General features: G+C 40.1%; 3 protein-coding genes across 7 annotated transcripts; 2 read left to right on the top strand and 1 right to left on the bottom strand.

Annotated features, from left to right (window-relative positions):
- The first annotated feature begins 21048 nt into the window (after nt 1–21048).
- On the top strand, nt 21049–121939 carry sipa1l1 (signal-induced proliferation-associated 1 like 1). 3 transcript variants are annotated; one of them, XM_086264686.1, is made up of 26 exons: nt 21049–21432; nt 64045–64113; nt 87162–87287; nt 87882–89407; nt 89637–89859; nt 90258–90388; nt 93109–93297; nt 93885–94059; nt 95277–95380; nt 95726–95883; nt 102376–102955; nt 104884–104982; nt 105882–106057; nt 106338–106625; nt 107048–107197; nt 107848–107981; nt 109997–110094; nt 110216–110703; nt 112520–112711; nt 112948–112986; nt 113500–113668; nt 114111–114345; nt 114693–114863; nt 114942–115053; nt 115345–115423; nt 117851–121939. In XM_086264686.1, the coding sequence occupies exons 4-26, from the start codon at nt 88010–88012 to the stop codon at nt 117992–117994; spliced, it is 5532 nt and encodes a 1843-aa protein (XP_086120812.1). In that variant the 5' UTR covers nt 21049–21432; nt 64045–64113; nt 87162–87287; nt 87882–88009; the 3' UTR covers nt 117995–121939. The 3 variants fall into 3 exon arrangements, with proteins under 3 accessions (XP_086120812.1, XP_086120814.1, XP_086120813.1); XM_086264687.1 differs by lacking the exon at nt 21049–21432 and adding an exon at nt 30217–30313; XM_086264688.1 differs by lacking the exon at nt 112948–112986.
- Nucleotides 121940–126802: 4863 nt separating this feature from the next.
- Nucleotides 126803–149105, bottom strand: LOC147312862 (uncharacterized). Of its 3 annotated transcripts, none has more exons than XR_015125101.1 (4): nt 148869–149105; nt 132863–133025; nt 132193–132332; nt 126803–127130 (listed from the first exon to the last, which is right to left on the bottom strand). XR_015125101.1 is itself a non-coding variant. In XM_086264690.1 (4 exons), exons 1-4 carry the CDS (start codon nt 148911–148913, stop codon nt 127115–127117), a joined length of 399 nt encoding a protein of 132 aa, XP_086120816.1. In that variant the 5' UTR covers nt 148914–149105; the 3' UTR covers nt 126803–127114. The 3 variants fall into 3 exon arrangements, 1 of the variants encoding a protein (XP_086120816.1); XM_086264690.1 differs by having other exon boundaries at nt 132863–133060; XR_015125100.1 differs by lacking the exon at nt 132863–133025.
- On the top strand, nt 132965–238339 carry rgs6 (regulator of G protein signaling 6). Its single transcript, XM_086264689.1, has 18 exons — nt 132965–133033; nt 139759–140079; nt 216924–217020; nt 220740–220790; nt 221599–221705; nt 223815–223866; nt 225147–225211; nt 225459–225535; nt 226470–226551; nt 226669–226743; nt 226978–227079; nt 227486–227547; nt 229535–229645; nt 232197–232322; nt 234314–234500; nt 235728–235817; nt 236349–236402; nt 237127–238339. The coding sequence occupies exons 2-18, from the start codon at nt 139849–139851 to the stop codon at nt 237175–237177; spliced, it is 1620 nt and encodes a 539-aa protein (XP_086120815.1). The 5' UTR covers nt 132965–133033; nt 139759–139848; the 3' UTR covers nt 237178–238339.
- The last annotated feature ends 215 nt before the right edge of the window (nt 238340–238554 follow it).

Here is a 238554-nt window from a genome sequence, read left to right as displayed (position 1 = left end):
CCACTACAGTGACCATCAACACGATGAAAAAATATTGCCGTAAACAGTTTCTTTTGCGACACCACGAAACAAATGATAAAATGAAACGATAGATGTTTTTATATCATCATCCGATATGTATCGTTATATATCGAACAGCCCTACAGTATTGTTATATAATTATCAATGTGTGGGTAATGGTATCATATCATATGCTGAACTGCTCTCACTTTAGACAGAAAATGAGTCTAAAGTGGATTGTGTTCGAAATTTCTTTATCAAAGCAAACCACTGTCTTTCCCTCTAGTTGGCCAGATGTTGCCAGTGTATAAACCTAACCATAAAAAAATGCAATTTCAGTCCAGTAACTACAAGTTAAGGATGCTGTCAGCATTTGTTACTTAACAAGTATGTAAATTATTGAATCCACATTAAGCTAAAACATGAGACAATCTGTTGTGCAAGTGTTGGTGGTCACTGGTAGCATGGCAACTCTCACAATGACACTGGCATTGAATGTGGTGAGTTGCACAAGTTACTGAATCTTTAAATTTTAGTACAACCAGACGCACATACATTTTTCTCCTTCAAATGTTAGTGAAAACGTATTTTCTGCTGAGTGTGCTCATTTATTCTTTTCCTTTTAGAAAATAGAGCTATCCATCCATTTTCTCTGACCGTGATCTGAGAGGCAATAATTTATACATAATTCATGCTGAAGGATACATATTATAGGTGTGCCCAATAAATTAAAATTCTCAGATACATGTTTCATAGTAAACATAAAATGCATTGATGATAACTGTTATAAATGTGTACCCGAGATGGCGTACCAAGCCCTAAGTATGATGGAAGCAGGAGTGCTGATCGCGAGAGCAGCTGACCTGAAAGATAGGATCATGGCAAAGCTGGAAACCTGGATCCTCCGTAACTGGTTACCAAGACTCCATGAAGTACCCTCTGAAAGTCTACTAGAAGATGGAACTGCAGCATTACGGACAATCCCTACTGCAACCATCACTGAAACCAACCAGCTGATCTAGACCACAGCAGTAGTGGTCACTGAGATGCTTGGCTACAAGATGAACAGGCACAAGGAGCAGTAACCTCCATGGAGAAGGAGATTAGAGGCTGAGGTCAAGGTAGCACAGAGGAAACTTAATCAAAAATTGGAGCTGCAGAAAGGTGCCTAAGAAATAGAGCAAGGTGCCCATACCTGAGCCTTGGAAACTGCCAAGCAAAGACTCACAGCCTTGGCCAGTTGATTGAAGAGGTACATCAGAGAGATAGAAGGTAGAAGAACAAACCAGCACTTCATCACAGAACCTTCTAACATTCTTCTTCTGGACAGCACCATCCCCAACATGTTTCACGCCTACTGGCTGAAGAAGCTGATTGCACTCTATAAGCGTTTGGCAGCTCAAATGAACCAGCTGCTAGTCAACAAGAGACACCCAGAATGCCTGACTGAAGCCTGGATAGTCCTGATCCTCAAGGAACTCCAGAAGGGACCAGTCCCATCCAACTACCAGTACCACATGGAAGCTCCTTTCAGGTATCATAGCGGCTAAGATGAACAGGCACATAAGCGGGGCACAGAAAGGAATTCGCAACAATACTAGAAGTGCAAAACACCAGTTCCTGGTAGACAGTCCAGTTGCCCAAGACTGCAAGACCAGACTGACCTACCACAGCACCACCTAGATTGACTACAAGAAAGCCAATGACTCAATGCCCCACACATGGATTCTGGAATGCCTAGAACTATACAAGATCAACAGGACCCTAAGAGCCTTCATCAGGAACTCAGTGGGGATGTGGCAAACAACACCAGAGGCCACCTTCAAGTCCATAGCATAGGTCACCATGAAGTGCAGGATCTACCAAGGAGATTCTCTGTCCCCACTGCTGTTCTGCTAAGTTTACATACAAATGGGTGGCTATCAATAGACCTCCTGTGGTATTGGTGCAAGAGGTCTGTGATAAACTTGAACCTCAACCCTTTCTTCTGCAATAGGCCTAGACTGATGGGGGCTTCCCATACTGTTTCTTCTTCACTCACCTCTTTTCACTCTATATGTGTTTATACACACATTTTAAGGGACTCGGGACATTTAATCATTAGTTATTCTTAAACTCTAGCTCTCTTCCACAGTGGGTATTTTGTCCTGCCTCCCTCTGCTCTCTTCTTTCCCCTCATCTCCATCCAGTCGCGGCAGATGGCTGCCCTTTCTTGAGCTTGGTTCTGCTGGAGGTTTCTTCCTGGTTAAATAAGAGTTTTTCCTTCCCACTGTCGCCAAGTGCTTGCTCACAGGGGGTCGTTTGATTGTTGGGGCTCTATTATTATATGTTCCTTAACTTCCAGTGCCTTGAGGTGACTGCTTAAAACTAAATTGGATTTTGAGAAGACCCGAGAAGATGGAGGTGTCACAGGAGGCACAGACTAGCAAATTCGTTCACCTTCACTTAAGGTTCAGTGCATCTTGTGACGGACTTGCCAAGATGGAAGGATCAAAACACTTGCTGTAGGGTGGTCAAACATCCATCCATCCATCAGGGTCTAGGTTATTGAGGCAGCAGTTTAAGCATAAAACCTCACTCTGCCCAACCACCTCCTCCAGCTCTTCTGGTGGGACATCAAAGCAATCCCAAGCCAGCTGAAAGACATCTCTGTGTCTAACATTTGAGTCCAAAATCTCCCAAAGATATTCAACTGGGTTAAACATCTGAATCACATCATTTTCATGCTCATCAAACCATTCGGTGAATCAATGTTCCACTCATGAACATCTGCATTCGTTGTGTTTCTCCACTGATTTACTCAGGATTTTCCTTTAATGTGTCTCCAGACTCCCTGTCACCAAACTCACATTGTTGCATTGTTACATAAACAATACCCTAGATCTCTGCTGATGAAATGAGAGCTGCTTTTGTCTCACCTCTTAATTTAACCACTAGGTGACAGATTCGCCCCATTAGTTTGCCAGAGCCTGCTTCGACTGTAAGAGTGCGAGTTCCTTAAAATGTGTCGTTTATACTGTAACACAGGGAATATTTACAACAGCGGATAAACAGCAGAGTCAGTTTCCACATATGAATGTAATTGCCATCTGGTGGTCATTCTTATTAAATGTAACTTGAATACTTGAAACATCCCCTTGCCCACATTATTCCTAAACCACAAGGAATAAATAAATAAAAGTGACAGCTTTACTTTACAGCAATGCCCTACACATTTGTTTAGCACACTCAGGAAAACTGTACCAAATAAATGTTTCATTATGAGTCAGTGACAGGGACAGGGGGAAAAAAGCTGCAAAGCTTTTGTTCATCACCTCATCGGAGCTGTTAATGTTGTGAACTCATTAAAGCGCTTTGGATGAAATTACCATAATGATGAATATGCATGTGGAACTGTTGTCTGCTTGATAGATGTGACAACTCGGTATCTATCACAAGGCTGAGTGACACACGGACACACGTACACAATAGCAAGTCGGCTTACACGCTGACACAAAGCACCCACACATAAACACACACACGCACACACAGTTCGTACAGACGTATACATCTAAACATGGAGGCAGTTCATTCTTGCTGCTGTGAGCAGAAGCTATCATCATTATCTTCATCATCATCACTTTCTGCAACACAATCCCCTGCCACATCACTTCAGGTCTTGCAGCTGTCTGACATTCAACCATATGGTGCGTGTGTGTGTCAGCGTATGTGAGCGTAAATGAGGGAATGTTTGAGAGCTGCAGTGACATAACTGGATGGATATGTGTGCGGAGACGTGCGGGGGTGGAGGAGAAAGACGGAGAAGCTCCCCTAATAAAAACAGAGGACAGAGTTCATTCATGGTCAAAAGATCGAGTACTTGTGATTTAAAGTGTCACGGCAATTTTTTCGGCCACCTGGAGGAAGAAGGTATAACACACACACACCAATCAGCCGCAACATTAACACCTCTGAAAGGTCAAGTGAAATTCATTGATCCACTTGTTACAAAACACCATGCTGCTGGGAAACCTCAAGCCCCGAGATCTGTTGTTGCACACCAAGCACACCCTCAGGCTGATAGGATGCAAAATCCCAGGACTATACACTACAGGACATATAAAGATAAGATCTTGCAGATGATTCTGTAACAGACAGATATATTGTATTATAAAGTGCATGTAGCATGAAAGATTTCCCGTCCTTGTGGTATGCATCTGTTATAGAAGGCTGCCTGTCCAGTGAGTGGTGCAGACGGTGGTCACATGATGTGAAACATTTTTTACAAGTTTCAAAGGTGTCCAGTTTGGAGCCAGTCACAGGCACAGAGACAGTTTTCTCTGATGCCGCAATAAAGTACACTGCACTCAACACAACTCACTGGTAAAAAAAGAAAATCTCCATCGTTTTCCTGCACACACAGAAGGATCTCAGCTTCCTTTGGGAGTAGAACCTGTTCACCCCCCTTTTTTTGTGCACAGCTTCTCTGTTTGTATTCCAGTTCAGCCTGCTGTCGATGTAGATGCCCGGGTACTTTGCGCTCCTCCGTCACATCAACATCCTGTTCCAGGACAGACAGGAGTCGTGATGCCTCGTCTTCCTTCTGAAGTCGATCACCACCTCTCTGGTCTGATTCACATTCAAAAGAAAATAATTCTTCCCACCCCGCTCCACAGAATAATCCAGTAGTGCTCTGTACTCCTCCTGCCCATCACGTAAGCATTCAACTGAATCGTCAGAGTATTTCTGTAGGTGGTGTGACCCAGAGTTAGACTGAAGGTCTGAAATAAATAAAGTTATTAACTGAGCATGTCCGCTAATGTCTTGTGGATGTGTTCTTTAAAGATCACAAATCCCCAAATATTTATTTATTTTTCTTGTTATCGTGATCTTGATTTGGCAAATTATAGTCTTGTGATGTTTTCAGAATACCTCCAGGCCATTTTCTCCCGATGATGAAGCAAATCTTATATAAAGATAATAAGAATTCCAATGTTGTTTAAATGACAACATTATTTGTGATGATAAGAAAATAAAAGTAGGAAAAATAATCACACGCTCCATTACATAAGAGTGTTTACTCGCTAGCTGAATAAGCCCCATGATTGACTGTCCAGCAAAATGACATTTTATCGCCACATTAATGAGATGTCTCACTGGTAAACGCGATCAGTGCCATAAAGCAAGCGCCAGTCATAACAAAGAGACGCACCACATCAAGCAAATTCTACTGACACAACCACAAGCATTTGAAGAAACAACCGGCACACTCAAGTGTTCACAGCCACTATTACTCATGAGATGATGACTTCATGCTAAGGCCACCAGAGGCCCTTTCCACACACCCACTCCTAATCCCGAAATACCTGCCCAGCAGCTTTAATTAACTGCTGTAGCACCCTGCCAAGCCAGACCCAGCCAGACCCCCCCACCTCCCTCTGCTCAGCACTTCTCAGCATCCTCGCCAGTGCATCCATTCCAAATAGAGCTGAATCTTTATGGTCACAGTGAGCCAGAAAATCAGAGGAGAAAATAAACTCTAAATCACACATTCAGATGTAGCAGTGTAGGTTGAAGGTTTCTTGTACAGCCAGATCTAACACTGAAACATTCTGTCCTCCATTTTTGTCATGCCACCTGTGGTTATGCTGTGCTTTTTAAAGCTATCTGTTCTTGAGATCCACCTCCATTTATCCCCTTTAACAATATCTAAAAAACAAACTGAGTGGGAAGGCTGCAGAAAGCAAAAGAAAAAAAAAAGGCAGCATGATGAGAAAGGTAAATTGATGCCATAACTGATGCGCCTTCCTTTTTCTGAGTAAATAGTGCACGTTTCTCTGTGAGTAATAAATGCTTCATGGTTCTCTTTTCACGATTTAACACATGCAGCTGTTTCAACAAGCTGATTAATTTAAAGCTGCGCTATGTGTAGTAACAATTTGTGCAATGTGTGCAACTATATCTAATGCGGTAGGCGTCAGAAATAGCACTAAATTCATAAAGACTTACCACCTGATATGACAGACACATAGAATAACTGGAGCTTGCTGGGGAGTAAAAAAAAATCGATAGGAGAGTTTCGACTTGGATTCATCAGGTGGACACACACATGACTTCCGTGTGCTGCACGTCTGCTATGCAGGCAGTTTGGTGGTGCAGTGGTTAGCATTGGTGGGTGCTGGGTTCAGAGCTAGTGTCACTTAAAAGAAACTGTTTTCTTGTATGCAGTCTTTAGAGACGCACAAATCAATATTTGTTCATAAGAAAACAAACTAGTGCATGCTAAGTATGCAAAACCAAAAGGCAAACACTGTTATTGGCATTGTTTGAACACAGCTCTGCATTAGCAGCTAAAGAGACTTTCTGAGGCTTAAACGTGGGAATATTGGACATAATAAGAGCAACAGCATAGCTTTGGTGTGTACAGAGTGGCAGGAAACATACAAGCTGGAGCACAGCGGTTGTATGCCTTCACCAACCAGGAGAGTTGCAAGCTTTTGCATATGTAAAAGCCTATCATTATTAGTATAGACATTAATCCACTGCAGCAAAAATAGTTCAAAATCAGAGGAAAAAAGGCTAAGTCGGCAATGTCTGGAAGTGTATTGTTGTTGGTTTTATATCCTAGTGACCACTGAATGATTCAAAATAACTGCCCAAACATGTCTGCAGGAATATCTCTCGATGGCAGCCAACGGATGAAAAATCAAGTCAAATGAAGTGCCAAAACTGCAGTTCCATTAACGACCACTTGAGGCTGAATCCAAAAGCGAGACAATCTCCGTAGACTCCCATGAACCACTTCGATTTAAAATGAATGTTAACATTGTGGCAAACATCACGGTGCAAAAAAACAGGGGAACTGCTCCCAGAATTCTGAAATACCTCTACCAGAGGTAGAACCAAGGACAAGAGTGTTTTTCACATCGTTTAAGGTCTTTAACAGATGAAAAAGATTTACGTATAATATTATTTTACTGCAAAAGTGGTTAAATTGACGGACATTATAATATAAATATCATTATGTTATGATATTAATTTAATTTAAAAGAAAAACTGCAAATTAATGCCAAGCCAAGTGGAAGATGCTACACCTGGACTCAATTTCATAATAAAGTGTCTGATTCATTCCAAATTGCCTGTGACAGTAGGTATAGGGCTCTGTCTGAAGAAAAAAAAACACAGAATGTGAATTTTCAGGTGGAAATTTAAACTAAGGTGATACATGGATTCATTCAGGTTTTGTTGGGATTACTCCAGAAGCACCAATTTGGGTTTGCTAGAAAGGTCTGATTAATTGAGCAATATGTGTGTACACATAGCACAGCACACTTAGGATAAAAAGCAAGGAAATTTATGCTTGGTCAAATTTTTCTTTGTTGTAACAATACGTTTTTGCAATATATCTTATATCAATGGAAAACCTGTTTATTTCCTTTAAATGTAAGGAGAACACATTTGTAGGTTGAGCAGCAGAGCTGAGTATGTGGGTTGCCTCACAGAGCTGCCAGGATGCCTGCCATGACTGCCCTTCCCCATCAGGCCCATTCACGCTGGTGTCGGCAGCATGTACACTGAAACCTGAACATGTAAGGGAACATTATGTTCAGCGATGAGTCCAGATTCTGCCTACAGGAGTTGGTTTGTACGGTTAAAGTATGGAGAGGATATGGCGAATGCTATGCTGACTGCTGCACTGACAGGGTAGCAGCTTTTGGTGGAGGCAGTGTGATGGTGTGGGGCGGCATCTCCCTCACTGGAAAAACAACTTGTCATCATTGGAGGAAATCTCAATGCATGGAGATGAGATTCTGCTACCAGTGGCAATCCCACATCTCCACAGTCTGGGACCAAACTGTCCTCGAAATGACAATGCTCGATCCCACAGAGCAGGGTTTATCGGAGACGAATGACCTGCCAGCAGTCCTGACCTTTTAAACCATTATCAGACTAATACACATCCAAGAGGAAGTATTTTTATTTATTAGTTTTTTATTTATCATTAATCATCGGATATGTGGTCTGTGTGTTGCACCCACACCACGTGCTAGCTCGTAGTGTTAGCTCATATCTTAGTACTCCATCTTTTCACCCAAGCAGGGTAAGCTCTGACTCTATAAAACATGAAAGGGGAAGAAATGCTAATAGTTAAGCTTCAGACTGCAGAGTCACCGCAGCTCCATCCACCTTTTACACTATAAAAGGTGTTTCCCTTCTAGAAGGACTTTGGTATGACCTCTTAAGGGCAAAACTTGAACTTTGGCCACCATAGTTAAATAGTTAGACAAGTCAAGCAAAACATTTGGAGATGCAATAAAATTCTCTCCTTGCTTCTTGAAATACACTGTTGTGTGAAGTGAAAAGATTGCGAGCAGAGCAGTGGACTAACGTTAGGCTTACTTCATTTAATTCAGGTTTAATGTAAGTACGAATGTAAATGACAATATTGCAGTTTCATGGCTTCTAACAAATTTTGTCTTCTTTCGTCCTCAGGAGGACAGCAATTCAAAACTCCAAAAGTGCTACTAAATTGACTTGACTTTGTTTGGTCTAAAGCAACCATGTTTGCATGACTCAATCTTGTATTTGTCTGCCTCAATAACAATTCTTGATAAAAGCAAAGGAAGAAAAAAAGTTTGTCGGAAGCACGATGAAATGTTTTTGTTGATGAATCACTGCATCAGCCACTTGTCTCGCAGATCCAGCTTTAATCTTGAAGCCCCCCGCCCTTCGTTCGCATTAGAAACACTGAGCTCGAGCTTGTTCTTGCATTTGAATGCAGTATGTATGTTTGGCAATTAATCACACTTGCTTTCTGCTCGCGCTATCGTCACAGAAGCTGGAGCCGCTCCTGGTGAGCATATGCTATATTCAGATCCACATACAAAGGCACAAATGATTGGTGGAGCTTCACATCTTAACATCAGCGTCTGAGCTAGATGTGTACCTTTTTCCTTACGAAAAAATACATATCCATCTTTGTTGTTTGTTTGTTGTTTAGCCGAAGCCCCCAAATCCTATCACAGCATGTCCACATCCTGGCCAACCCCCAGCTTGCCTCTTCCCACGCCCCCTACCCCATGTGGAGCTGGAAATCAAAAGCATAACAACTAAATGTCTCCTCAGGACAATCAGCTTTACTTCTGGTGAGGAAATGTTCTGAGCGCATTCGTGTGCACGTGTGGCGGGGGCGGGCGGTGTGATTGAGAGGCAGCAGAGGAGTACTGTGTGCACTTATATGTGTATAGGTGTATGTGTCTACGTGCCCTTATGTGCGTGCTTGAATAGGGTCCAACTCCAAAGCACTTGTTCTACTGCAGGGTGTTGTGATGTCATCCTCCCACCTCTCCGCTGTGTTTTCGCACCAGTGTGAGTCACTGCGCTCTAGTTCTCTTTGTGGGGAAATGTATTTGTGCATACAGTGCCAAGCGGGAGGTATTTTGAACTTGCATTTTGTCAGTGTGTTTTAATGCATATCTTAGAAGAGTTTTCTGTACAAGAAAACCCCCAGGACTCCAAGGATCATGGTGCTGACAACCCACCAGCTTCTTTACCATATGCACAGACAGAGACTAATTTATACGTAGTAGATTTCTCATACTGGCAATACAGTTTTCATCAAGCATGAATAATAACAGCCCAGCAGCCCATGGGATCGGCCTGTCGGTAGGTTTAAGATTGCGTTAAGAGCAGAGAAAGTTCTAGCCTTTTAGGGGCCCTTGCAAGATTCTGTTTGGGGGCCCCTATTTTGTAAAAGTACAATGATCTTTAAGATGATCAAAAGAAAACCGGCTAGATTTGTGAATCTAAAATTCAATGATCTTTGGCGCACCCAAACAATTTAAAGCCGCAGAAAATAACAATAATAAAAGGTAACAAAAACAATGTTCGTCTATGTTTCCTCAAAAAATGATTACAGATTTCAACACAAAAAATCAATGTGCAAACAACAGCACAAAAGAAAAAACCTGTTGCCACAGCCTGAGGGGCACTGGGCCCACTCACTTCAGTAATGTTAGTTTCAATTATCAAAATAAGTATGTTTATTGAGTTATCACAGGGAGAGTCTGACCAGTAAAAACTGGCCATTTCACACTGACCAATGCATGCTAAATGTGAGCGAGCACGTCAGGGTTCAGTAGAGGATGAAGAAACTCTGCTATATGACATATCATATGAGGCATTGACACGATGTTTAACTTGTTTGGAGATTTGGTTGCACTGAACTTGCCTGACTTCTCTGTTTACCGGTATGTGATATGTGCACAGTCTCAGTTGGAAATAAACCCATTCATCATGGGAACTGTTAACAAATAGGTCACCTGTAATTAATGGATGTGTTTTTCTTGCAGTTTCTGGCTGCACAGAATGAGTGTACGAGGTTAGAGTGAAGATGAAGTCACTTAATGGATCAAATAGGCCTCTTTCTATTTAAAATAGCAAAACCTGCAGAACAATAGACAATAGTAAGCACTGAAAATGTCTTCTTTAAAGCACAGGCATTTTCCAGTGAGAGAAGTTAATGAATTCATAGCTCCATGCACCACTCTCTCTGTTGATAATAGGTCAGTGTGGCTCACCCAACAGCCTTTCTCTGTCTCTCGCCTGTCAGATGGTTTATTTATTTATTTATTTAATTCTAATTTAGAGCTCAGTGTTTTAGTGAATGCATAACCTATATTGGGCTTCACAATCCACAACAAAAATAGTTTCTTAATCAATGCAGTTTGTAAAATCCATGAAAAATATGATCAACTTCAGCTTTTTGCAAGCACAGACAGCATGCTAACGCTAAGCAAGAACCCAGAGTGATGGTAAACCCGAGTGAATGCTGCCCCCATCCCTGCCAGACCTTGAACTTCAACAGGTAACAGACTGATGAGCAGTCAGGCTGCAGCCTCCGTTTCTGCCTCTTTGTGCTGGTTTTCATCTTTGATTTGTTGTTGTCAGCTTTGTGTTCACACCTAAATACTAAGAGAAAGCTCATGTGTGTCCTCATTATGATAGTGTTGGTGTGTGGCACTGTGGCCTGTAGGTTTATATTGTGAAATGCTAATTACAAGACAATGCATTCAAGGTCATTTTACAGAAAAATGCAAGTAATGAAACAAGTAGTATAACAAATTACTTTCTCCTGGAAGTAATAAAGTAATGTACTGCATTACTTTTAAGAAAAGTGTTCTGTTTAATAAATGACTTTTTTGAATAATGACTCTCATCAGTTCATAGCCCTACTGACGAATTGGACACAGGCCACAGTATCTTTGTCTTCTTTGTAGCTTAGTTTTGTTTATATCCTACATTTAATTGTTAATCACAGAAGTGCCTCACTAAACACTTGAAGGGGCTTAGCTGGCTACAAATAAAGACAGGAAATTTTAATTATCCCCAAATATGGAAGGCTGAACAAGCCGCTTGGGGTCTCCCTTGTGGCTTCAACTTGTTCCTGTCATGCATATACTACAACAATACTGAATGCTCATATTAAACATGGTTAAACTTGTAAATAGCGAGGTCAGTGAAAGTCAGTGTGTAATCCCTTGGAGGCAAATGCTTACACTTCAGACTGCTCAAAAGTTTCAGACGGTCTTTTTTTTTTTTTTTTTTTTCCGTTTTTTTAGTTGCTGTGAATGAAAGTATTCTAAATAAATCTGGTTTCAGTCCAAGAATAAACAGAAGGACCTTGAAGTTAGCATACTAGCTCCCTTTAAGAACTGTGGAAGACAGAAAAACAAAAGATTTAAAGATTTTTAAATTCTGTTGCTGTTGCTTACCTCAAAACTAAAAGCATGAATAAATTTGAAAGTTAATAATGAAGCAAAAAACTTGCCTTATTTTAAGGCATATTTAATAGATTCTGCCTCTAGCACATAAATGGCGCAATATGCGTAAAATATACACAAGATAAATAATAACTAAGTCTCCATTAGTCTTGTCTCTGTTATGTTTGTTTTAGAAAGTGACACCTAACGTGACAGAAGGACTTTTGAAGTGTTTGCAATAAAGTTACTTGCACAGAGCTTCTAGTATGCATTCTGCTTCTAACTAATTACTACTGAACTAAATGCTGCAGGCTACAGACTCCAACAGATGTATTGGTAAGACTTTAACATCCGTAGATTTAAGATTTACTATATAATTTTCCCAAACTTAGTTATCATGTTAAAGTCCGTAGTGTTAGTATGACAACTTTAAAAAACTGGCAAACTTTGAATGACAGTACAAGAAAAGACAAATCCAAGCATAATTGTTGAGACGTGATAAACAACATCAGCATTTCTGCGTGATAGTAAAGAAATTGTTCTTTCTCTGATGGGATCATTGTACCAAATTCAGTTGTTGATTGACTTCCTGTTTGGTAGTTTTACTTCAGAATGTTTGGTTTTAAATGTGTTGTGAAGTTTTTGTTTGGGGGTGTCTTTAACTCGTCGTTAACAAGAGAATATTTCAGCTACGTACAAGAAACTTGCTAGAGAATCAGAAACAAATGTGAGATTGTTTTCCCTTATAAATCGTGAAGTTTTTAATGTACAGTTTTCTATGTACAACATTCACAGACCCTATGTAAAAGAGTTTGAAGGAGGAAAGGAAGACAACTTTCTGTGTTGCTCCTACTGGCCGAGGTGAAGCCATGACAGTAAAACATTTCACTCATCTGTAAATACACAAACATCTGCTGGAAGAATTTAGACAGCCAGTCCCAGAGGACACAGTTTTAATATTAACTGGACACTGTAAAATAAATATTTGGGATATATTCTTGATTGGTCATAAAATTTTGCTCAACTTCTAGTGTCACCACTCAGCCAATAAGCTTGGGGTCACTGATGCTAATAAGCAAGCGTTACCATAATAATAATCAGATTTTAATAATTATATATTATTATATGATTAATATCAGCATGCTACAACACTAGTCAATCTAAGAAAAGGAAAATTAAAAAGAATGAAAAAGTTAATTTTTGTTCCTTATTTCAAAGAGATAAACTGTATTTGTTACATGCAAAGAGAAATGTTTTAAGTCCCTGTTTGTTTTGGTGTTTGCTTGTTATTGTTTTTAACTCATGAAAATCAGAAACCCTGTATCTCATATCACTAGAATATTTCATACTGAACTTTAATAACTTATTTAAAACTTTATGAATACCGCTCAACCAAAGTCATAGGGAAGATGTGCTGACTGTTACTGAGATCCTCCACAACAACAGTTAGCCACATATAATCACTCCTGAAAAATTGGATTATTGGCACAGAGCTGAAAGTAACCAGAAGAGAAGGAAAAGGTGCATACGCAACAGGGATGACTGCAGCCTTGGGACTATGGTCGAGAAAAGTCCAACCTGGGAGAGCATCACGGCAAGTGGACTGAGGCTGGTTTTACTGCATCAACAGACGCCATGCAGAGACATCTTCAGGAAATTAGCTACAACTTTTGCAGTCCTAATATTAAGACACTCCTTAACAACATCAGATATGTCTTACTCCTAAGGGTGAAAGACACATTGAATTTAATTATAAGGAACATGGCATACATGTGCTCAAAATGTGCACAAATGTTAAAGTGGGTGAAGTGTTTTACTCTCTTTCAAAGTAGCGATTGGAGAGAATATTATCAATAGCCCCTCCCCTCCTGTCTTTCTGAAACGGCTGCCACTCAGCCAAATAAATGGCCCTAGCAGTTTATACAATGACATTATACAACAAAGCGCTAATTGCACACACACTCCAATCAAGAAACACTGGTTTCCACTCATGTAAAACAAGCGCATCAAATTCTGCCTATTTTCAGAGCCACTGTCTGCATTACGCCCCTTAGTAAAGGAGACAAAAGAGCCAGTGTGTGTGAAAAGAACTTGCCGCTTTCCTCGTGTCAATCTCTGTTAGTGTAGGAGCACCATTTGAGTGGAACTTCGTGAATGGGACCCATTCTTTTCATTCCTCTGCTTCCAGGGGTAACGGGGTAAGGAATTCCACCGCTGTCCTTTTCTGGGTTCACTCTTCACTACTTGACATCTTAATATGACTCAGACGTGTAATAATTGCCTGCTGCAGTCTTGGCATCAGATATGATAATGTGTAGTGATGCAAAGAGCATGCTGTAATAAAGACTGAGCTCCAAAAAGCACCACGTATCTGATCTGTGACTTACTCCATTGTATTGCTTTGTACTGAATGTAAGTTTTGGTTGCGAAAGTAACTTTTATATTCATTTTTTATAAGCATAAAATAAAATAAAAAAAGGTGATTATCAGTGTAACTCCATAGGATGAAGGTTCCTGGTCTGAATCTGTTGGTGCTCCAAGTGTATAGAATAAAGCACTGCATGATTTTATGGTTGAAATGCAAATTGTACTGTAACATACTTCAAGTGGTCAGTAAGAGTAAAGGACACGTGAAAAATAAAGAGGCTACTTTAGACACTCCTTAAGAATAAAAACAAATTGTGGACAAGTAATACTGTGCTACTTTTCTACAAAATGTACTATATTTATTAGTATATGTAGTAGGCTATATGGACAAAAGCCACCTACACATGGCACAGATGCTTGGCATGTAAAACTTACATGCATCGGCTCCACCATGAAGCTCCCAGCACACAGGTTTTGTGCTACTGTTAATACCCGCTAGTGGCAACTCTGCTCAAGAGGTCTTGGGTTTTTGTAAACGCTTCCACTTTGCAATAATATGACCTCCAGCTGATTGTGGAATATCTATGAGGGAAGAAATGTCATGAGCTGACTTGTTGCAGTTGATGCATCCTATGACAGTAGCACACTCAAAGTCAGTCAGCTCTTTAGAGCAACCCATTATTTCACAAATGTTTGCAAAGGCAGATTTAACAACTTCATAAACCTGTAGAAATGGGACTGAAAACACTTGACTTTAAAGATTAAGCCCAGTGTTTCTTTCCATATAATGTATTTGTATCAAATGTGGAATTGGAACATAATAACTTATTTATACCAATAATACAAACACAATAACTGTCTGTTACGTACTGTATATAATTAATATGTAACTGGGACATTCCAAGGATTTGGCTTCACTGTCCCAGTTCACAGTTTGGACCTATATGCGTACCATATCTGCAATATGTTATACACTGTACTTTTCATTGTTTATTTATTTATACTAATGCTCCAAATTTCAAATAAAAATGTAATTTTAAATTAAATCCCTTTTGCTGTGCAGATCTATGCAGATAAGTGGAAAAAGGGGAAATGCGGAAGTAAAATACGCTGAATCACAGTGACATCGGTAATGACATGTCAGCTATAGTGTGATGATGACTGTCAATTGCATTATAAAATTTGGTTTTCCCATTACTTGTTTTGTATAAACAACTTAGGGGAAGATATTGAAATCAATGTCAGGCTTAAAAAGTATTGGATTTTTACATCTCTGTGGCATAACATAGTAAATACAATACTTTTTTAAATTATAAGGTAGATAAAGTATGGCTAAAATAAAATGACAGCTATAGAGTGCTGTTCCTCTTCACTGTCCTTCTAAATTCAGTTACATACTCAAAGAAAATTAGCAGGAAATTACGTTTAGACAGCTAGAAATGTCAGCAGTTGTTTGTTAGACACACAATCTCTCCACATCAGGACTCTATGTTTTCAGAAGCACCGATAACTTCCCCTCTGCTCTGCATGACTGCTGTTCTAATGAAGGCAGAAGTTACATTGGTCACATTTATTCTCATAAATACACTCGCTTCTCAGCTGTATAGAATTCATAATAACACCTGTAGATGAATTGATTATTTTCTTCTGCTTAAGTATCTGATGCTTTACTATTTTACTGGTATAACGAGCAGTGAATCTTGTTGCTGATGTGTCTTTTCAATTCTTTAATCCAAACTCAATTACATTCTGCAGCTAACCCAATTAGACTACTTGAACTAATCCCGAGGGAGCACTTTTTCACCAGAGAACAATACAAACCGCCCACACAAATATCCGCCCCATGACAGAACGGGGTGGGTAGTGTTAAGACCCACAGAGTTACAGGAATAGAGCAGTTTTAATGACAGTAATCGCTTTTCCTTTGTCTCTATTAGATTTTTATGTCATCCTGGATGACATTTTACAATAATGGATGCACATATGGAAAGTAGAAATGAAAGGAAAGGCTGAGCTAACTGGGGAGAAAATGACTAAATGAAGATGAGAATGTGAACTGCTGCCACTAGAACCGCATTTATTAACTGCAGAGGAGAAAAGACAGGCTGGGGACAGAGAATACAGAATAAGTTTGTGACTATTCACAGGTGATTATGTGGGTGAGAGTTGAAATCTTGTGTCTTTCACCCACTCTTCACATTGGTACCTGCTGAGCTACTTTAATTAGGGCAGTGCTCTTTCTCTTATCTAATTAAAAATTTAAGAAGAAATAAATAATGCAGTGTTTTTGAAGAAAGTAGGGACTTTTTTAATGTGGCTGCAATATCGTTCTAAATCTTTTGCCGCAGTGGTGGATGTGATTTGCTAATAGGCTACACTCTACAGGATTTCTAGTTATTAAGCTCGAGGCTGCTCAAACAACATCACAGAACTCTTCTCAAAGTTGCCAAATATTCTGGGGTGGTAGGAAATACGTTCACTTATGTGCTGTGTTTCAAGCACAAATCCCGTTAATTAAGAGGAGCAATTAATGGGGAAATCCACTGGCACAGACACAACCAGGCACATCAAAGTATGTTTACAGGTACTGCAGACAGCTCCTGGAGGCTACATAAACCGGTGTAATCATAAAGTTTTTGCTTTGAGCATGAGTGGACATTTCAAGCAAAAATACTGTTCAATCACTGTGAACTGTTTGACTGTTGTTCAAAGGTCCCTACTCATGCACCTCAGGGTTAAATGACTGTGCATAGTTAAAGTAGGCCTTTTACCTGTCATGGTTTTACCATTCTTCCGCCCATTTTCTTCTACTGTCCAGGTCGGAAATTTGGGGGTATCAATCTAAGCCACAGGTGTCGAACTCCAGGCCTCGAGGGTCGTTGTCCTGCTTGTTTTCCAACTAACCTGCCCTTGTAGCTTCTTATTTGCAAACCACACCTGATCCAGGTAATCAGCAGCAGGTAGGGCAGGGATGATCTCTCCACCTATTCCAGGGGGAGAGATCATCCAAAGCCAGCCAAGAGATGGACACACCTAACCTAGGAGGCATCCTGGTCAGATGTCTGAACTACCTGGCTCCTTTCAATCTGGAGGAGTTGGAGCTCTAGTCTGAGTCGCTCCCAAAAACAGAGAGCTCCTCACACTACCTTTGAAGCTGAGTACAGGCATCCTTCAGTGGAAGCTCATGTCAGCCACTTGTATCTGCAATCTTGTTCTTTTCATCACTAGTTTATGACTATAGAGTGAGGGTAGGGACATAGATTGATGGTAAATTGACAGCTTTGCTTTCATGCTCGGCTCGATCTTCACCATAACACATCACCAATTTGCCTGTCAGTCTCCTCGTCCTCTTTCCCCTCACTGGGGACCAAGACCTGGAGATAGTTGAATGCATCCACTTGGGACAGCATCTTGTTCGCGCTCCAGAGTGGGCACTGCATAAATATTTGTGTGTTTTAACTACTTTAGAAGTCTTTGGATTTGAACACTTCTCCTGACTTTACATTAGCATCTCAATGAACCCCACCTTTTACTGTTCCAGCTATTACTAATGATATGTAGTGAGTGTATGTTAATGATGAAAGCAACTACTGTGATGTCACGCATTGTTTTTGGATTCTACATTTTGAAGCTTCAATGTTAGCTACTTAGTCGCCACTGCCATGTTAGCTTTTTCAAGCAAGTAGTTAACATATTTGTACAAGAAGATGATGCACTAACTATTGCAAGCTAATGCTAGCTAGCTTGGTTAGGAAGCTCCATTCATAAACTGTTGAGAGACAACACACAGACATACCGTACATATTTGCTTATTAGTGCATAGTAACTAATAAAATGATCGAATTTCACTTATCAAAACTGAACACCAGACTTCTTGAATAGTCTGTATAATGCAGCATGTTGAAGTATTGGTCAGCTAATTAAATTAAAGGTTCCAACAGCACAAAAAAGTAGAGGCATCCAGTAAAGGGACTTAATGTAGCTCAGGTGAGGCCTCGCAGACGCCACTGGGTAAGCTGACTGGGCCATGACACTTGTCAATCAAAGTGGCCCTGCTCTGAACACCAGTAGCAGTAGAAACAAGTATAAGAAAACAGGGATCGATTTTGATTCTTTATCCACTCTGAGTCTAACAATGTTACATGAGCTTCAATGCTACATCAGTGAAGCACTCTTTTAAATGATCTGCTAGTTTTTCCTTTACTTTTACTATTGTGTTGCAATGGGGTTGGGATAGATGAAAGTGTTAGAATTAGGTTTACCGCAAACACCTTCACCATTACAGTAAGTGACTCCCATTTAAATACTTGGCACTAAAACACAAACATAAATATATAATACCTCGTCTGTGTCATATGGGTGTGGTTTAATAGGAAACACACCAGGTTTAGAGGCTTAAGAGCAAATTCCTCCAAACAGTGGATCACCAGTCCTACTGAACTGTTATGATCATTGTCAGTTTCTAGTTACTCACACTGTTGTGAGTTAACTTCCTGAATGACAGAGCACAGATCTCAAATAATTTTCTCACGTACACTGGAACTCCAAAATTCACCAGACATTACCCAACAGAGATGAAAGTGAAAAAAATAGCACAAAGTCTATGTGACATCCAGTTGTGCCACTGTGAGAAGAGTGCAGGGAACAGTCAGGTGATCGATAGTTTGCTGCTAGATGGCCATCTTGTGTCCTGTGTCCTGCAATTATTTATTGAGTGCGTCTAAAATGTACCCTCACCTCTTGTGTGTGACAAAAGACATGTACCAAGTGCTTTCCCCAACAGAGTTCAGAGGTGAAAATGTGAAAACAACACCAGTTGCATCCAATATTAAGGTTATTTGTTAGTTTTTGTGTCGTTGTTGTGTGTTTTTTTTCTGAATACTTTCAATCAGTTCTAGCTAATTACCTAGTTAGCACTCATAACTAGGTAATTAGTTACCTAGTTATGAGTGCTAACTCATAACTAGGTAACTAGTTATGAAGTGTGTATACTTCCATGTTAATAATGGAAGTATACACACCAGGCTTGATGCATCTGGGTATTGTCCTGACTCGTGAAGCTGTCTTAGAGTGTCCTAGGGGCTGTACTGTCATTTATAAAATGAATAACAATTTCAGGATCTTGTAACTGAACAATGTGGAGACTCAACCTGGTCATCTTCCCTATCCATAACCACTGCTTTTGATGGTCTAACCCTAACCAGAGACTTTCTCAACTTATCCTAACCTTAACCTCAGGATCTCAATACCTGAGGCTGAACATGGAATTTGACCTATGTCCAACCACGTTTACTTAGTCTGAGTTGTACATTAAATATAGTTTTAGGTTTTTACCATCATTATGAATGACACACATTTGTGGGGGGCCGTGGATGACATGTGCATGCCAGTTGAGATTTTGAAGACACTAACTGTGACCACTAACTGTGATCACTAACCATGTGACGTTAACTTCTCTGGCATTTTAGATGTGTGGCAATCATGGTGACAATGTAGGATTAACGAACAAGGCCCCATTCACACTAGCCTGGAGACCAATCAGCAATCATCTGGCAACTGCCAATGAAAGAAAAACATGTATTCTATAGTCAGTTTTGAGTGGTTGCTGGAGTTGGCAGTTGCAAAGGAAAAGATTGTGAAAGCCCCAGTTACACAGGCCTACAGACCAGTCACTGACCCCCTAGTAACCACCTGTCACTAAGGAAAAACACATATTCACAAATAGAGTCCAGATACTCTCTGAGCTAGAGTGAACAGCAAACCAGAAATAGAGATGGTTCACCTTCAAAGTTAAAGAAAATGCTCTTTGTAGGCAGGTTTTACGAACTAGTAGTCAGTGATTATTTCCTGGAAAACACAAAAAAATCGATCATTAGGTTTTTGGGGCAGCAACTTATTTTACCTAGTGAGAACCAGCGGACTCTGGGAAATGTGTACTCATACAGATTTTTCCATTGGAACTAGTGGTTGCATCATGTCTTAAGTGTATGACTGACAACTCTTGAGCAATGTGTGATGAACTTAATATTAGTCAATGGGTAGACTGGGTAGGTTTGTCCCATCTTCCTGACCCAGTCCACACAAAAACATATTATTGACTAACTGTAATCTCAGATGTTTTCTTGGCTTAAGTTTTGACAGTTTACTTTCCCTGTGACGCCATTTGTTATACCTAAAATAGCTACCAGACTATTATTTGATCCAACTCAACTTCACTAACCATCCAAATGTTGCTGATATTTAGTTTTCTTTCCTTTTATTAAGTCCAAAGTCATAGCCATATTTTTTTTAATTCTTAAGAGAGACCACCATGTTTAGATGTCTACTAGCTAGTTAACATACTACTAACTTTTAAAGCAACTACACCTTGTGCATATTTCTTTATTTTATATTATTTATCGTAACACCTGGAAAACCAGCTACACTGATAATTTTAATACTCTAATGTGTCTCAGTCTTTGTTTTCTTTGTGTAAGTTAAGAGCCATTGGACCCAGAAATGGCTAATGACATCAAATGTAGTGGGTAGGTTTTATCTGTGACCCACGTTGTGGTTCATATCTGAGAACTAGCAAAATATAGATACATTTAAATATTTTAATGCCCCTCTTCATCCTTTTCGATGCTTGTATTCTTTTATACAAATAGTGCCAAAATTACCCCTCGGTACTGTTATCTAAGTAATGAAGAGCACCTTCATTATACTTCATTATATCCCAATGTAGCAGCTGAAAACCAAATGGCAGTTCTTATACAGGGTAAACACATTCCAGCAGGTAGCTTCCTGTTATTCTGTCCCCGATGCAAGCATTAGATCGATTAGGTAGTGTTTATCAACACGCAAACCTGCCACAACATCACTGGCTTGAATTTTAAAAAAAAAGGGGGGGCATCGCTGAAAGCCCAGCCACTGTGTTGCCAGAGCAACGCATTCCCTCTCTCCTGTCCTTTTTCAACAGCACTGGGTCGGCCTCTCTTTAATTCAATTCGCCGTGTCACCGCGAGGCTACGCAGTCTGATAAGCAGTGGCTGTCCGTATCGCGAGAGTACAGCTCAGAGGATTACAGGGAGGCGGTGACCTAATCGCCGTCGCGAGGCGGGGCGAACCGCTGCAACTTTGGATGAACTTCTGATTTGAACAAACCGAGAGGCGGTCGGCGGAGTGCTCGGACAGCAAGAGATACAAAGGTGAAAAGCAGCGGAGGTTTTCTGCTACGAAGCTTTGACAGCCGGTTCCCTTTACAGCAGTTACGGTCTGTGTGTGCGCCGCCGAATGACCAGCGAGAGCGTTACTTTTCCTGTCGAAAAGGTGGAAATTGATAAAGGTGAGTGCGTTCTCTTCTCCGTTGGTGTGCGTATAGAAACTGGGGGATATTAGATCCATTAGTGTTCGGTTAGCCGGATTGTAGCTGCTATTAGTGTGCTAAAAACCAGTGTGGATTAAGTATTTGGATAAATGCAGTATATTTTAGGTAGAGAAAACAAGGCTGAAAAGTTTAATTGGCGCTCAGGTAACGTTTACGTGGTACTGGCGTGGATTTTATTTCCCCTCCCAGCATGTATCTGATTTTATTACCTGTATCATAACGAGCAGGCTTTCAGCCCCCATTCAGTTAACGGCGTCTTCTTTGACACATGCACGCAGACACCACAGTTAAAAATTCAGACAGCGATTCACCGTTGCTCTTAAAGACACAGGAAATCTTGCGAAAATGACGATCAGATAAAGGTAATGGTTGTTTGGTTAAGTCTCTCCGTGACTGCTGCATAATTGGGGATGGCTAGCCGCAGCCGCTCTAGTGGGTTTCCTGTGTATCCCAACCTATGCTGTCTGTCTTATCATCTTACATGTGGACGCTGCAGCTGGCGTAAAGACTCGTGGGGTCACTTTCATCAGAGAAATGTCTTCTATCTGGGGAAGCAGCTCTTGGTGCAAATGCATGATTTGCAGTGCATTTCTGTTAGCAGGCATTGCTGCTGCCGATTTGAATGGTTTCCTGGACATCTGCAGCATTTCACAGCTCTGTAATGTGTTGATTGGCATAGAGATCAGTCAGGGATGTGATGAGAGATGCAAAGTTTATTACTTATCCCCGGACTCACGTGTTCTTTCATGGTATTACTTGCATGTGATGTGTTATTTTCAGAGCGCAGTGCAAGCTTAGGAACTTGCTGGAAATCAAAAATGAAGTTATTTCCACCTATGGCTCTGTCAACACCAGTCTCATTAATCAAAATGGCCGTCAGTGTAGTTTAGTCACATTTGAATAGTGATGTAGGAGTGCTACATTTAAGATGCCTCTGAAGCTTGGCTCATCAAACGATTTAACCATGAAGTAAGCATTTCTTTTTCTTTTTTTTGTATAGGCCAGTTAAGTTTATTAAAGTTTGCTTGTCTTAAAGAGGTTAGTACTTGCTTGTGTCTGAGATCTCTCTCTGTCACCATGGGGGGGTATTGTTAATGGACCTCCTGTAGATGCTTCTTTTTTTTTTTTTACTGCCATCTCCACCTGTGGAGTCTGCCTGCCCCCAGGCTACCAGCGTTACCCCTCCGGGAGGAGGGGGTTAACACACACACACACACACACAGAGCTCCCTTCACTGACAAATCCTTAATGGACACATCAAAGAAATTACATGTCTGTTCGGTGGTTGACTGGGATGGGTCTAATTTTCAACTCGAACAACACAGCAGCACCGCTGGAGATGCTTTCCTTCCACGGCATCATTTGAGCTGCTTTGTCCTTTTTGCTTTGGCTGCTGCAGCAGCTGCGTTTAAAAAACAAACAAAAAAAAAAAACCCCCAACAAAAAAACCCAAACTCTGATATAGCGGTTGAACATCTCATGCTATCAGCCCTCCCTCGTCAGTGCCTGTGAATGCCAAGGCTGAGCTGATCTGGAAGCTGTGTCGCATTTATAATATTAAGTAGACTATTGAAATTGAGTGTGTAGGTGGAGGCGCACATGTTCTGTCACACGTGTAGTTGCTGAATTTAAAAAAAGATATGAGGGGCGGAAAAGAAATTCAAGCACTGATGGTGGGCAGCTGAAAGATTATTTTAAGTTCTTTGGGATGTTGAAACATCTGCATGTTTTTAGATTAAGCAGCACGAGTTGAATGAATGAGACTGTTGTCATCATGCAGTCAAGATTGTGAGATGCATAAATTATTTTCAACTACTGTGGTTGACAGAGAAAGGCATCCCTGAAGACTTTAGTGCAGGCTTTGCTAGAAAGCCTAGGTCAGTGTGCATGAACCCTCTCCTTCCCAAGCACACAGCAGGGGGTTTCTTTACTGCTTTCAAATAAAGAATTTCCCAGGACCTTGGTGTCTTCTTGTGAGCAAAATCCTGCATTTTAAATAAACACTTCAATTAGGATGTGGTGAAAAAGTCTCAAATGTGTAGTTTAGCCCCGCTTGGGACAGGAAAAGATTTGGAGGTGCTCAAGGAGAGAATCTGAAAATGCAAAGTGAGGAATAGGAGGACATTTTAATCCCATAACTGGGATACTAGCGCTTTCCCTTTTGACGTGTAATGCATCACTGACAGTATCTGATAATGGGGTCTTACCTGTTTACGACATACCTCACTATGCTCCCCTCCCTTCCACTGTTACTGCCTCATCCTCGCCTTCTGTCTCAGTTCTGTTGCTGCTCCTTTACTCCCCACCTCCCACGATTCCTTCCTCCTTTTGCCCATCACAGTGCCTTTTCCTCTCGGCTTGCTTTCTTTCTGTTGTGGATGGCATGCCGGGGACTATGACACACTCTTCATTTCTGTCCACATCCCTCATATTTATCTCTGTCTATTACCACGTCACTCTTTCAGAGTGCCCATGTCGATCCTTTCTGCATTAATTTTGATTCATGATTTATGTTGCTTCTTTTCTTGAGCTTACCTTTTGATTTTTTGTGCTTTTGTCTGTCTGTTTTGGTGACTCTTTACATGCTGGAGATTGGAATGTGAGTTCACTCTGTTTAAGGTATTGGGGTAGGCTGTCTCTTGAGAAATAACAGAGCAAGAAATACTCTGTAACAGTAAGTAGCTCATACTGTAGGGCAGACTGATTGAATAAAACTACTTGGCCTGGCAAAATGGTGTAATACAAAATACTGGGATTCTTACTGAGATGCTGTGCAGACTTTAATCACATTTTGAATTTAAGTCAGTAATACCAGGAATCTTAATTAGCATTGAAAAAAGGATTGATTACCGTATTGATTATCTTGTTGATGGCCCGGACAATAAAGGAACTAGTTAAACAGTGAGACGCAAATGTTTTCAGGTGGTGACTTTTTGCTAACAATTTGGCGGTTGCTTTTCTTTTCTTTCTTTCTTTTTAAAAATTTCCTCAGATGCTGCTCTGTGGTTGACAGAAATGTCTCACATTCTAGTCTTATTGATAATCTTATTGATTACATATCTTGAGTAACAGCCTATCAGTGCTCAGCACATATTAGTGTGTGCAACCTAGCTCTTGTGAGCTAGCTGAGCTATTTGAAGGTAAGGTTGCAGTTGGACTAAACATCATAATACTCTCTGCTGTAGTTGTATGACCATGATTGTGGTCTGTCTCATTGGTGACCAACATGCTCACTTCCCCTTTTATACAGAAATGACCAAATAATGAACTCTAATTGGGAACAGAAGTAACATGTAAAGTGACACTAAGAATACACTCTATCAATGACCACATTTTTCTAGCAGATGCTGATCTTGTGAAAAAATGAGCAAGAAGTCAAAGCCACTGGTAGAAATAGAGGAAATGGAGGAGTAGCTAAGACATCGCTAATGGCAAAAAGCAGGCAGCAACAGATGAACATCAAACTATTTTCTGACTGATTCACATCAGATGTACATGTGTTTTGTACAGGCACCTGTTTTGGTAAATAATTTTTAAGTAGTCAACAGAAAGACAGTATCTCCAAATACTTAAGTGCAGGGTATGTTAGAAAGCCTGGGTCTGTAAGCTCTTGACACATTGAAGTGCAAGCCAGCATTTTGTTTTCACCCAACAAACAGCCCTTGCGGTGTTTTCTCTGATATGTGAAATTGCCTATCTCTTTTGATCCATGGTCCTTTGCAGAGGATAAATATGAAACCCCATGAAGGCTTTGTCAGGCCTTTTCAAAGCACCCAGAAAAGAAAAAAGGGGGTCACAAGAGGAAGCAGTTACTTTTAGCCATTCCACCTGAGGTGAGGGGACTTGGATCCCTGTCCAGTTCTCCACTTTCCCGTCTGTCTGGTGAAACAACTTTTTAATTAGGGCTGTAAGTGGATTGTAGCAGATGAAAGCACTGTGGATTATAAAGGCTTCAGATTTTAGTTGTGACAAATGAGAGAGGAAAAAAAATCTATAAGCATCAGGGAACAATGACTAGTCAGATTAATCAACATGGAAGTAAACACAATGTACTGTACAAAAGCCTTGAAAGCAAGAACAGCCTAGATATTATAGAATAAACGTATAATCCTTACAAACGATATAAGCCAGGATGGAGATTGAACGTGGAGTATCTTCATATGGATTAGGGCTGAACGATTATGGAAAATAATCTAATTGCGATTTTTTTGCCCCAATATTGCGATTGCGATGCGATATGCGATTATTTTTTAAGGTCTTTGTCTTCTGTATTATTAAACAAAGACAAGCAATACATCATATAGTATGGCCAATACTATATTACATTAATTTTAAACTGTTCTTTCCTGGAAGACAGACCTCTGTTATGATGACATGAGGTGATGCATGAATTGATGACTGACATTTTTATTTAACTTCTTCAATCACAACAGTATATTTGAACATACACAATAGTTTATTTTTAGCTTACAAACATCTGAGCATAAAGTGCTGACAAGGAACCCTGGTGTAAACATTAAAATGAAAGTCAGTACAATGTGCAGATTGCAGAAATATACATAAACAAAATCAGTGGCTTTACCACACTCAGTTTTTCGACATCTGTGAACTACTAGACAGTCATTCAATTAAAAAATAATATTAAATAAATAAAACTAATAAATAAAAAATACACACATCTTACTGATCTCTGCAGTCAGTAACATTACACATAAAGTGCAAACATAATAGCAATTGTATAAACACACACACAAACACGCCTTTAAAATTTAAAGGCGTGAAATTGGACGGTCTAGCCTTCTGATTAGCGTCACCGCTGTCTCGGTGGAGTTTAATAAACTCGGCCGTCTGCTTCTTGCTATCTAAAATATAACCAGACACTGGTGTAAATTCTCGACTGTCTCATACTTCTGTTTAATAAGTTTTCTGTTTGACGTTTAGTCAGCTGTGTGAAAACCAAGGAGGAACCCACCCGGGGGATTAATAAAGTTTTATTTTATCTAATCTAATAACTTTAATCTCAGCCAAACCGATTTACTCACGAACAAACAAAACACTGAAAAAAGCCCAACAATAACATTTTTAGGTTGTCTAAGTGACTTATATATTACGTTTAACCCGAGCAGCGAAACTCCGCGGTGATCTGAAAATGATGTGCCGGGAGTTGTGCCGTTCTCGGCCGCATCAGTAACCCTCGAGCTCCCGGCTAGCTGTCGAGCTGGTGGGTAGCAGACGCCTCTGAAAACGTCGAAGCACTTTTGCAAATATGGGATATCTTGATAAACCGAGCAGATATTTGATGTTTACACAACTACTTTCTCGCCTGAAAATATGTTAAAAGTTTATTTTGTGACCCAGAAAGATTAGTATGAGTAATTTTAAAACTTAGTAGCGGTCGCCATTGCTGGAAACTGGAGTTTGGCTGGGCCGCGCTATGAATTCTGGGATATGGTAGTAATTTGGACAGCCTTCGGCACGTCGCTGTGACGTAATCGGTCTACAAATGCGGCCTCAGGAGGATGCAGCCCATGAATTTGGACATGTCCAGAGTATAATCGCAGCCTTTGCGGTTAGAAAATTGCACTTGATCATGTCGCGATATTATCGCAAATGCGATATATCGTTCAGCCCTAATATGGATATTGTAATGCTAGAATATTAGGCAGGGATCATTTGTGCCTTTGCTCTCCTTATTATTTCATTGCAATTTGCAGAAATTAGCTTGGAATAAAAACCTAAGATACTACTACATTGGCATCCCCCGGCCTACACACAGCAGGTTGGCTGAACATTTTAAGTTTACTTCTTGAATTATCCAAAAAAGCCAGGTTAAATTCCCTTACAATCTAGTTTTGCAGTGTTAACCATTGAATTGATTGCAGTTCTGCTGCAGACTGAATAACTAGCCACCAATTTCACCCATATTCTGTTTTTTTTTTTTTTCTTTTTTTTTTCTTTCTGGCTGTCAGTGCTCTCTTCAGACTGATGCCGTAATCTGTAATTATACAGTGTTTTGAGATTGGTGTGAATGGTTAAACAGATACTCCATCTGGCTTTGGGCCTCTGCTCCTGGCCAGGCTTTTAATATTGGTCTGATGCTGCTCAGCTTTGAGTAAACACAAATATTGGTCAGTCTAAATCATGCTAGGAGAATCAATGTGTAAGTTGGTAGCTAACGAATGTACAGTTTCACTGTAATTATGGTCCGCTGTTGTCAAATCCTTCAAATGAGTATTTGACAAAGGTGAAAATGGAAAATCTTGATGCTTCAAAATTGGACTTAAGAAACCAATGGGTTATTTCACAGTAGCTGCATCAGTCTTTTATAATTTTTGTGATGTCCTCCTTCTTTCTCAACTGCTTGTCCGACTTAGGCTACGTTCACACTACAGGCGAAAGCGCATCAAATCTGATTTTTTTTTTTGACCCTATGCGACCCATATCCGATCATGGTATGACAGTGTGAACGGCACAAATCCCATATTTTCAAATCCGATCTGGGTCACTTTCGCATATGGTACTGAATCCGATACATATCCGATGTTTTAGAAAGCGACTGCTGTGTGAACGGTCAAGTCGCATTAAATGTCACTGACACAAGACAGACGCCAATTATCAGCTTTGGAGAAGTGCCCGAGAAGACATCGTAAACGCTTCCTGGCCATCCAGTGTAGATGTCAGTGAAGTTGTTGGGAAGACAACGTTGGAGAAACATGAACATTTTATTTGTACTGTATAATCTGCAGATTCTGACATAAATCTGCAACTATCCTTTGAAGCACCGCTCCTCTCTTAAACAGCAATAAGGATAATTATTAGGTTATTTACATTATTATGTAAATAACAAAATAACTTAAAGCAAAAATTGGGAAACGTAAAGTCTGAAGTCTTTATATTAAGGGCCATCAGTCAAACAATATTGTTTGCTCTGGGTCTAAACAGAGCGCGTTGTGTGTGACGTCTTCTTTTGCGCATGCAGGCCGCTTTGAGGGCTCACACTGGAGCGCGTTTGCTGTCGCATATTATTTGTAGTGTGAACAAGTAGACAAAAAAAATCGGATTTGATCAAGAAATCGGAATTGAGCATTAAGACCTGCAGTGTGAACGTAGCCTTATATCAGCGGTCCCCAACCTTTTTTGCGCCACGGACCGGTTTATGCCCGACCTTTAAGGTATCGCGAATAAATATAACAAAATAAAACTAGTACCGGTACCGAAAAAAAGAAGATTTATTCATAACACACGTGAAAAGACCCAGGAAAACAGAGTTAACAATAAAAACGATAACAAAATAACGCTGAAAACCATACATTTCACACCTGAGCCTCAACTCTTGCGGCCCGGTACCAAACGACTCACCGACCGGTACCGGTCCGAGGCCCGGGGGTTGGGGACCGCTGCCTTAGATGATGATAACTTAAAAATTCTACTTTTTCACATTTATGATGCTCTATCAAACTACTCTATTCAATGTAATAACAGAATAATCATAAGAAGTCAAAGTAATCCCTTACAAAGAGGTATTACTTTTTAAAGTATTGTGGTCAGTATTGATATCATGTGCTTTTTACATGATTAGACACAGCCTTGAAAATATCTATTTTTTTAATGTTTAAAAAGAGCTGTTTGGCTCTTTGGACTTGTTGACTGACATTAGTAAATGAGGTGGCATTTACTGATTTATGTGTTTTGCACTAGATACAGACCTGAAAGGTGTGATAACACAATGATTTATCTTTCTATTTTTTTTTTTTTTTTTGACATAATCATTGACACAGAATTTCACTATTAGTTCATGTCCTTTGTGGCTGAATGACTTGGCTATTATCAGCATTATACTAGTTGCTGTTGCAGAAGTGAGAGAACAACAACAGCACGTCAGCTAACTGGTAGAAAGCATTGACTGCAGGGGTGCACGTGTTCATTATCCTGGATTACAATGAGTTTGTGTCAAATTAATAATTCTTTCAGACTGTCCTCAACCCTTCCTCATGTCAACTCTATAATGAAATTGCAAGAGTGCCACTGAGTACAAAAACTGTTAGGGGATAAGACTAACATGTACTGGAGTGTTTCTGAAATTCCTACCAACTGCCTTGCCATCTGTTTCCAAGCAGACAAAGCTCTCAAATTTCTGTATTTCTGGATGGCTAAATGGATGCTGCTGGTGTTGGCTGCCTGAGTTGGTATTAGTGAAAGAAGTCATTTTGTGACCCAGTTGGATTTGTTAATTGCTGCCGCCTCTCTTGTGCCATTTTTGGGGGAAATTGTTGTGTGTGTGTGTTTGTGTCTGGAGGTGCAACTTGAAATCCATGCAAGCCATTTTTCCTGAAATTACCTTGTAATGTCAGCACTCGTGATCATTTGAGTGTCAGCTTTGAACTGGATTGAATTTCTTACTCAAATTGGGGTTATTAGTACTGGGAGAGTTATTTGACAACTTAACCCATTCTGGTTGCTCAATCTTTTAAGGTTGCTGTTATCCCATATTTTTAATGTCATCGGCTAAATTTGACTTGCGTTTGTGGTTAGCATTTTCTGTATTGTTTTAGAGTTCTTAATATTTGCCAAGGGTGAATCATATAGTGTCCCTACAAAGATGATATTTAAACTGTTTAAATAACTTTTTGGGAGAAATATATGGCATACCTAATATTATTTAAAGATGGTCTTCCATTGGGTTTGCATTTTGCTCCTTCTCCCAGGAATCTCTTGTAATCTGCACAGCCCTGACATTATATTTGTCTACCCAGCCAGCCATCCATCTTCTTCTGCTTATCGAATTCAGGGTCGTGGGGGAGCTGAAGCCAAAATACACAAATTTGCAAGACCAGTACAGGTACTGATTTTTGGTGATTTTAAATATCCAACATAATTTCTATTTTTCAGGTTTTTTAAACTTTAAAATGCTGAAAACAACCAATTTTCAGGAAATCTGTTCATGTGTAGTTATTTATTTATTCGGCTGACTCTGTTTGGATAAGTTGGTGGTTGTTTTTTGGTGTTCCAAACACGTGTTTCCGACAGGGAAGTTACTCTGCCTTCAGCTGGACAGCCCATGCGGCAAGTTGCCCGATTGCCTGTGGAACAGTCTAAAATCCACACACTACATACAGATTAATCTTTAGTGCAATCTGGCAACCCACAACCTGAGCCAAGGAGTGTGTGAAGTTAATATTTCTGCATAATGACAGTAAATGGTTTTTGGTAATTGAAATGGCTCACTGTCTTTGCTGTTATTTGACCTTTTCAGCTTCACGTACTGCGAAAACTCGATAAACAGCGAGACTTTTAAAAACTCGAGAAAAAGTGATTCGAGCCATGTTTGCGAGTCTTTGAATTAGAGCTGGGCGATATGAGATTTTTTTCATATCACGATATGTTTTTTTCATTTCAGGCGATAACGATATCTATCACGATATAAGCCAAATAACTATATTTGTAAGATTTAAATGTGCCGTTGCTCACAAGTAAAATGTGAAATAATCAGCAGCTTGTTTTTATTTAAATATTTATTTCCCATAATAAGTTCAACAAGGTAGATGTACTTAAGGAACATGAGACTTTTTCAGATAAATAAAGGCAAATATTGCAAACTACACAAAAGGCAGCCGCTAAAGCGTTTCAAAATAGAACAAACGAAACAGACTAAATTGTCAATTCCACTTAGAAACAAAATATTAATTCTAAAAATAAATCTTAGTTTGTTTTACAGAAGAACAGACAAAACTGACTAACTTTTGTCAATATCAAATAAACTGAGAACTAAAAGGAAATTCTCAATCTCTCCTTGTTGTATAGCTTAGCTTTTCAAACAGTTTTAACAGTTACTTTAGTCTGACAAAAGCCGAATGACGAATTAGCGCTTCCAGTCAGAGACTGAGGCTACGTCCACACGTACACGGGCATTTTTGAAAACGGAGATTTTCCGTTTTCGTTTTAAAAAAATAATCCCGTCCACACATAAAGGCAGAAATGAAGGAAAACGCTGCTATGAACATGCCAAAGCAGCAGGTGGCGCTAGATTCCTAACCGTGCAGAAATGTTGGCCAATCAGAAGTCTAGAAGCCTCGGTGGGAAAAAGTAAACAAAGCTGGGGCATAGAAGCAGAACCGAGTCGTATGTGTGGAGGGACAGTAACTGTGTGTATATGTAAGCATTTAAACACTGCAGAGAGTAGAATTAACAGTATTGTAGAAATTCATTTCACCGAAACAATAACGTGGCGCACAGTGTGACGCATGCACCAGTTTATTGTATTTCCAGACTTGCTTTCGGCACAATTTACAGTGCACGCTACTGTTTTTTGTCAGACTTGAAATAGCCGAAATACCTTCACACTACGGAACTTCTATGGCTCTTCCGTTCGACAATCTCTCCGGCATTGGAACCATCATCTGTTTTCTCTTCGGTCACGCTCTGTTGATTTTTCTAGTCGGCACACTCATTTCCTCCATTACGCGCTGGCTCCATTACCCGCTGGCTGCTTCCCAAACAAACACACGTGCGGCTTGGCACTTGTGCTGTACGTAACAAGTCACGCGACGTGACGCTGCGGCTGTGATTGGTTCGGCTCTGCGCTACTGAATTTGGATCGGCTGACCTTTTTTTTTTTTTTTTTTTTTTTTTAAGAGGACAAGAGCGGCGAGGTCTATCGCGATAGCTTAATTTCTCTATCGAGTAAAAGTTATATCGCGATACATATCGTTATCGTTCTATCGCCCAGCTCTACTCTGAATTTGTGTAACAAGCCGTTTGGACTTAAGTATAGTTGTAAAGGTATTAAATTGGTTTGAGTTCTCAGAATCAATAACACATGAAATTCTGTAAAAACACAAATGACACATCTTTTCTTACTGAAGATAACAAGTTGTGACTGTTTTCATCAAAATAATCAGAGCTGCACATTATCATGAAAATGGTTGTAAGTCATGGTCTGTCGCTGGAAATGTAGAAATGTGTAAAATTACTCAAAATATCTGGTAGAACTTTTTTGAAATCTGTCCAGCAATATTCACTAATTAGCTCTAATGAGCTTAATCATTTGTTTCTCTGTTGGGAGCAGCTGTGCATGCGTCTGCAATAGGGCTGCCACAAATGATTATTTTGATAGTCGACTAGTCACCGATTATTTTTGCGATTAGTCGACTAATCAGATCATGCATCCATTGGACGTACAACGTACAGCTTATTGCACCAGCATGCATCTGCTCTTATATAACTACCATTAGCTTACAGCTTTAAGTGTTTAAGGTATGTGCTAACTAAAAATAAAGACAAGATGATAGTTTATTAAAGTTTAATGAAATTTGCAGATTGTTTCGTTGGAGTTTAATAAACTCGGCCATCTGCTCCTTGCTATCTAAAATATAACAGGACACCGGAGTATATTCTCGAGTATCTCACACTTCTGATAATCAGTTGTCTGTTTGACGTTTATTCAGCTGTGTAAAAACTATAACTTTAATTTCAGCCAAACAGATTTACTCAGGAACAAATAAAATACTGAAAAAAAAAAACATTTTTAAGTTATCTAAGTGACTTGTATATCATGTTTAACCTGGGTAGCAAAAGACAGCGGTGGGTTTGAAAACAATTTGCCGGGAGTCCGGTGTTCTCACGGGCTCTAGTGAGCCTTGAACCCAGCCTAGCTATCGAGCTAGTGGGTAACAGACGTCTCCGAAAACATTGGAGCACTTTTGAAAATATGCGGTGTCTTGATAAACTGAGCAGATATTTGAGGTTTACACAGCTACATTCTCGCCTGAAAATATGTTAAACGTTTATTTTGTGACCCAGAAAGTATAATAAGAGTAATATTAAAACTAACTAGCTGCCGCCATTGTTGGAAATTGAGCTATGAATTCTGGGACACACTTCCTTCTTCTTCTTCTTCGGGGTTTAACGGCAGCTGGCATCCTTGTACATGCAGTGCTGCCATCTTCTGTTTCAGTCCGTTATTACACTCTTAAATCCTACTACTTATTCCTGCGTCTTTTGGGACCTTACAAAACTTCAAACGATGCGTCGACTATTAAATTAGTTGTCGACAATTTTGATAGTCGACGTAATTGTGACGAGTCGACTAATCATGGCAGCCCTAGTCTGCACAGTTCTGCTGTTCAAATCTATGCCATACACTTTGCAATTCTGGCGGCCTGCCTAAGAGCTTTTCTGGCAGAAATCTTCTAAATTGTCTCTTTTTATGAAAGTTTCTTTAGTTCAAACTGTTCTAGAGAGATGTTGAAGTTCCTGTCAATAATCAGTTCCCCGTGTATTTTCAGTAGATGCAGAATATGTAGTGATTCATGCCGGTTTGTTTTAACTGTTTGCATCCTGACAGTTTAACTGGACAAATTTCCTTTCCTGTTTAGCAAAAAATAAATAAATACATCTTAAAGTGTATTATATTTGGAAGAGGAAGTTCAGAGGTTTTAAATAACCTTAGCCACTTTGAAGCTGGTAGCCTGAGTCAGAGGGACAGCTGTGGGGGAAAGGAGAGAAGACCCTGGAGAAATATGACTAAAACCAAAAAGATGAAAATAGAAATAAAGAGTTGTAGAGAAATCTCAGGTAAAAAACAGACAGCAAGGACTGTGTCTGTGACAGAGTGCACCTTTTTGTTTTTTTGTATTTGCCTCTCAATAGCTTGATGATTGGGGATTCATTAATATGTTGGCTGAAATCCGCTTATATCTATCTTGTTTACTGCCATCACTCTGTCAGCAATTTAGAGGACATGAAGTGGCAGTAGTCAATGTTTATCTGCTCTTTGTCCTTAAATATTGGATTACTTTCATGTATTTGCTTGACTGGGTTGGTGCTCTTACAAAGATAAGGGGCTAAAGCTGTGATTTATTTATGTATTTCATTTGTTTTTCCTGGTACAAAGTTGGAAATAAATAATAACAAACAAAAAGGAAGCTTAAAGAGTGGGAAAAGCATTGGAATTTCAAATTAATAGCATTAATAGCAAATTGAAAACTATCTGACCCTCACTTTGACCCCAAAATGCTCTTAATGACCATCGTGGCAGTCACACTAGCCTTACACAGCTGAGTTTGTTCTGGACCTTATTTTCGTTTATTTGAAGGAGTTCTGCACAAGACTTCCTGGTGGCTTTAGTTACCTTTGGCTCAGCATGTTTCTGTTTCTGTGGTAGGATCCAAACTCACAGGGCCACACACATTTTACAACTCCAACAACTGGTATTGCTTTCTTTTGTTTTTGTTGTTCAGTGGTGGCTGACAGACAGCTTGCACTTTAACCCTTTAGAGCCGATCGGAGCGGGAACGCTCTGTTATGTGTAACTATTTTTAAATCCCAGTAGCACTGCAACCACGTAAGCTAGTGCAAAAATTTTTTTTGCATATGAAACCGGAGGAGTTGTACTTACATCTGATGCCATCAGCTTGTCCTAGGTCACGGTTTCCTTCCACATAAAGCTTTGCAAAAACTGCATAAAAAGCGCTTGCAGGAACAAAAACATAATATTCCAGAAACACGCTTTACCGATCTGATCAGCTGTTCAAAACACTTCCTACGTTGGAATAGACGTCAGCGCGAACTTTTGCATTTCCGCCATTACCTGCCCGAAACCGGAAGTGACGTCATTTTCGCGGAAATGTAGTCTTTTTTGCGATCAGGGCCTCAGGGCCTATACTGCTCTTTTTAAAAGTTATCTTTGACTTTATGACTTTCTGTGTCGTTTCTGGGATGCTTAGGACTCATATTGCACTGCTGGAAATAGTTTATTTTGATGCATATGCTGCTTTTTTGCAAATTTGCAGTATAATATTTATTTTCGTTTTTCCTGCAGTGTATAAAAATTGGTGTATTTCAAAAATAAAACTATGAAGACACTCAAAATAAATTTCCTGTGGTAGGAAACTATTTTGTGCAACTTTTTTGTATTTACAGTTTTGAGGGATAAGACTCTTAAATTTCTCTAACTACAAATATATGTTAAAAAATCAAAAACGATTTTCAATTTTTTTGTAGTTTATTGCACTTTTTTGCAATTTATGTAATTACTATGCACTTAATGAATACATATTATTAAAATCTGGGCTATAATGGTTGTATTGATGTATAGCAACTTGAAATGCTCCCAAAAATGGCTCCACAGCATGTAAAAATATAATATAAGCTCTGGCGGACTTGGTTCTATGGTAGGTCTTAAAGGGTTAATGGCACCTTTCAGTTGTAGTAGTGGATTATATCCTACGAGGTGCTGGTGAAAATAAGAATTGTTACAGGCTTCAGTTGCTAGGTAAAATGTGTTTTCCAGTCAGTTGGTGAGTGATTGGTAGAGGTTGTTGGAGTTTTCTGGCCATCACTGAGTGGAATTGGTTGCAAAGAGGGTGCTGCACTACAAAACCACCTTGTGATTGCTTTGACTGCTATCAAAATACCATGGTCATGCAAGACCCTTGGGCTGGCCAAACACTCGTCAACTACTGGTCAAGCGATAGTGGAACTTGTAGTGTAATGCAGACTAGAAATTGAGGCAGTTTGCCTTTAAAGTAAAACTTGTGCTATACTACCACAACCAACACATTACAAAAGGCACTTGGCAAATGGACTCCATCTACAGCTTGGGTCACACTCTTCAGTTTCATTGCTGCTTGGTAACAGTTTGCTGAGTGCAAATGTCTTCCATGAAAACTATGGGTGATGTGCTAAAGACCAAGCCTTTCACAAGAAAGTTTTCTGTGAATCTACATATACTGCTTTGTGACCAATTTCACCTAGCGACAGGCAGCAACCTCAGCAAACACTTGCCACGCAGAGAGACCGATGGTTGCCAGGTGGTTTTCGATCAGTCTTCTCACATCAAAACGATTCTGGGTTCCAATTAACTGACTGACTGGAGCTATGTGGAATTTTACATATTGTTCTTGTGGCTTTCTACATTCTCTTTGGATACTCTTGGTTCTTCTAATGGCGATTGTTAGGTTCATTGGTGATCAAGTTGGGGGATCAAGTTGGCCGTAGGTGTGAATGTAAGCATAAAGGATTGCTCTTCTGCAGTAGCTCTGTGATGGCTTGGCTCCAGCTCCCCTTTGACCCTGTCTTGGCTAAATGTTTGGGTGCAAAATGCTCAAAAAATGATTAGACTAATAGCACACTGCTGTTGGTGGGTTTCCAAAAATGATACATGATATTTAATATGACTGCAGCAAGCTGTCCAGAATAATTCAAGAAGTGAGGCTAATGTGTTGTCACCCACATCCTCTGGGAACATTCGACCCATTCTCAAATGTTCCTGCATTTGTATCCAAGCATGAGACACGTGTACCCACTCGAGTTAATGTCTAAATTCCTGGGGCAAAACTTTGAAATGAGAGTGCGCTTAACTACATAGTGCACACAGTTAATTATTATAAGTCCAAGCTGGCCAGAGAAGCTGCTCTAGTTCTTCCATATCATATAGAGGGTGCACAAGAAATTGAGTGTAGCATTCCTTCAGGCGGCTTGCAACCCCAAAACAAAAAAAACTGCTGATTTCAATACCAGCTCACATCAAGTTAATGTTTTTCTACACATTTAGTGGGCAAATGGCATACAGGCAGGGTGTTCTATTTAAACTGTCCTCAGTTGCTACAAATCTGCAAGCTGCTTTGCTACCCACATCCATCCAAGCTTTTCCTTGTCATGATGTTGATGATCTTGCTGCAGCTCTCTTCGCCATCAGCTGACCATGGAAAGTTGGAAAGGTGACACATCAGAGCCATGACGCCAAATATAAATCACTGCTAATGGCAATTTTTATTTTTAGACTATAGTGGTCCTGACTTAACAAGATTATCCTTTTGTATAAATACTGTTTTTGTATTTTTTGGCAGCTTCATTATAGTAGTAATTTGATCCTGAACAATTCAAATGCGTTTTTATAGAGGAGCCTGAAGGTCTAATGTGCCATTTCCTGAACGCGCAACTATAGGAAAGCCTCCAGTGACGACAGTCGCACAAGTAAGGGAAACGGGCACGGGATTAAAGGAAGACCTACATCCTGGTCATTATCCATTACTGCAGGATGGAGTTGCTTCTTTCATCCAAGGGAAACTGTCACTTCTTAAAGTTGGAAAGCTGTCATGTGCCTGGTTTAAGTTTTCTTTTTTGATCATCTGCAGTCTGTATTGCTTTTAGTGTGACATACTATAAGCTTGGAAGCAGCTGATTATTTTATGTGATAAAGGGGATATGAGTTTTTTTCCCCCTCTCTCCCTTCTTCTGTTTTAAAAGTATGCATTGCTGAGCTGCCATAGTGTGAAGAGGCGTTTCAAAAAGAAAAATCTGGTATTAAAGTCAACAAGCTTTTGAGTTGTTTCCCAGCCTTGAAATTGATTCATTAAGTGCACTGTAATTGACAGTCTTTGTGATTTCTCTGTCAGTTTGATTTCTCTTCCTTGCTTGTAATTTTCCACTGAGCCACAACAATTCAAACAGATAATCTTTTGGCTATGTTGATGTTTATGGTAATGTGGCCAAACAGGGGAGGAGGGCATGGTTGTAAGATACATGGAGCGCATATTTCAGCCAGAGATGGGATTTAGTGTTCAAGTTACTTTAACCTTAGAGTGGCTGAGTGGGGATGAATTTTAACATCATGGGCTTTTTTTTTTTTTTTTAAATTGCAATTTGTTGTTATTTTTTCCCATTATTAGACATGTAATTTTGCCAGTAATAAGTTTCAGATATTTCAGTACTATATAAATAATTTCTACAACAAAATGAAACGCCTACAGAAAATTTTATTTTAAATGGAAGCATAAGAAAGTTTGAGTTTCTTGGTGATTATTGTATTAAAGTATTGGTTCATCTATCTTTTTTTTTTTTCTTGAAATGACACAGTGCTATTATATAGCACTGTGAAAAGTTTCGAGCCACCGCTCATTCCTTCATATTGTTCTAGGAAAATGGGAAGTGGGGTTTAGTAAATTTATTGAAATGTGAAAACATACATGGAAATTGAATAATAAAAGTAACAACAATTTGTAAAATTCTAGCAAACTTAGCAGTCAGTATTTTGTATGAACAACTTAGCCTGAACTCCTGAACGAGCTTTCTTGTAATTAAAGTAATCTTCAGCAATATTTGTTACAGCTTCTTGAAGGACATTCCAAGGCTGCCTTTCATTACATTTTGTTCCACACTCCTTTAATAATGTTGAGGTCCATAACCGATTGTGTGTGTGTGTGTGTGTGTGTGTGTGTGTGTGTGTGTGTGTGTGTGTGTGTGTGTGTGGGGTTTTTTTTTTTTTGTTTTTTTTTTTTTGTTTTTTTGTTTTTTTGTTTTTTTTTTCTTTCTTTTATCCCGATATCCTTTTACTGCATTGGCAGTGTGTTTGGGATCATTGTCATGTTAAAAAATGAAGTTGTAGCCACTTGGATTCTTTCCAGATTATATTGCATGGTTGATCAAAATTTGATCTGACTGATTCCTTCCAGTCCAATTCTTGTGAAGGACCAGAATCACCTCTCGGGTCCTGTGTCAGGTCTTTGTCCTATTTCTTAAAGACATAACTTTCAAATGCTGTTTATCTGCTGTAGATAGTCCTGATACTTCTGTTCTTCTTTAAATCTTTGAAGGACACTACGTACCATGTACAGATATGTCAGGTTTTCACATAAGTTCTTTGAGAATCACTTTCTTGGTGTAAAAATAAAGTTTTTGTGCCTGTCAAACTGGATTTTCTTTATAGATTGAATGAAAGAAAATGGAACAAGTGTTTTTTTTTTTGTTTTTTTTGTTTTGTTTTTTTGTTTCTTTTTGTAACAGGCTGCTAGTAACAAGACACAATCGAAAAAAAAAGAGATAAAGATGCAGTCTAAAAGTGGTTCTGTGTTTAAAGTGTTATGTGTAGACACAACACGGGTTCATTCCTTGAGATAGGTGCATATTTTTATTTATTTTTTTATTGTAGAATGAGTCACAGGTTCAGGAAAAACCTTGGAAAGACCTTCAGAATGCTTGGAGAGCTGTTGTCAAGACCACTTTAAAAATAGCAAGAAACTTTGGATGAAAAATATAAAGAAATTACTCAACCTTGTTATTTTGGCAACTTAAATAGTTTGGTTTATTGAGGGTTAAATGTAAGTCAAAACATGGCTGTCAGCTGCTGCTCATAAAACCCCCGACACCAACTCCCTGCGTCTAAGAATATCAAAAATTGAAATGAATTGAGCTTTTAATTTATCCCAGCATGCACTGAAGGTTTGCCCAGTGCACATTAAAGGCTACATCTTGAGTAGAACAAGCAATAAAGGGATAGATGGATGCTTCTTGCCTGAGTTTAGGCACGACCGAGGATAAAGCCTTTCTGCCATTTAGCCGATCATTGGCGGTATTATGGTCTGTTTCTCTGAATTCTACGTTGAAGAATTCTCCAACAAAAAGAGCTGTATTTGCTAAAGGGTCACGGAAAAAGAATTTCAGTGCATGTGGTGGCATCTTTATCTTAGGAAGAAATGTTAAATGAAGCTCCAACAATCAGTCCTCATGATGAGGAGGACAGATCCACATAATGAAAGACATCTTGCTCGGGTTTGTTGGTTCCAAGGAGGTCCTAGATAGTGCCAGGGATGGTAAACACATAAATCCATCTGGATTTACTGAAATCAGCAGTAGCGGCTTTTGGCTGAACCCTGCTCGGTCTTCCTGCTTGTCAGATGCGCATAGAAAGCCACAGATGATGCTGATAGGTATGAATTCCTCAGTTGTTGCTGGTAACTGAGTAGGGTGCTTATTTTATCCAGATAAATTTCAGGCTTCTGGCTTATTTTCATTTCATTACTCTGGTTATTTTTGAATCTTTTATTTAGTCTATACAGTACTAAAACACTGCATTTCCAGTTTACAAGGGCAGCTTTCTTATTTTGCAAAGGGCTCAACATTCAAAAAAGCAGCAAATCCAGTTGTTTGGACTGTTTGCTATAGTCTGTCTCTACTTGTTTTCGCCTTAATTATCACGTGCTCCACTAGAGGACATAAACAATGATGAGACAAGTAGACCTGCAGATAGTTTTCTTCTAATCCGGAAAAATGGGTCACAGTGCCCAATCTCACATCATCTGGCTTGCAGGTGGTGACTGCAGAAACCAAAACAGGAAAGTGGCCTGTCATGATCTGTATTGCTCAGTGCAACCGTTCTGTTCACTGAGCTCATCGAAGAATGGGAGTATTTTGGCTTTTGAGGTGGCAGCCTTGCAAACACAAGTAGAGTTTTCATTCTTGAGTTTATTGGATTTATTTTGATGACTTTGAGGAGGAAAAAAAAAAAGTGGTTAAGTGAGAGGAAAAAAAAGAAAATCCCCCAACCTTCCAAAAACTAGCTTCATCCCATTTGTGTTTCAGCTGAGCCAATGGTCTGCAGTGGCATGCAGAGGTATGTGTGTGTGAATGCTTGGTGTACACAATAGGGATGACCTCATCGTTTTCAACCCTATGTAAGCCCAACATGCCGAATAACAATGAAATCTGGACGTCCCACTACTGAGCCCCCCTCCTTTTAGAGTGTGTGTGTGTGTGTGTGTGTGTGTGTGTGTGTCCTCTTGCTAAGGTGTGTATTTACCTTTTAGTTTACAAAGGTTCTTAAAATATTTACACAGGGCTGAACTGGTTAATGATTATTTGGACAAGTGGGATTTGAAGTGTTGTGCTACACACACTGGCGCATGTTGCTGTAGAGAAACCAGCTGCTATGGGCTTTGTTCCTGCTGTCAGTTAGTGAATGCAGTCCTAACCACGGTGACCCTCAGTAGGTTTGCATGTGAACTTTGGCCCAGATTGTGAGTCTTTGAAAATATTAGCATAAATTAGGTCTTCCTTTCATTCACAAGCTGGGTGAAGATTACCTGCGATATATCAGTGTGTTGGGATTTGTGAACATTTTTATTGGCATAGAGAATGCTGAAATTGGTTATTGTAATTTATTGATCAATATGGCACTTGCCTCTTTTAGCAAGTTGTTTGGTATGTGTAGCAGCAGGAAATTGTGTAATGGAACGGTAAAATAAGTGCAGTCCAACGTGATCTGGCATGCCCTATAGTTGGAGAAACTCTCTTCTATAACATAATATTGTCTTATCAATTTAAAAAAGTAAATTTGCAGATATTATTAGTTAAACACTCAAATGCACAATGAGCTTGTGTTTTCAGACCAAAGATTAAATCTGATTTCATGAAACAAGAGAACCTATCATACGCTTTCTGTCATTCCCAGAAAATACTTGATGCAGGTGATGGTAACCTTGTTTGCCACAAAGCTTCCATATCAAACTACACTTTTCTCCTGCTACCCTATTACCTTACATCTCTCCCTGCCAACATAAATGGATGCTGCCTTATTACCCAGTCACTCAAATAGAGAGGGCTATTCTGCTTTAGATGGTCTTTGGTGGTGATTTACCACTAAGCGCTTTGATCCATTAGAGTAGTAGTATTCTGACAACTTCTAGTTGGTGCCTCTGCTGGGTCTCACAAGCTGAAGAGAGGAAAGCTCGATCAGTGGTTTGTGCCTGTGAAAGCTCATGTTTTTCATTAACTAGCAAATAGTTGGACAGTTGATTGCCCCAGTGGCACTTTCTAATGACAGAGGGCCAGTTTAGTGGAAAATCTAATTCAGTGAGAACCCACAGGGTTGTTGTTGTTTTTTTTTCTAAATTAAATTACTACCTTTAAAATCCCTTAGACTTGGGATGGGGTGAGTGGAGGGTTGTCTGTGCTTGAAGAGAGGCTTAAATGAATGGACCCTTGAGGCTGCTTCCCTAATTTTCATCACAGATGTAGTGCTTGGAAAGAAGTGTCCCTTTTCTGTCTTTGTTAAGCAGGACTGAGTTAGTGAAAATTAAGTTGAATGTAGTAACTAACCTGTGGGGATCCACTACTGTTCTGTGGTTTAAAGTTTATGTTATGCTTGTGTATGGGATTATGACGAGTAGTCAGGTGTGCAGATATGAGCTCTACAAGATATAATGTGCTATCAGATGACTTGAATAGCATGATTGTTGGACTTCAGTCTCTACAGTCGGAGATTAGAAAAGTATCTGGAGGGTTCGAGCTCAAAGCACCCGTAGTTCTCATTGCTTCCTGATATGAGATTCAGTAAGCTAATGTTGCCAGGCAACGGCTGCACTTCCACTTTTGGCAAGTACTGCTTAGTAACAAAAATTGTTTCCAAGAAGTAAAGGCAGAATCAGTGCTGGAATCAGTGATGGAGACGACACTGGAATCTCATCTGACCTATTACAGGCAATTAAAGCAGTGCCACAAGCTAGTCATCTGTAAGAGTGTTAAACTACAGCTGAAGGGAGTGTCTGTCCCACACAATCAACCTTATGTTTCATTCTGTTTAATGAGTATAAAAAGACCAAATTGTTGTAAATTTCCCCCAGGGATCAATAAAATATTCTGATTCTGATTCTGAAATGACATTAAACAATCTGTTTTCATAGAGCGGTAGTTTTGCTCAAGCCCCAATTTGTTCATGCATATTTAGTTTTACAGTGTTCTAATACAGTTGATTAGGATAAGAAAATTTGCACACATTTGTAAATGACACTTTACTAATCTTATTAATTAGTTTAATAGTTTTGTTGTATTTTTTTTTAAAGATTTTACACATAAATGTGTAAATGAGTCCTTATCTGTCTAAAAATGATTTCTATTTAAAAAGCAATCTGAACATCAGATAAAGATCATAGTTTTTTTTTTTTTTTTTTTAAATTGTTGATTTTGGATATGACCTTTTATCACCCCATAAATCACAAAATACTGAATCCTTTATTCAGACACAGTCCATTTTGAAAATGGAATTGAAACTGGAGATTTTCACAAGAGAAACTAAAAACAGTGTAGACAGACTCTGTGTGGAAAGGTTTTAGGAATATCACAAACTACAAGCCTAAAACCCCCCACTCCACTGATGACTTGCTCTTAGCCAACACCCTTAACGACTTCTACTGCCGTTTTGACGAGCCATCAGGCAGCCTTCACACCTCCAACGGCCCCAACAATAGAGGCACTTTGGACACTAATTCCCCCACCTCTCCCCCCTCCATAGAGCCATCACCACCTTCAAACTGTTCACCTACAACACCCCCCTCCTCACCCCACACAAAAGAGGATTTCACACCACCTCCTCCCACCACAACTCTTCATATTCATGAAGCAGATGTGAGGAAGCAGTTTAAGAACCTGAATGCTCGGAAAGCTCCCGGCCCAGACGGCGTGTCTCCTGCCACCCTCAGACACTGTGCAAACGAGCTGGCCCCAGTGTTTTCTGGCATTTTCAACTTCTCACTGCAGGCATGTCATGTGCCTGCCTGCTTCAAGTCCTCCACCATAATCCCTGTCCCCAAGAAACCTAGGATCACTGGACTAAATGACTACAGACCCGTGGCTCTGACATCTGTGGTCATGAAGTCTTTTGAGCGCCTAGTTCTCTCCCATCTCAGGACCCTCACGGCCCCCCTCCTGGACCCCCTGCAGTTTGCATATAGAGCCAACAGGTCTGTAGACGACGCCATCAACATGGCCCTACACTTCATCCTGCAGCATCTGGACTCCCCAGGAACCTACGCCAGGATCCTGTTTGTGGACTTCAGCTCTGCCTTCAACACCATCCTTCCAGACCATCTCCGAGACAAGCTTTCCCAGATGAATGTGCCTGATCCCATCTGCCGGTGGATCACTGACTTCCTGACGGACAGGAAGCAGCATGTGAGGCTGGGAAAGAATGTCTCGGACTCCCGGACCATCAGCACCGGCTCCCCTCAGGGCTGTGTTCTTTCTCCTCTGCTCTTCTCCCTGTACACCAACTGCTGCACCTCCACCCACCAGTCTGTCAAGCTAATCAAGTTTGCAGATGACACCACCGTTATTGGGCTCATCTCTGACGGGGATGAGTCTGCCTACAGGAGGGAGGTTGAACGTCTGGTGTCCTGGTGCAGCCACAACAACCTGGTGCTGAATGCCCAGAAGACAGTGGAGATTATTGTGGACTTCAGGAAGCACACAGCCCCACTCCCCCCCCATCATCCTGACTGACACCCCCATCACCTCTGTGGACTCATTCCGCTTCCTGGGTACCACCATCACCCAGGACCTGAAGTGGGAGCCCACCATCACCTCCGTCATCAAGAAAGCCCAGCAGAGGATGTACTTCCTGAGGCAGCTGAAGAAATTCAACCTGCCAACACGGACGATGATGCAGTTCTACACTGCAATCATCGAGTCCATCCTCACCTCCTCCATCACCGTGTGGTACGCTGGAGCCACTATCAGGGACAAACAGAGACTGCAGCGTGTTGTGCGCTCTGCTGAGAAGGTGATTGGCTGCAGACTCCCATCTCTGCAGGACCTGTACACCTCCAGGACATTGCGGCGTGCAGCTCGGATCTCAGCTGACCCTTCTCACCCTGGACACAGTCTGTTTGACCTGCTCCCCTCAGGCAGGAGGCTCTGGTCCATTCGCACCAGAACCTCTCGCCATAAGAACAGTTTCTTCCCCTCTGCTGTTGGACACATGAACAATTACCATATGACTGTTCCCGCCACTAACACATGACCCTACGCTGTGTCACTGTATCATTCCATGTTTGGCACTGATCACCACCTGCACTCATGCACATATCTTTCAACGTAGCACTCTTAATTCTTATTCTCATGTATATATCTCATGTATATCTCATGCACATATCTTTCTACGTAGCACTTTTAATTTCTTATCCCTACTTTTATTTTTTCATGTCTATTTAAGTGCTATTTATGACACTATGTTTGCACTGAAGCACCGCAGCAATTTCCTAATGTTGTAAACCTGCTCAACATTTGGCAATAAACCCCTTTCTGATTCTGATTCTGATTATACAGACACAAAGCATATGCAACAGTGAAATATAACCTTATAGTATAAAAATGAATAAATATAACCTTTTAAAATGTTACAGTGAAATAAGAGAATATTTTGTGGCTTACTGTATTTGTAGGGACCAAAGGATTTTTGTCTGCAGTCAGTGTGACTCAGAGATACAGCTAATGCTAAAATATCCTATGACATTATAACGACTATGTTTAAATTAGCAAGGATCTAGAGGTAACAAGGTGATTATTGAAGTGGAGTCTTATCTATAATTTGCATGCTTTCCAGCTCCTTTCTAAGGAGGACCATCTAATCTTTACTTATAAGGCCTCACTCACACAGGCCGAGAGACAGGTTAGCAATGGATTCTGAGGTCGCCAACGGTTTGCATGGAAGATGCTTGCTTGTCTGCAAATGCTTGTTGTTCCAGTCAGCGCCTGGAGTGTCCTGGGGTGTCACGGAATAGTCTTTAGGTCTGTGTGACTGGGGCCTAACATACAGCAATGATTTTGGAAAGTATCACGTGTTGTGAAACACCGTGCACTGAGAGAAAAAAGATTCAAGAGGCTTCAGTGGGGAGGTGGAGGCATGGATATAAACAATATCACCATAATCAATTCCAGTTAGAGTCATGGAATGCACAATGAGTTTACCACGAGGAAAAATTATGTTTCTGTACCAAAATCAAACTTTTGCCTCCAGTTTACTGTCACTCATGAGAAAATGTTTTCCCCATGTTATTTTTCGGGAAGGGGGGAATAAAATGTTCTGTAAATCACACTCTGAATAATACATGAACAAAGCCGTCTGTTGGAACCTTTGGAATGCAAGATGAGAATAAACCTAGAAAAGTTGGTGCATAAACAGAAGTGGACATTCCTGGCTCAATGTATGAGGCAGAATTTTTATTGGAATATACAATTAACAGTCCCCCCACCCAAATAGATATCACTATATTTGTGGGGACCAACAGTCATTGGGAACACAATGCCTGTCCCCATGAGTTTGAGGTCATTTTTGAGGGTCAAAATGTGGTTTTAGTGTCAGGGTTACGATTAGGTTATGATTAGGTTTAGGCTGAGGGTTCGGATCAGGCATTCATTTTTGATGGTTAGGGTTACGATTAGCGGCTATGGAAAGCATTATGTCAATTAGATGTCCTCACTAAGATATGAAAGTGTGTGTGTGTGTGTGTGTGTGTGTGTGTATGTATATTTCGGTTCAAATATGCAAATGAGACATCGGCTACTTCAAGTATCTTATTCTGCATAAACATCCTGTAGACAGGTTGTTGTAAAGCACTTACAGGTGTAGTTTTGGTCATTTTCTTTCTGCTGGTCTGAAATAACACAAGTAATGGAACCAAATATAACCCAAAATCTAAAAATTGACCAATGCATAAAATAAACGTTTTCTTTGCTTGTTTTGGCCACCATTTTCCTCCTCAAATATCCCCCATGAGCCGTGCTTGTACCGGAACACTCTTGTTTCACAATGCACCTATTCCTACAAATAGCCAACGGTGCACTAGAGGGAGGTGGAGTAGGAGGAGAGGGGTCTTGTGGTGTGAACAAGGCCTGGCGGGGGTGGCGCTGGGTTACATAATATCAGACGAACCCAGCTGTGCTGTGTTGTTTCGCCCATGGGTGAAGTTGTGCCAGCCAAGCTGACTGATGTGTCCACCTGCGCTCATCAGAGTGGGGTTCAGGATTAAGGTGCAGGTCAATGATCAGATTGATGTTGAACAGACTGATTGCGTGTAGTCAGCAGATCTCCTAGGCAATATTAAATGGGCGAAACACAGAGCCACAGTACCAACATCTCCTTCGGCACAGTGTTGCCATGGCAGCACAGTTGTTGTGTTGTCAGAAACCTTGGAGTGTAATGATAATGCAGGGCTCTAACAACGGTAATTAGCAGCTTTATTTTCCCCCCTTTCCTCCTTCCGCATCTAGTGCCTTCTTAACCCTACAGCCACTCTTCAGTGGAGCAATGCACCAAGAAAGATGCATGCTTTTATCATGTTCTGTTAAAAAAAGGACAGTTTACACTGGCTGTAGCTCATTGAGCAAACCTACTGATCTGAAGGTTTGTGGTTCGATTCCTGGCTTCCCCTAGTCTGCATGCCAAATATCCTTGGGCAAGATACTAACCCCAAATTCCTCTCCGATGCATCCATCGGAGTATGAATGTGTGTGAATGTCAGTTAGAAAGCACCTAGGAAAAATGTGCTTGTGTGAATGGGTGAATGCACAAGTTGTATAAAGCGCTTTGAGTGCTCAGAAGAGTAGAAAGCGCTATATAAGAACCAGTCCATTTACCATTTACCACTAGTTGGTTCTCATGCACAGACCATTTTCTACCCTCAAGTTCGCAATGTGTTACTCAGTGATTGCGGGCAGTTTTGTGAAGACCCTGTTCCTGTTAATGTCCCCAGCTGACTGGTGTGTTTCTTTTTGGCTTTTCTAAGTATCATAAGTGTTGAATAAAGACTGAATAATTTACTACAGGGGTCTTCCAGGAAGGCCCATGTGACCCTGCAAGCTGTATTTAAAAAGCTCATCATCTCGCCCTCTGAGACTTCTGTAATTAAAGGGAGAGGCGTCTGTGTTTAAGCTTAAAGTCTTTGATATACAGTATTAGTTCTTGACATGCAGACAGCCAGCGTTTTCTCGTGTGCGCCATTTAATAGAAATGTGTTTTCAACAACAACTGATTGAAATCCACACAAAACATCTCTCCTCCCTAGGCATCAGCTGTTGAATTACTGCTTACCACTGAAAGAACTGTAAGCCAATTCACTGGCTGTGTTTGTTTTGTGTTATATCCAAAGTAAAAAGATTATACAGGGAGTGCAGAATTATTAGGCAAATGAGTATTTTGTCCACATCATCCTCTTCATGCATGTTGTCTTACTCCAAGCTGTATAGGCTCGAAAGCCTACTACCAATTAAGCATATTAGGTGATGTGCATCGCTGTAATGAGAAGGGGTGTGGTCTAATGACATCAACACCCTATATCAGGTGTGCATAATTATTAGGCAACATCCTTTCCTTTGGCAAAATGGGTCAAAAGAAGGACTTGACAGGCTCAGAAAAGTCAAAAATAGTGAGATATCTTGCAGAAGGATGCAGCAGTCTCAAAATTGCAAAGCTTCTGAAGCGTGATCATCGAACAATCAAGCGTTTCATTCAAAATAGTCAACAGGGTCGCAAGAAGCGTGTGGAAAAACCAAGGCGCAAAATAACTGCCCATGAACTGAGAAAAGTCAAGCGTGCAGCTGCCAAGATGCCACTTGCCACCAGTTTGGCCATATTTCAGAGCTGCAACATCACTGGAGTGCCCAAGAGCACAAGGTGTGCAATACTCAGAGACATGGCCAAGGTAAGAAAGGCTGAAAGACGACCACCACTGAACAAGACACACAAGCTGAAACTTCAAGACTGGGCCAAGAAATATCTCAAGACTGATTTTTCTAAGGTTTTATGGACTGATGAAATGAGAGGGAGTCTTGATGGGCCAGATGGATGGGCCCGTGGCTGGATTGGTAAAGGGCAGAGAGCTCCAGTCCGACTCGGACGCCAGCAAGGTGGAGGTGGAGTACTGGTTTGGGCTGGTATCATCAAAGATGAGCTTGTGGGGCTTTTTCGGGTTGAGGATGGAGTCAAGCTCAACTCCCAGTCCTACTGCCAGTTTCTGGAAGACACCTTCTTCAAGCAGTGGTACAGGAAGAAGTCTGCATCCTTCAAGAAAAACATGATTTTCATGCAGGACAATGCTCCATCACACGCGTCCAAGTACTCCACAGCGTGGCTGGCAATAAAGGGTATAAAAGAAGAAAAACTAATGACATGGCCACCTTGTTCACCTGATCTGAACCCCATTGAGAACCTGTGGTCCATCATCAAATGTGAGATTTACAAGGAGGGAAAACGGTACACCTCTCTGAACAGTGTCTGGGAGGCTGTGGTTGCTGCTGCACGCAATGTTGATGGTGAACAGATCAAAACACTGACAGAATCCATGGATGGCAGGCTTTTGAGTGTCCTTGCAAAGAAAGGTGGCTATATTGGTCGCTGATTTGTTTTTGTTTTGTTTTTGAATGTCAGAAATGTATATTTGTGAATGTGGAGATGTTATACTGGTGTCACTGGTAAAAATAAATAATTGAAATGGGTATATATTTGTTTTTTGTTAAGTTGCCTAATAATTATGCACAGTAATAGTCACCTGCACACACAGATATCCCCCTAAAATAGCTAAAACTAAAAACAAACAGCTTTGATATTAATGCGTTTTTTGGGTTCATTGAGAACATGGTTGTTGTTCAATAATAAAATTATTCCTCAAAAATACAACTTGCCTAATACACTCAACAAAAATATAAACACAACACTTTTGTTTTTGCTCCCATTCCCCATGGGATGGACGTAGAGACCTAAAATTCATTCCAGATACACAATATAACCATCCCTCCCAAACAGTGGTCACAAATCAGTCCAAATGTGTGGTAGTGGGCACATCTGCTATATTGAGATAATCCATCCCACCTCACAGGTGTGCCACATCAGGATGCTGATCTGACATCATGAGTAGTGCACAGGTGTACCTCAGACTGCCCACAACAAAAGGCCACCCTGGAATGTGCAGTTTTGTCTCACAGCAAAATGCCACAGATGCCACAAGCAATGAGGGAGCGTGCAATTGGCATGCTGACAGCAGGAATGTCAACCAGATCTGTCGCCCGTGCATTGAATGTTCATTTCTCAACCATAAGCCGTCTCCACAGGCGTTTCAGAGAATATGGCAGCACATCCAACCGGCCTCACAACCGCAGACCTCGTGTAACCACACCAGCCCAGGACCTCCACATCCAGCAGGTTCACCTCCAAGATCGTCTGAGACCAGCCACCCAGACAGCTGCTGGAACAATTGGTTTGCACAACCAAACAATTTCTGCACAAACTGTCAGAAACCGTCTCAGGGACGCTCAACTGCATGCCCGTCGTCCTCATCGGGGTCTTGACCTGACTCCAGCTCGTCGCCGTAACAGACTTGTGTGGGCAAATGCTCACATTCGATGGCGTCTGGCACGTTGGAGAGGTGTGCGCTTCACGGATGAATCATGGTTCACATTGTTCAGGGCAGATGGCAGCTGAGAATGTCCCAGTTCTTGCATGGCCAGCATACTCACCGGACATGTCACCCATTGAGCATGTTCGGGATGTGCTTGACCGGCGTATACGACAGCGTGTACCAGTTCCCACGAATATCCAACAACCTCGCACAGCCATTGAAGTGGAGTGGACCAACATTCCACAGGCCACAATTGACAATCTGATAGACTCCATGCGACGATGTGTTGCACTGCATGAGGCAAATGGTGGTCACACCAGATACTGACCGGTTCTGGGTCCCCAGACCCCCAATAGCGCAAAAAACTGCACATTCCAGGGTGGCCTTTTGTTGTGGGCAGTCTGAGGTACACCTGTGCACTACTCATGATGTCAGATCAGCATCCTGATGTGGCACACCTGTGAGGTGGGATGGATTATCTCAATATAGCAGATGTGCCCACTACCACACATTTGGGCTGATTTGTGACCACTGTTTGGGAGGGATGGTTATATTGTGTATCTGGAATGAATTTTAGGTCTCTACGTCCATCCCATGGGGAATGGGAGCAGTAACAAAGGTGTTGCATTTATATTTTTGTTGAGTGTAATTCTGCACTCCCTGTAAAGTTCAGCTCTTGATGAGTAGTAGACATGTTTATGTCTAGCGAAAAAGCTTTTAAGAGTGTCTGTCTATCTCTGGTGTACCTGTCATACTAATAAAAATGTATTTGGGGGAATTAATGCTTGCAGTAGTTTATTATGTATCAGTGGCGACTGGAATTTGAGCTTAAGCAAACCAGCCTTTCAATTCCCAGAATGCTCTATGTATAAGAGAGATGTTTGAATCACGCAGACAGGTGTGTAAAGGTAACATCTATCTGAAACGCCCTCACTGTTCAGCTGTTTTTACACATGCGATGCATCTATGAACTTAATAGACATTACCAATAGCACTGGACTTACTCAGACTGGATGTTAAGCCTACTTAGCATGCAGTTTTCCCAATGTTCACTTGATCCTATGTGTGACTAGCTTACGTTGATCTCTGGAGAATTTAGAGATATAGTGATGGATGTAGAAATGTAAGTCCTACCTCCTGTATGCACCGCTGTCAAATGCCAACTTTGTAGAGTATGCAGACATGTTTTTATCAACATATTCTGGAGTTAAGTTGTAAAATGCTTTTAGTCACTCTCAGCGGAGTTCTCTTGAACTTAACCATGTTTAAATACTTTAATCGGACAGTGGTAGGGATCAGGAACCCCCTGGATTTGTTGTGCCTCTCACACTGTAGGAGTAAATGGAAAAACAGTTGATCAGTCGCAATGGCTGGTTGTCTCACCCCCCCCCCCCCCCCCCCCCCCCCCCCCCCCAAGTTTTAGATATTACATAGATTATTAAACGGCTGTAGTTTGTGTCTAAAAACATCTTAAAAATGCAAAACTCCCCAATGCTTCGGTGTGAGGGTTGGTTGGAGAGAGGATTGGAGAACTAATGCTGTATTTGAATTGTCTACTTTTCTTTCTTTCTTTCTTTCTTTTTTTTCCTTGTTTCTTTTCTTAAACAAATTGGGCCTGCATTCCCATTTGATATTTTGACAGGACTATATCCAAACCGTTTCTTCCAGCTGTCTCAGCTCTCAAATGGGAAATATGACCACAAAAGTTCCAAAAGAAACCCAGTTGTGGGAACTACAAAAGTGGTAACTGAAAAAACGGATAGAGAAATGGCAAAAAGATGAGAGTAGGAAGGAAAATAAACAATGTTAGAGTTAGGCAGATAGATCTGAGGACCATGCATTAGAAGATAAGGTAAAAACATTTGATCTTTAAAAGGGAAAAAAGGTAGCGTCAGATAAATGACTAGTAGAGCAGTAGAGGCTGTCATGAATGCAAAGGAGTGTGAGGGAAAGGTAAGCCTTGAGAAAATCTCGCCCCTGAACTTTATCTGGGAAAACAAAACAATTAAGCCCCAGTCAACCAACAGCCTGACTGTTTCTTTAGTTTGAGCTCTGAGGCTGAGGGAACTGCACAGAAAGCTTTGCAGTAGGCATTTTATTCAAAGACCTTTTCTGTGTGTGTTGCTTTGTGAGGTATAAAACTCACATCTGTCAAAGTGTCACAGGCTTGCTGTCTGGAGCCTTAACCTCATCTCCTCCCATCTCTTATAACAGCGATTGCCCTTGAAACCCCTGCACATCGTTTCTCACGACCATTAAACATGCAGCTGTCAATCGCCCTGTGACCGATGGCCTCATCGCCATTTGCCTCTGAGCTGGCTAGGCAAAATCAATACAAGCCTGCCTACTATGGATATTTGGGTTACTCCATGGACTAAAAGCAAGCATGTTTTTGACAACATGTAGCGTTTCTGTGTAAAATGGAAACTGCATTTCGAAATGTGTGCTTTGCTTGAAATATTAGGTAAACCTTTTCCACTTTTGTTTTGTTTAGCTTATACGTTAGTCCATATTTGACCATTTTCTCAGGGATTTTCTCTTAATTTAGCCACTTAACACTTCTTTATCAACCATTCAAGCATAACAAAGACCTAATTTCAAGGGACGAACCAGCATAATCTACGTAAAACTTAACAACGAACCAATTTTGCATTTTATTTTCAGGCACTTTGTTACTGGGAATCTCAAAAGCACATCATTTGTCCCCAATGCTTTAGTTGCATCTTCAAAAAAGCCAACTTTAGCAGGTTAAGAGGTATAAAATGGTAATTTTGCACCAACAAGATGATTCCGAAATATGCCAAAAACTTGGTATGACACCACTCCAAGTCACACCAAGTTTTGGAAGAACACATTGCAAAAATGAAGGACAAAAGAAGCGGCTATTTATAAGCTGATAAATAGTTTCTGTCATGTCAGGCAATGGGGGGGGGGGGGGGGGGCAAAGACATGGTAAATTGGCAAATCTCTGACTAACATTGACTCAAACTTTCTGACTTCATTGTCTCAAATCAAATCACTTTTTATTGTCACATCACATGTGCAGGCACACTGGCACAGCACATGCGAGTGAAATTCTTGTGTGCGAGCCCCACAAGCAACAGAGATGTGCAAACACAACAACACAAACGAGCAAAATACAAGAATGGCCAACCTGAAACTAATAAATATATGTACAATATATAATAGTGTATGCATTTCTGGATGTGTATACTAAATATTTTCCTGTGTGTGTGTGTGTGTGTGTGTGTGTGTGTGTGTGTGTGTGTGTGTGTGTGTGTGTGTGTATACACATTTTTACAAATTAAATAGTAAAATAATAATAATAATAATAATAATAATAATAATAATAATAATAATAATAATAATAATAATAATAATAAAAAAATATACAGAGTTGAATATGTGCAAAACAAGTGGCATTTATATACAGTGTGGAGTGCATAATGTTGAAGTTCCAGTAGTGAAGCTGAGGTGTCTATGACGTGTTCAGCAGTCTGATGGCCTGATGGAAGAAACTGTCTCTCAGTCTGCTGGTACGGGACCGGATGCTGCAGAACCTCCTTCCTGATGGAAGCAGTCTGAACAGTTTATGGCTGGGGTGACTGGAGTCCTTGATGATCCTCCCCGCTTTCCTCAGGCACCGCTTCCTGTAGATGTCTTGGAGGGAGAGAAGCTCACCTCCAATTATCCGTTCAGAGCACCGCACTACTCGCTGGAGAGCTTTGCAGTTGTAGGCGGTGCTGTTGCCATACCAGGTGGTGATGCATCCAGTGAGGATGCTCTCAATGGCACAGCGATAGAAGGTCCTGAGGATGCGGGGGCTCATGCCGAATCTTTTCAATCTCCTGAGAAAGAAGAGGCGCTGCTGCGCCTTCTTCACTGTTTTGTTTGTGTGTACTGACCACGTAAGATCCTCAGCCAGGTGTACGCCAAGGAACCGGAAGCTGCTCACTCTCTCCACAGCAGCGCCATTGATGGTGATGGGGGTGTGTACTTCTCTGCACCTCCGGAAGTCCACTATCAACTCCTTTGTCTTTGCGACGTTGAGGGTGAGATGGTTGTCTTGACACCAGTGGGTCAGGGCGCTGACCTCCTCCCTGTAAGCCGGCTCATCACCGTTGGTGATAAGACCCACCACTGTAGTGTCGTCCGCAAACTTCACAATGATGTTGGAGCTGTTAGTGGCTGTGCAGTCGTAGGTGTAGAGTGAGTACAGGAGAGGGCTCAGTACACACCCCTGTGGAGCACCAGTGTTCAGTGTGATGGGGGATGAGGTGATGCTGCCCAGTCTGACCACCTGGCGTCTGTCAGACAGGAAGCTAAGGATCCAGCTGCAGAGGGAGCTGCTCAGTCCTAGATCCTGCAGTTTCCTGTCCAGCTTCGAGGGAACGATGGTATTGAATGCTGAGCTGTAATCTACAAACAGCATCCTCACATACGTGTCTCTCTTCTCCAGGTGTGACAGGGCAGTGTGTAGTGTCAGGGCTATGGCATCATCAGTGGACCTGTTGTGGCGGTATGCAAACTGTAGAGGGTCCAGTGAGTCGGGTAGTGCAGAGCAGATGAAGTCCCTGACCAGCTTCTCGAAGCATTTGCTTACGATGGGGGTCAGGGCTACAGGTCGCCAGTCGTTCAATGAGGAGATGGTGGAGGATTTGGGTACAGGGACGATGGTGGCCATTTTGAAGCAGGCTGGGACTACAGACAGAGAGAGGGAAAGGTTGAAGATGTGCGTGAACACTCCAGCCAGCTGAGCCGCGCATGACCTGAGGACGCGGCCGGGAATCCCGTCCGGACCAGTAGCTTTGTGTGCGTTCACCTTCCTGAAGCACCTCCGCACATCCTCCTCAGACACAGTGTGCGCACTGACGTCATCCGCGGTGCGCACACTGTCCGGTCTCATGGTGTTCGCTGTGTCGAATCTAGCGTAGAATATGTTTAGATCCTCACACAGAGAGGCCGTGGTCTGCGGTGTGCTGGTTTTCCCTCTAAAGTCTGTGATCGTGTTTAGTCCCTGCCACATACTCCGAGGGTTGTCAAACTGTTGCTCCACCCTGTCCCTGTACTCACGTTTGGCTGCTTTGATCGTCTTCCGGAGTTGGTAATGTGCGTGTTTGTAGTCCGATGTGTTCGCGGAGGCAAAGGCCCGTGCCGCGCGAACATCTCCGTTAATCCAGGGTTTTTGATTTGGGAAGGATTTGACTGTTCTGGATGGGACGACATCTTCCACGCATTTCCTGATAAATCCACAGACTGAGTCTGTGTATTCATCAATGTCTCTGGCGGCCACGTGAAACATTTCCCAGTCCGCGTGATCAAAACAGTCCCGCAGCGCAGACTCCGATTGGTCCGTCCAACAGTGCACCGCCCTCCGGGTTGGAGCTTCCTGTTTCAGCTTCTGCCTGTAGGCGGGCAGGAGCAGGATGGAGCAGTGATCTGATTGGCCGAATGGGGCGCGGGGGAGGGCTTTGTACGCATCCCGGAAAGAGGTGTAACAGTGGTCGAGTTGCCGGTTTCCACGTGTGTTGAAAAGGATGTGTTGATGGAGTTTTGGTGAGACTTTCTTCAGGTTTCCCTTATTAAAGTCTCCGGCTGTGATAAACGCTGCCTCTGGGTGTGCGGTTTCCTCACTGCTGATCGCGCTGTACAGTTCCCTGAGTGCACGGTCAGTGTCGGCTTGTGGGGGAATGTAAACGGCCGTAATAATCACTGCTGTAAATTCCCTCGGTAGCCAGAATGGCCGGCACTTAATCATCAGGTACTCCAGGTCCGGTGAGCAGAAGGATTTGACCGGGTGCACGTTCGCATAATCACATAATTATGCGAACATAACGTTCGCATAATCACACCAGCTGTTGTTGATCATGAAACACACACCACCGCCTCTGCTTTTCCCAGTAAAAGTCTGTGAAGGAACGCATGTAGACTCAATTTTAATCATACTTTATTTTCAGTCAATATGAGACTGAATGTAATACACTATGCATGTGGTCATTTTACGTATCTATCCACTGTTCATTGACCATTGATTGGCCTCCCTAGGGTCACAGACCTTAACCATATCAATCTTATTAGAGATGGAACAAAATGCAGCCAACATCCATAGAAGAGCTTTGAAAGTCCTTCAAGATGCCAGAAGAATTATTCCTGAAGACTTAAAAACAAAGCTTAGCTAAGAAATAAAGGTGCTCATACCAAACACTGACTGAACCATTTCCATATACGTTTGCACTCATTCCCATTTTCCTACCAAGGCATAAGACTTTTGCACAGCAGTGTGCATGCAGAACTAAACCATCGATTAAACTGCTATTGTCGCAGCACGGAGGTATGTTTGTGCCTGTATTTACAGACAGACACTCTCCCTGGTTAGTTTGATCAGTTAACTTAAGCTATCCTCCCACAGAACTTGTCAGACAGTGTTTTTGGCTTTGTCTGTAGTGATGCTACCTGGTACTGTGTTTAGAGTGTCAGAACAACAAAGAGCAGAGAGAGAACAAAACGCTGGGCTAATTGCTGTAAGTAGTGGGATTGTGTCTTTAGATGTCAGGTTTAAAAGCGTTGGCACGTACTCATTCTCCCTCTCTCGTCTTTTGTTTACCTTGATGTTATGGCGGCATTTTTCTTTTTCTTTGTGCGGCTGGTAAATTGGCATATCTCTGACTAACAGTGACTCAAACTTCCTGACTTCATCGTCTGTGAAGTAATGCACGCAAGGACTCAATTTTAATCATACTTTATTTTCAGTCAATATGAGACTAAATGTAATAAAATATTAGATTAGCAGACAGAATTAGTTTAATTTACCAGAATGAATGCTCTGACAGCTTCATCTGTCACTGTATACATAAATGAGTTAAACATGTGGTTCCAGTGACTGACAGACTGTTAAAAAAACGTATATTGCTTTACTTGTGATTGTAGGCGCACATATGAATCAGCAAGTCTACATTAGCAAGGGAATAAAGTGATGTAAAATGTATTTTAGGTTTTATCAAACAGAAGAAAATGTCTTTTAATTCTACTTATAATCATCTTGGAGACATAAAAGGCGCAAGAAGTCTTCCTGGCAACTCTGCTTTGCCATGGCTACCCCTGTCGCTACTGATGTTTATAGTGTGAACTCGAGTAAAGGGAGAGGAAAATAAAATAAAAAAAGTACCATGTTTTTGTTGTCAAGCTGTTGTGGGCTGGAGTTTTATGAGCTTTGAGGCTGGGGATGTGGTAAGGGTGATTTATAGCTTTCATTATCAAGGTTTTACCACACTGTTGGTTCCCGACAGGCTCCCCACAGGTCTGCACACAGTTGAGGTAAGTGTGAAGGCTTACACTTTACCAGAGTGTGGTTAGACAAAGGCAGTGAACAGTTAAATTTACCTAAGGTGCAGCTTTATCCCCAGGGATTCAACTTTAATTCCTTCCGAAGTATGCATCAGGTGCTGCTGGGTTTTTGAGAAACGACACACATGGATTTTTTTCTCCTTCTTGTGCTCACTGCAAAGTGCAGACACAATCGTCTGGAGATGAGGTGTAAGAGTAGAGAGTGCAAAGGTTTCCTTTTTTCCCCCAGATGAACTTGTGAACTCAAGTTTCTTTACTGGCTACTTTTGCTTCACATTATCTTTTTATATTTCTATCTCAAGCCCTTTCTCTGGTATTTGGTCTTGAGCCCATCTTTTTGTACTGATTTGGCATGTTTTTTATTTCCCTGTAAAACTTCCTTTTTTTTTTTTTTTTTTTGGTCTTCCTCTCTCCACTCCTTTCTCTTTAGCTTTGTAGACTTCAGCTCTGTTGTGATTTATAGTCATAGCAGAGGATCTGCTACTTTGGTCATGCTTTTCTAACCCTGTGCAGATGATTCCCAGGCTTTTTCAGTCACACAGTTGCTTCTTTTTCTTGTTTTCTTTTTCTTTCTTGTTCTTTTATTGTTGTGATACTTTGCTAAAAAACCAGCCACATCACTGCCATGACCGCTTAACGGTGTCGTGGATAGAACAGTTATGATTACCATTAATTTTCTACAAAGACTCTTGGTATGTAGACTTTTGGAAAATGACATACTCACATGTCAGTGGTTATGAGAACACACTTGTGAAGACTATTACCATGATGACAGTAAGTCAGAGGCTTTAGTGGCCGGTGGTTGAACTCCTCCTGGCAAGTCAGGAGTTTCATGAATAGCTTTGGCCCATCAAAACCTGACTGGACGGCAGCGCGAGCTAGCACACACGAAACGTTTGCTGAATAGTAGCAGTGGCTAAAAGCAGGCCTAATCCAGCTGCAGGTTTAACCGACAAATAGATTTGATACAGTGACTCTGCCAGCCTGTATCCCCATTTTCCAAGGAGCTGAATAGTGTGGGAGAGAGAAACTGAGGCTTATGTCCCCGTGATGGAGGAATGTGAAGAGCAAGCAGTTGAGACTTGATAGAGAGCTATAGCCAAAGCATTGAAGACAGGTTTACAATGGGTAGAAAGTGAGGATAGGTGGCAAAGGAACAAAGCTGCTTCTGCTGGCTTGCACTGGCTAAGAAGTGGCTTTGGAAGGAAATCCACAGAGAATTTGATGCACTGAGTTTTTGCAAGTGCTGTGAGTCTCATACCCAGACACCTTCATGGGGCTTTGCACAGTATGCTTTTCCCCTCCCTCTATGCAACATGACCTACCTCAAACTTTATTGACTCACTTCCCTAATGTGGGGCATTTATAACGTGGAGTGAGAGTGTGGTATTTTTATGGGTCATTAAAAAAAAAAAAAAAAGGTGTTGACTTTTTACATCAGCGTGGTGCAGTTTTTCTTTTCAGTCTTGGCATTTGTGAAGCATTGCCTGCTGATGATCAGAGACTAGGCAAAGGTAGAGGGGGTTACATAAGAAGTACTTACAAGGTGCTAATTATTCTTCAGAGTTCAATGCTTTTTCTCAAGTAGACAGGAAACGATAATCTAACGGCACATGTCGCAACACTTGAATTTGTATCTTAATAGGTGTAAGTAACGGGATGTGGCATCGTTTTTTTTTTGTTTTTTTTTTTGGTGAGCATATTTTGGTAAAGCCTAATTTGTATAAATTGAATTCGTTGCAAAAGACTGCAAAATGCCAGCTGTCAGGTTCATTATTTCCCCATCTTGTCTGTACTGCAACAGGCTCAGGCTTTAAGCATTCATGATTTACACCACAACAGTATCACTGTGATGTTTCCGGACTCTCATCTTACCTGCCATTTGTTGTTTCTTCTCAGTTGAAGAAGCTTCTGTCATAATGTTATAATAAGCCGCAGGTCACCCTGGCTGCAAGCGTTGTGGTAAAATTCAGAATGAAAACAGCGTTTCACAAAAATCTCATCATATCTAGTTAAATTTAAAGATGGATTTATAGAAAGAATTTATAGTTGGTTAATGAAACAATAAATGTGTGCCAAATACACACAAGAATTACTGCACTGAACTACTTGGCAAGCATTTGGTTGTCAGCTATGACCACCAGTAGCTGACTTGGAAGGGAACTACCTAAATCCTCTGCTGCATACCCTCTGCCAGACATCTGGACGCTGTCTGTTTTACGACCTGCAACTTGAGCTTAGGGTCTGTCTGAATCCAGTGTTCCAAAGTATGATTTGTATTATGAAGGTGCCTCCTAAAGAAAAAAAAAAATCTAGCCAAAGGACACATTCCACTTAATCACGGGCTTTTTTGTTGTCATGTTGGATTGTGTTTTCTAGCCAAAGCTAACAGATTCCCTCTATGGTAAAATAAGAATACGTTATCTTACAGAAATCTAGAGTTGGCTGTTGAAAGTTTAATTCAGATGTTTTGCAGATTGAATTCGACGTTGATACTTTACTTAACTAGGAAGGCATAATCTTTAAATCCTAGGCTGATGTAAAGCTGATGGGTGGAAATGTATTTAATAGTTGCAGCTACATCTAAAAACTGACATTTTTATTTGCCTACTGCTTAGAACCAGGGGGTCAAAGCATCTTGCGTAGCTTGTGGCTTTGGCTTAAGACATGACCTTGAACTGGTCTGCCAGTCCGGACCTTTCCTTTTAATCTTGTTTTTAGCTTCAAATCACCTCTTTTTACTGCTCTCTAAAACTCATGTCTCCCAGACATTTCTGCAGTCTGTCTGGCTGCTTTTTTTTTTTTTTTTTTTTTTTTAAAAGCACTTCTGATTTCTCCTACCTAACTTGTCACTCTCACAGCACTCAGCTGCTTTTAGAGAATCTTTTATCTGCCGTGACAGTCTTCAGTCTGTCAAAGCATTGGTCTTAGCTACGGCTCACTGTACTTGCCTGCATAAACTTAACGGATTTTACAGGTGCTTTTGGAGCTCTCATCATTCCAAAGAGTAAAAGATGATATTTTGAATTTTCTTAGCAGCTCTGGGACAAACTTATCAATGCTTGACTCTTTGATGTTTTATTTAACTTGCATGTGTCATGCGTGTCCATAGTTAATGACCACATGTTTTAAAATGTGTTTCAGCGGGGCTCATAATCATTAACTAGCAAGTGTTAACAGAGCGTGGCTAATGGACAAGTTTCTCTGAAAGTGTGGCCTTGTGAAGCCAATCGGACTTAGTGGCAGGCACAGCAAAATGTTGTCTAGTTGCTGTACATCTCATTTCCCCTGAATGTTTTAAATGTGGAAATGTGTAACCTGCCATTCATTTTCTAAGCATTACTCAGAGTCCTGTGTAATTTTTCCCAGACTGAAAATCAGCACAAAAAGCAGCTGTTTTGATAATGGATAAGTTATGGGAAGCATTTTCTTTTCCTTTCTGTGCTTCCCGAGTTTGAAATTCCCCACATCACATTGACCAGGTGCAGATAGTCCTAAAAGGAGTTGTGCAGTGGGGCTAAAGAAAGGTCATAAAGCAAGGACAGATAAGTAGAGTTTGTGTGATACAGTATGACCGATGATGGGCAGCGGTTTGGCGTTTAGTTGAGTCATACATTGGTCATCTTTGTTTTTTTTATTATCAACTAGGCAACTGTGGAAAGTGCTGGAAGGAGTGAGTGTGTGAACATGTGTTCCAGTTTGCATAGAGTAGAAGGCTTTCCTCAGACTGACATGAGGGGACCATTAGCAAGCCTCATTAGGCTGAATGCCAGCCTGCAGAAACAGACTATGGAGAGGTCCAAGGTCCAGGTCAGCAGTCTGCACTAATAGCCTGGGGTATAGTGAGATGGCAATAAAGATGACTGCTGCTCCAAACTATTTTGCATCAGAGGATGGAAGAGAGTTTGGAGACTGTAACCAGGTTTGGAGATGAGGATCGGAGTAGAACAATTACGTTTTTTTTTTTTTTTTTTTGTTTGTTTGTTTTTTAAACATGGGGAACGGGAAAGTGAATTGATGTGGTTTTCTGCCTGCCGCCTCCTGTATGTTTATGGGTTGATGGGTTTCAAGTGTTCTCAAAAATTAACCATAAGGGGAAACGGGCAGTGCCATGAAGGATACGTATTATTACGTGTTGGATTTTGAACCCTGTTCATCTTTCTGTACTACTAGCACTACTGTTTAGGCTTAGTAAATGACAGTAAGTGATTAAAAGAGTGCAACCTGTGGAAAATGGTTAAACTGCTGAATTGCTACCCAGCTCTTCCACAAGATTGAAAATATGGTGGCAGTTGAGGGTAGCCAGTAGATCCTGTTCTGTAAAGTGTAAAGTTCTTGGAATTTAGTCTGTTCTGTTACTACAATGTCAATCAGCACGTGCCTGCTCGCAATGGGCGGATTGCATGCTTCCTTTAACATAACCACTGCTGTGATTAAAAAAGCGGAACAGCTGATAGTGACTAAAGATAGCACACAGATTGACTTCTGTGGCACAGTTGCACAATATAGTGATGTAACACTGATGAATCTATTAGATATAAATGTAGTCCTTTCTAGTGTTTGACCCATGCAGAGAAATAGGGATAGGTCTTTTTTTCCCCTTCAAGCAGCAATTTACTGATCAACTGTGTAAAAGTCTAATATACACATAGTATTGGCTCGTTTGATAGTTGGTGTCTAGAAGGATAAGTAAAAACTTTATGAATGTATATGTTGTTTCTAGTAAACACATAATGCCTAAACAGCAGGTCAGATCACTGCCAATTAAACAGAAACTCGCCTTGCATTAGCTTTCTGCTTTAAGCCGAGTGTTTCCTACAATTAGAGCAGTGGCCTTCAAACTGTAGGACAAGGAGCCACTGCAGGTGGAGGCCAGACAATCAGGTGAAAAATACAGAGTTAACTTAAAGTAATTTAATGTATGTTTAATAGAAATAAGCAAGAGATGGCTGATACTGCTGACAGTTTCTTTTTTGGATGATAACAATTGATAAACTTGGTGTGAGGTTGTGAGACTTGCCACAATTTACTCCCTGAAGGCCTGACATCAACCCCAGCTATATATCAAGTGTGAGGTAAATTGGGTTAACTGTAGCTGAGGGAAGAAAATAAAAATAAAGAATCCCTTTATTCATTAGTGCAGTGTAAATTTTTGGGACAGTGCATTTCTGGGATCCTTCACTTATCATGAGTTTAGGTCTGACCTAATTGTTTATTTAAGCTGGGAAACAGATGGTTAAAGTTGGTATTGATCAGCGCTCATCACAACTAACATCAAATCAAATGAATTCCCACGACCACACAGATGGAAGTTATAACAAGCGTTTCTGCAGTGTGCAGAGTTGGCGAATGCAACTGCATCGGTTCTCCAGGAAATCCAACCAGCCTCCATAGGGAGGAAATGAAATACGTGCATGCTGGGATGTGTGTGTTTAAAAACAACTCCTAGATGACTGGTTTGACCTGTGATTACAGTGGACGCTGTACTTTTGTGAGCCCTTATCCCCAACTGTACAATTTGCATCTTTGTTTGAAGCCTGTTTTGGAATTTCAGTAAGCCACAAAACCTTACATATTATTTTTGTAACTATCCTAATGGATGTCATTCATTAGACTGTGTGTCAATTAAGATTTGCCCTTCATTACAGGCCTGATGATTTTTGCAGTCTTGTTAGTTTGTGTGTGATGGTCCTTGAACTGGAATTACCACAAGCATTTTGAGATACTCCATTAAATTAGCGCTTTCATTTTTTTCTCTCCCAGAGGCTTTTAGCTGAATATAATGAGCTAAGCAATTTTTTTTTTTTGTGTGTGTGTGTCACTGAAAAGGACTATACCTTTTTATTTAATTATTTTTAATTTGTTGCTTTATTTATTAATTGGTTAATCAGTAATGCGGTTTGGTTTTCAAGTAAAAGCTAGTCTGTAGGGTGCGAGGTAAAAAACAAACTTAAATTCTGGCTTTTCAGTGATTTAACAAGTTCAGTTGTGGTGAATCTAAGAGGCACTGTAAGTCCTGTAAAATCAAATACTCATGTTAATATTTAGATATATTGCAATTGTATGTTATTATTGTAGATAATGGTGTCTAAATATGCAAAATTCATAGATGGGTATTTACTACTTGGGTCAAAAATTTTTAATATTTTCCTGATTGGTCTCTCATTAAGCTCGTCTTTCATAGAAGCACTCTTTTCTCTACAGGTGTTGCATTTCTGTTATTTTTATTTGACCTCACTGTGTACGCTATTCCTCATGCGCAAATTATCATCTTCTATTTTAGGTTACCTGTACAGCTTTCAGGCTGTGTCATCTGCACTTCACTGGTGTTGACGAGATACCGGGATCAACAGTGAGTATCCAACTTGCTCAGCTGGATTTTCAGGGTCTGTTGGGTTACATTCATCATAGATGTTGATGCAGATGGTATCAGTGTTAATGCTCTTTTGTGTTGCTTTTTATCACCAAAAATAACTCAGAACTTCTCAAAGTAAATGTTTCTGTGCTTGATCTTCTTATAAGAAGAGCTGGTTTTATTAGATATTAGATATGTGGCTACCATAAAGATTCTAGCAACAGGCTGTCAAAGTACCAGAGTGTTTATATGTATTACAATTGTAATAATATAAAAACTAGCATCCTTAGAAACAATCAAACTCTTCCGTGTGCCCTTCACTTCTAATTGGCTTTCAGATGTAGTCTTCCTCCTGCCACCTACTTGAAATATGGAGTTAAACTTTATGGACACTGGACAGATGGTAGGTCTAGCAACTCTAAAGTAATTCAGTTGAGTAAAAAATGCCAGAAAATAATATCTTGGTTGTCTAAGGTATTCATAATATTACTAAAAAAATGCATAATAAATAAATAGAATAGAATAGATTGTAAAAATAAGGCGTAAACTGCTCTGAAATAAGAACTAGCGAGTAGGCGGCCCTTATCTATGAGTTTGAAACAGCATGTTTTGTTCCAGTAAATGCTTTGCTTCCCTCTCTGTGTATTTCTATCCCTCTTTCGCTTCTTTTTCTTTCTCTCTCACCTCCTCCCCCAGCCAGCATAGCTGCTCTCCTCTACTCCCACACACACACAGACACTACTACAGTCACACAAGAATGAGGGGGAGAAAAGAATGAGATATGGTGAAAGGAAAAACACCAGGGAAGAGAAATGGAAATTATAATAAAGAGCGAAGGAAATTAATATAATGGGATAGAGAGAGATAAAACAGAAAACGGAAAAAAAATGATGTGCATAAGAATTTTAATGAAAATCTATTTGGACTCAAAAGTAACACAGGTGGTTGGTAAAGTCTGTTTATCTTGTAATTTAGAATCCTGGAAGTCCACGAGCCTTAAAAAAGAAGCGAATACAAATTTGCATGAAATATTTGGGAAAATTCTCATAAGATAGATTTGCATGAGTGTTCTCTTGCAGAACAAATATAAAGAAAAGCTGAGTGTATAGGACTCCTAATAATAAACCACTAAATTGCAAATGGCGTTTTCAGGCTTACACTATGATTAGTTTCTTTGACTTCTTCTAAAATGTGGTCTGAGCTTAATTTTCGTCTTAATTATAGACTAACACAATCTGGAAAAACTAATAACATGCAAATACGATCTTGAGTTTTAGTGAACACACAGAGTTATCATTTAAAGTTCAGGAAAATCAAAGTGAACCTCTGTGCTAACAGCTTCACCAAAACCAAAACCTCCTAGGAGTGGGTGTTTCAATTGAGAGGTTCAGAAGTGTGAATTGTAGAGGGAGCCCCTCACTATAAGTAAGTTATACAAAGTGTGATTACTAACAAGGTCTGGTTTCCTCAAGAATGAGTGATTGCTGTGAACCATGCCCCGATCAAAACAACCTTTACAGGACCTTTTAGTAGAAGCATTTTACTCGAAAAGCATACAAAACCCTTGGATGTTTATCATTCCACAAGATCAATTATATTCAAATGGAGGAAACGTTGGACTGTTGCTGCTCTTTCTGGGAGTAGGCGTCTTACAATGATCACACCAAAAGCACAATGTGCAATATTGAAAGAGGTGAAAAAGAACCCATGAGTAACAGCAAAACACCTGCAGAAATCTATACAACTTGCTATAATCTTTGCTCACATCCTCACTATAAGAAAAACACTGAATAAGAATGGTGTTAATGAAACACCACCATAAAGGAAACCACCACACTCCAAAAAATGCCTTGTGGCATGTTTAAAGTAAAAAAAATAAACAAAGAGAAAATCTCCTCGGTGGAGTAATGAGTTAAACACACATACATAAATCTGCATTTTGGAGGGAGAAAACGCACTAATTCAAAGTACGGTGGAGGCAGCATCACTGTCTGGGCCTGGACATAAAGTTATCAAAAAGAATTTCAAAAGGTGAAAAGTTATCAATAAATTCTGGGGAATGATTAGGAGACATTTCATAAAGCAATAAGGAAAAACGTCCATAGTACATAAATAAACAACTAAATGGTTAAGAGAAGAATGGCGTCGAATGGACAACTTGAGTCCTGTGGTCTGATTGATATCCCAGCCAAGCAAGATGCCGACTTGAAGAGGGGTTATCAATACAAAAGGTTTTGTATGAAGAATAGTCCAGAAATTTTCCTCTTTATTGCACAAATCTCATCAGTGGTTACAGGAAGTATATAATGAAGGTGGTTGGTGCCGAAGAATGTACATCTATTTTCTGCTTAGTCAGTTTAGGCTGAAGAAGTTAGTTGAAGAAGTTGCACTTGAGTGTGTCTAGTGATAAGAGGAAATCAGTACCATGCAGTGACTGTCTGTTTAGATGGCAATGAGTCACAGTAACTGAAGCTAATTGCCATAAATAGTAATATGTCCCTAAAGAGGGAGGGGAGTTTTACTTTTTGCAGCAGCCTAAATGCTTTTAAGGACAAACTCATAAACTGTCCAAAGGTTCAATATCAATATTAACCTTGTTAACTAATAATGGCTCCAGATTTATAATTTGTCAGACAAATACACATTTTTGTAGTTTTTCCTCAGATGAACCTCTGTGCTAAGAGCTCTTAAACAGTCAAGGCAAATTTAAAAAAAACAAACAAAAAAACCCTTGAGCTACAATTTGAAAGTCTGCACTTCACTCACATTTTCATTGTAACCAAACAGAATTGATGTATTAGCCCTACATGGCCAAGCATCCATGTCTACTATAGTAGCTACATCTATAGTCACTCCTATACAGTGGTTTGCTAAGTTTGCAGAATCTATTTAAACACTTCTCGCCTGAATGGATATCAACTCTTTTTGAAAAAGCACTTCCTTCACTTCCTGTTTGCCCAGGTTTTCCAGGTTTTGTTCCGCTGCAGGCAAATGCCCCATAGTGTTGACACATGTCAGTGGTTGTTTTACAACCTTGAACATCTTTGCATGAAGTTGAACTGATTTGATGGCATACATCTTTCTGGATGGTTGTAGCAGCACTGCCTGTGCTTGCAGTGTTTGTATGTATGATTGGAGGATGGAGGCAGCCATGGATGGATGGAAAGAAGAGAGAGTGAAAGCATAGTTGACTTGATGGACTGACTTACTCACTTACTTTAAGCATCCATTTCTTTCCCACTTTCAGTCTCAGCATCTCATCTCCTCCCACATACTCTCACATTGAGTGAGGAATCAGTCCTTCTCACTTCTATTATCTCTCCATATCTATCTCTGTCGCTCTCTCTGCCACTTCATTCTGGCCATTCTGTACCAATCGAATACGCCTGCTGTGGGCACGAATGAGTCCCACAGCAATCATACCACGTCCTCATTAGGTCTATTCTAGTGGCCCGCCTTATCCTGCTTCATCCCTTTTCTCCTATAATTGGGCAAAAACCTCTGCCTACCTGTCAGCAGCAGCCCCAGTACAAATGCTGCAATTTATTCTTTACTGCCACAGGGCATCTTAGAAGTGTGTAGGTTTTGACAATGGTTTCAGAGTAACCATGGGACATTGCTGTCCAGTGTCAATTATAGCAAATAGCTGAATCCTGGGGAATCAGTTGTTACACAGTCCACCACCACCTTTGCTACCTTACGTTAATGACTGTGCCACTGACAGAAAGAGGCAGCTTTTAAAAGTGAACACTCTCTGGTCACGTTATTAGTTACACTGGTTCTGCTGCTTGTTAAAGGAACTATCTAATCACATGGCAGAAACTTTAGGTGTATAGACACGGCCAAGAGGATCTGCTGAGGTTTAAGCCAAATGTCAAAATAGGAAAGAATGGTTTCTGCTGATACCAAGTACAGATCAATACCATTGCTAAATTAATCATTTTTATTCCTCACTGAGGTATTTTGAGTAAGGATTGCACCAACAGCTGATTGGTGCATCCCTAATTTGTACTGATCAGCTGCCTTTGAACTAGCATCATTCAGCGATAGCTCACAATGTATATGCAGATGAAGAGATGTAGAAAAGGTTAAAAGGTGAAGTTCAGTAACTTGCATAAAAAGTAACATGGCAGCCACTGACAGAGCGGTTGTGGCTAATTACAAGGACACGACCGGTATGTTGGCCAAGCTTTGTGGTGAATTACAGTTTAACTGAGTGTGCGTTTAGCCATTTTTCTTATGGTAAAAGCATGTTTTGTGTTGGTGAAATAAAATTTAAAAAGGGCCTCCAGTAACTTGCGTATAATGATATGTCTGTGATAACATGGACTTATATTTTGGTCATTTAATGGCTGTTTGCAAAGAGTGCTTTAATGTTTTAAGAGTTTTCATGTAAAGACTCAACTGAAAATGCATCAGAATAATGGCTGTTATGTCTCATTAAAAGAAGGGAAAGGAGCTATGTTTGTGCTAATGTACGTGTCTTTGCAAACTGCTCATAAGTGAAGAAAAGTACAATGAAAGAATAGAAGTAGCCCATAAGACTTGATGTAAACAACATAAAAGCACAGATCTATCGAATCTCAGCAATTTGGACTGCGGGTGGTGGTGTAATGATGCAGTGGATATTTTTTGGCACAGTTTGAACCATTTAAACACCATAGCCCCTCTGAGTTTTGTTGGAGAGTGTACGTGTGCGTAACATCTTCTAATGGCTGCTACAGCATGACACCATGCCTGGTCACAAATCTCAAGTAAGCTCAGGCTGGTTTCTGGAACATGACAGTGAGTTCACTTACATTAAGTGACTTCCACGTTCACCAGATCTCCATCTTTTTTTCAATGCAGTAGGAGAATTGCATCATTAAGGTGATACCTGTGTCTACAGCACATCCCAAAGGTGCTCTATTGCAGCGGTCTCCAACCCCCAGGCCACAGACTGGTACTGGTCCATGAAGTATCAGGCCGCGAGAGTTGAACCTCGGTTGTGAAATTTATAGCTTTCAAGGTTTTTATCATTTACTCAGTTTCCCTGGGCTTTTCCCATGTTGTAGTAATGTATCTTATTTTGAAAGAAATATTTATGTGTTACCATAGCGACCAGAGCGCATTAAGGGGCAGAGAGGAGGATGTCACTCTTAGTGTTGTTGGCGCATTTCAGGAATTCACATTTATTATTATATTTACAAAATGCCACAGTTTCTTTCTTAGTTGTATCACTTTATGTTGTTTATCTGCGACACCTTAAAGGGCGGCCTGTGAAAATATTGTCTGACATTAAACCGGTCCGTGGCACAAAAAAGGTTGGGGACCACTGCTCCATTGGATTGAGAGCTGGTGACTGTGACCACTTGAGTACAGTGAATTCATTGTTGTGTTCAAGTAACCAATTAGAAATGATCTGAGCTTTGTAAGCTTCCTGTGTCTGACTGGGAAGCAGTGGGATGGTGGTTAACACTGTTGCCTCACAGCAAGAAGGTCCTGGGTTATCTCGGTTTAATCCGGCTTCCTCCCACAATCAAAGGACATCCAGTTAACGGGTGTAGGTTAACTGGTGATTCAGAATTTCCCATAGTTGTGAAATAGTTATCTGTTATGAGCTTTGTGACATGCTGTGTTATCCCGCTGGAAGCATCCCTTGATGACCTATGGACGTGGTCACCATCAATACTAGACTCTGGTGTTTAAACAGTGCTAGGTTTGCATTAAGGGAACCTAAATGTGCCAAGGAGATATTCCTCATATAATTACAGCACTGCCACCAGTGTCAGCCATTGTACAAGGAAGGGGTGAGCCATGCTTTTTTTTTTTTTTTTGTGTATATACACTGGAGTCTGAGCCCTAAAATCTAAATGCTGCAGCAGAAATTGAGATAGAGAGACATTTTTCCTATTTTTGTTTTAATTTTTTATTCTTTGGTCCAATTTTAGTGAGCCTAAGTGAATTATAACATCAGTTTGATGTTTTTGTCTGGCAGCTGGGCAGCCAGCGTCAATCTGCTGCTCTAAACCATCTGCTTCAAGGTTCAGTGTGTTGTGTGTTTGGAGATGCTCTTCTGCGCACTTTTGTTGCAACGACTGGTTATTTGAGCTCCTGCTCCAGTCCTATGAGCTCGAAGGCTCCTGTGTTCTCTGTCATTAATGAGGCATTTTCACCCAGAGAATTGCCATGGATTTCTGCCATGCAACCGGCTCATTACTTGTTTTAATGAGCAGTTGAACACGCGTACCTAACAAGTGGCCGGTGAGCGTATTTAAGTTCATTTATTGACATAGGTGGATTGCTTGTTTGGGCTGACTACACATGATCGGGTGGTACTTTCTAGAAGCAAAAATGTAGTTATGCATACTTATTTAGGTTAAAAAAATATTTTTTTTTATACTGTTAAAGCTTGAATTTTTGTAGCATACCTGGGTTTGGTGGCTTTTGTATATTGTTTCAAATGCCATTAAAATAAGAGCAAAACTAAAAGGGCAGAGTAGATGAAGAATGAAGACACAGTTAAACATATTTTATTTAAAATGGGGGAAATTTGGAATCGAAGAATACTTATGTTATCAAAAGCAGAAGACATGTGGTAGCATAATCAACTTTGTTATTAATACAATAGTTTGTATGTTGTTATATATATTTTTTTTTCTTGGAAATTAACACTCTGGACTTTAGTCATGAGAATAAATGTCTCATCCATTCCCCATCTGACCTGCCACTTCCTCTGGGTAAGCAGGAAGAGGCTGAGATGTGTTTCCTGTTGGAATATGAGACTGCTTCCTTGGCAAAAGCACAAGCTGGCATAGCCCTGGGTCTGAAAGCAACAGGAAGGAGTAGGGTTTCCTTACTGTATATTCATTGCACTCTGCATTATCCCCATCTCATTACAAGGCAGAAGCAGCTATCCGTACAATCCTTTTTTCTTTTTCTTTTTAAAACTTTGTAGGACTGATCATTCTTGACTAGTCTAAAAATCTCACAAACGAGAACTACATCTAAAAGGAACTTTTCAAAGTGTGCAGTGACAATTAAGAAGTTGTGCTACCATAGTTATAATCTCTTTTATTTTGTCTTTATAATAAGTGAATACATAAATGTAAAAACTTTAGTTACTCCTTGGTGTAGTGGGTTAGGTATTCACTTAACAAGCAAAAGATCCACGGTTGAATATCTGGAGGAGACACAAATTCCTTTCATTTATCAGGAATGGCATCCGACATAAAAACAGCCAAATCAAAAAGTGCTGTGAATAACAGAACCTTGTGAATAATGGAACAGCTGAAAGTAGCTTTATGAATAGAAAAAAAGAATAATATTTGGGTTTCCCATCACTGGTTACTTGTAAGCATTTAGCAACGGTATGTAGTATTAAATTTGTTATGTAGAGTACAAACACACATTTCTACTTTGCTGAACAAATGAATCAAAAGGCTTTGATTATACAGATCATATTGGGTGCCAAATGTAATTTGTACAAGCTTAGACTATATTAGTCCGACTTTGTCCTCTGCACTTATACTATTACTCAAATTATACTTAAATTTTGATTGTGTATGAAAAACTGCTTGTAAGAAAGAGTATGACTGTGTCCATGGAGAAGCTGATGTTTGTGGTATTATATGGTGTTTTGGAAAAGTGTATGCTTATGTCTATACGTAGGCTTTGTTGAAAATGTATATAATTTCTCTTAAAAAGATAAATCTCAAGAAGGAAAACATGATAACCCTATCTGAAGTCGTTCTAGGCTATTCCTCCACCAGTTTTTGTAACTCGTAGCTTGGATGTTGCATGCTCTCTGATTTTCATGCAGTAAGACTAAAAGCTTCCCGCTATTGTTACAGCAAGCTAATAAATTCTTACTGATGTCAAGTTATTACAACAAAGATATCATGTGTAGCCTCTCTTTCCTGTTAACTGGTTGTCTTCCAGTGCAATTTTCCATTTAAATTTCATTAACCACTGCTGTTGGCTCTCCCATTGTGAGTTTTACACTGCATGTGCTTTGACTGTCTTAATTTTCAAAATGCTGTTTTTCACCAACACTAGGTTGTTTGTCAAATTTCCCCCATTTTAATTAGAATGAAAACAACAGAATTTGAATAAAAACAACAGAATTTGAATAAAAACAACAGAATTTGAATAAAAACAACAGAATTTGAATAAAAACAACAGAATTTGAATAAAAACAACGGAATTTGAATGAAAACAACGGAATTGCAATAAAAAGAACTGAATTAGAATGAAAACAACGGAATTAGAATGAAAACAACGGAATTAGAATGAAAACAACGGAATTTGAATGAAAACAACGGAATTGCAATAAAAACAACGGAATTAGAATGAAAACAACGGAATTTGAATGAAAACAACGGAATTAGAATGAAAACAAAAGCATTTGAATGAAAACAACGGAATTAGAATGAAAACAGAATTTGAATGAAAACAACGGAATTAGAATGAAAACAACAGAATTTGAATAAAAAGAGTAGAATTAGAATGGAAACAAAAGCATTTGAATGAAAACAACGGAATTGCAATAAAAAGAACTGAATTAGAATGAAAACAACGGAATTTGAATGAAAACAACGGAATTTGAATGAAAACAACGGAATTTGAATGAAAACAACGGAATTTGAATGAAAACAACGGAATTAGAATGAAAACAAAAGCATTTGAATGAAAACAACGGAATTTGAATGAAAACAACAGAATTTGAATGAAAACAACGGAATTAGAATGAAAACAACAGAATTTGAATAAAAAGAGTAGAATTAGAATGGAAACAAAAGCATTTGAATGAAAACAACGGAATTACAATAAAAAGAAGGGAATTAGAATGAAATGAATAGAATTTGAATGAAAACAACGGAATTAGAACAGAACAGAATTTGAATGAAAACAATGGAATTAACATGAAAACGACGGAATTTGAATGAACAGAACAGAATTTGAATCAAAACAATGGAATTTGAATGAAAACAACGGAATTAGAATGTACAGAACAGAGTTTGAATGAAAACAACAGAATTAGAATGAAAACAACAGAATTTGAATAAAAAGAAGGGAATTAGAATGAAATGAATAGAATTTGAATGAAAACAACGGAATTAGAATAGAACAGAATTTGAATGAAAACAATGGAATTTGAATGAAAACAACGGAATTAGAATGAAAACGACGGAATTTGAATGAAAACGACGGAATTAACATGAACAGAACAGAATTTGAATCAAAACAATGGAATTTGAATGAAAACAATGGAAGTTTAAAACAAACAACAGAATTAGAATGAAAACAACGGAATTAGAATGAAAACAACGGAATTAACATGAACAGAACAGAATTTGAATCAAAACAATGGAATTTGAATGAAAACAACAGAATTGCAATAAAAAAAAGGGAATTAGAATGAAATGAATAGAATTTGAATGAAAACAACGGAATTAGAACAGAACAGAATTTGAATGAAAACAATGGAATTTGTTTTAAACTTCCATTGTTTTCATTCAAATTCCATTGTTTTCATTCAAACAACAGAATTAGAATGAAAACAACAGAATTAGAATGAAAACAACGGAATTAGAATGAAAACAACGGAATTAGAATGAAAACGACGGAATTTGAATGAACACGACGGAATTTGAATGAACAGAACAGAATTTGAATAAAAACAACAGAATTTGAATAAAAACAACAGAATTTGAATAAAAACAACAGAATTTGAATAAAAACAACAGAATTTGAATAAAAACAACGGAATTAGAATGAAAACAACGGAATTAGAATGAAAACAACGGAATTTGAATGAAAACAACGGAATTTGAATGAAAACAACGGAATTAGAATGAAAACAAAAGCATTTGAATGAAAACAACGGAATTAGAATGAAAACAACAGAATTTGAATAAAAAGAGTAGAATTGGAATGGAAACAAAAGCATTTGAATGAAAACAACGGAATTACAATAAAAAGAAGGGAATTAGAATGAAATGAATAGAATTTGAATGAAAACAACGGAATTAGAACAGAACAGAATTTGAATGAAAACAATGGAATTAACATGAAAACGACAGAATTTGAATGAACAGAACAGAATTTGAATCAAAACAATGGAATTTGAATGAAAACAACAGAATTAGAATGAAAACAACAGAATTTGAATAAAAAGAAGGGAATTAGAATGAAATGAATAGAATTTGAATGAAAACAACGGAATTAGAATAGAACAGAATTTGAATGAAAACAATGGAATTTGAATGAAAACAATGGAATTTGAATGAAAACAATGGAATTTGAATGAAAACAATGGAAGTTTAAAACAAACAACAGAATTAGAATGAAAACAACAGAATTAGAATGAAAACAACAGAATTAGAATGAAAACAACAGAATTAGAATGAAAACAACAGAATTAGAATGAAAACAACAGAATTAGAATGAAAACAACGGAATTAGAATGAAAACAACGGAATTAACATGAACAGAACAGAATTTGAATCAAAACAATGGAATTTGAATGAAAACAACAGAATTGCAATAAAAAGAAGGGAATTAGAATGAAATGAACAGAATTTGAATGAAAACAATGGAATTTGTTTTAAACTTCCATTGTTTTCATTCAAATTCCATTGTTTTCATTCAAACAACAGAATTAGAATGAAAACAACAGAATTAGAATGAAAACAACAGAATTAGAATGAAAACAACGGAATTAGAATGAAAACAACGGAATTAGAATGAAAACAACGGAATTAACATGAAAACGACGGAATTTGAATGAACAGAACAGAATTTGAATCAAAACAATGGAATTAGAATGTACAGAACAGAATTTGAATGAAAACAACAGAAAACAACAGCATTTGAATGTACAGAACTGCTATCTGCGTTTCTCTCTATCCTCCTCTTTCGGCTTACATGTTTACTACATATAACAAGTACTGGAGAGCGAGCTGCTTTCGTTCTCAGTCCTACTCACTCCTCTCTTACTGCAGTGCTGTTCTAGCTCACTGTTGCCCACGCAGAGCTGCGCCATTTTGGAAATCTGCAGCTCGTTTCTGATGGCTGCAATCCATGGCTCTCTCTCTGTTTTTTAAATAAGTCACCTGTGCTGTGAGGCAGTGGAAAACAAGACGTCCTAATTTACTCAGTAGGCTTGTTTCATATCCAAATGCATGACTTGTCACCAGTTAAACGATCCTCTTGCTTTGCAGAATTGAACCAGAGCAAGCGAGACCATGTTGAGTTGTACTTGCTGCTGAGAAACGTGTAATTATCTACATTTCCGTTTCTGTCCTTTTCTGTCTCCCTCAGTTTCACAGCTATTGTGTACCACAGTTCTCTGATACGTTGGATTGTCTTGTTAAGCAGCAGCTGGGATTTTCTTTGGAACTACGCATGAAAGCGCTTTATATTTTTATAGTTGTTGATTTTGTGGGATTGTTGCTCAATCAAGCCACATAATTTGAATATGACAGTTCTGCCAGTTACCAGTGTTTTTATTTACTTTTTTAGATTAGATGACAGAGACCTAGTTTGTTTTCCTCTCTAACCTACCCTGTTTCTTACAAGTTGCTTCTCTGCTTTTGTCTTCCAGAACTTTTCTCTTCACTCTTTTTATTCTTTTAATTTCTCATCTTTTCTCTTCATATCTCTCCTACATCCTCTTTCACAGCACCCTCTCTTCAGTGCCTTTCTTTATCTCTGTACGGCCCCTCTATCAGCCCCCAGCCACCATGTTAATTACACCACAGTTCTTTTTCTCTATTATTCACCACTCTGCTATTTCTGTCACCCTCACTGCTGTGCCTGCATTTGCTACATCGCCAGCATTTTGCTAGGGTCTGCAGTGGCTGTTGAAATGAGGAGGGGGCGTGTACTGGTGCCCAATTCAACAACAAATGGTTGTTTAGCGTCATCTGATTGGCACAGATTAGTGGGCTGTTGGCGGTGGTGTGGAGGTGGCAGTTGCAGAAGACCAGGCAGCTTCATTGCTGCTGTCTGTGCACTGCAGACTGATCTATTTGCCTGGTTTCTTTAAACGGGTCTTTAAATGGACTTTTGCTGTCAACAACATCAAAACGAGCTGGATTGCTCACATAAAGCCAAATTAAACTCTATTAATGGGTGCATATTTATCTATGCCACCCTCACTACTGAAGTTAGAATGGCTGAGACAAGTTGCAGTGCAGAAAACGACATCTTAAACGCTAAGCAGCCGAACAGTTTGTATTATGATGATGACGACATTTTGTGCATTAATGCCAGAGTTACTGAATGTGGTAAATGTTTATCAGTGCAAGCTACTTCACTCCTTGATTTATGTAGATTAACTAACTTTATTTAATTTCAAGTTCATGTTCAAATATGTAGTTTTGCTAGTATTCAAAGCACTCTCAGATCTTGCAGCTATTGCGTGTACAGTTGCCATCAATCGTAATGCCTTCGGTAGATTTAGTTGCTTATTTTAGGCACTGTAGGGCTATGGTAAATGGATTGGAACCTCTCAGATAGGACCTGAAGTCTGTCTGCGTGTGCCTTCTTCAGTGTTTTACTTATTTATTATCTTTATGTAGACACACTAGACTGAACAAGGTGTGACAGTATGCATTTTGCAGGAAAAAGTGACAGAAATAACTGATTTTCAGGCAATGCAATGAAGAGATTTTTTTTTTCTTTAAGTAATTACTTTTGAAGTAATAGTAGATACTGTGGCTCGACATATCACACATCAAATGAAAACAACTCAACTATTTTGATTTAGCAACACAAATGTTTGTAAAATCAGTATATAAAACATGACCGTCTGTGAAAACCGATCAAGCACACAGACAGTATAAAAGATGGTTGTAGCTACTTTGAGGTGGCTGCAGGATTTTTGTCATCACCATCTTACTATTTTGAAACCACATGTAATGAGAAGGCGGCAGGTCTGGCTTTAAAACCACACTCTATTATAAAATCGAATTTGTTTTGTATTCAGTGTGACGCTAAATGTGTGAGTGAGCCCACAAACTCAGCAGGATTAAGCCACAAAGCTTTATAGGCTATGGGATCGCAGGTCTTTTTGCATCCACAGGTATCACCCCCTAGCAGGTTTTTGTCTATGATTAAGCTTTCCAACACTAATTACATTATACTTATACAGGTGGAATTTAATAAATGTATGCATAAATGCATGTATGCATGCATGCATTTTTTTACATCTGTCTCATGGATTGTTGGGAAGTTGGAAATAAAATTTGAGTAGTTTATTACAGCTCGACCGATATTATTAGGGCTGATATTATCAGCTGACGTATGTAAATAATTTTCAAATATCAGCTGATAAATAAAAATTAAAAATGTAAAGAACTTCTCTCTTGCTTTTGGAACATCATGAACACAACAATCAGCTGGATGCAAACAAAGTTAGGCAGAGCATAAATGTGTAATCTACAGCTTGTTGTTACATTAATATTTATTCAATGATAATAATGTTATTACTATAACAATACCTAATACCTGTATTGCATGTTGCGACAGATCTTACCAATAAAATGTACTTTCAGTGCAAATGTCGAGCTATCTTTGCTGGGTTTGCTGTAATATTATTTAAACTCACATTGAAGGATGCTGTTTTAAGTAAGTCTAACTTGAGTCTAACTTCAGTCATGTATGAATGACCACATATGAAAAGTAAAAAATGCTCATAAGTCAAAGACAAGAGAGGAGTTAAAGTACGAGTCAAGTTGATACACCTAAAAGAAAAGTCACTGTAGCTTGCTACTAACTAACCACCCTTTATCCTCAGAAAAATCATCTCTGCTTGCATGAATAATAGACCAGCATTTCATGAGGGCAATTGGCTTAATGGACCTGATTCATCATAACTTGCATGACCCAGATGCTGTCCTGTGTGATTTAAAGTGCACACGGCGGCAGGGTATTTCTTGGCTTAGAATGGACCTCTGGAGGCTGACTTTGCTCGTAAGCACAAGTGGTCCACATTCGCTAAAGGCATTGACTCTGTTGCCTTATTTGAGAAATATCTTTGAATATTCCTACTATTTCAGATCATTTCATAAACTAAAAATGGATACTATGCTTCAATAAATTTAGCTATAATCAGCAGTTATGGTCATGAGTGCGCATGCGCCATTAGCGTGCTGCCTGCTGTAACCCCTAATTTCCCTCGGGATGAATAAAGTATTCTGATTCTGATTCTGATATAGAGTTGGTGACTTACCTGACTTGTCTTTGTGCTAAAACCCCCATTTGGTACCTCACCAAAATTCCTGACTGTCCAAGAGCATAGTTGGTTTCTGATGTTTAGTTGTGGGACAAATACAAACATGTATACACATGCTTTCATGCAGGGGATGTAGGAAAGCTCTGAGTGTTGCTTTCAAGGCATGTTAATGACCTCAGGACAGTGTTTAGAGAATCTGGTCAGGATGCGGTCTTAACTTATTCTTTCTCACATGCAGTATTCTGCTTCTGAGGAATTCTCAAGTGAAATATTGTTTTTGGCATAGATGATGGTGAAGCCTGGGTAAATGGCACAATTGGGCATTACAAGGTTATTTGCACTAGGAAGCTAGTAGGATGTAGACAGTTTACTATCTGATCAAAGCATAAGTGGCACTTAAGTCAGTTTCTCCTAAGTAGTTAAGGTGTTGCTCTCTCCTAATTAATCTGTTAAAAGCTTAATTATACAGTGTGCTACATGTGGTACTTGAAAACCACATTGTATTAACCAATACTGTAAATCTACTGTGAATCTTTTTGATGTATGGCATTCAGAGCCAGTAAATAACACACTCAAGTACCAGCATAATAGATAAAAACAATCTGAATCTCTGATCTGTGATGATGTGCAACATTCTCTGAGTTTCCACCAGATACGTTGTTATTCTTCCAGTGACTTTTGTACAATAAGATAGAATTTTCACCCAGGCAACCCAGTATGTCAGACCTTTCTGTTAATGTATCCACCCGCCATAATGTAACTGTGAAAATACATTAGTGATTCGCTTGGTTCTTTCTCTGCTGATGACAGAAAGGCAGAGGTTGGTGAGTAAGTTGAGCTACGCCACAAGGAGAGCCCTTAATGATGATTAATGCTGTTCACACGCAGCCGGCTATAATGAGTAAACACAAGTACATGGAAATCGGGTAAACAACTGAAGGTGAGAGTAGTTTTAAAAACGGTAAAGTCATGAAATCCAGAGAATTGGGGGGGGGGGGGGAAGCTGTAAAATTCTGTGATAACTTTGTCTTCTCTTTCTTTTACCAACAGCTGATAGAAGCTCTAAAAGGTATAAAGGACCTTGTGGCTATGCTTTGTATTCTTGGATCCATGCAAACTACAGAAACCTAAATAATAGTAGTAGTATCCAGGCGGAGAATGAACCATGGCCTTACTAACATTGTTTCTCACACATGCACCAGAAAAACAGGAGATTCCTTCTGTATTTACTGTTCGCATGTTTTTTTCCTTGCACATTTTGCTTTGCTTGGACATTTCTGTGTTGTAAAAACAAACTCACCATCTAATTCAGGCCAGAGCAAACAAGCTATAGGTGTGAAAATTCCCAAGTCTCATTGTAAATTTGGGGAGAGGCAGCAGTTTCACAGGGAGCAACTTGCATGCACTAACATGCACGCATGGCCAAAACTTTAGAACAGTAAAGTGAAGATTACAACACACAGTGCAGGAGGTGTGGCTTTGCTAAGGACACCATTACTCCAATGGCCTCATAAGAACTGAGTGCAAAATTGAATGAAATTGAGTAAATCTGTTCAATGAAATGGTGGCGCAGTCACCAGAGGCCGGTATACTGGTGCCTTAACACCTGTGCTATCTACCAAAGTCATTTTTATCTGTGTTAAAAAATAAAGCTCATAGATACCTAGTACCTGAGCAGAATGCATATATTCCAGCATTAAAGTGACTGCCCATTGCTGTAACTATTGCTAACATACACACACAGACCCTCTCTCATCACTCAAATCTCAATGCTGCTCTCCGCCTTCCACTGTTATTCTGTGGTAGCTGGGGAAGTGGAAGCGCTGTAGAATAAACTATAAGAATACCTTCAGAGCTCTCAAAAGTCCCCTCTTACATTTTAGTGAGCAAGAGAGGAGACCCCAAGCTCACCACCAAGCTCTGCAGAGGGAGGAAAGAAAAAAATCTGCAAACCACGTTCATCTTTCCACACAATTACAATTTCAGTTTGAAAGGCTCTGAGCAGAAACTCCAACACTTTGGACTGCCTGCTGCCTGGCAGCTTTCAAAGAGAATGTTTGATTTTATTATTTATTTTTTTCTCCTTATCTTCTCTGTGTCTTGGCCTAGCATTTCCTCATCTATGCTCAGACAAGCTGAGATGAAAAGCTGTTTACCTTTCAAACAGCTCTATAGTATTCAAAAGTGCTGTAGGTCATGACTGTTACTGTGTGACAAGCACACATTTCGTTGTTTAGGGGACATCATTTATGCAGAACTCTTATTGTTGACATGTTTGTGATTTCTGAGAACACTTAAAACCATCAGTGCTACTTTTTAAAATGTCTCTTTATATACTTTTGAACTGCTGAAGTCTTCAGGAAGTTTCAAAATATTTGAAACTGTCGGGCCACATTGGCAGAAGGTTTAAACCAAATGAAAGTTGGAGTATGTAATGCTGCTGAGCCTGGGAAAGATGACATGGGTGAGAAAACAAGAATGTGATGCAACAGCGCTCATTATCTCTCTGTTTGCTTTGTTTGTTTAACTTATGAGACAGACAGAGAGAGAGACATGGAAATGCAAACTAAATGTCTGCATCATAATCTGGACCCCAGTTGGTTGAGGCAACCAACTTGCCTCAGTGGTCACACTGATGCCACCAGTGTTTTGGCACCTGGTGTACAAAAGGACATGCTGTCAAAGATTAAGTCAGTGTTCCTCTCTTTCTGTTATTTGTAATTGGCACTGCTCACATTAGGCTTGCATTGCACCACGAGCCATCCAGGAAGCAATATCTCTTTGAATTTACGCTCAGTAGGTTTTCCCCATTATATACTGCAAGTCCAGAAGCCTGCAGCTTGAAGCTTTGGCTTAGAAACTGTTTCTGCTTTGAGCCTGTGAAAACCATTGAGACATAACGTAGTATGCGTTGTCAGGACGTAGAAAAACATGACGTGACTTGACCTGACTCACCAGTTGGTGTAGTAATGATGTCTGTCTGGGGAAACAGGTGTGCAATTGTCAAATATCTACTAACAGAAAAACATCACAGTTAGAGAGTTATGCTTCTTTTTTCTTCTCCTATTTTTCTTTTATGGTTTTCTTAAATCTTCTGCCTCCACACTTCTGTCTGGTCTCTGATTGGAAGGTACTTAGAGTATCTTTGCTAAACACAGGTTTGGGAAAACTATCCATTTTCTTCTACACAATACAGGTTGATTAAAGAATGGAGACTATTAATTTTCTTTGTACCTTTCTGAAAATACTAATTGAATGGATTGAAGAAACAAATCGTAGCGTTTCTCTGCACCTGATCTGCTCACATGCACACACATACCATACCATTCACACTCAATGCACTTATTCCTAAACTTTATGTGCCGCCTCTTTAACGGTCTCTTTTCATGGTGCAGAACTAGCCTCCATCAGTCAGTGAGAACTCATCTGCTCTGTAATATTCAGGTGCATGACTCACTGTGCACTGAAGCATATTAATAGTCTCACAGTGACAGTCACCGGCACACCTGGACTGCTTAATGGCAACTTTAGACTGGCAGAAACATTAAAAAAAAAAATAATAATAATAATATTTAATACTCCATAGTTTTATTTATTCTTCATCAGTGTTTTTGCTAATACATTATTTTACTATACTAACTAGCCCAGTTAAATATTAACATCTACACTGATTTGCCACTTTGTTAGGTACATCTTGCTGTTACCAGGTAGGCCCCCCTTTAAGAACTGCCTTATTTCTTCAGGGCATAGATTCAGAAAGGGGCTGGAGACATTTGAGTCCATAATCATATGACGGCATCGTACAGCTGTTCAATGTCACATTCAAGAAAGCAGTTTGAGATGATCTGAGCTTTGTGACGTGATGCGTTATCCTCCTGGAAGCAGCCATCAGAAGATGGGTGCAGTAGTCATAAAGTGACAGAAGCAGTCAGCCATTCTTCTCTGGCATCAACAAAGCATTTTGACTCAGAACTTCATCTCACATTTTCTCTTTTTTAGGCCATTCTCTGGCGAGAGACCTAGGAGATGGCTGTGTGGGGAGTTTCTGAAATACTCAGACCAACAAAGACAGGCACAAACAACCATGCGACATTCCAAGTTATTTAAATCGCCTTTCTTCCTCATTCTGATGCTTGGTTCGAACTGTTCCTAAATGCACTGGGTTAGTGCCATGTGATTGGCTGATTAGATATTTGTGTAAAACAAGCAGTTTAAGAGTGTAAGAAGCGAAGTTACCACTGAGTGTAGACACTCGTAGTAACACTTTAACTTACATCCTATAGTTGGAACACATCAGCTGTGGTGATCATTACCATTTTTTTTAACATGCACCGCTGAAAAAATGACAAATGTGTCTAATGGTTTTCATCTGATGTCACACATAGCTGACGTGTTCCAATTACAAAACTCAAGTTGCAGTATTACTTCAATGAGAAGTTTCATGTTGGTTTATTTTTATTGAATGACAGAAAACTACACTCATCAGCCACTTCACCATATAAAAGGAAGTGTGTATATGTGTGGGAGTGAATGCAACAAACCATCTGTTCTAGACGTGACGTTTGTACCCACAATAATTGGTAGAGCATTACATAATTCTTTGCAGGAAATGTTCGGGGGAATTACAAACCATATCATCTCTTACTGGTAATGAGGTCACACTGAAGTCGCTGTTAAGTGATTACTTATTCAGACAATTACACTAACTCCAGGTTGAAATCCTCATGGAAACTTTTATTGGAATGATGTGGAGCGTTTACTTGGAAAGGGCCGTAACTGCCAGTCGCCAAACATTGACTGCTTAATTCAAGATAAATTAATGGGTTACAACAAAGGGGTTTCCACATTCTGAATGTTACTTTAAAGCAGAAATGTTTTCTTGTAGCAGAACACAGGAATATTTAAAGGGTGCACCCAGTGATAACAAGCAGCCAACGCCCCTGTTCATGGTTTTGTTGCCTCAGAGGTTTTGAGCCAGAGGAAAAGGAAAATCACCAGAATTACAGAATTATAATCATTTCTTGTCTTTTTTAAAAAAAAACCATGTTATTAGCTCATTGTACCTCTGTACATAGTCATCCCCACAGCCATTCTGAGCCAAAACAAACCCTGCTTTTTTTTTTTTTAATGGTAATGATGTCAGTTATACAATGCTAATGCCAGTTATACTATTTCTTTTATAAATGGTAATGATTGTTTAACAGTGCTAACAAATTGCCTCACAGCAAGAAGGTCCTGGGTTCAAATCCATCATCTGACTGGGGCTTTTCTGTGTGGACTTTGTGTGTTTTCCCCGTTTCTGCACGGGTTCTCTCTGGGTACTCCGGCTTCTCTCCTCAGTCCAAAGAAATTAAGTTAGTGGGGTTAGGTTTATTGGTGATTCTAAAATGGCCAGGTTGTACCCCGCCTCTCGCCCTATGATATCTGATTTATTATAATACATAGTAAATCTGCAGTATTGCAGTTAGTTTACATTTTTCCAAGTACGTCTCGACACATTTATATGTCTGTATGTACAACAAAGTACTAGCCATTGTAATGATTCCTACTATGGAAATTTACAGTGACTAAGCTGTAAGACATCTGCAAATGCACAACAGTCAAATTAAAAATCATGTTTTTGTTTTTTTCAATTTTATTTTTGGGTTCGTTTTTTTGTGTGCAAAATTCCCACTGTAGAGAATTGAACTTGCTCTCGTGTAAATCTCTAGATTTTTATCTTTTCAATCAAGTGCTTGATATGATATTACACATCCGCTTTCACTGTGTGATAATGTGCTTGGGGTCCCAGCCACTATCATTTGTAAGAAGTAAATAAGTCCCTCTGTTGACAGTTTCCTGCCAGCTGGGCCAACAGATAACATCAGCAGCCATTACATTCACTGGGCCAAGGATGCTGCGCATTTACCTCAGGAATCGACCTCATTTAGACACTGCTAAAGGTTACTGAGTATCTGTCAGTATAATTGGTCCTCAGTGGCTGCATAGATGCGTGCAACGCCACATTCATTCATTTTGAATTGCCAGTCTTCCAGCCAAGCATACAGTTTAATCCTCTTCCTGTTTGCTCAGTTCTGAAACTCTTTCACTGTTTTTTTTTTTTTTCTCCACGTACTATCCAACTCATTTTTTTTATTTATTTATTTATTTTATTAAAAGTACTACGCAATCCTCTGTGGAATAAGTGAAGGGCACTCTGCAGCTAGTTATTCGGGATACAGTTTTTGAGTGGTAGTATCTTGGAGACGACACTGGTTCATAGCAGACTTTGTGGAACGGGAGGTAAAAACAAATGTGCTGTTTTTGATGGTGATAGCTGATGTGACAGTGCTGATTTGAATGATTGAATATGTTCAAAATACCAGCATGTGTGCTTTGTTTTTACCTCTGCACAGCCAAATGGATAATGGGACTATTTACCCAGGATATGTTCTGCAGAAATGATCAAAAATAAGCAGGAGTGTGGTGGAGAACTATTCATAATCAGATTTTGTGTAACAACAGAACATGTAAAACAGTTGTCAACAAGATTTGTATATAAATGAGAAAATTATAAAAAATATTTTTAGCCTAATATCAACCCAGCGGATTTTGTGCAAATTAAGCAGCTTGTGGATTAGAACATCCACTTGTTCTCTTGTTTGCATTAATTTGGATAAGAAGAAATTGAAATTTGTTCTTATTTGGTAGAAGAAGCCTGTTATGATTAGCTTCAAGGTCAGTAATGTTATCAACTTGTATCCACATACTTTTGTAATGAGCCTCAGGATTGGGTGTTATTGTGCAAGCAGTGTCCTCATTCACAAGGGCCTTTATCAGTCAGACAGTCTACAACAGAAGCGAGAGATCTCCTATTTTGGAATGACAATTGAAGTACTGCAGGGATTACTGTACTGCAAACAGAGCCGCAATGGCCAGTTTATTCTGTAATAGGACCAAAATGTGTCTGAATATTGGGAAACAGTCTTACAGTTACTCAGCCCCTTCTTCTGCTTTGGTTAATGGGAGAATATCTGTTCATTTGAGTTTAATTAAAGGAGCCTCGAGTGGGGAAAAAGTTGAACCAATTGATGTTGGTCTACAGTGGGTTGAAAGTATGCCAGCGTCGTACTGATTTTTGATATTTCCAATGAAGTAAAAAGTTTGACAAGCTTTTGCTGGCATAGAAGAAAATCGCTCGCAGGAGGTTCATCTATATTCATGTTCTTTCAGTTTCACAGTTCGCTCTCTTTTGAGACATTTGAAACTGTTTATAAAGCACCCAAGATGATTGTATATCTGTTCTACTAATGAGTTTCTGGAAAAAATGAATAAAAGTAAAACGCGGTGATTTGCAAATCATTGTAACCCCTTTGAAAACAGTTGTACTAATGCACCAATGGAGACAAGACAATTGAGAATTGTTTTTTTCTTTCTTTTTTTTGTCCCAAAACAATCTGCAGAAAATAGAGAGGCCTCTTTAGGAAATCCAAAATGTTCCCTTAGTGTTTGGCTCCTCATTATATGTGTAAGGGAAATAGATACTTGTGCTCAAACACACATATGCTTAAGTGAAATGAAAGAGAATTTGGTGTTCAGTGAGCATTGGGAAACTGAGCAGATTCTGTAGTACACCAAAGCACCATAGATCTTTTTCAGATCAGAGTTAGGTTACAGATGATATTAAAAAGATCTTAATTTCTACTTGGAGCTGAACCACGTAGATGGTTTCCGTTTTAAAGACATGGAGAAATTTGTGACATAACCATGAATCATGTTAGCGATCCACAGTGTTTGTTCCACTTACATTAAAGATTACACTCAAAACGCTCAACAACTCTGTTACACCTATTGTTGTGGTTTTCCCAGTTAATCCACAAACCAAGAAAAGGTAATTTCATGAAAACTGCTCACAGCGAGTTCTGTGTGAAGCGATCAATACCCACTCTTCTTTCTCTCACACGCACACACACTTACTAAAACATGCACCGTACAAAACTCTGTATCACCATGGTGATTCAGAATGTGGTCTGAAAGGGAGAAGTGGTGCATTATTATGGACCCACCAGTAGACGAGCACATACTGGTCCTTGTTAAACTTGTGAATAGTGCTGTAAAGCAATTACATGGACATGGCCATATTAATCCTGCTGATCTATAACATAATGAGTATACAAGAGAAGGAAAAAAACTGTCTGAAGTAAGAGGAGTTTACTTTAGAGCAGGCTGAAGCTTAAGCTTTTTTTTTTTAAATGTTTTTAATATTTGTCATGTTAATATTGGGCATCCACAATTGCATAAAGAGAAAGGGGAAAAAAATATTTTAAAGATATTTTTAAATATAGCATTTTTTTTTAAAGACTTTTGCTGTTGAATACCCTGCTAGTTTTAGAACACATTGAAAAGTCTAAGCTAAGAAGCTCCAATTTTGGAAAAAGGGTTTTGCTGGTTAATGTACTCTAAAGAGCCTGAGGAGACTTCATTCTCAACTTTACAGGCTGTGAGATACTCCCTATGACTAGATAGCAGACTGGGCTTGATGTGTAAAATTACTAGGCTCTCACGTAGCTGTTAATTAAATAACAGGGGATCTAATCTTTGACACTGCAGTAAAAATGGATAGACTCTAAACCCTAGAGTATATTCTGTATGCTGTATATGAGGATCTCAAAATTTCACAAAAATACCATAGTTTCCTATTTCTTTACTACTGCAGTAGAGTATCTGAAAGAAATGTAATACTAAAGAGTATGTAGCACTGAATGTAATTTGCCTTGTAATCTGACTTGTCTTCGGTTTCCTTCTGTCTTTGCTTTCTGTTTTCTCTCTCTACTGTTCTTCTCAGTTGCCGAGTTCCAGATAGAAAGAGTCCCCTGTCACCTGATTCCTAAGCAGACTGCTTGTAAGAGTCTTCAACAATAAAAGTTGGCCATCAACTAATTTCTCTTCATCAAGACTCACTACTGTAGAGGTACAAAATACCCCCCCCCCCCCCTTTTTTTTTTTTTTTTAATGCTTAAAATCATTAGCGCCATTTATCCTTCTAGATTGTCTTCGTGTAAGCTGACCATTGGGCATATCGTCTCCAGACATGACAGGCTTTTCATGACTGTAATGGTGTCCAAAATCCCCCCAAAGAGATGGACTCTCTGGGTTCCTACAATGATATTTTTTTTTTTTTTTTTTTTTTTTTTTTTTGGGTTATGTTTTCAGAAATCCAATGCTGCTGTAAGGCAATTCTCATTTAGTTCCATTGTATGCACCTTGTATAAAATATAAATTCGATTTTTTGGTGAACTTTCTCTTAATGTCCCAAGTATTGCGATGCAACTATTGATAAGTGTTGAATTTAATATGTATATTGCAATTTTTAATTAAACCTTTTGAAGGCTCAGTGTTTGACCTGTAAAATTCAAACTCAGCTATTTTTCCATTGGTTCTTAAGCTTTAACAACTATGATAACTATACTACTATAGTTATTAAATATTGGTCTACAATAACTATTATATTACTAAAGAAAATATTGAATTTTTCCTGTTTACTTTTCCTTTTCTGTTTCCACAGCACTAAATGTCCCTTAGCCTCTTGAATCACTTCACTCAGTGGCCGTTATGTTGACCCGAATCTAATCTCATTAGCACCCCATCCTTACCTTTCCCTCCCATCTCCCAACACCATTTCCCGACTCCGTCATGACCAGTCTGAAGCGCTCTCAAACAGAGCGCTCAGTTGGGGGCTCGGTGTCGGCTACCGATGAGTTCTACACTCGTCGTCTGCGACTGCCTAATGGAGGGGCACCACCACCTCGCAGTGAGAGCGCCCACATCTCCTCTTCTTCAACCACGGGCACCAACCCTGGTGTCCCAAAGATGGGGGTTCGGGCTCGTGTAGCTGACTGGCCACCAAGAAAAGATGGGGGAGGAGGGGGTGTTTGGCACATCACTGTGGAAACAGACTCACCCAGCTCTACCAACACCACTAGCTCTTCAGGGTCAGGAAGTGGAGATAGAGAAAGACTTGAAAGAGGGGGAGGAGGTGGTGGAGGAGGTAGTGGCGGGAGTGGTGGGAGTGGAGGAGGGGGGGTGTCAGCCGTCACAGCCCATAGCAATCTGTCAGCCAAGCTGGGTCACCTGATAAGCCCACAGGACTCATCCATGCTGCGCAACATCCACAACACACTAAAGAGCAAGATGCAAAGTAAGGGAAAGGACAATCGCTTCCTGTCACCGGATGGCTATCTGGGTTCCCCTCGCAAGGGCATGAGACGCATCCGCCAACGCAGTAACAGTGATATAACTATCAGTGAGCTCGACGGGGATGGAAACGAGGGCTGGTCGTTCTCCGGGTGGACACCCATGCACCGGGAATATGGCAGCACTTCATCCATAGACAAGCATGGTGTGTCAGGAGAGAGCTTCTTTGATATGCTAAAGGGATACCAGTCCGCTGAGGCCCCGGATCAGCGAAGCCCAGCTCCAGAAAGGCTAACAGAACTCCTTACTGTTGCTCCCATAAAACAGGCTGCTCTGGATCTGCCAGATGGACCTTTAGGTCCAGCCAGAGGTAGTCCTGCCAGTCGGCTAAAGGAACGAGAGAAGCATTTGAAGAGAAGGTCAAAGTCAGAAACAGGTGGAGAGTCTATCTTCCGTAAGCTGCGCAGTGTAAAGGTGGAGGGTGACACATCAAGGGCTGGCTCGGATGCTGAAGATGGTGGGAAAGGGGATGAGAGTGGACCACCTCCCAAACCCTGGGCATGCCAAAAGGGATTTGCCCATTTTGATGTTCAGTCTCTACTCTTTGACCTCAATGAGGCGATTCAAAGTCGGCAATCTGGAGCCAAACGCAAAAACACCACTACTGGTGCCTCCGCTGCAGCTGCCGCCTCTGCTTCGGCCTCGTCCTCTCTTTCGTCTAATCAGAGTGGAGTGTATGGGTCACCTTGTGGCTCCCAAGAAGAGCTAAGCAAGGAGGGGACAGGAGGCGGTACCGACCCTGGCGATGATAAGAGCAATGATTTGGTTCTCAGCTGCCCTTGTTTCAGGAATGAGATTGGTGGAGAGGGGGAAAGGAACATTTCTCCTGTTAAACAGGTAGGTCTGCTTGAGTAGTCATTATATTTTCTTAGATATATGCAAATATTGCAATGCATTTTAATATATAAAACGGTTTCTCGGGTTCTGCTGTTTTAATATTGATGCTGCAGTCTGCAGATGTGTATTTTGAAAACGCACTGAAAAGCGCTCAGATTTCTGCATATTTAAGATGTAAAGATGGTTTACAGCTTGCTGGCTTTACCTTTCCTTTTTATTAATCTTCCAGCAGGGAAGCATAGGAAGCGGTGGGAGCTCAAGCAATTCCTCTGGCAGTACAGAAGAAGGCCCTTTGGATGCCACCCTCACTACCCATTTTACCAATGCAGGTGTGGCTGTGTTGGAGGCTTCCAAGGACGGGCCTAGTCAACATGCCGACAGGTCCAAACGATACATTGTGGAACATGTTGACCTTGGTGCCTATTACTACCGAAAGTACTTTTATCTCAGAGGTGAGAAAATTGGATAGTTTGGGCTTTTTTGATTTGTAGTTCTTAAACTTTAGTGGGTGCTTTTCAATTTGTCTTATTGAACGTTTCTAGTCTTAGAGCAAATGCTGTGGACTGTATTGGCAGAAAAAATACAATTTGTAGTGTTTTAGACACTAATTAGACAAGGTGCAGAAGTTGTACTTCATTCTGCATTACACGTGAGAAAACCTGGGAACCAGCAAAGAGTCATTAGTAATGTTGCGAACGTTCTGTAAAGTTTTAATAGTTGATATAACTCAGCTGCAATACACATAGTGGAATAATTGCTCAGGTTTTCTTCCTTTCTGTAGTTTTATCTCTCCTGTCCTCTGTCATCAATTTATGTCTGCATCTGAAATCCCAATACTTTTCACCCTTAGAGCACTGGAATTACCTGGGGGTAGATGAGAATCTGGGCCCTGTGGCGGTGAGTCTGAGAAGGGAGAAGCTGGAGGAACACAAAGACCATGGACAGCAGTACAACTACAGGGTCATTTTCAGAACGAGTGAGGTAACATACATTCTGACAAATAGTGTGCCATCTGTCTGACGTGTTCACGATTTTGTTATATAATTATTATTTTTTAATTATGTTTTCATTCACCAGGGTAAGCTTGTAGCTTTTCTAGCTATTCCCACTGTGAAAGTTCATGTGAATATATCTGTCAGTATTTAGTATGCTCTCCTGAGTGATCTTCCTGAAATGCTTTTATGAGTTCAAACTGTGTAGGAGTTGACATATAAGAACTGCTCCCTGCTTATTGATGAAGTCATTTGGGGGGAGACATTATAAAAGCTTCAGCTCAAGGCTGTCGCATACAGCTCAGGATGCTACCGCCTCCGCTCCTTGATACCACCTTAAATTACTGCCCATTTGATCTTTATAGTTTCCTCCCATTTGTTTAGTCCAAATTCTCAACTTTTTCGTGAATCCCTCTAGCCCTTGTTGCCATCAGTAGACACAGTAGAACCATAGATGCACGTCCTTATTCGCTGAGCTGAACACCCACCCACCATCTTTGTCAGCCTTCATCTTTGAAGGGCTGAGCTGTGCCATTTTGCAGCTCAACGACACTAAAATAGCACCTGGGGTATTTGAGTGAAGAAGGTAAAGCATTGCTTTTCTATTAAAGCGTGCCATGAGTAATAGCCCTTGCAATCTCTTGGGATGACGCACGACCTACTGTGCTATGTTTTCCTCTATTTTTCTTTCCTTCTCTTGCCTCTCAGTCTCTTCTCTAATTGCTATTTTCAGAGCAGGGAGCTTCACAGGTTTAGATATATTTGTGTGCCTGCGTGGGAGTGAGTGGGTTGCACTAATGTTGAAGACAAAAGTCCAGGGACCAAAGAGGATGACTGTCCTTTTAATACTGCCCATGATAAGTTTAAAGTGCTTTTCTTCTTTGGTTTGTTTAGTACTGAGTGCGCTGGCAGCAATTCTGGACTTTCCAAACACCACGTGAAGGCAAAAACACACAAGTGGCATGGGACCACTACTGACTAACAGCTGTTAGTTGATAGTAGATATTCAGATTCTGGACTTTCAACAGTCTTCCTGATTTATTCATGGATGTCCTCGTTGAGCTTTTTTTACCCCGAAGCCTTAGTATTCACACTGAAAGCTACAGCAGCAAAATCTCCACTCTATTTATTTTATTTATTTATTTATTTATTTTATTTTCTCCCTTAGCCAGACACTTTTCTGCATTTTGCTTTCCCTGTACCAACAGAGAGTGGGAAAAAATATCTGTTTTTAGATTTTGTGGAAAAAGATTAATTTCATGTGTGATCCTAAACTGAATTTAATTGCATAGATTAAGGCCTCATCACAGGCTTCCTTCCAGTTTTCCCAAAATAGAGTTACTAGTATTCTACAGAGGGCTGGATAGCTAGTCATGTTGTTGTTTTGTTGCCTGTTACAAAGAACAAACACTCTGCGTGGAGCAGGAAGGAAGAGCCAAGAGAAGAATTATCTAACCAGCAACTAATCTGGACTCGATCTGACGGGTGTGCTATGAAGCAAGTTTATTTGCATTAACAGGCTGGATAAGCAAAAGATTAAAACTATCAGCTTTCTCTTTGAACCTAGGTGTTCTTTATTTAACTCTTCTTCTTCTTCTTTTTTTTTTTTAATCTCTTGCTTGAGTGCTGCCTGCTTCAAGACGAGCAGGTTATGGAGAGCTATGAAAAACACAAAGCACAGTCTTTTGGCACAGAGATAGAATTGCAGTCAAACAGTGTCTCGATATTACATATTTTCCCGCTATGCATTTAATTTCTAACATAAATGCTGCGCATTAAAGCTTTCACATTTTAACTTGATATATTTAAATATGATACCTAAAGAGGTTAATATGCTCCCATATTGAGGGATAAGTGGAAATCAATTCAGTTTTAGCCAAATCAAAGTGAATTTCATTTCAATCATTGAATATTCTGTGATGAATACCAATAGACCAATCAAATCTCCATTAGCTGTGGAAGCAGTGTAAAACTGCACAAAGCATGAAAATGATTTAATCTGCACCATCAGCAGGAGAAGTGAAAGGGTTGCTAAAACTGTGACCAAATAGTTAAGCTGGATAGTGTTACAGTAAGACCACACCCCTTTGGAGCGGAAGTAGCAAGTTCGATTCCCTTCCAGTATCCAGTAAAGGTCCTGGCTAGGCCCCCCCATGCCAAACACCAAGCCCTGGAATGGTGCGGCTACGCCTGCAGCCTGTTCACAGCTCGGACACGACACATTTCACTGCATGTTGTACTCTATGTGATCATGTATCTGACCAATAAAGCTTGTTTCTTTCTTAAATATTAACAAATGGTTGTGCCATATTGTAGTTTTCTATTTATAGTGCATTGTGCTTTTATGTAATTGAATTTAAAAGCAAGGGTTAGAAATTAGCAACAGCTATAAACTCATGCTTCTGTGAGTTTCGTGCGCCGTATTAGAACCATGTTAAACTCCATTTTTCCTTTTTAAGTAAGTTAAAATAGAAATCTTGATATTTTTGATGGTTTGATTCGATACTGACATTGATCGGCTAGAATAGGCTCCAACAACCGTGAACTGGATAAGTGGAAGATGATTGATGGATGGAGTATTAGGGTTTTTTTTTTTTTTTTTTTTTTTTGTTGTTGTTGTTGTTGTTCTTTTAAGTGAAAATCATAATGGCTTTGACCCCTGCAATTGTGTTTTTGTTGTTCTTTTCCTGCATTATGGGTGGTCTCCAGCTGAATACTCTGCGCGGTTCCATCCTGGAAGATGCTGTACCTTCGACGTCCAAGCATGGTCTAGGTCGAGGCCTGCCCCTCAAAGAAGTGCTGGAGTACCTCGTGCCTGAGCTCAATGTTCACTGCTTACGCCTGGCACTCAACACACCCAAGGTCACTGAGCAGCTGATGAAGCTGGACGAGCAGGGGGTAAGGAGATGCAGCGAGCACGTCTTGAGGTTTGATTGTGGGTTATGATGGGCCGGATGAATCTGCTTGATTAATTCCTTTGATTGAGCACATTTGATTACTGCTTTCCATTTAGTGAAAAGACAGTGTCATGCAGACATGGCATCCGCTGAATAGAGTGCGATCCTTTCGTGCATGCATTCGATCGGTCTTTGAGCCAAAGAACTTTTGCAGCTGGTAACCTGTACTATTGACTATGCAAAGCAAACGATTGTCATTTGGCATTTCATGAATTTTTTTAGTGTGTGGGTGTTTTTCTGTGAAGGGGATGTATCGTTGAACTAAATTCTTTTTATTTATTTTTGCTGTATCTCTTTATTTACTCCCAAAGACCGTTATGTGGAATTTATCTGAAGAAACTGAAAATGTCAACATGATTTCTTAGGAAAATGGCACAAAATCACTACAGAACAACCCACGGTTATTCTTAAAATGTCAACATGAGTCCTGCCTCAAATGTCAACATGGTTACTCTGACATGACTTCCACACAGTAATCTCCATTTGTTTCTCCCCTTTTCATTGGAATAATGTTTGTTCTCTCCGCAGCTGAGCTTTCAGCGAAAGGTGGGGGTGATGTACTGCATGGCGGGTCAGAGTAGCGAAGAGGAGATGTACAACAACGAAGCGGCTGGGCCTGCACTAGAGGAGTTCCTCCATCTGCTGGGCGAGAGGGTTCGTCTTAAAGGCTTCACCAAGTATCGAGCTCAGCTGGACACAAAGAGTATGTACATTTGCAAAAAACTGCGAAGTGCCAGTGAGGGTGTGAGGGAACCTTTATATTTGATCTTACGCTGACATTGATCCTGTCTAATCCAGCACAGCAGGTAGTAAATTAGTAAATTGGCACGCACGAAATAGACATTCACATTGATCAAAAAGTGCTGAGTTCAGTTGCCCAGCAAGTATTTGATGGATTGGAGCATGCAGGGGGTCGTCAGAGTCTTTTAGATTATGTGTATACACACATGGGTTCAGTGCCTCAACTTGCATTGCGATAATCACATTAGATCTCATTCACATGTTAAAGGACTGGTACTGCACTAGTACTAAATACATTGTTTCCTTATAAAATGTTTATTACACTTTTTATTAGGATGAAGGTATGTAATGTAAGAAGTGAAATTAATTGTTGAGGTTGTAAGTTATTATAGCATTTAACTTGATTTAATTTCCTTGCCTTTGGCACCTAAATTTCTTGCAGTTTTCAAAACATTTAATTATGAGCAGATGGAATACATGTTTTAAAAATTTCTGATCCTGTTCCCCCCGTTTTCAACTCCAGTCCCATTAAATCCCCCTCACTTCCTTGTCTTCGTTCACCGATTCTTAAGTTTCCTCAGATGTTTCTTCAGACATTTGACAGATGGCCTTTAGTTTCAGATTACTGTATTTTCTTTTGGACACTGATATTGATCCTCTGTGGTTGTGCCCTTCTCCTTTGCCAGACCACCTGTGTTTGTTCCAAACAGAATTGATGTCCACTTTATTTTTGCTACCTCTGTGACATTTCCAAGCCTGTGTATGATATTATGTTATCCATATTATCCCTGCATGAACTAAGCCATTGCCCAATACCCTGTGAGACGAAAACTGCCCCAATCAATTTTTGCAGGATGTGTAGCCTCTAGCAAATTAAATACAGCCATGCAACGCCCTCCTTAATGAATGCGTGTAATTAATTGAGGTAATGTAGCTGTTTAAGTACGGCCTTTAAATACCTTGTGACTGTTTGGCTCTCTAAATGGAAAACATCAACAGCCTAGTGAGGTAGTGCAGTGGCTCCCTGACTGTAAAGAAGTGAGCGTGTTTTAGGGCCGTCTGAACAGCATATAGTAGAGACAAGCATGCGGGAAGAAAGTTTTAGGGTACTTGAACAAACCTGTCATGGTGTATTTTCCTGAAGTATGAGACATTTACGTGCAGTTTTCTCCTTCTCAGCTGACTCAACTGGCACCCACTCGTTGTATACTACTTACAAGGATTATGAGATCATGTTCCACGTATCCACCATGCTGCCATACACACCCAACAATAAGCAACAGGTATGTTAATTTACAGGGCTCAGAGCTTGGATACACTAAAATACCTTTGGATCCACCAGCAAGTTGTGGCTTTTCATTAGAGAAAGTAGTAATCCATGCTATGCACATTTTTAGAGTTAACATGATCCTGTTCTTTGTGTATATAGATGTAGTCAAGGAGGACATGCAGAGGTTTGGTAAGACAGAGGAGGATGCTAGAGGATGGTGTCAGATAGAGGCAGATAATTCACTGTGGCGACCCTTAAAGGCCGAAACAACAGTGGCTCAAGTGTTGTTGTTTTTTCCTCTAGATGTCTACTTAATTATGTTTTAACTTTAGCTTCTCTCTTTGAAAATGTTTTCCAGTTGCTGCGGAAGCGACATATTGGGAACGATATCGTCACGATTGTGTTCCAGGAACCTGGGGCGCTCCCCTTCACTCCTAAAAACATCCGCTCACACTTTCAGCACGTCTTTGTGATTGTGCGAGCGCATAACCCTTGCTCCGAAAACACCTCCTACAGGTGAGATTCAAGAGTACACCAGAATAAACTGCGTGTAAATAAAATGCTGCATACTACTTTTCAACCTGTGCCCCATTTGAAGCCTAAACAGTGCAAAAATAACCGGTTTGATGCTGTAATGTAGACTTGGTCAAGTCAAAGAGAATCAGTCTACTTGAACCTGGAGAGGTTACGTCCAGACTGGCATTATTCAAAGTAATACAGTGTCAAAATGTGATAGTTAAGGAAGGTGAGTTGAAAAACTACACACTGAACTAAAAAATAAGGGCTGTAGAGGTCAGTTGGAACATTCCCTTCTATGTCTTTTCATTACATTAGAGGTTATCTAAGGCCAGTGCTTTACCTGCCTTTTCAAAATGTCTGGAAAAATACTGCATTTGAGGACTTGCATGTGATTTATGATTCACTTTTCATCACAGCAAAAACAATAATGCTCTCATCCTTCTGCTCAGATTGTTGTACGGCTCTCGTTGCCTTTGCAGTTTCATCATGGAGTAGGCCGAGAGTGTTGAGAGCCCTCTCTACGACTCGCGATTTATTTCCCCGCTGTGAGAGGGTGTAATATTAAGTACAATGTACAAGTCTGAAATAACTTTTAAGTAATTATTTATATTCTGCCTTTGCAGTCTTTCGTGTTCAGCGCTGTTCAGATTTGAAGGGCATTTCATTTAGCTCATTCCTGGCTCTGTCTTTTTATCTCGTTTTCTGTCATTCTCTCTTATCTTGCTCTCTAGGACTCTGCCTCCCTCTTCCACTAATGGCTGTTTTAATTGCTGTCAGAGCACATTGTGTGAGGACTTAATTGTCCCCCATGGGGCTACTTCACTACTAAACAACAGCACCACACAAACACAAAGCAGCCAATAATGAATTGAATAGAAGAAGAGCAAGTACTATTGACATGTGCCTTATGCGACTCACAAACGCAAGTTAAGTTTTTTGAAGTGTAAAGGAGTTTTCTGCACACCATATAAAGGTGAAACATCAGCTTTCAAAAATAAATTATGATTCATAGTCACCACAGGAAATTGACTGAGTCATAAGATATTAAGCAAAGGTGACCTAAATGCTTTGAAGCTTTGGTTTGTTTTCTTAAGGTTTATGAAGACGGGGGCATACACACTTGGTATTGAACTACTTCACTGTTCTGTTCAATTTGTCATTTTGAAAGTGGGAAAATTCTGGGTTCACCTGGCCTTGCACCTGCTTTCAAGCATTTAGAGATCAAAACATAACTATTCTGCTCGCTCAATGTCTGCTCTTAGTGGAAGTGTAAAAAAACAATTTCTTTTGTTTGATATGAATAGAGCAAAGTACAATAAAATAGTGTGTAACCCCATTTAATGTAAACCAGGATGTGTTTTCTGTTCACTGCTCTAATGCTGCTAGTATCTTGTACAGTTAAATGTAATTGCGTGTTAATACAAAATAGGCTACTCTCAAATAATGATATTTTGATGGCTGCAACCCAAACTGAGTTTGTTATAAGACCTAGTGTATGAGCTAAAGGCATTAGAGTGCTGCCGAAAGCGATACTGTACGCGTAACTGAAAACTGATGGAGGATTTCCTTTAAAGGATTCTACTGGCATTTTCACTGTAATCAAGAAATTAGGTAATTTGAGTTCACTCTGTGAAAAAAAATAATGCAGAAATCTACAGATGTCTTCAAGGCTGAAAGCCTCTGTAAAATACAGCTGCAGAGAAATGATGCGTCCTCACTGGAGGTCAAGTGGGCACAAGTGTATTTACAGTACAGTGCAAAAATCTTGAATCACCCCTCGTTTTTTTTAATATCTTGCTTCTAAGGAATAAGACTTAAGGCACATAACTGATGGGGCTTGACCAGTATTATGTGTGCACATAACAGAAATCCTGATACTTGTTTTCACACCACAGTTTGAACGTGATCTGACGTTGCGAGTTTGAGCTAAAAACTTCCCGTAGCCACGTATGCTTTGCATTCTGGGATGCGGTAAGTTACTATAGATGTGTAACAGTCAGCATGGATGGGTGACTGCTCGTGTTCTCCAATAGTCCAGAACAAAACACCTTCTTCCTGTATTTACTTTTGTTGCTCCCGCCCCAGACACATCTGTCCAATGAGCGGACTGAATGTTTGTAACGGCGCATTTTGATTCACCCTTTGAAGAAGGCACAGTTTCTCAAGTGCATCATCTTCTCCTGACAGATGTTGCACGCTCACTGAGGCTGTTGACATTCATGCCACAGCTGGAGCCATGAGGCTGGCAGCCATCAGATAGTTTCCTGTTAGATATTGTTTCCTCTCGTCTTTAGGTGGTGGTCCGTAGTTGTGTTATGATCGACACAATAAAATGATTCATTCCACAACTCGCAGCTTTTGTTTTCATCCTCACAGTCGAGCGTAAACTTTGATATGTCACACATGCAGGAGCTGCCTGAATGGCTCTTCGATATGTCTCAGCACTCCATTTGGAAACTACTAGTGTGGTTACTTATTTCCTCTTCAATGGTAAATTCATCTGCACCTTAACAATGTTGTTCTTGCGTCAGCATAATGTTGCCATCCTGGACTGTTGGAAATTGCAGCTGACCAATCACATTGTGATGTAATGGCTTTGGAATGCGAAAAAAGGTTTTCATAAAACGCATAAAACGGTTAGAATTTCTCAAAAAGGTTTTATCCCCACAAATTTGAATTCTTTTAAACTCTTTGCATGGCTCTTAGCTAAAAAGTCACTACATAAACAAAACCTCAAAACTTTTAGATAACAAAAATAGTCCTTGCTTTGAATATTAGTTGCCTAAAGTAGACAAAAACATAATGTATACCTTCCCCATATCCACACTCTCACAATCTCGCACTCCATCAGGTATTGACATGTTCTTTTTCTTGGCCTGGCTCAGTGGGCAGCAGGTCATAGATACTGGAAGAGCAGAACTGCCCACACATTGGATATTTATAAGACCACAAATCAGTGAAAGCCACAGGAATGTGCTCTTTCATTTCTTTTACCAAACCTCCTGCCATAGAGATCACATAGCAGCCTCACAGTGCAGCAATTCCCCAACACTCCTTTTCCTCTCTGTCTTCCTCACTTGCTTTTCTCGTTCCTTCTCCTTATCCCCCCCCCCCTCCACATTCATTATTTCTTAATGCTCTTTCAGTCTTTTCCTCTTGCTTTCATACCTCTACCTACCTCTCGCCATCACTTTCCTCTGTCCTGCATGAGTCACAGGTCTTTGGTTGACTGACTCACAGGTGTTTGAGATCAGTACAAGTGCTTTTAGAGCTCCAATATAATGCATTGAGTGATGCTGTAGTGATGGAGAAGAATAAGAATAAAAGGTCACATTTTATTGTAACCATTTGTTCTCCCATCGTATAATCACTTTAGCTACCCCACTCTCAAATACCCGGCATGGTTCATTTGTTATCGACAGAAGCCCTGGCTAATAGAGCTATGCTGCTGCCAGTCTCTCATCAGATTTGATGTTATTATTTTTTTCAGAGTTGGATTATATGCTAGTAACAGTTTTAATAAGGATGCTACAGGGCAAAATACTTTCATGTAATGCCACTTTATATCTTAAACTCTTTACTGCTTCACTTTATGTTTATTTTAATCCTTCAATAGAGAGACATCAGAATTAGGAAGACTTCTAATTTTAACTGGACACAATATATATTTTTTAAGATGTTATTTTAAAAAGAACTTAAATTAATTAAATTTAAATTAATGGAATTTTATTTCAAATTACATGTAGTTAAATTTACCTACAAATACTTAAAGGTGTACACAGTAGAATGGGAGGTAACAAGTCGTATTATACTTTAAATTAATTTAAGTTGTCTGTAAATAAATGTAAGTATTTACATGTAACTAAGTTTATTTAATAACCTTCGGCATATTGCAGGAAAGGACACATAAATTATTTTGTAGGTAATTTCATGAAAGTCCATAAGTAAGTAACTATGTAATTTCTTGGTAACTTTGTGGCAAAATGAATAGTATTTTCCCAGCTTACATTGCAAGTGCACTGTACTTTTTGGAGTGTGTGCTGTGGACAGTAGTGGCTAAACTTTCCCTAACTTCCAGGTATTTTACAGGGAAAGAGACACTGTGCACTTGTTTGAACAGTTTAAAACAGTGATTTTTAAAGGGTGCTGTCATTAGAAGGTCACACAGGTTTGCAGATTTTAATGGCATTTATTTATTTTTAAGTTGGTAAAGGGGATAACATTTCTTATCACATTTATGTTGGTAAAATAAAAATAAAGCTTGAATAATAGAATATCCAACATACTTATTGACATAATGAATATTAAATAAAGATGTGAAAAAAGCAATATTAATCCACTCCATAATACGTGCGCTCCAAAAATTACAACACATTTTCAACATTACCATGAAATTAAACACTACTCAAAAGAAATTATTAACGCAACATTTTATTTGCTTAGAGTATAATTATTTTGCTCATTAACCCCTTTTTCTAATCTGCCTACCTTCAAAGTAGTTGTAGGTAAATATATAAATATTGTAATTTCAAATAAAATAATTTAAATTCCGTTTAATTACAGGGGAATTATGTCTTTAGTCAGAGCCATTTATTCGTTTTTTGTTTTGTTTTGTTTGTTTTTGTTTTTTTTTAAATAAATGTGGAAAAAAATCCTGTGATCATGTTAAACAAGTCAAGCTGTGAACTAACAGTGTGATGTAATTTTCCCTCCATTGTAAGGGCCATATTGAAAATATACACAGTTAAAAGAGTGAAAACTGCTAAACCGCTAACAGCAGAAGGGTCTTTGATGTTAACACGTTTGCATGCCCTGACACCTACGCATGTACACGCTACCTGCTTTCCTTCTCCTTGTTGATTTCAGCACAAATGGCAGGAAGGAAATGGAGACATTTTTATTTACTCTGGGTTTTTTGTTTTTTGTTTTTATTAATACCTGTATTGAATTAAAAACATGCTCTCTGTTGATGGGCAGGGTGTGGTTGACCTTCAAGTTAGATTAGAGAAGCTGTGACAACGTGGGCATGCTGGGTTGATGCGCTGATGGTGATCTCCTTTTTGGCACAGATGATATGTCTGCTAAAATATGTTGAATTAAGTAGTAACATTTAATTATTTCTAATTCACTCTTTCTCATACGAGGGACTTTTCTCTTCTGCACTTGAGGCAGATAAAGGCCCCGTCCCTATTTGTAGAAAAATGGCACTGGAATTCCTGTGAGTATTCCCAGGATGCACTTGCCAGCCTTGCACAATAATAGCTTGTGTTCATTCTCAAAGGCAATTCTGTCTAGAAAACAGTGCTTCTTCTCTTACCTCAGGGCCCACCTTTCCATGTTGCAAACATGGGAGATGAGGTGTCAACGATATGATGGTTAGGTTAATTGAACACCCCATGTCACCCATGAAGATAGGGTGCCTCTGAGGTATGTTTAGAAAGATGTGGGTGGCACAGGTATCGCTAATTAGACAAAGCTATTAATCCTGGTGTCAGCATGTATGTTGACGCATGTCAGCGGGGAAGTGTGTGTGGGATGAGAGCTCCCATTTCTACAGCTACTCTTGTCAGCTGGCAATTATCACCTGTGATTGAGCACATTTGGTTATGAAGAGGTTGAGACGAGGACAGGTGGCCAGCGTGCAGCCACAGAGCTCTGTAGACCGTTTAGAGAACTGTTTCACTCTCAGACATTTTAAAAATTGTTTTTTAAAACTTTCGCCAGTGTGCAATAATTTCCTGATGTTTCCCCTGCACAGACTTCTTTTCTTCCTTTCTTAGCCACATATTCCTTTTGTGTCTCACACTGTGTTTTCTGTGGCTTTGGACAGCAGATTTAAAATAGCAGTCTCCCCTCATCCTCCCCATCCTCCCCATCTTTCCTTGCTTTTCATGGCTGCTCAGCTGAGTTCCTGACATACCAGAGAGAGCAAGTATCCTCAGATGGCCATTCCAGGGACTTAATGAAAGGAGGAAGGAAGGAGGGGGGAGGAGGTGTAGGGAAAAAACGCAATCACACAGCTCCTTGATTGAAATGAGGTTTTATTTACACCTTTCATGCAGGTTAGAGGCATTCAGTATTTCACAGGTGACTCGACAACCCGATAAGAAGTCACAAAATTCTATAAAAACTATAAAAATCATTTTAAAATGGCCTGTAAGGACACTAAAGTGTATCAATAATAAGAAACTAAACAAAAGGAATAAAGAAATTATACATTTCTGCTTTTATAGCTTTACTCTAAACTTCTCCATTTCAACATCACAACAACAAATGAAAGAGAGATAGCTTTGTTGCAGTTTGTTGCTTTTAAATCTGACTAGTCTAAAATGGCAAAGAGTTCAAGCTTTTCATGGGACATATTGTTTTCATTTAAAGTAAAATAATCTGATGTCTGAATAAAACACAGACTCTAAATTGGCCCAGTTCTTGGCCTGGAGTTTTATTTTTATTTTTTTTATCTGTTCTTTTCTTCTCCCATTGTTGTAGTGTGGCCGTCACCCGCTCCAAAGACGTACCCTCTTTCGGCCCCCCTATCCCAGAGGGTGTGACGTTCCCCAAGTCATCGGTGTTCCGGGACTTCCTGCTGGCCAAGGTCATCAATGCGGAAAATGCTGCCCACAAATCACACAAGTTCCGAGCCATGGCCACCCGAACGCGGCAGGAGTATCTGCGCGACCTGGCTGAGCGGCACACCACCAACACCCCGATTGACCCCTCTGGGAAGTTCCCTTTCATCTCGCTTGCCCACAAAAAGAAAGAGAAGACCCGGCCATATGAAGGAGCAGAGCTGCGCAGTCTTGGGGCGGTGACTTGGCCAGTCCATGCTGAGGATCATGGGAGTGGAGGAGAAATGGAGGCCCTGCTGGCCATTTCCAACGACTTTTTAATCCTGTTGGACCAGGAGGCCAAGGCTGTGGTGTTTAACTGTGCCACTAAGGATGTGATTGGCTGGACGCTTAGCAGCCCCGCGTCTTTGAAGATTTTCTACGAGCGGGGTGAAAGCGTGTCTCTGAGGAGTATCAGTAATAATACAGAAGACTTCAAAGAGGTGGTCAAACGTCTAGAGGTTAGAACACACACAAAATACAATACACATAAGAATGGTGCTTGTTGGTATAAACAACAGTCGATGGAGGGAGTTGCAGTCTGTGTTCTGGATTTTATTGAAATTAAAAATAACTTTTATTTTCATGAGTGACCTGGCCAAGAAGGAAGCCGACATCATTATTATTATAAATGATAGCTGAAAATATAATTAGGTTTTCAACCTTCCTCTCAGTGGTAATGAACAAGTATTTGTTTGTTACCCTTTCACAATGAGTCATCCATTAACAATTTTTTCCGTCTTCTGCCCTCTGCTCTCATGCCCAAGAGCTACGTATTCTAAATTAAATTAGGTTAATTGGTTTATGCGCCAAGATAAACTGCGATTTGTTTTTTGAACGTCAAGACAAATATTGTTGTGTCCCTTTTGGACACCGCTCATGCTTGCAATGTTAACCACGCTCTTTGTGTTTGTTGGAAGTCCTGAAGATGGCAGAATTATTTATTCATATTAATAGTAGAACTGTACTGAGAAACCCAACCAATGGAAAAAAACGCCGCTGGCTGCCATTGATCAGTTACCTGGCCCACTCACAGTCTCGCTTACTATTCAGTGTCGGCTGTCAGTCTGCCAGAATGACAACATTTCTGCATCCACATGCTGCTGTCTCATTACTGGTCTCTGCTTATTGAGGGAGTTTCAGAAACACCACTGGACAAATACTCCTTAATGGCTCATACACCTACACATACAGTGAAGTGATGCTAGTTCGTCCTTAGCTGTTTCCATGGAAACTGGTCGGAGGAAAAAAAGGTGTTTTCTTATGTAATCATCAATGCTTTAGAATACATTCATTTCCTCAGCCTCTATCTGCCTTAAAACTGTGTGTGTGTGTGTTTGCATGCGAACATATGTGATGTGTTTCTGTAGCCTGGGTTGAATTTGACATCTTTCATTTGCACACATGCATACAAACATATTTGAACACTTGCACTTCGTTACTTGGCTCGGGACTCAGAAGCTGATCACATGTTGCATTTTATGCATCTGTCTTTAATCTTCAATCGCTTGGACTACCTCAGTGCCAGACCGTGGAAGGGAAGTGGCCTCGGGCCAGCTGCTTTTTGGAGCCAATCTCTTCTACTCTCCCTCTCTTTGTCTCCCTCTCTCTTTCTCCTATCCCCCTATTTTTTCTTCTTCTTGTTTTCTATTTTTCCTTCTCCCCCTCCCCTTTTTTTTTTCTTGTGCTCGCTTCCTCTCCCACACACACGTTCAGAAACATCAGAGGGCAAAATAACAATTCCTGTCAGGTGCCAGTCTGCATCATGATTTATTCACACTTTCTTGGGAAGTTTGACTTCTGCAGAGATTTTTGCTAATACGCTGTTCAGATAGAGAACTGAGAGGCACCCTGAAGCCACCAGGCACATCAACAGAAGGGCTGTGACTGACCACAACAGGATAAGTTTGTTGGGAATAAGGATTAGTATTACCACATATTTTATCAACTTATTAGTTGACCTTTAGAGTATTATGGGATCCAAACTCTTGTATTTTCACTTTTCCGTAACTGATTTTAGTTCTTCACCGCCAAATGAAAACAGTGACCCAGAAGTTTACCCAGTTGTTCTCATACAGCAGGAGACAAACCTGCTTTTATTCTTGTTGTTTAACAAGTTTGTATATATGAATGCTTGTTTTTATTCATGCAAATAAACATCCTAAGGATCACGCAGGTTGTTTAAAACTGCTTCTTAAGTGGAAGTCCATTATTCGAGTATTTCAAATATCCTGCAAAGCTTTTTCCAAATAATGACTTATTTATGTTGAACCAAAATACACCCCGGGGGATGTTTGGTTCTTTGCTTTAGCTTCTGTCCTCCAGTCGTCCCTGTCCTTTAATGGCTCACATCCACTTTGTGCACCTCTCTGCCCTTCTCTATATCCAGTTCCTGACTAAAGGCTGTGAGACATCAGAGATGACGCTTCGTCGAAATGGCCTGGGACAGCTCGGCTTCCACGTGAACTATGAAGGCATCGTAGCTGAGGTACTTGTCCATTCACAATGAAAATGTGTGTCTGAGAACTGTGAAGCGCTTTCGGGGAGAACACTTGCTTATGCGCGGTTTGAGAAGCTCCTAATTTGTAGGCGTAAAATGTTTGCTGGTGATGAAGCAGCCCCAGGGAGATGATTTGCATCCCAACATAGCAACTTGTTGTTGTCATGCAACAGATGTTTGCACACATTTCCTTTCTCAGACAACTTGAGATTCAAATACACCTTTATTTTTAGTGACAATGAGTATTTTACCAAAGCGATGTTGTATAATTTAATAGTTTAATGCACACAGATGTGCTTGTCCAGCAGTATGAAACACCAAGTTGTTCAGTTTTTATGCTTTATTTAAAAAATAAATTCTTTAGCGTGATATATACGCTGTAATATACTGTGTAACCCGACGTGCACCTCCCCAAAAATCTAACTACACATGGAATTGATACAGCCCACAACTACTGTGACTGGCCTGTTCAGCATCATCGATTCCTCTTGTGCATTTCTGCTTACTTCTCCGATGCAGTTTTTGTTTTATGAGTGAAATAATAGCAATCATCACCTCATAATCATAGCATCAATATAATGATTCAGAAATAACAGCAATTTCCTGGAATGAGATTGCTGAAACTATTGGGATGGATATGAGGGAGTGTGCAAGAGAGAGAGAAAAAAAGTGGGTACCCACAAAAGGAAAAAAATCCCAGCATTCTATTTTTCTTTTCTGTCAGCTAAGGCTGCATATAAAACACTGAGACATGAGCACACAGGCATAAATGCGGGCAACAATATCAAAGGATCTGCAAAGATTCCCCTGCAGGAGGTCAAAATCAGGGATTACTGAAGATGAAGAAAATATTCTGGCATTTTTACTTTTTGTAACTTTATTTTTAGGTGGAGCCATACGGCTACGCTTGGCAGGCAGGACTGCGGCAGGGAAGTCGTTTGGTGGAAATCTGCAAGGTTGCTGTTGCAACTCTGACCCACGAGCAGATGATTGACCTCTTGCGGACTTCGGTGACAGTGCGCGTTGTTATCATCCCGCCACATGATGACGCCACTCCACGCAGGTAAGTGGAAAAGAAAGAAAATTATGTGTGTGTCATAGACTTTTCATAGAAGTTGCATGTAGCCACTTTGATGTCACATGTTGGTTTGTGTCCAAACTTGAAACCTTGAGTTTGGTGTTTTGGCCCTCAAATTTTGTGTCTTTGGAGCCAGAGGTGACCAATATTGTTGTCCTAAGTCCTGAATGTTATGCCAACCCTTTTCAATATGGGTTATGCAATATGCAAGCCCTTCTTCCACACAGACACATGTGAACTAAACTTCTTTTCTTTCCCTCCACAGGGGCTGTTCAGAGCTCTATCGGGTGCCTGTGTCAGAGTACAAGGGCAGCAGCAGCGACAGCGGTTCCTTTGAGTACAAATTCCCCTTCCGCAGCAACAATAACAAGTGGCAGAGGACATCAAGCAGCCCTCAGCAATCTCTGACTGCCTCGCCACAGCCCCACACACCCAACCGAGCCATCAGCCTCGGTAGCTCAGTGGGAAAGACGCTGTCAGCCGAGAGGCTGGAGAGGGGTGGTGTCATCCCGCGGAGCGTTAGCAGCGATGGACGACCTCTAGACACCAAGAGGTTAGAGCTTGTTGGCTCTTTAAGTATGTATGATTGAAAAACCGTATTATGTTGAAGGAGACTGGGAAAGGTTTGCTAAAGAGAGAGCAAACTGGAAAATATGTGCTGCGAAAGCCAGAATCCTCCAGCTGTTTAACTGATCAGTTGTATTACAGTCCATATTTTCCTGGGTAATAGGTTTTATTTATTTATTTTTTAACCTTTGCTGAAAATAAAACATTTTTACGTATAATGAGCGCTTCTGCGCTTCAGAAGTAGACTTTTTTCCCCCCCATATTGATTGTTTGGGACAAAATAAAAATCCATCGAAATTTTCCTGAACTTTGAAAATTGAACTTTTATAGTCTTTTGGCTTAAAAAAACAAAAACCTTCATGTTTTCATGAGCGGATAAATTCTTACTGTTTCTCTGTCCTACACCAGGATGTCTCCAGGCAGTGAGAGCTATAGCCTGGCCTCATCTTTGGCGCTAGGCCGTTCCCCTCATAACCGCAGCTCTCCCAGCAACCTGTCCTGTTCCAGCGACGCCTCTGGGAGCTCTGCTCACTGGAGACAGAAGTCCATGCCTGAGCAGTAAGGAAGAATATGTGGTTATGGATGCGATTTATGGATAGTGACTGCATATTTTATGTACAAAAACCCCCAGTTTCTTCTCACTACAAAGTTTTATGCTGCCTTTAGGGATTTGTGATTTCATTCATCAATGATAGAAAGTCCACTGCGCTCTGTGTACTCTGACATATGGTCAGGTATTTATCGCTTCTCTTCTGTAGATGTCATAAAATATGTCTTAAACCAACAAAAAGCAACAGGTTGATATACCGTTTTAAACAGACGTTTAAGACGCATTTACATTTAAGAAGCTGATTTATGTATTTATGCATCGTTGTGACATAAATTATTTAAATTTTTTATATATGTGTGTATATATTTTTTGCTATATACAAAAAAGTTGGCTTGAAGTACAATCTTTTTACAACCGTAACAGCATATGGCATTACTGTAGGAGAGTGAGATGCTAGCATTTAGGTCTTTGTCTCTGTTAATGCTCTCGACAGCCCCCCCCCCCCCCCCCCCCCCCCCCCCCAACCACTGCAGCCTGTAGGAAAATGTATTCTGTTTCAAACTCTGTTTTTCTATCATTCCTTTTTAATCAGTAAAAACACAGTTAAGTAACTTTAAAAAGGGGGGTTTAATTTGGTGCATGTGCACTCGTTTCCTAGATTTGCAAGCAATCGGCACTCTCCGATGTCTGGGGAGAGACGAGAGGTGGCTGGAGAGAGTGGGTCAGGTGGAAAGTCCTCTTCCAGTTGGTCCAGGATGGATGAAGGGGGAGGAGCCGAACGCGGGTCAACAGGTATGTTGGGATTAAGTGCGCTGTAAAGTCTTGGCAAATTGTGGCGTATTTTAATACTATCAGTAGTGTAAACATAAAACGCAGCATAAATGTGAGCCTGTGGACGTGTTTTTATAGACATCAGGGCAGTTGGCTTTTCAGTTTTGAGGGCGGAGGAGGAGACAGCACTGGAAAGAAATCATCCATATTTATCTGTGGTGGTAAATTTCTTTGAAATGACAGGTATCTTGAAGAGTGTGTGAGTGGTGTTTGTGTGTGTGCGCCTCCTCATCTACCTCGTCTGCCGGTGACATTTTTTCTTCTTTGCAGCAGCAGCAGCTTTTTCATAGAGATAAAAACTCTGACAGCAGCCACAGCGCTTCCCTTCCACTCCCCCCACACTCCACTCCTCTTCCACCTCCTTCGCCTCTGCAAGCTGTGAATTATATTGCCTTCACTGAGAAGGTCTTAATGTCTCTGCAAACAAAATGGTGGAAACGTAATGAGACAAATGGCGAAGGAAGGGGAGAATTATTGAATAGGGATCAGAAAGGTGTTCAAACGGTGACATTGGGTGCAATAAGTGGCTTTTTGTTTGTCATTTTCCTTTCTGTTCTATACGACTTAATAAGAAGAGAAAAGGGAGAAATTCCTTTCTTTCCTGTCAACACAGTTGGCCACCCTAGTCACTGTGCGCCTTTCCTTCCCTCCCTCCCTTCAGTCTGTTCCTCATTCTCCACTGCTGCTTGTTTTTGCCTCTCATTCAAACTTCTTTTTATTATGTTGTACATTCCCTCTCATTTAATTGAAAGTATTCTCCCATGCACTGTTTTTGGGACCTTTCTTTTACTAAAGCTCCGAATCCCACAAAGGCTTCCAACTCCCCCCCCCCCCCCCCCGCTGCTCCTTTGATTCCCAGCAGGATGTTGCTTTCGTTGATTGTTGACCAGCCTAGTTTCAGTCATGTCCTCAACCTGTTCCTGACCGCCACAATCACAGTTAAAGGCTTTAGTCTTTCATTTTGTGGTTGTTCATAGCACTTATGTCGTTACTGGTCAGGGTGGAACAATGTAAACTGGTCCAGTGCAGCCAGAGTCAGCCAAGTGTCTGGCCCTGCACTGTACAGTCTGCTCTCTCTGTGGTTTAGAGATCTGTCCTTTTCCTCTTCCTTCCATTTTCACCCTTTGACCTGCCAGTCTTCAGCAACGATTATGTGGTCATGTTATGTCCAGAAATAACACGAGTCACGCAGCGGGCAGAATACATACTTTTTTTTGTTATGCACACACACAAACAGGACATATGCTTACCCTTTGGTGGAAAGCCCTTTTGAAGCTAGAGTAATTACATGGTTAATTCATGGAGAAATTGCCATTTGTCATGACTTTTCATTTAGCTTAAAAGGGTAACTCTTCAGAAAGTAAACAATACACAAATACCCACATATGCTTGTATATAAACACGTGCACTCCTGAAAAGCAGGCATGCACACGTGCTTACATCCTTTATTAGTGGAGAGCCCCGTGGGCTGTGGTGCAACTTTGCAGATTTTTGTGCGACTGAATCTACATTTCTAGATTCATTCCAGCAGATGTTATGATATCTCTCTTTACTCCCTCTGTCATGATGCTGTGGTCATTAGCAGCCTTCTCTGTAGGTCTTGTTGCATAACATCCACAGGATTATACAATAGTCCCAATTATACCCCAAGTTTTGCTACGGGACACATACACACGTTTTCTCACGCGGCACAGCTTGCCCAGAACAAACAAAGCCAGCAGGGACCATCTGGGGACAAATTTGTGTTTGATGTGCTTGGCTTTTGCTGACAAGTGATGTGGGTTTTTGTTCATGGACATGGCAAAAGCAAAATAAAATCCATGTGAACCTCTCGGAAGCGCAACTGCTGTAGTAGTAAAATATATGCAAATGAACATAACTTCTGTGTGTATTCATCAACGATGTTTGTGCCACAGGGTGTGCTCTCATGTGTTTGTCACCAACCCCAGCTGTGTGTAATGGTCTATTTATTGCAGAGGCGCCAGTCTCGAAGTCTGGTCAAGGATACTCGGGAGCTCCTCGTATCCAGAGGCAAGAGCAAGTCATCCACCTGTCCCCGAAGAAGGGCAGCCAGGTCAGGCTTTACATGGTTTTTGACATGATGGTGATGTAACATGAACATTTAGGCTTTTTTGTATAACCAGAATATTTTATCGTTTTCCCTGTACTCATCCCTATTATCTGTCGTTATGCAGTCGGATGGCCCTTACTCTGGTCACTCCAGTAGTAACACACTCTCCAGCACTACTTCCAGTGGGGGCCACAGCGACAGCGACAAATGGTATGATATGGGGACTGGTGGGGGCTCCAGTGGTGACCAGGGTGACCCAGAACCCAATGGCCTGGGAGGAGGTGGTTACCTCCAGGGCGCCTCGGCCGACAGCGGCATCGACAGCGGCTCTTTTGGAGCCTCTCACCACGCCCACCCCCACTCTCACCATGGCAGCACCACCTCGCTGCTGGCTCCCAGTGGAGGCAGAGACAGCAGGGAGAGGTCAGCGTCCCCATGGCACAGTCCAACCGAGGGAGGCCGCAGGATGCTCGAGAGGTCGCCTGCTGCTGCCGAGTCCCCTGGCCCTCCAGGAGAGAGAAGCATGGATGGAACAGGTCGAAGTCCACCTACTCACCTCCTTGTTAGAGACAGCAGCACCTACAGCCTGAGTGACACTGGATCTCACTCCAGGTGGGTGTGGGTGTAAAACCTAAAGCTTCACTATTAAACTTGTCCTCTAAGGCAGGGAGTGCAGGCTTAAGGGTGGAAGTTTCCAGAAAAATGCTGTGATATGATTAAGACTCCTGACAGAAGAAAAATGTTTTAGCTTCTTCTTAGAAAACGCTGGATGGTTAAAGCTTTTGTAGAACACTGAAGAAAAACAGATTTGAGAAGAGATCCCACTTTTGATTCAATTGCATACAGCTAATGACCACAAACACTGTAATCCATTTGTTGTTTCTCACCTTGAAGCCTAAGAATTGCACCTAGAACGTAACGTGATGACATGATCATACCTGAGGTTGAGGTAAACTGCTTCTAGAAGCAGATGGCGAATGCATCATCATACTGTTTTCAAATAAACACATTTCACTAAGAAGCAATTGTTTGAAAGACCTGAATTAAATCTATTAAAGTAGAGAGTTTGACAGCAAAGTCCAACAATGGTAGGAAGTAGACCCAAACCCTCCCCTGGAGTCAGATGCTGGTGGTGATGAAGCATTTGGAGATTTAGGTGATGATCTCTGATCTGAAATGTTTAGGAGGTGGGTTTGATGAATGAGAGCGTGAAATGATAATTCAGAAGAAAATGATTGGGTCAGAGTGACAACGACACAATTGAGTTTGACAGCCTGGGAAAGCAGAAGTGATGTAATGAATAGACTGAGTAAATATAAATCTACCTGATTAAACCTGCATTAACTGTATTTGTGCAGCTCACTCAGCTTTACCACTTTTGTCCTGTCACTCTTACCTTGATAGGATAAGCAACTGATCCCTTAGCCACAATACGCTAAAAAAAACTCAAGTGGTTTAACATTGATTGACAATGAATAACATAAATTGGTTAATTCAAAACATGTTTCATCTCACAGCTATAACTAATCGAGCTTCAGTTATGCATTGAGATCTGGCCTCATCCATTTCATAATTTATTATCTCAGTATTTGCCTGATTGCTGCAGTCATTGTAGTGCATGAGATAACAGAAATAATATTTTAAATGTGATACAAGCACTGAAGTTTGTGTGTTAGTCCCTCTGTTTGCCAATTTCCATCTTAGAAATCAGCTGATTAACTACAGAATTTCAACCACCGGATCGTTTTTGGTGGTTTACCAGTTAACCTGATAAGCAACTTTAGACTGGTTCAAACCTAGAACCTTTTTTACCCTCAACTAACACTCTCAAGTACTTTTATACTGCAAACTGCATCCACAGACACGTTTTTAAACGTGAAGCCAACCTTAAAGAGTAATTTTAACTCCCTCTACACATGCCAAAGATCTGAAGGAACTCCAGTGACCTGCTCTTCTCATTTGAAGAGTCTTAAATCACCAGTAATGATAGTTACACCTCATGACCTCGGTGTCATGTGTCCAGCATTAAAACTACATTTGTATTCTGTCACAGTGATGGAGGGCAAAAGAAAAGGGGTGGCAGAATGAGCTTGCCAAGATTGGCTTGAAAGCAGGTGATACTTTCATATAGTTTTCCATTTATAACTGAATAATATATGCCCTACCTCAAAATTCCTTGATAAAAGATGTCTCACTGCTGAATTTTGTATTACTGCTTGACCTAAGACCAAGCTTGACTTCTTAAAATGTAAAAACATTAAGATTCTTGCCTAAATAATGCACAGATCTGGGTTTAAAAGAAAAAGCCTGTCTTTGCTTTAAGATGTATTTTTGTTGTTGTTGTTTTTTTAGTGAGGATTATGATGCAACTTGTGTACATATGTTTCATTACTATTTCCACATCCTGTTTGTTTCCTCTGTCCATCAGTGCTCGCCACTCGGGCCACAGCTCTCCCAGAGAGGAGTCGTCCTCTTCGGCAACCTCCCCTTCATCTCAGTCCTCGGTGTCCCCTGGGCCCAAGAGCTTCTACCCGCGCCAAGGAGCTCAGTCCAAGTACCTGATTGGTTGGAGGAAGCCCGGCTCCACCATCAATTCTGTCGACTTTGGAGACACGCGCAAGTAAGGATGAAAGGACTATACAGAAAGTAGAAAACAAAAGTCTTGAATTGTTATTCAAACTGTGTATTTGAGGTGTGAAAAGTTACATAAATTATTAAAGTTATATGTTATCAATAATTCCTCTAGAGGTTTTTGAGCTTTAAATGCCTCTGTAAAAGAGAGTTGGATTTTTTTGTGCCAGCTCAGTGTTAACTTTCACAAGAAGTTATTGATCCTGGTGATTTTTTTTTTTTCAGGCTGTTGGTTAATAATGAAGAAACAGAACAAATTAACAGGTGAAAGATGTTCTGGTCAGATTTTTCTAAATTTGGCAAATCCTTCAGATGGTTCATTGGGCATAGTACAGTGCATTAAAACTCACTTTATTCCCAACCACATTAGTGTCTAAAGAATGATGCCTAACGTTGCCACTGTGGCTGTCTTTTTCCCCCCTGCATTACTGCATTTATACTCATCGTTTCAAATTGAACTTTCCTCTGATTTATAGCAGTGCTTTCATTTGGCAGACTGCTTTTAATCCTACTACAACTAGTACTACAATTTTTACATTAATGGGTTTCATGTAATATCATGTGTGCTACTTGATTACCCCCTTGTGGCTCAAGAGAGTATTGCATTAAATGCTATAATGCAGACCCTGAATGTGATTTTTTTTTCCCTTCCCATTGAAAGGCTACATATCTTTATTTTCTGTGTCATTATATAAAACATTATCAGTGCAACATAATTTTCTCACAACCGCCTTTTTACTGACTGTGTGTGTGTGCGCGTGTGTGTTTGTGTCTTAGGAAATCTCCAGGAGAAAGTGGAGTAGACGTGGTTCCAACCCCGGCAGCCAGGCCATCTCTGAGAGACATGCACTCGCCGCAGACTCATGCAAAGTCTACAATGGAGGAAGATGTGAAGAGGCACAGTGCTCCAGACAGTCCCCCGCCACCACGAAAACATAAAGAAAAGGTACGTCTGCCATTAAGACCAAAAGCAGCTACTATAAAAGTTTGGACAGCTTTCAGAGAATTTGTCAGGTGAGTGGAGTGAATTCACTTGGAAAGCTCAATTTGCAGTCTTTGCTTGTTCCGTCCACCTTCGCAGCTACTTCAGCTTTTCGCAGGCAGTGGTACAATTGTAAAAGCAAAGGTCAAATATCAAACATAAAAATCGGGTGTTAATGCTCGTCTGCTTGTAGCTAGAATAGGTCATTCACCTGCACATCGTTGGGGGAAAAAAATGTATTTGATGTGTGGCGAATGTTTTTTGGCAGCAGATCAAACAGGAGAGAGGCTGTAGCTGATGTAGAGCAGCACTGCAGCCCCTGGTCTCACACAGGTGTCAGAGCAGACTCTGTGCAGTAGTAAATGTGATCATTAAAGTAACACCTGCTCACTTTCACCCTGCGCAGCATAGCCAGAAGTCGCCGCCAGAGCAGCCTCTCAGCCGCCGTCGCTCGCTCCATCGCACTCTATCAGATGAGAGCATTTATCGTGGCCAGCGCCTTCCCTCCCTGAGCGACACCATTCCTGAACCGGCTCTCGCCGCTGACGTTCTCTTCAGCTGCTCCACCCTTCCACGTTCGCCCACCACTCGTGGCGTGCCCCTTAGACGGCCTTCCTATAAGCTGGGAGTCAAACTGCATGGTAAGCTTGAGTAGAAGGCTGGCAGCTCGCTTTATATACTGAAGACATAATTTGTTGCTGATAGTTGTTACTGTTATTCAATGGGAAATAACCAAATGCATTAGAAAATAATTAGCAGGTAAATAAGGGTGCTTTGAATAAATGCAACGCAGCTCATTATGTTTTCTGCAGAACTAAGAGGTGCTTATATTTGCCAAGGACATATTTGGTTACCATATCTCTTAATATTATGTGAAAATGACAGCAAAGGCTAAACCTAAATTATTTTATTTTTTTCCTGCTGTCCCCTCTTTTCAATAAAAATGCTCAAGTGTGGAAAAATCACTTTTCAAAACTTAATTTAACAGGTGACCTTTCGGCATCTGACACATCATTGGTGGATTTGGTGGAGCGTCATCGTGGACCTCTCCCTCAGGAGCTCATGCCCCTCCCCTCTTCAGACAGAGACAGTCCCCTCGAATGGACACACCTGGTGGACGTGGCCAATACCTTTGAGAATGAGCGAAACACACATTATGGTATAGTTCTCCTGCTTTTACTAGTAGTTAAAGCAAACGCTTGGTATTCTTTGCCCTCACGTTTCTGTCTTCTTTTAGTCCAGAGAAGTTTTGTTTTTGGTGACTCAAACCACCGGAGCAGCGGCACCTCCAGTCCACAGCAGTCTCACATAGAGCTGAAGCCTGTTCCACTGTCACGGCCCTCGTCTAGGTACACACAACACACACGCTGTAGTCTGTGTTAAATGTTCACATGGAAGATATGTGCAATTAGACTTTTTAAAATGAAATTGATTAACTATCAGTGCAACAAAAAGAAGTTTCACGTCTAACCAGATAATACAAGAAGCAGATGGTGTGTGTACATATAAAGATTATTAACTGAATTCAGTATCCAGTAGAACTGGAATATACAGGGTAAACAAGAGTTTGTTGCTAATAAAATTCCACTTCAAAGATGTATGCAGTGTTTACTCAGGTTGACTTTCTTTTCTTGCCGCAGTGAGGGACATATAGGGCTGGAGAGGAAAGTGACTAAGCTGGAGGCCATGGTGAAGATGCTTCAGGAGGACCTGAAGAAGGTGAGACGGAACCTAAAACATGACACACAGTTTGAATAAATATATACAGTCCTGCGAGAAGAGGAAAAAAAAAAAAGAAAGAAAGAAGGCGGCCCAACATTAGGGCTGTGCGATATGACCAAAATCTCATATCCCGATATAAAAATTCTATCGTCCGATAACGATATAAATCACAAAAATGTAACATTTGGTGTTACCGTCATTGTTGCTAACGACAACGCATAAAAACAGGCGCTTGTCCGTCCGTAGTGTGGTTATATTAAATATAAGAGAAAGAGAGAACTTTAAGAAATAGCCACTACAGTGACCATCAAAACGGTGAAAAAATATTGCCGTAAACAGATTATTTTGCGACACCACGAAACAAACGGTAGCGTAAAATGAAACGATAGACGTTTTTATATCGTCATCCGATATATATCGTTATAACAGCCCTACCCAACATGTCCCATTTTATTCTAATCTGTCTAAAGGACATTGTTCCAGGAGTGAAGGCTTTCATTTGGGAACCCTTCCAAACAGCCATAGATGTTGAGTCTTCTTCTAATTGTGCTGTCATGAACTTTATCATTTAACATGCTAATTGAGGCCTGTAGCTCCAGGGTTTTTCTCTGAGCGTTACTCGGTCTGACCTTGAGGTGAATTTGCTGGGACGTTCAGTTCTGGGAAGATTGGCAGCTGTTTTGAATGTTTGCATTTGTGCATAATCTTTCTCACTGTCGAGTGACGGTCTTCAAATTGTTTGCAAATGGCATTGATGGGCAGTAAGAAGTGCTTCTCTAAGATCATTGCTGATGTCTTATCAGTGAAATGTTTGAACGCTCCAACCCAGCAAACTGTCAAAAATCTGCTTTTCTAGAAGAATTTATAGAGATGCTCAAACTGATGATCAGCCAATCAGATTTAGCAGCACCTGGTGACACATTATCCTCTTACTGTAAGGATAAACTCGTTTTTTCACATGACTGCATTGAGTCCTGTGCAAACTTTTGCTCGGTGCTGCGCTAAAAGAATCATTTTTGGTTCCCCTCTTCTTTTGAAGTGTGAATGAAAGATACAGACTTCAGTTGCCTTTGTATACAGTGGAACGTGGAGCGGGTGGTGTAAATAAATATTTTGTTTTCAAAAGAATATACAAAGTCAGCAGTTGAGCGTTTCTATTGTTCTCTTGGGTCCACTCTGCTGCTTATTGTTGTTGCTAACTGCTGACTCAAGTTTCACTGCGGCCACTAAAATGATAACGTTTAAATCACCTGGAAAAAGTTTCCCATGTTTCCTGTTCACTCGTCCAGTGTTTCATAGTTCATGTCCATATTTCAGTTACTGCTGTTTTTGCACACCACACAGGTCAGAACTTTATTCACACTAAATACTAACCATAAAGTCATGATTTGTACTTTTAATGCTTCGTGTTTGGTAGTGAGGTTGAAGCGGCTGAGAGTTACGAGTATGGTGAAATACATCAAACGCCAGAGTGTAAGCAAATAGCAAAGAAGCAGCAGAATACAAGACACCTCTGCCCATAGGCTGAAAATATGGCTTTTCCCCTAAAATTAGCCGTAAGGTTATTGATGATATGAATAAATCATAGTCCTGTAACTTTCGACTTTATGGAATATAGTATATTAACTTAAACATCACAGCAAAAAGCGACAAACTCTGATAGTCCTGTTAGGATAGGTAGGATAAAAGGTAGGATACCTTTTGCCCTATGAGAGCTCGCTCCAGCCTCCCACCATGCTTAATTGGAAAAGCAGTGAAGAAAAAGGGTGGACTATCACTAATCACCCCCTTCTCCAGTGGTACAGTCCACTCAGGCTTTAGAAACCACGAGTCAGGTGGTTGAATCACCTTATAGCTCCCTCACCATCCCCTCTTTGAGCCTGACCTTTTGTAACGGGGAAAAGTTTTCACTCAGAAAACTGCTGCGGTTTGAGATTCACGTGTAACGCAATTCTTGGGAAACTTTCAGCTGTCTTGTGAAATGTTGCAAAGCTTTTCTACATTTCTTACTTTTAACATGACAGGAAATCAGTTTGACACCAAGAAAGCTAATACGTACCTCTCTCACCCCAGCAGCAATCGACTGCAGCTGACTGACAGCAGCTCGCTCCAGTTTTATTGTTTCCTTCAGTGTGTTCTTTACCTTCCTAGACTGAGACTCAATATTTATGTTCATGCACCCAACTCGGAGTTTATTTCGTTGTGCTGTCTTCGGGTTTAAAATGTCAGCTGATAATATCTGTTTACAAAATCACAAACTTCTATCTAGCTGCGACTCGCTGTCTGCAGGCCCGAGATTTAGTTTACATAAACACAGCAGAGATTGAATTGATTGCTTAAGAAAAACTTTGTCCACTGTTAATTGCTTAATAACGGGTTAATGAAAACGAGTAATTTAACCCCACCTTTCTCCACCTTCCGCAGGAGCGGGAAGAAAAGGTGAGGCTTCAGGCTCAGATCAAGAGACTCTGGGAGGACAACCAGAGACTGCAGGAGGAGTCCCAGACCTCTGCTGCCAAGCTCAAGAAGTTCACCGAGTGGGTCTTCAACACCATCGACATGAACTGACTCCCACCTCAACATTTTAACCTACACACATGCACACAAATGCAAACATGAGCGCACACACACGCACACACACTCTGGATAAAGAGGCAGAGGAGGATCGACACTCACGAGGAAACAGGAGATTGTTGTTGTTGGACTTGAATTATCCTGATGCTGAATACGTCAACCATCTTCCATTGGCTTCAGCCATCAGTGGGTAATGCCGTCGACCAGTCTCGGTCTCTCCTCACAGACCCTCTGTTAAACTTAGGAAGATGACACTCAAGAAAATGGGTGTCATTCTCACCTATGAGAGCTGTTGAATTTGTCTTTCTCTCGTGTGACAAAATCTCTTTTCTTAAATTGCCGACAAGGAGAAAGCACTTCACACCCTCCACCTTCTAAAGAAGTCGACTTTGCCTCTTGCGGTTGTTCCAGCGGTGCACGCAGAGAAGCTCCGCCTCCTATCTGTAGATTTTGTTCCACGTGGATGTGCTTCTCTTTTTAGGACATTTATTCTTGTTTTTTGTTTTTTTTTTAAATATTTTTTCCCAGCAAGTCTTTTTAAATGATGCCCAGCTGCTCTAAAAGGGGACTTGAGTCCTTTATGCCAAATCTCAGCTGCCACAGGATGGGTGGGGTGGCGTTACAGAGACACCAAGGTGATCTGAATGAAAGTCTCTTAAAAATGGTCCCGCAAAGTCAAGACGGGTACGCCATCAATCTGCCGGTCCAGCTACTGGAACACAAACGACCGCATGCAAACACACATACAGAAACGATCATCTGAAACCACAAGAGCAGAGGACACGTGAGAGGTTTTCACTTCGTTCACACCTGCGTGCCCTCCCCTCGAAGGCTCAAACCACCGGACGGTCGCTCTGGCTGTTCGACCGCAGCCACCCACACGGAAACAGGTCGCTCTGCTTCAGCACAGGAGGGATTTGTACAGTTTCTCTTTTTCTTTCTCTCTCTCGATCTCACTTTCTCTCTTTCGTGTCAGTCAAATCTGGATTACAACATCCTGACAGAGGGGGATATTTAAAAGCCATCGGCAAGCGATGCCACTTAAAAAAACAAACAACAAAAAACCAAAAAAATACAAAAAAACCCAGGACTGATCCGTAGTGCTTTGGTCCCTCCTAATTATATGTGTCTTAAAAGCAATAGGAAGAAGTCAGGACTCTCTTAAGAGACGCTTAAAGTGGGAAAAGATTATTTGGAGCTTACAAGGCTGCCGATTTGTGCTGCACAAGAGCCTTTATCCTTTCCCACTGAACTGTGAGGGGGGAAAAGGAAAGTGAGAACTCTAAACATCATCCCACTGTCTGCAGAGACAGCTGCTGATTAAAAGTGACAGAGACATTAATGAGATGGAAAAGTGTTGTTTTTTCCTCCCCAAGGTTTATTTATTTCCTTGTATTATAATCCAATAAATACGTTGTTCTATTCGTATAGTACAACTGACATCAGTGTTTAGTTCCTCAAGACAAACGGTCACTAGCTATATTATTTAAATGGCTTTCTTTCTTAATTCTGGCTAAAGCCTGACTTGTATGGTTTTTATTCTGTATTCTGTTGTATTTTGTGGTGCCCAAGCCTGCTGTCGTGTTGCTTACAGTGCCCTCTAGTGGTGACCAGTGGAAATGTCATGATTTGTAAATGTGCTGCCAGTCACTCTGTATTTTTCTAACGCCTCTTCCGCAATCAGTCAGACATCAAACCGTGGAGGCCACACAAACAGGACAGGAGGAATAATCAGAAGCCAGCCTTGAGAGACAATCACAGGTGTATTTTTGATAAAAAAAGGAGCAGACCTAAGGTGTGTGTGTCTGTGTGTGAGTGTGTGTGGATGTTGTGTCTGCAGAGCATTTATAGTTTTCCTCAGGTTCAGTTTATGTCAGGAATGTGAGGAATCAACAGAAATTGCATATGTGGCTTTCTGTTAGGAGGGGGCTACAGTATCAGCTGTACCCGTGTGTGTGTGTGTGTGTGTGTGTGTGTGTGTGTGTGTGTGTGTGTGTGTGTGTGTGTGTTGTTGTCGTCGTGTGAATGTACATCAGTCAATCCAGCCGTGCCTACAGTCACTTATCTTGGTCATTTACTCCGAGGCAGAGCAGGGACATGCCTTTGAAACAGCACCTGGGGAACAGATAAAAGGGAAAGGCTCTTCTCCTTCATCCTGAAAGATAAGCACACCTGGTACAGTAACACGCACGCACTCACCAGATACGATTTTAATTTGAGTTCACACTCACAGTCGTCGACTCGGCTGAGAGGCTTCATCCTTTCATTTGCTCAAATGCTTATTTCTCCTCTTCAGTCAGTCAGGCCAGCCTCCCGACACAGTGATGAGTATTTGTGGAAGTCTGTCTGCGTGTGTGCCTTTGCATTCAATTACTTGAGCCACTGGCCCCTGTAATACAAGTGTGCCGGAAGACAGGTTTTTTTTTCTTCCCCCACATCACAAAGCTGCTTACAACACAAGCAAGAGTCACAGCTGGGTGTTTGACACGACAACAGGGGCGTTTAGGTCGAAGCCTAAGCGTGTCCATTTAAACTTGGCGAAAGCCTTAATTCCCCCCGCGCTAAAGTTTTTGACTCGCCCCAAGTAAATTTGCATCTCACATTGATGCAATTAGAAGCCCTGCAGCGCACAGCACAAATGATCTCCCAGTCTGAATGTAAAGAGAATATAAACGAGCCTAAAGAAATATGATGTTTACTATAACCGACATGCTTATTAAGCTCTGCAGTTTCGCAGAGACACGAGTGGACTGTTAGCAAAAGTTTTGGTTCTGTTTTAGGAATCTCCCGTCAGTCTGCGTGGACGACAGTTACACCAGATTTGGTCTTTTTTCCCCTTTTTTTTAAATTTAAGTTTTTCAAGCTGGCCCGTTGTGAAAACGAGTCATCCACTAATGTGAAATCCTTGAAATATTAATGAAAAAAGGTGAGTCCTCTTGGCGCAAATGGGCCCCTATCCGTAAAGTGTTGACTGTAAATTATATACCATGTACACTGGGTTTCTGTCCAAAACTATATCAATGATTAAAATGATTAAATTAACTAAAAGCAATGTTTATGTTTTATTGTAAAAGGAAAGTGGTCAAGGTTAATTTTTTTTTTTTTTTTTTTGTATTTTAAATGAAGTATGGCCAAATGACAGAACATGCAGTGCAGATGTTTTGCTTGCATCTTTAAAAGTGTGCATCAACTTGGATGTTAGATTCAGTTTATACTAAGTCAGAAACAAACGTAAGCCGGTCTGGGGTTTCACTCGTCTTTGTTACCTTGCAGTGAACGTGGGTTTTCTCTCCTCAGCGTTGTTTTTGCTGCTTCACTGAAGGATATCACAAATTTGAATGTTCAGATGTTCTTTTTCTTTTCTTTTTTTTTTTTTTTTTGCAATATCTTATTTTTGAGATTCTTTGCACAACAATGTGTTTTACATTAAAGAAAAAAAGCATAGTGTTTACAGGTTTTGGATATAAAAAGGGTGAATTGATGGATTCCTGTGCAACCTTGTCTAGAATGTTGCTCTGTAGTTTTCCCTGCCAGTGCAGCTCCTGACAAACAGGTGCTTTATAACTTTATTCCTCAAGCATCACTGATCAGACGAGAGGAGGTCGTACGTTGTGTAAACTGTAGGGATGCTGGGTTTCAGTGATTGAAGCAGGGGAGGAAGGTTTCCCAGAGCTCGGAGACGCAGCCCTGCACTGCTGAGTCTTGATCTGTTTTGTTTGCTCCTGCTGGAAGAACAGAGGAAACGGTGAGGTGATCCGCTCTGACTGGAAACAAAGCACACTATTTTAAGAGGACCATACGTTTTAAACAATTGAAAATACTGTTTACATCCCAGATCCATTGTCTTTGTAAAATGTAAAGGTATGAATAAGACATTTGCAGTGATCACAGTATTAAGGTTTCTGAAATAAATAAATAAATAAATAAATGCTGTGTCGATTTTGTGGTGCTGTCAGTTTATTTGTGTATCGTAGATATTGAAATATCCTCACTTGCATTTATCAGTTATCATTTTCCACACTGATGCATACAGCATACAGTACAATGAACTCTAGTCAGCACACATACACTCATGCCACTTTATTAGGTACACCTGTTCACCTGCATGTGAAAGATGTCTAATCAGTGCATTTAGATATGAAGCTTGTGTGTAATTTCGGTAAAGATGGGTAATCATGGACCTGTGCTTTTCTGGGTGTTTGGCTGCTAGTCTATTCTTTAACTCACTTCCCCACACTTTAAAACTCGATGCTGACATCATTGGTCTAGTCTAGCTGTTTCTTTTCTTTCCCGTTCTCCCAGCTAGTCCTAAGTAAAGCCCCTCCCTCCTGCCCACCTTTGGGATGTGACGGAGTTGCTTCAGACCAGGTGGAAATATGTTGCAACTGTGTGATGTCACCTAAATTAGCAAGGCGTACTTAAGGAAGTGGCCTCTAAGTGTAATGTTGTTTCAGAAACAGGCAGTCCCTCACAAGTTCAACAGCTATAGGTACATATATAACTACCGTAAGCATCTGACCAGACATCCCCCTTTAGCTCGAATAAATCAGCGTGACTTTTAACAGTTTGAGGGCAGATACCAAAGGAAGTTTGTCACTTTTAAAGCGATGACACGTACGCGACCACCTACTGCGGCGGCAGTAGGTTGTACCATTTCCCTCTACGTTTTTGGAAAATCAAACATAGTATTAGTTCAAGCAGGGCACAAAGTGCAGCTTAGTCCTTTTCATGCTCTCTTTGAATTAACATCCTCTTTTAACTGCAGGGGTTCTGTGTGTAATTAAGTTTAGCAAATTGCAAAAGCCAGTCTTCCTGGGATCCAACATTAAAAACATACACCGACACATTTTAAAAGGGAATTACAGGCACTTTAATTAAAAGCACCACAAAAACAGTAATATGACAGTCTCATCTAAATTAAGTTCCACAGGTAGTCTGAATGTTTTGTTTATCACAAAAGAAGCGTGGCGCATATTTTACTGTAACAATCTGCATGAAGTGCAGACAACTTGCTTTTTAATTTATTTTATCAATTTATCAATTTTTTATCAATATTTTAGTTCCTTCATGCTGCGTCCAATCAAATAAAACACCTGCAAAGTCTGAAGTTTACTTGTGACCAAAAAAAAAAGAATTTTCTGTGTTTCCTGTGAAGCTGCTGTCTGATTGTAGCTTGCAGTGAGTAACTAGAGTGAGGAGATGGTGAGAGGTCTGGGATTTGACCTGCAGTTGCCTCAGGCTCCTGTTGTTCCCCATCACTGATTCACCTGATTGCATTTTAACCGTTCTCACAGCCAGAGCCAGAAATTGCATCAACTGTGTTTTCTTTTTTTTCTCATTATGCTGCAGCCACTTCTGAAAGCAGTGAGAGGAAATCATAGTAATACAATTTAAGCCCCCCCCCTCTCTAAGATAACAGGGAATAAAGGTATTTCTGCACAACAGCTGTCCTGATATCCATCTTGGTTACTTTAGTCCATTAGTGCAGTACAGTTTCATAGGAGGATCTATTATTTTGAGGGCTGTAATAATACAACATTAAGTGAATTTTCTGTATATGAAATTGCTTGATTTTAGTGGAATAAAGAGGTTAACAGGACTGGTTTCGAGCAGCATGAATGAAACATGAGTTTGTATCCTCGGTACACACTACAGCCCTACCATCACCACCAAAAGGTTATCAAATGATTATGACTTCTTTTTTAAAATAAAATAAAATTGCCCTGACATTTCTTTGCCACCGGGTAAGAAAAAGACGTAAACATAAAGCATAACGCACATTAATATACTGCTCAAAGGGCCGTGGGACATTATGTATAGTATAGGTCCATCTGATGCAACCAAATGGCGCCACAGACTGTCCAGGAGCTCACTGGTCCCCTGATCCGGGACCAGAAGGAGATTGGTCGGGGCCAATCCCAGATGTTTTCTCATTCCAACAGCAGTGACTGGGACATGAAAAAGTGATCTGTGGCCATCACCTGCAAAAATTCTTACCTCTTTGGAGGTTGTCTTGTCGTTGCCTCTCCAGTGCACCTGTTGTCTGGAATGATTATTATCCTTGAAGTTTAACAAATCCTCTTAAAATAACATATGGATTTTGTTAAAAAAAAACAAACAACCCATCTGTTTTATTGACACATAAGCCGCATCGTTCATTGTTGTGGTTTAACTGTCGGGTTCAGCTCTGTTTCCGTGTCATCACCACACTGATAATATACGTTCACCTTTTCATTCATGGCTTCTGTAGAAATGAGCATTTCATCTGCGCACGGAAGAAGTCACGCAGGTATAAGCAGACTGTGAAGGGCAAACTGCCTCGCTGGTAAATCACCTCTGATCCAAAGCGTTTGTTTTCCTCTCTGTCCCCCTGCAGCGATGCTCGGGGCTGTTTGAGACCAGCGAGGCAGTCGCTGCAGTGTCAGAAGTGAAGACAGGATGAGGAAAGGTATAATGTGGAGGAGGACACCGATTAGTCATCTTTGATAAAAATGTGGAGGCTGAGTCACCTGGACTTACTTTCAGGATTTGTTACTAAGAGAAGTATAGGAGAGCTGAAGTAAAGTCTGATGAGCGAACCCATCTGCTATCATTTGTACTTTTACTGTACATATAGAGTTCTTATACAAAAAGCTGAATATGAGCTGATGTAAAGTCACCCCAAGGCTCTTTATATTGCAAGGTACAGACCGTAATGAGATGACATGCTTTGAGCAAGCGCTTGGCAATAGTGGGAAGGAAAAACTCCCTTTTAACAGGAAAAAGCCTCCAGCGGAACCAGGCTCAGGGAGGAAGAAGAAAAAGAAGAAATACATCCATTGGAGCGGGAGTCTGTGAACGTTAGACTAAAACTGTTTAGGAATAGAAAGAAAAAGCACTTGTGTGAATGTGTGAATGCTCCCCCCCCCTCCACTCCCCCCACTATTTGACTGTTACCTTTTAATTTATAGCCACATTGTTAAAACTTAAACATTTAGAAATCTCTATTTTATACCACGACTGTAAAAGGAGCTTTAATTATAACGTGTTTGCAATCTCAGTTTCATTTCTCTACCATGTGACCCGACGTAGAAAATGAAACAGTCTCGGTTTACCAGCAGCATGTGCTCATCTCCTGACTTTTTCTTTTTCTTGCAACGTGTACGGACCCTTAATGCTTTTATCCCACACTCTCCAGCGGCCCACACAACGCCTTCATGTCTCCGTAACGCTCTCGGCTCTTATCAGGCGCTCGAGACGAGAGACAGTAGAAAGTAGAGGTGTTTTGTTCTTCAGCAGCGCAGCATTGTTGTTTGCTGTCATTCGAGATACAAACAAGCCCCTCTGTTTGTTGATTTACACAATACCTGTCAGTCTGCGCCGCTGTCTGTGATGGCTCTTGATATTCAGCAGACTGTCCTGGTGACACGCACACACGCATATTTTTCAAATCGTCACTGTTCCTGTTTTGCATCTCTGACACGAAACATAGCGAGGAGCTCTAATTAGTCCGTTTACAAAGACTTGCCTCATGGAAATCATGCCTCTTGGAAAAAGACGTTTAGAAACTTGATACAAGAGTCCCTCAGATGCTTTCTGTAGGTTCGGTATGCTTGTTAGGTTTTTATTTGATAGATACTGCTTCACCCACCCAGCATGCAAGCTCCCTCCAACTCCCCAGCACCATCCTTTCCACTGAAGCCATGAGGTCTGGGTAGCACCTGACAGTGTGAATTAGATACAGTATGAGCAGCTGCAATGAGATTCATCTGCTGCTCCTTTGCATTTGCAAGGTGTCAGTTCAGATGCCTTAGCCACCTGATTTGGATGCTTGCAAAGGTTTTCCGGCACATCTAGCATCAATGGGACACTGAGGAACACGCTGAGCACTTGTACTCCGTATTACATTTGGCCCTGATATCTGCTATGATATCCTCGGAGGAGCTTGATGAAAACACCAGGGAAGAGGGAGTTTGAGCTGCTGTGATCCCAGTGCATCAACCTTTAAAAAAGTGAATTATCAAAGGTTGATGCCTAATTTTTGTAGACTGAAGATTTCAGATTCAATTTTAGTTTCTAGCTAATACACAGTTAATTTCTTCTGGTGTTTTCATTTAAAGACACATAGATTCCCAAATGATCTTCCTATTACATATTCATGAGAATCACGTTCATGAGAATCACGTTTCGTCTCTTATTGTCATCCAATTGGACGAAAGGACCAATAGCACTGTCGTACCCATCGAACACACCGGGTTCCCCTGATAAAAATAATTTCTGTTAAACTGAGCAAAAGTTAATCTCCAACCATGACTGTTCATACCTGAGACAGTTCACTAGTGTTTTAATATTACTGGGCTTTTGGAATAATAGTGGTGCGCTGTTGAATATAGCAGTAACTTCTGCATATAAAAGAGAAACATGGCCTTCAGGTCTGAAAAGTAAAGCCGCGGCGAACCTGGGGTTGCAGTAAGAAGTCTAACTGCATTGGAGACTGTTAGAAAACAACCTTACTTCTCACTGGGATCGTGACCTCAAACGATAATTTCAAGTCTCATTTCATGCAACATGTTTGTTATTTCAAAAATAGGGTCCCACTGAAAAACAACAACGACAACACACAAATAAAGTAGGATATGCTTTACAGTGTGGCAACATTGTGATGGACAAGTTGCTGTGCCTCAACTGTGCCAGAGCCCAGCGTCCTTGTTCAGACTCGCTTTGTGCTTATGTCCTGTTAAATGCTAATGCCAAGCTTGAGCGTTCAAAACACGAGTTCTCAAAACAGTGATGTGGGTCGAACCACTTTTATTTGATTGGTTAGTTGAAGAAGGTACAAGCAGTTAAATTCACCAAGTGGAGAAAGTGGTCAGACAGGTGAGTGGTATTGGCAGGCTGAACGCCCAATTTACAGGTGAAGCTGGGCGTCGAGGATGACGGGTAAACCGTGGGGAGATTCTTCTATATCCAGAGTTTGAGAGCCAGGGTGCTTAAAGCAAATATTAAATTACAAGTCAGAGCTGGAGAACAATCTGGTGGAGAATGGACGTGAGAGTCGGTCATTAAATCAACAGCAGTATGAGAAACGAGGAAAAGGTGCGACTGATGAAGCCCGAAGACTGAGCAAAGAAGACCTCAGAACCAGCTCCACCTGTAGGTGAGAAAAGGAGAGATGAGAGAGAAAGCACAGACAGTGTAGGCTGGTAGAGAGAGGAAGAAAGGGGGGTAGAAAAAGACAGTCTGCCCAGACCATGACATGCCTGCTCAAGACCTCCAGGCTACCCTTACCTCCCTGCATGCAGTATTCATAGACTATAAAATATGGAAGTAGCTATTATGGTTTTGAAATTCCTGTGAAAAGCCTCGAGAAGCATTTTTGGCTTTTTGAAACCACTTATCACCATGCTATAATGATCATATGTATTTATGTTTGTATGTTCTCTAGCTCCTCCTAGACGAGTGGACCGCTCTCAGTGAAACATAAACATTGCTTAGGGCTCTGTGAGTGGCAACATCTATATGGAGTATATAAATATTTTATTCAAGTCCCATAATCATATGAATTAGGGAAAAGGGAATGTCATAGAAAGGAATGGTGTGTCACTATAATAAATAAATAGATAGGATGATAATATCATGATTTTAGTTTATGTATGTTTGTATGTTCCTCATCTGTTACCCACTGGGTTTAGCTAATAAAACACACAATATATAGAACAAAACACTCATTAGAAATTCATAGATTCAGATCAGATTAGATTTAAGGTTATAGATTAAGTGACAGGTGGGGTCATGTTCTCATAGACTACCCAACCTGACTTATTTTTGCATCGACAGGAATCGTCCCCTTTTGTAGAAAACGATAGAAAAAGTTTGGGATCATGACTTTTTTTTCTCTCTCAGAATTCAGATTATTGCTCAGATTTATGACGTTACCATTAATAACAGGAATAATTTGATGTTTTTTTTATAACCTTTTTGTGAGAATTCTGAGATTATTCTCAGATTTTTAGAATTTGATTTTGATTTTAAATTCTGAATTTTTTTTCTCGTAAATCTGCTTGGAATTCTCACTAATCTCTCTAATCTCATCACTTTGCCCCTTGAATTCTTTTTTTTTTCGCAGAATTCTCACTATTTTACTTGGAATTCTGCCTAATTCTCAGAATTAAGTTTCTCCTCGTTTCTCCTTGGAGAGAATTTCCTTTTCTTTTTTTAATCCCAGAATTCAATTTTTTCTCAGGAATTTCACTTTTTCTCTGAATTCTCATTATTTTACTTGTAATTCTTACTAAATTCTCAGAATTTTGCTCCATGTTTTTCTCAGACTTCTGATTTTCTCATCATAAATCTGACTGTCAAAATTCTAAAAGTCAAATTTAAAGAGAATAAAGTTAGAATTCTGGGTGTTGATGGTTGTGGATCAGAATTTCAGAATATTGAGATTAATATTTTAAAGGTCAAGATTCCAAGGATAGTCAGAATTCTGAGCGAGTTTACCTTATCTTTTAATTTACTTGTGCCTTATTTACAGTGGTTTGCGAAAGTATTCGGCCCCCTTGAACTTTCCCACATTTTGTCACATTACAGCCACAAACATGAATCAATTTTATTGGAATTCCACGTGAAAGACCAATACAAAGTGGTGTACACGTGAGAAGTGGAACGAAAATCATACATGATTCCAAACATTTTTTACAAATAAATAACTGCAAAGTGGGGTGTGCGTAATTATTCAGCCCCCTTTGGTCTGAGTGCAGTCAGTTGCCCATAGACATTGCCTGATGAGTGCTAATGACTAAATAGAGTGCACCTGTGTGTAATCTAATGTCAGTACAAATACAGCTGCTCTATGACGTGTCAGAGGTTGTCTAAGAGAAATTTGGGAGCAACGACAGCATGAAGTCCAAAGAACACACCAGACAGGTCAGGGATAAAGTTATTGAGAAACCTAAAGCAGGCTTAGGCTACAAAAAGATTTCCCAACCTTGAAAATCCCACGGAGCACTGTTCAATCAATCATTCAGAAATGAAAGGAGTATGGCACAAGTATAAACCTACCAAGACAAGGCCGTCCACCTAAACTCACAGGCCGAACAAAGAGAGCGCTGATCGGAAATGCAGCCAAGAGGCCCATGGTGACTCTGGACGAGCTGCAGAGATCTACAGCTCAGGTGGGGGAATCTGTCCATAGGACAACTATTAGTCGTGCACTGAACAAAGTTGGCCTTTATGGAAGAGCGGCAAGAAGAAAGCCATTGTTAACAGAAAACCATAAGAAGTGCCGTTTGCAGTTTGCCACAAGCCATGTGGGGGACACAGCAAACATGTGGAAGAAGGTGCTCTGGTCAGATGAGACCAAAATGGAACTTTTTGGCCAAAATGCAAAATGCTATGTGTGGCGGAAAACTAACACTGCACATCACTCTGAACACACCATGCCCACTGTCAAATATGGTGGTGGCAGCATCATGCTCTGGGGGTGCTTCTCTTCAGCAGGGACAGGGAAGCTGGTCAGAGTTGATGGGAAGATGGATGGAGCCAAATACAGGGCAATCTTGGAAGAAAACCTCTTGGAGTCTGCAAAAGACTTGAGACTGGGGCCGAGGTTCACCTTCCAGCAGGACAACGACCCTAAACATAAAGCCAGGGCAACAATGGAATGGTTTAAAACAAAACATATCCATGTGTTAGAATGGCCCAGTCAAAGTCCAGATCTAAATCCAAACGAGAATCTGTGGCAAGATCTGAAAACTGCTGTTCACAAAGGCTGTCCATCTAATCTGACTGAGCTGGAGCTGTTTTGCAAAGAAGAATGGGCAAAGATTTCAGTCTCTAGATGTGCAAAGCTGGTAGAGACATACCCTAAAAGACTGGCAGCTGTAACTGCAGCAAAAGGTGGTTCTACAAAGTATTGACTCAGGGGGCTGAATAATTACGCACACCCCACTTTTCAGTTATTTATTTGTAAAAATAAATAACCGAATCATGTATGATTTTCGTTCCGCTTGTGTACACCACTTTGTGTTGCTCTTTCACGTGGAATTCCAATAAAACTGATTCATGTTTGTGGCTGTAATGTGACAAAATGTGGAAAAGTTCAAGGGGGCCGAATACTTTTGCAAGCCACTATATTTAAAACAAAATCACTATAATTTCTGAAGAGTGCACAGAGCACTTATCCAGTTTAAAATAATATCTTGTATTGTATACAGTTACATACTTTTGCCATGGAAAAAATAGAATTTCTGTAAGTTTAGCAGCTTATTGATCAGTGTATACATGGGTATGTATGTGTGTATACACGTGTGTACATGTGACGATGTACTGCAATAAACGAGCACATAAAATAGGGCATCCCTTCCTAAACCACTTATCAGCACACACACAGATATGCTCCAGTGGGATCTTTTCTTCCTGCTTCCTGTTGCTCAATAATTCAGTCGGTCCAGAGTGGAGGCTATAGTTTCCAACCATGAGAAGATGTGTTCGAGTGTGTATCCGCACGAACAGATGGGGCCATTAGTATCAATGCTGTTTTTGACGGCATTTAGCTTGTAAGTGCACGTATTGATTTTACGAGCTTATTGACGTCCATTTTTCCATTTGTACAGTAAACAGCGGATAAAAGCGAGAAAGAAAAAAAAGGAGAGGGAAACCGCTGGCTTTTGAAGCATGTGGTCCCCCTCACTCTCTGTCCCAGTAATGGCTTATTGAATTAGGACAGCAAATATTTTTAGTCGCCACCACCGGCTGTGAGAAAACGTAGCCTGAATTACAGTAAATGGTAAACTTGCTGTCTGTTGACACGTTTCATGTGAGACTGGGATGCACACACACACACATGCACACAAAGCGAAGAAACCTCTGCTGGCTGTAGTAAGCACCCAGTTTCCTCCCTTAGTCCATCATTGCATCAGGGCCTTTGATGTGCCTCAGTGCTTGGCCGAGAGTCCCCATCAGCTAAGAGTTTATCTGCTGGGCTTGCAGCTCGCTGGTTTGAAGCTGTTGGCCTTGCATATGTTGAAGATGAGAAATTAGGAGCGATTACACTAAGAAAGATGGGGAACGGGGGTGAGTATGGGGAAGGCTCGAAGAGCAAAAAAGAAAGAAAAAGACTTAAGAGAGGGAGTGAGTATTTCAGATAATTTCCCATGTAGGGGATATTAGCAAGCTTGTGGGTGCATTTATTTCAGAAAGTGCCTCTCCGTGCATTTAAAATTCAAAGCTACAAAAGCACTGAGAAGAGTTATAAATATCTACCAATCATCTGAAAACTTAAAACTACTGATAACTGAAGAAAATAACAGTGATTATCTCATTATAGTGCAAGGTTACGCTGGGATATATTGGATCCTGGCATCCATGCGGATGTTAATTTGTCACTTGCCACCCCTGCACAATAGCAGCGATCTCCCCAGCAATGCAAAAACTGCTCAGGAACAGCTCAAGGAACCCAGCAAAGAGACCAGGATGTTCAACCAGAATACCAAATCCACATATTTAAACTGGATTGAGCATCCGTTGGATTATATCTAACAATGCTTTACCTGTGAAACCACAGAATTCAAATGATCTGCTGTCAACGTCTTGGTTCCCCTCCCCCCGTCCAAACCTTACAGACCACACAAGATGGGACCTTGGCAAAATTAAGCAGGTGGTTTTTTAAATGTTGTGCCTGATTAGTGCATTTTCCCCTATTCTCTTAGTTGTTTTCCCCATGACAACAGGCTAATTTTCTTATCCAACAAAGCCTCCTTTCTCTTCATTGAACTAATTGTTATCTTGAGACGGCCACTGACAAGGCGATGGCAGCGGCGGTGGAAAGAAATGTGCAAACACACTGGAAGATGATGGTTCTTCATGTCTGGCAAACACCACTCAGGAGTCAGATTAATTCAAAACATAAACATGACTGTTTTTAGCGGCGCTGAATTCTCCTACAGTCCACAAACATGATTCATGGAGGTCCTGGTGGATCTTTAATCTTTCTGTAAATGTTCAACTAGCTGCCTTCCATTTCCAGGTACAACCTCTAGCATCCATTTTCTTCCATTTATCCAATTCTAATTTGTTTTCATTTTATTTTGAAACTTCTATTCTATCATGCATTTTTTCCATAAAGTTGTGTCCATATTCATTTTATAGTCATTTCAGGCTGTATTATCAGGATAATTATGAACAGTGTGAGTACAGTTGTTTGGAAAACGTACCTTCTTTGTCTGCATGTATGTTGTTTTCTCACATACAATTTCCTGGTTTTGCAGTCAAATCTTCTCATATCCTGTGTGGGCATTATGACATCAATGGATTTTAAGGCAAAGAGGGGAAACAGCAGCACAGGGACCTGTGTCTGCAGACAGAGGGTCAAGTATTATTGTGTAAAACCATAAGACCCTGCAGGGAAAATTCACAACTTATGATAATGGAACATATGAATATGACTAGCTTGACTGGACACTTTATGTGACACCGTGTAAATTATGAATACAAACAGTATACAATACAATAATCTAAAAATTGTTTACAGCCAATATTTATTTGATAACAGTGCAGATAACAGAGCCAGTACGTGAACATATCAAATATTGAGTTAACAGTATTTGTTAATCTTCAGGATAAGTGGTGCCTACACAGATGTAAAGCTGGCTTTTCCTCTATCCTACAAACCCAACCTAACCATGACCATAACCACAACATTCCCCTGATCCTGAAAAAAAAACAACCACCTAATTTGTTGGTGAACCTTCATCGGAGGGGGGATTGACAATCACACACAATAGAGAGATGCACACTCTGCGTAAACTCCTAAAATCCCAAATTCGTGCAAGTTTGGGATTGCCCTGGAATACCATAGGTGCGATATTAAATGAGTACACCTACTATCTGAACTGTTGCAGTATAATGATTCCCATATTCCAAACACGGTCTCTCTCTTCCTCTCTCGCGCTCTCTCTCTCTCTCTCTCTCCACTGTGCGGCGGTTTGATGGGTCGGTCGGTGAAGCTGCTTCTTGGCTCCTGAGCTCCGAGAGAGAGATAAGCCGGCTGCAGAGGTAAGGGACGGGGAGAAGGGGGAGAGGCTGGAGCAGAGCGAATACGAGTGGCGGTATTATTAGTGGTGAAAGATGCATAAAAGAAAACTGAAATGTTGTTGCGTGCGCTTTTAACGCTCCTACTGGTAAAGCCTCTGTTATTTGTCATTGCAGCGGTGTTCTCAGTTTGCTGTGCTTGAGGTGTTGCTTGGCTGTTGTTGGAGTAATTAATATTTCGGAGGGTGACACGGAGGATGCAGTTTTTTCCACCTGGGATTAAAGAGACCTCAGGTGATCTCTCGGGGACACTTGAAGTGCACAAGTGCATGTTTGAAATCAATTTGCGCGTTTTCGTCCTCTGTGCATCTGTTGGGATGCGCACGGAAATTTGTGAGGAAGATAGTGAGAGAGGTGTGGTGTGTGTGTGTGTGTGTGTGTGTGTGTGTGTGTGTAGGGTAAAGTACGCGCGTAAAAATGCGTGCTGCTGGTTGTTGCGGACTGTGTCGTGTAAATTAGGCTGCAGAGTGCTGGGTGTGTGTGCTGGGGGGTGAAGCGGTTCTGAGAGGATAGAGAGACCACAGAAAGAGGTCGGAGTGAGACCGAGAGAGAGATCTATGTCACTGTTGGTATGCAGACATGCACGACCATCATCCATCAAACTTAAGCTCTCCCCACATTAAGACAGATGACGATTTGAGCCCGGTTCTGGCTATTAAGCAGTGATACTGATATTTATATTAATGCTGCATAATTACACGTTATCTTGATTTAGTTATCTGTGGACTGTCAGAGCATTGTTTACCTGATTGACTTCATGGTCAAATGTGGATGCACAAGTTTTGACGTCCCCATCATGCAAAAATTTGTTTGCATGATGGGGATTTTGAAGAAAATCAAAGATCTTTAAAGGTCGAGGATGAACTGAAAAAGATAAACAAGTGCCAGCTTTGGCCTTATCGGCCAGCACCAGTGGCTTATATCAGTAAAACGCTTGTGACTGATTTGTCGCAGCCTCACAAAGCATAGAAGTTTTTATATTGTGACCAGGTACTCACTCCTACATTGTTCTAAAAATAAATTCCCAAGTGATAGAAGATTTTGGACGAGGCTCTGGCCTTTCTTTGTGGGGTTTGCATGTTCTCTCGGAGCCTCCAAGATCTTTCTGCCTACAGTCCAGTGACGGGTTAAATGGTGATTCTAAAGTTGATCCTAGCTGTGGATTTGGGGCTTAATAGTCTAGCCTAGCTTTGTTGTAGCTGCTGAACTCTTATCAAGCACGATCCAGCACTTATATGACCCCCAGTTAGGTTAGCAGTTAAGAAACTGCTGCTCAATGTTACTGAGACCTTGGAACCAACTTTTAATCAACTGCATGGGCAGGTGCTCGATTTCATACAGCTATGGGAATGGAGCTGAAAACACCTGAATTCAGAGATTAAGAGGTGTGGCACAATACTTTATTAGATTCATTTCAATGAACGCTACACTGTAATTTCACCGTTAAAGGTCATTCAGTCTCAAATCACTGTGGGCTCTCTGCTCGCCTATCTCCAATTTGGCTAAAAATTTTATGTCCAAAGTTTGTAGCTTTTTATATAAAATACATTTTTTTATTATTACCTGCTTTTTTCACACTTTGAAAATCTGAGACAACCCTTGAACATGAATATCTAACAAAAAAAAGTGGGAAAAAAAGAACGAGTGAGCAGAAAATGTTCTAAAAAATGTGAAGATTTGTGTTGGAATGACCCAGTTGGCAGCTGGATTTACAGTAATTAAGAATACTGTGCTTTAAGCTTTATGACATCATATTGTCGGTAGTGTGGATGAGATTTTCCGATCATATTAGTGCTACTACAGTAATATAAAGAGGAACAGTATTAGAACATAAACAGTTTATTACCCTAAAATTACCTGTGGGTGTCCTCCTCTGTGTACTCTGAATTCAGATTCCTGTTATTGTTAAAACTGTGTTTGCAGCTTGGTATTCACTTCTTGCCTCACAAGGTTACAGTATTCCTGACCTGCTCAAAATTGTATCAACCACCCAAGGTGAAGACTGGCGAATTTCTATGGTAGTCTCACTCATTGCTGTCTAAACCTCAGCACAGCTTTCTGCTACACAAAACCTGGTAACTAGATCACACGTGAAAAAACAATCAAGGATTTGAACTTGAATTTACATGATCACACAAGAAAAAGATACAGTACTGTACCATTAATATACAGAAGCTCTTAATATGTTTCGTATCTTAAACAAGATGTGAATGAACCATTACTGTGTGATATATGCTGTTAAATGCAGTCTGCCTGATAAACCACACACACAACTCCACACATTTGACTCTTTATAAGGTTGAATGGCTTCTAAACTGGTGGTGTCCCTTATATTTGTAGTCAGGCTTTTGTGTAAAATAGCCAGACATCCTCATGCAGCCCTCCCTGGGGTGGTTTTCGATGGAAGGTGAAGCAAACGCTGGGTGTGCGTTGCACTGTGGAGGGTCCAGAGGGAAAAGGATAGCGCAGACTTTAGACACAGCAAGAGATCTCACTCACCGCATCCACTTCCTGTCATCGCAGCGTGTTTTAAAGGAAAGGGGGGTGGTTAAATAAATGTTCACCTCTAAATGTAATCAGAATAATTTAGAGTATTAATCTGCGACAAGTATAAAAATAAATGTCATGCGTTTCTTTCAGTCATTTAATTTCCTGAAACCTGGGGCCTATTTTTATTTTATTTTATTTTTTTCTTCTTCAGTGACTTCAAATTACATCACAACACTTTCACTGTTGTTATTCCTTTGTAGTGCAAAAGAGGAGCGAGCACAAATGTTTTGACTGATGCCTTCCTCAGTGTTCATTTTCTTGCAATCGAGTATCATTTCTGTGGCAGCGCTTGATTTGTTCCAATTATGTAGAGCTGAACGCTGAGCTGGTGAAGACATCAGCTGAAATTCAAGCGTGCTTGTTAGTCTTTTGCATTTAAGAAGAAGAAAGATAAAGCTTAAGTGAAGTTTAAAAAACTGTGCTTCACTTGTAATTGTACGTAGCTAACACGAGCGGCGAACAAACAAAGGACTCTACACCTACAGGCTCTCACGAAGACATCACAGCACATCGATTGAAGCCTCGTAAACACCACAGGAAGGAGTTTCCTGAGCTGGCGGTTCTGAAGGAGTTTGAGGGCTTAACATAGGAAGATTTTAATTCTTCTGTAAAAACATGTTGTTTGCGTTTCATAAAATGAGACGCGTGTGGTCCCTTTATATCTTCTTCATCCTCACGTTCATCTAATTTTGGATAAATAGATTAGGCATTACATCAGAGGCTTTCAAGGTGACCAAAGCTGACTCTGGAAGTTCTTTAAAGCAATTAGGCCAACTAAAGCATCTCTATCAACAGGGGTGAGGCTCCTCTGTGAACCATTAATTAAATAACTGTGCGATAGAGGATGATCTCATGTGAATGTTCAACCTGAACATTTCATTTCTTTGCAAAATCCAGAGTTAGAGCGAATGTTGGAGGTATTGATCCCAGCCTACGCAACTTTACGACATTCCAGGAGCAGGATGGAAAGAAGATGGGAGTTTAAACTTGAGCAGTTCAGAGAAACAAACCAGGCATCACTTCTAAGCATTGACTGCTGGTTTGGAGTAGCAGTTAAGCAGACGGTGTCCCTGTCTTTTCTTCAGCACCAGAAAGCTCGTGGACACATGGACACTTTGTACAGTATATCCTCTCACACATTCAGACACACACAAACAGCTGGTTAATGAGAGCGTCGACTTAAAAAGGACATTAAATTCACTTCAGATGACACAAAACTGCCATTTACTCTTAACCCAGTCAAAACCACTTTCTTAACTTTAGTTCGATTCTTATTATTTAATGTTTAGCTTGCTTGCACGGAAGAAGATGTGCTACCACTATGTGTCTTTGTAAACGGCTTTATGAGTAATACATGAACTAAATATAATACACAACCTAGGTGCACCTGTTTCTGAGATAAGCTAAGCTACACTAGCCTCTGGCTGAAGCTTCGCAGTTTCCATATAGATATGAGAGTGGTATTGATCTTGTCTTCAGATCTGTGGATGTTTCCCAACATGCCAAACCCAATCATCCTACAACCAATCATGCTCAAGTCTGCTCTCATTTTGCTTCCTTTCTCTTTTCACTCTTTGGGCATGAAGCAGAAATTGCTTTGTGGAAGTTCTTTAACTTCTAATTTTGCTTCAGAATACGAGATTATGCACGATCGAAATAGCATATCAACACATGATGCTCACGATGATGATACTGCGGATGCAGGCACCCACACTGATTCTGTGTCAAATTTCAGCTCTGATACCTTTATTCTTTCAGCTGAAAACATGCTTACACGGTTAATATTTACAAATTGATTAAATTAGATCAATTTGATTTTTTTTCCTACAGCAGGGGTGTCAAACATGAGGCCCGGGACTAGAATTGGCCCAGCAATGACTCCAGTCTGAGCCTGTGGACAGTTTTAGAAAATGTGACTTCACTTTTAACTGTATTTTCAAGTTTTGCTAGTTTTCCTCTGCCCATTCATACTGCACCAAAGTAAATAAGCAATAGATAAAGATTTAAATGACTAAAAACACTGTTTCTTACAGTGAATTCCCAGGTAAAGAAAAAAGAACTTAATTTTGCTCTCCTTCTCACCATTCATGCTAGCTTTTGGGAACTACACATGTGAACTAAATTTCCCATGTACACATGGTTTATGAAGCACAGGTGGACACTATTAACTCATTCACTGCCATTGACGTCTATAGCCGTCAATTGCAGTGAATGAGTCAATGGGTTTAACTCATTCACTGCCAATGGCTGGCAGTGAATGAGTTAAAAACTCTTTGCCAACATTTGGCTGAAGTTCTAGGAAGACATTTTGCTTTGATAACCTGCATCAGGCCTTCATTCACATTTCAGTTCTTTATATTTAGTGGTGAGTGTGATGGTCTTTTTTTTTAAAGATTTTACTGAGTGGAAACACAAAGTGGAAAATACAGCTTTTCTCTGAGCAGAATCATCTTCCAGTCATACACCTAAAGTCTATAATTTCTTCCACAAATATTTTCTCAGATAAATGTTTCCAGGAAACCTCCATCTCACTGAGATTATGTGCAAACTCTTCTGGTTTGCATTGCAAAAGAAATGAATAAATTAAACTGAAATGAAATAATGGAGTGTGTTTCCATTATCATGAGTGCATATTTGGCAGCTTCCAGGTATATTGTTGTAAGGATTCAGTTATCTCCAACACAAGGAAGAGCTTGCTATCATAACATTTCCTATAGATTAGATTTGTTTTGCATTTTCATTGCGCGGTTTGCAACCAGACTCATTTAATCGAGTGCAGAATTGTTTAGATTTCCAGGCCTGTGTAACGTTATTTTGCACATTCACTGTGTTGCAACCAGCAAAGAGACTAGCTGTCTGCAGATGAATCAGTCAGAAGCTATTATTTCTTTTACAATGGACTAAATGGAAAGGCATCTGGTCCCAGTTACGTTTGGGATAAAATCTTCTGGCACTGATGAGCACAGAGGAAAAGAGGATGCATAGATGGAGCCCTCATATAGAAACCAGGGTGTCAAGTGTGTTTCATTTCTCTTTCCAGCTGTTTGCCCCCTATCTGACTTTGAACCTTCTCCTTCTTGCACCTAATCTCAGCTCAAGTGTCACACAACAATATTTTGACAGCTGTCAGAAGAGCACAGACAGGTCTGAGTAATGGGATGTCACAAGTGTGTGTGTGTGTGTGTGTGGAGTCGCATATATTGCATGTATTGTGCATGATTCGGTGATCGGTTGTTCTGTAGTAAATTAAAGGGCAATTTTATGGGGTTTAAAATCAACCTTTAACCTGCTGCAATTTGTTTCTGTACTTTGTGAGTGGTTTATTTGAATAATGTGCAATCATTTTTGCAACAGTCTCCATGTCCGCCTTCGCTACACCCATGAATCTTATCTGTGCTCTTCCTCTTTTACTCCTGCCTGGCAACTCCATCTTCAGCATCCTCCAAAGAGTTTCCACGCCGCTCGACCTGAGTTGTCCCTCTGATATACTCATTTCTAATCCTGTCCATTTTGGTCACATGTAACACAATTCATCTTCAACTCTGTCACCTCCAGCACGGCCTCCTGTCTTTTTGTCACTACTGCTGTCTCCAAACTCTACATCATAGCAGGCCCCACTACCATCTTGTAAACCTTCCCTTTCACTCTTGCTGCTATCCTTCTGCTTCTCTGAATGGAAATGAACGTGCAAATTAGTTTTCAAAATGAGATATTCATCTGACTGATTTTCATCATTTGAATTAATTCATGCACATGATGCCTCATTTTAACTGAAGAAACAAATTTTTATTCCCCTTGTAAAACAAGACATCACATCCTCTGTGGGAAAAAAGCAAGTGACGCTCTTATATGCCAGGAAATATGATGTCCCACAAACTGAAATGATTGACTGGAATAATCAAGCAAAAACAGAATGTATTTTATTCTCCTTTAACTTCAGTCTCATATGACGGGTCTGAAGGGAGTAGCGTAGAAGGGATAACAGAGAAAAGTAGGAGAATTGATGACGCCTCCATTGCATCCATCCTGTGGCTGCTGATAGAAAACCAGGAAATAGAGAGACATGGGAGACTGGAGCCCAATGCTCAGTTCTATGGTCCAATTTATCACTTTGTTTCTCACTCTCTTTCTTTCCCTAGACTCTGGAGACAGCACAGTTGGAAATAAAGAAGAGAAGACAAAGAAGAGAGGATAATTTAACACACGGGGAAGGCGACTGTAAGGGAGAGATGGCTGAGGCACAGCAGCAGCAGCAGCAACAGCAGGAGGAAGGAGGGGAGAAGGAGAAGGAAGAGGAGCAGCAGCAGTCGAGCCCCGTGGAGAAGTCTGAACCTGACGAAGGGGCTGAAGAACCGAAGGAGATCGCCCAGACGACCCCGTCTCGACCTCTGCTCTCCACGAGGTCCATGAGCATCGTGGACCCAGATGATGACACGCCCAACATGATTGTTTACAGAAAGGTAAGAGCAAGTATAATCTCCAGCATCTTTTTGCTGACTCACAGTGGTTTGTGGTTTTGTTAGACAAATTTTAACCGGTTGCTGCTGGTGGTGCTGCAGACTTGAGAGAGTAGGACGGGGAATGCTTTTTAAGCGCTTCAGTGCAAAATGATTTTTTGGCTTTGCTGTCTGTCAAACTCGAAAGTAAGTTTGAATAAAAAATAAAGCGAACATTCAGCTGATCTGTGAGAGTTTTGGAGCAAATTTTATTATTTTCAGGTGATTCTGAGATTTTTACATTTGGCTGGAATCAGTGAGGCCAGTTCTGAAACTAGCTTTATTCTTTTTACATGTATTACATGTATGCATCTTTTACATGTATTTTAAATGGAGGAAGCCAGAGTATCAGCATAAACTCCAACAGGACAAAATTACTTTCTTTTTGATGTCTGTGTCATCAGAGATGGAGATTTACTGTATAGGTGGTATAATTATAGGTGTGATTATAACCCAAAGCTTTAGAGGTTTATTGTTATTCCTCTACATTAGTTACTTTATGCCACACAGAGCTGATTAAAAGACAAATGAATGTATTTCAAAGGCAGTCTTGCTCTCTCTTCTAAATGAATATGAGCTGTGACCGCATTACTTACCAGCAGGCAGCTGGTGCACACATTTAACTAATTATCATGCATAATTAGGATGCTACATACTAAAATTGAAGTTAATTCCTATTGGCTGGTGATGCAGCAATTTCCTCTTGGAGCTGCTGGAGTCATATGTATTTGAAGAGCTGCTGCTCTGATATATGACACTAGAAATGAAGGCTCCTGCTGCGAACTGAGATGGAAAGTTTTTGGACAGGTGGCGAAAAAAGTGAGAGATTGTTTTTCATGAACAAGCTTGCAGTATGTTTCTTTTGATCAGAAAAGACACACATCAAATTTATGGAGAGGATAGTTTCAGAAATAGCAGGACATCTTTGTGAGAAATGGGGTTTTAAAAGAAGTGTGAAGTGAAGAGACTACATAAGACATCAGCTGAGCCACCACTGCAAGTTGACAACTGCATTAAGTACCATAGATAAATAAAGAATAGTGGAAAAAAACACTAACTCCTAAATGCTGCTACTACTGCACATTCACCCAGTGTATATACTATATATATATATATATATATATATATATATATATATATATATATATATATATATATATATATATATATATATATATATATATATATATATAATGTTCTTCCTCTACACCCCCCAATTTTTGCACATGTCGAGGAGCGTGTCAGGCTACATTTCACTGTGTGTTATACTTGTATAACTATGCATGTGACAAATAAAGAACCTTGAACCTTGAACCTTGAACCTTGAATGCTAGTCCAGAAGGACTAGCTGTCTAGAAGCAGCACACCACAAATGAAACTGTCCATGATAAGTTAATGCCAAAATGTTGTACATAAAATATAAGGGAGGAGGCTCGGTTGCCATTTTTTGTAAGTTTGTAAGTAAGGAATCAATGCACTATGTCATGTCAGCCCAACCTGAATGAAAGACAAGGGGGAAGGAGATGAATTTACTCTGAGGGCAATCTCGCCTCCTGTGCTAAATGAACGTGTCAGTATTGTTTACCAGCAGGCAGCTAGTGCACATTTTTACTTATTTATCGTGACCACGGAAGTGTGGCTCTATAGGGATGAGGAGATGAAAAAGATGAGAAGAGAGTGATGGAAAATGATCTCTACTAGCCATAGCGTGTCTGTAATGCAAAAATTAATGGGTGAAATTGGCTGAAATAATTTCTCTCTGTCAGTAAGCACTAAATTCTGTGATCAGAGATGTGAAGGATATTTAATGGAGGCTGAGAACTTTTTTAAATGCTGAGTGGGCATTATCAAATTACTTTGCATCCTATTCAGTCTTGATGAAGTCTTGATGAAGCCTGGAAATGAACCACAGTGACAGCACTTGCACTTGACAATATAAAGAAGCAGCACTTGAAGATAAAACTTACTAGTGGCAAACACTATTTTTGCTTTTTGTTTGGACAGATAACCTTTTCTGGTTCAATTAGTTTAACAAGTGCTCAAATGACTCAAATCAAGAGCTAATTTCATATCTGCGGTGTATTCTACTCATTTATTTTTATTCAAGTTTGAATAAAAAGGTGCAGGAAGAAGAAAATGTCATAAATGTGGCCTTTCTAAAATGAATCGTTTACATTGGTAGAACACATACATTTAGTTGCAATATTAACCTATGAATTAACTGCGATTAACCACATTTTTTTGAAAAGCTGAATTCAGTTAGATCAGCCACACCCAGGCCTCAAACATGTTAAGGAAAGAAATCACTTAAATGGAACAAAGTTATGTAGGCTAAAAGATCTTTAAAAAAATCAACACACCATGTCAAGATCTAAGAAACAAAGTCACTGACATGCATCAGGAAAGGGTTACGAATCCATTTCTAAGGTTAGGGGACTTGAAACAGTGGAAACCTTACCAGGAATGGCTGGCCTACATCGACAACTCATCCAGAAACAACATCTAAAGAACTGCAGACCTCATTTGAGGTCAGATTTCATGATTCAACAATAAGAAAAAGACCAGGCAAAAATGGCATCCAAGAGTTCCAAGGTGAAAACTACCGCTCACCCAAAAGAACACAAAGATCTCACATTTGCCAAGAAATATCTCGATATACCCCCAAGGCTTTTGTTGTTGAACTTTTTGAAAGGTTTGAGTCCCGCGGTAGGTGGCATAAAACTAAACAGCATTTCATAAAAAACATTATCATCAGTCAAACGTGGTGGTGTGATGGTCTGGGACTGCTTTGCTGTTTCAGCACCAGGACGAGTTGCCTTACACGATGGAACCATGAATTCTGCTCTCTTTCAAAAAATCTTGAAAGACAGTACCTGAGCATCAGTTCATGTCCTGAAGCTTAAGCACATTTGGGTTTTACAGCAAGATCATGACCTGAAACACAAAAGCAAGTCCACCTCTAAATGGAAAAAATCAAGCAACTAAAGAAACAAACAAACAATAAAACCCAAATGAAAAAACAACAACCAGGTTTTGGAGCGATCTTGGCTGGACTCAAATCAAACATGAATTTTATGCTTGAAAACCCTCAGACATGGTTGAATTCCAATAATTCTCAAAGAAAAGTGGGACAAAATTCCTCCAGAGCCATGTAGAGTTGTTCCTAGTAATTGCAAATGTTTGACTGCAGTAGGTTTGGATTTGTTTAATCTGAAACATTCAACAAAAGCAAAACAAATATACAAAAAAAAGGAACTTAAGAAGGAAGGAAATACTTTTTCACAGCACTGTACATGCAGACAAATGTAAACATGCAGATGACTGCACAATATGTGTTCACCACCAGAAAAGAAAACAGTGGTATCATCAGGAAAAAGGCCATAGCTGGATATTGTTTTAGACACTACAGTTGGGTAGGTCTGAGTTCTTGCTGTAGGCTATTTAAGAAGAATGGTTTATTGATTTATCCAAGATGCTAAGAAAGTTGGGTTTGAATATCTGTATGAAGGGTCTATGGATGATTTGATGCAGGAGGATATCTACAGTATAGATTTTGTCCCGATTTGGATGAATGGAACTGAAGACGCACGTGTCTTAATATCCTGAAACTGGATAATGAGATTGCATTGTCTGATACAACTCACTCTGAGTGTCTTATTGTTATATAATAATTATATAATAAAGTATTTACTGGTGATGTTGATGAAGGATCTATAAATGGATATTTCCTGCTAAGAAAAATAATTTTAGTGAGATGAACCTATGTGTATCGATCAGTCTGTGTATTGATTTATGTATTTTGATTCATCTGACCTACACATTCACCCTCTGTTCTCAGCTGCTTTTTCATTGGATCATTTCTGTGCGGTGCTTTTTAAGTGTATTTGAACCTTCTTTTCTTTTTTTAAACAATTCTTCTTATCTTTCCACGATGACAAGAACAACAATGAGACAGAAAAATCTGAATGTTGATAAGTGGTAGGACTGATGAACTCATGGTAGACTATTTCAGTATCTGTAGTCCATCTGGCTTTGGAAATGTCATTTATCTAAAGATGCTGGAGGTGGAGCTGGAATCGCAGGACTCCAATTGCCAGTAAATGAATAAATAAACGAGTTCCTGATGCAGGATAGAGACGAGAGTTTACAGATAGAAAAAGAAGCTGTGTGGAGAGATTGAAAAACAAGGAAGTAGAAAATAACAGATGGTATAAGTGTCACAGACCCAGTTCCAGGGACTCAGGGATGGTGAGCAGTGTGGACTATTATTATTGTATTGGATGTATGTTTGCTGCACTGTGCTCTTGTGTTCCATGCTGGTGTGTGTATGTGTGTGTGTCTGCGGGTGTGGCTGGACAGCCACCTGCAGGCCTGATGGGTGTGGCCCTGCCAGCTGCTGATCACGCCTAGGTTCTCACACACCTGCTTCTGATCAAGCTCGTCGGGGGAGCTACTTAACAGAGCGATGGAGCTTCCTCCGGCGCAGGATCGTTGAGTTAGACTCCATGAGGAGAGCGGAACACAGTACGGCAGGACGCACGGAATACCAGCACTTAGGAGAAGGCACAACACAGGAGTTGAGGGAGCACATTGGAGATTTATTGTGTGTGGTACATTACCCCACTGTAAATAAACGCACTGTTCATTGCACTTAGTCCAGCATTTGGGTCCTTTCTCCAACATCCCCACGGCTTGCCCTGGCAGACCGTGACAATAAAAGTGCAAAAATAGTTTGATAGCAAAGAAAAACAGTAGGCAAAGGGTAAGGAAAAGATAACAGAAAAAATACCAAAAAATATGAATCTGTAGAGTTAAAATGTATCTGAGCAGCAGCCTTACACATGTTAGTTGAAGATAAGAACACCTGTCATCTAATATAATTTCTCCAGCAAAGAAGTCATAGTATCACCAAGATATATTTTAAAACCTGCGTTCATCGGAGTGTGAATGTGTGTGAATGTTTATTAGTTTGCACTTGAGTTTAGAAGTGCTTGTGAATGGGTGAATGAGGCATGTTGTATAGAGCGTGGGGAGACTAGAAAACACTATATAAGAATTAGTCCATTTTCCAAATCATAATATCCTCAGCTAAATTTGAAGTATCTTTTACCGTGGTTGAACCAAAAAAGCGTTTTGTGGAAAAAACAAAAAAAGACAGTCAGGAGAGGTTTTTATTTATCAAAAACATTTCTTCAATTTTTCAGATTCAGTTCAAAAAATCCTGAGAAATAGTGAGGTAGTTGTTGAAGGATGGCAATTAAACTACAAAATGACACGCACTCAGCAGCCTTACTTTTATGAATAACATAACCAGCTGACAAGCAGCTGAGTTGAATCCTCCATTGCAATGAGACAGATTGCAGATGGGTCACAGATAAGTTGATTGGCACAGACTGACTGCAACTGAAATTTATTGACAGACTGTCTGTGTTTATGAATTATATGGTAGTTATGTACAGACCTTCACCAACCTGATCAAATTCAATGCAACCACCAATACGTAGAGAGGTGGTCGTTCTATTTCTACTGTAGTATGACTGAATCATTAGAAGTATTACAGAAGAACTAGGCCACCTGGCAGGTGTGCTTTCTAATGACAAATAGATCAATTGTGTACAGTAGTTAAGTAAATTCATTTTTTAATAGTTCTAATGAGGAATGTCATGACAAAATTATATTTTTCATCATCATGTTTTTAAAGACAATGTTTGGCGTCCATTTAGAGAGCTGGTTGTGACTTGTTGTGTGTTGTGTTGTGGTGTCGGTGTCTTCACTGGCTGCTGTGAAGAAGATGAAACAGACTAATGCACTTACAACCAGCTACATGGGCTGCATTGCATTTATATGCAGACAAAAGCTACTTCAAAATGCCATTCCAATGAGTTATAGCTTTCACAGTCTCTCTGCATTACAACACTTGCTTATAAGCTGACCTACTGATTTACAATATTGGCCATTACGCAAAAGGTTGCTTTGTGATTAAATATGTATTCCCAGGACTGCATTCCCATTAGTCTTTTTAGATGAGTCACCAATCATGATGCATGCAAATTGTGCTTCAAATTCACCGTTTCCAAAGCTCTGAGACCCAAACTATCGAACCACTTCAAATTAATGGTGAATTAAGGTGAATTAAGTTTCTCCTTTTTTTGTCTTATAGATAATTAACTTCCAATTTTATACACCGACTTTTTCCTGCAAGACGATTTTAGTGCTTGGAGAGTTAAATGCGGGTAGAACATGAGAGCTGATACTGGGTCAGTGTTTGAAGAGTAATTAGGATGAGAAGTGATGCCTCTCGCCCACAGGGACCCATTCATCTGCTAGAAAGATGGTGTATGACTTTATTCCATGTCTTCTTCTTTTTTACCCCTCCCCTCACTTTCTTATTCTATCATCTTAATGTCTGCTGTTCTAATTGATTCCTAATCACTTTAATGAATTCTCCCTCTATTTATTTTTAATGCTTTTATCCTATTTGGTTTAAAATCATAAATCTATGCGTACAATAGATGTTTGTCTAAGAAACTGAACATTACTCCCCCTCTCCCCACTAGATTATTTTTTGTTGTCACCATCCAATGCGCGCGCGCGCGCACACACACACACACACACACACACACACACACACACACACACACACACACACACACACACAATGGTGTTGACAAGAGTGGAGGGTGTTGACTGACCTTTTCACCAGCATGAATTCAAACCTGTCAGCCAGCATCTGCTCAGAAACACTGTGTGTGTGTGTGTGTGTGTGTGTGTGTGTGTGTGTGTGTGTGTGTGTGTGTGTGTGTGTGTGTGTGAGAGAGAGAGAGAGAGAGAGAGAGAGAGAGAGAGAGAGTGATAAGAAAAGATGGTAGGAAGTGGGATACAGAGCATTTGTGCATGCTGCAGTTTGGGTGTGTCCTTGTGTGTTTGTAGAGCTGTTATTTTAGTGTAACACACCTTTTCCCACCCCCACCCCCCACGTCTTTAATTTCCAGTCTGACATTAGCAGCTGTTGAAGTGCAGACCTGTTTACTTAACAGGCTGTTTATACAGATGCATTTTTCCCATATTCATCTGGGCCGCTGGAACATGCTTTAAAAGAGAGCTCAGAGGTTGAAAAGCCACCATGAAGCTACTGTTTGAAGAGGTGCATTGATTCAAAAACCATGTTTTTTTAAATGATGGGCCATTTGTTTATCTGTATGTAATCCTACTGAGAAACACACTGTGATAAAACTCTTAATATTCACCAGGTTCCTAGCATTATGGCACGAGTTAGGTTCCATCCATTGTTTCAATTTCAATTTTTTTTTTTTTTACAGATTTTTTTCTGCATATGCAAATATAAATTAAATGTAATATTTTAACAAAAATCAGGTTTTTTTTAATGTACAGCCATCCTATGATGAAGTGTTCATTTTTGAGTCTCTCAACTGTTTTCAGCTCTTGCCACAGAACTCAGTCAGAGGCCAAAACATCTCATGATTTCAATGATGCAGACACTACTTTGGGAAATTGCATCACCCGTCTCCTCCCAGGGCCTCCCCTCAAAAGCTAGATATTTCAGCGACTACCTAAAGCTCTATTTGGAGCACCTTCCTCCTGACAAATCCTGATGTTTTTGACCTCATAATGTGCTTTAAAGCAGCTCAGCTGAGAGATTAGAGGAATCAATATCAGTAGTGAACCATATATCGTAACCACAAAGACAATAAATCCCCATGTGTTAATGTAAACCCTTTCTCCATATGCATCATCAGCTCTCTTAATGGAGAAAATATTGAACACAACCAATGAACTGTCAACAATGACTTACTGTAAGAGGAGCAATAAATACCAGAACAATCACTCCATTTAAGATCCCCTGCATCCTATGGCAATTTAAAGGTATAGTCGGTTGGGTTTTTAAAAAATATTAATTTAATAGAAAAACAATATTATAGACATAAATGCACATAGATTACTGTAAAATTATGTCTTCCAACAAGTGATGCATTCTTATAAACTACGAATTGAGATATGTAAAATGTGGAAGCTGCGATGTTGCCCTGGCAACTTAAATACGGTAGCTAAAATTGCTGTTCTGTCTAATTGTGTGCTAGAAACCAGCCACATATGTACTATAACAAAGGTTGAGGAGAAGAGAACTCCTCTGCACCTTCATACCCAAGATATGAGGGATCATACCTATGTTTTATCTATGTTTTTAAAAACACGTAGGAAGGACACAACAAGACAGCCATTTGAATAAAACGTCATCCTCTTCCCCCACACGAGCCTTACTTCCTAAACTGAAGTCGGGGCTCTATCTCATGAAAACTTGCATAAGCCAACTTATTGTCAGGAGATTAGACATACAACCCTCCCCTCTCCGGACAACTGGCAATGAGGCGGCTAAATAACAACAACGGCAGCAAGTTATAAGCTAAGAATATGCTAATGATAGGCTCAAGTGTTCGTTAGAAAAAACCCAAATCACACTTTCCCATTGATAAACAGTTTGATTCCATTCTCACGTTGTATAGGAATTTATTCGGCAAGTGTCTGAATCGAAAAATGTTAGATACACTTCAAAGAAAGTTTCAGTAACGCTGGCTAACGGAGGCTAACAGTGGCTAACGGAGGCTAACAGAGGCTAACACTGGCTAACGGAGGCTAACAGAGGCTAATGGTGGCTAACAGTAGATAACAGAGACGGACAGCAAAAACACCAGCACTTACTAACACGAAGGTTTAGGATAATCTCAACAACTCACCTCAGTATTGCTGTCATTGGTCAGAAATGTGTTTCGCTGACTCATTGTCTCATATCAAACCTCTTTCACAAAGTTTTCTAGCTTTCTTCAGGGTAAATAGACATGGACACACATTGACAGCGGACTGACAGCCTACACTCACAACAGATGAACCCAGAATAGGGAGTTTTTTGTCCTACAGTGGCTACCATAGGTAGAATTACGCACTTGAATTGTTAAAGCTAAGAAAACGGAATTCAGTTATCTGCAATCTGCAATATACTGACATCTAGTGGTGAGATTTTACACACTGTGACTTTAATACATTTTCTCTTGCAGAAGCAATAATTTAATCTTAAATCTTTATAAGTAAAGATTTAAATGTTAACTTTTGAAAATAACATATTTTATGCAGACATTGGGCATCAAACTACTGTCAGCTAAGCTTCATTAGACTTTTATTGCTTTCCCAACAAGATCCTTATTCTTGAACCACTTCAGCGTAATGCCCATGTGCCACAGAGCTGGCACTTACTGCTCTCTGTTTAGAAATGGCTGAGTTCAGGGCCTATGGGAGAGGCTGCCACAAAACATTTGCTGCCATGTGGATGAAACATAAGCAATAGCAGTAATAAGTGGCTGTTTGAAAAGAAAAGTTAACCCAATCTTCTGGTGTTCAACGTTCAGATCTCAAGCCTTTCACAGCAGAGTCCCCCCCCCACACACCACCACCTAATTTAAGAAAAGGAGTATTTTTGTTGTTTAGTTGTACAGCCCCAGCAGGATGTTGTGCTCATTTTGTTGTTGTTTTGATGTGCCAAACGCCTTGACGAAGGGTTCAGAGCACATCAAAGAAGCGCCAAGAAGAAAATAAAATGTTAATATGCAAATTTTCAGGTATATGCTTACTTTTTCTTTAATGTGAGCACCCTCATCCATTTGAGTCTACGGTGCAGCTTTTAAACTAATAAACGAGTTCTTCTTTTTCTCCTCCATGTATCCTCTGACGGTGCAGGCAAATCACAACAACAGTTTAAGTAGATTAACTGATTTATTAAAACTCCTATAAACAACATCCCAATTTAATTGCATGCATTTTTTTCAAATGTCCATGCAGCAATAAAAACAATTCAGTGTGATTTAACATTACTATTTAGGAGTTAATAACTATATTGTCTGTTTATAGTGTGAAACGCAGACTGCACAAGGTGATGACTTATTTTATGCCTGTGAGCCTTTGAGCCCCTTTATGAACCATAAAATTCCAGTCATGCCTAGTCACCGTTGTCCAGCGCATATTTATTAGGCAATTTCACATGGCAAAGATATTCACTGGTGAGCAAGAGTATGAATCATAGCTGAACCTGTGCATAGCTCTCTGTTGAACTCCAATTGCATCACGGCATCCAAGCAGATACTGTGGATCAACATTCTCACTTTGGTCATGTTCAATTATTTTTAGATTTTCAATATGACTTTCTCAGTTTTCATTTATCTTGCTCAAGCATTTAGCAGTGTATTGAATGGTTTGGATGTTAATAATGTGGACAAGCACACAAATATAATTTATCTGTATGACACAAAAATTTAGAAGTATTGCAGGCATGAAATGTGTAACTGTAAAGACTTCCACTGTTGTTGTTCTCATCTAAGCCTTTTTCTGTGAGAAATGCAACTGTGTGTGTGGTGTTGTGTGTTCATGCATGCCTGCTCGTAGGTTTGTGTGCTCCCGCTTGTCACTTAGCAAATGACTAAGCGCGTCTAATCACAGCGCAGCCGCCCGCAGATATCTGAAGAGAGTTCATAATAACAGAGCAGGTAGAGAACAGCAGGCTAATCAAATCAAGGTGGCAGGGAGAGGCTAATTGGGAGAGTTTAAATTGCAAATTTTAAAGTGACAAGGTGATCACTCATCACTTTTTTAATTTTCCATTTTTACTTGTTGCCACAATCCTGTGAACTTGGAGCATTTCACTCACTTGGAGGGCAGCGAAACTATCTGAAAAATACAACACGGGCATATATGATCGAATATTTTGTTTACACATCCAGGCACAAAGTACCGTAACAGTAACTGTTACAATTTAATTGTACAGGGAAACGCGTCTCTTTACCCTGCATATGGCAGTTAACTTTGAAACTTGAAACCATCACTTTTTTCCTGTTTGATTCATTTCATGAGCTGGTATCTAATGCTTTTCTGTCCCATAACTGAACACTTCTTAACACTTCAAGCCGTGCAGCGATTGAATGCTGATTGGTTGATGAATAGGCTGAAATGGGGAAGGGAGAAATGTGGAGCCAGACAGTGGCTGCCATGGACACTGATGTTTCACTTCAGCTCTTTCTGTGTTATACCTTTGTTGTTCTCCACGGCTGACTGATGGACACACAATATAAGAAAAAGAGCATCCCCCAGACTGCTTTTGTACCATGTGTTGAACATTCCCACCCTATGGCAACAGATGCTCTTTGCAGGTAGACAGACAGAGATGAATCTTCCCCTGGCCTGTCAACAGACTGCCCATGCACTAACACCACTGAACTATAATTTCCCCATTACATGGCAAGATAAGGGAATGTTTATACTGATGCGACTAACTGGCTAATAAAACATAGATAACACTAAAGACTCATAGGAAAAGGTACAAAGGCAAGAAGTAAAAATGGGGGAAAAAGTAAAAATGGAAAGAAAATTCTGAAAAAAATCCCAAATCATGAGAATCATGTATTTGGGGTCATTTACGGAACAATAATGGACTAAGGCCCAAAAGAACGGTCGACAACTCCCCTGCAACCTCCAGTCAGACAGTTTTCAGGTAGCTGCTGGAGAATCTGTTGAATCGCAGGAACTGCAACACAAAACCTTTAATTGCTAGAGGATTGCCACAGTTGCCTGCAGCTTGCATGGAAGATGCCGAATCGTCTGCAAACAGCCACCATTTAGTATCGCCGCTGCACTGGAATTTGAAAGAAAATGCAATCCAAACTGGAAACGGCAACAAAAATAGAGAAGCTTGTCTTCAAAGTAAAAGTTGTGCTAACGCTAAAACAAGCACATCTCAAAAGGCACAACTTTTTTTTCAAGGCCAATACCCGTTGTTTCCTGTTTGCATCAGTTGCAGACAATTTCTATGTGTCTTCTTTGAAAACTACCAGTGACCTCAGCAATCTGCCTAAAACCAAAGTAATCAAAAAAAAAAAGGATTTTGGTGCCGCACCCTAACACAACTTTGGAACTAATTTCACATTAATTATTGCCTGCAGCCCCTCGCGACGATGGTTAGCGCAGGGGTCAACTACCAACCTCTAGGCTTGTGTGACTAGGACAATAGCCATTGAATTTACAGCTAGCAATCCAGCAATCACTTGCAACAGGTCGAGTAATACACATTTTTCACCTTTATCTGATGATTGTTGACAGGTCTTTAACCCTGTGTGACTGAGGGTTAAGATAAATTTACATAAGATTCGGTAAGATGATGCCTTGAAAAAGGAAAAGGCAACAGTGCTGAACTTATAATGCTGTTATTGACTTGACCTGTGACCAAATCACTCACCTTTCCATTCATTAGCTGAAGCTAGATGCTATATTTGAAAATGGTGGGCTTTGTTTTGTTACGGTTTCTCTTGGATGGATATGTCCAAAGTGCTATCCCGCTGAGTTTTGTTGTTGTGACATTCTGCACGCACTCTTAAGTTTTGCACTTGTTCTTTTATGTATTTTTCATTTTTTTTATCTTGTAATTTTTGTTTCCCTATTATTCCTTTCTTATTTACTGTATAGCTTTTACTTCCAGCATTCTTTTACTTTTTACTCTTTTAATTTGAATTGCATTGTTTTGGTTTTTCTGAAGCATTTTGTTACCCTTGTTTTTGAAGAGGCAAACTGCTTTAAGGAGTAAAGCCTTCAAGCTAGTTCTCAAGCTGCACTGCGTCATACACACTAACATGCTTCATTTTCCTCACTTCACGTACCAAACACACTCTCCCAATTTGGCAGTGTATTTATGCTGCAAAGTTTTCCATCTCTCCCTCTGACATGTCAGTCCTGCTGCTCCCCTTCATGACTGCATACTGTTCCACCACACCGGCGTCCAGCTGTAGCCTCGGGTGGGATAATTACTCATTATTCCCCTCTTTTATATGTATGGGCAGTGATGAACTCAGAGCCTAGACACCAAACTCTAATAAATCAGTCTGACTGAAATAAATATGACAACGTTGTATAGTGCGGCACTGTTGCTGATATAATTGTTTTGCTAGGTTTTGTTGGCGTATGACACAAACCAGATCTGTTAAGTTAAAAGAAAAGTTGAACTGCAGTGCTTTTTCCCCTTGTTTTAGAAATTAATATCTTTACTTGTGACAGGAGGGTTTTTGTTTTTTGTTTTTTACGAGGGGATAAAGTGATCCCTGTTGTTTTCTTCTTGGTAATTATCAAAAGTAAAAGATAAGGGGAACTCGTGACAGCAGGTCTGGCCAGTATTAGCGATAGAATCTGGTTCTGACAGTGAAAAAGTGGCAGCAGTCCTTCAAGGAGCATTCCCTGTGCCGGCAGAAATAATAACATCCTGATTCCCCACTGAGTTCCTGTTTCTCTCACTTCTAATCCAGATTAATCCTCCTCAGTGTGCACTTAACTCCTGCACAGATTCAGTTTTCTTATTCTGTTATTTCTGGCATCAGGAGTGACTCTTTTACCACATCTAAGACAGAACATGAGAGGTTTTGTTTATTTTTAGTCGTAGTCTAAAATATATGACAGTTAATTCTTTGTTTGCCTGTGATTAAAGAGATTGAAGAGTAAAACACTGACTGAGCATTGGATTATTTTTAATTCCCACACAGTTTCACGAGACCTGCTGTGTGCCCGTGTATGTTCAAACATCAAAGCATCAGAGCCGGGGAAAAATGGAGTCAACTTTACAAGCAGATGCCCTTGAATGAGTCTGATCTGGACCAGTCTAAACTCCTTGTAAGGCCATTCACTTGTTTACTCCTATCTGGCAGAAAAGAGCCTGTTGGTTTTGTGAGTCTATTGAGGCATCAGTGTATTTGTCATGCTCTGGTTGTGTCGGACAGCAGGTGTCAGATGAACCCACTTGGCCTTGCTTCTTGTCAGCGTTTCCGAATTTCACTGGTTCATATGAATGTAAAGTGACTGCGACCAAATCTCTAGGTGCATATGTGAATATGTAAGCGTGTGTGTTGTGCTGGTTTTGACTTCAGATCAGTGAGTTTCCTGGCTGTTTTAAAGAGACAGATACAGATTGTGTGGCAGTATGTAAACCATGTTTTAAACCACCTCGTCTGAAATTCCACAGTGTAATCGATCAAAGTACATGAACTGAGGTGTTACATTAACGCAGAATTAACACACACTGACTTATTTGTAAGTCAAAACATTTACCTAATATTTCTATCCTCTGTATTACTATTTATTTGACAGCTCTAAAAACACAACTCACCATTAAAGATAAACCCAGTAGACCAGACGCTGTCTGTGATATGTCAGTTCGTCCTGTTTCAGATGTTCATTTGGATGTGTTTGAAGCCAAACAACACAAAATCCCCTACCATAGCTTCATTTATCATCCATCTCCCATTTCCCAGTGAATTTGTTCTGTCATTTTTTATTTATTTCATCAGTATTTTGTGTTATGCTAATCTGCTATCTGTATTTGTATTGAAAATGTGCATTAGGTTAGATGACTCCCCACTGCAGACAAATCTATTTATGGGTAGAGATAAAGTAACCTGAACCTGAATTTGCCAGAGTAATCATTTTTCCTGCTCCCACCATTCAAAGATATATGGAACTTCTAAACACACTGCGTTGCATAGAAAGTGTGTTTTTCGTGAGGGCCATACATTTTTGGACAATGACATACTGTTATTAGTGTAGTGTAGTTTTACTTCCGTACATAATCACACTGGATTTTAAATCAACCCATCCATATGTGATTGAAGTGCAGACTTTCATCTTTAATTCAAGAGGTGTAACAAAAATATTGTAATAACTGTTTCGGAATTGCAGACATTTCTAACGCAGTCCCTCATTTTCAAAGGCTTAAAATTGGACAATTGACAAGCAGTTTCACAGCCAGCTGAGGCCTGTTCTCTTATCAGCCTATGACAAATTAAACACAAAAAAGATCTGGAGCTGTTGAACTTGCATTTAGTTGCTGTTCACTGAAACTCAAATGTGAGGTCCAAATGACATGTTGCTGCAAGTGAAGGAGGCTATCATTCAAACTAATAACAATAATGAGAATAATAATAATAAAAAATAAACTTTTTAGAGAGATGGCAAAAACTTTAGAAGAGGCCAAATCAATAATATAGTATGAATATACTAAGAAGAATGAATGCACTCGCCAGCTCAACAACACCAAAAGGCCTGAAATATTATATAAGACAACTATAGGGAATGATCACATAACTATTTTGGGGAGGTAGGTGCATCACTTTCAAAGTCAACAATCAAGAGTTGTCTTCATGAATGTAAATACAGAGGGTTTATAGCAAGGTGCAAACTGCTGAGTACACGATTATGTTCAGGTAGAAAACATCTGAAACGAATCTTGGAAAAAAAAATCTGAATGATTGGAAGAGAAAACTGGCAAAGGACAGAGAGAGTTAATGATCCAAAGCATTATGTGTCAGACATGATTGAGGCAATGTTAAAGCATAAGTCTGTATGGCTGCTAGTCGAAATGGGTCATTAGTGTTGAGTGACGTTGTGAGTGGTGATAGTAGCGGGATAAAGTGTACAATTTATATTGTAATAAATAGTAAAGTCTACAGGGCTATACTACCTGCTTAGGCTCCCTGCAAAAACTGACCGGAAAGTGTTTCACAGTGCAAATGGGAGCTGAACCGAAGCACACTGCAAAAGCAAGAGTTTCTCAAGAAAGGGGATATTTTCCAATGATGATGTCATTTGTTTGATTTCAACTCAAGAGAGCCTGTTTTTCATCTACTGCAGTCAAACCTGAATGCAGAAAGATCTACTAACCAGCAGCTACTGAAGGTGGCTGCAGTGAAGGCCTAGCAGAGCCTAGCAGAGCATCTCAAGGGAGGAAACATTTGCTGGGTTGTAGACTTCAAGCAGACAATTGTTTATCCAGTTTTTTTAAAAACAGTCCTTATGATAAAAACCTCTTTTTCCAATTAATTTTGAAGCTCATAAATTGGGTATTGAGTATAAAAATGGCTGTAACCGCCAAATAATTAATGTTCATGAATGTTTATACTTATTTTGTGTGTGTAAAGAGGCAATCATAAAAAGTGTCCTTGTTCAGTAACTTTTAGACCCACCTGTATTCATTTTTCCATCTCAAACAGCTACACGCAGTGGCTACTTTTGGTTTTAAGTATATTTCCCTGAATGTTCTTAGCACTGCTTTTTTTTTTTACTTTATTTTTTGTTTGTTTTATGTTGTCTGTGTAAGTCAGGCTTTCCAGGTTTTCATGTAAGCTACTGATGCAAAACATCTGATTGTTGTCTCTTGTTTGTCCTTTTCTCCATGTTTGTACATACATATTTTCTGTTTATTTGTGGATTTTTGGCTTTATTATTTGTTTGCCTGGGTTTTGTCAGGCACTTTTTGATTTGCACTTCTTTTTTTGCACTTGTGATACTTTTTAAAACTTTGGGTCCTGTTACACTTTCAACACTGCTAAAAATATAATAGAATGTCATGTATCTGTAAGCCTTTGAGACAATGTTTTCACATTGTGAAGTGAACAGCAAAAATTTGCATTTAAACAACGTTTGAAGTGACATCAAAGAACACAGTATCCCATTTCACTGGAAAAATGTCATCTTAACTTGTATTTTGATTCTATATTTGTAATTTCATTAATATTCCATAAGAGATTTGATGTTCAGCCAATGATTAAACACAAATCAGAAAAATGCACCAGTGAGGGAAAAAACACTAATCTGTAGCCAGAAGCATAAACAAGTAATATACATACAAAACCATCAAGAAATATTAAAGAAACATTGTTAGTATTAGAACAAATATTAGCTATTGTGTAGGCGTACCAGAGTGGAGATTGTGTATGAAAGATATTTATGATGCAGATGGCAATTCATAAGCACGGGTGATATCATTTGATAACTGTGCAGTTTATTGTTTATCTGGGCTCTGTGCTGCCATAATTCTTTGTCGGTTATACAGCGGTCTTGTCCTGTGGGCAAATTGTTTAATCCCTAATTAATCCCACAGATATTCATGCTGTAATAGGGATTACCATATTGTTTTGTTAAGGAAACAATGACAAAAGCCTTTTCTATGCCATAATGAGACATAGTACAACCTCCTGTCGCTTTTTGGCAGAAATTACAAAGGACTGCATATGAAAGGACTACAGCGACACAAAGCTTAAACGTGTACGCACACATTCCCCGCACTGAGACACGATTATGAAAAAAAGAGAGTGTGAGAAAGAGAGAGAGCTCTTCAGTGTGGAAGTGAATATATTCAGAAAGGTGTTAATATTTGGATAGAAGGTTGAGCTCAACTGTGAATAAATACACCTGCAGCCATTATTGTGCTAATGCACTGTGAAGCTGCTTCAGCCCAATGTAGTGACACCTGTTTTGTTAATTCGTGGCAGCCAGGCAAGCAGATCGAGCCAAAATAATGAAGCAGCACAGCCCATTGAACGCAGTCTCTCTTATCCCCTGGGACGGGATAGTCCCGACTACAGAGGTACAAAAATATTAAATATTTCAAATGAATAGGAAGTGGTTACTTGCAGGATTTGAACATGAATGAATCATCTCCACATTCACCACATTCACAAGGAGACATTATCATAAAGAATCTGAGCAACCACTTCTATTTCTAGGAAGACGAGCCTCATTTAGAGTGTTTTAGTAAACACACGGTGGCATGGTGGTTAGCATTATTTGCCTGAGTTCAATTCCACCATCAGGCCGGGGTCTTTTCTGTGTGGCTCCTTCGGCTTCCTCCCACCGTCCAAAGACATGCAGCTTGTGGGGATAGGTTAATTGAATAATCCAAACTGCCACTAGGTGTGAATGTGCGAGTGAATGTGAGTGTGAATGGTTGTCTGTCCCTGTGTGTTAGCCCTGCGACAGACTGGCGACCTGTCCAGGGTGTACCCCGCCTCTCGCCCTATGACAGCTGGGATAGGCTCCAGCGCTCCCCGCGACCCTGAAAAGGATAAGCAGAAGCGAATGGATGGATGGATGGATAGTAAACACCTTTGACAGGGTTGCTTTAAGAGAATAGTACCAGTGGATTACTGGACTGCACATTTTAAGCTCTGATAATTTCCTAATTTGACACAATCGGTTTCTGTCTATATGTCAGAATCCTTGGATTCAGCTCCCCAGGAACCTTAAGGTTCCTTGAGAGCTCTAAAATTTAACACATCAAAGAATTATGACAAACTTTTAATCAATCAATAGTTAAATGATCCATTTTTCCCAAGTTCTGGCAGCAAGGTTTACTAGTATAAAACTGTTGTTTTACAGTGCAGCTACAATTTCTAACTGTAACAAAAGTGAAGGCTTTCCTGTGTATGTGCTCTACAGTAATTCTGTACACTTAACTAGAAATATTATGTAACATTGCACAGATTTATCGCTCCAAAGTAAACCTTACTAGAACCAGGTTGCCTTTTGCCTGCAGTACAGCCTTATTTTTTATGACACAGTTTCAACAAGGAAACGTTCCTGAGAGATGTTGATCCATGTTGACATGATAGTGTCATACAGCTGCATTATTTGTATCATTTATCAGCTGGACATCTGTGATGTCTCTGTTGTACTGAGATCTTGTGGCTTGTGGGAGCTATTTTAGTGCAGTGAACCCGTGAGTCATGTTCAAGAAACCAGTTTGATATGATTTCAGCTTTGTGACATGGTGTTATCCTGCTGTAAGCAGCCATCAGAAGATGTAGACTGTGGCCATAAAGGGATGGACATGGTCATCAACAATACTCTGGCAGGCTGGGGCATTTAAACCATGCTCAGTTGATATTAAGGGGTCCAAAGTGTGCCAAGAAAATACCTCATACCATTACGCTATGACCACCAACCTGAACCATGTTGTCTCAACCACATTCTGACCCAACCATTGAAAATTCAAGAAAATCAGAAATCAAGAATCACCAAGCCAGAGATGCTTTTACACTCTTATGTTGTTTAATTTTGATGAGCCTGTGTGAACTGTATCCTCAGTTTCCTGTTCTTAGCTAACAGGAATGGCACCTATTGTGGTCTTCTGCTGTTGTAATCCATTGACTTCAGTGTTTGACATGTTGTGCATTCAGACATACTTTCTGTGTGGCTAGTCTCCCCCGATCTCTGGCATCAACAAGGCAATTTCACCCAGGAAACTGCCGCTCACTGTCTTCTCACTTTCAGACTCATCTGCTCTAAGTATCCATACTAGAAGGCGGCACCATGAGGGTTTGTGTTGCTATAGACAAAGCGAGAGGCTAGGGCTGTGTGGATCTGGGCCATTATAGTATGTTGGACGAGGTGTAATGGTACTTGAGTTTATCTGAGGAGCTCCAGGATGGCAGAAACCAAAGCAGCACAGGCTGCAGCACCAAGTGGCAGGTTATGATTAATGAATGTGATTTTTTTTTTTTTTTTTGCTAGGTACACTCAACATGTATCCCCAAGTCCATTAGAAAACTTAGATGGATAAACAAAAGCCAGACATACACAAAGGAAAAAGACAACCCACACTTTATATGGATGATATGAAAGTAAGACTTTCTTCCCATGTTGCAATCAGTCCTTTCTTCACTTTATTAGTTCTCTTTGCCATCATCACAAAACAGCAACTTCTTTCATTGTCTCTTAAACTGATCTTTAAAAATATAGATTTTGTACTTTTACTAATTTGCTTCTCTCACACTGAGGGAAACTGCATTGGCCTGAATATACAGCGAGCTGAGCTTATCCTAGCCAGCACAGTTTGTATTTGATATTGGCATTGATGGGTACAATTATTTTAGTTTTTCCTGGTTTGGGTTTCTCTCAGCAGTTGTCAATTCCTGTGCAGACAACTATTTTCCAACTTTTATCAGTCAAATATTCCAAGATGGACACTGTATGTGGTTTGACAAAAGCATCATGAGTCGAATGGGACCACCAACAATGTGTGACACTGAAGATGCTGAGATGTCATAAAAATGTTCGATTTAATATATCGTAGTCTCACTTCATGACATCAGAAAGTCTTTTTGCATGTAGCTGATGTTATGTTTGTCATTAATTTCATTAAATAGTCTGAATATGCTACAACTAGAAATAGAAACAGGCTTGACAATCCCTCAGATTCCTGGATCTTATACCTGTCGGCAGGTATGGTCTGTTGATAGCATGATATTATCCACTCACACGACTTTCTTGTTTATCCTTGCTTGTCTTTTGCACCACACCCTATTATTTTCTTCTTCTCTCTCTTCTCCCCCGTCTCTTCTCTCTGTCTCTCCGGGCCCTCTGACCACCACCAGTGGTGGTCAGAGGGCCCGGTGGCGCCTGTGTCCGGCAGCCTCGCCTCTGTCAGTGCGCCCCAGGGCAGCTGTGGCTACAATGTAGCTTGCTATCGCCAGTGTGTGAATGTGTGTGTGAATGGGTGGATGACTGAATGTAGTGTAAAGCGCTTTGGGGTCCTATGGACTAGAAAAGCGCTATACAAATGCAGGCCATGCAGGCCATCTCTCTCTCACTTCCCTCTAGGCTATCTGTGTCTTTACTGTGCGGTTTAGTTTCAGTGTTGGCTGAGAATAATACTTGAGCAAAGTGAGAAGTAGGCCAGACAATGTCTCAGCTCCACTTGGAAAAGAGCCAAGGGACACTTAGCAGCTCAGTGCGTGTGGACTTATTGGGGTTAAAACCAGTGTGTGAAGCACCCCATGGCTATTGGGGCATGTGATGGACAGTACAGTCCATAACAGAAACCCAGTATAGGCACACATTAGCCAACACACTAGCTCTTGTTATATAAGAACAACAGCTAGTGCCTTTTCCATTTTTTTTTTCGAGTCATCATTTTATTCTGTGGTCCAAGGCCTGCTAAGGTAAGAGGGAACAGAAGTAAACACATTCTTTAAGAGAAATCAAGACCTTTTGTTTTGTAATGTGAATTACAGTAAGTAGATAAGCAGCATGAAGATCAGATGCATTAATTACCCTGTACTCACACATTACAGAAATATGAGGATTTTGTTTGTTTGTTTGATATCAAATTGGAACAGCATTATAAAATGATATCACAAAGCTATGGCATTTTATTAGTTCTGTTGTTGCGCTTTCCACAATAATTTCTTTGCTATTATTGCCATCCAGGCATAATAATTACACATTTTACAGCTAATACACAGGCTAACCTTAAAAGATATGGACAAGAGAAGTCTCGGTCTGATTAACTCTGCTGATTTAGAAGAGATAACAATAATTAGTGAGCCATGATGTGTCTCTTCTGCTTTCCACTTTCAATAGCAAAACATATTGATACTTCTGCCTGTTGTATAACTGCTTTCAAACTTAATTTTCATTCTCCCTTTCCATAGGGTTGGACATTTAAAGTAAAGTGCTTGCTATAGAGCTCTTCAGCTGCACCTGGTGCAGTGTTTCTCCCCGGACGTTGTTGTCTAGAGGACCCTGCTGTGGGAGCTGGCAGCTGAAGCACCAGCATAAGTTTTATTAGCTGCCTGTTGATTGTTGTTGGCATTTTCAGTGCTGCCCTTAAATTTTCTTTGGCTGTGAAACCAAAACGTGTTAAGAGTGTTTTCACTCAAAGCTGCAAGCTCACATTGCATTGGTTTCAATAATGGACAGTACTTGTGTTTTCTAATTAAGCAGCACTTACCTTGAACAAGTAGAGCCAAGTGAGGCTGTGCAACAGTGGGCATCTTGTAAAGCATATTCTTCTGTTAAACAAGAAAGTAAAGTAAATTGCTTCAAAGGCTGTGGATGCTTGCATGTGAAAACAGACCATGTGAGATCTCACGATCTCATGGTTTGCACACTAGTTAAAATTCTAGCCTAATCTCAGACAAGGAGAGAGCAGATACCCATGGGTGCAAGGACAATTTGTAAATGTGTTGGAGCAATAGGTTAGCTTAAAACTACTAAATGAAAGGTTAGGTTCATTCACACATCTATGAATGAACCCATGTCCCGAAGCTTTAATTTTTGCAAAAACACTCGTGGCATGATGCTACTTTTACACATACTCCCTGCTGCTTCAAAACAAGAATATCCTCTTTAGAAAACAAGCAGGGAGCAGTGCAATTAAATCCCCCCAAGGGAAACCTTTTAGAAATAAAGACCGCCCAGGGTGCATGAAAAGAAAACGGAATCAAAGCAGGTAGAGGTTGAAGAGGTCCTCGTGTTGTGTGGTGTTAGTTCAGCAAGCATTACACACACACACGCAGGTAGGAACAGAGGATTACCGGAGTTGACTCCTTTCTTTATTTTTCTTTTTTCTTCTTCAAAACCACAACCAGAACAACATACTCACTAGCGCCCTCTAGCGCTTCTGGTAAATGCATCTACAGAACAAATGCAATAGTATGTGTGGACACAACATCTCCCCCTTTGGACAAGGATTTCTTATGTGAACCTGACTTCATCATTCTGATGTATGTCACCTAATACACGTTTAACATATTTCACATTACTCAGTAACATTCACTTTCCCATGACAAAGTCTTGGGTCCAGCAAGGTGGGTTCCTCATCCTGGTGGGCCTAAGCCTACTATCAGACTCAGAGTTAGATGCTAGATCAGTTCCTGGTTTATGACAGTCCATTGTTGTGTCAGAATCAGTACCTGCGTTCAGCTCTGACAGAGCCGATAAGTGTGAGGCGTTCCAGGTCTGTCCATCATCCAGCAAATAAGTGTTTGGTCCTTTCCTTGTCATGACAGTCCTTGGTTTGGAAAACTTTAACTCGCCTTTCTTTACCTTCCACGGCTTCCTAACCCGTACCTTGTCACCAGGCTGAAAGTTGGATGGTTTGGCGTGTCTGCGAGCATCAGTGTATTCTTTCATTTTCATTTGCTTATTCTTAACTCTTTCGCACATGGTATGCCTCTCTGTCTGAGGAACAGGCATATCCATTACCTGTAACTTTGTTCTCATTCGTCGTCCATGGAGCAGTTCTGAAGGGGAAACTCCAGTTGTTGAATGAGGGGTTGCTCTGTAGTCCATCAGGTAAGTTCTCAGGAACGATTTCCAGGGTTGTCCTTGAATCGAGGCAGTCTGTAGGCAGTCTTTAACGCATCTATTGAATCTCTCAACTTCCCCATTAGCTCTTGGGTAATACGCTGAGGATCTCAGGTGTTGGATTCCCCTGCTTTTCAGGAAGTCAGTGAACTCAGCAGAGAGAAATTGAGAGCCATTGTCACTTATCAGTGTCTTTGGATTCCCTTCACGAGAGAAAACTACAGAAAGGAATTGAATGATAGTAGCCGCATCAGCTCGGGGAGCAAAAGCTACCTCAGGCCACTTGCTAAAGTAGTCTACCAATGTGATGGCAAATCTACAGTCAGAAGGGGCTATTTCAAAAGGGCCTATGATGTCCACAGACACCTTTTCCCAAGCAGCAGCTGGTAAAGGAATGGGTTGGAGTGGAGCATCATGGGTGACAGTGGACTTGTCATTCTGTCTGCACGTGGGCCACCAGTACATTTCCCTCAGGCGTTGTTTGGTACGGACGATGCCTTGGTGAGTTTCATGAGCTATATCAGTGAGTTTTTTCTGCAACGACTCAGGCACTAGCAATCGATGTGTACCTCTGATGATGCACTCGTTCAAGAGCGCGAGTTCATGGCGGATTGGGAAGTACGGCTGTAAGTCAGGATCCAGTGACGTCTTCCTAGCAGGCCAGCCTTTCTGTATCTGCACACGGAGCTTTGCGAACACTGGACAGTCTTTGCACCCTGACTTGAAGTCATCCTCAGACACAGCACTCAGATCAGTGAGGATGGCTGCAACTGACTCCACATCCTCTGCACATGCCATGTCTGTCTCGGAAAGTGGGAGCCTAGAAAGACAATCAGCAACATGGTTCAGTGACCCAGTTCTATATTCCACTTCATAATCAAACTCCAACAGGCGAGCTGACCATCTGGCTATGCGTAGACCAGCTCTGTTATTGCCCTTAGTAGTCAGCAGTGTTGTCAGTGCTTGGTGATCTGTTCGTAGGAGGAATTTTCTGCCCCAGAGCCATGTGCGCCATTTTTCAGCAGCCCAGACGCAAGCTAGAGCTTCCTTCTCAACGATTGAGTATTTCCTCTCTGCATCAGACAAGCTGCGAGATGCAAATGCAACAGTATGTTCTGCATCATTACCGTCAAGTTGAGTCAAAACAGCACCTACACCGTAGTCTGAGGCATCTGTTGAGACTATGGTTGGCTTACTGGGGTCGAACATCACCAGGGCAGGGCTGTGCACGATTAACCGCTTGACTTGATCAAACGCTGCTTGAGCTGCGTCGTTCCAGTGGAATGAACAGTCCTTACGGAGAAGAGCTCTCATAGGTTCAACAACAGTCGCGTAATTTGGCACAAACTTGCTGTACCAAGCACTCAAGCCAAGAAATGAGCGCAGGGTTGCAGGATCAGTAGGGGGCGGAGCATGCAGGATGGCAGTGACATGAGAGTCATCTGGCAGCAGACCTTCTGGACCGATCTTTTGACCCAAAAAGCTCAGAGTAGTTTGACGGAGTTGACATTTGTCAACATTGAGTTTCAGTCCTGCATTGTTGATTCTGTGTAACACAGCACGCAAGTTGGCCTCATGTTCAGCTTCTGACGTTCCGTATATGATGACATCATCAAGGTAGCATTGCACCCCTTTCTGGCCGCGTAGGATTTGTGTCATCATCTTTTGGAAGGCTGCAGGTGCTGAACTCAACCCATAGGGAACTCTGCAGTACTGGTACAGTCCTTCATGTGTAATGAAAGCAGTGAGCCCTCTACTCTCTTCATGTAGTTTTAGCTGATGGTAGGCGGATTTAAGATCCAGGGTGGAGAACATGACAGCCCCACGCAGCTCAGACAGTATGTCCTCTATCAGTGGCAAGGGATGACTGTCAGCGACCACCGCTTTGTTAGGTTCTCTCAAATCAACGCACATGCGTATGCCACCAGTCTTCCTTCTAGTGACTACAATCGGGGAGACCCATTCAGATGCATCAATTTTCTCTATGATGCCATGTTCCTCAAGGTTCTTGAGTTCTGCGGAAACAGCATCACGGACTGACAGGGGTAAGCGTCGAAGTTTCTGCTGTATTGGCTTCACTTCAGGTCGCACCTTCACTTTATGTACAAAGTCCTTTGCACATCCGAATGCAACTGGAGACTCACATTCCTGTTTACATTGAGTGGGCAGAGCCGAGGTTTGCTGGAGTGCAGCACAGACCTTGGGACTGTCAAGGACTAATTGTCCCCCTTTTATGTGTAGCTGGAGGGCAGTCACCAAGTCCATTCCCAGTATGGGTGTTCCTGTTCTCACAATGTAGAGATCTGTGGAGGCACTCTTGCCATTGTAAGTAATGTCAGCTCTAAGACACCCTAATACATCCAGTTTCTCTTTTGAATATGTAATAAGCTGAACAGCTGGATTACTTAACTTAACTGAGCCAAAATTTGTGCTGTAAACATGTTCAGGCAGTATGGAAACACCAGACCCTGTGTCTACTAGTAGCTTAACAGTGCATGCCTGCGCAGTATTTGGTACAGTGACAGCAACAGTGCACATCAATTTAGCCGGGTCACCACTGACACAATTGTCAACAGTTAAAACACACATTTCAGGAACAGTCACTTCATTAACAAGCTTATGAGAAGATTTACACACTCTCGAAAAATGTCCGATTTTCCCACACGTATTACATTTGCAGTCTTTTGCGAGGCAGGATTTATCATTGGCTTTGTGATCAGCTGAACCACAACGGTAGCACGTCGGAGCTGTATCCGTTTTTTTAGCTGCTTTGTATTTTGGCTTGCGCATCTTCTTTTGTACTTGAACAGCGGCAACAGGCTTCGTTTCACCGACAGCAATGGCCTTTGCATCAGCTATTGCAGCCTCTGTACGCCTAGCAATTTCCAAAGCTCGATCGAGCGTCAAATCCTCCTCCATTAGCAGTCTTTCACGTATACGAGCATTATTTGTCTTCTCTACAAGTTGATCCCGCAACATTTCATTCTCCATAGCCCCGAACTTACATTGTTTCACGAGCTCACGCAGTGCTGCAACGTAGTGATCTGTAGACTCACCGACAGCTTGGGCTCGTTGCCTGAAACGGTATCTCTCGGCGACAACATTGACTTTAGGATGAAAGTACGTTTCCAAAGCCTTTACGGATCCCTCGTAATCATCCGTAGCGAGTGGTAAGGCACTGTAGATTCGTTGTCCCTCCGTTCCCAAGCAGTGAATGAGCAGGGCCCTCTTCCTCTCCGTAGCAAAGTCATTACCCCCGATCGCCAGCAAGTAGTTATCGAACAACTTTTTCCACGCAGCAAATGGAATTTTCGGTTCGCCTGGGCAATCCAGGAACACAGCCGGGGGTTGCAAAGAGAGCAGAGCCATAACTTAATCACCACTACTCTCGTCGCCACTTGTTGTGTGGTGTTAGTTCAGCAAGCATTACACACACACGCAGGTAGGAACAGAGGATTACCGGAGTTGACTCCTTTCTTTATTTTTCTTTTTTCTTCTTCAAAACCACAACCAGAACAACATACTCACTAGCGCCCTCTAGCGCTTCTGGTAAATGCATCTACAGAACAAATGCAATAGTATGTGTGGACACAACACCTCGCTAACAGAAGAAGCAGCAAAACATTTGTCAAAATACAGAGTGAATACGAGTGAGGGTAATACTGTAATGAGGCTGAAGCCCGGAAGTGATATGTCATGGCTGTGACACTGAGTTTTGGTCTCGCAGTCATACAATGTTGTTTTAAATGCAACTTAGAGGATATGAAAAAGCATCTGCATCATTTTCCATCTCATTACTTTATATGGTAACTTAAGGGTAAAGTTTAAGTCATTTACTTGAATTTAGGCCAAAAAATAAATGTTCATATATAAACTGTATAAAGTATTTAGAAGCATGTGTGACTCAAAAACATCAGTGTTTGAAAAAGTCATAAAGGAGACGCGTGTCACCAAAGAAATGAAACATAACATTACTAAAGCCAAACACATTTACTTAAAGGCAACCAAAACCTCGGCAAGTCAAAAGCTTACATGAGTCTTTTGTCAAACTAGCTGTTCAAGAAACTTGTAGAAAATGTGTATACGTGGAGAGTATTAGGTGTGAAAGTAGGATTATTAAATAAGGCTGTTATTCATAAAAACAGATATCATGTTAGGTAAGATGAAGTTTGGAGCTTGGGTGTCAATTTGGTTGCAAATGAATTTAGATGAAGTGGATCAGGATGGTGTAGCCTGCTGATCTCAAACTTTTTAGTCCACAGTTTGAGATGATGTAATGCCAGAGGAGGTTAGGAGTTCTGCAGTTCGAGTCTGTCCCGTATTCAGTAAGTGAAAATAAAATAAATAATAAAAGGTGAATCAAATGGACCATTACAGCAAGGCTGGGATGGTCAATTTGGTAAAGTAAATCCGTTGGGCATCTTTCTTTGCCTTTAGACAACAATTCTGATGGCAAAAGAGCCAAACGGGACAGGCAAAAAAAAAAAAGGAGTTCTGCAGTTACCAATTCAGCATCGTAGTGGTAACATTTACGCTACAATTTTACGACATCTGCCACATCACGATTAAGTTGCTGCGGTTCCTAAATGCTTCTGCTTTACAATAATACAGATTAGAGTTGATGTCGTAGGACATCTAGGAGGAAAAAGTTTCATAATATCACTCTTTGCAATGTCGCGTCCCATTATACAGGGAGTGCAGAATTATTAGGCAAATGAGTATTTTGTCCACATCATCCTCTTCATGCATGTTGTCTTACTCCAAGCTGTATAGGCTCGAAAGCCTACTACCAATTAAGCATATTAAGTGATGTGCATCACTGTAATGAGAAGGGGTGTGGTCTAATGACATCAACACCCTATATCAGGTGTGCATAATTATTAGGCAACTTCCTTTCCTTTGGCAAAATGGGTCAAAAGAAGGACTTGACAGGCTCAGAAAAGTCAAAAATAGTGAGATATCTTGCAGAGGGATGCAGCAGTCTCAAAATTGCAAAGCTTCTGAAGCGTGATCATCGAACAATCAAGCGTTTCATTCAAAATAGTCAACAGGGTCGCAAGAAGCGTGTGGAAAAACCAAGGCGCAAAATAACTGACCATGAACTGAGAAAAGTCAAGCGTGCAGCTGCCAAGATGCCACTTGCCACCAGTTTGGCCATATTTCAGAGCTGCAACATCACTGGAGTGCCCAAAAGCACAAGGTGTGCAATACTCAGAGACATGGCCAAGGTAAGAAAGGCTGAAAGACGACCACCACTGAACAAGACACACAAGCTGAAACGTCAAGACTGGGCCAAGAAATATCTCAAGACTGGTTTTTCTTTTTTTGTTATTCTCTTTTTATTAAACAACCTATATAAACACAAATAATCCAAAATAAACATATAATCAAGAACAGACGTAAATAAAAAAATAAAATAAAATAAAAATAAGAGTGGTTAGTTGCCTGGATCCAGCCACTCTTACTAGATTGTATGATGTCATCTCAACAAGAACAAATTAAGTTGCTGAATTTCATGCAGATGCTACATGATTTAATTACGTTCACCATAGAAACATGGAATTATTTAGTTCAAATTACAAGTTTGGATCTTATGCATGTAACAACCACCCAATTTCATTTTTTTGAGTGTTGTTCGGCTAAAGGGAAATATGGCTTTCTCTATGTAATCTATCTGCTGTATTTGCTAATATCTTCAAATTTGATTAATTCCTACAAACTTAGCTTCACTCTGAGAGATCAGCTGACCTCTTTCCTACCTTTCAGCATTTCCTTCAGGGGAATCCACATCAACAACAGAGGAAGCGCAGGAAAATTTCACTAACATTACTGTTAGCTCATGTGCTTCTAATCATTTTGATCTGAGAAAAACATGCACGACACTGCATGACTGACAGTTTTCATTACAGTTAGCTGTAGTCTGTAAAAGCTGACTGCCTAGCTGTACATTTGTCTTCTCTCCAAAATAATTTAATGTGCAATTTTGTTTACATGCTGAACTGTGACCACACACATTTGGTGTATGAGCTGCCATGCTCACATCTACACGTGCCTCCATCACTCAGTGGCAGAAAGTTGCAATATGTTTAATGGCTTTCATTGGTTCCCCTTTGCCGACTTGTTTTGCTGACCTTCTAGCAGGAGCACAAGTTGTGATGAAATAGTGAGCTGTACCTGTGAGCTTTTTATGACTGACAGCAAGACAAAGCAGTGTTTAGGGATGCCTATAATAGAGGTGACACAATGGGAGATTAAAAAAAAACCCCATCCCTGTCTGCATGTGTTTGGAATTTAATAGAAACCTTTCAATCTTTCACATCTTCTCTACATTTCAATTAGCTGGACTCGTGCTTGACAATATACATATTAAAAAAGCATTAAAATCTAGTTTTCCTCTTCGAGACGCGTCATTAGATAAGATGTCTGCTGGCTTTACATCTGTGATTATTTAAACTGTCCATTTGTAGCAAGTGCTCCAATCTAAGCTGTCACATGTGAATGTGGGCTTCTATTGTTAAAAGTGACAGTGTGGAAAATGGCTACTTTTAGAGCAGTGACACTTTGAAATGATGTTTTTCTTTTAAAATTGCATTAGAAAAACAGCATCCTTTGAAATCCACTAATACAAATACAGAAACTCACTGACTAAAAACAAACTCTTATTAAACTGACAACAAATGGGAAAGATTGAAGTGCCAGTGGAAAACTTACAAAAATAACCCAAATATCACGCTGTCTTCTATGCCTACATATGCCACTGGTTATTTTAAGATATCACCATGTGTTAAAAAACAGACCTTGCCATGAATATTCAGTTGGTTTGTAATGCAGTTCTGGCTCTGACCCTGTGTTTAAGTTTATTTAAGAAACTCTCAGCTCGTTAATTATTTTGCAAATGTTTTCATTCACTTGTAAAAAGTCATTTAATCAGCACTCAAAGTTGCTGATGAATAAATCCATATTTTTATAAAACCTGTCCAGCTCAGTCCTGTTTTTAAACAACGCCTTGTAAAAGAAATGGCTCAGCAGAAAGGAACAGAAGAGACACTAATCTTATGACAAATTTCTAGTTTTACTCAAGATGGAGAAAAACTTAAGGCTTTGTAAAAGCTTGTGAGCAAGGATAAGGACTACCAAAATCCTTCGCACACACACTAAACTGTCTGAATAAGGAAAGATTAAACCTGAATACAGTTTGCTGTGCTTCTCCTCTCCCCCTTCTCCTCTATCTCTTCCTGTCAATATCCTCATGCCTCTTCGAGCTGCCACACATCAGATTCCTGCTTCACTCTGCATCGTGTCCTATCTGTATGCTGTGTATTTCCGAGAGTGTCCTCACAGTTACCTTTCCATCTGTAGGTGGAGTAAAAGTAAGATTTTCTGCAAGAGTAAGAGAGGTCTTGGACAAGGCAATCCAGTGTGTGTAAAAATGCAGTAAAAATATAATCTGAATCTAAATATCAATGAAGTACAAATAAAATACTAACCTAAAGTAAACTGAAATGAAATAAAAGTATAAAATAAAACTATTGCAAACAATAAAATATACACTTAAAGTATATTTTACAACAAATACTAAGATGACAGCTTGGACTGTTAAAGTTTATAGTTTTCATAAAATCCGACAGGTTTTAGCTTTCACTTATGTTATGTAACGGAGTGTGAGTGCTATCTAACATCTGGGTGACTGATTCAGGTCTGTGCTGTCTCATGTTGGCTCTGACACAGCCTCTGGTGACTCAAAAGGAGGTTAGGGTTAATATAGCACAAGCATGTCAGACATATGTGGGGCCCAGAACAACTGATTTGTAGACTCGTGGTAAGATATTAAAATTAATTATCCAAGCGACTGGTGGTTGGAAGACTTGGTATTGTATGATTGTGTTTCCTAGTTTTAGTTAGGACCCCTAAAGGTCCATGGAGTAAGTAAAATGTTATTTATACAGAACCTTTAAAGATAAATATTGCAGAGTGCTTCACAACACACACACACACACACACACACACACACACACACACACACACACACACACACACACACAGACCCAAAGTAGAGTTAAAAAGAAGAGTTTTAGCTGCATTTTAAATGAGATCAGAGTCCACAGATCTCAGGCTCAGAGGGGGAGAGTTCCAGACTTTGGGGGCCACTGGTGCAAAAGCTCTCTCTTTAGTTCTTATTTTGCAGTTAAAAATGATAATCAGATGAAGGAGTTGCTGATTAGATATAGCTGATAAAATGAACTCTAAATAGAGCAAACTAAGTAAACTGTTGTCTAAATTTGAGACAACACCAAGATCGCTGGATTGATTGTTTGTCTCTCTATCTGTGCTCCAACGATATCTCTGCTTAGCAGGATTTTGCAGCACCTACTCATTGATTTGTTGAATGCAGTGCCACTGAGATTCAGCAGGAAGCATAAAAAGATTGAACAAGATGGGTCCTTAATGGCCCTGTGGAACCCCACAGGCTATAGCCATCTGTGCAGTGGCACAGTTTCCACTGCAGATAAAGGACTTTCTCTTCAATTAATATATAATTTGGTCCTTAGAGCTTTGCCTGAGTTGCTTTTAAGGTGAATCATTTAGTATCTTTATGAGTGCAGTGTCACTGCAGTTATTAAAGCATTTGTTCATCAATAAAAAATTTCGCACCTGTTGGTAAACAACTTTTTCAGCACCTTTGCTTACAGCTGCAGTCTTGATATAGGCTGGTAGTTACTCCATATGGCCGAGTATCACTGGGGGCCTCAATCAATACATGTGCAAAACATAGCTCAAAAACAGGGATGTTGCTGTAATGGCTTGCTCAGCAACAAGAAAGCCATTACTTGTGCTGATAGAGAGTGATGACGGTGATATGCATCTTCAGTAATGGTAACATGATCAGCCAAGTAGCAGTGTGATTGGTAAGCAGCTGATATGCTGTAAGATGAACAATATGAGCTGATGACGAGCACGATTTACGCTGCCTGCTTAAAAAGAAGGATTTTAAGCCAAACCTTAGACCTTTTTTGCGAAATCAAATATTCAGAGTTCTTGTCTAACACCTGGTCTGTATGCTACAGCTCACTGTTGTTGCTTTTTTGAGGCACAGGATCACCATTTCATTCTACAAGCCACATACAGTGGTACATAACAATTCAAACTGCCTTCCAGCATTTTTAAAAAAAAGTTCTGATAGACTCTTTGTGGCTGTGGTTCATTTTGCAGTACAAGTGTGTCCCCCTTAAATAGAGAACGGTTTCTGTAATGAAACCATTTTATTGGGCTGTATTATTTAAGATCTGGTTGGAAAGCTGATGTAGAATAAATGGTAAATGGTAAATGGCCTGTATTTATATAGCGCTTTACTAGTCCCTAAGGACCCCAAAGCGCTTTACATATCCAGTCATCCACCCATCCACGCACACATTCACACACTGGTGATGGCAAGCTACATTGTAGCCACAGCCACCCTGGGGCGCACTGACAGAGGCGAGGCTGCCGGACACTGGCGCCACCGGGCCCTCTGACCACCACCAGTAGGCAACGGGTGGACTGTCTTGCCCAAGGACACAACGACCGAGACTGTCCAAGCCGGGGCTCGAACCAGCAACCTTCCGATTACAAGGCGAACTCCTAACTCTTGAGCCACGATTGCCCCCTAAGCATAATAAGCATTATATAGACAAAAAAGAAACTCTAGCAACGGTGTTGTATAATAGTTCTAGAGAAGGAAGTATAGAAAGAGCCTTCGAGACAGCAGCTCAAGGACAAAAATGATTGAAGAGTATGATAAATAAAAGACTGGGATCCAGAATAAATCTGCCAGGATAGATAGACAGGAGCTATATTCCTCACATGGCATTCCCCCATATTCTGAAAAAAGAAGATAAAGGTGTTTACCAAATCCAGATTAGTATAGATTTTATAGATCTCTGTCCCCCTTGGCTCGCCTATCAACGGAGTCCATTAAGATATAGACATCAAGCCATCCATCAATGAAAAACCTTCCTGATCTATAATGGCATGACTCTCTATTACATGAACCCAGTCTCTCTTTTGTCTCCCTTTTTTTCCCTACATATCTCTGTTTATCTGTTTTTCCATTTTGATCTGCTTATTATTTTTTTCTTTTCTGTGCTTCACAGCTTTATCACTCGCTCTCTGTCGTGCAAATCATACTCTCAGAGAGGAGTCAACAATTTCCTTAATTTACCTCCTGTGTAATCCTTTCCTTATCACGTTTCCTGAATGCCTTCAGGCAAACTCCTGTTACTTTGTAGTGAATCTGTTAATTTGTTGCCCCCATCCAAACAGAAAATTGAGACAATTTGCATCTACTTTTTTCATTCTTTTGAAACTTCCTATTTCAGGAAAAATGGTTGTAAAACAATCACAAGAAGCCTTTGTGTAGCTAAAAGTGAAAATCTGCTCTTTCTCCTGAGATAAACGTATTGTTTGTTTCATGGCTCGGCCTTTTCTCCTCTAGTCTTCAGTGACATGGGTGATTAAACTCTTTGCTTCAATCCCTCTCTTTGAAAAACCACAACCAAGCGCATGAAGGGATAATTCAGTATGCAGCTGTGTAACAGTTATTGTCTGCAACAAAATAACACCTTTAAGACTTTAATAAAACGCTTACTTGGATTTGAAGAAAGCCAAAAATTCAGATTCCCTCTCTTCAAAGTTTGTAGCACTTCACTCACCAAGAGGCATTGATCCATGAGATTGGCCTTTGCTAGCTGGTATTAATATTTAATAGGGTTAGGGTGGTGCAGTGCTTCAGATGGTTAGACTGACAGACAGAGCTTAAAGAAAGCAAGTGATCAATATCCATCAGGACTGCTGGGTGGAGAAGGACTGGCAACAAAGTACAGAGAGCTGACAGACATGCAGCAGTAGAGACCTGCAGGGCTTAGGAAGAGGAGGCACATTGTAATTCTCAACACATGACCAGTCTTATGAGCCAACTGTACCTCGCGGCAAGCCGCAATATTGAATGCATTTACGTCATTAGAATGTTTGAAGTGGTTGGAAAGGATTCGGGAATTTGGTAGAACCTTTCATTCGGTTGCTGTACAAACCTGGTAGTCCTCTATGTCTTCTGCTATTCTGCTGTTCAATAGTCTTTTCTGTGCTTTGGCACAACTCTGTTACACAGACGAGGGAAAAAGAATCCCTCATCTGAACGAGGCTGAATGTTCAAAAATCTGTAATTTCATAGGTTGGGTAGTTACATTTAATTGATCAAAAAAGACAGACTTTAAGCTGAACGTTTGCTTTAGGGGGTTTTGCAAAACAATTATTCTAATTTGTCACTCATCACAAGTCTTTCAAAGATGGTTACCCCATTTGAATTATACCTTGTTACATATAGAGTGGTTTGTTAATATGTGAAAAGAGACTCACACATGTTGTCTATGCCTGAGTTGATATGAGGGTTAATTAGGGTTGGCTAATATGCAATGCTGGGCACATTTACACTTTGTAAGAAGTTCACATTCATATAGCAGTTCCCCATTTTGAACTAACTTCCACAGTATGTTGAAAAATGAACTACTTGATATTCATTTTTAAGTTTTTAAAGAGCAGTGCTGTTTGTTCAGTCTCACCCTTCAATAATGATTTCCTATTACAAGTCGACATTTGCAGATTTCACAGTACTAGTCAGTGGTGTGATGTTTCCCCAATGAACTGTCCCCAATGATCACTGGTAACTGTGTTGTGTGAACTATTCCCGCTATTTTTGTTCTTTCTAGTATTCGTTCACTCTCAGAGGGAGCATCTTTTACTCCAGTGATACCTTCTTTACCTCAAAGGACCATTCATACAGTTTACCATTAACTGAAAACGTAACCACCTCACGCATCAACATGTTCATGCACCACAACACATATCTACATACTCTTCAGTCATCATTACTTACATTTGTGGGCTAACAAGAAAGTAGGTTATCCCACAGCGACAGGAGCCTAGAGACCGCTTGATGGCTCCTTATCAAACACCTGCCACTAGAAAAATAAGTGTTCCCTGACCAACTAGTGAGTGATGATTGTTGAATGTTGCTGCTGATACTTGGTATCAAAGAGGTATATAGGAAAACCGCCGTATGATTCTTTTGGTTCCTGGGAGTTGCTTCGGTCATCCCTAGTTTGCATGGGAGGCCCCAACTTGTCTGAAGAAACGTGTCAACTAGCTGAGTGGTAGTGAGAGTTCCCTTTCAAAGTAAAAGTCATAACATTTGAAAATGCCTTGATGTATGCTCAATTATCCAGGCAGTCACAAACCTTCAACATCTACTCACCAAGCAGTCAGCAAATACACATTTTCACAGACTGGTTTCTAAACCTGTGCGACTGAGTAAGAACAGTAAACACGCAAACCTGCCTGAAAAGTACGTGCAAGTGCTCAGCTTATTTCACTTTATTAATTTCTGTTGTGGTCCATCACATCGTTTTAGTTGGCACTGAAAGGCTCAGATCCCAACTTAAGTGGAGATATCATCTGAATTTCAGGAGCGGGACCACTCCCCCTTCATGCCCCCTCCGGCCCCCCTTCATCAATACCTGCTGTTCTGATTTTCATGCCCCCCCCCCATTTTCCCTCTCTTCTTCTCTCTTCCTTACTTCATTCACATCTCGTTAGTACATGGTGATCTGCCCGTCCTGAGAGTCGTCGCCAGTCCCCTTCGAGGCCTTCCCCAAACTGCAGCACCAGTTCACACTTCCTCATCCCTCATCGTTACCGAGGATGTGGTCCCAGCTAGTGAAATATCTTTCAAAAATGAGGCCGAATGATAGCCAAAATACAGCGAAAAAATAAACAAGTGTTAAACAGTACAAAGAGTTCAAAGATGAAATCTGTGCAATAGCTTTGGCTAATGGAGACCCCTCAGTGGACCCTTAATGTTGAGATGTTCATCTGTCTGAGAGACATTTGTAAATATTGCTTTAGTTGCGGATTATTACTCCACTCTCTCAAGAGAGAGGTGTGCTTTATGTAAGGCTGACTCAGCCAAACACTTTCAGCCCTTGGGTTTGCTGGGAAAGTGAAAATGTTCTTTTAGCCATATTTTCACTTGTTAGTGTTGAGTCTTGTACCACTAGTTGACATTAAGCTGGCACCAAAGCATGAAAACAAGAAGACTTTCTGTTAAATAATGAATTATTTATGGGTATAAGGTCCTTGGAGCCAGTCTTCCTCCACAAAACACAAAGTTGATTAACTGGAGAGGGTCTTTCAGCTGGTTAGAAGGAGCTGCTGTTTGGGGCATATGGGACTTTACTCTCCTTTGTTGTGGAAATAAGATGTTATGGTCTGTACATCAGTGCGTGGCTGTATTTACATTTCCGTGCTCAAAATTGATAGTAAAGTTGTATAACCTAATTTCTGTGATGGTGTTTTTAGTCACTTGAAGCTATGAGTAATAAGCTGGTTACAGTTACTCTTTGAATACTCTTTAGGCAATGCTAGCGCAGAATAAAAAACAGCCACCGTCTTCCTCTTGGGGTGTACATCATGATCATGACTGAAGCATTACACTTATCAAACGTACCAGAGTCACAGTGCGGTGATTTGGGTAAATGAAATGCATACAAAGTGCAGCACTGTGACATCCAGGATTCACATCCTGAATATATTCCCTGAAGTTTAGTCAAAGACTCTGGTTTACCTTAAATGTAAATTACTGTGTATTTTTCTGTATTAAGTCTTATTTGGAGAGGCTTAGTATTAATGGAGGAGTATTAATTTAAAAACAAATGTGCTGAAAATGAAAATTTTACTGTCATCTTAAGCATATATTTACCAGCTGATTAACAATATTTTCTTGTTATGTTAAAGTGCCAATGTGCACTTGCAGAAGTTTCATTAGTGTGCAGTTGGCTGTAGCTATAACTAATTGTGTTTTTGTTGCCTTAGAATTAAGTCCTCTCATGCTGCACCCCCAAAGGCCTTTTGTGTTTTTTACACTAATAGTGACTGTTTTTATACAAGCTTGAGGAAGGAAAGGTAAGAAGGAATAGGTCTAATATTGTTGGCAACTTTTGATCAATCCGTTTTTGGGGGGAGAGGAGCTGTGGGCTTTGCCACTGTCTTGCATCATGACCGTCTTCGTCTTGTGCTTAACATTCAGGAGTTATTGCTCCATCAATCATGTCCCTGATAATTAGAATACACCTAAACCATAACACTACCACCCTGTTTTTTTCCCTTACATGGCAGGCTTTTATGCCTGTCCAGCTGGTATTCATCAAACTGCAGATGAGGAACAAGGAGTTTTTTGGAGAACAAAAGCTTTCTATTTGCAATACTATCATACACATCCATATTCTACAGTGGATGGCAGACTGATGTACATGGACGGGTCAGTGTCAGAGATGTCTTTAGGTGTGCGGAAGTTACTGCGTTGTGACCTCTCATCTTGGTCGACTGCCCCTGGCGTATCCAAACCTTTTCCATTCTGTTAAGCATCAAAGTATTTTTTGAAAGGCCATAGAGCCCTTTTAAGAAGATCATACTTTGATATGCTGCTTTTCTTTAAATAATGAAACAGAGTGCTGCAACGCCATTGATAGGAAATCCATCAATACAACTTTACTCATTCATGAATGCATAATCCATAAAAACAGAGTCTCTCTCATCTGTGCTGAGGGTGTCCGCCTCCTGCTGTGGCTACAAAAATTTAATAAACTTCAACAAACAGCTGTAAGCAGTTAAGAACTTCAGCTCCCATTAACGCTCTGTCAAAGCAAAGATTATATTTATTATTCATATGTTTCATTATCTTCCTTACACTGACTTTATTGCACTGAGGTTATATTTTTAAGGACATTTCAATCAATACACGCGTTGATGTGATTTGCTTCCACCCAGTTTTTGATTCTAATGGCGAAACAGGAAGTACATTTTCATTATATACATACACGTGCTAACCAATTTATTTGGTACACTTTGCTGGGTTGGACACATTTTTGCCTTCAGAAATGTCAAATTCTTTTCTTTCTTTCTTTCTTTCTTTCTTTCTTTCTTTCTTTCTTTCTTTCTTTCTTTCTTTCTTTCTTTCTTTCTTTCTTTCTTTCTTTCTTTCTTTTTCTTTTTCTTTTTTTGTGGAAACAATGATCATGTGGTATTACAAAGCCTAAAACATTCCAAGAAAATATCCCACATATCAGCAGCAGCAGCCTGAACTGCTGATACAAGGCACAATGAATCATCTGAGTGTGGCAGCGCAAATCAGGACTCATCAGACCAGGATATGTTTTTCCAGTTTTCCGTTGTCCAATTTTGGTGAGCCCATGCGAATTGTAGCCTCAGTTTCCTGTTCCTAGCTGACAGGAGTGGCACTTCAACATGTTGTAAATTCACAGTTGCTTCCTCTTAGCTGTAATGAGTGGTTATTTAAGGAACTGTTGCCTTCTTATCACTCCAAGCAGCCCAGCCATATTTTTCTGACCTGCAGCATCAACAAGGCATTTTCAATCAGAGAATTGCTGCTCATAGGATTATTTTCAGACCATTCTCTGTAAATCGTAGAGATGGCATTGCGGGAAAATCCCAGAAGATCAGTTGTTTCTGAAACATTCGGACAACAACAACCATGCCGTGTTCAAAATCACTTAAAATGTTTTCCAAATTCTGGCACTCAGTTCAGGGGCGTAATTTCCAGGGGGGTTAAGGGGGTTATGACCCCTCCAATAATCAGACCCAACCAATATAACCCCCCCCCCCCCCCCCCCCGCAATAAAACTATGAATTATCTTGCATAAATAGGCTGTTGATTTTCTTGACTCATTTCAGTCCCCCCAATGTTCAGCACAAAGTTACGCCGATGACTCAGTTGGACTATTTTTGCATTCCTAAATGCATTCGATTGCTGCCATGTGATCGGCTGATTAGAAAGCAGTTGGCTTTGAGTGTCCTGTCCAGGTCTCCTCACTTGTCTGATCATTTGCCTTTAGTCTAAAGAAGGAATATGAATGTTCATTGTGCAAGGTCACTGTAAATTTTCCTAAAATTGTATCAAAGAGAATTTACCAAATGGGCAGAAACATGTGCTCTAAACAGAAGAAACAAAACCCTCACTTTGTCCTGTGAGCAACGAAAGCCTTGGAGGCCTTCTTTTATTTGCTGTGAAATTTGTCTGGGCAGCACATGATAGAGCTCATAAGTGACTACTGTCTTATGCCAAAAGCATTACAGATTGGCAAAACTAATTTTCCCTCTTAAGTGAAATATTTGAGAATAAATGAGCATGAAGAACAAAGAGAAGCACAAACAAGCCATGAAGAACAAAAGGGATATAGTCACTAACACGTTAGCAAACATCCTTTGCTAACATTCAAGGTCTTACAGCATATTTGTTTTTGGCAACTATAGCCGTATGTCACTACCATCCAGAAGCAGATATTTCATACGGGTACATTATTAACTGTCTTGTTAATAATTCCTTGGAATTCTCAGCTGGTTACTTGTCTATATAGATTAGAGTTTGAAGCTGTGCCAGAATATATTAAATAAACTGAGGCTAGAATTTGATTTCCAAAGCATCATTAGGATTTCTTTCTAAATGCTATTTCACCACAGGGTTCGAAGAGAAAGTGACTAACCGCTGAGGAAGAAGTCGACAGGCCAAAGTTCTCATAAAATCTCGGTGTTTGAGTTTCCTGTCTGGCAGAGAGCCGCCAGCCAGACAGCAGAAAGTGAACTGAGGCCAAACATTCCCTGGGCAATAATCAATCCAGACAAGTTTTCATTGCTCCTAGTGAGGGACACCAACAGAGCTGACCTCGTGTCTCAAAGCCAGACGCATCCATACCTGGCAGAGAGTGAGTAATCATCAGAGGGGGAGGCTGATTATTTTCCATTCTTCCTGTTCGCCCATGGGAGTCCAAGTCTGCCTGCAGCACATCTTGTTATTACTGTATATGAAATAATTTATCCAAAGTTTTTCCCATGAAAGATAAATAGAAATAAGAATGGTCGTTTTATTACTGGCACCATTATCACACCTGGCAATGACAGCCAGATATTATATATGACTTCAAAGGTTTTATGTATTCTCACACTACAAAGATTAAAATGATCCATACCACAGGGAAATTCCTGCATTTGCAGCCTTTATAAAAGCTTTGCACCCACACAGCCCTAATCAGCTGTGATTATCACTTAGTGACTGTAAGTACACACAAAAACAATGCTAACAGTGTCACATACCCTTAATGATTTCAAACTGCTTATGCCTTCAATAATTAATACCAGTGATTGCCATTTAAATTTTTCTTTGGGGCGTTTGAGCTGTGTATTATATAAAGAAAACACATTTACGTTAGTTATTTAGGGGGGTAAAAGTCAAAGGGTGCAAGGGAAAAAGCACTTGGCATTTCCTTTCATAGATGAGCCTGTGCCAATTTCAACTTCATTCTTGGTTTGTCAGAGAAATCCATTAGCCTACAATTTAATGCTCTCCTGCTGCACTGTCAGAGGGAACAGGGAAGGGTACGTGGGTGTCTCTGGAACAGTACTCATTAAAATCCTTTTATCTACCTAACACTTCAGAATTCAACATGAAATAGCACTGACAGAGGAAACAGAAGATTGTTCCGCTCTTATGGGGCATGCCAGGACTCTTTCCAAAGCATTTGGGAATCCAAGCTTTGAAGTCTTTCACAACAACATTATCAGTGTCCAATAGCGGAGCTCTCCCTTTAGTTCCTCATCACACCTCATAGAAGGCTACCCTTTACTAAGAGCAACAAAAAAGTCGTGGATCAGTAGCCATAAAATCTGACACAGATGTTTTCTACAGGACGAATCCTAATGACTTTGGTTATTTCCTGATTAGATCATCTACCTTTCTAACAGTATTGAAATGTCGACAGAGGACATACAGTGCTGGGCAAAACTCTCTAGTCACCTCTCATTTATTTGTATTTTGTTAGGAAAATAGGAAAAGGGTGCAGTGATTTATTGAAACGTGCAAACATGCCTGGAAATGCAGTGTATAAGGCAAAAACAGAGTTTGTCTAATTCTAACAAACTTGAAAGTCAATATTTGGTATGACCTCCTTTATCCTTCAACATTAACCGAATTCTCTTAGGCACTTATAATTTCTTTAAGTAGTCTTCGAGTATTTAGTTTTGCAGACTTGATGAAGGACATTCAAAGCTCTTCTTTGGATTTGGGTTGCATTTGTTCCATCTCTACCAAGATTATCCCACACTGCTTCCATAATGTTGTAATCTGGGCTTTGGGGAGGCCAATCCATGACATTATGCGTTTTTACATTATGTTTTTGGGATCATTTTCATGTTGAAAAATGAATGGTACTGCATGGTGGATCAAAATCTGATGGTACTTTTCTATATTCGCAATTCTCTCAATTTTGACAAGATTTCCAACACCATTGATTGAAAGGCAGCCCAAACCACGACAGAGCCTCCATCACGTTTTACAGATTGCTGTACAGATTTACTGTTAGAGGCCTGTCCTGACCTCCTCTGTACATACTGACAATTTGAACCAAAAATGTCAAATTTTGATTCATCATTCCATCAGACCTCACCACTGATTTTTAGTCCAGTTCTTGTGTAATTTGGCATAGGCTTAATGACAGACACTCATCCACTATGACCATTTCTGATGGGACTTCAGTGAACAGTAGATGGATTAACTGAAGAACCAGATTTAACAATGCTGGTCTTTGTTGGAGTTTTTCCTGTTTTTTAAGGACATGACTTTCAAAGCTAGTTTCTTAGGCCTGCCACTTCCTTTTTGCTCTCCATTTGTCCAGTCTTGGAAAAATCTTGCCAGATTTTTAATAGGAACGGGGAACAATGACATGTTTTTGGAACAAGCTGCCGATAAAGTACCTAAAGACACAGTTTAAAATTGGTTGTTTACCAAGTTGCCTGGTGTCTTTTTTCATACTTGAGTTGTTTATAGGTCATGGTTCAGTAGCTAACAACAAAAAGCCTCCGAACATAGTCAGATACAAGGACTGCAATAAAAGTGAGTAAATCAACCTATGTTGAAAGACAGGTGAAAGATGTTTGTGCAGTGGACATTGTTAATTATCACAACGAGCATTCAAATAATTACTTTGATGTTTTATCCCCCATTCTGTGCAAAGCATTTGTTCACAGTTTTTTTAATTTTTAGTTATTTAAAAGTTTAATATTTTAATTGATTTAAATCATATCTTAATTGACTGCTGTGGAGCATTTTGGTAAATGTCTGCTGTGTTTAAACGTGCTATGTAGGGATATGATTTTTACAAGCAGTGCTGTTGCAAGTACGATTTTAAAGGAGCTGCTGACATTGCTGTTGCAACCTGCCTTCAGTAGAAATTACAATTGTTAAAGTCTTGGATTGCCTGCAAGTTTAGGAAGAAATGTGTGGGTGCTGGAAATGGTCTGTAGTTATTTTTGAAGATTTAATGAAGAGCACAGAACCGTTAAACTGCCAACAGATTCACAAAAAGCAAAAAACAAACAAACAATAAAACTTAATTTTAATAAGTAAAACTTTGAGTGATGAAGAAAACAATAAGCCTTAATTACCTTACAGTACATACCCACATATGCACACCTAGAAAGCTAAAACAGAAGAGTTTTTTTGTTTTGTTTAGTTTCTTTTTTAATGTGAAAGAAATCTTGAAGAATTGCATAAATCTTCTGCACAAATACACATAAACCCACACATATTTCTTTTCTTCTTTTCTCTGTCTCTTGATAAAACAATCTGTCAGATCTGGCCGACAGGAATAGACATTCGCAGTTAAAACTTTGCTTTTTGTTTGAAACTGTCAGACTTAAATCAAATACACAGAAAACTAAAATGCTGGCTGTGAGCGCTGTGCAGAACATGCACCATTTCACATTCCCATTGATCAGTGGGTGGTAGAGCAGTGGGGGACAGATGTCTTTGCCTCTGTTCTGTTGGAAGTGATGCAGATTGGGCCTGATCGGAACTCATTTGCAGGCTTAAAAAGAAAGAAATATGCAAGTGTCAGTGGCCATGACTTCAGGTCCCCTCACCACCACCCTGCGGAAGAGATCATAGGCTGCTTTTAAGCGTAACGGAGCAGACTAAGATTTAAGAAACAGGCTAAGGGTCCAGCTCTTTCTGGGAATCAAGGCTGAGACTTCAATAGCTCTAAAGTATCATCTTTACTCTGGCTGTTTTCTTTTACGTCTGTTTATTTCTTTTCTTTATTCTCATGGTTTATCCCTGTGATGCTTTTCTTCTAAAGCACTAGGCAGATCAGCGAAGAAACAGCAAAAGATTAAAGTCTTAATCAGCGCTGGTTTCAGTGCCCCAAGCTATCTCTTACTGGAAAAAATACATTAGACAGTGGAGCAAAACAGCTGGTGGGAATTTGGTGTGAACAGTCTGTCTTCACACCATCTGTTAGATACCATTCGCAACAAATGCTGGACTGTGCATCTTTCTTTCTCTTTGGCATTTAAACCTCATTCTTTCCATAGTCTCTGTAGATCTTGAGATAAAGATAGGTCTAATCAAAAATCTCTAAAGAAATCTTTCCATTGCACTGGCTGTAAATTCTTTTGAGTGCCAATTTTCAGCTTTGCAGTGTACTTATGAACTGGTGCTATAAGGCAATCAAGGGTACCAAAGAAGGAATTCTCTCTCAGAGCTGTAATTTATTAATGCACATAGCTAAAAATTCCTTCAAGATGTGACTGAAAATGATTTAGAATTTCAATTTTATATCACTGCTGAATCACTGCAAACTTTTCTTTATTTCTCTTTCATGATTTAAAGTTTTAAATATGCACATAGGGAGGAATTATCACATCAAGGACCCGTCTTTCATCAGCTGCACGTTTAGTATTTCTTCAAAACCTTTCTCCAAGTGACTCATGGTTGCAGGGTTAATGCCTGTGTGACTTGGGCCTTAACTTCAGCGAAATTGCTTAAATGTATTCTCTTTGGCAGTGCTGTCTGATATGGTCTGACGGGAATGCTGGTTCTTTGGAGCACTTGTAAAATGGTGTGCATTTTAACATGAGTATGGCCAAAGCTGCAACTCAATGAGGCACAGTATGCTAATGTGCTCACAGTGATTATGCTTGCATGCTGATAGTTACTGAGATGACTGACATTAGCTAAAAGTACACAGTACACACTCAGGTTAACAGTTGTGTCACAGTTTTGCAGATGTTTGCAGGTGGTCAGTAGGAAAGAAAAACAGCTCTGGGTAGGAAAAACATTTTAAGCTGACAAAGGTTTATGATTAAAAAAACAAAATAAAAACTGAACAATTGAGCCAGTGATATTCAAGTTGTGGAGAAGATGCGATCCATATTCTTATGACGTTCCACGTGGATATTTCCCATCACCTGCTATAAATCACATTTGTGTGTCTTACCAAACTGGGCTCATTTCTCTGGAGCATTTACGGATGCTAGTGTGAAATCCCTGAGCAAAGACTGAGAATAACAAATGTTAGCAGGGGTAGTAGTTTATTTGTGAATAAGATCTGCTACAGATATACTGGCTCAGCGTTTCAGCTGTCCCTTTCAATAAACCAACAGGGTTTATTAGCAAGACCAAAGGGGCAGTCCATCTAACGGGGCTATTAAACAGTCATCTTGAATAAAATACTGAACAGCCTCAATTAGTCCCTGTAAAAAGCAACTGAACCAAATAACAGTTTTATTTTGCCATTATTTACAGATTCATTTCTAGGGTTTACTTGAATCTGTGAATCCATGTGATGCTCTGGTGATTAGCTACAAAAGGAGAAATGGGGTCATAGCCTTTCATCCCAAAGCAGAAAAAGGACCTGTGTATACAGGAGACGAAAGAAGGAGGGAACAAATGAACAAAGGAGCAATCCATTTATTGGCGTTAGTATTCAAGCTGCAACAGCAGCAGACAGGTTTCTTCTATCACTGCTGAGACCTTCTCTATATTGTACTGAGGACTGTCATTGATTGCTGTGATAGCCCCTGGGAGCTGATGGCCTGATAGATAGTGATGTAGTCAGACATTGCTCATCGAGCCTTCTTTATTGCCCCGGGGTTCACTTATTCATCCTGGCCCCATCTCACAGCTACATCTTTAGCTTTTTTCTGTCATGACCAGGAGATGAATATGCCCACTGGTTTTGCCTTTGTGGAGAGCTGCCACTCCTTTTAAGCCATACTTGAGAGCCCTGAGGCAAGACACCATAGTGTACAAGTGGAGGCTTTGTCAACGAACGATGAAGAAAACACTCTGCAGGAGCAATGGCAGCAAGTGCACTCTTCCAGTGAACGAGTGGGGCCTGGGGATGTGCAGACAGGAAGTGCACATGGGTCAAAAAAAGAGCTCATCGCGTCGGCTCATTTTAAAAAGCAGTGTGCAAGAGGACGCTGACATTTTTTAACCCAGCACTCTCTCCTCAGAAGTTCAAACTGCAGTGACACTTTGCTGTAGTTCAGCTTCAAAGTGGACCTGGTAAGCCGTTAGCCACTCATAAACAAGTAATGCTCCAATTAATGAACTGTGGTGAAATGATAATGTAGTCATTATGCTATACTCAAAGTGGAAAACTGCCTCTATACGCCACTCAAAGAGAGCACTTATTATAACGAGAGCTGGGAAATTTGGGGGAGTATAAAGAGTCAAACTAGTGTAATTTCCATATTTACAGGATGAGGAAGTCCAGTAGAATCGCCAAGCTTTTTGCCCTTTCTGTGGCTTTCCTGATGCCTGGGACTCTTTAATGCAAAATAAAGAGGGAAAAAAGTCACAAAAAATTACTTTTAATGAAAACAGCGATGGGTCCAAAGGCGGGGCTCCATTTGTTGCTGCTGATTCAGGCTTGAGCAGTCAAGGAAAGCATAATGTTGGAAAGTCATTTCTTTTCAGTGCAGCATGAAGGCAGATAGGAGCAGACTATTACCAGGCAAAAGGAACACTCTGGACAGTTATTCTTTGGGGTAGCCGTGGGGAGATAACACACACTCTCTCCCTTTCCATCATTCTGGCACACATGTGCACACACGTCCATTTGTTGCTGTGTAAAGCAGTTTCTGACAGAATGACAGCGTCAAATACAATAAAGACATGAATGAAACTGAATGCAGGACTGGAAGGTGAAACAGAGTGAAGGGAAGAAAAAAGCTTATTTCACGCATACTTCCCAACTATGTATAATTTACACCCAGAAAGAGTTACCTGGGAGACAAAACATGAATATTAACAATTTTTATTTTTATCATAACAGCATTCACACAGTTGTTTTTTAAAGGTCACCGGGTAATAATTAATAATAAGAAAAATGCAGAAATCATTTGAAAACAATTAAAAATTAAATTTTTCCACACATGAATCTGTTACCATCTGGTATAATAAAACGTGCAGCCATGAAACACATCCTTGGCCACTGAGCAGGGGGCCCATTAGTCTGTGATGATATTTAAAGGTGTCAAAGTGATAAACCAGAGCAGCAGGAGAGCTGTAGTCACTTCTCAGGATGGTAAAAGGCCACTGTGATTCCGTTAATGTCAGAAAACTGAACCTGTAGCCCTGTTAAATTGCCTTTAAAACAACATACAGGGTTGTGACACCAACATGAAACCAGCTTCTGCTTATTTAACTGTAAGATGCAATCAGTAAAATGCCTTATCTTGGTAGCATTAATATGTCGGTGTATGGATTAAGTTTTAAACTCAGATATTAATGTTTTAAACCATTCAGTTATTTCAGCATGATGTGGTTCAATCTGACATGGAGGGATTTCAGGCTCATCTTACAAGTTTCTTGAAATCACATTTGAATAAAAGACGCCAAAGCCAGATTTTTCTCTTGATTTTTATGTACAAGCACAATTGCCCCCCCCCCCCCCCCCCCCCCCCCCCCAATTTTCTAAAGCAGTAATTAAATCAGTAATAAAATTAGCCTAAGTCTTAAACTGAGATTGTTATATTTAGTTGCAAAACCATTGACTGATAGACTTGAAAGTGCAGCACAAATTCTCCCAGGAAGATAGAAATATATCATTGGAAGTGAGGTGACTGCTAACTTTCTATGCAGATGGTCCAACTCTCAGTGTTTCCTTGGAGTATCACATACAAAGCAGTCTGTTAATTACAGATAATTATTTTCACACTGATACAAGTGAAAATTTGGTTGAGTTTTAAAACTCCCTACACGTGCTACTTCTTCTACCATTACCACTGTCTTCATCAGCTGACATTATGGACTAGATGACAAACATCCAGATGATGTTACCAGGCTGCTGATTAGTTATCTGCATAACAGGTAGTGTGGTACACAATGAAGTCCATTAAATTACCAGGGAATAAGTGTGAAGGTGCTGTTTGTTCCTTTGGGTTAATTAGACTGGTGTGAACCCTGCAGATGAGGCTGCTCCATTGTAAAATCGCTCCGTCTCCACTGATTAGCAGTTCTTAACAGATACACAAAAACTGACACGTAATATATGAAAAAAACTGACTTATGCATACTGTGAGAATCAGACCAACACAGGTACAAAAAGGTGCAAATAAACGAGGGCAAAGGTGACCATTAGGGGGTAGATGCATTGATATACCCAGAAAGGAGATACAGATAACATCCCAAGATAGCCTGAAGATAGAAAGATAAGTATTCACATTAAAATCCTTTACATACTGACCACATTCTTGGGAAAGTCTGTAGTTTAGATAAAATGTGGTAATTTTTTTTTAAAAGATTGAAAGTTAATAGTAGTTCATTAAATTTTAGCCTATAAGTTTGTTCCCCCCCCAATAGCCAAGTGGTTACAAAGTTATAACTGTTCACAGTGTAATACTAGACTTATGACTGAAACTGGTCTCATTACTTTTTCTAACACAGATTACTGTTAAGGATCACTTGGATTAAGGGCAAGCTCACTGATGAAACCATCACTACCTGACAATAATTTTTGCCACACAATGTAATGATATAAAAAAAATTATATCCCAGCAAACATGGTTAAGATCCTGAAATCATCCAACCTGATATCGTGGCAATGCGTGCAATAGGCTTGGCTGGTAGACTGTATATATTTCGAGATGTACATGCATGCAGAAATTGCAGTAAGCTACAATTTCATTGCAAGCCAATATGAAAATAATCACGGGAAAGCGCTTAAACAGATATCATTAACACATTAACACGCACTAACATGACTTCTTGGCTTTAAATATATCATCGCCCCATGCTGGTAATGCAACTTCTGCATGCAGTAATGCAATCTCTCCTTGTGTGTACATTTCACACTTTGGAAAAGCAAAGGATGAACTGGACACGGTGGACCAGTGTGTCTATTACATGTTTTGCATGAGAGTGGGTTGAATCATCTCCCTGATGAGTCAGGTGTTTTATTGAAGTCGGCAACTTCAATAAACCACAACTAGAGCAAAACAACATATAACATCTAACCACACTGAAACCCCTATTAGCAGCAGTGAAATTGAGAATCGGTATAGTTGGCAAAAAAGAAAAGAAAACCTCATTGCTCTGAAAGCAAATCATTCAAACACATGAGACAGGAAGCCAATCTCTACAAAACTAGTTGTGGCACAACGACAGAAACTAAACTATAGAAAGACTGAGAAAAATCAGATTATTGCAGTGAAGGAATTAAATGCATCCATCTTTGCCATTTTTTTTTAACAAGAATGTGGACGGCTACACAACAGCTTCTACACATACACAGACCAACTTTAACGTGGCCTATTTTTTAATATAAGTCATTAAATTTTAAGCAAATGATGTTTATGGTCATATAAAATCCATTTCAATTGCTGATCGGTGAGCTTAAGATGTCAGACTGTTACAGTCACCTTATCTCTGACCCTGCTGTCCACACACAAACACTGTGATGGGAATTTTTTTAATGTAATGCTGATTAGCTCAGCAGTACGAGAAATGGGCCCTGAAGTTTGAGGTCATGGGTCTGACTGACACTTCTGGTGTTTGCTTTTTTTTTTTCCTTTTCCTTTTCTTTTAAAAACAAATCTAATAAGGACATCCAGAAGAAGCATGCCAAGCTCATAACTTTCATTTTGGAGCCACGTCTTTACTTTTTTTTTTAGCTATCCTTTAAATCCTGACTGAAGGTTGTCAAAAGACCACCAAGTGTAAATGAGCTTTAAGGAACTCGGTGTGCATCGTTCGCCAATTAGCATGTGAACTACTAATAGATTCATAACATCAATTCTCTTTTTCCCTAACGTGCTAGACTAACAGCACAACCATCCAATTATACAAACCAATTATTTGTTCACGTCTTGCAACTAATACTTTGGCATAAAGGGTTCATATGAGATGAACTCTCCTCACATTTTTTCCCCTCTTTTGTTATTGCATTAAAAACTGACAGTACCCCAAAGTCAAAGTGAGTGTTTCAGAACCACTTTCAAACCCCAGCCAGTTCAGTATGATGGCAGACAATGAATTTTTGCCCCTTTTGTTTCTTTGTCAAAATCTCAATCTGCCAATTGCTCCTGGCTTCTCGGTGAAGAAAAGAAAAGAAATAAGCTGGGGCCACTCCATCTCCATCTCAGCAGGCAGTGGCTAAATTAGGATGAAACACACTAAAGGAGAAGTGTATGCAAAATGATGACAATCCGTTTTTTTTTCCAGAGCAAGGAAATAATGTTTAATTGCAGATGTGCTGCAGAATGGCCTGTCAAAGGCTTTAGTGTCCTTAACAACGTGTGCTCAATCATTGAGGAAATGTGCCTCTCAAGAAAGTTTGGCTCAATTATTTCCCATTAAAAACAATTTCTAAACAGCCTCAGACAGATTCTTTCTTTTGCCTAAAAGTAAAGTGATTATGAAAAAGAATGAAAAGATCCATATCCGTAAGAGTTATCCTGGTAACCCTCTGTCAGTGCACCCCAGGGTGGCTATGGCTACAATGTAGCTACCCATCACCAGTGTGTGAATGGGTGTGTGAATGGGTGGATGACTGGATGTGTAAAGCGCTTTGGGGGTCCTTAGGAACTAGTAAAGCGCTATATAAATACAGGCCATTTACCATTTACCAAACCTGATGGAAGCAGATATTTTTAACTACATCTTCTATTTCAGGTGAGTCTTGATTAAAATAATCACCGTCTTTCCAGGTCTTCTTCAACCTTCTCTGGTATTCCCAAAAACACCTAGTTGTCCCTCATGTGCCTGGAGTTTGATGATAGTTTCTTTCATTTTCACTCACTATGTGTTTATGCAGTACACCTCTCTGCATTTAATTATTTGTTATTATTAATCTCTGACTGTCTTCCACAGCATGTCTTTGTCCTGTCTTCATCCACTCACCCCCAACTGCTAGAGGCAGATGGCCCTTCCTGAGGCTGGTTCTGCTGGATGTTTCTTCCTGTTAAGTGAGAGTTTTTCCCCACTGTTGCTAAAGTGCTTGCTCAAAGGAGGTCATGTGACTGATATGTTTTTTTTCTGTTTTCTTTATATTGTAAGGTAAATACAATACAATAATGCAAAGCACCTTGAGACAACTATTTATTTATGATTTAAATTGAATTAAAATTTAATATTTACATTATCTTCCAAGCATCAAAATGCACTGTGTGTGCTTAAGCTCCTCTACTTTCAAGTCAAATTACTCCTGATTGGCTGCCCCCTTGGATACAATAGTTTGGATAGCATTTAGGTAATGCTTACGTGCTCACAGCTAACATTTGATGGCAAAAATGACCATATTAGCAATTACAACTCTCCCAGATATGATAAAAAAATCACAAGTGAAAAATGATTTATTAGAAACTGAGCGATGAGAGCAGTCTGAAGCTTTTGCCTTGCTTGATAGGAGCATCCTGCAGTGTTTATCACAGATCATATGAGTTTTTAGCTTATTTGCTATGTCCAGCATTTTTAATTTTTTTTTTTGGTTGTCTGAAAAACTGTACGCATGAAATATAAAACACTTAGCATTAAAGGGATGATGGAATGTTGATGTCAAAAACTGAAGGTGTTTCAGGACCAAATCTGCATATAAAAGTACAGATAGAAATGAAGTGATGGATTTCTATGAGGAGCACTCTTTGCTTCTTTGCTGTTGAGTCTACATGCACAGAAACCTTTCAATGTTTGTTTTAATATTTGTGAATCTGGCAAAGTATTTTACTTGGCACTGGATCAAAACCAATTTGGAACTGCTTGTAATGGTGTGGTGTGCGCAGAAATGAGGACCCAACTGCAAGGCGCTGAGAAAAAAACTAAGCAAGCCATTTTTTAGGCTAATAAAGTCCAAAACATAAATCCAGAACTGAAAGCAAAAAAGAATCCAGCATAAAAAAGTAATAAAATCTATGAGGTACAGGGATACAGACAGGCAAGGACACAGTATGACCTGGCAAGGCTCAGCTGAAGGACAGACAGCCACCCACACACACACACTGAAGGGTGGGTAACAAAAAGCAGGTGAAACGAATCAATGATAACAAAAGAAAGTAAAACAGGAAGTAACTAACTGAACACTAATAAGACACTGACATACTGGGAACTTGACACTGGAAAACACTAACAAACATGTCTGCATATTATAGGAACCCTAACCAAGATAAAACAAAATATTTGCATTAAATAATAATTCAAAGTCCACAAAAACTCAAATACGACAGTCAAAGGCCCAAAACAATGACACTGCCCATCTACTGAAAGCTACCAACCATGACCCTGTTTATGAGAAGGGGTTAACCAAGCTCTACAGCAACTTACTTTCTTCAAAGAATCACCAAATGTGAGACAGTCAAGTCTAAGAACTGCTTTTTAACTGGGAGCTGAAAATGGAGTCTAATGAAAAACACAAATTCACTCCCTGCATCCAAATTGCTCTCAGACTCAGACAAAATGAGCAATTATTTGACTGCTGCGAAGTGAATCACCAGATAGTATTTCAGCATCTAGGGAGTCGATATAGTAAATCCCACATTAGCAGAGTTAGGGTATTGAATATAGAAATAAAAAGATTTTCTCCTTTGAAATGTTTTTCATTATTTCATGTTAAAAGCACAAACATTTACTGCCTCTTCAGAAAAGCCAGAGCCGAGGTTGACCTGCAGTGTATCACCTTTTGAGCAGCTGAAGGTTAACCACTTGAGGTTTGAGATTTTATATGAAAGGGTGTAAAATCCTTTAACTATCCTTCCTCCACCAAATGACTTCATAGGCTGTTTTTTCACAAGCTGTTATGACCCACCTATAGATCTTGGATATTGAGCTTGTTTCCATTAATATTAAGCTTTCTTTCACATTGCAAACCCCAAACATTATAAGCCTATGCAAACAATGAGGGCACCTAAATCTAATTTAACAGCCAGTGAGAGTCGAAGTGAAAGTCAAGTGAAGGGAAAACTAAAACGTGTGGTGTTTTTGTGATGACTCCATCTTATCTCATAAAACTGGGGATATACTAATTTTGGACATGTGCACTGACTTTGTTTAAATGCAATTTAAATTTTCACATAAATGCAATTTTGGATTTCTGAAAATTGAGCTTTTTAAAAACTCCTGCCACAGTAAAGATTTTCAAAAACCCTATTTCTGCATTTACATTTTGGCACACAAGTTGTGTGCCTTTTTTGGCATCATTATTGTCTGTTGGCTTTTGATTGGCCATCGTTTCTTCACGGTTCAAGTCACAGTGCCACGTGTTGCTTTGGCATACTCTTGACAGACCTTCAGATCAGTTTTTGCATCACCATGTGGACAGATATATTTACAAACTTATTTAAAAAAAAACATTGTACATGTGGACAGCCTCAGTCTCCTTTTTAGAAAAGTCCAGCCCTTTCTGCTGAAGGAAGCATGCTTGGATATGGATGTGTTTGATGTGTAAACAAGTTTGCATGATTACAAAACATTGAAGGTACACTGTTATATGCACTGAAACTTGTTTACCTGTTGACGATGGCATAACTAGGAGTCTGGTGGACTTCCAAGTGGGAAGGTTCAATGCTCGATTCATGATACTGATTTAAACCCAAGTGGAAGCTACTGTGTTAAGATGCAACCCTTAGCTGTAGCCTGTTTTGTAGCCTATGCATTGCAGTCATCCAGGTCTATGCAGTGTAATTACACAACACTGATAACGACAAAGATAATACCTCTGTGAAACAAATTGTAACAGGTTGTCATCATATCCAGCTTTCTTATTATGTCAGTCAAACAGCAAATAGATATATATCATTTTTGTCCTTTTTAATTGCATTTGATTGCATTTGTATAAACTCACATTCAGTTATGCAATAGAAGAGAGTAACACTGTATTTTGAATTATACCCAATACTATATTGCAGACTTTGTTGCTGTTTTGATGTAGAATTAGTTCTGTATGTTTTTATTGGGTTATAAGTCTTATAGGGTTAGATGAAGGAACATCTAACATAAGATGCTGTCACTTGGTGTTCGCTCGCTCTGTGGTAGAGTATCACTTCCTGTTCCTGCTCAAACACAGTGGTGTTTCTGAGTAGCTTATTTGCTTAGCGATTTAATTAACAACTTTTAAATACATTCTTCTTTCATAGTATAATCTTCACGTGCTTCCTCCGAAGCACACTTTCTGTGTACTCACTACCTAATTTATAGCCAAAGTATTCACTCACTGTCTCTGTACTGTCTCGCTAGCTTAGCTTAGCTCGTAGCCGACTCGTTAGCACCATGGCTACTTCACCTGTCCCTCCTGCACTTTCTTGCTCATTGTGTCAGATGTTTAGTTACTCCTCGGCCTCCTTTAGCAGTAATGATATCTGTAACAAATGTAGCATATTTGCAGCGCTGGAGGCCAGGATTACTGAATTGGAGACTCGGCTTCGCACCCTTCATTCACCCGCAGCTAGCCAGGCCCCTGTAGCTGGTGCAGCCGAAAATAGCGTAGGCCCCGCTAGCTGTTCCCCGGCAGACCCCAAGCAGCTGGGGAATCAGGGCGGCTGGGTCACGGTGAGGAGGAAGCATAGTCCTAAACAGAAGCCCCAGGTACACCACCAACCCGTTCATGTGTCTAACCGTTTTTCCCCACTCGGCGACACACCCGCCGGGGGTCAAACTCTGGTAATTGGCGATTCTGTTCTCAGACATGTGAAGCTAGAGACACCGGCAACCATAGTCAATTGTCTTCCAGGGGCCAGAGCAGGCGACATTGAAGGAAATTTAAAACTGCTGGCTAAGGGTAAACGTAAATTCAGTAAAATCATAATTCACGTCGGCAGTAATGACACCCGGTTACGCCAATCGGAGGTCACTAAAATCAATATTGAATCGGTGTGCAACTTTGCCAAAACAATGTCGGACTCTGTAGTTTTCTCTGGTCCCCTCCCCAATCAGACCAGGAGTGACATGTTTAGCCGCATGTTCTCCTTAAATTGCTGGCTGTCTGAGTGGTGTCCCAGAAACGATGTGGGCTTCATAGATAATTGGCAAACCTTCTGGAGGAAACCTGGTCTTGTTAGGAGAGATGGCATCCATCCCACTTTGGATGGAGCAGCTCTCATTTCTAGAAATATGGACAAATTTATTAAACCCCCCAAAATATGACTATCCAGAGTTGGGACCAGGAAGCAGAGTTGCAGTCTTACACGCTTCTCTGCAGCTTCTCTCCTCCTGCTACCCCCCCAAAAACCCATCTCCATAGAGACTGTGTCAGCTTCCAAAAAGACAAAAAACAAACTAAAAACCAGCAACAAACAACTTAAACATAAACAATCACAAAGAAAGAACAATACAGTATCCACATCTGAACCAAAGAGTAAAACAGTGAAATGTGGATTATTAAATATTAGGTCTCTCTCCTCCAAGTCTCTGTTAGTACATGACTTAATAATTGATCAACAAATTGATTTACTCTGCCTTACAGAAACCTGGTTGCAGCAGGATGATTATGTTAGTTTAAATGAATCAACACCCCCGAGCCATTCTAACTACCAGAAATCTCGAAGCACAGGCCGAGGGGGCGGTGTGGCAGCAATTTTTCACACCAGCCTATTAATTAATGAAAGACCAAGACAGACTTTTAATTCATTTGAAAGCCTGATGCTTAACATTGTCCACCCCAGCTGTGAAACTCAGAAACCAGTCTTACTTGTTATCATCTATCGTCCACCTGGGCCTTACACAGAGTTTCTGTCTGATTTCTCAGACTTTATATCTAATTTAGTTCTGAGCTCAGATAAAATAATTATTGTGGGTGATTTTAACATCCATGTAGATGCTAAAAATGACAGCCTCAACATGGCATTTAATCTGTTATTAGACTCAATTGGTTTCTCTCAAAATGTAAAAGAACCCACCCACCACTTTAATCACACTCTAGATCTTGTTTTAACATATGGCATAGAAACGGAACATTTAACAGTGTTTCCTGAAAACCCTCTGCTGTCTGATCATTTCCTGATAACATTTACTTTTACAATAATTGATTACACAGCGGTGAAGAGTAGACTTTATCAAAGTAGATGTCTTTCTGAAAGCACTGTAACTAAGTTTAAGAATATAATCCACCCACTGTTATCATCTTCAATGCCCTGTACCAACACAGAGCAGAGTAGCTATCTGAACGCTACCCCAACAGAGGTCGATTATCTTGTTAATAATTTCACCTCCTCACTACGTACGACTCTGGATACTGTAGCTCCTGTGAAAACTAAGGCCTCAAATCAGAAGTACCTGACTCCGTGGTATAATTCTGAAACACGTACCCTAAAGCAGATGACTCGTAATCTGGAGAGGAAATGGCGTGTCACAAATCTAGAGGATCATCATTTAGCCTGGAGAAATAGTTTGCTGCTTTATAAGAAAGCCCTCCGCAAAGCCAGAACATCTTACTATTCATCACTGATTGAAGAAAATAAGAACAACCCTAGGTTTCTCTTCAGCACTGTAGCCAGGCTGACAAAAAGTCAGAGCTCTTTTGAGCCAACCATCCCTTTAACGTTAACTAGTAATGACTTCATGAACTTCTTCACAAATAAAATTCTTATCATTAGAGAAAAAATTACCAATAATCATCCCACAGATGTAATATTATCTACAGCTACTCTTAGTACCATTGATATTAAGTTAGACTCTTTTTCTCCAATTGATCTTTCTGAGTTAACTTCAATAATTACTTCCTCCAAACCATCAACGTGTCTTTTAGACCCCATTCCTACAAAACTGCTCAAAGAAGTCCTGCCATTAATTAATTCTTCGATCTTAAATATGATCAACCTATCTCTAATAATCGGCTATGTACCACAGGCCTTCAAGCTGGCTGTAGTTAAACCTTTACTCAAAAAGCCATCTCTAGACCCAGCAGTCTTAGCTAATTATAGGCCAATCTCCAACCTTCCTTTCATATCAAAAATCCTTGAAAGAGTAGTTGTCAAACAGCTAACAGATCATCTGCAGAGGAATGGTTTATTTGAAGAGTTTCAGTCAGGTTTCAGAGCTCAGCACAGCACAGAAACAGCTTTAGTGAAGGTTACAAATGATCTTCTTATGGCCTCTGACAGTGGACTCATCTCTGTGCTTGTCCTGCTAGACCTCAGTGCAGCGTTCGATACTGTTGATCATAATATCCTATTAGAGCGATTAGAACATGCTGTAGGTATTACAGGTACTGCACTGCAGTGGTTTGTATCATATCTATCTAATAGACTCCAATTCGTGCATGTAAATGGAGAGTCCTCTTCACACACTGAGGTTAATTATGGAGTTCCACAGGGTTCAGTGCTAGGACCAATTCTGTTTACATTATACATGCTTCCCTTAGGCAGCATCATTAGAAGACATAGCATACATTTTCACTGCTATGCAGATGACACCCAGCTCTATCTGTCCATGAAGCCAGATAACACACACCAATTAGTTAAACTGCAGGAATGTCTTAAAGACATAAAGACCTGGATGGCCGCTAACTTTCTGCTTCTTAATTCAGATAAAACTGAGGTTATTGTACTCGGCCCTGAAAATCTTAGAAATATGGTATCTAATCAGATTCTTACTCTGGATGGCATTACCTTGGCCTCCAGTAACGCTGTGAGGAACCTTGGAGTCATTTTTGACCAGGACATGTCCTTCAACGCACATATTAAACAAATATGTAAGACTGCTTTCTTCCATTTGCGCAACATCTCTAAAATTAGAAATATCCTGTCTCAGAGTGACGCTGAAAAACTAGTTCATGCATTTATTACTTCCAGGCTGGACTACTGTAATTCATTATTATCAGGATGTCCAAAAAACTCACTGAAAAGCCTTCAGCTAATCCAAAATGCTGCAGCAAGAGTCCTGACAGGGACTAGAAAGAGAGAGCATATTTCTCCTGTTTTGGCTTCCCTTCATTGGCTTCCTGTTAAATCCAGAATTGAATTCAAAATCCTGCTCCTCACATACAAGGTCTTAAATAATCAGGCCCCATCTTATCTTAATGACCTTGTAGTACCATATCACCCTATTAGAGCGCTCCGCTCTCGCTCTGCAGGCCTACTTGTTGTTCCTAGAGTATTTAAAAGTAGAATGGGAGGCAGAGCCTTCAGTTTTCAGGCCCCTCTTCTGTGGAACCAGCTTCCAGTTTGGATTCGGGAGACAGACACTATCTCTACTTTTAAGATTAGGCTTAAAACTTTCCTTTTTTCTAAAGCATATAGTTAGGGCTGGACCAGGTGACCCTGAATCCTCCCTTTGTTATGCTGCAATAGATGTAGGCTGCCGGGGGATTCCCATGATGCATTGAGTTTTTCCTTTCCAGTCACCTTTCTCACTCACTATGTATTAATAGACCTCTCTGCATTGAATCATATCTGTTATTAACCTCTGTCTCTCTTCCACAGCATGTCTTTATCCTGTCTTCCTTCTCTCACCCCAACCGGTCGCAGCAGATGGCCGCCCCTCCCTGAGCCTGGTTCTGCCGGAGGTTTCTTCCTGTTAAAAGGGAGTTTTTCCTTCCCACTGTCGCCAAAGTGCTTGCTCATAGGGGGTCATATGATTGTTGGGTTTTTCTCTGTATCTATGAAGCGCCTTGAGGCGACTTTTGTTGTGATTTGGCGCTATATAAATAAAATTGAATTGAATTGAATTGAACAAGCAACCAAAATGAGAGTTGATCACTTGATTTTTTCCCCCCACTCTTTCTGTGCCAAACCTGCAAAGAGCTTCAACCCAAAAAATAAATTTAAGCCTTGAGGAACTTGTGTCAGCTGTCTAGAATTTGTTATTGAAGTTTGCTCTACACCGAGTTATGGAGAAATAGCAAATGTCAGCTACAGTATTAGAGTCCCCCGATGCTTTCTTACTCATTCCTTTTTTTCCATTTTCATACTGTAATTTAGGGAGCGAGTTTACCATGACTCAGAGCAATGTGTGTGTGCAGCCTGAGACATAACAAACCATACATGTAGGAGTAAGAGCTCCAATTACTGAAACAGCTCTCTGGAGCTCTTTCCAAACTCTGAGACCTAATGTAGCTGTAAGTGCAATTCAACCAGCTACCAGTTTAAACAAATTACAGGAGTATGTGAAAGATTATGAACAGCGCTTTCTGCTCTTTCCACCTGGAGTGGGCAGGGTTTGGTGTGAATCTGTCTGAGAGGCTAAGAGTACACATTTCTATCCTGTGTTACATTTGTGAGGAATTCAGAATATAACACAATGTAAAACCAGCTAATTAAAGAAGAAAAATAATTTCTAAACTACTAGAGAAGCTTCCTTAAAGTGATTTACAACAGATCCCAATTTGCTATTTAAAAGTCCCCATCACAGTTTATCAAATCACCTCTCCAATCTAGTGAAATGTCCTAATTCCTGCTTGCAGTTTATTCACCCACAGTGCCCCTCGTATTCAACTCCCTCTGGTGTGTTTCCATTTCTCTCTTACAAGCAGAATTTTTTCTCAACATGAAAACAGCCTTTCACCGAGGGAGAGGAATGAGAGCAACTTGGGAGGAGGCTTTGAAATGAGGTTTTAAAAATGAGGCAGAGGGTGGATAGAAGCTTGTCGTTTCCCGGTGGTATGAGGAAAATGAAACAGATCTTCTTATTAGTATGTCTACACAGTGTTTCTACAGCAGTGACCCATGTGACTCAGAGCAGGATAGGAGGACACAGTTCTGCTGGGGAAGAAGGAAATTGACAGTCTCATTACAGCTAAACATTCAGTCTGTGCTTAAAAGGAAGTGACAGGTCAATTTACTCTCTGTGCCACAGGAAAAGGTCTTGAATCCATGGATGTGCGCACCTTCACACTACAGTATAAACAACTATATGTTCATTCTTTTCCCTCATGCGGGAGCTGTTGCAAGGTTTAACACTGTAATAGGATTACTCGATTTGTCAAAAGCACATGTCAATTGCCACGAAATGCTGGATGAATTCAATCTTTATTCAGCATTGATTCTCTCTGAGCCGATTCCCCGGACGAATTGCTGTGGCAGCGTGCTGTCCATGAAATCTGCTATGCCTCACGGGGCTTTAAAGAGCAACATGCGGACATCGCTGAGAATTTTTCTCTTACTTAATGTTCAGGGAATAGATGTATTATCACGTTGTCATAGGCAGCATGAGCAGATGTACTGAGGGAGACAATTCCTGTAGTTCATTGTGCTGCAAGCCTATATACTATATACATGGAAATGCAGTAAGTTAAATTTGCTTGTACAATTCTAATGAGCTAGGAATTCAGTATTTAGTATGACCACCTTTACTCTTGAACATAGTCTGAACTCTCTTAGCTATGCTTTCTTGTAATTTCTTTAAGTAGACTTCAAGAATAGATCTCCTGGCTTCTTGAAGGACATTCAAAGCTCTTCTTTGGATGTTGGCTGCCTTTTGTTCTGTTCTCTGTCAAGATGATCCCACGCTGCCTCAATAATGTTGAGGCCCAGGCTCTGGGGAGGCCCGTGCATGACTGATAGCTCAGTGATGGCTGCATGTTAGTCTTTAAATAGTGGTAGATCTTTTCTGCGTTCATAATTCCATCAAGCTTCCCCAACACCACTGGCTGAAATCCACACAACCACAAACCACAGACAGAACCTCCACTGAGATTTCAGATGGCTGTAGACACTCATTCTCCTGATCTCCTCAGTTCATGTTTATGACAATTTAAACCAAACATTTCTAATATGAATTCATTATTCCATTAGAACTTTAGATTTTTAACCGAGCTCTTGTTTTATTTGGCGTACCTTGACTTTTTCTCCCCATTTCTCCTCCTTAATGAATATGGACAGCCACCACTCCACTTAAACCAGTTCTCATGAAACTTTGGCAAGCAGTAGATGAATCACCAGATCCAAAGGATGTGTTTTTGCAATAGGCTGCTCTGTAGCAAACACATAACTGTCTGTTATTTGTAGACACAACACTGGTTCATCACTTAAGTTAGGTAATTTTTTTTTTAATGCGCGAATGATTCATAGGTCAGTGATAAGTGGCTTAAAACACTGCCATCCAGCTTAAAATAAAAGTTTATATAATGCATTTTGTAGGAGTCATCTAAAATCACTGAAAAGCTGAATAATAGGTCCTTAGGGACTAGTAAAGCGCTATACAAATACAGACCATTTACCATATCATTTCCCTGTTTCTGCTACAGTCAGGTAGACGACTTGTTGCGTCATTGTCGCCAAGGGCACCTTACCCTCAGTGCAGTAGGTGTCGTGTTCCAGAGAGGTTAACTATGCAGAGGAAGGCTGAGGCTGTAGGTCTGTACACCTCCTGTAGCCGGAGAAACAGCAGTCTGTTCAAACATTTTTGTGTGCAATTAATTTTTGCAGCATTTGTTTCTTTTTCAACTGAAATTATGTTTCATGGAAATTAGATTTGTAGCTCTTTCTTGTTTTTTTCCTACCTGACTAAAGCACTATAGTTAACACCTGGACTCTGAAATGATTAGCTGATTAGATCAGTTTCCAAAAAATATTTTTCAGTTTCGTCCCAGACTGCAGTTTAGATGGATAGCATTCTATTCCATTTACTTTGATGTACGGTGCCCTTTCTAATCTGATGGACAGTTTAGCTCATTTTATCATAGTCTTTCCTTTTTCTCAAAATTAGAAAGTGAAAGTGATGGACGGATCAGTAAATCGCAAGCAGAGTCGTGTTAACATAAAGCACTAGGAAAAATCCCTCGGCATGTGAGCTTAAATATTAATCTCTTTGAAAAGGAGTGCACATACAGTACAAGGCAAGTTATGTCATGTCATGTCATTTTTAAAAAATATATTTTTGCTATATAATTGATAGGAATTGTATTGTTTCTCTGGCTTTTAGATCACCTCTCGTTATATCCATAGAGCGTTGTTCATATCTGAACATGCCCATGATGGGTTAGCATAAAATGTCAATATAAATGTGGTTTTTCACAGTTATAGGAAAAATAAATAAATTTGTTTCTGGTGCTCTGACCTTTCCCCTATTGGCTGTAAACAACTGGATGGATTGCCATGAAATATGATTCATTCATAAATAATTAATGAATTCTGTAGCTTTGGGGATTTTTTTTTTAAACATGTAACTTAACCTTGTTAAAAATATTTGTTAGTTCAGATCCTTCTTACGTGACCAAATTTTTGCAAAGCTTTGCATTGTTATCTGCCTCATCTGTTCTTTGTGTCTCTAACATACTAATATGTTCAATCAATAGTGGCTCTGCAAAACTTCCTTATTGTTACGTCTTCATGATCTGTCTTTTCCATGCTTCCCATTAAATGTCATTAAATGTTGCCAGCCCTGCAGTTAGTTCATGGAGTCATGTAGTGTTTTAATTGATGGGGTGTTGAGTTCCTTGCTCATTGCTTGCAGAAAACCCTTGATATCTAGTCTACCTTCCACACATTAGGGGTGTCATAACTCAGGAAACCATAAAATGAAGCATTGCCCACCTAGCATGAAGACATATTTAGCAACTGCATGAATTATTCTCACCTCAGATGTTTTCCAGAAACAACAACCAGCTTTTAACTTAGATGCCTCGTGAGCTTCTGTTTTAAAATTTGGGCGCAGACAGGATTCAGGTGCAGCTCAGTGTCTGACTACTGCTTTGCAGTTAATCCTCCATTACTGGCAAACAGTACATCTCTCCTGTGCAGAAATGTCCTTTTATACACCAACCATAACAGCATCTTGGTTTAAAGAAGCAGAGTACCTGAGTTTGGCCTCACAGAATTCCCTACAGCAAACACACATTTAATATCTTCTAACTGAAAAAGCCCAACTATATTATAATTTAAGTCTTAATTAATTTGTCAGCAGTACTATTTTATCCAGCTGGCTGTCTATTCATTATGAACAGTGGGGCTAAACATGGGTAAGCAACTATGGGGGAATGATTGGAGATGATCTTTTCAGCAGTTATTGTTGTAAAAGAAACAAACGAAATGACATTTTCATTTTGTGATCCAGAATCCCGACCAGCCTCATATTTCCCTGGGATGGTATCAGCTGTCAGGCAGAGATGCATCGGCAGTCAACTGTGGCAAAGCCATCCTGTTGTCATTACACTTCCATTAACAGTCATGTAACCCTGCTGCCAAATGCACTGGGCTGAAACCAGTAAGGCTCATCATCACTGTCACCGAGCCATCGAATCTGACCTTCAGACATAAACCCCGTACACTGTGCACACTGTGCACAAGCAGGTTCACCATCTCTGCTATGAGTCATTACACCCACTCTGGGAGAACGGTAATTCATTTAATGTGTGCTTCTGTGTGAGAAGTGTGTGTTAAATGCACACACGCATTTTGATCGAAGTCACTACATTTAATATATTTGACGAAACTACTTTGACCTTTGCCAGGATGGGATGGTGATTATCTTCTGGAATGAAGAAAGACGCTAATATCTTGCGTGAGATTTTAGATTGAATGTGGGATTACCCAAGTTCTCTCATTTTAGTTCTCGCATACAAGAGCTTGATCATTAACTGTATGCGCTCAGACTTTATTATGCAATTTCCATCACAGTGGAGATTTATTATCAGTACATTATTTCGCTCTTAAGCAAAAGGTCGACAAGCATAATTATCCTCTTCACTGACCTGGGAGCTTGTGCAAATTATGCATTTCCTTTTTATAGCAAAGAACTCATCAAGCTACTCAAGTCAGTGATGGGGTACTTGACAGGTGCTACATTACCACAGGTGTTGATGCTAGTCTAGTCTAGCATTATAGAAATTTAAATAGATATTTAAAAATACATTTACAGTGTTTAAACTTGCATTTTTTTTCTCATAAACTAGAACTATTGTTTTGTTTTGGGTTGTAAAGTGAGGAAGCATAAGTTTTCCTGTGATGAATTTTGTTATCAATTGAGATGATCTGAGCTTCGTGACATGTTGCGCTATCTTGCTGGAAGCAGCCCATAGAACATGGGTACATTGAGGTAATAAAATGATGCACAGGGTCAGCAACAATATTCAGGTACAATTGATATTAAGCTGCTCAAAGTGTTCCACTACAATTTTACACCACAACTGCCAGCCTTACTGGTGATACAAGATAGGATGGATCCATGCTTTCATGTTGTTTACACCAAATTCTGGCACTAGCATTCAAATGTGGCAGCAGAAAACTATGGCGTTATTTTTGTGCCTCTATTCTGAGCGTAAGGGGAAAAACAATTGCAAGCGCAAATGTTGCATTTTGAGGAGAAAAATATTTTGAGCGAAGTAAAGCTTAATTTGAGCAAACAAAATTCATTGTTGCGTGCAAGAAATGTATTTCAGTGTTTGCTATTATCCACATACACACACAATAACAGCCCCTCTTGCTCAGTGGTTGGCATTTTCTCTTGCTCAGATCTCTGCTGACCTGCTCTCAGTGTGTCGTTCGTGCTCACACCATCCCTGCTTCGTGCACGCTCAGCTCTCTGTACACCATTAAGTCTGCCACAAAATCAATCAATCACAGACTTGGATGCAAAAATTCTGATTGGCTGTTACAGTGTCAGTCTAAATCCATTTTCGGTTAGTATGTTTACTTATTTTATTTTAAAACTTGTAATTTTTTAAGACCATTGTTGGTTTTAATCTACATTAAGCTACATTCTGGACCCTGTTTCCGGAATGCAGTAGCTAGCAAGCTGATTGGAGACTGTAACAACCAATCAGAATTTTTGCATCCAAGTCTGTGATTGGTTGGTTTTGTGGCCAACAACTGAGCGAGAGCAGCTATTATTGTGTGTGTATATGAATAACAGCAAACACTGAAATACATTTCTTGCAGGCAACAATGAATTTTCTGCTCAAATTAAACTTTTCGTTGCTCAAAATAATTTTCTCCTCAAAATGCAACATTTGCGCTTGCAATTTTTTCTTACATGTGCTCAGAATAGAGGCACAAAAATAACGCCATAGAAAACGTTTCCGCAATCGTCTCTTGTTCGTTTTGGAGAACCTGCGCAAACTATAGCCTCAGTTTCCTGTTCTCAACTGACAGCAGTGGCACCTGGTGTGGTCTTCTGCTGCTATAGCCCATTTGATTCAAGGATCCATGTATTGTAACAAGTGGCTATTTGAGCCACTCTTGCTCTCCTTTTAGCTCAAAGAAGTCTGGTCATTCTCCTCTGACATCTGGCAACAAAACGGCTCAACCAGAGAACTGCTGCTCACTGGATATTTTCTCTTTTTTTTAGACCATCCTCTGTAAACCCTCAAGGTATCTGTATAGGAAAATTCCAGTGGATCAGCAGTTTCTGAAATACTCAACACATGCCACTTAAAATCTCTTCGCCATTCTAATGTTCAGTTTGAACTTCAGCAAGTCATCTTGAGCATGTTAGCAAAACTAAAGCATACCATGTTTTCATTTAGGACTGGTCGGTCTCAATCTAACCTATTGATTGCATTTTGTATTACATAACTTACAATTTGGTTTGTTTGTACACACACACACACACACACACACACACACACACACACACACACACACACACACACACACACACACACACACTGCACAGTGACAGCCCTTGATAATACCTTGTGTGGCCTGAACAAGAGAATAAATGCACCACTATGCATTTCACTCAGTAGATAAAACCTTCATAACACTGACAAATACAGCTGGTGTCAACCTAACCTAACTGTAAACTCATCGTATCATAAGCTTTCTTTGTAGCTCTTTGCCTTACTCACATTTGATATGTTAGTGCCTGCTGGCAAGCGGGGCAGTCATTCACAAAAACAATTTCCTAATAAATATTTATATTTATTATTATCTGTGAATTTAGTCCAGGGGCCTGTTCTTCGTACCGCGCTAAGTGAGTTAGCTGGATGAGACTTGCTGTCATAGCAACAGAGCCGTAAGCGTAAACCTGCTGGGGAGCAGGTTTACTTTATGTAAACAGGATTAGATCGCGGCCACGCAGGTATGTCCGCTTCATTCATACGAAAGCAACAGCGATATTCCACCACTGTTTCACCATAAATAAATAACATCAATGTAACTAAAGACAATGCAGCACCTGATCCATTTATTGATTTCACACAGGTCATTTCCTAAAAAAGGGAAATGTACTATTAACATTCTATCACATGTATGTGATTATTACAGATGTAATTCATATTTCAGAGTAGCAATTGTAAATTACTTCGTGTAATCAAGATGAGAGACCACGGCTATAAAAGTGAAGGTGGATTTGGGAAGTCTGTCGCAGCCATGTCCTGTCCGTATACGCGAGCCACCCATTGCGGAAGGTGCAAGATTGATAAGGAGAGTCCTCAGAATTCAGCGTATATTGCGGGACAGACAGGATCCTTTAGCTCAGCGCGACAGTGTGCTCATTGAGAGATATCGATTTTCCCGTGAGGGTATTATTCACTTAACCAACTTGTTGACGAGGGGGTGCAGGACCACCACCTGTCTTTTTTTCCTCTGCCCTTTTCTTGGTTGCTGTTATAAACAAACAGATTATTCCAGGGTCTCTTTCCAAGAGACTAAAAGCAATATAAGTGATAAATATTACCATTCTGTAGGATATTCTTATATTTCACTTTTACCTGTTCCCATGTTCTAGTGGGTCCTGTCGTGGCTCTAATGTGAAAGGGGATAAAATATAACATATTATAATATAATGTAATATAATATTGGATAATATAGTGTAATATAATAAATCTACCCTACCGCCTACTGGTGTTGGCCAGAGGGGCCGATGGCGCGATATGGCAGCCTGGCTTCTGTCAGTCTGCCCCAGGGCAGCTGTGGCTACAACTGTAGCTGCCTCCACCAGTGTGTGAATGTGAGAGTGACTGAATAGTGGCATTGTAAAGCGCTTTGGGTGCCTTGAAAAGCGCTATATCAATCCACTCCATTATTATTGTTATTATTAAATTACTTACGAGTTTAATTTGTCAGCAACTTCCTGCCACCCCTCGCTCCTTGCTTTTGCAGCCTTTGCAGTGTTCCCTTGCGTTCTGATTAAACTCTGAAACTCCTGAAATCCCTCACTCAAGAGTTCTTGCTCTGCTGCTGAAAAATACCGAGCCGAGCGCGCTCCGTCGACATTTTCGCCGACCAATCAGAGGGTTGCCGATCAATGTTTCTACTATCGATGCGTAGCCCCTTTTACGACACCCAGTGATGTCACATTACTGCGTCCAGCTGTACTAATCGTCAACAGCAGGTGTGTTCGGGGAACCGGATTAGCGCGCTCACGGTTAGCGCGATGGTTTGGTCTTGGATGTTTCATTTGATCTTGGATGTAGTAAGCGACGTACGAAGCACAGGGCCCAGGTCTTCAGGGACTAACGTTATTCCAGCTAGATCATCCAAGTAAACAGAGTTGGCTTATGTAACTTTAACAGGCTTTTGGGGAATCTAGACCCTCTGTAAAAATTAATAAGATATGGTATTACTTTAAAAAAATAATTATACCTAAAAATGCACTTTTAAATTCCTTACAAAGTAATATAAGTCTAGCTCGAATTGTAAAATTATTCATTCGCTGGATGTTGCTGTTCCAGTGTATTCCAATGTATAATGTATTCACATTGTAATATAACACTAGAAGACTGTGAGACTGTATATTACACTCCAAAAGTAACAGTGGAGGATTCATATTCTTTTACTGTATATTCATAATCTCATAAAAGCATTTCATAAAGTGTTATCACCCCATTGCTAAAAATATAATTCTTGAGAGGAAGTCAGACAGCCCTCTATTCTTAGTGGACTTACCTTAGAGCCTTGGGTATTATTCATAGGGACACAAAGGGAAAAAAGAGCACCGTTCTACCATCAACTATATCAATACAAAAACTGACAAAAAGTTCACAGTGAAACAATAAAAATGATCCCCCCAGCAGTCAAATCTTAAAATTAAGCCCAGCAGTCAAATTTTAAGATTAAGACTGATTGTAATCTTCTCTACAGGAAAATCATGTGATATCTGCAGCAGTGCAGAGATCTCTGAGCGTTAGCAGTGGGATGCAAGAAACTGAAGGGGAGGCAAGGTGCTCTACTAAAAGAAAAACTGGTCTCAGAAGGAACTGTTACCTTGGATGACACTTATACTTACACCTACACACATCCAAGCACACACTAAAGCATGGCTTCACACACTACTTCATCTCCAACCCTAGAGTGCCTGGAGTATAACTATAGATACAGTATATTCCCTCCATATAGTTACTATACTTACAGTATATGGAAGTGTTAAAGCAACTTTGTAATGTAGTTCTAGTGAAACGATTGCTTGGCTTTGTACCTAAGCACAGGCTCGCTGCAGGTTGAGTCTTGTAGTTATTTTTTAGGCGGTGGCTCCGACATTGCCTCTTCTTTTTACTCCAAGACAGTGACTGGCTATTTTGGCACCATGGCGAGTTCTTTGATTGCTTTGATTGCCTTCCTAGAGCCCCCTCTGAAGCCTTACAGCTAAACTGACTACAAAGCCCTTACACCCCATTTCCACTGGATATACCTTTTAGTTTCCAACTGTGCACTTGTTCTTCAGCTGAAACGCAAGTAGCTTTCTCCATTTGTATGGCTGATTGTCAGCATCTAGAAGACCTTCAGCGTAATGACTAAGCCACTTTACAGGTGTTACTTGCCAAAGATCCGGGTCTGGTTGCAAGTTGTTTGTTGGGATTTTTGGCTGGGAAACGAATTGTTGCCTGGTTTGGCATGCATTTCCCAGTCCAGGACTGCAGAAAGAGCTTGTTAGAGCTTGTTAAATGTCCTAGTAGTTAGCTTCTTGCCTAGCACAACAGCACTTGATGTGCCACCTAGTTGTTTTAAGCTTCAAAACAAGAGGTTGTGATTTTTCTGACTAAAATAAGACTGAACACTATACCTTTTTTGGACTAATCTGGAATTAAAACTCCAGTCAGTATCAGTCTAGACCCGACATGAACAGCTGTAAATAGCAAACTTCATATCTGCCTAATTCAGAATGGGGAAAAAAAGATGCGTAATTTGTTAAAATATTTGGAGTGTTACGGGTAATATGACCCATTAGCATTTTAGAGAGAGAATTTTGAAATATGCTGTAGCGTTTTAGTTTCTTATAGAGATTTCTGTCTTTGCCCAGTAGCATTAATGGAGAAGGTAAGATGTTTAATTATCACCTGTGTGAGCCGATGTATCCAGGATATGTAATTATATCTTGATTAGTTTGTGCTGTTTCCAAGGTAATCTTTCTTCATCAGATCTCTCTGTACTATTTTTACACAATTTCAGTGCTTTATTTGTTTCTGTCACATGTCGCATTATTACCAGTTCTCGCTAGATTTTGTAATTACTTTGAATTGCTGTTAGGAACATAACATGTGTCAACCACCCATAACGGCATGCTACAAGGGATGAATTATAAAAACAGCTGCTTTTCATAATATTTCTTTATAGTGAGATATTAAATGTTGAGTTTGCGGATAAACTTTCTAATATACAGACTATACTGGCTGGCTCTGTGTCACATTCTGGCTGGCAGACTGTGGGGACATGACTCCCGTGTGTGTGCTCAGGTGTGACAGGAACTTCAGGTGTGGCCAGTCCTCCCACAGGGCCACACCCATCAGGCCTGCAGGTGGCTGTGCTCCATCCTCCAGCCACACCCGCAGACACACACACACGTACACACCCACACCCTGCCTATACATATAATGAGTGGAACACAGAATAACACAGCATTGTGCAGAAAAACACACACATCACCAAATAATAACGATAATAATAATAATAACAATCAGTCAAAAAAACAGTCAAAACTGCTCACGGACCCCCGAGTCCTCCAGAGCCGGGTCCGTGACACTCTGACTTTTGCATGATGAATTACTTCACGTGTTTTGTGTCAAATTGGGGACAAATGTCTGACATAAACATGCTATATGAAGCATATATGCATGACATTAAGCCAAAAAGCAGACTAAGTTACTATGACTATCATAAAAACCAGAAATTGAAGAAACTGCTTGCTAGGCTGCTGGTGACAGTCTTGAACACATGTAAATTGAGCCTTTTTTGTTGCATTGCCAACATGATTCTTGAGTCCATTGCACTGTGTTGAATATTTTAAGCTCATAGTCTATTATGCTGCATTTTTTGACAAATTGTATCTGCTCGCGCGGCTCTCGGTAAGCGCTTTCACAGAATCTCTAATCCCTTTTTTCCTGTGCTTGGCTCTTGACTTTCTTTCCGAGTTTCTTGTCAGTATGCAAGTGCCACTCAAAGCACAGAGGAATGTGTTGCAATCAGTTGATTGTGAATGGTCTTAGGAAGGTAATATGCAATCTACTGAAGTAGATCCGGAAGGAGCCAAATCAGCCAATGGTCTCCTGTTCATACTATGTTTGCCTCCCCGAAAATTCAAATTAATAAATTCATGGCATTCAATCCTCCCAAGGTACATTTAGGTTTGATTGGTGTTAGTACATGAGTTACAAAAATAACTCATGAGCCCTAGAATGGATGAAAATAGTCTTACAGTACTAAAGGAACTGTAAATAATCTGTCTGGAAAGATCAAGATGAGTGAGACCATTAAATGATCAAAACTGCAGTCAAACAAACAGCGAGGATATTCAACTCAAGATTGTTGACTTGAAGTCATCTATCTGCTTGTTGTCCAGCTGGCCTTCAGCCAGGCTGTTATCAATCTAGCAGCATGTTAACTTTCACTGTGGGGATGGCTTGGGAACTGCACGGTTCAGAGGAGGTAATTTTCTTTCTTTTCTCTCAAAATGTGTTGCCCAGGTATCACTGCACAAAAATTCCCATTCTTCAAGTCTGTGGCTGACATTTTCTCTCTCAGCAGGATGTATCCCTGCTCCATTATAACCATAGTAATGGCCTTGTCAGTCTTCTCTCCCACGTAATTCGCTTTTTGCTATGAAAGGCTAATTGCAGCTGTTTCAGGGACAGGAATTCAAAAGGGGGCTATTTTACAATAAAATGTACTTTGTGTTAGCCTCCTCTGCGTGTTTAGGTGTGCATGCCAGGTTGTTGAGCTTTGAATTATTGTGCCCTCGTCCTGACTCATGCTTCAGCCCGTTTGCATTTGGGGGAAAAAAAGAAACTCTTGAGTAAATAATTTTACCATCATTAGTCACAGTGCTGGAGGTTAAATAAATGTTCTCAACTGATAACTGGTTTTATGATGCAACGACCAATGAAATAGTCTGTATGGTTGTATCATTGAGGGAGAAATTCTAGGTGTGCAGTACCTTTCTTTTACCTTGTGTTGGATGGATGGATAGGTAGCATGTCTGTTATGCAACTAATGCTTCACAATACCTGCTGAAATAAGTTAATTTGGAAAGAAAAGTGTAGAAATATGTTTTGTACTTTTTTATACAGATATATTATGTTCATGTTTATGTGCGTTTCCATCTAGCGCACATGTGTCAAAGTCAAGGCCTGCGGGCCACATCCGGCCCGGCATACATTTATATCCGGCCCGAGATCATTTTATATAGATGTACTATTATTGTTATGCATGGCCCGGCGATATGAGGCGCTAATAATATACAAACTACAGATCCCATAATGCAGCGCTGCAGCCTCCTTGCTGAATGCTAGGCTAACTGGGAACATTCCCGCTTCAATCAAGTCAAACTTCTGTTTGAAGCTAGCCGCTCACAATGGTGGAGAGACAAGTTGATTCTGAAAGCAGAGCCAGTTGTGTGAAAGAAGCAAAAACTTTATTGCATAATATCTTGCTGTGGATGAAAGTACAGACATGATGGACATTGCACAGCTGACCATCTTCATCCGTGGAGAGGAAATACTGAACATTAAATCGATGCACGGGACAGCGACAGGAAAATACATTTTTAAAACGTATGTCAAAGTGTAACCGACATGAAACTGCCCTGGGACAAACTTGTTGGACTTACAACAGATAGTCACCGTAACGCAAACCGTAAACTTTATCTGAGCTAAACGTTTAAATCACCGTCAATTTCAGTCTTTTTTTTATTTTTAATTTTTATTAGTTTTCTTATTTATACAACATATACAACAAATTCAATTTAATCACCATGAGGGGGAAAGCAAAACCAAACCGAGCAACAACATAAGAGACAAACGGACCAAAACAAGACCAAACAAAACACAAGAACAAACAAACCAAGAAATACAATGACATTATACAAAATCGGGCCTCCCATTTTGTACATATTTCAACCATTTCAACCAATATTCATCAAATGCGTCCGCCTGGCATTTTAGCCTAAAAGTTATTCTTTCCATAACAAAAATATTATATATCACATCAATCCATTCATCTATGGTAGGAATATCTTCTTTAATCCAAAGGCGAGTTATGGCCTTTTTGCAAGCTACCGACAGCACACTGAACAAATATTTATCCGGTTTGCATAGATTAAGACTCTCTAGGTTGCCTAGGTACAATAATGCAAAATGAAATTGTATTTTCTTTTGAAAGATTGTTTCCATGACCTTATGTGTTTCCTTCCAAAATGGAACCACACGGGGACATTCCCAAAAAATGTGAAAATGATTTGCTGTTGCATGTCCACAATGCCTCCAGCATGTTGTATTCTGAGAATAATTGAATTTTTGGGCTGGGGTAATAAAATAACGAATTACGTTCTTCCAGCTGAATTCCCTCCACGAGGGGGAGCTTGTTACTGACCACTGCTGCCTACAAATCCCATCCCATTCCTCTCCTGTTAAGAATAGATTGCTCTCTGTTTCCCATCTTCCTTTAACATATCTTGTATCATGACCCTGTAGATTGATCAGTGAACAATATAATTTGGAAATTTTTTTTTGATAGGGTCCATCTCTATACGCGTTCTCGAATATATTTATAATCTCTTCATTCCCAGTTGATAACTGAGAATTTTTTAGCTTTTTATTCAGGAAGTCCCTCAGTTGCAAATATCTAAAAAGATCTGGATTTTGCAACCCAAACTTTTTCTTAAGGTCTTGGAAACTCATCACTTTTCCATTTTTCAACAAGGTACTGTATGTGGTGAGACCTTTATTTGCCCATGTTTTGAATGTCGAGTCGAACTTACTAGGCAAAAATTCTGGGTCATATGCAAACCATTTAAGGAAACCGGCCCTCTGGTTTAAATGGTACTTTTTAAGTACTCTTCCCCATATTTTTATTGAACTTACTATCCAAGGGTTGCCCGGGTCTCCCAGGAGTCGTAACTCTGACGGATCTCCTATCAGTGCCCCGACAGGAAAATTACCTCCCAAGGACAATTCCACTTCCTTCCATGTGGGAAATAGATTCAGAGTTTGCCGACATTCCTCATCATACAGAGGTTCGTTGGCTGAGTTGGGGAAAAGTTCTCAATAGAGTTTTTGAGCTCAGCAAGGAAATCTGTCAGTACATGGACATGGCATGTATGATGCGGTGAAGGCATTTCAAGTGAAGCTGTCACAAATGCACCAGTGCAACCTGCCTCACTTGAACCAAGTCAGCGGACTTTGCTGAACTGCACCTGTGCAGATTCAGATGGAGCTGCAGTGTAATGGGACACTCAGGGCAAAGTACGACAGTTTATTAGTTCCATTCCTGCAGCAATGCCCAGCTCCGTCTACATGCGGCTCCAACCTTGTGTATGCTTTCATTTATTTTTTCTGGGGTTTTTGGCAGCATGTTGATATTTCTAACTTGCATAATTTTGACAGGATATATTTTTATGTGGAGCAAAATATTTATAGTTAAAGTTTATTTTTTTAAGTTGATTTAATCTGGAATAATATTCCTGTCTGTTTTCCTTCATATTTGTGTTTAAAAAACATTGTTTTAGTGTGTTCGATAAATCTTTATCTTGTTTGGCCCGTGACCTAAAGTGTGCCTTGAGTTTTGGCCCCCTCTGCAATTGAGTTTGACACCCCTCTAGCGTAACAGTCAGGTAAGTACGATACCCAATCAGACAATTAATGGCTTAGTGAGGGACCATGACGATGGCATTTCTGGTAAGTACAAATAGATAGACATTCTTTTTTCTTTCTTTTTTTTTTGCCCAAAGAGATCATTAAACCACAGTCAGTAGCACAGCCCTTTTCTCCCTGTAACCAACCTGTCTGCCAAGATGCCTGCCAGCCCGCTAGCTGGTCCATGCTAAGTGTGTGGTGATAATACTGTAATCAGGCGTGTTAAATAGACCGGCTTGCAATAAGTCTGATGAAATCTGTTCCCGCTGGGCTGCACTACAAGCCAAGACACAAACAAGCAGGCGCATTCATACAGCACACAACCCCAAAACTATATACACATGCACATATGTTTGTATGGACTTGTGAGGATCTACACTGACACAACACATACAGTAATTATAACTACCAATCTAATCAACCAGTAATCTAAACGGAACAGTCATCTTGAACTAATCTAGTTTTAAAATGTTATGTTAGGGCACCAGGATTGTGCTTTAAAAGGAAGTCTTCAGTTATGGGGGTAAAAGATCGCAATGTCATTGCATCAGGGTTCCAGTACAGGGTCTGCAAGAAAAAAACATTAAACCTGGCTTAATGTCATATTGCAAAGTGCTATGACTAACCTGTGGACGTTCCTCTCAATGCAGCAAGTTTCTTCTTCAGTAGTCATAATATTTTTAGCTAAGAGACAGCTGAAAACAAATGATTCACAGGCACAGAAATAGAGAGTTAAATAAGTAATTGTTTGCTTGAGTCCATTAGATATTTGAGTCCATACTTGTGTGATGAGGTGAAGTCTTATTGATCTAAGGCTCGTATTTGAATTTGTATCAAATCTCCAGTTTTTTAATCTGCGGAGTGGACCAAGAGTATTTTGGGGGAATTTTGATGACCAGTTGTTCAAGTGCGTTTTTGATTTGCAGCATCTGGCTGCTTCCAAAACTTTCTTTTCCACAGCTGTACTTAAATTCCTATGTTTTGGGCAGCAACCTTTCCTCAGCCATTTCCATTTTCCAGCTCAGAGTCATGGCCTCAGATTTGGGGGAGCTTCACACCTAATGGAGTCTAACTCCATAACCAAAAACTGCAAACCAAACGCTACAGGCAGTAAGTCCAACCACATACAGCAAATCGGTATTAATAATTATGATACTTATGTAACTTATGTAATACAACAGCGACTCAACTTGGTCACGTGTAACGATAAATATTATAAAATACACAGAAAATAGTTTTTTAATGTTCCTCCTTTTTGTTTCAAAAATACCATTTTCGTGTTTCATCGTCACAGATATACAAAGTAGTGTTGGGCAATTTTAGATTCAGTGGGTGACAGCTGTTGTAGCATGAAGTAAACGTGTTGTGAATGCCTATTTTCATTAATGGAGCAGGAGTAGATTGTTCATGATAGTGGAAGCCATTAAAGTCATTTGAGCAGCTACCTCCACACTATCAACATCTTATTACAATCATATTAGTTGTATTGATTTTGAAGTGTAGCCCGGAGCTCTCTATGTCTTTGCTTTTGGCAGACAGCCAGGATCTATAGAGAGGAACAGGGTGACAGCAGTCTGATGGCCAGAGGCGTAAAAGCAGGAAGCTTGTCAGTTTGAATTTCCAGACTGGTTGGAAGCATCTGTGCTGGAAAGTGAGAAAGATGTGTTTCAGTCATTTCTTTTTTTTTGAATGTTTGCAGGCCCTTCGACGACACAAATACTGCGTTTTCACGTCACCTGTCTACTTGCAACAGGACAGGAGGGTTATGATAGGAGATAGTGGTAAATTTACCTAATTACTTTCAGGTGTAAGCAGCTTAAATGCCTTTCATATAGCATAAACTATAGCTTCTGTTTAGTCTCAGTCACCAGTTTTCTATCTGCCTGTGTTTATCCAGTTAATAGGTGGTGGACTCTAGAAGAGTACAGCATTTTATTTGTATAGCAATCACATTGGGGTATTGTCAATAAAAACAAACCAAAACCAGCTGTGATATTTTTAAAAACTGCTGGTAGTCATGCAGTGGAAAATTGTGTGGCGAAAACAGCACTTTTACCCAGCTGAGTTATTCAAAGAGACACAGAGCAAAGCCAATATGTTGCTTTTGCTCCTTTTGTTCTTATGAAAGGGATGAATTTCTCTTCTCTTGCAGATTTAAAGCCAGCTTTAACCTCTCTCACCCTACGTTTGTATGCTTGCTTGTTTTTAGCAAAATTCTAATGCTTCTAAAGACGGGGGCCATTGAAGAAGTGATTTTATGCATCCACGGGATTCTGCTATTCATACAAGTAAAAAAAGCACACCAGCAAAGCAATGTTGTTAAATTATTTTGGATATTGTGCAATGTTTTTAAAAAAAAAAAAAAGAAATATTGAAAAACTGTGTGGATGAATAGTATGTTCAGTCTTAAACAGACTGTACATTGAGTCTGCATGAGTGTTGTGGAAGTCACCAGCTTTAACCCAGCGTGGGTGGCTCCTAGAACTATACTCCACTGACAGCTGCACATTATAAATATACTCATAAGGGTCGCAAAATTGCACAAACTGAGGACATATTTGCAGTAAAATAAACTATGGGCACTACAGGTAGGAAGTAGAATGTGTTTTTCTCAAAACTGGTGAAATGCACTTCTTTTCTGTAATCACTTTAATTGTCTAGATGTAAAAAGCATATGTGGTTATCTCTGCCTCTCTGCCGTTGCTCTGGGTTCCATTCAGGGTTTATATATAGCTGCCGGGTTGTGCGTTAGTGTGCGATAGCTGTCTCCAAAGCGACCAGCTTCTCACTTCCCACTCCCTGACGCAAACAAAAAAAGCATCTGTGAAGAGAGAGGGGGTGTCAACCTTGCAATCAAAACCAGATAATCAAATACTAATCTGATTACTTAAGTGCAAAGTGGGTGACGTGTTTCGTTTAACATCTGTGCAATTGTAATTAAGGGCCACAGATATGTGCTGTCCTGCTGAACCTCAACTCCTGCTTAGATTAGACTCAGTTATCATGTGACTCAGTCTTGTGGTTAAAACAACATTACAGCGAGAGGTGAAGTGTATAGTTAAACCTATAAAAAGTGAAAAAGGAGAAGAGCTTTTCTTTTTCACGAACTACCTGTGTTTTTTCACTGGTATCAATTTCCATGAAGCATTTATAAACAGTTGAATTTTAAAGTCAATGTAATTAACTGGTTTGTTAGACCATATAATGAATGATATCATTTTTCTTTCTTTCAAGACATATTTTATTCTACAGTAGAAATTGTAGCAGCATCTTTGCAGCTAACGATAGTCTTGTCTTCATAAATTGAAGAGAAGTGAGCTGATCCTGCATTTTCTTTGTGATGGCATAGATATGAATCATAGCGCTTGCCATTGTCTTGGTTAGAAGTAATGCAGCACTTCAACTTAAAGATTAACTGTTTAAATATCTTAAGAAAAATCCAAATAAAGTACATTTAACTAATACTTGTCTCACATGGATAAAAGTTTCCGTTTGTTCAAACTTTTAAACTCTGTCTTCTGCCTTATTCTACAGATTGAAGACATTATCACTCGCATCCAGGACGAGACGGACGGTGTACCCATCAGAACTGTCAAAAGTTTCATGACGAAAATCCCCAGTGTCGTTACGGGTAAGAAATCAAAAGAGACAGATGTCAAGCAAAAAGTGACCTAACCTGCACTGTACAAACATTAACTATAGAAGTGCATCACTGATGGACATTAAGTGCCCAGAGAACAAAATGAGACGATGGAAAATGCTGATGTCTGTTGGGCCTCTTGTTTTAGTGAGGCTGAAAAATGACAGTTCAATCAGCTATTCCAGGATAATTTAATCAACGTACTTTAATTTGATATTTTGAGATATTTACTTATTCAGCTTCTTTTTAAGGTTGTATGTGAAGAATTATTCCTGAAAAAAGGAAATATGGAAATATTAACAATCTGGGTAGACTTTATAAAAAGGTAAACTGTCTGTTAATTGCAGACTTATGATACACTATACACATAGGTATGAGCAGGATATCAATTTCCTGCCTGTCATCTAGACAGAGCATTAGTTTATTTCACAACACAAGGGTAGGCATCCAAAAAAATCCATCTTGCAAGGTATTTTGTGAAACACTATACAGTACATCCTAGCTCTCCAGCTTGGTCCCACATTTGTATTCAAATAATCATCTGCTTGGTGGCTGCATTTCAGTCTGTTGAGGCACAGAAAAGCTGAATAGCTTTAGGTAAAAGTGGGAAGACAACATATGATTAAACGTTTGAAAAAGTGTGTAAGTGCATAAACAGAATGACTAATGCTGTCCTACTATCAAGGTGCCCTTAAGTGAAGCAGTCAACCCCTGACTTCTCCCGTAGAGCTGCGACTGTGGGGATCTGTGCGTCAAGCTGTCCAACAACAGAATAAACTTTGAATTTAAATGAAGTAAAAACAACAAAAGAAAACATTATTTGTTAGTTGAACCTGATGGGTAGGGATGAATGTTAGCCCCCTTGCCAGCTGGCTGTAATCACTTTCACTGACAGCATAAATCATTCCAACAGGCTGGTGCTGCAGTGGGAGGCTTTCACAGCAAACGAATGAAACAAATGATGAAAACAAAAACATAGACTATTAACACCCCACCCCCACTACCCCAGTCTTTGCATTAATGGAAGATGCATACCCAATATGCAATAAGCAGAGCATGTCAATAAACATAATTACCCCAGCGGCTGATGGATATGCAGAACAGTATCTCTCAAATGTTTGCAGCTGAGTGCGGAAGGCTAAGAAACTAATAACTGATGAAGAAATTAAACATCACCTCACTAAGGAAAGTAGAAGATATTCTAATTCCACTCTAATAGAGTTTTAAAGTCTCTAAATATTGATCTTTTGAGGTATGGGATCACATTTAAAATCTTTTATATTTATATTCAAACGAATACCACTGTTTTGGGTGAAATAGTTGAAACATTTGAGATTTTGTTTTCTGTTAGAGGGAAAAATACTGATAAGCTAACCTAGTTTTTAGCATGCAGAAAGCCTTTGATTATGCATTATGTCTTATGTCTTTTATTATCATCATTCTATTACCTTTAGGTTTTGTCTTGGAAGTGTAAATTGGGGCACTTGTGTATTTACACTCATTGGCCACTTTGTTAGTTACACCTGTTCAGTGCATTTAGGCATGTAGGTTGGAGGTTCAAACCGAGCATCCAAATAGGGAAGAAAGATTATTTAAGTGGCCTTGAACATGGTGGTTGGTGTCAGATGGGCTGCTCTGAATATTTTGGAAACTGATTTACTGGGATTTCCCCATCCAAACATCTAGTTTTATATTGAGTGGTCCAAACCTAAGAATGGTCAGATTGCTTCAAGCTGACATAAAGGCAGCCATAACTCAAATAACCACTTTTTCCATGACCAGCGTATGAAGCAGATGAGCTACAGCAGCAGAAGACCATACTGAATGGCACTACTGCCAGCTAAAAACAGGAAATTGAGGCTACAATTGATGCAGGGTTTGACAACAGAAGATGAAAGAAATGTTGCCTGATCTGATATTTTTTTGGCTCACTATGGTCCATTACTACCAAGCGAGCATTGCATTGTTGCTGTTAACATCCATCCCTGTATTTCCACACAGTACCCATGTTCTTTCAGTTGGATAATATTTGTATTGTATTGTATTGTATTGTATCTTTATTTGTTTCAGACATATAAAACAAAAAACAATATATACACACTACATATATTTTCATTTACAGATACGAATATATATGTAGATATACACACACACACACGTATGTGTTCAGATAAACAAAAAATATATAATGAAATAAAACAAAATCGTCTGACATAATGTAACAATGTTTGGTCTGAAAAGGAGTAGGAAGAAGTATGAACATACTTATTAATTCCTACCCCTGCTCAACATCTTATTGATCCCACATAATTCACCTAATTCCCATCATCACATACTCCACACGATACACGAGGAGAACCTATATAAACTTGGCTACCGTGACTGATATAATTTGGATATAATTTGATATTTTTATACATACAATGGGTGATCATCTTTATCGGTATCATATTCTTCCAAAATCAGTTTTCGAAGTATTTTCATGAACTTACTAATTCCTGAGCATTGCTGTAGATCTATAGTAAAACTATTCCACAGTTTTACCCCAGAAATAGTGACACAAAAGGTTTTAACCTTTGACCGTGCTTTAAGAATCCTTAGATTCAATTTCCCCCTCAATTCATAGTCTCCTTCTCTGTCATAGAACATCCTCTGTATATTTCCTGGTAACATATTGTATCTGGCCTTGTACATAATTTTTGCAGTTTTATATTTTATAAGATCCATAAACTTCAGTATTTTTAATTTCAAAAACATGATGTTAGTATGGTCTCTAAATCCTGCTTTATTAATCATCCTGATTGCTTTTTTTTTAATTTTACATATTGGTTGAAGTGCAGTTTTATATGTGTTTCCCCAAATTTCCACACAGTATTCCAAATATGGCAATATAAGTGAACAATAAAGTACCCGGAGTGATTTGGAAGGCAAAAAATATTTAACTTTACTTAGTACGGAGATGCTTCTTGACAGTTTGGCTTGTATATGCTTTATGTGAGGTTTCCAGCAGATTTTGTTATCTATTATCACACCCAGAAATTTTGTATCCGAAACTTGCTCTATTTCAACATTGTTTACTAATAATTTTGCTCCTGCATCTTTTTTACAATTGCCGAATAACATAAATGTAGTTTTTTCCAAATTTAATGATAGCTTATTTCTATCAAACCATGTTTTCAGTTTAATCATTTCTTGTGTGACAATTTCCAAAAGCTGTCTCCAGCACAAAAAATATTTGTATCATCTGTATACCATAGTACAAAGCTCAAATCTCTCAAGCTGGTTTCTTGGTCATGGTTAACATTACATTTTACTTAAATGGCCTACAGTTGCCAATTCTCTATCTAAAAGATCTGGATGTGTAGCTGACAAATCTGCAGAAATTGCAAAATGTTATCATGACTTTATTGGACCACGATCTCTGAGGAATGTTTCCCACACCTTGTTACATCTATGGCACTAAAAATCAAGGCAGTTCTGAAGGTGAAAGCCACTCCAACCAGTTACTAGCAAGGGGTAACTACTAAAATGACTGTTGAGTGTATATTTTGCCCCAACAATGGAAGCCCCCTTGTTTTGTTTTTTGTGTCCTTCTATCCTGCCCCCCCGGGCTGCTGTATGTTTAATCCCAAATCTATATCTTTCAGTACATTATTGTAAACACACCATGTATCGCAGCTATTTATCTATCCTCATCTGATCTGATACAGGTGCAGATATTGTACAGTGGCTGATGAAGAATCTGTCCATTGAGGATCCAGGTATGTTTTTAAAATGGGAAAGCAGAGTGTACTCTGCTGAATGATTTCTAAATGCCACAACCTCCCATGATAGCAGAACAGCAGGATTTATTTATAAAAAGCATGCACGCTATATAATAAGAAATACAGGGGTGTGTCTATCTTTATGATAGGTTTTTGAACAATTGCCTGCAATAAATGCTTACAATGAAGAGATGTTTATAGTGAGCAGGTGCATTGTTGTTCAGAAGACCTAACTACAAAAACTTGGCAATTATCTGTAGAAAACATTTACAAGTTAATACTATAGAGAAAACATACCAAACAGGAAAAGAGGCAACTAGATTGTTTTTTTAACAAACAGAATTTGTTTTATATTTGTTGTTTCGTTGGCCTGACCTAAAGCCTGGTGGTGGGAGAGCAGTGTTTATTGTTGGTACAATAGCCCACGGCCTGGACAGTGAATCAGTCACTGAGTCATCCATGTACATCCCAACCACCTCTGATTCCCATAGTCCTAGCAGAAAGCCACTTTAAACAGACAAACAAACAAAAACAAAGGTTCAACAAGCTGTGTTGATATATTTGCATTTCTTAAAATGCTCCACTTCAAAAAATATTCCAGGGATGGTATACTTGGCAGGTGATTCATAGTTTTGTATTAATGTAATGTTACAAAATATCAGTTCCATGACTGTCATATTTGATCTCATTGTCTAGATGTTGTTTCAACCAACTTAATTCTATCCATACTGCAATGTAAATACTGTCTGCAATGCTGAGGAATCTACTGTAATCTATTTATCTCTTTATTCTGCTCCTTTTACAGCTGAGGCGATGCACATTGGGAGTTTAATTGCAGCTCAGGGGTACTTTTTCCCAATCTCAGACCATGTCCTTACCCTGAAAGACGATGGAACTTTCTACCGCTTCCAGGTGAGCGGACACACCAAGTGGTTAAAAACACAGAGAAGGCTATAGGAGGTATGGCCACATTTAATTATTAGCAAACTCAAGATTTATACCTGATGTGAAGCTTAATGAGAAACGTGACAATCAGCATTTAGATACTTCATGGTTAATTAGGTTAGTGTCTTGTTTTGATAAATATCGTAAAATTATTTTCTGTATAGACGGGTGAAAAATTCAAGTGAGTAAGTAAGGGATTGAACCACTACATGAAACTGGATAGCTAATGATTACCTGAAACTCTGAATTTACAGAAAATGTTAAATTTTTGTGAAACATGTATCGTCCGATAATGATACAGTTATCGGACGATAGATGTTTTATATCGGGATATGAGGTTTTGGTCATATTGCACAGCCCTACATAGCCCCTGGGATCCCTGGGTCGCGCAAACCCGTCCACCACAATAAGGTAGCGACTCGCGGAGGAGGACCCGGGGCAAACCCAGGACACATTGGAGAGATTATATCTCTTGGCTGGCCTGGGAAAGCCTTGGTGTTCCCCCGGACAAGCTGGAGGAGGTGGCTGGGGAGAGGGAGGTCTGGGTTTCTCTGCTTGGGCTGCTGCCCCCACGAACCAGCCCTGGATAAGCGGAAGAAAATGGATGGATGGATGTTACTTTTGATAGCTATTCTTAACATGGTGGAAAAATTGTGGTTGACTCAGCACATTCAGATAGCTTTTGAAATGTAGATATAGTAAGTTTCGAGTACCGGCTCTTTATTGTCAATAGATGAAAATAGTTTTTCTTTAATGTTCCCTTTTATGTTCCCTTTTATGTTCCCTTTTGTGCCAGACATGACTCTCACACTAATGCCTTCTTCATTCTGTGTAATTGTAAGAGATAATAAAAAACCTCCAGCAAGTTTAATCTAGCTGTGGGGTCGCCTACAATATCCCAATCAGCCACTGACGATTACTTGCTTCGTTATAGAAGCACTGGGGCCCTGTCCACTACAGTTTCTTCAGTACTATGTTGGGATCCTGTGACCCTATTAAAAATGGATGGTGAGCTGTTAAAATATTCATCAAGAGCTCAGAGGAAGCAGGTCTGGTCCGGGCCAAATAGGCAGCTACCAGAATCTTTACAGGGACATGTAGTGTAGCAGCCCACACTACAATTAGAGACTCATATCAAAGAACAAAAAAAAATAAAGTAAGGCTGACATTTTGTGCCTCCTTCACTGTTCACAGATAAGGCAGTGGCATTAAGCTTGCATATTAATTATGCCAGACTGAAGTCTCTAATTAAAGAAAGGAAACCATGTTTTCAAATTCCTCATTTGTGAATGCAAAAGCAGCATGTGGTGCGATTAGAATGATTTCTATGTAGCATCTTCTTCCTATACATACTGCAGTTACAGGATTGAATCTCCAGTGAAGCCAGAAGAGCAGTTTAATTAAACCAACAGTGCACATTAGGTTATTTGACCTTGGTTCTCCTCCTTCAAAGTGAAGTGGAATAAAAGAGGGGAGGAGGAGGAGGTCTATTTGCTGTAGCCGAAAGAGCTTCATAAAGATAATCACCACTCATTAGCATTTCCTTTTGGAGGCAAATCAAGTGCAAGATAAAGAGAAACACAGGGCAGAAAAATCACAATTGTGTAATATCTCTTCTCAATGAAAATACTACAGATGGTTTGGACTCGTTTAACAGTTTTACATAGTTTTTTGTCAAATACAGAACCTGTCCTGTCTGTTCTTTGCCTGGCGGCTTATTGTTCTGTTTTCTGACTGTTTACTTCCCAGCTGTCATTCTTTTATTGTTTTCTGCAATACCTTTCCATGAGTAATAGCCCCCTGGGGTGTTGCAGAGGTGTGAAAAGTTTTAGAAGTTGGCTGTTCTGAATCTCTCCTGCCCTGATAATAAAAAATATTTTGATTGGTGAAGCAAGACAATCATGTGCTCCCCTGTGTCTCAGAGGCAAACAGCTATCTTGTAAAGGTCATCATCATCACTCCAGTTTTGTCAAATAGTTTTGACTCATAAATCGTGACCTGGGAGGTTCAGGGAACAATCAGCAGCAATTCAGCATCACTTTTGATTTTCACATTTCTACTTTGTTTTGTCCTCAGGCGCCATATTTCTGGCCGTCCAACTGCTGGGAGCCTGAGAACACAGACTATGGTGAGAAACTTCAAGGAATATCTTGACATTTTGTGGTTTTTGATTGTCCTTTAAGTTTTAAAGAGCAATGCTTTAGTCATAAGATTAATTAAATGGATTAGAAATAGTATACGTGGGTTGGAAACAGTAATATAGCATCACTGCATGGAACGAAACCTGCTAGTGTTATACTGAATTTAAGGTGAAACTAATGCTTTCTGTGGTCCCGGTCTCTAATCTAATTTGCAACAGCTGCTTCTGAGGTATTATGTAAAGTGCAAACTACACCTCCAACATTAGCAGGGTATGAATAACCATCAATAATAACTGAGGGATAAGATATGGATCTTATCAATCTACATCTGATCTTGACGCAAAACCTTTGGAAAAACATGTTTTCTGACTGCCTTTTTATTAGGAGCAGAAAGATTATAACTGGATAATTTATCTAACTTTTGTCTGTCAGCTCAACTCTGAACAAGCTTTATGCAGCAAAAGCTAGACTGTGTAGCTTAAAAAGTGATTATAACAAGCAGACACCAATTAAATATCCCACTGTAGGGAATATTAATAAGTAACTAATTGGGGATGCCTGCAGTCAGCTGAGCCTGACCAAGTAACATGGATGAGTGACAAATCGTTTCTTCCACAGAAAACGCTGCATCCAGATAAAGAGAATCAACTTTATGCATTAATTTCAATATGTCATAATATTCTTATTAATTGATGAAAACTACATATTTTCATGTCATAATGTCTCACCAAGACACAGAGTTTTAACCTTTATTTATTTATTTTTATTGAGTTGATATAACCGTGCTATTCTTTTCAATACAGTGTTTCATTTCAAGTCTTGACTATGTAGATTTTTTTCCGATTTTTCTGACCTGAAGAAAGATGAAGCAACCGTAAACAGATGAGAAGGCATAAGCCTGCAATTTATAACTAAAGCTCAACAAACTCCCACTGAGCAAAGCACTGAAGCCCAGTAAGCACTGTACTTTTAGTTGAGGAGGCGAACAGCTGACATGATTAGTCAATCACTGTTCCACTTCCTGCCCTTCATCCTTTCAGACACAGCCACGACTGGAGTTTTTGGTTTGGGAGTTCAGGGACTCTTAAAACTGCCTCATAATCCCAATGGTGGGCAGGCAGCTTGAGAGGGATTGTAGTCCATGTAAAATGGGTGGTGAGGAGAGGAGAGGTGGGTTGCACAGAGAGTGAGAGATGAGCACAGATGAGTGAAAAGGAGGAACAGGGATGTCTCTGTGATTAATTCTTTCTCTCTCTTTCTCCTTCAGCTATTTACCTGTGCAAGCGGACCATGCAGAACAAGACGAGGCTGGAGCTGGCAGATTATGAGGCTGTGAGTGTTGAACTGTTGCTCTAAGCTATTAGTCCAAGTATTGATCAGTGCGTCAAGCTCTGGGACCAAAAAAATACAGCCTCTTAAAGGTCAGACAGCCGTGTGTCTGTGATGGCATGAAATCTAAATTACTTCTTGGAGCAGACTCAAACTTTAAAACTGTCAAGTGTATTTAACAGTATTTTTTTTCCCAACTATTGTTTTTCCTTGTTGACTTTTGATAATGTTTCTCTCTCATTTCTAACAGGAGAACCTGGCCAGGCTGCAGAGAGCTTTTGCCAGGAAGTGGGAGTTTATCTACATGCAGGCTGAGGCCCAGGTCAAGTAAGTGTGATCTGTTACCAAGGCAACACATGAAACTGCAGTGCATGCACTGATGTCATTCACACTCAAGGTAAAAGACAAGCAATCATGAGAAGTGAGCATTTGTACGTGTGGTTTTGTGTAAGATTACCACTGTGAGATTAGGATTGACGTGTCTACAGGTGTGTTTCACATCAGATGCTCTTTAAACTAACAAACATAGGCAATACTTACTTGGAACACATGGAAATTCGAAAATGGAAGAAGAGTGGAGACTGTACACACTGCTCTGTTTTCCACCATCCTTTGCCAGCCTTCTTTTGATTATGAATCCACAGTTGCATCAGTCTGAGGGAAAGCTGTAATTTCCAAAATGTTCCCAAGATCTTTGTGAAATAAAGTGAACTGCTATTATTACATTTGCTTCCATGTTTTGGTTCCAGGTATATATGACCAGCATTTCTAATCTGATCATGATTCACGAAACTAGTATTAAAATGTTTTCTAATTTTTCTTCTTCTTCTAAATAAGTAACAATGTGGAAGTCTAGCACATAAACAAACATAATGCACTTTGCCAGGGGTCAAAGACTTTAAATACTAGTATGCAAAGTAGCAATTCCTTAAAATTATTAAGTTAAAAGTTAAAGTCATAACCTATTAAACATTATGAAGATCAACAAATTATACAATTGTTATTCTTATTATTCTTGAAGCCTGTTAGACAATTTTAAATGCTTTTTTAACTCATGGTGAATATTCTTAATTTTTAAATTAATTTCTTTTTGAAAAAAATGAAATGTAGATATCAAAAAACTGGAAGTACTCAAGTACCTGGAATAACACAGAGTTACACAGTATGTGGATGCAGACAGTGTGTATGAAGCTAGAGTACACTGTAGACTGAGTCTGTTCTGAGCCTCATTATTGTTAAAAAACACTGCTCTATTCTGCAGGATTGACAGGAAAAAGGATAAAATTGAAAGGAAGATCCTGGACAGCCAAGAGAGAGCTTTCTGGGATGTCCACAGACCTGTGGTAAGTCTCACATACACACTTCCTGTCTATGTGAGATTATAGCCACCCACCTAATCCGCATTCTCAAATAGTGCTGATGCAATGACATTGTTTTCCTTGGGGTGTTTTTTTCTGCAGCCTGGATGTGTTAACACCACAGAGATGGACATCAGGAAATGTAGACGCATGAAGAATCCTCACAGAGTTAAGAAGGTAAAACCTTAGCTGTCAACTTTGTGACAGGAATCTTTTTAAAGAGATTTTTTAAAATATACCCCATGCAACAAGTTTATTCCTTTTTTTTTAATTTTTTGTAAGTTGTGTTAAAATTCATGTCCCTTGCATTTTTTAAACAACATAACATATCATTTCCCACACTGCAAGAAAATAAGTGTACCTTCTAATACTTACCCACTTCTCCTCTCTCATCATGGTTGAATGGCCCAGTCGGTGTATGGTGTGATAGAGGAGGGAACACAGTCTCAGAGTCCCATACACACTCCTTTACACCACTGCAGGAAAGGCACCAAGGAGGATGTAGAAAAGGAGGTAAAAATCAGTTCAAATGTTGACAAAATTATAAGCCATCATTAGAGAAGATGTCAGTGTTTTGTGCTCTTTCTGCTTTTAACGCCACAAGCACTGGATTTCACAGCCGCAGGCCAATTACAGAGAAGATTGGCAGACATTGTAACGCATTTTGTGCGGTGCCCACCTTGTCAAATCTTTTCAAATCTGCTGGATTGTTTTCTCGCGCAAACAGTAATTATGAGAAATGGTAGCACTAACAGTATTGCCGATTGACATAGACACTGCCAGCTGACTCAACAAGCTCCTTTTCATTTATTTCTGTTACAGGTATTTGCTAGCTCTAGTTGAGATCATGCAATCAGATTCAAAAACCTTTATATAAAAAGATTTTTTGGTATAGTTTATTGCTCATTGTCTTTTTCAGATCGTATTCCTGAATACCCAGCTAGATCGTCACTGCATGAAGATGTCCAAAGTTGCTGAAAGGTACAGGAAACTTACTTCACATACACATTTAAAATGGAGCACAGCATCATGTCCAATCTCTATCTTGTCAATCTTGTGAGGCACTCTTTGTCGCTAAGGTACTCCGTTCCCATCTCCTGTACTCTCTGACCATCCATAATCAGACAAAGCTCTGTGCTACTGGCCTACCTTTTACTGTAACTCTCCTAGAGGAGTGGCAGACAGGGGATAATAGGTTTCTTGACACCTTATTTGGACCTGTGGAGGTTTCAGTTTGACATTCAGAGTCCAGAGTGCTGCTTTTGCTGTTTGGGTATGAAGTGGTTCAGTAAGACTGTATTTTGTCCCTGGATTTTCATGCTCAGTGTGACTATTAGATATACAGGTCTAAAGACAATGTGTGTGAATGGGTGGATGACTGGTTGTGTAAAGCGCTTTGGGGTCCTTAGGGACTAGTAAAGCACTATAAAAAATACAGGCCATTTACCATTTGGGCTCAACATGCATTTTCATTACTTTCATTCTCTTGAATTTATCAATATGATGTCACATTTTCAAAATTTGAATAAGTATTGAGCTAATAATACACAATAGGGTCAAGGGTTCTAGAGAGGATGTTTGGGATGTGATGTGAAACTGCACAATTTTCATTTTAAATAATTTTTGTACAATACTCCAGCCCCATAAAGTCTATGCTTTTTCCTTTAACACATTAAGAACAAAACACTGTGTTTTTGTAGTCTTTTAAAAAACTGCTCACTGTACAGTTTCAACCGTCTTGCCCTGTTTAACGATTTGAACTTCAACTGAGAACAAGTCTTTAACTACACTATGTGGACATAAGCACTGGGCCACACACAGCATTATTGTTTTCAGTCCCATTGCCAAAGCTTATAATATCCTTCCAAACATTTGCAAAAGAATGGGTCACTTTCACAGAGTCACTCAATGAATTATCAAGTCAGTTCAAGAAATTCCTTTTAAAATCAACTTTATGTAGTATTATTGCAAAAGGGAAGAGTTTAATTGCAGGTTAGGGTCGCCAAGTGCTGAGGTATTTGGTGTGTAAAAGTCACCAGTGCTCTGCTTCTAAACTTCCCCTGGCATTAACAACAGCACTAAACTGTACAGGGGAGCTTTGATTTTCATGGCTGGGCAGCTCTTGTAGGTGTCATCCTCAGGTGGACATCAAGTTTCTACTACGTTGTTGCTCATTCAGAGAACTCTGCACAGGAACATCCAAACAAACTCTGGGCTGTCTCTGTCCGTGGTCCTGATACCCTGCTTATCTTGCCCATTGCTGTTACAGAATGTACTGTATATTGTATTGAGCTTCTATAACTTCTGTTGGCCTGGTGTCTATGATTTTTATGGATCCTGGTATCTGGAATTGCATTTATTTGTTAGTCAATTTAAAACTTTCTGGAATCAGCATCAAAAATAAAAGGTCTGGAAACACATAAGTAAATGGAGTTTCTGCAGTTTTTTTGTAATTTTTATAATTTTGTTTTTCTTTTTATGTATATAGCTCATATTTTCATGTGTTGTAATATGTAAATCAAAAAGTCATATTTAGATATAATGAAGCTTTTGTACCGTAGGGTTAGAAGGATATTACTGCTGTAAAGAGAAGAAGTTGTGTGTTTTTCCTCGCCTTCGTACAGCTTGAGGTCATGCGTTGGCAGTGCAGCGAAGTTGTAGTACATACATTTGTATGTTATTGGGGATTCTTGCATTATTGTTTAATCTGTGAGAAGGAAAATATTTTCTGCACAGTGTTGCTGTTGTTGTGAAGGACATTCTGCTTCACTCTGTCTCTCACTTACCGTTTGTCTCAGACTACTCAGGACATCAGTTTCTTAATTTTACTGCAGAAAAACATGCGGTTCACTATTAACATTTACCTCAAATCATCAGCATGTCACTGCTGTCTCTAAACATATGATAAGCTAATGCCTCCTTTCCTTTGTCATGTGTGTCCATGTGTGTTGTTGCTGTTGTGTGTCAGTCTGATAGCCTACACTGAGCAGTACTTGGAGTATGACCCATTTGTGACATCACCTGAACCATCCAACCCCTGGACCAGCGATGACCCCACTTTCTGGGATTTGGAGGCTAGGTACGATCACTGTCAGTGGATATGTCAAGATGTCTCTGCGTGCTGTTTTGTTGTTGTTTTCATAATCATGGTATTTTTAGAGGAAACTGTTTGCACTGATTATTTTAAAATAATTTATTTTTCTGTTGTTGGGCTCTGTAACCTATAACCTTCCTTTTTGCCTTTTGGTGTGTAAATCTCAAAACCAATTTCACATAGAGCCCATAGGGGAAGGGAATTCTTTTCAAGGACACCTATTCAACGCTTTTTTAAACAATCTCAGGTGTGTGCAGTGTGAAAGCTCACACTGCACCCCCCTTTGGAAGTAAATATCAAACAGACCGAAACCAATCTCACAAAAGGCAAATTCAAGTGTGAACGCACTCCATGTGCTGCCCTTGATCATATAGTTGCTGACAGCAGGCAAGTCCTGACAAAGTCGTTGAAGAAACGATTGTTGATGATCGGCTTTCATTCCAAAGTATTTCTTTTTGCTACTTATCAGCTTATTTTAACCCTGATTTGCAACTCAAAAATTTAAACGATCTGGATAATCAGAAATTTCACTGCACAATTCTCCTAACTTAAATGCTAAATGGTCTTTGAAAACTCGAAGCACCATCTTACTGCTGTAACAAGCCTCATTCACATACACATAAATACAAGTGCTTTTTCCCGACATTCAAACACACTTTGTTGCATCAGGGGGCAACTTTAGTATCTTGGATAAGTTTGTAAGAATTTTTTTTGTTTTAAATATAAAATAACATTTTAAAATTCCCCTCTCACCCCTGCGGGCGGTCTATCCTTCAAGCTCGGATCCTCTACCAGAGGTGCAGTAACTTAACTGTTCCTAGGACTGCGCTCTTCTAGGGCAGAGTTCTCCGATGTTGTTCCTGAGCAATGTTCCATCTAAGCTGCGCGCGTGCACAATTGCGTACTGCTGGCACAGTCTCTGCGCACAAAAAATCTGCGTTGGGCACAAAAAAAAAAAATCTAACCTGACTTGGAATTAAAGTAAATACTTCTGTTTTGCAGTGTTAGTCAGTAAGTGACTGGCTGCTCCCTTATGGGATTAGAACAATGCCTCCTTATCCCCAGTCCAGCCAATAATACGATTCACATTCGTATATACGCAGCTGATCAACATCGTTGACAGGCTATGAAAACCCTCCTTGCTTGGAGCTTCCTTGTCTTGATGTCAGTGGCTTCTATCTCCTGTTTTGGCCATCTTATTAGTTTGGTAGCTCAGTCCCCTCAGTTCTGACCACCTTCATCTCTAGACCGAATGACATTCCGATGCCATTGCTGCTGGTGTGGATCAGTGGATCGATATCCCGTTCTTGGCATACAACTTGATGAAATCCACAGGAGGATAGCTGACAACTCAATTCCGTATCCATAGTGTGTTCAGACATATGCAGAACAGCAGTGGTCCTCCTCATGTATTGATCCATCTTAGCACACAGTCAGGTCAAGCTTCACCATGATCCTATCTTTCAGGACTCTCGCACTCAAGGAGACGGATACCTGCTTGGGTGGGGGGGTCATGATATCTACCCCCTGACCTGTTGTCCTGGCTCCCTGTTGCCATAACATGTGTGTTGTACCTCGTCAGTCTCTAGCTTTGAGAACAGTCCTTTCTTCTAAATGTTGGAACACTGAGCTACTAGTTGTTTCGCTGTCAATGTGGATGTTGGGTATCGGCATGACTTCATATAGCATGGAGGGTCAAGCCTAAGACCCTTACTGGATACAGACGCCCCAGGTGGGAATCAAACGTGTGACTCATGCTCTAGAGGCGTGTAGCTGCTATACAGGCATGATTTTTTTTCTTGTAAAGCCAAAGTGTGACTGACCGAGTACTGATCAAGCACTAATTGCTTTGGCAGAGAACTTTTGAACTAGTGACGGACATTTACAGATCACTCAGCCCAAATCAAAGAAAACACATATAAGACCGATCAAACAAATGAACTGCCTTGCTACCAAATTATTAAACATAAAGAAAAGTAGTGCTCTCAACAAGGTGCACTATGATTGGAACTGCTGAATACGCAGGAATTCATTAGATCAGACACATGATCACTGTGCCTAATGTAGCTTAATAATTCATCTGAATTGATTAATTGCAGGATAAGAGAACATATTCCCTGCAGAGATTGTAATGATTGGATTTCAGATGAGCACTGTCATAATGTGCAGCTTTTCATAAACCAGTATCACATCCACATCAGACCCTTTCGTGAGTCCCAAAGATCAGGAGGATTTTGCAGTTTTAATGTCTCATCTCTATCTTCATCTTTCCTCTGTTTTCACTTTTTAGATCTGTCCACACTTTCCCAGCTGTAATTAAGTCTCAGACACTAGTTTCATTCTTTATTTTTTTAAGGACATTGTAACTATTGTCAAAAACATATTGAAAGTAGAGTTTTGTGAATACTACAGATTTTTCAGCTTAATATATTGCACTGATAATTTTGGAACCACAGATATTTTTATAGAGGGGCTGCAATATACATATATACATATATAACAATAAACTGCCAATCCCTATCTCCATCTTTCCTAGTAAGGAGCCCAGTCAGCAGAGGGTGAAGAAGTGGGGCTTCTCTTTGGAGGACGCCTTGAAAGATCCAGCAGGGCAGGAGCTTTTCCTCAAGTTTCTAGAATCAGAGTTTAGCTCAGAGAATCTCAGGTGAGCAAAATATATTTCAGTCATCACTGTTGTATGTTGAAGTGATATTTTCCTGCTCTTTTTAACCATGCTGTACTGAACTCAATTAATGAAGAAAGGCAAGTAGTGCACAAGCACAGATTTTGTGGTGAATTTTTAAAGGCAGCTTATTCTGCATTATAACAAATCCTCTGTGCTTCATAGGATAACATTTAAGACATTCAGTTGGACATTTGTGCAGCTCCCCTTTAACAACGTGAGGAGAGTATAAGAGTCGATCAAAAGCTTTCACTTCCATGAAAATAGGCAGAAATTATTTCTTCTTGGCAACCTCATTGTTCCAACCTACCATTTCAACCCACTTGGAACATGGAAGAGCAATCAAGTGAAGGTTTGCCAGTTTTTAGATACCTAGAACACTTAAAGAGAAGCGCACAAACCACACTAAAATTCTGCTCATCGAAATTTCAGGAAAAGAAAAGAGTATTAGAAAGGAGCAATACTGAGCTACAATGTTATGCAGATGTATCTCTTCTAGTATTTTTTTTTTTACTCTGTTGGATAAATCTAAGATAAAAACAGTTTTTGAAAGGTCTTATCACCATAAACAACAATGTTGTATCGAAGAGAAGAAAAAGATGCAGCCTTACAACTCTGATAAAAATAACAAGACTGAGCTAATGAGGTACACATCAATTTTCTTAACTGCTCATTCAATTAAAAGTCATAGCAGCAGCAGTAGAGCCTGTCCCAGCTGGCTCTGCTGGGTGAGGTGCAGAGTACACAACGTGCCCTACCACAGGGCCTCTTTAAACAGACAACCACACTCCTCCTATGCATTTAAGACGTAATTTAAGTTGTCGTGCCTTAAAGGAAAGATTCAAAGGGAAATAAGATTTCACAGAACTACTTTACTTCTGTCTACACATCAAAAACAGAGTTGTAGAGCACCGGCAGTAAGCATACTAAGAGAAACCGCTAGCCCGACGATCCATCACACGTCACAAAACATTTCAAAACTCGTGTTTTTAGGCTCATGGCAACTTTTCCTCAATCTGTCTGTTTAATTTTTAAGTCCATGAATGTTTTTGATTTCTTTGACTTGTTCTTGTAATGGTTTACAGCTCACATTAAATACAAATTTACACACTAGGCACTGTCATATTTAGTCCCTTATGCACCTATGCAGCAATAAGTGGGTGTTTTATAGTGTGTGGGTGGGAGAGAGAGATGAGGCATCTCTGAAATCTAGTGAGAGAGACAGAAACGTGTTAGGAATAAGAGTCTGGGGATGAACTGATACTATGGAGGTTGTTGATACTTCTGAGCCAGGGGGAGATCCACTACAGAGAAAAAACACACACACATAAGCAGGGTGAGATGCAGAGCGGGAGGGCATACACTCACATCGCTGTTCACCCTTCAGCTACGCCACCAGTCTCCTCACCTCCATCTATTGTTCTCTTCTTCTGGACCCTTAATTGCTTTTGGTTTTATGAGGGAGCTTTTGGAGGAGTGGCACAGAAAGAGAGAGTGTCAGTTATTGAGAAATAGAGAGTGAGTGAGCAAAGCACACCCCAGAGGTGCTTTGCTCTATATTGCTAAACCAGTCCACAGATCAATATAGATAGAAACTAATATTGCAGGCAGTCTGCTTCTCTGCTGCCCCTGGTATTTAACACAGTTTAAGTTTTTTCTCTGTGTCAATATTTAAAAGAAAATTATTCTCGTGTGTCGTCGAGGAAAGGAGGAGAAAGTTTTAAGAGCATTTTAGAAAGAAAGAAATCAAATACATGTAAGTCAATGTTCTGGATACTGACATGTTTCGAGAAAACTATGTTTGCTTTGCAGGAAGGTTTCACTTTTAATTTTACCGCTCTAATCATACAGAAAGCTTTCACTGTCCTAAACTCGCTAATCTATCTAAAGATAAGTTATCACCAGTTACATGTTTAGCATGCAGATTTAAAGGTCTATGCCACTGATGTGTGTTTCTGTTTGTGTTGTTGCAGGTTCTGGCTGGCTGTGCAGGAATTAAAGAGGATACCTCAGCACGAAGTTGCACAGAGGGCACAGGACATCTGGGCAGAGTTCCTGGCAGAGGGAGCGCCCAGCTCTATTAACCTGGACTCCCACAGTTACGAACGCACCAGCCAAAACCTGAAAGACCCTGGACGATACAGCTACGAAGATGCACAGGTGAGAAGCAGAGGAGCATGCAGTGCATTTGAGCTCAAGTAAAATTATTTGAACTTGAAAATTATAAAACCAGTCGGACTTCACAGGGTTTTAAAGTGGAGCTGATGTAACAATATATCAACCTCTTTAAACCTACATATAGAAATTATATGACTGGGAAAAAAAGAACCTGCTCTTAAAATCCTGTCCAGATTTATGCAACTTTTTGGCAAATGCCAGCTGAAATTTGTCTGGCTGAACTGAGAATTAGTGGTACTCATAAATAATAAAAGGTGAACTACAATACTAAGTGAATCCTAGAAAAGGAGTCATTTAGCAAATTGCATTTATTTCAGTTAGCCTCATTCTGTTCTCTCACTACTGAGAAAAATGTCCCTACTTTTGATCAGTGATTGCAACACATTTACACTGCAAATACACACCTCATATCCTTTGGAGTGACTTTTGAAAAAGTAAAGCAGACAGGCAAACTTACATAGCAAGGCCCCAGCCAGTCAGCAGATTTGAACCCAGGACCTTTTTGCTGGGAAACAACAATGCTAACTAATGCACCGCCATGCTTCTGAAGTTTAATTCTAAATGACCTAATTGTGTGACTGGTTGTCTGTCTCTGTGTTAGACCTGCAATAGACTGTTGACCTATACTATGACAGCTGGGATAAGCTTCAGTAATTTCCTGTGTATCAGGATTCCCCAGTTATGTGACTGACTCCAAATAGGCCTGCTTGAGGTCAAGAGTATTACCACAAGGCTCTATTCTACATTCCAACTTAAGTTGGTTATATCTCTGTGGGTTTTCTGTGCTTCTTTCAGAAGCTCTGCCCCACACTATTGTCTGCTCCATTTGTCTTTCTTACATGCTTCACCAGTATCAACTAATGGGTCTATATTGTGGAGTGATTTCCAGAGAATACGTCTCATTGGGAGATAGATGGGCGGGGGGGTACTGGGCGCTGCGTAGCATCTATTAAATTCCGTCTCGTGTCACAGGCTTAAATGGGACGAGTTAAACAAAGAAAAGATTTCTCCTGTCAGTTACCTGGCAGTGTGCCTCAATCATCCTCTCCCACTGAGAGGGTCTTGTTCAGTTTACTCTGCTTGAGTTGGCAAGTTTTGTACATCATCGACACATAGTTATATATAAACAAAGCAGAATTGCACCGCCATCCTTCCGACGCAAACTTCTCCTTCTTACTTGCTGTGTATCCCATCTTTCTGACCTCTAAGGACCACATCTACAAGCTGATGAAAAGTGACAGCTATTCACGTTTCCTGCGCTCCAACCTGTACCAGGACCTTCTGATGGCGAGGAAGAAAGTAAGTGACTGTGTCATCTATTTATGAATTACTCTCTGTGGACATACAGAAGCTGTATCATTGAACATTAGCATCAGTGAAGCTGAGACTAAGGCAGGCTCCCCGACTTTACTTGGTAGAGATAAGTGGACCAGTCTTTATGACTTAATGACTGCTCAAAGTGCACACACAGCACTGTAACAGTCACACACCATGAGATACAGTATAATTTGTGAATATGTCAAAGGGCATTTTGACATGTTTGACACTGGATTGATGGGCAACCTGCCTCTAGCAGGGCCAGCTATGAGGCATGAGGGGTGCACCGCATTCGGTCAGCTAAATTGCTGAGACGACTGCTAACAGCCCTTTTTAGAAAAGAAAGTGGAATACGGCATAGTATTTTCCAGCAATTACTGTAATATCAGTAATGTTTAAAAATATGCCTGCAATCTTGTGCAATTTTTGCGAACTGACTCTGAAAGTGAAAGATGCAATTTTGGCTTCGAAAGAGTTGAACTCTCACACTCTTTACTTTTTGCTCAACTCTAGCCTGAAACGGAGCAGGGCCGACGCACCTCCCTGGAGAAGTTCACTCGCAGTGTGGTGAGTGTCCCGCTGCGTCTGGTTTTAATTATTACAGCTACTTTATCAAACTTTTTTTTAATTGTACATCTGTGCTAAAGTATTTTTTGTAGTCATTAGATACTTTTGCAGCTACAAAGGACATTTACTTTTTTAAAACAATGGTTTAAAAGAATGGCGTATTGAGTAATAAAGGACTGTCCATTGTACAAATTAGTTTGCCTAACTGCGTGACTGCAAATGAGGGAAGAGGCAGGATGCAGGCAAAACAATTACAATGTAAAATTACAGCTAAGCGGTTTGAGTGATTTCTGTATTCTTCAGTGTTCCCTTTGGGGTGCCATTTGCCATGTGTTGCCATGTTTGTTTTTGCTTTATGAAATGCATTATTTCTTTCAGTTCAATAGATGAAGCCTTTGGTTTGCAAAGACATGGAACTGTGACCAAACTATGCATTTCTCTGCAGACACATTATGAGCTTGATATCAAAGAAGAAGAAAAAAACGTTATTTAAGTCTTATTGGACTTCATATGGCAAGCTTGGAGCTCCCTAAGGCACCTCTCATTGCATTACTGTCCCCCCCCCTTTTTTTTTCAGGGCTAATATAATGTATTCTCACCTTGAGATTTAATATATTTTTGCAGACAAAGCTCTATGTGCATGCAGGTCATCCTTCTTCTTTTTCTCCTTAGCTCCTTAGAAATCTTGAGAATAAAACTTTAAACTATGACTCTTCTTTTCCAGGGCAAGTCATTGACAGGCAAACGACTGACGGGTCTCATGCAGTCGTCCTGACAAGGCCTGGATGAAGAATAGGTGGAACCATACCCAGAAGAGCTGCTTACCTATGGGAAGCAGGTGGAAAAGGACCCTGGGGTGTGCTTGTGTAGCTATGGGAGGTGGATAAGTGCGCCAAACAAGCTTACACCACTGGATTGGACTACTACCACATGTGAAACTCACCTCAGATCAGTTCAAGCGGACCGACAGCATGCAATAAGTCACCAGACCTGACACCAGTGCTGTCACAGTGTAGATGATAAACAATGCTACTCCTCTTAGGAAGTTTCTACAAAAATCACCTGTACTAAGGAAAGCCGGGCTCAGTTGTTTCTCTCTATCTACTCTCATGTTAATATAGTAGCTGAAGAGGCTATTGCTTTTACTTTCAGTGATATAAACACGGAATGCTTGAATGCCTTGACAGATGTCAAACGAGACTTAGATTAAATGCTGTAGCTAGCTGTTTTATCTCATCATTCACTACGATGATATAAGGGAATGAAACACTGGGAGCAGTTTACAGATGCTTGACTGCCAGGTGGTGTAGTACACTGAACTTATGATTGACTAAAGCTTTTAGATCAACTTACTATTGTATGACACAAGATATGCCTCTGTATGTCCAATGCCGATTTACTTGGTTACAGTGTGCGCTCACATTTAAATCAGCACACTTGCTGCTTTTGTCTGTCTCCCTGCACTTATAGCTGTGTAATGTAGTACTGTAGTTGGTACAATAGTATGTGTTAGTATGTGCAACAGTAGCTACTAATACTGAAGTTAGTACAAGCACAAGCTGAAATGTCTGCTTTTAAATTCAAGTAAAGGGCACCAAACACGAAGGCCACACGTATCCTGGAAAGCTAACCAAAATCAGTGTTGACCTGATCATTTGGACATATTCTTAATCTACAAATCAATAATTACTTTGCCCTAAACATATGTTGTGGACACCCAGAGGTGAACATCTTGTCATAAAAAGGTGAGTTGGTAGGTTTACAAACAGTTGTATTGCTTTAAACGGGTGGGTGGATAAAGGTTAGGCTTTACTCTATCTTCTAAACATTCCACTGCAGGCGGCCACAGTAATGTTTATTTGGCTGACTTCTTACCATTCTTCACTTTGTGTAAAGATGACAATAAAAGAGGAATGCACAATAAAGACGGAGTTTTGGACCCTTATGTCAGCATGTCCATTTCTTCTTACAGGGAAAATGCATCAGATGACACTTTCAATAAAATCCCAGAATAAATGCATGTAACATGTAACAGGTGCATCTTTGCACTTTGTAGTTACATACTGCCCCCTAGTGTCCGTTGGGTAGTAAGTACTGGTTAAACGTCTCACTTTCTGTCATTTGCTGGCACGTGGAGCAAAACCATTACAGC

Source organism: Aulonocara sp. 'chitande type north' Nkhata Bay, linkage group LG15 (assembly GCF_057382095.1).
Source record: "Aulonocara sp. 'chitande type north' Nkhata Bay isolate Kocher_YH1m ecotype deep benthic linkage group LG15, A_spYH_male_GT1.1, whole genome shotgun sequence".
Taxonomy (NCBI): domain Eukaryota; kingdom Metazoa; phylum Chordata; class Actinopteri; order Cichliformes; family Cichlidae; genus Aulonocara; species Aulonocara sp. 'chitande type north' Nkhata Bay.
This window is presented reverse-complemented; position numbering and strand designations above follow the sequence as displayed.

What these genes read in the sequence shown, in the direction of transcription:
- sipa1l1 (XM_086264686.1), top strand. Translation starts at nt 88,010, where the DNA reads ATGACCAGTCTGAAGCGCTCTCAAACAGAGCGCTCAGTTGGGGGCTCG. An exon ending in CCCCGAAGAAGGGCAGCCAG is followed by an intron (nt 110,095 to 110,215) that starts GTCAGGCTTTAC and finishes GTCGTTATGCAG; the next exon opens with TCGGATGGCCCTTACTCTGG. An exon ending in GCTGGGAGTCAAACTGCATG is followed by an intron (nt 114,346 to 114,692) that starts GTAAGCTTGAGT and finishes TTAATTTAACAG; the next exon opens with GTGACCTTTCGGCATCTGAC.
- LOC147312862 (XM_086264690.1), bottom strand. Translation starts at nt 148,913, where the DNA reads ATGAGTCAGCGAAACACATTTCTGACCAATGACAGCAATACTGAG. An exon ending in CCAATGACAGCAATACTGAG is followed by an intron (nt 133,061 to 148,868) that starts GTGAGTTGTTGA and finishes GCTCTGCTCCAG; the next exon opens with CCTCTCCCCCTTCTCCCCGT. An exon ending in ATACTGCAACAGTTCAGATA is followed by an intron (nt 132,333 to 132,862) that starts GTAGGTGTACTC and finishes CTCTGTCTGCAG; the next exon opens with ACACAGGTCCCTGTGCTGCT.
- rgs6 (XM_086264689.1), top strand. Translation starts at nt 139,849, where the DNA reads ATGGCTGAGGCACAGCAGCAGCAGCAGCAACAGCAGGAGGAAGGAGGG. An exon ending in AATCCCCAGTGTCGTTACGG is followed by an intron (nt 217,021 to 220,739) that starts GTAAGAAATCAA and finishes GATCTGATACAG; the next exon opens with GTGCAGATATTGTACAGTGG. An exon ending in ATGTCCAAAGTTGCTGAAAG is followed by an intron (nt 227,548 to 229,534) that starts GTACAGGAAACT and finishes GTTGTGTGTCAG; the next exon opens with TCTGATAGCCTACACTGAGC.